Source organism: Aethalodelphis obliquidens, unplaced genomic scaffold, assembly GCF_003676395.1.
Source record: "Aethalodelphis obliquidens isolate GAN/ISIS:26980383/991018 unplaced genomic scaffold, ASM367639v1 scaffold62, whole genome shotgun sequence".
Classification (NCBI taxonomy): Eukaryota; Metazoa; Chordata; class Mammalia; order Artiodactyla; family Delphinidae; genus Aethalodelphis; species Aethalodelphis obliquidens.
In genome coordinates this window covers 11,278,856-11,481,753 of record NW_020838006.1, presented here as the reverse complement: position 1 = coordinate 11,481,753, position 202,898 = coordinate 11,278,856, and the positions used below count along the sequence as shown (strand labels likewise).

Genomic DNA, 202,898 nt, shown 5'->3' with positions numbered 1-202,898 from the left:
GGGGTGTCGTGTGGACACCCTCCAGAACAAGGGGAGAGGCAGCCACTCCCAGCTGAGAGCCTTAAGATTCCCACCCCTCCTCCATCTGCCCCCTTCTGGGCCTGGCCAAGGGTTACTTGGCAAAGTGGGGTCTGGCTCTCTCCTATTCCCCAATCCTCACCTCCCTCAAATGCACCCTCAAGTAACCAAGATACTTGTCCTCAGAGAGAGCAGAACTTTAACAGGCCAAAGGACATGCTTTAATGGTGGGATTTCATCAGCTTTCCGTAGCTGATCAGATGGGTGTGTGTGTGTGTGTGTGTGTGTGTGTATGTGTGTGTGTATGTGTGTGTGTGTAGAGTGGGCAAAGGTTTATGAGATCCAAAGCTCATGGATTTGCCATTCATATCTAGGATTCCTGGGTCACTGTGCCAAGCAAAGGTGACTTTCTAGAATGAGGACAAAATTCCACTGCCCTGCTAGAGCACTGAGGCCTGAGAGGGAGTAGTGGCAGGGTCGCAGGGGGAGGCAAGGACCTCTGACTCCTGAGCCTAACCTGGCCTCCAGAAGTGAGAATGGATGAGGAGATGGCTTGTGATTCTTCAAACACTTCCTCCCCTGAGAAAGCGAGTTCAAACCCCAGAATGGCCAGGGCAAGGGCATCTCCACAGTTCTCCTGTCTGGGGAAGGGCTTATGTCCAGGCTTACTGATTATATCTGGAAGGAGGTAGAAATTTGGAGGGAGTACAATAGCTCCCCAGGTCCTCCTCAGGCAACAGGTGCCACTGTCTTATATATCTCTGTGCCCCAGTGCAAAGCGCAGAGCCTGGCACACAGCAAACTCTTAATGATTGTGCAAGGGAGGGAAGGAGGGAGGGAGGGAGAATAGGAAGCAAATGCTAGCACCCCAAATAAGCCGAAATCGAGGAGCGGCTCGGCGCTCATCCCTTCCTGGCTTTCCCTTGTCTCTCCATAATTCCATCCTACCCTTAGAAGGTCAGCGGCCCGAGTACCCCGCGCTGCAGGGAGGGAGAGCAGGGTGCGCCCGCAGGGAACTCTGACGCACTTGCTGATCAGCCAGAGCCTGGAGTAAGACCTCCTTCAAGCAGCCGCACATTCCGCAGGCGCCCAGGGACGCGCAGCCCTCTCCGCCTCTCCACTGAACATCGCCTGCCCTCATCCCCCTATCACAGTCACCCATCAGTCACCCTACCCCACTGCCACCACCGCCACCTCCAGCCTCGACTGCACCAGTCTCGAACCCTCGGAAAGAGGGCAAGGCAGCCACCTGCATTTGGTCCACAAGAAGGCGCCCTTCCAGGGCGCGGAGCCAGTGAACCTGCCCCTTATTCTAAGGAAGAATAAACCGAGCTCTGAGGATGCACGGTGGAGGAGGGCTGGCCCGATGTCCCCCGCCGAACCTTGGAAGTGAGGCATCAGAGGCCGGCTCCGGGCCTTTCTCCGTATCTCAGTTTCCCAGTACGTAAAGTAGGGAAGGCTGGAGGAGGAGGGCTCTGGTTGTTTTAGGTCGGATGAGCGCAGAGCGGGCCCGCGCGCTGGCAACAGACCTTCCCTTCCCGCGTGGGGGCGCTGGAACTTCAGCTCTGCCTCCTTCCCGAGGTGCCCCGGCCCAGACTGGAGCGGACTCGTCATCCTTCCTGAAGCACGACCCTCCGCCCCCGCCTGGTCGTGAATGGTCCGGGAGCCCAGCCGGTGCCGAGCGCGCCCTGCCGGGTCGCCGGGGCTCAGGGGAGGCACCAAGGAACCCGGCGTCGGGACTCACTCGCGCCCTAGCTTCCCTTAGCCTGGCCTCTCCGGCGCGAGGGATGAGTTGGGGTGACTGAAAATGGATCAGTGAGCCCCACCTATCTGGGGCACTTGCAGCCCAGGACCCTAGGCAGGTCGCGCCCTCAGCCTAGAGGATCAGAAGTGATTTGTGCTGTCTCCTAATCCGGCCCGCCTGCACCAGCCCTCCGAGGCGCAGAAGTGGAAAATGGGGAGGCTGGCGGGGGGACCTCCTAGAGGAGGTGGCTCTGAAGTTGGACGAGCAGAGCGCCCTGGGGTGGGGCTAAGGGGGCGTGTGGGAGTGGGAGATCGTAACCTGGCGCTTGGAAACGTCGTGAGCCAAGCAGAAAAGAATGCGACGGTTTGGGTCTTCCGGGGATGCGGTCCGAAGGGACGAAGGCCTGCCCACACCTCGCCTCTGAGGACTGACGTGTGAGACTGGCGGAGGGAGCGCTGGGACACCCGACTCGCCGGGGCTTCCCCCAGCCCCGCCCCACACCTGCGCGGCCGCCCCGCCTCTGCGGAGCCATTGGCTGCACCCGCCGCCCGTCAGACGAGCCCCCGGGGCCCGCCCTCGCTCCGAGCGGGGCCTCTTAACGCAGGGGCACCGCAGCAGCGCCACTCTGTCAGTCTCCCCAACGTGCGCTGCGCGGTACGCCGCCCATCCGCCCGCCCTTTACCGGCGCCGGGCCGCCCGCCGCGGACCCGGGGCGGACCATGCGCCCTCCTAGACCTCCGCCCGCCCGCTGGCTCTGCGTGCTGGTCGGCGCCCTAGCCTGCGCCCTCGGGCCAGCGGTGAGTGTCCGCCGAGCCGCCCAGAGTCCCGGCAGCTGGGGGTGGAGCGAGGGTGACGGGAACCCAGCCGTGTGCTCAAGTCTGTGTGGAGGGGATAAGGGGCGCGGAGCACCGTGTCTCGCCTCCCCTGCGCCCCAGACCGGATCTAGACCCGAGGGCGGGGTGGGGTCTCCGTCGAGCCTAGTCCCTTCCAGCGCTGTTTGGAGCCCGCTCAGCGCCGGGATCTGGGACACCGGTGGAGGGGAGACGGTTAAGGGCGGACTCCAAACTTGCCTTCCGTGTAGTACCTGTGGGTTGGGGAAGTCAGTGGATGCAGGGTCGGGGACTGTGGTCCACTGAAATGGAAGGTCTGCTAGACAGGAGGTTGGAGGCAGGCTGTGAGGGTCGTCGTTGTGTGCTGTGCCCCACCGGAGGTGTCTGTGGGGCATTAAGCTACTTGTAGAAGTGACATTCAGCAGCAGACCAAACACGGAGGACCCTGGGACCCGGGAAGGGGCTTTTGGGATCAGGTGGCTGGCAGGCAGACCCTTCTGTGCCCTCCCACTGAGCAGAGCTGAAAGGTATGGAGCTCAAGGTGGAAGGTGGTGGGCAGTAAGGATTTGGAGTGGTGTTTCTCAGGGAGGGCCAGACATGTGCATGGGGAAAGCTAACCAGGGAACAAGCAACCAACAAACAGCGGCCACCCTCTTCCTCCCACTTCTGCTTCATCTCCATATGGGTGTGTGTGTGCCCCTGGTGCATGTGTGCCCTCGTGCCCCATGTGTGGGTGTGCCCATGTGTGTGCCTGGGGGTGTGGCTTACCTGGGCTGCAGGGCAGATTCTGGTTGAGGCAGGAGATGCATGAGTCATCTCTCTGTAAGATCAGGGAAGACCTGAAGACTACCCAAGCCTATTTTACAGATGGGCAAAGTGAGGCCCAAAGATAACAGAGCCACACCTGTCCCCCACCCATCAGACCTGGGCTGAGGTTGATTTCTTTCTACCCTTACCCCAGGACTTGAGGAATCTGCAGTTGCTGCTTGGGCAGGACCTAAAACCTGTGGGTTCCAGGTCTGGCACCAGCTCCAAGTTGGCTGGTGGGTGGATGGAATATATTGGTCATCTAGTTTCTTCTATCCCATGATTACCTCCCTTACCATCACCTCCACCAGGGCAGGAATCTCTGTTCCATCTAGCTAATGTCTTGCACACTCCGGGATGGGGTGCTCATTGTTTGTCCTGGGAGCAGACCTTAAGACAATTGGCATAATTCCTCTCCTCCCACTGATGGCCGTGGTGAGACCCACCTCCTGAGCACTCAAAGCCCCACCAAGTTCTGGCCCTGAGGCCGTAGCTCTGGCACCACTTACAGCCTCTCAGTGTCACAAAGCCTCCAGGCCTCACCAGCAACCCTCGGGCTCTTCCACCCTTGGGCTCCAACCACTCAAATTCTCCCTGGAGGGGCTTCCCTGGTGGCGCAGTGGTTGAGAGCCCGCCTGCCGATGCAGGGGACGCGGGTTCGTGCCCCGGTCCGGGAAGATCCCACATGCCGCGGAGCGGCTGGGCCCGTGAGCCATGGCCGCTGAGCCTGCGCGTCCGGAGCCTGTGCTCCGCAACGGGAGAGGCCACAACAGTGAGAGGCCCGTGTACCACAAAAAAAAAAAAAAAAATCTCCCTGGATGAGCCAGGGATCTTGAGACCGCCACTGGCACCCCATTCTCCCATCCCTGGAGGCTTCTCAGCCTAGGGGCAGAGTGATTTCAGTGGGGCCCCTTCTCGTGCAACATCTGCCCCCCACCTCCTGAGAAAGTCCAAAGCCTGGCTCTTCCCATGCCCACCCTCCCGTGTTCTTTCCACATTTTGTTTGGTTAGTTCCCAACTTGAGCTGCTCCTCCAGAAAGCCTTCCCTGATTGCTCCAGCCCACTCAGCCCTTCCCCCTCTGACCCCACCCTTCAACCCTACTCACCTCCCAGCCTGGGCTCTTTTGACCATCCCATGGGATCAAGGGCTAAGGTCTCTCACCCTCCCATGTTCCTTACAGCCCAGTGCAGGGCTGGGCCCACAGAGGGAGAAGGGACTCACCCAGGAGTGGATGAGGGCAGGCTGGAATGAGGGGCCCCCATTTCCCTCTCTATTTCTCCCTCCTCCCCACCAGCCAGCACTTGCTCCCATAAGGAATTGACACCAGGCAATCCTACTCCAGCCAGACTTGGCGGGGGGGTGGGGGTGGCGGGGGTGGGAGTACGTTACCAGAGTCATAAAATGGTAGCTGCAAAGTTCAGTTTGAAAGCCCAAGGCCTTATCACTCCTGTTTATGGAGCCCTGACCTCAGTCTGTGAAGAGGAAATCTCTGAACAGGGAAGCAAAAAAAGGAAAGAAAACCTCCAGTGTCTCAGAAGAGGAAGTCCGCCCCAAGACCACCCTCCAGGCCTTCCACTACCCCCAACCCCTGGACAGCAGGCACAGGGGCTCCTCACTGGTAGCAGAACTGCTCAGGCCAGTACCCAGCCCAGAGCAGGGGCAGGAGGTGTCATAGAGAAGGAGCAGACCTACGCCCTGCCCTGGGAAGATTCTCCAGTTGGTAGGGGAGAGCTGAGCCAGTGACCCAGGAGAACCAGCCCAGGTGGGTGTGGGGTGCAGCTGCCCAGAAATGGGGCAAGGGTTGCTGAGAGGAGCAGTCAGGGAAGGCTCCCTGGAGGAGGAAGAGCAGTCCCTGAAGAGTTCAGCCAAATGGTCCAACCTTCCACCTGAGACCATAAAACAACCTCTGTTGGCCGGACCAATGAGCCTGACCCCAGAAAGTGGAGGAAGCCCTCAGCTCCCCCCAGAGACTGGGGTGGCCCTGGGCTTGGGGGACACTTGGTTCCTCTGATTCTTCTCTGAAGCGGGTTGCTGGCCATCTGCTCCTGAAGGCTTCACCTTGCCGTAGGCATGCTGCCCCAGCCCTCTGCTTCCAGCTGCTCCAGAAGCTGTCCATGGCTACCCAGCCCTCCCGGCCCCCAGCAAGCCACCCTATGGGCTTTAAGAAACACAGCTACAGAGGGGTCAGGTCTCCTCCTTAAGTCAAGGGACAACGTCAGTTAGGCCTGCCCAGGGCTCCCCAGGGACTGCGCTGGAAGAGCGAGCTCCCTTCAGAGGTTTCCACCCTCCCATGCTCCCCTGAGTCTCCATCTTTCCTGACGTTTCTAGAGCTTCCATGATAAGGAGCCTGAGCTGGGTCCTCCCCTCACTCCATGGCAATGGCCAGTTGACCTGGAGAGCATGTTTCCTTTCTGTGGAAGGGCCTCTGTTTCCCCATCACAAAAGGGAGGGTGAGAACCCTTGGCCCAAGATTCAAGAGAAATGGGAAGAGAGGCCAGCTCCACCCTGGCTGGGGCAGAGTCTTCCCACCCACCCACCCCCAGCATCATGAGTGACTGTGAAATGGGCTTGGCCGTCCAGTCAGGACTTCAGTGAGACTTGAAGGAGGTGAAAGTGCTGTGTGAACTATGTGACAGGTCTTTCTTTCCTCTTGATCCCCAGCTTGGGAGCCCTAGGGACCCTTCTTCAGCCCTCTCTTGCCCCCCTTGCCCAGGGGCTTCCAGGGCAGGCGGGAGTACTGGGGACAGGGAGTACTGCTTCCTCATGGGCGGCCAGACAGTTTGGGGGGTGAGGCTCCAGGCCCAGGTAGGCAACGGATGATGGGCCTCCCTGCACGCAGGCAGCCTCATGGCAACCCAGCCTGGGTGGAGCCTGCCACTCGCAGGGGCCCTTCGCTGTGGCACCCCCGGACGTGGATGCAGGAATGGGGCCAGGGGACTAGACAGAGCCCTGTCCCTTTCTCCCTGCTCTTTGTCATCATCCTCCCAGACTCAGCCCTCCCCTCTCTGACTTTCCCAACACAAAGCTGTTCTCATTGCACCCAGGAAAATGTACAATACATGCAAACTCTCCCACATACCTTCGATGTATTTCAGAAGAAAAAGAAATACAATTTAATCTTTCCATCACATTATGGGTTTTTTTTTAACTTTTATTGTGAACATTTTCAAACATATTTTTTTTAAGTGGAGTGAATAGTATAATGAACATGGAAATACCCATTTCTTGGAGTGATGTCAGCAAAATGGCAGGCAGTATAGGAATGTCCTGTGTTTGTCCACTCCCAATGTCTAGATTTGAAAATTATTAACCTTTAACCATTAATATTTGCATCATTTGCTTTTTTTGGCCAAACTATTTTAAAATACATTATAGACATCATAGAACAAATTATTTTAAGATGCATCTCTAAAATCAAACGATATTTTCCTATGTAACTATGATACCATTATCGCACCTAACAAAATTAACAGGGATTCCTTAATAATCGATATTCAGATATCCCCCAGCAGCATTTAATCCAGCATCACAAGATGAGTGGTGATATTATCAAGGTGGGAGGGTTGCACCTACTACGAGGACCTTTCCTGCCTGTGCCATGATGGGACTGTACAGCAAGCTGGCAGGTGGGCGAGGGGATGAGCAGGAGGTCTGGAGCAGGGTGGGTGGGCAGGAAGCTGGGCTTCACTGGACAGGGCCCAACCTTATATGCACCTCCTCTCATGTGGTTCATGATGTGAAGGTCCATATCTCCCAGGAAGTGCCTCCCACCATCTTAAAAACAAGTTTTTCCTACCCAGGGGGTCATCAGACGAGGAGAAGAGGTCACTAGCCGACGTATCGAGGAGTCATGGCTCCCTGTGTCGGTGCCCTGCCCTCTGCCGGTGACCCGACATCAACATCACCCACAGACACCATGTTTGAAACTGAGTGTCTTTCCCCAGTGGTGCCCAGGATGACTTTCAAAGGACAGAGGATTTAAACCCGAGTCTCTGCCGCCCCGGCTTTGCTGGCCATTCTTGTGGCGATCCTCTGCAAAGAAAGCCTGTAAGGCTTCATGCCCCTCAGTAAACCTTGCAAGAAGGGCCTCTTGAGGGACCAGGCTTAACCCCAGGCTGAATGCCTTTGCTCGCATTCTCCTAATAATGAGAGCCCTTGCCCTGGTACCACCCTAAGCTGAGGAAAGTTCTTTCTTGCCCCAAACCCAAGCCTGCATCCCAAGCCCTATGTCTCCACTCTTTTTCTTACCCCCCATCCACCAACACCAATTCTCACTCCATCCTCCTACCCCACCCCACCACCAGAGCTCAGCCTTCCCTAGGACTTGCAGAGACAGGAGGCTTTGGACTATTGGCAAAAGGATGTCAAAATACAGGGAGGGGGAGAGAAATCAGACTGCAGTAGGGGGTAGGGGAAAACCAGGCTTGAGACCTCTCCTCTGGAGGGCACTGCTGCCACTTGTCAGTGGGCAGGACATTCAGACTGCCTGGGGTTCCGCAGGGCATTCAGGCTGGCGCTAGGCTGGGTCCGGGCGTAGACAGCAAGGCGGCCAGGCATGAGGGGCTGGGCTGGGCTGGGGCTCTGGCAACAGCTGCTAACCCTTGGCAATCCCCTCGTGTCCCTTACATGTGACCCAACACAACCCTGGATGTAGGTGGTGCTGTCATTGTCCTCATTTTACAGGTGAGGTGAGGTGACTTGCCCAAGGTCGCCCAGCCCGAAAGTGGCAGACAGTATGATTCCAGAACTTGTGGACTTAACTAGGCTCTGCTGTCTCAGAAGAGGAGCTACTTCTTCCAAAGTGGCTATGGCGTGTCACATGACGCCCTGGGACTTTAGAGGCAGTTTTTAATTAGTGAAATGTACAGATCTGAAGTGCTGGCTCAAGGAATTGTCTCACACGTGTGCACCTGTGTAGCCACCACCCAGATCAAGCTATTATACATTCCCATCAGCCCAACAGACTCCCTTGTGTCTCTTCCCACTAAGATGATAATTTCAACTTCTTTTAGTGCCCTCTGCAAAGCCAGGAGCATGTTTCTCCTGTTTTCCATGACTGCTGGATCCCATGATCTACCTTACCTTCCTATGCCTGCCCCCATTCTTTCCTCCTCTTACTCCTTCTCTCCTCTCCCCTTCACCTCCTCCTCGGCTACAAGATCTCCATCTCCTTACCAATTCAAACACAAAACAAAATGAAGTGGGCAGCAGGGGAAGCTGGGTTGCAGTCCTGTGTGCCTTTGATCACACTGCTTTCTCTCTGGGTCCTCAGTTTCCCCTCATGACTCTTTGTTGCCCCCTTATTTCAGTGGGGGGCAGGGAGGAGCTTAAATAAATCGTGGGATACGGGATGGTAATGGGAGGATGGTAAATGTGACCCTCCCGAGCTCCCGCTCGCTACTCCCCATTCCCCAGCTTGTTCCAACCATCCCTAGCAGGGAAAAAAAAAAAAAAAGAGCCCTCCTTTGACAAACCTCAGAAGCGCAAATCATCCATGGTGGCCCACAGTGCTTGGTAATTTACAGGCAGGAAGTTCTTTCTGCTGTCTCACCTATTCCAGCCTGCTGCAGTTTAGACCCCTCTCACAGACTAGCTGCTCCTCAGAGGGACTCACACGCACCCACCGCCCTGCTTCTGTCTCCCGTGGCTTCTCCAGCCATAGTTCTCCGGCCCTGGGATGAAGCTGGAGGTTCTGATTCAAGACCGGTAGCTGTGGTCTCAAGCTTCCCTTGAGGGGGTTGCGTATGGCCCACAACACCTGAGCTGGCCTCACCCCGTCTCTCTGAGCCCCTAGCATCTAACAGCTACAACTCTCAGCATCTTCACCCTTTCCCCCAGAACCACAGCCTTTGCCCTATATCTCAGGCAGCCCCACGTCAGGAAGAGGAAGCAGGGCCTCTCCCAAGCCCCTCACGGTAGGAATAAAAAGGAAGAGGCCTACTGAGCAAGTGGAATTAACAGGACTTGGCTAATCCACGCCCCCAGCCAGATACTCAGGACTCTCCTACAAACCCCCAGTCAGTCACCTCCCACATCCGGCCAACAAAATGGCAGGAGACACAGGATCAGGATTGAAGGAATGCTATGGACTTCTTCACTCTTGCCTGAGTCCCTTCTTTCGGGCTCAGGAACTGCTGTCACAGAGAAGGTATTGGGGGTCCAGTCTGGCCTGAAACTCTCATCTTAAACCAACTGCAAGGTGAGACTGACTTTGAGGCCTGCTTCCTCCTCTCCACGTGAGGTGGCAGGAGGCAAGTTGGGAGACCTAGGCAGTGGTGGGATTAGGAAGGGTCTTGAATGCCAGTTTTGATGCCTGGGCTTTGACTCCTAGGACCATCAGATATTTGATGCAGGAGAATGAGGATGGGGATACACAATTTACAAAGATCCCTCAGGTTGCAGGTGGTGGGAATGAAAGCTACTACACTAGTCCAGGCAGAGCTGATGAGGCCTGGCCCCTGCCTACATCTCCCAACTTGTCTCCTGATGCCTCCAGCGCCCCATGATGCAGCTACATCGGGCTTCTTGCAACCTTGAATGTATTAGGCATTTTCATGCCTCTGCGCTTCTGCACACACTGCTCCTACTTTCTGGAATGTTCTTACTCTACCTCTAATTGTCAAACTCTTAGGCAACATCAGAGGCCCACCGCTACTGCTCATTCTCTGCGAAGCCCACACACCAGCTCTATCCTCCCCTGGAACCCTTCCCTGGGACCATTAGACTTGGCTACATCTGGCTGGGAATTTTCTAATTTTGTGTGTCTGGAGTCCAGATGGATAATGAGGATGTTTAGAATAGGGAAGTATGTAGAAGAGGAAGTCCATAGTCTGCCCAAATTCCTCAGTGATAAGGGCTAGAGACAGCTGTCCTGGTCCTGTCCTCCAAAGGGCAATGGCTGACCAGATGGCCCAAGACAAGGCCATGGAGAGGGACTGATGCAGTCCAGACCAGTGGCCAGAGACTTAGGTCCCTCTGGAAATGTGCATTGCTGAGTGACCTCCAGTCCCTCTTTGGGTCTCTATTTCCTTTACCCTTCTCCAGATGGGGCCCAGCACCCAACTGTGGTGAAAGCAGAACTCATCCTCTAGACCAGTGGTCCCCAACATTTTTGGCACCAGGGACCGGTTTCGTGGAAGACAATTTTTCCACGGACAGGGTGAGGCGGGGGTGGGGGAGATGATTCAGGCAGTAATGTGAGGGATGGAGGGGATGGTTTAGGCGGTAATGTGAGCAACGGGGCTCAGACGAAGCTTCACTCGCTTGCCCGCCGCTCACCTCCTGCTGTGTGGCCCGGTTCTTAATCCTGCAGCCCAGGGGGTTGGGGACCTGTGCTCTAGACCACCCTCACTTTATTCAGAGATACCCCTAGGCTCCCAGGTTATCCCAAGGGCTCCTGCCCTTCCTCTACACACTGCCTCTCAGGAGAGACACTGTGGCTGTGCTGCTGGGGGAGCAGAGTTGCCTAGAGAAGGTGACCCCACACCCCTTCACCCTCAGAAAATAGCAGGCAGAAGCCACCAGGAGCCCTATGATGCCCTCAGTGACTGGAAAATAACTGTGTCCCGGCAAACAGCATGGCCATAGCCCAGGCTTAAGAGGGCTCAGCAAATGAGGGCATCCATTGTCCTGTCTTCAGAGCACACGTCTGGACTCCTGGTTACAAGGACAGAAAACTCAACGGGCTTAAGCCGTACAGAAAGTTATTGAGTCATGTTCCTGGAAGCAGGGCTGATTTCAGGCATGGCTGCGTTCAGGGGCTCAGACAATGTCAAGGGGATCCAGTTTTTCTCTACCTCTTTATCCTTCCTTTAACTGTGTGGCTTCATCATTGTGCTATACTTGGCAACAAGGTGGTGGCAGTAGTTCTAGCCCCTGCGTCCTTTGAGGTTTCCAGTCCAGTGGGAAAGAACAAATCCACTTGCCTAATTGCTTAATCCAAGGTCCCAGGAATGAGCTTCCTGGCTCTGAGGAGCCTGAATTAGGCCATGTGCCAGGGACTATGGCCAGGAACACTTTGACTGGCTTAAATCTGGTCGTATATTGATCCCCTGGAAGAGGGTTCATCAGAACCCCATAGACTAAGAGTGGGGAAGGACGTGGTTTTCCAGGTAGAGGTGAGGACATGGCGTCAGAGGAAGGTGAAGGATGGTAGAAGGCAGCAACACAGATGTCTACTACTACGCATTCTGCTTTCATGTTGTGGGGTGATGGTCAGGAGAAGCAGGCCAGGCCAGGGGAGAACCAGAAGGCGGAACAAACCCTGTTGCTGGAGGACAACAAGCTGGGAAGTTACCTTGGGGAGAAACATGCTCCAAGCAAGCAAGAGAGACCAATGGTGGGACACAAACTGGGGTGGCCAATCCCTGGGCTCCTCTCCCAGAGGCCACCTCTGGGATCCCTCTGGCCACCCCTCTTCCCATGCCCCAGCAGGATGAGCCAGACACAGATCCCTTAAGACAAAGCACCATGAGTATTTCCGTCCCTTCTGGGCAGGAGGGGAAGCATGTGACCCCAGCACCCAGACCTCACTCGCCCGTGTGCCATGAGCCTGGAAGCCACATAGTGAACGTGGGTTCCATCTTGGACCATTAACGCTACCAGCCAATTAGGGTAAAGATATTAGCTGGAAAGTCATTTCAAACGTGGCATATGGAAAGTAACACAGATCTATTACGGAGCAGGATACGCTTGTTCATATAACTGTTTAAAAGAAAAGATATGAGGGGGCTTCCCTGGTGGCGCAGTGGTTGAGAGTCCGCCTGCCGATGCAGGGGACGCAGGTTCGTGCCCCGGTCCGGGAAGATCCCACATGCCACGGAGCGGCTGGGCCCGTGAGCCATGGCCGCTGAGCCTGCGCGTCCGGAGCCTCTGCTCCGCGACGGGAGAGGCCACAACAATGAGAGGCCCGCATACCGCAAAAAAAAAAAAAAAAGAAAAGATATGAGATTTAAGAGGGTGGTCCCTCTTTGGGGTCACATGCTTACAATGGGATTGACTTGTTTAGAACAACGCCAGATGGGGACCCCTTAAAAGAAGGAAATAAGGGAAACCCCACTTTGGGTCAGCAAGGGAGGTGGTTGAGGCCTATTTAGCCCACCAGGAAACTGAGGTCCAGGGAGGTGAAGACCATGTCCTGGGGTGGGGGGGGGGACAAGTGGAAGAGACGCTGATAAACTCTGATTCTGGAGCAATCTTGCTGGCCTCTCCCCACAGCCCTGTTGGGACTGTGACATTCTTCTCCCCGGGCAGAGATGAGGAAGCTGATGCGAGGTGGCAGCCACTTCCCTAAAGCCAAAGAGACAGGCAGAAGCTGCCACCAGCCCAGTGGTTCCTTCACGGAGGGCTTTACCCCCCTTCCTCACCCAGTGGCTCCCAAGACCTGCTTTTTCTGGCTGTTCCTGGGCAGCTATCACCCCTAATCACATGTCAGACCCAATGCCAATGTCTCCCTGGCACACAGGTCAGATCTCACCCCTAATCCCTGGCCAGGGCACAGGGGAGGGGAGGGGAGAAGCTTGGGCTTTCCCATCCCTTTTCTTTACCTCCAGCCATCCTAAAGGGGCCTCTTGTACTTCCTGAGACCTCCCTCACCCTCATTAGATCTGACAGAGCTTGAATTATTCAGAAGCTAAGGAGGTGGGGGCGGGGGGCGGGGTCTGGCCAAGGAGGCCCAGAATTCCCTTCCCAGCCTGGTGACCCAGGGGGACTGAGCACAGGCTCCTAGAATGGGGACAGAGGCTGGAAGATGCAGCCAGACTCCTGGATTCCTCCCAGGCCTGGCTCCAAGAACAGGAAGCCAGGGTCCAGCTCATAACAAGGTGACACCTCCTGGGCCCCACTCATCCATGGAGTCGGAAGCAGTGACTGAGGGCTCCCAACCCAAACTGGAAAGTCCAGTGGGCCAGCTCTGGGCTCTAAGGAGAGGCCCTCTAACCTCTGTCCATAGCCGTACCACCCACAAAGAGACAGTGTTGTTACAGCCATGGTACTGCTAGGGCCACCAGGAAACCATGACAGGGCCCTCAAGGCAGACCCCGCTTTGGGGACAATGGACAAGAGTTTGGGGTCAGATCTAGGTCAGGGTCAGGCTTCCGTTTAAGGTCGAATTCACTCTGGGGCTGGGATTGGGGTTTAGTCTGGAACTTGGATCAGTCCGGTGACTGTGCCTTGCTTGGCGCTGTGCTCCTGGAGTCCGCGGATGACAAGTAGGCTGTGGATAAGGGTGACGGGTCCCCCTCCCTGTCTCTGTTCCCCAGGGCGGCTGGGAAGTCGGGCTGCAGCAGGAGGAGTGTGACTATATGCAGATGATCAAGGTACAGCACAACCAGTGCCTGAAGGAGGCCCAGCTGGAGAATGAAACAACAGGTGAGGCCCCCAGTGGCAAGAAGGAGCCCCCAAGGAGCCCCCCTCCCTCATGCCGTGAGCCCAGATCCACTCTCAGGTCGAGACCATCAGATCAAATGGCAGCACCTTCTGGTCTTCACTCCCCGATCCTGTGCTCCCCGCCTTTGGCTCAGCAGCCCTGGGGTGAGAACGGAAGGAAGTAGATGGCTTCCTTCAAAAGTTGCAGCCCGAGCCAGACTCAGAAGGGTGGGCAGGATTGGGAGAAGCAGAGAGGCTGGGAAATTGGGACGCGCCCAGGCCTACTGCCCGTGGCAGGTGGGGAGCGGCTATGGCGTTCAAGGCTCCCTGTGAGGGAGGGGGATGGCTGGAGCAGTGGGGAGCCCAGACCAGCTCTGGGCCTCCCTCCCAGAGGTCACCTCCCCGAGGCCGAGCTTACAGTTACGTAGCAGCCTGGCTCAGGAGCAGGGAGCATCTTTCTTCTTGGCTCCCCAGTGCCCCCATCTCCCTGAGGCTGGCAGTTATGCACCCCGTCCTGGGCCCCTCCTCCTGGGCCCTGCCGCCCAGGCTCTCTGCCTCCCGTAGAGGCAGTGAGTGTGTGTATAGCATCACGGAGGGCCTCTGCCTCTCCCAGCTCGCAAGGAGGGCCGGCCCTTTGTCTCCCAGGGCCCTGAGACTGCGGCCTGGGTAGAGGGGTGGCCGGACCTGCCTGCTGCCTATGCCCCACCCCCCTGCCAGGGCAGAGAGGCAGGACCAGGCTGCAGACAGGCCTCGGAAAGGCGCCACAGTGGGATCCGGGAGCATGTGCAGCCCAGAGAGGCCCAGACCCCAGACTATAGGCCCCAAGGGCAGGCCACCCTCGTGATCCCAATGAGGTCATTGCTGGCACAGGGTGCATGGCAGGTGCCAACACCCTGTCACCAGGCAACTGGCCCGAGATCCAGAGGAGGGCATGTATGGGTCTGTGGGCGGTGAGTCTGCCCGTGACCCTGTGAGGCTCTGCGCGTGTTCACGCACATCCAGCTGTGTGCTCCTGGCCCCTGTCTGTCTAGGGCTATGGCTGTGCCTCTGGGGTGTGTAGCTCTGTGACTCACTCTGAGTGTCTTTGTGTGTTGGAGGCATGTGTTTGTGTAAGCCTGGACCTGCCTGGATGTGTCTGCCTGGTGTGCTGTGTGTGTGTGTGTGTGTGTCTGTGGCACGCTCAGTCTTGTGTCTGGTTTCTCCATGTCCAAGTAAGTATACATGTATGTATATGTGCGTGTGTGTTTGTGAGTCTGTGTGCCTGGGAGTGCTTGTCAGTGTGCGTGTCTCTCTGTGCACACACGTCTATAAGACGACAAGCAGAGGCCCCCCACTCCTGCCTCGCTATCCCCCACCCCAGGCTGGGCTTTCTTTCCTGTTGAGGTGGCAGCACCCAGTGGGCATGTTCAGCCAGCCTGGGCCCTGGGCCTCTGTGGGCCTGATGACGTGTGCGGTGGGACCTGAGTGGCCTCCCTGGGGCAGACACACAGGGGATACTCTCAGGCCCAGCTCACAACCACAGGCCCTCCAGGAGCCCAGCATTTTCTTGCCTGTCACCCCATCTCAGCTTCCCGACCCTGCTGTCTCCAGCAGGACGCCTCCCTGACCACGTGTCCCCTACCAGCCCCTCTTCCCTGGCTCCCCCGCTGCCTGCTGGCCTGCACCCCAGCACAGTTCACAACCCAGGCCTGGTGGTGCTGAGATTCCTTAAGGCCAAGCATGGCCGCCCTGAGGGCAGAGCCCAGCCTCCCTCCCCTCTGTGCCTCTTCTGGTGAAGCTGAACTCAGGGCCAGAGACCCAGCTCTGAATCCACTCCTGATCTGGACCGCCGCTGGAGATCCAGAAAGCCTGAAGCCTGGCAAGTACCCAAACACAATAGCTGGCCTGCAAGACAGGGTGTGCCCAGCATTGTCAGGGCTATACACACTGCAGCCATGCAAGATTCCTGGAAATGGCACTGAGCCCTTCAGACCAGGCAGAGTGCAAGAGGTTTGCTGGAGATGGAGCGTGTGAACAGGCTGTCCCCCTCGCCAGCGACGTGACGTGGGGCTAGTTACATAACTGCTCTGTGCCTCAGTTGCTCATCTGTAAAATGGGAGGGGGTTAAATAAGTTATTTATGTAAAGAGGGTAGAACAGTGTCTCCCGTATATAAAGGCTACATAAATGTTTGCTGATGATATTATGAACAGGGTCTTAAATCACTAGCAGGATTTGACTGGCCTGAAGAGCAGCTACATGGCCTCCAGAGATGCTGGCACAGGAATGGAGGAGAGACTGGGAGCCAGAGTGAGGCCACAGAAGACTCAGGATAGGATGAGTGGTAGCGGATGAGGTCCCCAAGGCAGGGAGGCTGTGCACTCTGACCAGGCCACGGAGATCCAGGCATTCTCAGCCTTCAGCTGCAGGTGCCACCTGGCTACCGCAGCCCCAGATGGCATCCCCTCCCCGCTGTCGGCCCACTTTAGCATTCAGAGGCCCGAGGCTCTTCCCCAGGTGGGGATGTCCCTCCACCTCCTCTTCCCAGGCCCCCTTCTTGGGAACTTGTGAACCTTCGGACCTGGGCTGGGCTGGGTTTGGCCCAGCTGGAGTTGACTTTAGCTCAGGGGTTGGGTTTCCTGAGTAAATCTATGGGACTGGCAGGGTTGCAAAGAGACAATTAAACCTCCCTCCGGGGACGGCATCCAGAGGAGTCCTTGTTCCTCAGGGCCACCCAGACCCTGAACAGGCAAAACCGTGGCATTTGCATCTGCCTATTAAAGTGGACCCCTAGAGACCCCTAGGGGGTCTGTGCATCCGTCACCAGCCAGGCCTTCAAGGCTAATAGGTACACAGCGGAGAGCTCAGCCTGCGATGCAGGGCTTTCTCCAAACTCACTCCCTAATCACCACCCCTGTCACAATTCACAGTGTGCCTGGGTGGGGGGCATCTGTGTTGTATGTGAGTTTTATGAAGACTCTTCAAGAACTAGCTAAACCCAATATACCCATCACCCGATCACACCCAACAGCTCCTTTTTACAAGAAATATTTTCTAATGCCTCCCTTACTATTATAAAATGAAATTTAGGACACACAGTTTTTTTTTTAATGATGTTCTAGTTATAACGTAAAACAAAAATAAAGACACATATAATAAAATACTGTGTGTGCTGGAATACTGTGTGTACATTCCAGCACAATCACACCGAAAGATAAGAAGACATAGTCTAAAGGTTGGACCTATAAATATAAATTCTGGGAATGTGAGAGCTTTAAACATAGATTGATATATGCCGGTTGCATCACCGAGCCAGGTTCACGGCAGCATTGTCGTAGGTGATTTTCCAAAACATTGAACGGCTCTTAGTGAGAACAACTCTTAGAGCACAACGAAGCCCAGTCTTCTCTTCCTTTACTTGGCGGTTGCATTCCTGGAAAACTCGTATTGTCAGACCCGTACAATAAGTACCTTGTGTTTATATGTAAAATGGAGTGAGAGTCTAGCCTCTGGTCATTACAAAAGGTTTTCATCTATGCAAACGCCCAGCAACTCATTTGAAAGTCCCAAACACTACACAATTCATCGCTGTGCACGACCATGCAGGATACCTGCCTGGCGTCCCTGTCGCCTGCCCATTGAATGCCGGGGAAGGCCCCCCTAGTCTCTGCAACAAACAAAACCCCACCACTGTTTGAAACACACAGGGGGGTGCTCTGTCTCTCACCAAGGACCATGGGGCTGTACTTATGCCTCCTTCTCCCCCTTCCCTGTACAGCCTGGGCAGGGCTGTGCCTCCCCTCTCAGACTGGAGGCTCCTCAAGGTGGGAGCCTGGAGGAGGAGGAAAAGAGTGGGTGCCTGTGGGCTCAGGCCCGAAGGCTGGAGGCACCTGGTGGCCACGCTGACCCATGTGTCCTCTGCCTTCACCCCACAGGCTGCAGCAAGATGTGGGACAACCTCACCTGCTGGCCAGCCACCCCTCGGGGCCAGGTGGTCGTCTTGGCCTGCCCTCTCATCTTTAAACTCTTCTCCCCCATTCAAGGTAAGAACCCTGGGTTGAAGGGCAGGAGTTTGGTGGCAGGAGTAGAGCCGGCTGGAGTAGGGACTCACCTCTCAAGGAAGTGAGAAGGCAAAGGAGGTGCTCAAAGAGGCTGGAGCAATCAGGGGTGGCTTCCTGGAACAGGTTGCACTGACATTAGTTCTCTGAAGGACTCATGGGATTTGATTAGCTCTTCACAGAAAGATAAGCATGTGGGAAGGTCTCACTAAATATTTGCTCAGCAATTGATAACTGATTGACTGATAGTTATGGCTGCCATGTTCCCATTGTTTTGGGCTGGCCACGAATGAGTCTTTCACTTCTCGGAGGCAATGACCTTTCTGACTTTACGAAACTGACCTTTCTTACACACCTTGTCAAGTTCTGCTTAAGTGAATGTTCACATATAAGGCAGAAAGGAAAAGCAGGAACCTCTTTAGGAAGTGGGCTGTCTTGCTACCAGTAATTAAAGATGACACAGTAAGTCATCCTTTCATTCAGTGAATGTTCATTAAACACCTACTGTGTTGACTGGCACTGAGCTAGACAAGCACAGTGAGGGGCAGAGGGATAAAATGCTCTGTCCTCGGGGAGCTCACGTTCTAGTTGGAGAGGCGTGTAGCAAGAAAACAAATGCATGTATTATAAATGATAAGTGGTGCTGGGAGAGAGAAGAGAGGGAAACCACCTAAGGCGGGCGTCATGGCGGCCTCTCCGAGGAGGTGATACTGCAGCTGCGGTCTGAAGACCTGGGCTGGGAAAGAGCTGCAAGGGTCCTGGCGGGGGGAATCACTCAGAGGATCAACAGCCCATGGGATGAGCCCTGAGGAAACTCAGTGGAGGCCAGTGTGGCTAGAGCAGTGAGCCCAGGGGAGGGAGGAGAGGAAAGAGATAGGCGGGCAGAGGCCAGACCACGCAGGCCTTGAGGACTGACAGGACTTGGGCTTTTCCTAAGTTCACTGAGAAGCCACTGCAGGGGTTAAGCAGGCGACGGAAGCAGTCCAGTTCGGGTTTTTAACTGATAACTGGTTTCTGTGCAAAGACAGGATTCTAGGAGTACGAATGGGAAGACCCAACCCCAAGGCAGACGAGAGATGATGATGGTGTGGACTTGGGTGGAGAGCAGGGCAGAGGAGGGAAGCAGGAAGGTGCGGTGGAGGGGGGATAGGACTCGAGTGTGCCCCGCTCAGGTATGGGTTTGATGAGCTGGGGGAGGACAGAGGGAGGAGCAGGGCTGGGGTGGGAAGGGTTGGTGATGAATGGGACCTAGATAAGGGCTCAGAGGATGAGCAGAAAGTCTCTCACTCCAGGTGGCCTTTGCCCCTCTGGACCTGTTTCCCTATTTGTAAAGTGGGAATGGGAGATGGACCAAATGGTCTCTTTGGAGCAGGCCAGTTTCGCTTGCCAGTGCCCGGTGTTGTGACCTCAGCAGTGAGGGAGAGAGATCCGGATGCCCTCCCTGAGGGTCAGCCACAGGTGTGCCGTATTCCAGGCCAGCGCCCACCTAGCCCAGCCCTCTTCCAGCGGGACCCAGCACCTGGGCAGACAGGAGATGAGCTCCTCTGGCAGCTCTCATGATGCTTCCTTCAGCAGAGCCTGGCAACCAGCCTTTCCTGGGATCCCTGGAAGCGCCTGCTAATTGCATTCCTCCTGAGGCTCTTCCTTCTGTCCCTGCTGGAATTGTAAAGGCAGATCCTTCACTTGAGAACCTGGAGTCCAGCCCACCATCTGGCTAACCCCCAGGCTGCCAGCCTCAGGGGGGCCCACACCAAGCCTTTCGGCAGATGAGAGAAAGGCAGCCTTCCTCAGGTGGATTCAACATCTCACCAGAACCTACTTAGTGACAAGCTGAATATGAAGTACGCTTTAGCCCCCAGTGTTCATCAGCCAGATGCCCTTGTTGTGCAGTGAACAACCTGTCGAGCTATACTTGGCAGCCTTAGCCTCTGAAAATGATGGCAAGAAATAGGAAACTGGGCTAGGGGCTGAATATGTAAAGGAAAGAGACTGTGTTTTCCTGGGCAACTAGATGAAGAAGGTGTGAGCCTCAATTCCAAAGAGGAAAGTTTGCATGTAAGGGAAGTATGGGATAGCAGCAAGGATGGCAACCCAAACTCCTGCCCCTCTGGGTAATAGGACTGGGGAAGGAGTGTCTTCTCTGGAAGAGTTGGAAGGGACCTGGTTCTACAGGGAAAGCTGAAGAGAGTTAAAAGACGTCATTTGGCCAGGCTGGGTAAAGAACGTGGGAAGGAGGGGTGGCCAGGCAAAGATTGCTCACCAAGGCACCAAAATGTTTGTGGAGGTCTAGTCCTTTTTTTTTCAATTTATTTATTTTTTGTTGGAGTATTGTTGCTTTACAATGTTGTTAGTTTCTGCTGTACAGCACAGTGAATCAGCTATACGTGTACACATATCCCCTCTTTTTTGGATTTCCTTCCCGTTAAGGTCACCACAGAGCACTGAGTAGAGTTCCCCATGCTATACAGTCGGTTCTCATTAGTTATCTATTTTATACATAGTAGTGTATATATGTCAATCCCAGTCTCCCAACTGTGGAGGTCTAGTCCTTTTATTTGTGGTCTGCACGTCTTTCACCTGTGGTGTTTTTGCCATTAAATATTTGAAGAGACTTTTTTTAAGAGTAAAAAGTAGGAGGGCTATTTTGATAAGAAGACACCACAGTCTATATTACCTGTGTCTATGGGGTCTGTGGGACACCTCCTCCCCGCAGCATCACATGAAACCGTAGATAAGGAGGTCTTGTCAACCTAAGACGTCTGCCCTGGTTGGCTGGGGTGGGCCGCCATTGACAGGATTTCAGCAAGAGAGTGCCACGATCAGGTCTAGATTTTAGAACAACCCTCCAGGATTCAGGGTGCGGAGTGGGTTGGAGGGGCAGGAAAACAGGGAGAACCATCAGAAGGCTCCTACCTAATCCAGGGGAGATGAGACGGTCAGTGCTGGTGTCGAGGAAAGGGAAGCTGGGGCAGGACTGGTGACTGATGGGGGAGGAGAGAGGTGAGTGGGGAGAAAATGACCCCCGATTTCTAGCCCCAGACACCGAGTAGGGCTTTTCACGTGGAGAACTGAGGGAGGAAAGGGGGCAGGGCAGCCGTGACTTCTTTTTTGAGACATGACAAACGGGAGGAGACTGGGAGGATGTGGAGTGGCCCTCCCAGCACAGGGTTAAAGTCCCTCGCCCTTTCTCGTACCCTCCGTAGCCCCCTCTACACACACAGGGTCTGTCGGCTCCCCAGCCCAGACTGGGGAAGACACTGTTGACTGATCCTCAGGGTCCCATGGTGACTTCTACTGAGATCATCTCAAGAGCAGTTCCCTTGGAGTCCTGGACTTCAGTCCCAGGCTCTTCAAAGTGGCCACCCAGCCCTGAAGATGCCCCGCTATCCCCTGCCCTCCCTTGCTCTCTGGGCAATCGGGGCTCCAAGGGACAAAGTCCCCCTTCAGCTGCTGCTGGGAGCCCAAAAAGATGTGGAGTCAGGCTGACCTCGGTCTGCATCCCAGGCCTGCTGCTTCTTTGCTGTGTGACCATGGGCAAGTCACCCAACCTCTCTCACTCTTGGCGTCCCCCTTTTTAATGGGACTATTGGTAACTCCTGATCACGAGCCTTAACACATTAATGTTTGCTCCCCACTGCTCCCACAGAAGGCATGTGATGCTGCTGTGTAGACATTGTTGGGTCACCCAGGCTCGCTAGCTTCATTCGTGATAATCCCAGGTGTCCACTATGTCATGGGCCTGGCCTCGTCGAGCCCTGGACCCTCCGGCCAGTGGGGAGCCCAAAGCCCGAGCTTTGGTGTCCCTGCTTTAAGGCTGGCTGGTTTGGCCTTGTCCCCTTTTTCCTACTTGCCCCAGTCTGGCAGGGTCAGTCCCCCAAGAATCAGCTCCTGGGGAGGGGCATGGCCTCCGGGCCCCCAGTGAGCTCCTGAGATCTGGGGCTGATGGGGGCCTGCAGTTTGATGAGTGGCTGCTTGAAGCCTCCAGGCTGGCCCACCCTCTGCTGCAGCGGGAGAAAGCTGAGGGGGTGAGGAGGGGCGGTGTGCAGAGGGGCAGTGTGAAGAGTTTTCTCATGCCCTGGGAGCCTCCTGTGGCAGTGCGGTTGGGAGGTCTGTGCAGAAATGGGCCACCAGGGCAAGAAACGGGCCCAACCTAGGGTCCCTTCCTCAGCAAAGTCCTTCCTGCCACCCCTGGGACCTCACAGTGGAAAGAGACCCAACGGGCTGCTCCTTCCTGGTTATCCCCCTACCCCTAGTTGTCCCTCAGTTCCTCGTCCATAAAGTAGGGTGACAAGAACCTCTTTCAAATGGTGGCCAGGAGGATTTACAGAAATAGGGAATAGGGAATCACCTGGGATGTTCTGAGCACACGGCAAGGTTTGGAAATTTTAAACATATGCACAGTGACCCTCCCTGAGCTCGGGATGGCTTGACGCCTCCTACAGCTCTGCACCTGGACACCCGAAACAAGTCCTCAGTCACCTCAGTGCAGATGAGGGCCAAGGTTACCTGGGAAGACTATGGGACCACACCTGCTCTACCCTGTCCTATGTACGTGGCCTTGAGCAAGTGACCAGCCTCTTGGAGCCCTACTTCTCAACTGTGAAATGGGATTACTTTCCCACTGGGTGGTTGAGGGGCTTCAAAAAGACAATATGCCTGAAGTGCTCTGTACCGTGTACCTGGGAAAAGTTCTCAAAACGTGCATCGTGGTGATGGTGACGGTCATGGTCATGGTGATGCTGGTGCTGATGGAGGTGCTGATGGTGGTGGTGCAGGTGAGAAAGGAGCTAGACGGCAAGGATGTCAGGACCCATCTTCTCTCTCAGCTCTTCTTCATCGCCTCACCTTATCTCTTTCCCTGCTTTTCTCTCCCCTCCCCCTTCTTCCTCATCCTCTTACCCCCTTCTCCTCCTACCTGTTCTCTCTCCCCTCATCCTCCCTCCCTCCCTCTCCTTTCCTTCTTCCTCCTTCCCCTCCCCCTTCCTCCTTCTCCTTTCCTCTCCCACAACAAGTCTGGCAGGAAGGCTGTGTCCCGGACTCAGTGCCTCTGTAATGAGTCCTGGGATGGGGGCAGAGAGCTCTCTGGCTCACCCATTTTCTATTCAGCCTCTCCCCTCCCTGGCGAGTGGGGAGCCTTGGGGTCACCCCTCACCTCACATGGCCGCTCAGTGGTCCTGCCCCTTTGCTGCAGCCCTGGTCCTCCGGGGACAGCGGACAGTGCCACTGTCCTGGAACCCCAGCCTTAGTGGTTCAGCCCCGAGATTCTGCAATGGTGTGCAGCTCAATTATTCTCATACTTGCCTTTGCCTGGGCGTGTGCCCCTTCTCCGTGTGTGAGGACTTCACACCTGTGCCCTTATCAGAGGTCCTCCGACGCCCACCCACCTCCTGCCTCACCTTTGGTCCCTCTCCAGCAGCACATCTGAACCCCCAGCCCGCAGGCGTGGGAGGAAACCCAGGCCCGTAGGCCCAGGCAGGCTGACCCAGGAGGGCTGGGCAGGCCTGGGCCCCTTGCCGCAGCCAGAAGGCTGCTGTCTGTACCTACAGGACAGACAAGGGAAGCATCTGCCACACCAGCATCCATGGCCCTGTGACGGGGGTCAGCATTCAGCTCATGACAAGGGTCAGGGATCGTTCCACGCCAAGGATCCAGGCTGCTCGTGACAAGGATCAGAGTTTAAATTGCGCCTGGGGTCAGATTCAGACACGACAAGGGGCAGGAATGTCTGCTTTGGCTGTCATCTGTGTTGGTGCGTCCCCTGGCCACCCTGGAGGTGCCTCTCCCTGCCCCAGGCTGCCCCGTGATGCCCTGGGTGTCCAGGTCAGAACAGCTGGAGCCTGATGCCGCAGGGGGTGGTGAGAGTAGGGCTGAGCAGAGAGACAGCCAGGCCCCATGCCTACTCCTCCGACCTACCCACTCCCTGCCTCAACCTCTCTCCTCTCTGCCCCTGCCCTCCACCCAGGCCGCAACGTGAGCCGCAGCTGCACTGACGAGGGCTGGACGCCCCTGGAGCCTGGTCCCTACCCCATTGCCTGTGGCTTGGATGACAACACATCGAGTTTGGACGAGGTGGGCCTCAGTGCACCACACACACACGCTAGAGTACCTGGGCCTGCTAGCCCCTTCCACTCTCTCCCACCAAGGGGCACAGTTGCCTTCCATGTCGGAGCCAGGACTCCCAGGGTCTGCCCTCCTCAAGCCTCCTCCCTCTCCAGGCCCGCATTCCCAGGGGCGCATCCCCTGGCTCCCCTGACAGGGTCCAGGAGGGGGCTTCCAGGAGGATGACTCACAGCATCAAAGCAGAAGCAGCACTCCCAGGCTAGGCCACTCCACTCCCTTGTGGGAGCCTTGATCCAGCCCTGGCAGGGCAGACAGAGCCCATCCCACCTGTCACACGCAGAAGAGAAACTGAGGTGCGGATCCTGGAATGAACCAGCCTCAGATACCCAGGAGCCAATCAGGGGCAGGGACAGGGACAGAACCATTGTCCTCAGTCCCAGGATGGGGATCTGCCCTGGAGCAGGTGGAGCATAGGTGGTCTCTGTAAGGATGTGGGGCCAGGAGCCAGGGAAGGATATTGATGGGGAGGCTGGTGTATAACTGAAGTCCCGAGCTAGGAGCCCCTCGCTGCTTTGGTGGGTGAATGTAGTCTGTCTGTGATGACCTCTGTCCCACCCCCAAAGCCCTTCACAGACAAGGCTTTCACTCCTCCCAAAAGGGCAGCAATTTCCTCAGAGGCCTTAAAAGCCCACCAGATCCTCGGGCAGGATCCTTCTTGACCACTGGCCTCTGTTCCAGCAGGGTGTGGAAGGTGGGGAGGAAGGAGGGGCGGCCCAGTGACCATGGCTCTGCGTGTGTGTCCATGGGGAGGGGCCAGCAGGAAGCCCTTGGTGTCCAGCTTTGTCCCTCCTCCCCATAAAGGCCAGATTGCCCTCCTCCTGCTAAATCCAGCCTCTGAGAGTCCCAAATGGGAAATTACCCTCCCCCTAGCGTCTTCTTTACCGTTGTCCATTCCTCGCCACTTGGTGAGAGGGCCTCCTGTGGGGGGTCTGAAGGGCAAGCAGTCTTGTGCTTGAGGATGCCAAGCCCAGAGCTGGCCCAGAAGGGCTGTTGGACACGTGACTGAAGAATGAATGGATGGACCAGTGGATCGTGTGAGGTCTTCGCCCCTTCCCCCACTGACATTTCCCCTGTGAAGGAGCAGAGAAAGGGCATTCAACCCCTGCCCGACCCTGGGAAGCAGTGCTGTCTCATCCGTGGAAACCAGGGAGAAAGGGGCTCTGGGAACTGGAAGGGGCCGCTCAGCTGCTCCTGGGAGCCCTGGGCCTCAGCCTCCTCATCTGTCAAGGCAGGGATGGGAGGCAGGATGTATAGGGCACCCCGCCTCTGCCAACACCCCCTAGGTGAGTCCCCCCACCCCCGCCCAAGATCCTCACCCACCTCCCTCTAGCAGCAGCAGACAATGTTCTACAGTTCTGTGAAGACTGGCTACACCGTCGGCTACAGCCTGTCCCTCGCCACCCTCCTTGTCGCCACTGCCATCCTGAGCCTGTTCAGGTGAGGACCAGCTCCTGCAATAGGTCTCAAAGCAGACCAGCCAGGTCACTCCTCACCCAGGCATGCTCTGCCCCCTCCACTGTCAGCTCCCAGGCATCACACAGTCCTTCCCCAGCGCCCCCGCCAGGCCAGCCTCCCCTAGAGACAGCAGGGTGCTCGAAGTGTTCACCTGTGTCGGCCTCATCCCTCACAGGATGCCCTGTACCTGGGGATAGGGCACCAGAGGGCAGGGCCTGTGCCCTGGAAGGAGGCACCTGCAAGCCAGGCTGCACACATGGGTAGGATACCTGGGGACAGGGCCCCCCTTCGGGGTGGGGTCTGCATCCAGAGGCTACAAGCCCTACCCTTCCTCAGAGCACTGGACTTGTTGGTTGGGGTGGGGGTCTGAGGCCCCTTCGGCCTCCTGGATCTGGCCACCTCCCACAGGAAGCTCCACTGCACGCGGAACTACATCCACATCCATCTCTTCGTATCCTTCATCCTGAGGGCCACCGCTGTCTTCATCAAAGACTTGGCCCTCTTCGACAGCGGGGAGTCGGACCACTGCTCCAAGGGCTCGGTGAGGACCTGCCCAGGCCCACCTCCCTGGCCCACCTCTGCCATCTGTCACCTGAATCTCCTCTTCTCCCTCTCCTCCCTCCTGTCTCCCCTTTTTTCTCTCTCTCTCTCCCTTTCTCTCTCTCCCTCTCTCTTTCTCTCTCTCTCTCCAAAGATGGCCCCCCTCCGACCCTGCCTGCCAGCTCCTTGGATCCCACTTCCCTCCCAGCAGCAGGAGATGCTGCTTGGCCATCTGGGAGTTCACACACCTACTCCTGCCAATGAAAAACACCTCTTCTGGGTGCAAAGTGGTACACTTCGTGCCAGAGCCCACAGCCCCCTTCCCGCCTCTGCTGCTAACTTCCTATGTGACCTTAGGGAAATCCCTTCCTCAGTTTCCCCGTCGTGCAAGGACATTCAAGCTTCCTTCCATCCCTCCTCTCTGCCATCTGCATACCCATGGCTCTGCTCACCGTGCCCCCCTTCCTACTCCCCCCGTTGCCTTCTGGAGCCAGTCCAAACCCACACAGCCCTCCTCTTCTTCTATTCTTCCCCTGCCCTTAGTCACTCTGGACCATCCTAGGCAAGGGAGGTTAAGAGAGCATTTAAGGAATTCATGGCCCGTCACTAAGGGGTCCATCTGCAGGTGATTCTGTGCTCAGGGCCTCCTCCCTGAGTGCCCCCTGAGCTGAGACAGGGAGCTCAAGACCAGCCCTGGCTCCCATTCGTCCCTTGTGGTCAGTGACTTTTTGCCTCATGAGTGACCTCAGAGACAGTGCATTATTTCAGGGGTCAGAAGTACCTTCTCCCCAGAGAGTGAAATTGAAAGTGAATCTCCCCAGGGAGTTCCCTGGCTGTCCAGTGGTTAGGAATCCACGTTCTCACTGCCAAGGCCCCAGGTTTGATCCCTGACCTGGGAACTGAGATCCCACAAGCTGCGAGGTGTGGCCAAAAAAAAAAAAAATTCTCCAGAGAGTGATGGTGGTATCTCAGGCATCTCGACAAGGGGGAGGGGAGCCACCCTGGCCATTCCCAGGTCGCCTCAGATGATCCAGCCTGGGAGTAGGGCTCAGACCTGTGCGGTGTGAGCCCCGGAGCCTGGGGAGCAGCCTGAAGCCGCCGGCGCACTTGTTGAGGATAATTGTGGAAATGAGCTTCCCGATTCATTAGCAGCTCTGTGAAGCTTTTCCAAGGCAAGGAGAAGCACAGCTAATAGTCCTGTTAAAGAGCTGAGTTATTCTTGCTGTAAAGCAGATGAGGGAAGGTGGGGGAAACAGACTGCCTGTAACAGGAGGGACTGAAGTAAGACCTGAGGAAGGACTTTCCAACCATTGGGAGAGGAGGGTAGGCTGCTCTCTGAGGGTGCCTCAAAGCCGACGGCACAGGAGGAAAGGGTGGGAACCTGTGTTCTGGGTACAAGGAGGAATGAAAGCAGAGGGGCTTCCTGGAAGAGGGTGGCTTTAAGCTCTGGCTTACAGGTATCTGGGCGCAATCTGAAACGGCAGATAGTTTCTGGGAGAGGACAGATGGCCCAGAAGACCTTCTAATCATGCGAGCTGGGCCGCCCAGAGCCCCTGATTTCCCTGCCCAGGGGTCTCCCTAACTCCTCCATTGTCCTCACCTGCCTGGGGAACCCCTTCTTCCTCTAGCTCCTCTGGCCCCCAGGAGGAAGGATCATCCCTCCACTCTCCTCTTTTTCCTAACTTCTACTTCACCCTCCTCTTCCCTCTTCTCCGTCCCCATCTTTCCCCCAACAATTCCATCTAAACCCCACTCCACAGTCCACAGCCCATATCCCTACACTTTCAAGGGATTCTTGCTAATGCAAGCAAGAATTCTCCCTCATACGTCTTCCAGCTACCTTCAATCATAATAGGAATAAGATAAATGAGTAGCGGAGATGGTAAGTGGATGGGTTGGTAGCTGGATGATGGGGTAAATAGTGTGTGGATGACTAAGTGGAAGGATAGATGGATAAAGTAAGAAAAATTGGATAGATCATGGGTGGGGGTATATTGGTGGTTGGATGGATGAGCAGATTGATGGACAAGTGGATAAATGAATGGATGGATAGATGTCTAGGTGTGTGGGTTGGTAGTGGATGTCTAGTATGTGGATAGTAGATGAATGGAGAGAGAGACAGGTGAGTCTGTGGATGGACTGATAGATGGAAGATGATGGATGCAGATAGATAGTTAATGGTTGGATGCATGGATGGTAGATGGATAGATGGGTGAGTTGGCAGTGGATGTCTGGTGGGTGGATGGGTAAATAAATGGATAAATAGATAGGTGGGTAGGTGGATGGTTGGATGGGTAGGTGGGTGGATAGATATATAGATAGGAAGATGAATAGATGATAAATTGATGGGTGGATAATTAAAATTGCAAGCTTATTCCAAAGCATCAGATGATGTAAAATTAGGGATAATGGGAAAACCACTGAGTATATTTCTAAGGGAATAATACAGAAATAAGTAAGAGAGTAAGTTGGCTGTACTGCAATCCTGTTTGTCACCCCACACAGAGATGTGGGCAGGCAGGGACCCCTGCTAACTCCACTGGGCCCCCCTCTTCTCCTCCCCCTGCAGGTGGGCTGTAAGGCGGCCGTGGTGTTATTCCAGTACTGTGTCATGGCCAACTTCTTCTGGCTGCTGGTGGAGGGCCTCTACCTGCACACCCTGCTCGCCGTCTCCTTCTTCTCCGAGAGGAAGTACTTCTGGGGGTACATATTCATCGGCTGGGGTATGGTACCAGGGAGGGCTGCCAGGCTGGGAACAAGGGGGCAAAGCCTGGGGAGCTCATTAGGGGGTGGGTACCAACCCAGCCTGCTGCCTTAGGTCTTGCTGGGCTGCAGATCCTGCCTGCAAGGCACTTGGCCGTGGGTTGATAAAAGTCCTCCCGTCGTCTGACCCCTGGGCAAGGGCCTTCTGGCTGCGGCTGCACCTCGAGCTGACCCGTGGAACACACAGGTTCTCTGAGCATCCTTCCATTTCCCCTCCAGGCCTTGAAACACACAGGGCCGCTGCTAATCTATACAGTGCCTCTGCCCAAATGAGAAAACAAGTCCCCTTTAGGCAGACACAGTCCCTCAGACATAGAGCTTCACCCCCTCAATGAGGCATCTTTGCGCACTGAGCTACCTATATATGCCACCATCCGTGGCCACGTTGGAAACCCACCCTTTTCTCTCCCTGCCTCTTCCTGGCTCTTCCTCCTCGATCTCCCCCTCTTCCTGCCACACTCTCTCCTCTTTCTCTCTCCTTTGGCCCTGACAGGGGTGCCCAGCACATTCACCATGGTGTGGACCATCATCAGAATCCATTTTGAGGATTACGGGTGAGCTGTCACCCCACCCCCTCCTCCTGGCTGCTGTCACTCGGGGCAGATCCCCCGGGTGGGATGAGGGGGACCGGGGAGTAACAGACTCTGGACCAGTGGTCTCTAAAGGGTTTGGGGCAGAGCCGGGGACAACAGGAGGACTGCTGACTCTCTCTGGCCGAGGACAATCTCTCATTCTCCCCCACCGTACCCTGCCCAGATGCTGGGACACCATCATCTCCTCACTGTGGTGGATCATAAAGGCCCCCATCCTCGCCTCCATCTTGGTAAGGCCTCCTCCCACCACTTAGGGACGGGGAGACTGAGGCCCGGAGTGGGTAGACAACTGACCCAGGTCCCACAGGAAATTCGTGTCTAGGTCAGAACTGAACCCTAGGCTTCCCAATGCCTAATGCAGGACTGTCCCCAGCCCTTTCCCGACCAGTTTTTCCTCTAGAGTAGAGAAAGCAGATTGGGAGGCCCAGCCCTTAGGGATGTGAGGGAGAGTTCCTGGATGACTTTCCCAAAGTGGGAAGAGGTAGGGGAGAGGTAAGATGGATGGATAGCTGGGCCCTGGGGAAGAAGACAGGCCATCAGCCCAGGGGGCTGGACACCCTGCCTCCCCTCTCTGACCACCCGACCTTGGCCCCCACCCACCAGGTGAACTTCATCCTCTTTATTCGCATCATCAGAATCCTGGTTCACAAACTGCGGGCCCCAGATGTCGGGAAGAGTGACAGCAGCCCATACTCGTGAGTATGGGCCCAGGGCCCCGGCTCTCCCGGTATCCCCAGCCCCAGTCCACAAATCATCCCACGTCCCCTGGAAGCCCCCCTCCAGAATCATCAAAAACCCACCTTGCTCTTGCCCACTTCTGCCCCCATGGCCTGGCTCAGTGCACGAGTGTCCCCTGCCCAGTCCCACCCTCACCAGACCCGTGAGTCCCAGGCCTGCTTCTCCTGCATGACTTACCTAGCAGGTGATCGGCCCCGCTGTGTATCTACTGTCAAGCCAGGGAGCTCAAGAACACAGTAGATAACCTGTGTCCTGTTCACACCGTGTGCCCAGTCCCTGGCATGGGCCTGGCACAGAAAAGGGGCACAGTAGATGCATGCCCCAGGGGAGCCCCCAGTCTACCAAGGAAATGGCCATATTCGGGACTCAGTCCTCCCTGAGAGTAGTAACGGCATCCACAGGTTACAGGCCAGGTGTGTGCAACGGGGTTTCCAAGCATCATCTCATTTCGTCTGTACAGTCTCCTCCAGATTGTCCCCATTTCACAGATGAGGAAACTGACACATACTCCCTCGTCCTCTAGAGTTTGGGAGCACATCGTCTTGGCAGGGGGAGGGCACGGTGTCTGTGGGACAGGGGTCATATCCTTGCTTGGAAAGGTGTGAGGGCTCTTCCTGTGCTTGGGGGGCCTGGAGAACAGGCAGGCTTTCATGAGGACAACAAGGCTGGAAGACAGAGCTACAGAAACATGAATGGGGTGGCTGTGGGAGGGTGAGTCGGTCTGTGTGCCCACAGATGGGAACAGGAGATTATCAGCACTGCACAGACAAGACAAACCTGGGGTGTCCTACAGCGGCCTTCCAGTCCTGTGATCCAGAATGTTCTCCTGGGCCTGGCTTCTCTCTGGGGAATCTGTGCTGTGGTTCTAAGATTCCTGGCTAGAATGTCACGAGCTGCTGGATTTAGGATTCTATTCTGGAATCCTGTGATTCTCTCTGATGAGACTAAGACTCCCGTTCCTGGTGTGACAGCACTTCCTCCCTCGGGGTGTGGAGGTGGAGCTTCCCTTCCAGTCTGAGAAAGGAAGGCCCTGTAGGGGTCTGCAGTCTGCCAGGGGGTAGCACATCAGGCCTGTGCCCCCTCCTCCTCTACTTTCCCTGTGGGGCCTTGTTTTACCCAACATACAACTGCTCGAAAGGGCTTGAATCTGAGGCAAAGAGAACCGGTCATCACCAGGTCCACGTGGGTGAGGTGGAAACTGAACAGCTGTTGGCAGGCAGAAGGGGTGGGGGGAGTAGGAGATGGAGCTCCCCGCGGAGGGACTGTCAGCTCCCACTCTCCACCTCCCCACAAGCCTCCAATTTAAAGAAAGCCTCCATCTGTCAGCCTCAGGCGCGTGGGATAGGTTTGCAGTCAAGGAGCGGTGGGCAGTGCTCGGGACACTGGCGTGTCTGGGGACCAGGTCCAGGAAGGAGTGGAGGGGCAAGGCCAGCTCCTCTGCCCCCAGTTTGCTGTGGGTCCTCGGGCCCAGGGCTAGGCCTACCTGGACTGACTGCCAAGGCAGGAGACACAGAGGCAGAGACACACTCACCCCTCAGACCTCTCCCAGCCAGGGAACTGTGGGTTCACACTGCCTGGACCAGCTATGAGGTCAAGTGGCTGGGAGGCCTGAAACAGGATGAGCTCTGCTCCATGGGAAAGGGGCAAGTCATTTAGAGGGACTGTGGACCCTGCTGAGCACACATGGCCAGTGAAGGAGGAGCTGGTCCTCCAGAGAATTCTGGGGGTGCGTGTATTGGTGTGGGGAGCGGGGCTGGGGCAGAAAGGGGTGTAATCCCAGAAAAGTTGGCAACTCCTGGGGAAGTAGATACAGCAGAGAAGCCAAAGACAGGGCTTTACTAGTTGACCCTGAGTCATCCTTGGTGACAGACACAAACTTGAGCACCCATCATCCTCCCAAGTGGCCTTGGGCATCTGTGGTCAGCAACCCAATTACAAAAACTTCCTTCCCAAATGCCCTCATTTCCAGTAGAGTATTGGTCTCTCATAAATGCACTGTATTTCATAGTACCCAAAGCGCTTCCGAGTTTACAGTGGGCCCCACTTCTATTCCTTGACCATGTTGAGCATACACTCGCCCCATTGTACAGATTGGAGAAACTGAGACCAGGGGAAGGGAAACCAGGATCTCCTGTTGCTCAAGAAACTATCCCCGTTAGCGGCCATAGAGCCTGAAATACCACTATTACATGTAATCCTTGGGATTGAGCCCTGGCCCTCCTTTATACTCTCTCCTCCAGAAAGTGGAAATAGAGGGGTTTCTCTCTCCTTGCAAGCTGCATTTGCTAGGATTCTTTATCCACTTACTTGTAGTTAAATTTGACCAGTGGGCGGCTCTGGAAGGGTATGAGATAGGACAAAGGGGAGGGAAGCTACAGACTTTCTTTCACGGCTCCAGCATTGACTCTGGCATGGTCTCTGGCATTGACTATACCTCTTTGTGGCTCAAGCTCATTCAAGGAGCCCTTCTCAACATGTTTCCATCTCATTCAAGGGACTCCTCCCATGTTGATTTCAGCACTTACTTAGTAAGGCCTCTACCATAGGATCCCAACCCTTTCCAGGTAGCCCTGTCCTTGGGTTCTGGTAAAGCCACCTCTTCCCTTTGTCCCTCCTTCACTGGAGCTGGAAGTCCAAGGGAGGAGGCCCAGGGGGCATGAGGTCATAGGCACTGCAGATATGGAACAGAAACAGTTGTGGACGTAGGACTGATGGGAACCAACAGTCTATCCTCACACATCCTGGTCGTTGTCCCTGTCTTCTGTGCCCCATGTGCGTACACGTGTGGACACCCATACCCACTGCCTGCCCCTCCCCTGCCCCCAGGAGGCTGGCCAAGTCCACCCTTCTGCTGATCCCCCTGTTTGGAGTGCACTACATCATGTTTGCCTTCTTCCCCGACAACTTTAAGGCTGAAGTGAAAATGGTCTTTGAGCTCGTCGTGGGGTCTTTCCAGGTATGAACCGTGGACTTAAGGCTGCGTTCTTCTCTGGGCTTTAAGGGAGGAAATTCACCTGGGGCCTTGGCCTCTTGCCGCTAGATTCCAATCTTTTCATTGCAATAAGTATTTATTAAGCACCAACTGTATGTTTGGCCCTTTGTTTCACCAGGGGAACACAGGGGTGGGGCAGGGTTTGGGGCTCCCAGGGTCTGTCTACCTCACCTCTCCCGCTCCCTTCCTCCCCAGGGTTTTGTGGTGGCCGTCCTCTACTGCTTCCTCAATGGCGAGGTAAGCCCCTCTCAGACCTTGGGGGTCAAGGAACAGAACTCTGGTAGCCCCAAGGTCCAAAACCCCTGACGCGATATGTGCAGAGCAAAGAAGGGTCAAACCTTGCTACTCCAAGTGTGGTCCTCAGACTAGTAAATCAGTGACGGCACCTAGGACCTTGTTTAAAATGCTGATTTCTGGGCCCACCCCAAGCCTGCTGACTCTGAATCTGCTTTTAAGAAAAACCTCAGGGGATTCATGTGCACATCAGAGTTTTAGAAGTGCTGTGTTAGGTGGCTGTGTGCAGAGGGAGTGGGGATGGGTGAAGTGAAGCCTGAGTCACTGTGGAGCCCTGGTTCCAAAGCACAGAAGTCTATTGGGATGAGCTCAAGGTGAGCTGGAGGGCAGGGATCAGGAGATTGGGCCGCATACCTCTCCCTCCCTGGACTGAATTCTCTGATCCTCTCTGGCTCCCACCTCCCCCCACTCCAATCCCTTGATTTGACCTGGCCCCTAGGAGGTCCCATCTCTGCACTGCCCAAGGTAGCATCTGACCTTTCAAGTTAGATTCCGCAAGAGGCTCTGACTGTCTGGCTCACGCACCCTAGACAGAGTGCAGCCCAATCAGCAGTGCAGGAGGCTTCATAGGGGCGCGCCTGACCACGCTCCTTTCTCCCAGGTGCAGGCAGAGCTGCGGCGGAAGTGGCGGCGCTGGCATCTGCAGGGCGTCTTGGGTTGGAAACCCAAATACCAGCACCCGTCAGCAGGCAGCAGCGGGGCCACGTGCAGCACTCAGGTCTCCATGCTGACCCGCGTCAGCCCCGGCGCGCGCCGCTCCTCCAGCTTCCAGGCCGAAGTCTCCCTGGTCTGACCTCCAGGTGCCCAGGCGGGTGGGCGGCCCCTCCCGTCGGCACCGCCCCCCACCCCGCGCGGCAGCGGGGGCAAAGGCCTGCCAGGCGAGGTCAGCCCCAGCCCTGAGCTCGGAGGCTGCCCGGGCACCCCCAGCTTACTGTCCGGAAGCCCCTGGAGAACGCTGCCCTTGCGCCTGCCTGGGGAGACGATGGGGGAGAGCTGGGAGCTCCTACCTAGAAGATGAGGGGTGGAGCTCAGTCTTCAGACTCCGCCCCCAAAGGCCCCCTCCGCCCATTAAGGGCAAGAAATCTGCATACTCTCACCTGATTCCACGGCCTGGTAGATCTCGCTACCCATCCGAGGAGGGCCACCGCCTATCCCCTGACAATGCATGTGGGAACGTGGTGTGATCTGAGGGGACAAAGGTCTTGCCCCAAAAGGTCACCTGCCACCGCCACCTCGACAGTGCCTGAAGTTCCACCATTGCTGTCAGTTTCCTTTGGGTTAAGCATCACCATTCAGGCATCTCTCCAAAGACGCGGTCCCCTCCCTCAGTGCCTCCTCATAGCTGCCAGCTCTTCAAGGTGAATGAGTTTTTCTGCCTCCGGCAGATGCGGTTGTAAACGAGGGGTTTTGGTTTGGGGAGGGCAGCTATCTTCATAGTCCCCGCTAAAGTGGAGTCATCCCGGGATGGCTGGAACAATTCCAGGAGCTTGCCACCAGCCCTACCAATCCTTATGGGCTGTGGGAGCTGCCCCTGGCTGCCTACCTATGTGCCAACTATTAGGACCGGGCTCAGAGATGTACACTCTTGGGCCCCTTAATCCTCAGAGCAACCCAGCAAGGCGGGCACTACTGTCCCTATTTCACACTGAGCCTCACAGAGAGCAGGTACCTCATCTTGTCACACAGACAGCATTTGAACTCAGATCTTGCTGATGGGAAAGTGAAAGCACAGACTCTTAACTGCTGCCTTTTATATATTGTAGCAAGCTGGATCCTCTTGCTTATTTGTATCACCACTGATATTGTTATTACCAGCATCCCGCAAACCCCATTCCCACCCCACCCTCCCTGGAGTGTGGCTGAGGAGTCCCCCAGCCCATGTATCATCTGGACAAGAGCCTGGTGGCTGTCATGTCCTGTGTCCGCCCTGCACCCCTGTGGCCACACGGCTTCCTACTCACGCCCCAGCCAGAAGATCCCCTTGGGACTGCAAACAGGCTTGTGCAACAATAAACACTGGGTTGGATTCGCTTGGTTTTCCTGGTGGTTGGTGTTCCCATGTGGGCTAAAATGGTGACCAGCTTCCAACTTGCGGCCATGCCCCCCACCCCCCTTCGAAGGAGGGCTGGTCCAAGACATCACTGAAGCCAGATGCCACCACCCCTCTGGCTTCCATGTGAGGAACACACAGTTCTAAGGGCTTTCGACTCACATCTTGTTGAGTGGTACCCTCTCTCCTCTGAGTGTGGTGAAGTTATACCCCGTCCTCGTAGTGTCCTCCCACCCCCTGAATCCAACCAAGAAGAGGTAGTTCTATTCTTGGATCTATACAGAACAGCTGACAGAGCTGCCCTCGGTCCCAAAAGTGGTTACATGGGGGTACCTGCACCCAAGGAGCACAAGGGGTGTGAGATGACCATGTTGCCAAGAAGTGGCAGATAGAGGACACAGCAGATGTCACCAAAACAGAGACAATACGGCGAATAGAAAGGTTTAGACACAGAGGCTGCAGGGCGAAGAAGATGACGCTGGTCAGCAAGGAATGGATTCAAAGCCACTGCTCCAGCTGACCTCCCTGGCTTCCACTTCCTGCAAACGTCCTGCCCGGACCTGGCCCATCCACCACCGTGCCTGAAATCCCACCATTAGTGAGTCATGTCTGGGGAGAAGCAGAGTTATCAGCCAGGAGGGTAAAAAGTGAATAAAACAGAGAGAGACCCAAGACAGGGACAAAAAAGGGAGGACAGAAGTGGGGCCCCACCTCGGAGGTAGCAGGAGGTGAAAAGCTCCCTACCCCCCACCCCCTGGTAGTGGAGCATTCAGGAATGGGGAGAAGGTGAGACACTGTCCCTGGCCAGCAGAGGTCATGAGCAGACATCCCAGGCTGCCTATGGAGTGGGAGTGGAATAGGGGTGACCACGAGCAGAATTTCTCCTGCAGCCCCTCTTTCCTCCGGCTCCCCGGTCCCTCTCCTGCCTTTCCCGGCACAGACCAACAAGCTCATCTCTATTGCCACCTGGTGGTGCCTCAAGGACATCACCAAAGTTGGCCTCAAGGACCCAAATACCTGAGTGCAGGCCCCTCCCCAGGAAGCCAGTTGACACAGAGGCCAGGCCTCTCTCCTCAGCTCCATTTCAGAACGAGATACAAGAGAGAGGAAGTGGTGAGGACACAGGATTGATGACCCCAGGGACAGTGTGGGATTAAGGAGACCCAGGACCTGGCCCTCAGATCAAGGCCCCTGACCTTGTGGCAGTGATTCCCATCCCAGGCCCAGCTGTGACCCTAGGTGGAACCAGACCTCTGGTTCCCCACAGGCTAGGCCCTGACCCTTGACCAAGGCTGACCCCAGACCCTGAGGGAAAAGCCCAGTTAGCTCAGGTGGGCTCCCTCTGGGAAGACAAAGACAAGTAGCCCCTCACCATCCCGGCACAGACGGCCACCATGTGGATGACTCCTGCCACTCCAGGGGACAGGCTGCCCAAGGAGGGTGACCAGTCTGCCAGTAGAATGGATAGGGACCATCTTCCCAGGTGAGGGGTAGTCCCTGTGGACGAGGCAGTAGTCTCCAGATCCCAAGGGAGCATGAGAGATGCCAGGGACACCTGAATCGAGGTGAGCAGGTGCAGGGAGCCCTTTGCAGTAGGAATTCAGGGGGGGCACTTCTTAAATGAGGCCAAGGGGATGAGGGTGGGTTTGGGGCAGGCCACTCGGGCTGCTGAGAAGGGCCCCAGGGACAGGCCGAGGAAAAGCTGCCAGTCCTTCATCCAGGTGAGGGAGGACCTGGTTTGGGACATGCTGAAGCTAATGTCTGTGGGGCATCTGGGGAGAAGTCCCAAGGCTGTTGGAAACTGACCTAAGGCAACAGGGCCCAGGCAGGACTTAGGGAGACCAGGGAAGCCCCCGGGGGGCTGGGGTGCAGGGAGTCTGTATCCCCAGGCACCTCCATCTGGTGGGCAAGGCCAGGTGGGGTGAAGAGTTGGTCTCAGCGCCTCAGTTCCCATCACTTGCCCAGGGCCTGTTTTAATGAGCAAGGCCCACCCCCCACTCCCATGTGGGAACAGCAACTGCTCTTGTTTCTCCCGGGGGAGCGGCCGGAGCCACAGCTGGCAGTCATTAAACACCCTGATCAGGCCAGGGATGGCTGAGATATTAATAGCCAGGACACAGCCTCCCAGAAAGAGGGACAGGAACCTCTGCAGGTCATGGGGATGAGGAGGATGTGTCCGGAGGCCATCCGGGCAACGCCCCAGCCCCCATGCAGGGCAGATTATGTCCAGAGAGGAGGGAAGGGACTTGCTTGGGATCACCAGCAAGTCACTGGTACAGCCCGGCCTTGAACCCAGTTCTCACAGTCCCAGAACCCTGCCTCATTGTATGAACTGTCATAGGTGACATTCAGTGGGATTGCCCTGTGTACAAACATAGAAGCAGACCTGGTTGGTGACCCTGAATCTTCATCGTCTTTATTTAAAAATCTTGACATTTTTTGTTCGCTTTGTATTTTTACATTAGTTTTGATTTTTTTTAATATTACATTAGGGCTTCCCTGGTGGCGCAGTGGTTGAGTCCGCCTGCCGATGCAGGGGACACGGGTTCGTGCCCTGGTCCGGGAAGATCCCACATGCCGCGGAGCGGCTGGACCCGTGAGCCACGGCCGCTGAGCCTGCGCGTCCAGAGCCTGTGCTCCGCAACGGGAGAGGCTACAACAGTGAGAGGCCCGCGTACCGCAAAAAAAAAAAAAAAAAAAAAAAAAAAAAAAAATTACATTAAAGGGAATTCCCTGGTGGTGCAGTGGTTAGGAGTCACTCTGTGCTTCCACTGCAGGGGGCACAGGTTCGATCCTTGGTCAGGGAATTAAGGTCCTGTAAAATATCGTTTATCCTGATCACCTACTGAGTTTTTTTGTGACCCTCCTTAAATTTTGCATCCAAGGACAGTGCCTCACTTGCCTCATCCTAGTCCCAGCCCAGCTCCCAGAGATCCCAGCATCTCTGAGCCCAGCATACTGGCATGGAAAAAACTTTGAAGAGCTCTGAACAAGCCTCTATGTGGCCCAGAGGGAAGGGGTCCTGCCAGGGTGATGCCCACGAGAAGTAGAGGGCTCCAGGGTTAATTCAGAGGTTCAATAATGTCAGCGTAGACCTAGATGTTTTCTACCTGTCCACTCTGCCATCCTCAATGTGTTGACTTTCATCCGCAGACTTATCCCCTCTTGATGGCAAGACAACGGTTTCTGCCCCAAGCATCATGTTCTCACAGAACTCCATCCACTGGCAGGGAGGAGAGTGCTTCCTGTGTGTCTCCTTTTGTCAGGAAGATAAGTTATCCCAGAACCCACCTTCTACATACTCTCTTCAGGCTCCTTGGCCAGGACTAGGTCACACACCCAAGCCCTGGCTGCAAGAGAGACCAGGTTTCCAGAAGGAAGTTGATCTGATAAGGAAGAAGGATTGATCTGATAAGGGAAGATGGTTGTTGAGTAGGCAACCAACAGAGTCTGACTCTCAATCTCCTTTTGGACGTCTCTTTGGGTAAGTGTGTGGCCTTTCAGATTCCCTCCATCTGAGCCTGGTGGTGTGGTAGATGGTGGAGGAGAGGAAGCCAAACCACTCATGGGTCAGTGCAGGAAAGAGAAAACACTCTAGGTCTTTCGTGCAGCAAGAGATTTAAAGTAGGAAGTTAACCACAATGTTCATTGCAGCTCTGTTTACAATAGCCAGGACATGGAAGCAACCTAAGTGTCCATCGACAGACGAATGGACAAAGAAGATGTGGCACATATATACAATGGAATATTACTCAGCTATAAAAAGAAACGAAATTGAGTAGTTTGTAGTGAGGTGGATGGACCTAGAGTCTGTCATACAGAGTGAAGTAAGTCAGAAAGGGAAAAACAAATACCGTATGCTAATGCATATATATGGAATCTAAAAAAAAAAAAAGTGGTTCTGAAGAACCTAGGGGCAGGACAGGAATAAAGACACAGACGAAGAGAATGGACTTGAGGACACGGGGAGGGGGAAGGTTAAGCTGGGACGAAGTGAGGGAGTGACATGGACATATATACACTACCAAATGTAAAATAGCACAGGGAGATCAGCTCAGTGCTTTGTGACCACCTAGAGGGGCGGGATAGGGAGGGTGGGAAGGAGATGCAAGAGGGAGGGGATATGGGGATATATGTATACATATAGCTGATTCACTTTGTTACACAGCAGAAACTAACACAACACTGTAAAGCAATTACACTCCAATACAGATGTCAAAAAAAAAAAGGAGGAAATTAAATGTATAAAGATTTGGAGAAATGGAAAATAGGGCACACCTAGCTTCATGGTCACACCACCCCAGCTGCCACCTTGTAGGAAATTATTGTCAGTGTCCTACTTGCACATCCATTAAACTGGTGACAAGGAAGTAGAAGGAACAAAGTGTCCTGCTGCTGCAAAAATTCACGTCTGCCAGATCCTATCCGGCAGCCACCGCACTGCAGGTAGAAAGGCCTCCATCTCCCTTCTGCCTTCCAACTCTCTCCCACAGCACTTCCCTCCAAGTTGCATCTAGATCTCCAGCAGCGTGGCGGCCTGGGAAATGTAGTCTTTAGTCTTCTAGCCCCTGCAACACAGGGAAATATGGAAGGGGACAGAGAGGGAAGCCGAGTGCCAACAGGCAATTTCTAGCACAGAGGCTCAGGTGGCCTTGTAGCCTGAGTCTCGAGAAAGCAGAACCTGTGACCAGGAAACAGGAACAAGGAACAGAGAAGTGTGATGCAGGGAAACAGAGAAAGCCAAAATCAAGGTGGTTTATTGAACTGGTCACTGCTTTGCCAACAGGAACTCGTGTCCCACTGGGACCCTCGGAGGAGTGGGCAGAACACAGCTCAAGGTCTGCCCACGGCAATGCCCTCACACTGCCAGGCTGGGCAGGCCTGAGTGTAAGCGGGTCCCTGCAGGCATCCTACACTGTGACTCCAGAGGGACTGGGGCAGAAAGCGAGAGCTGTGTGGGACAGCTGAGATGGGGGATGGTCCCGTTATTCCTGCAGGAGCTGGCAAAGGTAGGTGCAGAGGATACAAGGCAGGGTCCAATACGGGTGGCCTCCTGGCAGGAGAGAACGGAGCCTGGCACAAAGCTAGGGCTAGGGTCTCGATGGACACTCACGGTGGCCGGGTGCTCATAGCTCGTGAGCTCACAGTCTGTTCTCTTGGCTGGGGTCCACCTCAGCTCACTCTGGCTCCTCAGACCCCTCCAGGCTCAGCCGTGCCTCCAGCCCTGGGGATGAGTTGCTCTCACCTCAGCACTGGCCCTGGCAGTGCTGAGACAGGCCCACCAGTCCCAGCTCAGCCACCTTCCCCGTGCCCTGTGGAGCACACAGGAACTTCTGCACTCTTCCAGGCCTCTGGGAGTGGAGGGAGAGAAGACACCTGCTCTGACCTTCTTGCCATCAAACCTGCAGCTCCACCATTTTTACCCAGCAGGGCCACCTGAGGGCTACAGGCTGCCTGGGGGGCCGTCTTCCAATGAAGAGGGGGACACACGCCCCCTCTATCCTCAGCTTTCAGTTTCTTTCCCTTCAAGATTTCATCCCAGAGGATGATACCAGGACACGCGTCTGAGAGATGCACCCCCTCCTGTTTCCACCACTCACCAGCTGAGGCTGGGCTTTCCTCCCTCCCCCTCCATCCTTCTCCTTGAGATGGCTTCACCCACCCCACCCTGCCCCGGTCATCCTGGTGGAGGGGCTTCAGAGGAATACGATTTCAGGGCTTAGCGGATGAGAATGCTATCGGTTTAATATTTTTCAAAGTATTAACGTCATCATATTCACTCAGCAAACAGTTACTGAGCACGTCCTGTGTGCTCAGTTCCAAGCAGCGACCAAGGCAGAGGCCCTGTGCTCACTGAGCTAAGCCTCCAATGGAGGAGTCGATAATAAATGAGGAAAATTACAGAAGAAACAAGGCAAGAAGCGGGGCTTGGCTAAGGGGTGCTCTGTTGGTTGGAGTAGTTGGAAGAGGTCTCCCCAAAGGGAGATAGTGGAGCAGCAACAGGTCATTCCCCTTTCCTGGTAATCAGAGGGTTTTTAAACCATATATATATATATATATATATATGTCAGAACTGGGGCCCAGAGACCTTGAGGTCTAGGTCAAAAGGTCCACTCCCCTGCCTCTGCAGCAGCAGCCCGGACAGTATGTGAGAGCCATGTACTGGGACTTGGGGCCTCAGTGCCATCCAAGCCTCCCCTGTGTAGGGACTCCGGTGCCCACTGCTCACACACTCACCAGGAGGGGATACCTGCCTGGACATGGGGAGGGTTGTTCCTTGAAGCTACATTGTGGCAGTGACCCGGGTCCAGAGACTACATCTGGGCAGGGGGGCCAAGTGGCACCCTCCCACCCCCGGTTCAGTGTCCTCCGTGCCAAGTGACAGAGAACAGGCAGCTCTTGAAAAGACTAATATTTGCTCTTCAAACGGGAGCTGGCACAGGCTGTTTCCTGCAACTGGCGTCTGGCTCACCCCTTGGGATGGACACAACAGGAGGCACTCCGGGAGACAGGCAGATGTCCCCGCGGACACCAGCATCCCGGACAAGACGATGTCTTTGAGATGGGGACAGCACGTTCCAAGTGCTGTCCTGATTCATCTCACATCTGCTTGCACACCTTCACGGCGGAGTGCTCACGACCTCTCCAAGCGCTGTTGGACAGCTCTGTGAGAAAGTGCATCCTCACTCTGGCCCTGTGTTCCTTGTTTATGGCCCTTGCTCTCATCCCTGCGGCCTCAGAAAATGTGTCTGGAACCACCCCTCAGGGCAGTCACGGTCCTGGTCACCTTCACGCCTCCCAGCCCCGGGCCCCTCCTGCTTCACTTCCGCGGGCTCACACTGCTGGCTCCGTGGCCAGAACAGGCTATTTCTGGGGTGGGAGGAAAATCTTGCCTCGGGTGCACCTCTGTCCCCCAGCAGCTGTGTGCTTTTTGTCCACATGAGAGCCTTTCCGCTGAGTGCCTCGTGTGGGAGAAAGTCTCCGTCAGGAAACTACTGGTCAGACGGCCTGAATCTGAGAAGGAGAGAGTCCCGGTGGCCAGAGTCAGCTCCCACCCGCCTGCATTCCCTCTCTGGAGCCCCCTCCTCCCTGCTTTCTCCCCTCCGCCCCTGCCCCCATGGGTCCCAGAAACCCTCTCTGCCCATTACAGCCCCTGCACTCGGCTCGAGCTCCCCCCACCCTGGTCGCCCACTGAAGAAGCTCTGGAGGCCGAAACACTCTGGCAGCTCGTGGGGCTTTGGGGGCCCCCAGGGGCAGGCCCTGTCGGCCTCGTCAAGTCCAGTCAGTGCTGGACACCCGGGGAAAGCTCTCCAGGGGCAACGCGGGCCCCCTGGTTCTCCCAGGGCTCTCAGACCTGACTGCTGACTTTAGCCAGCCCTCCTTTTTTTAAAAAAGATTCCTTATTATCTCTATATGTAACTCGCAAACTCCTGGCCCCTCGTAGGCAACCATGCAAATGAATTTGACATGTATCCTTTGGAGTACATTCTTAGGAAATATTAGATCATTTTGTGCACGTTTCTAATCGTATAAATATTATTTTTCACTCAGTTCTATTTTTTTTTTTTTTTTAGTTCTATGTTTTGAAGATGCATCCACGTGACTACGTCTAAATCTGGTACTTCTGCCTCCTGCCTGCTGCTCCATGGTGAGCCTACACGCTTCATCTGTCCACGGTAGACACACAGATTGCGTTCTGCCAACACACATGATGCTTCAGTAAACATTTCTCTTCATACGTGACCCCTTAAAGATCTGTGTAAGAAGTTCCCAGGGACATAGAACCAGAAGTGAAGTTTCCACATCATAAGGTGTGTGTGCACTAAATTTCAGTAGGCAGCTGTATTAGTTTGCTAGGGCCACCAGAACAAAGTACCACAGGCTGGGTGGATGAAAGAACAGAAATTTATTTTCTCACATTTCTGAAGGCTAGCAGTTGGAGATCAAGGTGTCAGTGGGGCTGGTTTCTTCTTGGCTTGCAGACGGCCACCTTCTCCCTGTACTTTCCTATGGTCTCCCCTCTGTATGGGTCTGTGTCCTAATCTCTTCTTATAAGACAGCAGTCATACTGGATTTGGGCCCACCCACATGACCTCTTATTTTTTTAACCTTAATTACCTCTTTAAAGACCCTATCTCCAAATACAGTCACGTTTTGAGGTACCGGGGGTTAGGACTTGGACATATGAATTTGGGGAGAACACAGTTCAGCTCATAACAGTAGCACTGCTCTTCAGATTTGCTGCACACGAAGTCCTAGATCCCCATACTTGCTCCAATACTTGGTCCCATCCAGGTTTCTAAATTTGCCAAACTCACAGGCGTAAGGTGATGTCTTATGGTTATTTTAATATGTATTTCTCTGTATTTCTAATGATTTTAAACATCTTCACATGCTTATGAGCTTTCTGGGTTTTCTCTTCTGCAAATTGCTCATTTTTCTATTGAAGCTGCTCGTCTTTCTTGCTGATTTAAGGAATTGCTTGTATATTAATCCCTTACTGGTTTCAGACATTGTAAATATCTTCTCTCATTCTTTTAACTTTGCCCATGAAATCCTTATTTGTATGTCATCAGATTCATCAATCATTTTGCCTTAAGGGTCGTGCCTATGACGTTTTGTTTAAGGAGTACTTTTTCACCCCAGGTCACAGATACTCTCCGTCGTGCTCTTCAGTGAACTTAATAGTTTTTGCCCTGCACATTCGATCCGGGGATGTCTTAGAGCTGACTCAGCAGAGCCAGGCGCACTCAGGTGGGCCCCTTCTCTCTGAGCCCCTTCACTCCTCCGCTGGCACTGCCCAAGGATGCCGGGCAGCTGTCAGGCATCACTTCTGCTACCTGACCCCACAGGGGGTTAGAGTCCAAGAAAAAGGAAGGCAATTCATCAGCCTTCCCGGCACCCAGCCTTCCTGGCACAGAAAGGGCATCCTTCATGGGCCAAGATCCCTTTGTATTCTTTGTGGGCGCTGCCAAGTGCGCTGATGGCACCTTGGTCTCAGCTCAGAGGACAGAGCTCTGGGCTACACTGTCATTGGCTACCTAGGACAGACCTCAACTTCCTCACCTGAGCAACAAGGGGGGTGAACCCAGTGGTATCTAAAGGGTCTGCCAACGCCCGAATCCCAGAACTCAGTGCCGTCAGGAGAGGCTGGTGTATTTGTTTCCCTTCTGGGAATTTCATCAGCTGCTAAAGGAACGATCCTGCAAAACAGCGCAGTCCCCTGAGCTGGGAACCTGATGATGTGCCCCCTGGTGGCCATTTCCTGACAGAGCTCGTCCTGGGAAATGAAAACGACATCACCCTCAGAGTACATACAGACTGGAGCTCAGAGCCCAGAGCAGGGAAAGGGCTGGGCAGAAGCAGAGCCTGCATGGAAGGCAGCCCCCTCCAGCCCCCAGGGCAGTGCGGCAATTGCTATTTTGGTTTTTCCAAGGTCTTTCCTGGACCCATGATTGCATTCCAGAGTCTGGGGATTAGTGCTGAAGACTATTTGAGCCCTTGCACCTGTCTAGACCTCACTGGACAAGAGGACCTGAATTTCACTTCTCCTCAACACACCCCCCTCCATTATGCCAGGCCCACATCACCTCATCTAGGAAAATGGACCCATAACTCAGGATTTTTCACACAAATACAGACACACAAGTTGATAAGCACCTTAGATTTACTCTCCTCCCACCTCTGAAGCCACCTCGTTTAATTTATATATACATAGTATATAAACGGCTATACGACATTTGTTACCAACATTAACACAAGTTTAGGCTTTACTACCGTGTGAAAGTTTGTTAAAACGCACTCATCGTTTACTCAAAATAGATCTTTGTTATTACATGAAAACAGTGAGAAGCTTGTATAACACAGGCGGCAAGCATTCAAAATGAATACATGAAGGAAATGGTTTTCTCTGGCTATATCAGCCTCAATCTTTAATGCTCTTAGTAAAAAAGTCCACTAAACAAAATGGAATCCTGGGGGCCACATTACATGAATCATTCATTAAATAACACTTCTGGAACAACCCAGGATCATGTAAGTATAAGGGTTAAAGAAGGTCATATGTACCAAGCACAGGGCAGAGGAATAGACTGGATTTGATAATTTTACCCTAAATGAAAGGCGCTTGTGGGCAACAGCTCTGCCATCGGTACACATGGGCAGATGTTTCCATATCCGGCCATTCCCAGATTTTACTGACAAGTCTTTTTCCACAGGTTCTCTGCCAATGACGTTTCCCCAGCAACAGAAGTTTGACATCACTGCTCCCAGAAGGGAGAAACAGCTCTCCTCGTTTGGGTCAGACAGGCCATGAGGTTTGGTGCAACCAACAGAACCAACCTCCCTGGATCCTGGAGGACCCAATGCCACTGGAACCAAAGGCTCCGTGCCTGGAAGGCAGGAGGCAGGTCCAGGGGGAGGAAGAGAGGCTGCTACCTGTCTGGAATGAAAGCATGAGGTCTTTTTTTGTAAAGGCCAGAAGACACAGCTGTGCTGAGCTGCGCTGCCTGAAGCCTGCAGAACCTCCGCATGCTGGGTGAACCAACTCAAAGCCTTTCTCCTCCTGCACATGAACAATGGATTCACCCAGCATCCCCTCCACTACTGCTTCTACCCTCCTGACAGCTCGCCAGGGGAGCCGGCCGACGTTACCACCGTTTTCCAGAGAATGCCCGGCCGGCGGGCTGTGACTCGACCACTGCAGGGCCAGACCAAGTGGGAGCGCCACGCCGACCTCCAGGCCTCGGGCCAGCTGACAGGGCGCTCCTTCCCACCTCAGCTCTCCAGGGCACATCTACTCTCTCTTCTTCCACCATTATTAACGCTCACAGTGCACGGACAGGGTCTCCCTGTGCCTGGGCAGGACTCTGTGTAGAATCACTTGGAATGTGAGCCACGTCGGGGCAGGGGTCTGTGCGCTCATCTGGTCACCGTAAACCCTCCCTCCCCGCCGGTCCTCACCTGCACTGCACTGTTTTCTGAGGGCCACCTGTCCTTCATGTTATGAGCAGCCAACTCCTTCAAGGAACAACAGACGGCAGCCCTGGATGAAGGTGTGGTGCAGCCCCCATGCGCCAAGGGCAGCTGCTGTCTTCCAGCAGCCAGCCAGCCCCCAGCTCCGCTTCTCGTCTAGCCCTGCTTCCTGTGCCCCAAACAGCCAGCCTTGCTGTGTGCCTGCGGGTGCACAGGGAAGAGGGCTGAGCTTTGGGGCCATCCGTGCCCTCTCTGAAGCTCCTGAACCCGCCCTATCCGTTACGATGAAAGGTGGCTTCCCCGTCCCTCCAGAGATTCCAGTTTCAGCCTCGGTCCCCAGGACTGGAATGTGGGGGGCAGAAGTGAAAAGAGGCAGGGGAGACCTGAACAGGGGCACCTAGGAGAAGAACAGGGAGCTCAAGGGGGGTTGGCAGCCATGATGCTAAACGTTCTAATTTCAGCTCTCCTTCCAATACCCTCTTTTCCTACCCCTTGAAGAGCTTTAAAACATTGGGCCTTGATTCACAGATAAAAGGGGTGTCAGCTGGAGAAGCAAAACCAGGAGCCTATGGTCACCTTCCTCCCGCTGAGGGCAGTGAGGCCTCTAGTACCGAGAGGAAATCCCACCCAAATATACCCCTGACTGTCCCCCCGCAGGACAGGAAACCCAGGCATGGTCCTCATCACAGTCAGGCTAGCCTGGGGAAAGAAAAGCAGTGTCTACGTGGTTCCCACACTAGCACACTTGCGGAATGGGAACCCTTGGACTTGGCCCCTGCCAGAGAGCATTGAGCCACATCCCCACCCAGATACAGCATATGGGACACCTCACACACTGATGCTCGAGATCTTGCCACGTCTGACACCCGAAGGCACTTTTAAGGTTTTTCCAACATTATTTCATCTATCCCAGGATCCAGCCCTGTGAGATCGGTTAACGTCTGAGAAAATCAAGGTGCTAGAACAGCTAAAACAAAGGTGTGTGGCGGAGCGAGGGTAACGTGGGGGTCAACTTTCTAGCATCAAGGATGACAAAGGGCTACAAAACTCCAGGCCTGAACCAAGTCAACCCCTGAGCCTGGGATTTCCCCTGGCTAAAACCTCCAGAACGCCTTTCCTATCATTAGCTTCAACCACCAGTGAACTGAGACTGCTCTTAGCTGGATTTCAGTTAAAGAATGTTTATGTGGTCATTATTTTGCAGCGTTTGTCGACTGCATCTTTTCCCTTTTGTTTGCAAAAGTAAATCTCAAACCCCATATAGATGTTAACGGATTCAGACCACATTCAACCAGATGTGAATAACCTCTCCACTAGGGCAGGAGGCATTCACCAGGAGGGTCTCCTCTGCAAGGAATGTTCTTCACTACTTGCTGAATGTGGATCACAGGCTCAGACCCCAGACCATCCGGGGTACAGGGCTACATGGCAACACCAATAGCACACGGGCTCAAAAAGAAAACAATACATTGGGTAAGTTGTTCTAATCGACGTTTAAAGCTTTGTGTGTGTGCTTCTAATATAAAAAGATTTGTCTCCCCTCCTTAGCTTCCCATCCTATTTCACCATCTGTTCAAAATTATGTCCCGGAAAGCCTGAAAATTCACCTGCTGGCTATCCAGAAAATTATGCAGATGCAAAATCAGTGGAGAGACAACTCTGAAGTTTACATCTGAGGATGTTGCCAGCATAACTTTCATATCCAGATACTTTGTTTGATTAAGAATAGGAAATTCTATCATAAGAAAATAAAATTACCATGGCAACATTTTCCCAACACAGTTCGTAGTCACATGGAGTTTTAAGTGACACTAAGGTAGCTCAATAACAATTCACTACCAGTAATGACCAAGTACGACTGAATTCCCTAAAATGACATCCTTGCTTTCCCCATCTGCTCAATAACTCTTGCAACAGTTTTTGACTATTAAAAACTACCAAAATAGGATTTTTTAATTTATCAAGATCACATAATTCAACCCAAAGTATTCTATGCAATTGTGGTGGAGCTATTCAGATTCCGGACTTCTATGAAGAACAATCTAAAGGGCAAACTTCCAAAACGGCCTCCTGAATGGTACTGGGCAACCCAGTCTGAAATTTCTAGAGACCTCAGGGATCATATGCAGATCTAAATTTTGGAAAACTATAATCAGTCAATATTTTGACAATGAGAGAAAGAAAAGTAACTTTTCAGAGCACTGGGTTAATTATAAAGCTTTATATGCTATAAAGCTCTAAAAAAGTTAACACACACTTAACTCTTGTTCATAAAAAAATGAGGCCCTTAATCTAATTAAGATGATTGGGAAAGGTGCGGAGGAGTAATTGATTTGGGAGATCTTCTGAGAACAAGTACACAGGGTCAAGTATCAAATGACACGATTCAAGTGACAGGTATTCGGCTGCCACCTAAAAGGCTGATGACAGCAGCCTCTCACACCTGGGACCGCAAAGTGCCACCATATGAATATGTGCATCGCCTACTCTAGTTTGTGGCCAACTGCAAGGAATCCTGATATTCTCATTTCTGCTCATGCTTATAAGTTAATGATCCGGTAGCACTGGTTACTCAATTTTAAAAATATTCAGATATACCCTGCAAATAAATACAAAACATTTCTGTATCCCTACAATCCCACTACCATAAAAGGTTATACATAAATTTAATGAATTCAGCTTTCTTAACCACTTTGTCAGCTTAAGTTTGTCCTTACCCTAAGGGAAGCCATGTTCAACTTATATCTAAAATATATTTAAATATTCTAAAGGTATCATATCAGACCTAAGTGATCAAAAACTGTAAACAAAATTTATCCATCTTATAGTTATAAACCACTTTTTAAAGTTTTTAATTCACCCTCTACTGGCCCTCAAAAAAAAAACCTAACCAAGTCACATTTAGACTGAAAAGCTGATACAGATTTTTAAGTGGTTCCTCAGAGACAACTGCCAATTACTTTAAACTACTGTTATTGAATCTAGTGGTTTATTGCATCACTCAATTTAAAAGACCAAAATGATTCCATTTTGGTCTTCCAATAATGCTATTTCTGAATAAGCCCCCAGATTCTGCCGTCCGAAGTAATCGTGCTGAACTGGAGATTCTGCAGTAACCCTTGGCACAAACCTGGGACTGGATGTCAAGCAATCTTATGCTTTCAACTGCACCTATGAAAAATCTCAGCTCCCGGGATCAATCCGCTTTGGTTGAAAGGAACTTCAAGGGTGGAAACTTAAGGTGAAGTCGAGAAGCAAACAGGGGAACACCGATGACCCTCACAAGAAAATCAAAGGATCCGTTCATCCCCTGATGTCATCCTCACACTCCACAGTCAGACTGCTTCTCCTGAAGCTGCCTCGTCAGTATCTGATATGAAGACAGGAAAGCCACTCCTATGTGGAATAGGATTTGCCAGAGGTTCCTCAGCCCATGCAGGTACATGTTGCCCAGGCAAATAAAGAGCAGCATCAGCACCACCTTCATGGTCCTGGCTGGACTGTAGAACAGGTACAAGTAACACTGAAATGACACCAGAAGAGGAAGTCCCATCAGAGATAATGAAATGGCCAAGGTCAGACACAAGATTCACTTATCGTACCTGCCACGCAGTGTCACTTCATACACATTAGCTTATTAAACTGAATTCGTTACAATGGAGCTTGGACTCACTGGATCAGCTGCTGTTAATCACTGGATGAAAGTGGGGATTTGGAAGAGGTAAGAAAAGTGAAAAAGACATCACAGGAGGAACTAGAACATAGCACTCTTGAAAGAATTCAAGAAAGACAGACAGAAATGCCCAGGCTGTGCTGCAGAGAAAGAAGAGATGCAGGTCAGGGGTAGACAGCCAGGCCAGAACACCCAAACAAGATCGACAGGCCTCCTAATGAATTTTCCTTCAGGGGGGTCATAACAGGTGAGAAAGCTGCTGAGAGAAGCTGTGCTTTTACTATTTTAGCGTTTCCTGAGTTACAACTGCATAGGGGACCACTGTTCCCTAGACAGCCTCCTCGTTATGTCTTCAAAAGCATCTCTGAGGACTTCCCTGGCGGTCCAGTGGTTAAGACTCCATGCTTCCACTGCAGGGTGCACGGGTTTGATCCCTGGTCGGGGAACTAAGATCCCACAGGCCAAGTGGCACAGCCTAAAAAAAAAAAAGAGAGAGAAAAAAAAAAAAAAAGCATATCCGACTCAGGGAAAGGTCTTATAGCAGGGAGAGTGACTGATACTTCCTGTAGGGCTATCACACAGAAAGAGGCCATTCTTGTTCTGCAAAAGGTGGAAATCATGTTTTGGTTCAATGTTGGGTTTGTTTTTTTTAAAAAGACACATTCTCAAAACACAGAGCAATCTGACTAAAGCTCAGGGGGGAAAGGAGAGAGTTCCCCATCGAAAGAGCTATCCAAGTAAGACTGCAGTTGAGGGGATGAAGGTGGAACTGTAAGATACCTGCAGCCCTGAAATGCAGGCTCCAGGAAACTTCTCCTGGCAACACCCAAGGTCTTAGAGACTTGTTTTCTAAAAAAATGAGTGCATTTTCAATCTTGGGATGAAAATTTCTTTTTGCACAATCAGGTAATTCTTAAAAACAGGCCATCTAGGATGTATTCAGGAGAGAGAGGAAGTGCCCTGAGAACAGAACTTTTCATTAAAAAAAAAAAAAAAGAAGAAGAAGAAGAAGCTTAATCATGCAGAAAAGGTACTAAAATCCTAGTCCGTGTGGAGGATGAGGAAAGAGAGTCAGGTTTTTACTAGAATTAACTCTGCCTATAGGGGATTCAAAAGCTCCTTTTCACCCGACTCCTTAAGTACACAGCTTATTTGAAAATGACTAATAATCAAAGGGCTCTAGTTAGTGTTATAATTTTTGTTTCATTTCCTAAGGACAGATTTGACTCAGATGGTATTACTATTAAAAACAACAAATTTTTTAACCTAGTCCTGTGTTTGAAGAGAAACACATATACGGGGGCTTCCCTGGTGGCGCAGTGGTTGAGAATCTGCCTGCCGATGCAGGGGACATGGGTTCGAGCCCTGGTCTGGGAAGATTCCACATGCCGCGGAGCAACTAGGCCTGTGAGCCACAACTACTGAGCCTGCGCTTCTGGAGTCTGTGCTCCGCAACAAGAGAGGCCACGATAGTGAGAGGCCCCCGCTTGCCGCAACTGGAGAAAGCCCTCACACAGAAACGAAGACCCAACACAGCCATAAATAAATAAATAAATAAATAAATAAAAATGAATATCTGCTTACAAAAAAAAAAAAGAAAGAAACACATATACATAGGTGTCACTTCTGCAGAAGGACATTTCTGTACTTGGACGCCCCGACAATAAGCACGAGGCAGGACCCTGCCTCATACTGGTCAGGCCCAACCCAATCCCCACTGCAGTCTCACCCCTCGCTTCTTGGGAGCCCAGTTCAAATTCCTGGTTTCTGTCCTGCACTGTCAAAGGCCCTGAGGCCTAGAGCAAGTGGCTTTCCCTTTCTGAGCCCAAAGGTCTTTTCTCTGTAAAATGAGAGGATTGGGCAGGATGGGTGGAGGGTCCTTCCACTAAGGGCTGGTACTATATCCATCATTTGAACCAAGGCCTTGGTGGAACAAAAGCAGGATCTAGAAACTTGCTGATGGTTCCAACAGAACAAAATAAGGCCATGGGTTTAACCCACTCACTAAAACATCAACGTTTCACCCACCTGGAAAATGCAGGCTACAAAAGGAATAAGAAAAGCCAGAATATTTCCAATTTCTTCATGTGCAACCTAAGATAAATATGAGGAACACAAGGAAAGGAATATTTAGAGGACACGAAACATTATGACGTGAAGTGCTTCACTCCGCATTGGGTCTGGTATGGTTGACAGTACAAAACCCCCGGCTGGGTGAGAAATAAGCCCTCGTTCACGCATCGCACCGGGGGTGACATGAAATCCTTCCGAATGGCCTGGACCCACCAAGCGCCCTCCAGTCCCCATGCATGTGTGCTGAGCCCTCAACCTGGAATGCCCCCACCCCCAGCCCTGCCACCTCTCAAAATCCAACTCATCTGTAAGTGCTAAGCTTTCCCCAACTCCTCCCACCCCCCGGTACTGCCACCTCCTTAGCGATGCTGTCGCACTCTGCTATGTGCCCCAACTCAGGGACTATGTCTTGACCAACGAACACCTGTTCTAGTGCATACAGACACTCGGTAAGCATCTGCTTATGAGTCGTCATAAACAATAGGAGTGGGAACCACACCACACATTGGCCAAAGACGGGGTGAGGAAACAGCCAGCCACCACTCACGGCCCAGGCCTGCTGCTGTTCCCCAAACGCTTTGGTCCCCATAAGCCACCTGAGATTCAGTCTAAGCTGCGCTTCAGACTTTAGCCACCACGTGCCTCGGTGCGAGCGTTACGGCTCTGTTTTTAATAGTAACATCTATCTGTTCATGTTCATAGTGGTTCCATACTTTTTCTTAAAGTGTTGGAAATACTTCAAAATTTAAAAATAATATTTAAAAAGCACTGAAGTAGAAACGTGCTTTGAGATGAGCAGGCTGGCGAATCAACTTCGCGGTGACACAGTTCTTTTGACAAAGACACCAGGAAGCTGGTATCTGAATGATATCAATCAGACTAAGAGGCCACTCTCCCCAGGGGAAAAGAGGGCCTGAACGTTAAAGTCTGAGCATCAAACTTCTGCCCTGGATGAACAATCCAGCCCCCGCAGTGACTCCTGGAGTCCCCAGGGCCATGGGGTGGCCTGATGTCCTTGAAGCAAGTTTTCCATTTCTCACCAGTATCCTAGCAGGGCCCTTTGGCGTCTTAGGAAAACAGATACAAAAGAGCAAGTTTCATATTTGTTCAACTTACGACAAAGAATGAAACGAGAAGTAAAAATTTTACTTCAAATTTTAAAATGTAGTACATAATAGCCTTATAAATAATATGTATCCCCATCCGTTTCTTCCATCATGTGTCTTTTGATTTAAAATGTATATAAAAGGTTACCTGTAAAGAATGTTCTGCGAGGTGAATTCCACGAATGAGGTTCAGAGCAGCGCACATGATGTTGAGAATAAGAGAGAGGATGCCCAGGGCTGTCACAGGTTCCATTCGGAAATTAGGAGCTTCACAATGAAAAACAAGAAGTGTCTAGTAAAAATAATTTCCATATGAAGGAAAAATAAAGACATTAACTAGACTTCTGCTAATGAAAAGGTTTATTATGTTAAACACACAACTGCAAACATATTAATTTAAAAAGCAGCTGTAGTTAGAGGGGGAAAAGGCAAGAAATGAAGGACAGAATGGATCTGGGAATCCAAGGTGAATTTCTTCTAGAAAGAGGCCACTTCTCTGAGCAAGCACAGATTTTTCAAGTGCTTCATTTCCTTTCTATTTAAAACAGTGGTTCCCAACCAGAGACGATATGGCCCCTCAATCAGTGTCTAGAGACATTTTGGGTTGTCCCCACTGGGGACAGGTTGCTACTGGCATCTGTCGTGGGTGGAGGCCATGAATGTTTCTAGACATCCTACAATGCACAAGACAGCCCTCACAACAAAGAACTTCCAGTACAAAATGTCAATAGGGCTAAGGTTGAGAAATCCTGATTTAAAGCAGTTTATGGCTTTAGCTGTAAATTGGTTGTCAAATCCTGAAGCATTTCTATTACACAGCTCAACCCTCAGCTCGTAAAATGTTCCATTCTTTTCCTGACAAGCAAAACATTCAGTGTCATGTGTGCTTCTGGAGCAATTCACAGCAAATGCAATTTTTTTAATTCCAAAATTATTGGGAAGAGGAGGGAAACATTGATTATTCCAGCTACAAGCTGTTTCTGGAACTCTAATTAGGACAAATGATCATTCTCTCTTTAAAGATAACTGCTGAAACGGATTCTGGTTCACCCAATTAAATAGTGTCCCACCCATTCCCTTGCTACACTCCTTTTAAATCATCCTTTCTTGTCCTTACATTTCCCACATACGCATACACACACACAGATATCTAGCCACAACCCAACTGATGCCTACTGTTAGTGTGTTAGAGTTTCCACTGAGCAATTCAAAGTTTCTGTTAGAACGGAGCATGCTACCTGTAAAGGTTCTAGCCTTGGAACAATAGGGGGAGTCAACCCAGAGTAAAACATCCTAGAAAGACAGGCAAGTTGACACTTTCTGGATTTTCTCCTCTTGTCTAAGTGTTTATAAGACAAAACATACATCACAAAGTTACCCTGTCTACAGACATGGCAAAGGATAAGCTTGGGGTCTGATTACCCAGTCTTCCTTCCACAAAAGTTAAGTTCAATCCCAATATAAATTACAACAACTTATTGAATGGCATAAGAGCCAATCCAGGAATTTACTGGTTGAAACAGATCAAATCGAAACACAAAGTTAAGCCAAAACTGTGAACATTTTTAATACACCACTTTCAAAATTCAAGCAATGAATTTAGTATAAAACTGTTAAAACAAAGTAATTAGACTGTTATAATGTAGATGGTTCTGTCTTCCAGGGAAGGATTCAGCTTTTATACCGTTACAGAATTCTTAGAATGTAAATATCCACTTTAATTAAAGATTGGTGTAATTGTGTGTAACTGTAAACAAGGAATGCAAAAAAGCATGCTTTGCTATGTGCTAGGCATTGAGCGGCTACTGGTGTTAATGCCAGACTAAGTCTCGGACGCCAGGGCACAGTGAGCACGTTCAGTAACACCTCATTCCTCAGATAAGGACTCGGAAATCCAAAGGGATAGAGGGATGTTCCCGGGTCCCACAGAGAAGCAGAGAGTGAGAGGTCTAGAAGCCCTGGCTCTGGCCCCTGCCCACTCTCAACCCCACAGCCCTCCACTCCCTCCATCAAGGAGCGGGGGTTTCTCAGTGGAGATTCCCAATGTTTTACTAAATGATGAGATAAGGACTCACTGTCAAAGGAAAAAAGGAGAGAGAGAGAGAGAGAGAGAGAGAGAGAGAATGTACAAATCTGTACAGTTCAATACGTGACTTCCAGCAAAAGAGAGTGAAAATCTCCTTTACACCATTTAAATGTGCAGATTTCACCCTGGTTAAGAAAACAACCTGCCAAGTCACTCTTCTCCTGAATTTCGTCAAAAGAGTTGCCTCTCTTCAGATCGACTCACTGGTCACAACAGTTGAGTTTTTTATAACAGCCACCTGGAACAAGATCAGCCCATGTTTCTCCCCAGGTATTTTATACACTGCCCCCCACCCAAACACCTTCCTACTTCCTACTAAAACAGTCACTGTGCATTTGAAATACACAATCTCACCTCACCTTTATCAACATCAGAGAGCAGCAGGCCACTTACCAGGCTCCAAGTGCATCTGTGGGTGACCGTTCATCACCCCGTTAGCCACATCTGTGTCCTCCAGAGTGAGAACCACTGGAGGTTGGAACTTGAGTTCCTCCTGAATCTTTTCTAAGCTGCTCTCCATCTGGGTGGAATTTACATAGTTAAAATGCCACTTCACTTTCTGAATGACGCTGTCTGCGAAAAGAGAGCGACCCAAGCTGAGTGTCTTCATTACAATGGATGTTATAAGACGATACGTACACAATGAAGTTTACACTTCTAAGCAAGCTAGTAAGTCAGCCAGACTCTGAAGAGTGTCAACTACACACGAAGGTCAAATGATTAGTACGTATCAGGACTGGTCTCATCAATCTCTTCAAAGCAGGATAATTAAAACGTGACAGTCTGTCCATCAGAACCTCAGTGGCAAGGGAGTCAGGGGACAGAGGCTTGAGTCTTAGCTCAGCCGCGACTCCTAGTACAATCCTGGGCCATTCATAGAATATTTCTAAGATAGAAAAATGGGGACAGTCATTTTTGACCCGATTATGCCAAGAAAAGGTGTGTGAAAAAAAATTACAAATCATTGTATGTTGTGCAAACTAGGATTATATATCTGAAAGGTACTGGTTTTAATTCTTTTATTTACATTAGTGTTAACCATTACCAAGTTTTAATAAGTATTTGAAGTGAAGTTTCATACATATTGGCAAAGCAAAATCATGTATAATTCTAAAAAATCATGTATAATTCTAATATCCACACACTTTTACTTATATTCTACTCGCACTCAGTAATGAATAAACGTGATGCAGGGAGGGGTCTCCTGTGAGACCAAGCCCACCGCTTTGGAAGGAAGGTGCATGCAGAGATGAGGGGAGAGAAGAACACAGGTCTACCAGCTGCCCATCAAATAACAGCCCAGGGATGCTGCAGCTGTGGTCCGACTGGGGACAGCACGCCCTTCAGAAGAAGAAGTGGGGCTGAGAGTGGCAGCTGGACCAATCCTCACAGGGAGACTCAGGCAGAACTCATGGTCTATGTCACAGGGCTAACAGGCTGGGGCCCAAGTATCAGGGAGCTCCCCAGCACCAAAAGGGGGTGCTGGCCCCATCACTGATGGGGCAGCCAGAGACCACATGAGGGGATGTGAGCAGTAGCTGCCAGAAGCGTAAGTGGCAACACTTCCAGGTGCCAGCCCTGCACCTGACCCTGAGTACCAAATGCTGCCAGCCCCTCGTTCAAGAGCATCACAGGGACCATGGCGATTTACACTGAGACCAGAGAATGTCCCCCAACTCCCACCTCTACTCCCACCTCTCTCCAGGATCTCAAAATGACTTGAATCACGGCTGACAGACACTGATAGCATACGCTATAATTACCCTGCTGTGTTCCAAAGCCCTGAGCCTCCACACGGCCTCTCTGGCAGGGCCTAGAAAAGGAGTATCCTCTTGCAGAGCTGTGCTCCTCAAACCTCTGCATGAAGGACCAGTTTTTTCTTATTTCCAAATGCTTGCAGACAGATACTTTGATAAAATACAACTGAAAATATCGCAGGAGTGCCAAATTACTGTAAGAATTTCTAAACTCTTATTCTCACTCTCTGTACGTCCCTCATGCTGGAAGAACGGGTACCACCCTTGAGCAGTGCTGCTCTAGAGCAGGGGTTGGCAGTGTTCTCAGAGTGCCAGAGAGTCAATGTTTTAGGCTTATGGGCCCTAGATGGTCCACCACAACAGCTCACCTCTGCTAGGGAAGGGCAAAAGCAGCCACAGACAATCCGTTAGTAATAGAATAAGCATGGCTATGTTCCACTTTATTTACAAAAAACAGACCCTTGGCCCACAGTTTGCTGACGCCTGCTCCAGAATAAGGTACAGGTTTTGCCATTCTTCCACCCTGCCCCAGGCTCTGGAGAGATGAAAAGCCAGTGTTGAACCTCCAAGCTTGCAGGCCCCTTCCACTGCTGTGAAATCTCATGGTATAATGCTCTCCAGTGACATGTTACAGCACCTCCAGTGGTTTTCCCTGACGGTCAAAGCCAAATCCAAACTGGAAATTCTACACATACAATGCCGCGAGAGAGAACAATCAATACGGACGAGGATTACGAACCAAATTCGAGAAAGGCGTATGGCCTGGAGGCTAGGCCAATGCAGGTGGTGTCATAGGAAGCTGTGAATTCCCACCACAGGGTCTCCAGGAAGCAGAAGGCCATGGCTGCTGGACACTGGCGGGAGCAGATAGCCATGCAGGCTACATCCCTCGAAGAAGAAAAGCTGGAACAAAAGAGCGTCATCTGCGTTACCAGGGAACAGACCCATGTACTCGCATCCCGTACCCAGACGCCACGTTGCCTCAACTCTGGATCTGCTGGGCCTTGAATAGTCCTGGAGCTGTCTGTTGCATCTCTTCAGCTAGACCTGCCGGGGACCGTGCCTTTCTTATACTTCCTCTAAAATGTATAGTGGCATTTGCCACTGACAATGTGTGGTCACTCTAACTTATTTATTATTAACTAAGCTATGGGACCGCTCACCTGTAAGGAACAAAAGCCTTAGTTTCCTCTGTGAAAATAATGGTGAATATTTAAGTCAAAATACAAATGAGTAGAACATTTTACATTCTACTTTTCAAAAAATGACTGAAGTACCCAGAACTTCATTTGAAGTGACAGGTTTTTTGTTTGTTTGTTTGTTTGTTTGAACAGAGAAAAGGTTTCCTATTGGAGGTACAGCACAAAGTTCGCATAGACTGTTAGATAATCACAGCATAATGAGGAAGGGACCACCGAGGAAGGTGGTTTCAGGCACCCAGAGAAAGGAGCTGTAGATGTGGGCAGATGCAGCTCAGCTTTTGCCCCTGAGCACCCAGAGCCCATACCACAGGGTGACAGCTTCATATGCCTACCATCTGGATCCCTCCTCGGGCCACAACCCTTCTTGCCTGACAGTACCACCAAGCCTGGAACTAGGCCTGGACTTTTCCTTTTGTTTTCCTAATTCTGAGACTGAATTCCCCTGAAAGGATGCCACCTTCTCAGGTCAATCAAAAATTTACTATTCAAGGGGAACAGAAAGAACTTGGTAAGTGAAGGCCTAAATTCTGGAAAACAATGGTGTAAAATCTATAACAAGCCATTTTGAGATTTCGAAACCTGCCTTGCCCCATCCCTCCGTAGAACGGCTTTTTACTCTAACCCCTAGAATAAGAAATGACATAACACATGAGGAGCAGACCTTGGTGCCTGGTTGCCTCCATTCAAATCCTTGCTCTACCATTTACTACCAGTCTAACCTTAGGGAAACTGTTTAACCTTAGTTTCCTCCTCTGTAAAACAGGTATAATGCCATTATCTACCTCATAAGCCCATACAGCACTTAGAGTAGTACCTGGCCCATGGAAAACAATCATATTAGCTCTTATTACCATGATTATTGTAACCACTTGATTCCTACTCCCACTGGAGCATTTGCCCCACTGTGTAATATTCAGTTATATATTTCTCTTGTCCCCTTATTAGACCTGGAGTTCCTTGAGAAGAGGGACCTACTTATGCTCATTTTTACTCCCCTGCTCCTGTCATATAAACATTTTTTACTTTAAAGTGTTTAAAAAGTGAAAACATTAAAAAAGCAAAAACTGAAGGCAGGAACTCTAAGTCTTTTCTCTGATTTTCTTGGCTTCCTCACTCTCGTCCTTTTCCTTTCCTGACATTTTAATCTAGTATCTCCTTTCGACCCACCTTTTTTCCACCCCTGCACCTAATGCAGAAAAAACTACCAAACTAAAGGCATGAAGACTGGGTGACCAGGGCCTGCCGATGCTCACGGCCGCTCTGCCAGCTGATTCACTTTGCCATACGGCAGAAACTAACAGAACATTGTAAAGCAACTATACTCCAATAAAAACTAATTACAAAAAAAAAAAAAAGAAAGAAAGAAAGGTGGGAGTTGGGGCAACAGTGCTTGAGTCCCTTTGATTCTATTGTAAATACACACAACCTTGGACTGCTGTCTGATGTGAGACCTGCTTTTAACACACAGCGTCATCAGCATAATGTCACCTCTGCACGTGGTTAAGATGTTCTTGAGCAGTGAACATGCTTGCTTACTGGATACTGAAGTCAAGTCCTTCTGCAGAACCTCGACCTGGATACTGGGCCAGTCGCAAGGCTAAAGTCTTGAGCCGTCTCCTGCATTCCAGAAAATCTTGGCTGTGGTAAAAGTCAGTGGAGGCCGAGAGGGGCAGTCCATCCCTCACCCTAACCACACAGGCAAAAAGGATCATGGACATGGTCCACAAGAGAAGTCATGAGGACACCTGAGGAAGGAAGGTCACCTTGTTACTGAGGGCCGGGTGATGAGCCAGGGACACCACCGCCCTTGAAATGTTCACTCTGGGTTGTTTCACCCTCACCCCCACCACAAATATGAATGTGGCTTTTATTTTTATTTCCCTGCCCTCTACTGCTATGTCACTCCCAATTGTCCTCCCTCCATTAGCCTCCCTGTCTCTTCTTCACTTGTAATCCTCCTTTTCCTTCTCTCTAATGAATCTCTCCATTTGCAGAATTAAACCAACTGGGATGAGGGAACAGAGACCAGAACGGCTCAGGAGCAACAGCAGCGACAGTGGGGAGCAGGACAAAGGCAGCAAGATGGTCCCAAAGGGCCAGGAAGAGCCTGACACTGATGCAGCAGGGGTGGGGTCCAGGGACCTGGGCATTTCAGGTCATCCAGCGAGGTAGGTGCTGAGCAGTTTACTTGCCATATCCTCACCTGAAGTGGAGGGCTTCTGAGCATTTAACCTAAAGCTGGCAGCAAGGAAAGCAGAAGGCAAAAATAAAACAGAGAGGATAGTATGACCTACTGAATTTCTGCACATCTGACACAGAGCCAGTGTTCAAAATGATGAGAGTTCCTACAGATGGCTAAAGGAAGTCACTTAGCAAATAAGATACTAAATTTTGAGCCATGATATGTGACCACCATTAAGCAACAAAAGGAGACAGATTCTGAGGCCTCATGGCACCTGTGGCAAATTAGAACAAGGTGCTTCTCGGGGTAGAAACAACCCTGGACCAGTTCTGCTGGCAGGTGGGTGTCAGCCCCCATCTATTAACTCTGCAGGTGCTCATACAGGGCATAAATTGCACCTCTGCATGTGGCAGCCCTGCAACCAGGGATTAGTGAGGAGGCTAGTACAGCTTTGATGCATCTTCCTATGGACCTACACATCCTGTTTCACAGATCCTGTTGTCAGATCCTCTACCTGGATAGGATATTAACAGGTATGGGCACTGGTGGACTTTTCTCCCAAAGAACACTAGGGATGTAATTTGGCATCTCAATTACCACGAGCTATAGGAAACAGGAGCCCCAGGATGTACACTACTCTCTTCACCTTTGTGCCTCTGTGCACTCTTCGCCTATATCTACACTTCTCTGATCTCCCCAGATTCAAATCCACACCAAGGACTGTCTCCAATACAAAATTAAAAGTAAAATACCATTTAAAATCCAAAAAATGATCTCAATAAAGCTATATTTTATAGCTTTTCCATCTGTAATGGATGAATGGATAATTATTCCCATTTTATACATGAAGAAACGGCAGTGGTATAAAAATAAGAGATGGCAAAAAGAAAAATCAGTCTGCCAAGCAACAGACCATACTCAGCCCATTTGTCCCATCTCCCCACACTTTCCATTGAAGGGTAAAAATGTGAAAAGTCTCAGGAGATAGAAAAGGAAGAAATAAAACTACTCCTATCTGCAGATGGCATAATTTCTACATGGAAAATGCCAAAGAGCCTACTAAAAAAGAACTCCTAAAATGAATGAGCTCAGCAAGGTTGCAGAATATAAGACCGATATACAAAATCAATTCTTTTTCTACATACCAGCAATAAACATATAGAAACCAAAATTAAAAATAAAATACCACTGACAATCATCCAAAAAAATGATCTCAATAAAGCTATACTTTCTTTTTTTTTTTTTTTTTGCGGAGGCCACTGCTGTGGCCTTTCCCGTTGCGGAGCACAGGCTTCCGGACGCGCAGGCCCAGCGGCCATGGCTCACGGGCCCAGCCGCTCCGCGGCATGTGGGATCCTCCCGGACCGGGGCACGAACCCGTGTCCCCTGCATCAGCAGGCGGACTCCCAACCACTGCGCCACCAGGGAAGCCCAAAGCTATACTTTCTTTAATGCAATACTTAGGTGTTAATCTAACAAAACATGTATAGAACTTGTATGCTGAAAACTACAAAACATTGCTGAAAGAAATCAAAGCAGTCCTAAATAAATAAGGAAATATATCATGTTATTAATTGGAAGACTCAACATAGTAAAGATACCAATTCTCCCCCCAAAGTGATATACAGGTTCAATATAATTCCTGTAAAAATATCAACAAGATAGCTTGTAGATACAGATAAGATTATTCTAAAATTTATATGGAAGGGCAAACAAGCTAAAATAGCTAAAACAATTCTGAAAAAGAATAAAGTGGACTGTACCTCACTATCCTATTTCACGATTTACTGTATAGCTACAGTAATCAAGATTGTGCAGTACTGGCAGGGGGACAGACACACAGATCAATGAAACAGAATACAGAACCCAGAAACAGACCTACACAAGAACAGCCAAATGATTTCTGACAATGGTGCAAAAGCAATTAAATGGAGGAAGGATAGTCTTTTCAACAAATGGTGCTGGAGCAATGAATATATCTATAGGAAGGGAGGGAGGGAAGGAGGGAGGGAGGAAGGAAGGAAAGAAAAAAAGAGAATCTTGACCTAATCTCACACCTCTCATTATTTTGATGATAGTCAAAATATATCATAAATTTAAATGTAAAAAGTAAAACTATAAAAGTGGAAGAAAACATAGGAGAAAATCTTCAGGACTTAGGGCAAGAGTTCTTATGTACGACACCAAAAGCATAACCCATAAAAGAAAAACAGTAAATTGGATTTAATCAAAATTAAAAACTTTTGCACTGCAAAAGTCCATGTGAAGAGGATGAAAAGAAAAGCCAGAGACTGGGAAAAAAATATTTTTAAACCACATACCTAATAAAGGACTCTAGATATCTAGAATTTTTAAAGAACTCTCAAAACTCAACAGTTATAAAACAAATAATTCAGTTAGAAAATGGACAAAGTACATGAACAGACATTTCACCAGAGGATACAGAAATGGCAAATAAGAACATGAAAAGATGTTTAGCATCACTAGCTATTAAGGGAAATGCAACTTAAGATCACAATGAGATAATACTACATACTTATTGGCACAGGTAAAAATTTTTTAAGTGATAATATCAAATGCTGGCAAGCATGCACAGCATTTGATGTGCACATAATGTGTGAGAACTGGATCTCTCACACGTTACTGGTAGGACTGTAAAATGGTACAGTCACTCTGGAAAATACTTTATTTTAAAACTAAGCTTGCAATTATCATACAGTCTATCAATCATACTCTGTACTATCTCTGCAATTTCCTGTCAGTATAATTACTTTAAAGTAAAAACAGAAAAAAAAAGTATTACCTTAAGGTTTTTATATCACTTAAAGTATGCTCATACTTGCTTTTTACATTTAAATGTCATGTTAAAAAATCTCTACTAGTAGAACAATAATCTTTTATGCTAATTAACTGTAATTCTGATGATTTATGCATGCATGTTGAAGGGCATGTTTTATAGGGAGCAGCTCCATTCCTACATGACATTTCTAAACTGGTAGGTACTATAATCTCTGAATTCATTAAAATAAAAGCCACTTGCAGATAACCAGTATTCAGTTTAAAACAGGAAAGCAGTGGCATGAATCTGGAAAATCATGTCACAGTTACAGAAAAAATATTATCAATTACACAAGGACAAAGGCAGCCTAAGAGTGCTCACCCCGACATACAAATCTGTCTTTACTAGCTCCTTCTACAGGCCAGCAGACCCTGTAACCTGGCACTACATCTGGCACATATTAGGAAGCCCTCAATAAAAACTTTTTTGTTGCTGTTGTTGTTATTGCGGTACGCGGGCCTCTCACCGCCGTGGCCTCTCCCGTTGCGGAGCACAGGCTCCGGACGCGCAGGCTCAGAGGCCATGGCTCACGGGCCCAGCCGCTCCGCGGCACGTGGGATCCTCCCGGACCGGGGCACGAACCCGCGCCCCCCGCATCGGCAGGCGGACTTTCAACCACTGCGCCGCCAGGGAAGCCCAATATAAAAACTTTTAAACTAATAAAACTTATAAAAAAAAAAGTTAAGTTTTAAAACTAATAAAAATTTTTCCACGATAAATCTCTACTTGCAGAGGAAAAAAGAGGTTTACATAAATGAAGTTTTAAAAAATAGAAACTGAAATAGTAATCAAATATAGCACTCTAGTTACTATTAGGTTTTATCAAAATTATATTTTAGTCTGTCTCTGCCATTTCCTAAATCCTTTTCTCAGCATCTATTTATAAACTGCTCATGTCAGAGATTATCCATATTCTACCAGCAAAAGACTGTGCTTAGCTGGAGGGCCCCCTTGTTCCAACTGGTTTCTTTTCGTCCCTGTATCCTTAACCCTCTCTCAAACCCCTGCCACATACACTTCTCCTCCCTCCAAAAGAGAGACAGAAAGAAAGGGGGAGAGACAAACAGCATTAAATGACCAGGCCTTGCAAAATAGTAATTTAAAGAAGCAAAACAAGTTTCACTTGGCACACAAATATTCAAACACAAGCGTTCACCATAAGGCATTACCCACTCCTCAAATCCAAAATACAGAAGACAGGGGCTTCCCTAGTGGTGCAGTAGTTAAGAATCCACCTGCCAATGCAGGGGACACGGGTTCGAGCCCTGGTCCGGGAAGATCCCACACGTCGCGGAGCAACTAAGCCCGTGCACCGCAACTACTGAGCCTGCGCTCTAGAGCCCGTGAGCCACAACTACCGAGCCTGTGTGCCTAGAGCCCGTGCTCCACAACAAGAGAAGCCCCCGCAATGAGAAGCCTGCGCACTGCAACAAAGAGTAGCCCCCTCTCGCCGCAACTAGAGAAAGCCCGCGCACGCAGCAATGAAAACCCAATGCAGCCAAAAATAAAATAAATTTTAAAAAAATACGGAAGACAAAATAGAGTTATATCACCCTTACTGAATTCACCTTCAGTCACAGGACTTGAGAACTGGTTACCTCATTTGTAGTTCAAGAAAGTGCCTTGGTTCCGCATTGCTTGGGGATGGGGTAGGGAGAGGGTAGAGGTCAAGTCTGTCACTTGTTAGGAGCTAAGAAGAGTGGGGGGCTGAATTTGATAGCAACTAATATTATATGCCAGGCACTGTGCTAGGAACTTTTACACTGATAATGTTATTTAATGCTCATAACCATCTATGGGGTAGGCATAATCTACACTGGACAGAAGGGAAAACTGTAGCTCCAAGGCTTAAGTGGTAGAGCCAGTATTCCATCCAAAACCTCCTTACACAAAATACTGGAAAGCCTATGATCTTTCCACTACACTCTGCTTCTCTAAATCCAATCTTTGGGATTACAGCTACTCTATTTCCCGAAAACAATTCCTTCCCCTGGAGCACTGATACTTAGAACTAATCAGAGACCTGTTAATAAAAGCAGCCAAGGCCTAGGATTACACTAGTTACAACTTCTCCTTACTCATTGTATTACTTTGGATAAGTTGGTTTTCCTCTCTGAGCATTGGTCATCTTTGGATGCGGTGGATCTCTGAGGCTCCTTTTAAGAATAAAAAGCTTTGGGACCCCAAGATGTCCTCTGTGTTGTAAACACAAACTCTTAGAGCTATAACAACATTGTCTAAAATGTATTTTCCAGAGCAAACTGTGATGTCAATTTAATTCTGTTTAGCAATATTAATGCACTTTCAATTATTTACATTTTTATTTTACTAAAATTATCTCTATCAGAATTAATTCCCTTCTTTGTAAAATTTAATGAAGATTTACCCTATCCACCGTCTGAGCTTTATTACTTTTCTGGCCGTGTCACAAATTTCACCAGTTACTTTTAACCACTGGGAATATTCTTTTGTGGCTTTGATGTCTACAAACCTAATTAAGCACCGGGGTGCTTAATCCTTCTGGCTCTGGAAGTCTAGATGTAATACTGTAACAGACACAAATATACAGTACCATCTGATATTCAGAAAAGCTGGTCTAGTGCACCCAGTATTTGGTAAACCAAGTCTTATAATATTGGCACGCGAAGGGAAGTTTGCTATTAAAACACTCTACCTGAGTTTCGTGGATAATTAAGGAAACAATCATCCCCTCTATCATTTGGACACACCCCGTCTCCTCCCACTGGGGGCAACGCTCTACCCGCGTCGGCCGCTGAGGGTTCCTGGCAGGCGCGCACCTCGGATCGTCCTGTTGTCAGGAGAGCAGCCGGCGGCAGAAAAGGGGGGGCAGAAGACTTCGGGACGCCAGACGAAGCCCTGGAGAGCTAAGCCGGGCCTGATGGCTGGGCGGGCCCGGGGGGGAGGGACGGCCCTCCACCTCCAGGCCCGCCCTGCGCCACACCCGACGCCGCCAGCTCTTGACTAACGGACCGCAGCGCCCGCCTCCGCCCGCCAGCCCTCACCTCGCCCCGCCAGCGGCCTCCGGGAGTCGGCGCCCTCCCGCCGCGCCGCCGCGCCACCCTCAGCCTTCTCCGCAACCTTAGCCCACCCGGCCAACCTGGCCCAGGTCACCGGCGGCGCGCATGCGCGAGTCTTGAAACACCACCCCACGCCCTCATTCGCTGCTGCTGAGCAACACCCACACCCGAACCTACCAATCCTGGTGCGCCCACACTGCCTGGTCCCGGCGGAGTCTTGAATGAAGCGGTTCTTAAAGGACTGCGACCCAAATTTAGATGGGGCGTGTGTGGGGCGCGCCTCCCAACTTTCCTCACATCTGTTGGCTCTCACCCGCGGGGATTTGAGTTCCAAGCCTGTAATTCCCACGTCCGGAGGTGAGAGAAGTTTTGCAGTTTAAGCTCAGTTCCTGCCGGGTTAGCGAACGGACTGACGTGGAGGCAGGGAAGTTCCGCGTGACGCCGCGACACGCCCGGGGCGTGGGTTCAGTTGTCTGCTTGGCGGGAGGCCCGAGATAGGCAAACCAAAGAGCACAGCCACCTGCCAGCCTGGCTGAGATGCCAAAGTCCGACCCCCAGGAACACACCCCAGTCTGAGGGTGGACGTACTCACAGACAGATGACCGGCTGAAGGGAGATTGGGAAGGAGTGTTCATCCATTTATTCATTCAACAATTTTTGAGCACCTGGGGCGAACCAGACACTATGCCGGGCACTGTGGACACAGCGAGTAACTCCTGACAGTAAAAACTATGCTAGCAGAGCAGAGTGAGAGCACCCATCCCACAATACACAGCACGTGTTTAAATACAAACCGAGCTATGTGCTCTTCCGAGAGGAGCACGGGTTTTGAAAGAATTTACAGGAGCTTCTGGTCTGGACTTGGGGGTTCAAGGAGGCTTCCCTGAGAACGTGACATTAGACGAGTAGTAGCCAACTAGGCAAAGGGAAGAAGAGTGTTTCAGACAGAGAGATGTATAAAGAGCTCTGTACGGACTGCAGCAGGGCTCCTTGAAGGATGAAAACCAACACTGGATGGGGATGTGGGGAGGGGAGGTGGATGGGGAGTTATTTAATAGGCACATAATTTCAGTTGGGAAAGATGAAAAAGTTCTGGAAATAGATGGTGGTTGCACAACAATGTAATGTACTAAATGTCACAGAACTGTACATTTACAAATGGTTAAAACGGTAAGTTTTGTGTTATGTATATTTTCCCACCAAAAAAAAAAAGGAAAGAAAGAGAAGTAACTCAGAGTTTATTTTTATTTTTTATCATTTAAATTTTATTTTAGTTATTTTTTATACAGCAGGTTCTTATTAGTCATCAGTTTTATACACATCAGTGTATACATGTCAATCCCAATCGCCCAATTCATCACACCACCACCCCTCCCCTCCCCCACTGCTTTCCCCCCTTGGTGTCCATACGTTTGTTCTCTACATCTGTGTCTCTATTTCTGCCCTGCAAACCGGTTCATCTGTACCATTTTTCTAGGTTCCACATATATGCGTTAATATACGATATTTGTTTTTCTGACTTACTTCACTCTGTATGACAGTCCCTAGATCCATCCACATTTGTGTCTCTACAAATGAGCCAATTTCGTTCCTTTTTATGGCTGAGTAATATTCCATTGTATATATGTACCACATCTTCTTTATCCATTCGTCTGTCGATGGACATTTAGGTTGCTTCCATGACCTGGCTATTGTAAATAGTGCTGCAGTGAACATTGGGGTGCATGGGTCTTTTTGAATTATGGTTTTCTCTGGGTAGATGCCCAGTAGTGGAATTGCTGGGTCATATGGTAATTCTATTTTTAGTTTTTTAAGGAACCTCCATACTGTTCTCCATAGTGGCTGTATCAATTGACATTCCCACCAACAGCGCAAGAGGGTTCCCTTTTCTCCACACCCTCTCCAGCATTTGTTGTTTGTAGATTTTCTGATGATGCCCATTCTAACTGGTGTGAGGTGATACCTCATTGTAGTTTTGATTTGCATTTCTTTAATAATTAGTGATGTTGAGCACATTTTCATGTGCTTCTTGGCCATCTGTATGTCTTCTTTGGAGAAATGTCTATTTAGGTCTTCTGCCCACTTTTGGATTGGGTTGTTTGTTTTTTTAATATTGAGCTGCATGAGCTGTTTATATATTTTGGAGATTAATCCTTTGTCCGTTGATTCGTTTGCAAATATTTTCTCCCATTCTGAGGGTTGTCTTTTCGTTTTGTTTGTATTTTCCTTTGCTTTGCAAAAGCTTTGCAGTTTCATTAGGTCCCATTTGTTTATTTTTATTTCTATTACTCTAGGAGGTGGATCAAAAAGGTCTTTCTGTGATTTATGTCAAAGAGTGTTCTTCCTATGTTTTCCTCTATGTTTTCCTCTAAGAGTTTTATAGTGTCCGGTCTTACATTTAGGTCTCTAATCCATTTTGAGTTTACTTTTGTGTATGGTGTCAGGGAGTGTTCTAATTTCATTCTTCTACATGTAGCTGTCCAGTTTTCCCAGCACCACTTATTGAAGAGGCTGTCTTTTCTCCATTGTATATCCTTGCCTCCTTTCTCATAGATTAGTTGACCATAGGTGTGTGGGTTTATCTCTGGGCTTTCTATCCTGTTCCATTGATCTATATTTCTGTTTTTGTGCCAGTACCATATTGTCTTGATTACTGTAGCTTTGTAGTATAGTCTGAAGTCAGGGAGTCTGATTCCTCCAGCTCTGCTTTTTTCCTCAAGACTGCTTTGGCTGAAACTCAGAGTTTAGAGAGTAAAGGAGTAGAGTGAGAGCCACTAGAGAGAGAAGAAGAGGTAAGACCATATAGGCTCTTGGAGGCCATGGTAGAGTTTGGGACAGGGGAAAACTGATTGGATTTGCATTTTGTAAAAATCACTTTGGCTGCTGATGTTAAGATCAAAGTGGAGAAGGCTCATGGAAACTGTGGTAGGACCAGCTGGGATGCCAGTGCAGTTGACTGGGCAAGAGAGGATGAAGCTGGAGCTTAGGCAGGAACAGTGGTAAAAAGGAAGAGAACTGGGCAGGCTGCAGAGAAATATAGGAGCAAGATCAACAGGACTTGGTAATGAATTGGATGTGAAAGGGTGACAAAGTAGCTTCAAGGATGATGCCAGTTTCCACAAGTGATCCTTCTCAAAGTTTACATCACCAGCCCAGTCCTTGGCCCTGAGTTCCAGCCAAACAGCCAGCCACAAACTTCAACATCTCCATTAGACATCACCTCAAACTGTACACATCCACAGCTAATTTATCACTCACACTTAGCCCTCTGTTAAATGGCATGAAACCTCCTCCGAGGGATGAATAAGGGAATTGTGGAGGGAGAGCACAGCAAAGCAGATGAGCCTGCTCTGGATCAGGGCCACCACTCAGGAAAATGAAGCTCTAGAAGTCAGAAATGCCCTGATACCCTTTTTGAGGAGTAAAGTCTTCCAAGATCTGCCTCCTAAATTAAGTGGCTGCTTCTCACTCTCTGCTACAGAGAAAACCAACCTTGCTCCCATGTTTACCATGGATGGACTAGACAAAAGAGAAGACAACCAATTCAGAGTTTTAGTGGTTGCCAGCAGTAACAGGGTGGCCCAAGAGGTTGGCCCAGCTTCCTCCCTTTATCTTGCAGCAAACCACCTCCGCAGTATGGTGCATAGGCTGTGCAGGGCAGTGGTTGAGATCAAAAATTCTAAAGCCAGACTGCTTCTGTTCAGATACTGACTTTGCCCTTAGTAGCTATGAGATCTTGGGCAAGTAACTTAATCTCTGTTTTCTCATCTGTAAATTGGGGAAAATAATAGTGCTTTTTAGGGTTGTAAATCTGATTTAAAAAAAAAAAAAAAAAGGGCCCAAAGGAAAAAGAGACCTATAGACGAGTTTCTCCCTCAGCAAAGGGTAAAGCTGACACTGGTGTTTTCTTTGGCCCTGCAGGGTTTGGCTTGGCAGAAGGCAATGCCCAGGGTTCAGGCTCCAGACGCAGGCCTGGAGGCACCAGAGTGGTGTTGAAAGAGGTGTGGATTTGGAGCCAGATATCCATGTTTCAGCCTTGATAAGGTGCTGCCGCAGACAAGCAGGGCCCAAAGCCTAAAAGGCAAGGAGCTGACGCCGGGCCCCGCCCCTGAGGCTAGCTTGCGCAAACTCAAAAGATCCACAAACAGCACCGAGGCCCCAGGGGCAGAGTCGGAGGAGGACGCTGAGAATCGCTCTTGCGCGCCCAATCACAAATGACGTCCCGCCTGTTCCCCGCCCGCTAGGTGGGAGGGCCCAATCAACGTCGAGAGCGTATGCCCACTTATCTTGGCTCCTTGCTGCGGCTGTAGGGCGTCTAGGGCTGCTGGTCAGCTCTGGTCTAGACGCGCAGGGGTCTGCGAGCGTGAGGCAGCCTTCCAACCTGGCTTCCCGGGATGTCGGTGGCCTTCGTGCCGGACTGGCTGAGAGGCAAGGCGGAAGTCAATCAGGAGACGATCCAGCGGGTGAGCGCTAATGCGGGCAGAGCGATCTTAGCAGAGATCCCGAAGTGCTACGGGTGCCGGAAGCTTCCTGGAGTGAGCAGCTGAGACTGGTGTGCGTAGGGTGACTTGCCGTCAGATGGGAATGAAGTCAGCAGAGGCGCAGGGGCTGGAAATCCCGGCATTGGGGCGGGGGCGGGGAAGGAGGCAGTTGTCCCCGCCGGCCTGATGTCGTGCTGCACTGACCCTTTGATCTTTCAGCTCCTCGAGGAGAATGATCAGTTGATCCGCTGTATTGTGGAATATCAGAACAAAGGCCGGGCGAATGAATGCGTCCAGTAAGTCCCCTCCCTATTCCCCTGACTAATGAATTTGGCGGGGAAGCCAAACTATAGGAATACAGCAGCTGACCTGAACTAGGAGTCTTGAGTGATTGATCGCAGATGAGGCTCAGAGAGGTTACCTGCCCAAGACCATACGGACAGTGCACTGTGAAGCTTGGAGTCAGACGTGGCTCCCTCTTCAAAACTTGAATTGTGCTCATTACAAAGACTGCTTCACGTGAAGCCATGTCAGCCGATGACAACAGGGATGGGGAGGAAAGCGCTCGGAAAACTAGTGTCCGGAGATGATGAGAGCAGTGGCTGCTTTCTGGTCGTGGAACCCTGGCTCATACTTTTCTTGTAACACATGCAAAGACCAATAAAAGATTTCCAGGTTAAGACAGAGGTAAATTTGGCACAGTAATTTAACGTGCCCTCTAGCTGTATGCCAAAATGAGAGAAAACAACCTCTTCTAAATGTCGTTCCAGGAATTATGCCCCATTTATTACAGAAACAAAAAAATTTATTTCATTGTTACCGAAGCCATGCTTTTCCCACCCCCTAAAAAAGTAACCTACAATCCCTCACTGAACAGCTCAGTGGAATAGTAGAGATATCCATCTTTGGGTAAGTCTTTACATTGGACACTGGCATTTGGTACTTTGCTTTTGTACAGTTTATAGTAAACACTCTCATTTTTCTATATGGAAAATAGTTGCAAAACACTCCATTTGGTGCAGTGATTCTCGAACTATGGGGTAAGAAAGTTATCAAAATCTCCTAATGGACCGTTTCACACTGCACCGTCCACGCTTCCTGCCCCCTAGCCTGATTTGTCTTCCTAGGTGGAGAGCTCTACCCCCTGATTGAGAATCGCTATTACAGTAAGTGTGCATTGATCATGGAAGTGTCTTGTCCCTTCTTTAAGTTTGTTCAAAGAAAATTTTTTTTTTGGGGGGGGTGCTGTGTGGCATGCGGGATCTCAGTTCCCCGACCAGGGATCAAAACCGTGCCCCCTGCATCGGAAGCATCAAGTCCTAACAACCGGACTGCCAGGGAATTCCCTGTTCAAGATATTTTATAAGTAATACTGAGTACCAGGCACTGTTTCAGCCATTGGGGAATCAGTACCAAAACAGATACCAGCTCTGCTTTCATGGAACTTACCTTCTAGACTGTAGAGTCATATAATTAGGCACATACTAATAAGCACTTCGAATAAGAATAAAGCAGGGTAAGTGGGGGGAAGAGCACTACTTTATACCAGGTATCTTTGATGTGACATTTGAGTAGATGCCTTAGGTGGGGGAGCAGCTATGCAGATACGTGAATCAGAGAGAGTATCAGGTGGAAAAGCCCCCAGGCTAGAGCGTGCTGGATATCTCCAAGTCATAGCAAGGAGGCCACTCTGGCTAGAACTCGGTGAGTAAAGGGAAAGTGGTAGGAGATGAGATCAGAGAGGGTAACTAGAGGCCCTGATCATATAGGGCCTTATAGGCCATGAGGGCTCAGCTTTACTCGTAATGAGATGGGAGCCTTTGGAGGGTTTTGAACAGAGGTATGACATGGTCTTGACCTAAATTGTACAGTGATCACTCAGGCTGCTATGCGGATAATTAGAGTCGGGGTGCAAAGGTAGAGCAGGGAGACAGGTTAGGAGACTGCTCCAGCAGTCCAAGCAAGGAGTCATAGTGGCTTGGCCTAGAGAGGTAGCTATGGAAGTGAGAAGTGAGAACAGGTAAGATTCTGGATGTATTTTCCTTCAATATGTTAAATAAGAAGGTTGACAACACTGAGTGATCCAGTCAGTGGATGAGCCATTCACTAGGGTGGATAAATTCTTTTCCAGTTTTTTGTTCATGTTCAGTAAAAGCAAACGTCTAATTTTTACCTGTTTTTTACCCATAGGTACCAGCATGTGTTACACAGAAATCTCATTTATTTGGCCACCATCGCAGACGCCAACCCAACCAGTGCTTCAAAAGCAATGGAATAATCTTCCAGTTGGCTGTTGTGAGGAGTAATCAAATGTAATCTATTTCCTAGGAAATAGAGGTAGGATTCTTACCAACTCACCTGCTTTGAAGGTGAATGGAACCTCTGTAGCTCTTTTAAAAATGTGAAAATGCAAAGAAAGCTACTAAATTAACCGTATTCTCAGAGAGAATATTTATTTTAATAATTAAGCGGATTCGCTCAATTAAGTTGACTCCAGGTGTCCTCCTTCCTGAAATAAGTGTGTTCGGACATCAGGGGCATCTTCGAGTCTACCTTTTCAGTTTCAACGTGAAGAGGAAACTGAGCAGGTATTGGGCGAGACTCCCGACTGAGACCCTGCCAATGGACATGTAACTGTGTGTGCCCTCCTACCAGTTTGTGGTTGTGGACCCCCTGACTGCTCTTTTCAGGTTGCTTTGAAATAAAGCTTGCCTTTCCACAAAAGACTGATATTGAGGTATAGAAATTTTTTTTTTTTTTTTTTTTTTTAAAATTTTATTTATTTATTTATTATTTTTGGCTGTGTTGTGTCTTCGTTTCTGTGCAAGGGCTTTCTCTAGTTGCAGCGAGTGGGGGACACTCTTCATCGCGGTGCACGGGCCTCTCACTGTTGCGGCCTCTCTTTTTGCGGAGCACAGGCTCCAGACGTGCAGGCTCAGTAGTTGTGGCTCATGGGCCTAGTTGCTCTGCAGCATGTGGGATCTTCCCAGACCAGGGCTTGAACCCGTGTCCCCTGCACTGGCAGGCAGATTCTCAACCACTGTGCCACCAGGGAAGCCCGAGGTATAGAAATTTTCATGTAATAATTCTTCCATTTGGTTTTTGAGAAAAAGTGTAAAGACTTAAAAATATATGTAACAACACCATTATCATTGCTAACACAATTAATAGTTATTCTTAATTATTATCTAACATCATCTAATAGAAGATGTGATAGGGGAGGAAGAGTATCTTTTTCTTTCTATCCTTTTAAGGTTCTTGGCTAGGTCTCTATAACAAAAGACAGATTAATAAAAGCATACAAATTTATTTAATATAAGTTTTATATGACATGGGAGCCTTCATAAGGAAATGAAGACCCAAAGAAGCAGTTAAACCCGAGCATTTTTATAGTAAGTTTGATGAAAAGTAGAAAGTCATGGAAAAATGTGATAGGACATAAGGTTATGAGCTAGGTGTAGTAAACTGGAGGGAACTTAGTAAGGCCTTTTCAAAATCTGTGTCCCTCTGGATGTAGGGAGGACACTTCTAATATGAGGGTCTCATGACCTCTTTCATGGGAGAAGGTCTGAGAGTCCTTCCAGCATCTGCCATTTCTCAGATTCCTTCAGCTTGAAATATTCAATATGCCAAGGTACCATATTTTGGAGTAGCATGCCCTGAATTCCACGATGTTCAATTTTCTTTTGTTCCCACAAAATGTGTTTTTGTTGATGTGTCTGAATCAGGATCCAAACAAGATTTACACCCTGCATTTTGTTGATGTCCCTTAAGTCTCTAAAAATACTTAACAGTTCCCTTTTCTTTTCTTTGCCATTTGTTGGAAAAACTAGCTCATTTGCTCTAAAATTTTTCACATTTCTGTTGTATCCCTGTGGTGTCATTATATCTGTCCCACTAATCGCCCACTTTTCCTATAAACTGGTAGAGGCTCATTCAGACTCAGGTTCTAATATTTTTGGCAAGAATACATCATAGGAAATGCTTGCTTTCACATCACATCAGGAAATAACCTAATCTGATTTATTATCAAGTTCCTGATAGCCCTTCACTTAAATTATGATCTACCCAGCTTTGATCTGTTACTTCCTCAGGGATTACATAATGGTGATTTTCTATTTTATTGTTCTTTTTGCCTCTATTAGCTTTGTTCTATAAAGAACTTTCCCTCTTTGAGACTTATCTGTTAAATGAGGCAAAGAGATTCTTGTGAACCCCAAATTAAAACCTTTTGTTGGAGTCAAGGGTTGCAACCCAGGGAGGCTGTAACATGTAAACAGTGAAGAGAGACCTCATTTTGAGTCCCAGATCTAACACAACCTCTGAAAGCTCTGTTTCCTCAGCTCTAAAATGGGGATAATGAAAGTAGTATCCGCCTCCTGATGTTGTGAGATGGAGATAATGCAGTTGAGAGCTGGGCACATGGTAAACAACCAAGTGTGTTAGCTTTGTGTGTTAGCTGAAGGCTCTGGCCCTTTCTAGGCCTTCTCAAGTCTGGAAGGGAGCCTGCTCCCCCACCCGTTCTGCCATCTGTAGGGTTCTAACTCATCATTGGTCTCCTCCCTCCTCTACTGTTCATGTGGTTTGTGCTCATACTCCATGCCAAGTAGGCTGTTCATGGGCCTAATCTGATCAGCAGATATGGTGGGTGCTGTGCAATGTATTTAGTTTTGAATTAGTTGCTAATATTTAAAAAACAAGAGGATTTCCTATAAAAGCCTGGCTTTCTAGCAATGCTGGGTTACGGATCCATGTGGCAACCATCAGCTGGAGTGGGATGGCAGCTGCCCCCTTTATTAGACAGCTTGAACACTTAAAAATCTGTTAAAGAGGGTGGATCTTGGGACTTATCTGGCCGTCTAGTGGTTAAGACTCTGCACGTCCACTGCACAGGGTGTGGGTTCGATCCCTGGTTGGGGAACTAAGATCCCACATGCTGCATGACATGGCCAAAAAATTTTTAAAAAAGAGGGTGGATCTCATGTTGTGTTCTTACCACAATAAAGTAAAACAAAAACAAACAAAGTAGAGAGTGGCTACAAGATCCTGGGTAGAGGGGAAAATGAGGAGTTATTGTTTAATTGGTACCAAGTTTTAGTTTCGTTTTTTTTTAAATTTTTATTTATTTATTTATTTTTGGCTGCTTTGGGTCTTCGTTGCTGCACGTGGGCTTTCTCTAGTTGCCGCAAGCGGGGGCTACTCTTCGTTGCGGTGTGCCAGCTTCTCATTGCGGTGGCTGCTCTTGTGGAGCACGGACTCTAGGTGCTCAAGCTCCAGTAATTGTGGCACACGGGCTTCAGGAGTTGCGGCATGCAGGCTCAGTAGTTGTGGCTCGCAGGCTCTAGAGCGTAGGCTCAGTAGGTGTGGTGCACGGGCTTAGTTGCTCCGCGGCATGTGGGATCTTCCCAGACCAGGAATCGAGCCTGTGTCCCCTGCATTGGCAGGCGGATTCTTAACCACCACGCCACCAGGGAAGTCCCCAAAGTTTTAGTTTTACAAGATGAAAATTGTCTTATGGATAGATGGTGGTGATGGTTGCACAACAATGTGAATGTAGTTAACAGCCTCTGAACTGTAAGCTTAAAAACAGTTAAAAGATAATTTTATGTATATTTTACAATTTTAATAATGGAAAACAACAACTACAACCCAACAGTGTGTCCCCAGCCTAAAGATACATCAGTGTAACAAATAGAGTCCAGAAATAGAATCGCACATACGTGGTCACAAAGCCAAGGTAATTCAATGGATAAAAGTCTTTTCAACAAATAGTGGTGGAACTACTGTATAGACCTACGGGGAAAAGAAATGAACCACAACTTCTACCTGACCCCACATCCACAAATTCTAATAGATCATAGACTTACACCTATCGTGTAAGGTTGGGCTACAAAACTTCTAAAAGAAAACATAGGAGAAAACCTTCTCGAGCTTGGGGTAGGCAGGGATTTCCTACACAAAGAAGCACAAGCCATAAAAGAAAAAATTGATCAAGTAATTTAATCAAAAACTAAAAACTGCTTTGCACAAGCCACTTTCAAAACAAAAGACAAGATGCAGATTGGGAGAAAATATTCGCACTTACATAAACCTAACAAGAGAGTTGTATTCAGAACATACATATATCATCTAACAACATGTTAGTATCCAGAACCCTTGCATTCTATAAGACGAAGAACGCGATTAAAATAAGGGCAAAGGTCTTGAACTAACACTTCACAAAAGAGGGAGAGTGGCCTTGAACACAACTGTACCAGTGACGCTGGCCCCAAAGCGCGGACGAACGCACAATAGGCCTTTGAAGTGAGACAAATGGTCTAACGGGATAGTGCCATAACTACTCCTTGAGAAAAAGAAAACCAAAGCTCTGTCGCTCTACTAAACCTCAACAACCTCAATCTCCCAACTGTTTCACAGATTCGGAAACAGGGAAGCCTCGCGCTACCTGCAAATACATAGACACAGCCCTTGAGAAAGGACCACAGAACGTAGAGAGCACAGGCGCGTCCGGGTTTCCCAGATTGGGCGACCGATTCCAACGTACACGGGGGGAAAGGGGCGGGGCAAAACAGGGCCAGCTCAGGAATAGGAGCGCCGAGGCTGGAGGCTCTTCGAGCTCCAAGGCACGCCCACGTAAGCTCACCCCCTTCGGTTACCCACCGCCTTCGAGACCGTACTCTCGCGGTATTTGTCCCGACTCTCGCGGGGTTTAGCGTGGCACTGGGAGGCCGGGCCAGGGGGCGGGGGTGGTGGTCTGTTAGTGGCGTTGGGCTTCGGCCGTGGTGGCAGCGGTTTCTTCTCTGCTCACGGGGAGCAGCTCAGGCTGGAGGCCAGCCAGGTGAAGAGCTAGTCTGCATGTGTGTGCGCGCTCCATGGGGGCCGGGAGGCCTGGGGTGAGAGGGAGCTGGTCTCGGCCTCGGGCGCTGTCGCACCAGGCCAGCGGGAGGTAACTGAGGCGCGGGCTCCGCCCTAGCCCCGCGCCCTGACCGCTTTCCTCCCCGTCTCTCCCAGCTCTTGCCGCCGCCTCGGTCGCGATGGGGGCGCAGGACCGGCCGCAGTGTCACTTCGACATCGAGATCAACCGGGAGCCGGGTGAGCCGGGACACTGGGTAGCCCTGCGGGCCCTGGGCTTGCCTTGGGGAAGGGGAGGGGTCTACCTTCATCACCCCTCCCCCAAGCCTTTTTGGGAGCTGGAAGGCGCAGTCGGCACTCTCTTTTCTCTTGAGCGAAAGTCTGTGCAGAGGAGAGTGGCCCGGATACACCACTCCAATCCTAAACAGGCCTCACAGTCCCAAACTCTATGCCCCCCTGCACCCCCGGAATGAGTGTTCATGCCATGCCTAGCGCCAAGAAAAGGGGTGCAGTCCTTTGTGGACTTTGTCTCTCTCAGTGTCTCTAGGGGGCAAACACTCCCAATTTCGATTTCTGGTCTCTCACTGTACTGTGAGCTTTGGACTCGTATATCCTGTATTTCCTAATCCTTGTACAGCATTAATAGGTTAACTCCGCTTTTATTTTTCCTTAAGTATCTTTAGCCAGAATTTCTTGGTTCGTAGGAAAATGACTTAGCACAAGTCTTGGGTGATAAACCAAAGCATTCAGTACCAACAGACTTGCAGCATGTGTGCGCTTAGCATTAATGTTTTGTTTTTAGGGAATCCAGCCATTCGTTAGTATATTTTGTTGAAAATAAAATATTTTCTTCTAGAGGGTAGTTGTTTCGTTCTAAGTTACAGAGCGCGCGGGGTTCCAAACTGTTTTCTTACCTCTTTTTTAGTATCTGTGAGGGAAGTTTTAATTGGAGGCATATATACAGTCTTTGTGCCAATCTTGTTCAGCAGATTCTAGGTGCTGCTGTTCTAGACTCTGAGGATATAGCAATGCATTAAACAAAGACCTCTCTTCCTTGTAGTTTATATTCTATCGGAGAAAGGCAGACAATAAACCAAAAAAAATTTTTTTGTCTTGTAGTAGGGATACTGTTTTATTTTATTTACTTATTTATTTGGTTGTATCAGATCTTAGTTGCAGCAGGCGGGCTTCTTAGTTGTGGCATGCATGGGGGATCTAGTTCCCGGACCAGGGATTGAACCCCGGCCCCCTGCATTGGGAGCGCCACCAGAGAAGTCCCTAGGGATACTGTTTTAATAGGTCGGTCAGAAAAGGCGATTTTGAGAAGATGACATTTAAGCAGACCCGAAGGAGATGAGGAGGTGAGTTGTGTGGATATCTTTGAGAAGAGCATTCCTGGTAGAGGGAGTAGTTAGTACAAAGGGCCTGAGGAGAAGAGTGTACCTGCAAGTTTTAGGAACAGCAAGAAAAGCCCACGGGGGCTGGAGTAAAGGGGGCAGGTGAGTAGCAGGAAATGGGTAAAGGCCATAGTGAGAACTTTGACTCAGTGAGATAAGATATTGAAGGGTTTTGAGCAGAGGAATGATGTGATCTTAGTAATTTTGTTGCATTCTCTCTTTTTCATACTTGAGCCTTGTGGATCTTAATCCTTACTCTATAGTGAATCCACGTGTTTTTTTTTTTTTTTTTGCGGTACGCGGGCCTCTCACTGTTGTGGCCTCTCCCGTTGCGGAGCACAGGCTCCGGACGCGCAGGCTCAGCGGCCATGGCTCACGGGCCCAGCCGCTCCGCGGCATGTGGGATCCCCCCGGACCGGGGCACGAACCCGCATCCCCCCGCATCCGCGGGCGGACTCTCAACCACTGCGCCACCGGGGAAGCCCTGATTCCACGTTTTGAATAACAGAGCTTATTTTTTTTTTTTTAAGAGTTAATAATAGCAGACTCCTGGAAAGTGGAGGTCAAACAAAGGTTCTCTAGCCACGTAAAGTACAGTACTCCTTTCCTCGTATATATGTTCATATCCTAGTTTTGCAAATGACTTTCGTCATGAAACATCTCCAGGATACGTTTGGTAAATGTAAAATGAACTTCGGTCCCCAACGCTATAATAACCTTTCTGGTAGAAGTGACTAGAACTCTTGAGAACACTGAATCATATAGAAAACAAGGAATGCTTACATTGTTCTAGGTTGAACCAGTTGATAATTGGCAATTTCATTTGGTTCAGTCTCATATATAATACTTCTCTAGCACTTTTCAGTACTTTTCAGTATATTATGTAAGTAATAGATACTTGATTTTTACACAGCTTTTAAGGATCACCTCAGTTGTTTGAAATGAGGTGTCCTGCTTTGCAGGATTTAAACATTAGTATGTATGTCATTGAGTACTTATTCAAGTAATACTCTTCTGCTATAGTTAATAATTCACTTGATATAAATATCAATATAAAGTAATATGTTTGATTTACTTTGATGAGCAGAGATCCTTTAAGAGTGGACATACTATCCACATTAATGAGATATCAAGAAGTACTGATAAAAATTGAGTTGAATACAACACAGTGTATATTCTTTTGCGTTACTATCAGTGGAAATTTGTATATTTTTTAGCAAACATGTGAATTAGACTTTTGAATTGTAAAGCCACCAAATGAATGCAAATATATATTAAAAGAGGAAGTGTCTTTAAATTATTTGAGTATAGTTATAGAACTCTTCATGTTGTTATTTCTCCTTGAGTGAGTTTTGGTAGTTGGTAGCTTTTAAGCAATTGGTCCATTTAATCTAAGTTGTCAAACAACATCGTTCCTTAATTTTGTGTCTGTGGGATCTATAGTGGTATTGCCTTTATTCCTCATATTGATAATTTGTGCCTGTTGTCTGTTTTTCTTTGGCCAGTTTGGCTAGATGTTTATTAATTTTACTGTCATTTCAAAGAACCAGATTTTCGTTTCATTGATTTTTTTGTTTTGTTTTGTGTTTTCAATTTCATTGATTTCTGCTCTTTTTTTCTGATGCTTGCTTTGGCTTTATTTTGCTCTTTTTCTAGTTTCTTAAAGCAGAAACTTGGATTGTTGACTTGTGACCTTTCTTGTCAAGTATTAGTATTTAATGCTATAAATTTACCTCTGTGAAGGACCCCACAAATTTTGTGTACCGCACAAATTTTGATATATTGCTCATTCTCTTTAAGTTCAAAATATTTTCTAATTTCCCTTGCAGCTTAGTCTTTGACTCATGAATTATTTAGAAGTTTTACTTTCTAAATACTTGGATATTTTGCAGTTGTCTTTCTAATAATGATTTCTAGTTTAATTGCATTATGGTCAGGGAACATACTTCGTATGATCTCAGCTTTTTAAAATTTATTAAGGTTTGATATGTTCTATTTTGGTGAATTTCCCAGGTACACTTGAAAAGAATATATATTGTGCTGGTTTTGTGTAGAGTGTTCTGTAAATGTCATTTAGATAACGTTGGCTAATAGTGTTGTTCAGTTCGTCTATATCCTGGCTGATTTCCTGTCTTCTTTTATTGATTACGGAGAGAGGAGTGTTGAAATTTCTAGTTGTAATCCTGAGTTTATTTCTCCTTTCAGTTCTGTTAGGTTTTGCTCCATTTACTTTGAGGCTCTTTTATTAGGTGGATGCTTACACATTTGGGATTATGTCTTTTTTTTTTTAATTTAATATTTATTCATTTATTTTGGCTGTGCCGGGTCTTACTTGCGGCACATGAGATCCTCGTTGCAGCAGGCAAACTCTTAGTTGCAGCATGCCTGCGGGATCTAGTTCCCTGATCAGGGATCGAACCCGGGTGCCCTGCATTGGGAGCACAGAGTCTTACCCACTGGGCCACCAGGGAAGTCCCAGGATTGTTATGTCTTCTTAATGAATTAACTCACTTATCATTATGTAATGACCCTTTTTATTCCTGGTAATTTTCCTTGCTCCACAGTCTACTTTGTCCAATGTGAATACAACTACTGCAGCTTTTTATTAGTGTTTACATGGTATGTCATTTTCTACTTTTTATTTATTTATTTATTTATGGCTGAGTTGGGTCTTTGTTGCTGGGCGTGGGCTTTCTCTGGTTGTAGTGAGTTGGGGCTACTCTTCGTTGCAGTGCGCAGGCTTCTCATTGTGGTGGCTTCTCTTGTTGTGGAGCATGGGCTGTAGGCGCATAGGCTTCAGTGGTTGTGGCACACGGGCTTAGTAGTTGTGGCGCACAGGCTTAGTTGCTCCGTGGCATGTGGGGTCTTCCCGGACCAGAGCTTGAACCCGTGTCCGCTGCATTGGTAGGCAGATTCTTAACCGCTGCACTACCAGGGAAGCCATCATTTTCTACTTTTTTTTTTTTGTGGTACGCGGGCCTCTCACTGTTGTGGCCTCTCCCGTTGCGGAGCACAGGCTCCAGACACGCAGGCTCAGCGGCCATGGCTCACGGGCCCAGCCGCTCCGCGGCATGTGGGATCCTCCCGGACCGGGGAACGAACCCGTGTCCCCTGCATCGGCAGGCGGACTCCCAACCACTGCACCACCAGGGAAGCCCCCATTTTCTACTTTTAACCTACTTATATCGTTATATTTAAAGTGGGTTTCTTGGAGATAGCAAATCGATGGGTCTTGGGTTTTAATCCATTTTCACATTCTCTGTCTTTTAATCAGTATATTTAGACTATTTACACTTAATATAATTGTTATGTTTGGATTTGTCCCTTTAATAATTGTTTTTACTTCCTCTGTTTTTATTCTGTTCTCTTTTTTGCCTTTTAGATTATTTGAATTCGTATTTTTTAAATTTTCTATTGAATTTTTAGAGATATCTCTGTATAGTTTTTTTAATGGTTACTCTAGAGATTACAGCATATATGCTTGGCTCTTTACAGTGTACTCAGAAATAATATTTTACCACTTCAAGAGAACTGTTAAAACCATCCCACATATAGCATCCTTTACCTCTCACCTTATGTTGTACTTGTCCTATGTATTACATCTACAAACACTGAAAACTTCCTTTCAAATGTCACACATATTTTAAAGAACTTAAGAGGAGAAAAAAAATACTCTTATCATTACCCTTTCTGTTACTGTTTGTTCCTTTTTGAAGTCTGAAGTTCCTCTGGTAACATTTCCCTTCCACATGAAGAATTTGCTTTAAGTATTTCTTTAGAGCAGAACTTCTGGCAGCAAATTCTCTGTTTTCCTTCAACTGCAAATTTTATTTTGCTTTTATTCTTAAAAAATATTTTCACTATATATAGAATTTTGGATTAATAGTTATTTTCTTTGAACACTTGAAAAATGTTCCACTCTCCTCTGGTCTATATGGTTTCTGATGAGAAATCTATAGTGATTCGGACTGTTGCTCCCCCAAATGTAAATGTATTGTTCTTGTCTGGCTACTTTCAACATTTGTCTTGTCTTTAGATTTCAGCAGTTTTATTGTAGTGTGAATTTCTTTGTGTTTATTTTCTTTGGGGTTTGCCGATCTTCTTGAATCTGTGTCTGTCTTTTGCCAAATTTAGGGAATTTTCAGCTGTTGTTTCTTCAAATATGTTTTCTGTCCAACACTATTTCCTCTCTTTCTGCGACTTTGATGACACAAATATCAGAGGTTTGATACTACCCCACAGGTCCCTGAGACTCTGTTTATTTATTTTTTCCATCTTTTTTCTGTTTTTCAGATTGGATAATTTCTGTTAATTGGTCTTCGAGTTCACTTTTTTTTTTTCCGAGTTCACTTTTTCCTCTATCATCTCTGTCCTCCTGTTGAGCCCACCCAGTGAATCTTTAATTTTGGTTATTATACTTTTTCATTTTAAAATTTCCTTTTGGTTTTGCTTGTGGCTTTCTATTTTTCCAGTCATTTTAAGAGTGTTTGTCCTTACTTAGTGGAGTATGGTTGTAATGGCTGCTTTAAAGTCTTTGTCTAATAATTTAAACATCTGTATCATCACGGAGTGGCTGTCTTTGATTGTCTTCTTTTCCCATATGAGATATGAGATTTTCTTGGTTCTTTAAATGTCGATAAATGCTGGATTGTATCCTGGACGTTTTGTATGTTATGTTATATGACCCTGGATCTAGTTTAAATCCTGGGGAGAATATGGACTTGTGTTGTTGATGATGATGATGTTATAGCAAACAGTCAACCCAGTTAGGTTCAGCCTGGAAGTTCCCACCCACCTTCTGCTGTTTAGTGTCAGATCCATGCATAGTTCATGGATAAGCCCACGAATTCATGTACAACTTAATGGGATTGTTTTTTGAGCTCCCTCTTTTTTAAAGAGATCTCCCCAACACATTCTGGCCCTTAGGGACTCCCTTTTTTGGTCATCTGGCTAGAAAGCAAGAGTTTTAGTTTCCGTGTTCTGCCATGTGCTTCCCGTGACTGGGTCTGTCTCTGAGGGTAATTGGCAACAGGATAGAGAGTAAAATGCAACAGGAATTCTTCCTAAGCTCTTGGGACCTCAGTTCCTCTAGTCAGAGAGAAGGGTTCCCCTCCCTTGGAGTTTTATATGCTTGCCCAGTCACCACTGCTGTCACTGCTGCTGCCACTGCAGAATTCCTTAGGAGCTGGGACAAGAGAGTGTGGAAAAAATACACCAAAAAATGAGATATCCCCTATTCACTCTGATCTGTTGGGGCCCCCTTTCTAGAAATAGAGGGCTTTTCTTAGAGCTCTTTCTCTCTGTACCCAGGAGGCAGTTCCAGGTTTCAGATTGCTTTTGATTCCAGGCCAAGAGATATGGGAGGAAAAACAAAAACAAAATTCATTACCAATTTGGTGGGTTTTGTGTTCTGATGTCCTTCCCCAATGCCTACTACCATTATTTTTCAGTCCTTAGGTAATTGTTCCATGCTTTCTGTCCAAGGTTGTTTAGGTGCATTCAATAAGAAAGATAGGGTGGGGTATATTTACTCCATCTTGACTGAACCTAGAATTCCTTATAAATTTTTTAAAGGTCCTAACTGGTAGAAATTAGCCAATCCTTTTTCATCATCTTTACAAATAAATTCATATTTTCTGAAAGTAGTAGCTTTTTGTGTGAAATATGGTACCCAGTTTGGAAGTATAGATATGAAATTTTCATTGACAACTTTATTTTTCTGACAGGTAGGCCCACCCTTCTTTGGTTAAATGTTACTTCTCTCAGTGGTTGTTAGTGCTTGGTTAAACTGAGTACCTTTCAGGGCAGACATGAAATAGGAATCTTGTTTTTCCTTCTTTGGTGCCTCAGAAACTTGCCTTTTACTTGCCTTATTCAGATCTTTATCAAGAAATGGAGTACTGGAGCCCAGGGGACCAGGTTTTAGATATCTATTGCAAACTGATTTAAGCCAGTTCAGTTAAGAATGGCTATTAAGTTCTTTTTAGAGTATATCGGGGAGTCACCGATAAGTTAGATGATGGCTATAGATTGCCTTTGTCACAACCTTGCTACCAGGGAACAGTGAAAGCAAGTCTCATTTGCTGCATGTAGACGTTGGCAAGCAAGTATGCACACAAGTAAGTCATATAACCAGTTCTGTAAGTTTGATGAAGTCCCAGTTCTGTCCTTTTCAGTGCTCCAGGCACTCTTTATGTGAAAGATTTCTGGTCTTGAAAATTGTCATGCGAATCTTTTAGTGTTCTTCACCGGAATCCTCCAAAATCTTGACTAGACCCAGGACCTTTTTGGTGGACCCAGCCTTAGGTTCCACTCCAAAGGGTGACTCCAGATTTATATGTCCTGTTAATGGAAGGGTATGGATTATCTCCAAATGTTTTTATTCAGTCTGTATGTTCCAAACATCACTAATTTACCAATAAGAACCCATTTCTAACATTCATCTTGCTAATTACAAGGCCTCTGTTTGATTAGAAATAAAGATAGCAAAAGCAGTATTAGAAGCCACCTCTGGAGTACGGCCTTTGATTTATCATCCCTGAAGGGTGTTTCTTTCTTAGAGACCTAAGGTATAGTTTTAAAACTCATCTGATTACTTTACATGAGGATGTCTATGTAAGGTATTTTAAAATAAATTGTAGCTGTAATATACTACATTATAGTAGTATAATGGTGTAGACCTTTTGTTTTCAAACTGCGAGGTGGTGTCATGAGGCCAGGAGGAGTCAAACCCCCATTTTTTTCACTCCCATTCCGTTTGTATCCAGTAGGGTTTTCCAAAGGCTGCATGGTGTATGATGACACAACAGATTGAATGCAGAAGCAGATAGGAAAATCTAACTATCTTCTATTACACTAGACATTAATGAGATTTGCAAAAATGTAAAACAATGACACTCATTAAATTTTTTGTTCATATTTGAAAATGTAAATTATTTAAAATAATCCATATTAAAAAGTCTTTAAGTTTCTCAGGAATTGTTTAGAGTATAGAGAGATTCTGAGACCAAAAAGTTTGAGAACTGCTCTTATAGACACATGCTTTCATAGAACTCAAGCATTGGGCTTTATCTGCAGATGTTTTAAACTTTTTGTTTAGATATAATTTCACATTTATAAGAAGTTGAAAAATAAAAATAAGAAAAAGAATACCCATCTATTCTTTACCCAGATTCACCTATTTACATTTTATACCATTTGCTTTATTAATCTCTCTTTCTCTCTCTCTACACACACAATTTTTTCTGAACCATTTGCAGTTCACCCACATCATGGCTCTTTACTCCTAAATACTTGTGTATATTTGTTAAGAATAGGGATATTCATTAAAAGAGTCTTAAGAAACATTAAAAAAAATTTTAAGAAAGAAAAGAATAGGGATATTCTCCTACATAACTACAACGCAGTTACCAACTTCATAAATTTACATTGATACAATACTTTAATCTGCTGTCTCTGTATTCCATTTTTAGCCTAAAAAGTCAATTATAACATTTTTCCCCTCCAGTACAAAATCCAGTCTGGCATCAGATACTACATTCAGCTGTCATGTCTCTTTATCCTTCTTTTTCATAGCCCTTTTTTTTTTTTTTTTTTTGGTCTCTATGACATTGACATTTTAGAGGAATACAGCCCCTTCCCCTTTTATTTTTTAAAATTTATTTACTTTTGGCTGCATTGGGTCTTTGTTGCTGCAGGTGGGCTTTCTCTAGTTGCATCGAACGGGGGCTACTCTTCGTTGCAGTGTACGGGCTTCTTATCGTGGTGGCTTCTTTTGTTGCGGAGCACCGGCTTGAGGCGCACAGGCTTCAGTAGTTGTGGCTCACGGGCTCTAGAGCACAGGCTCAGTAGTTGTGGCGCACGGGCTTAGTTGCTCCGCGACAGGTGGGATCTTCCCGGACCAGGGATTGAACCCGTGTTCCCTGCATTGGCAGGTGGATTCTTAACCACTGTGCCAACAGGGAAGTCCCCCGCCTTCCCTTTTTAAATAGAACATTACTTATTTCGTATTTGTCAGAGGCTTAACGTTGGTTTTCCAAAGTGATAACCAAAATGTTTCTTTAAAGGAATGCTTGACTATAGAATTTTGCTTTATGTGGGCCTCAGAGCAATATTATAAAACCCTGGCAAGTTATCAAAATAGATAAAATGGGGATATCATTGAAATGGGTGTTTTAACTTTACTGCTCAAGGTTCACGTGAATTGAAGAAACTGAATAAAAAATGTATTCTTAGTAGGGCTTCCCAGGTGGCGCAGTGGTTAAGAATCCTGCCAATGCAGGGGACATGGGTTCAAGCCCTGGTCCGGGAAGATCCCACATGCTGCAGAGCAACTAAGCCCGTGTGCCACAACTGCAGCCTGCGTGCCTCAACTACTGAAGCCTGTGAGACACAACTGCTGAGCCTGCGAGCCACAACTACTGAAGTCCACGCACCTAGAGCCCGTGCTCTCGTGCTCTGCAACAAGAGAAGCCACTGCAATGAGAAGCCTGCGCACTGCAACAAAGAGTAACCACCGCTGGCTGCAACTAGAGAAAGCCCGCACGCAGCAACAAAGACCCAACGCAGCCAAAACTAAATAAATAAATTTATTTTTTTAAAAAAGTATTCTTAGTAAACATTGTAAAGTATTTGGAACTGAAACCGAGAAATAAGTTTTAAGTAAAGAGGAAGACAAATGTTTGAGTACTGCTTATGACCTTGGGCAAGCCACTTGACCTCTTTGTAAATGGAGCTACTATAGAGTTTTGTTATTGTGGTTCTAAAGATAGCAGTACAGTGAAATTTGCTTGTATTCAAAATTACCTTTTAAACTTTAGACTCACACTCAAGATAGCTTATACTTTCAGATAGAACGAGCATATGAGATCTGATTTGTACTGAGGGAACAGGAGAAATGAATCTCCCATCTCAAGCACACCCTGGGTCATAAGCTCATGAATACAGTGACTGGATGCAGTGGTCTGCACTATTTAAATGATTTCTCCCCTTTTTATACACTCATAAATTAATAGGACTTCAGTGCAATAGTGCCTGCATAATAAGGTTCTTGGAAAGTAAATAATACAACCACCTGTCTTACAGATTGTGTTTTTGTAAAATGAATTTATTCTAATGGATAGATTAATTAAGGAGCAATACCGTTTGTGTGGTGACACAATTAGATAACAAGGTGGGGAACTAGTGACGTGGCAGAGAAGAACTGTAAACAGCACTGCTATTCTGAGTTATTCTTGTTGTCCTAATAGTAATTTGAAAGACCACAAGAAGGATTATGCTAATGAAAGTGCTGAGAAAGGCCAGAGTGAGGTGTGATCAATTGTAGGATTTCCTCAATGATGTTTAAGTTTTATAACATATTCTTATAACTAAAAACATGCCTTTATTATTGATACTCTTAAGGAAAAAAATCATTTTTACTATGACCTGAAATTCCCTTGTCCCCAACCCCTGTTGTCCCATGGAAACAGTTGTGTTTATATGTGATTTTTTGGATAATGCAATGTTTTATTTCAGTTCTGTCGTTATTGCAGAGCTGCCTGTATTTGTAAAGAACCTAGCACAGTATCTGACACACTTTTTTTTAAGTTGCTTTAATTAGTGCACATGCATGAGCATGAGCTCGAGCACTGAGCTCATGTTCAATTTTAGGGAAAAGGCTTGTTTCCATTTCTGTAAGCAAGAGTGTTCTCCCCCACCCCTTTTTCTCCTTATTTTATTAGAAGTAGGGCCCAGAGAATCCCAGTAATAACACCAGGCCTGGTTGAAAGGTCATGAAAGAAAATTCATATGGATTTTTATGGGGACTTTGAGAGAAGAAAGTTCACTTCTTAGCACCGTCTTTTTCCTTTTCTTTCTTTGCCTCAAAACGCCAAATGAAATATACAAAGATTTTTTCCTTTTCTACCTTTAACATAAGATGGCTGTTCCTTTTCTAATTCTTACCTCCTACCACTGTTTGAGTCCCAGTGCTTTTCTGTTATTTTTCTGCCTTTGTTGGTATTCATCTGTCAGTGTTGTTGCAAAGGAAATTCTGACGTTGGTGGATGAACTAGCTGTCCAGTATGATATTTTACAGTTCTGATATGTACATCATTCACTTTAGAGCCTTTAGCAGTGTTTTTAACCTTGCACCATGGTATTGAGCCCAAAACAATTTGGTTTTGTTCAGTTTTTTTCTTTTGCTCTTAAAAACACAATGTGATGGAAAAGACAAAACCTCTGCTCTAACCCCTGCCCCGTGAGAATGAGAGGTCAATAGAAATTTCTTTTCTTCATCAGGTTAGAGGGTAAGATATTAGAGGTGAGCATTTTTTAAAAAATCATTGTAGTTAGATATCCCTCTCTGAATATTAGACCTGGAAATATAATCACATTTAACTGTTTTCATATGTATGGTACCACTAGAGTGTTCACAACTACTAATCATCTGTAAAGGAGAAACTAAAAATATTTGAAACTTTCATCAGTTTTCACTTGGAGGCATTAAAGATTTTTTTTAAAAACCCTTGAGGGACTTCCCTGGTGGCGCAGTGGATAGGACTCTGTGCTCCCAATGCGGGGGGCCCGGGATCAATCCCTGGTCAGGGAACTAGATCCCACATGCAACTAAGAGTTCACATGCCACAACTAAGCAGCCCACGTGCTGCAACTAAGGAGCCAGCCTGCTGCAACTAAGACCCGGTGCAACCAAATAATAAATTAATTAATTAAAAAAAAAACCTTGATATTGAAGTTACTATTACTATAGTCCTAAAAGAAAAGGTGAAGTTTTAGTTGTTTTGATTACATCTTTTATTCTGAAAATTAACTATCTTAATGGGATTCCAAAGATCTAAGTATGTTCTAGTTTGCAAAGCTAGATGATTTTGAACTTGACACCCACCTAGCCAGCCATTTCTTAGGGATTTATGAAGAGTGATGGAAATACTTTTATCACACTGGTAAAGTATTTCCATGTAATTACAAAGAGTAGTATTTAATATTACTGATATTACATGCAGTTTTTAAAATTCTGAAATGATTTTAGATACATTGCTGTCCTCCTTTTTGCTTTCTTTTCTTATCTTTTTCTTCATTCCTTTAGATATCAAGATCAGCTAGAAGGTTTTGAAATTGCTTTAAAATTTGGTTCCAGCACTCCATTTGGCACTGTTGACTTGGGAAAATCTCCTTATATGATTCCATCTCCCACTTTTTATCCTTTAAGATTGTCTCTTACGCAGTAGCTTTGTTTTGTCCTCAGAGGAACTGACTGTCATGGCCAAGAATAAATTAAAATCATAGTGATACACAGTAAATCATTCTGTGTCTGTACTGAAAATGACTTATGCTTGGTCCACAGTTAATTTTGATTTATTCCACAAGTCTCCTTGAGTATATACAGATGTTCATAATGGAAAAGATTTTGTAGAATAAAGGGAAAGGGAACTCAAGAAAGTGATTATAAATCAAAATTCCATTTCTTATTTTATTGAGACACTTTCAGGAGGTATGCAAAGTCAAAACCATTTTTAGAATAATGTAATTTGCCTCTTGCACTCTCATTCACAAGTCGAGTTTTCCAGCGATTACACAATATGTGATGATGTCAGCTGATGGAATGTGTGCTTGTGTATTCTTGTTTTTTGAAAGTTTCTGAGTTTTAATTTATAATACAGTAAATAGCAATAAATATAACCACATTTTAAAAGCTTAATCATTTTTAAGAGTTTAAAGGAGGGACTTCCCTGGTGGTGCAGTGGTTAAGAATCTGCCTGCCAATGCAGGGAACACAGGTTCGATCCCTGGTCCAGGAAATTCCCACATGCCGTGGAGCAACTAAGCCCATGTGCCACAACTACTGAGCCTGCGTGCTACAATAACTGAAACCCACATGCCTAAAGCCTGTGCTCCACAACAAGTGAAGCCACCACAGTGAGAAGTCCATGCGCTGCAACAAAGCATAGCCCCCTCCCTCCGCAACTAGCGAAAGCCCATGCGCAGCAACAAAGACCCAATGCAGCCAAAAAAATAAAAATAAGAAAAATAAAATTAAATAAACTAAAAAAATTAAAAGTTTTAAAACAGAAAGAAAAAATAGTATAAAGGAGTCTTGAGACCAAAAGGTTTGTGAAACACTTTTCTATTGGCATAGTTAAATTGAATTTTCAGACTTGCTCCTTCTCATTTCCTGTTTATTGTAGGGTTGTTTGTTTGTTGGTTAGTTTTTAGGAGCCATACCTATTCTCTTTATACTCTCTCAGGAATAGAACGTGAGTTTTAGTTGTGAGTGGCAGTTCAGGAAGTTGTCTGTAAACAGTTTTTTCATAAAGGTAAAAAGCTGATGTGGAGGACAGAACTTTCTTCTAACAGTACTGCCCAGAATGACTATCTTATGATATGATGTTCTCATCACTGGAGGGGTTCAAGCATAAATCAGACAACTATTATCAAGAGTATTTTTTTTTCCTTGGCTGCGTCGGGTCTTAGTTGTGGCACTCGGGATCTTCGTTGAGGCACGTGGGATCTTTCATTGCGGCGCACAGTGTCTTCATTGCAGCTCTCGAGCTTCTCTCTAGTTATGATGTGCGGGTTTTTTCTCTCTAGTTGTGACGTGCGGGCTCCAGAGTTCATGGGCTCTGTAGTTTGTGGCACGCGGGCTCTCTGGTTGAGGTGCGCGAGCTCAGTAGTTGTAGCATGCGGGCTTAGTTGCCCCACGGCATGTGGGATCCTAGTTCCCAGGGATCGAACCCGCGTCCCCTGCATTGGAAGGCGGATTCTTTACCGCTGGACCACCAGGGAAGTCCTTCGAGAGTATTTTTAAAGAAGATTAATAGTTCAGGTAGGAGATGTACTATAAGGAATCTAATAATATAAGGTCCCTTTAAAAGACACTTAAAATCCTACAGTTTTAGGGCTGAAATCAGTTTGGTTGCATGTGAATCCTAATGCTAATAGAGTGGGGTTCTTGTTAGTTGGTATTGCCTAGGTAAATTCTTTCCTGTTGAATCTCTTAAAAAATTAAAATGAATTACAAAAATGGACCCTTTGATTCGTTAATTCTGTTTATTTCTCCCATATAAAATATGATATATTTAATCAACTTGCTTACCCTTTTTTCATGTGTTTTATTTCAGTTGGTCGCATTATGTTTCAGCTCTTTTCAGATATATGTCCAAAAACTTGCAAAAACTTCCTTTGCCTATGCTCAGGTAAATGAATTATTAAATTATTTCCAATGAGAAGTCCTGGCTTACAGTTTTACCTTGCTTAACAGAGTAGATATTTTCCTTAAAAAGTAATGATCTGTGAAATGAGTTTAGCAAATAAAAAATATTATTTTCACTGATATGATGTTAGGGAAGCATTTCTTAAAGGGAAGAGAGGAGAAAGAAAGGGTCTCAGAAATGAAAAAGGAAGTACCACCATATGTAATGAAATTTTTATCCATTGTAGTTTATAAAATAATAGTATATTCAAAACTGACTTATTTTGGTAGAATTTTACAGATTTTAGTACTTTGAACAAATTTAGCATTCCAGATTTCACAAGAAATTTAGGATTAGAAGATAGAGAAGCAGAACATAATGAGATTGTTCTTTGTTACATGTAATTGGATTTATATTTTTAAAAAGTAGAAAAAATAGGGAGGAAAAACATTTATGATATTACTTATCTCTTACAGTGCCCAACACAAGGGAGGGATTTGACAAAGGATTAATTGGATGGTGCTTTCCATGGAAGGATATGTTTGTAGCTAAACTTCATTTCTTTTTTTTTTTCCAGGGGAGAAAGGCCTTGGGAAAACAACTGGGAAGAAGTTATGTTATAAAGGTTCTACATTCCATCGTGTGGTTAAAAACTTTATGATTCAGGGTGGGGACTTCAGTGAAGGTAGAGCTAAAAGTTATGCTCTTAATAACTCTGTCAGTTTCTAAAGCATCTCATTATTACTTTTAATTGTAAATATAGTGTCACAGTATGATGTAAATATTAGGTGGTCAGTGAATAGTTGTTGGATGAATGACTGTTATAGGCCAAGAATGTATAAAAAGCAAAATACTAAGACTTCTTTTTGTTTGTTTTTACGCAGTTTTAATACAGTTACTTGGTGCCAAAGTACTGTTCAATTGTTTTTATTCTTTTAGAATTTTGTTGGTGTGATTGCTGTTTGAAATAAGTGGGTCATGGAGAGAATTTTTAAAATAGTTTTTATTATAATGGGATTGGATTTATAGTTTAAAACTGAGGTTAATTGAGGAGTCTTAGAATTTTTATCATCTGCAGTAATTACTCCTTCAGCAAACTGAAACCATAAAAAGTAATTTATGTGTATTAGTATATTTTTAGTTTTCATTATTGTTTAATGTAGCTCATTATTTTCAGGTAATGGAAAAGGTGGAGAATCAATTTATGGTGGATATTTTAAAGGTAAGGCTTAATATTTTATGGTCTTTTGTTTCAGTTCTGATATTAAAGCAAGTTTGATCATGTACTTTTAATGAGAAGAGGTTTACTTATAGTTCACTTTTTGCATGAAACTAATGCTGCATGAAAATACTTTATTTGCATGAACTTGGGGATAAATTACATTGTAATATATAACTTAATTGACAAGATTAATTAAGGCTAACTTTATGGTTAAACATGACTTTCAGCATGGAGGTTAGGCAACTATATACATGAAAACTCCTATCTTCCTGCCTAAAACTGTCAACATATTCTTTTGTTTATAGAGAATGTGGTCTTTTGCAAAATGAAAAGGTAAGAGAACGAAGCTCAGTAACACAAACTCCAACTCTGTTCCCTTGCACCCTTCCTAATAAATTTATGGACAGTCTGGGTCAGGTTGTGGCTGGATTTCTTATATTGCTTGAAGACTTGGAAAATTCTGTATACTGTTTCATACATGCATCTGTATCTTCTTTTCTTTACCCAATGGGTTATTATTTCCACGTCAGGGAAAAGAATCTAGTTAATGTTTATTTTCTCTAAACCAAGCAATTGCTTTGAATAAAATTTGGTATTTCTTCCTTTCTCAAAGGTTTGTATGTTTTCTTTTGTATACTAGAGCTGTATGATTGTGTTTTTTTCCTACAGTAGTATTTGCATAAATCTAACTATTGCACTTGCCCCAAAAAGCCTTAGAAAAGTCAGTTGTGGAAATTTATAATGGGATCCAATATTACCAGGTTTTAATGCCATGATAGCTTCAGTGTTATAATAGTCTTTTATATTTCTTTTGGGGGAAAATGGATTACTACTTTTTCAGAAGCCTGTTCCCAAGGTAATCTTTTTTTTTTAAGTTTTCTATGTTTCTGTTTGTTTTAAAGAAAGATTTGTTTGTATGAGTGTTAACAGGAAATTTAAATTAGTTTTCAGGATATTTCTGCTGGAATTAAATCCATCTCTAAGTGATCTTTATGACAGAGTCTTCCCTTTGAGCTAGTAGGAAACAGCTCTTTAGCTGGTTCTATTAGCATGTAACAATTTGAAACTAATGCTGTAGGCCACTGTAATGTGGTTGTTCCCTGTGGCAGATATTTGTATATCAAAAAATTGTATTTTGCCATTTAAATTTTTGTACTTACAGGACTTGCTTCCTTAGTTTTTGATCCTATTGATTAGAAAGAATCTACATAATTTAATTTAGGCATGTCCCTACAACTTAACTTACTGTAGTATTTTGGTTTTTGGTTTCATAGTCTAGCATCAATTGAATTGAGTAATAAATTTACCATATAGAAATTAAGCACATAAGAGGATTTTTAAACTCCCATGTATAGTGCATTATGCAGGTTAATTGGAAATTTGGAGGAAATGAGCTTTACTGTAAAGATTTTTCTAAAATTTTCTTGCTGGTTTTCCCTGAAAGTTAATAGTTTAAACATCATTTAACCAAAGTATGTTACTACTAAAAGTGACTGTTCTAAGGCTGTTTGTATAAAAGTGTTAAATATATGTTCTTTTTTCTCAAGGCTAAGTAGTAAATAAGTAGCAGTTTTTGTTTTTGTTTTATGCTTTTGTTATTTGATTAGTTAAAAGAATTTTTTTCAAAGTATTCAGTCAAGTATCTGTACTGACCAGAAGAGGAATTTCATCCTTTGCTTTCTATTTATTACTTTGAACATTGCACTTTAAAAGTGACTTATAATTGTGGACTGACAAATTTGTGTTTTCTTCAAACAGATGAAAACTTTATTCTCAAACATGACAGAGCGTTCCTTTTGTCAATGGCAAATCGAGGGAAACATACCAATGGTTCCCAGTTTTTCATGTGAGTAGGCATAATTCAGAGATGAGCTTTTTCTAAACAGAGAAGCGCTGTTCATGAGAAAGATGGTATCGTTAAACCAAGTTTAATGCTAGATTCTGTCAACTTGGGTTTTATTATGTTATAGTAATTGGTAAGCTCTAACAGCCACCTCAGCGGTAAGCATATATCCTGGATTTGAAGAATGGTACTTAAAAGGCGTAACTTAAAGATGTAAATTATTTTCAAAATATGTTGTCATCTTAAGAAAAGAAATTGGCTTTGACTTTTAACGCATTTTTTTTAACGAATTTGGGGGCTCAGATTACCAAATCTGGATTGGAACATAAACCCTTGATGAACATTTAAAACTTGTCCATGACTAGGACTGGATGTGCCCTTGGCATGGAAAGCATTTGGTTTGAGTAAACCATAGTATGGTTGCTTTTTCTCTAACTGTTGTTCTTTGAACCAGTTTGAGAGAGGTGCCATTGTTTTCTGACATTGTATAGAGATAAATGATTTGGTGTTCAGCCAGCATTGTTAACAATCTTAAACTTTGTGAGATCTCTATGTGTAATTGAATTAACCCAATGTTGCTATCATTTCCACCAAAGTTTATGATATTATCACTTAGAAAACTTCAGAATGCTGAATTTGATATTTAAAAAACAAACACCTTTACGTGTACGTGTATACACAACCAAAACCTTACTTATTTCTCATCTGAAAGACTTTTGGCATACTTTTAGTTATATTCTTATCTAAAGCTACTCCAAAACCTATTTTTATTATAATCCCATGATATAAGATATGAAAGATAATTGGCTAGCATGGAGTTTAATGCTTTTGATTGGAAGTAAATCTCCACAGTTATGCTATGTATATTGGAGAAATATTTTTCCATGGTTTGCCAGAAAAAAAATTTTGTCATCTTTCTGAATGGATGAGTATGAATGGCGCTTCCCTGTCTTTAAAGGAGTAAATTATTCATATAAAATAAATCTCACACTTTAAGTTTGTGTGAAAAATAGATTCCAACATGATCTGATAAAGTTCAGATAAGGGGCATTCTGTTCCTAAGAATGTCCTAAAAATGGAAAGCTGATAGAAGATGATAATGCTTGGAGTTGTGCAGGAAAAAAGGAAGGCCTAAAACAGTTATTCCTGTATCTTGTTTTGATCCCATAGAGTATTAGTTATTACCCTACTTTACTAGAGTATTTTTCAATCCTTAACCTCCTTGAGGGCCAAAAAAAAAGTAGGGGGAAATATTTTGAAAAACTTGATGTAGAAGCTGTTTACTCTTTGATTGAGGTTTCCCATTTCCATTTTTAAGCTTATCTGAACTGTGAACATGATAAACTAATGATTCATTGGTCAAAAAGCTACCATCTGAGGGCTCTAAAGTTTCTTTTAGATTTCCTTTTTTATATCAGTACATTTAAATTTTTATTTATCTGGTAGCAGCAGCTTCTTCCCATTGTTATATACTAATTAGCTTATTTAGAAAATGTTAGAGTTAAAACCCGTGCATCTACATACATTAGTTAAAATCCAGTATATGAGATTCTCTCTTCAAAAAATTTAGAGTATCTTGTTTTTATGTTATTTAGTACTTGCTTAAGCCTTTTCTAGAAATGTTTAGTATCAAATAAAATTAAAGCCGTGTCTGTTTTCTACATAGCTTAATTTTACATTAGACTATTTTTTGACAAGGAATACCAAATTAAAATTTTAACATCTGTAAATTAGTATTAAATTTTTTAACCTTGTTTTCATAATTAACTGATTGTAGATGGCACTAAAATCACTGTGAACTTGTGATTGAAAGAAAATTTTCTACTTCTAGTTTGACATTTACTTCTGGAAATGAGTTTTCAGTTAAAAGCAATCTTGGAAGTAAACATTTTTGCACTCACAAAAAATCCTTCTCTCTCTCTTTTTTTTTTTTAAGAAGTTTTTATGCGTGTGCTTTTTTTTATGTGAGCTAAAAGTACCAATTCCTCAGGGGTTGCAGGATAAAATAAAACTAATGTTCACTTTGCTAAACAAAATGTTTCTTTGCTTTTATAGAAGGGATAGGTAAAATGGAGATGGTAGCCCATGAAAGAAATAGCTTTGAAAGTCTATGTCTTACAAGCCCAAATTCTTTTGGAATTGGAAGTAGTAAAAAAGTATAATGTACTGTCTTCAAATCGTATAGATGACCACAGATAATCGCTCTAAAAGTTGAGGTTCTGAGGGTTGATGGTCACTGAGCTGTCTGAAGGCTTCCCAGGGTGGCTTCTGCGTTTCATCCTCCTCCCACAGCTCTTCCTGTGGCACCTTGAGCAGCAGTTCTGCAGTCTGAAAAAGAAAGGGTAGTGTGAGAATGGATCATAAAATGCCAAGAACTGCCTTTATAGTTCCAGTTTTATAGACTTAATAAGGACTTTTAACATATCCTTGCACAATTGTATTTGTAGTTTATGCTATACATCTGTTACCTTGTAATTCTAAGGAGTAAATTTGATGCAGTTAGTGTGGGTACTTGAGCAAAATGTTCCTCAAGAATTCTTGAGCAATAACTATTGTGCTCAAGAATAACTATTGTGCTTTGTGCAATAACTATTGTCTTCATTACTTAAAACATTTAAAACCTCCCCTTCCTAAGGCATATACATCATCTTATTAAACATATTTTTGTATCTATTGCTTTCTTTGGGTGGAAAAATTATGTGTGTGATAAAAAACAGATTATCTTCTATAAAGCTATCTGTAATTTTTGCAGTAACTGCTTTTATCTACTACTATATTAGTCATAGTGATTTTGCTTTTAGGGGCCTAAATAGAAGAAAACTAATTGTTTTTGGAATAGTACTTCTCAAGAAACGTGAAGAAGTGAAATATGGCACTATCCCCATGAATCACTGAGGAAGTAATGGTTTGTTCATGCTGAGCTATTTTTGAAGGAATTCAAAGAACTGGGACTAGAGTAGTAACCAGGTTAACTGGATCCTTGTTATTTATTTTTTAGGCCAAAGACTAGGAAGAAGTCACAGCAGAAGCTATAGGATTACAAAGTTTTAGACTAGAAAAGAATTTAGAGATCCTTTGTTCTATAGATAATGGTGAGTAAGGAAGAAAAGACATATGCAGCCCAGGTTATAGGAGTTTTACTCATAATCCTAAAGAAATTGATAGCTAGAAAGAGAATGCTGCACACTGTAAGCTACGTAGGTTTATTGACCGGTCTGCTCTGAATTTATTTATTTTATTTTATTTTACTTCATTCTACTCTACTTTATTTTATTTTATTTTATTTTATTTACCTCGCTGCGCGGCTTGTAGGATCTTAGTTAGCTCCCTGACCAGGGATTGAACCCGCGTGCTCGGCAGTGAGAGCGCAGAGTCCTAACCACTGGACCATTGGGGAATTCCCCTGAATTTATTTTAATATTAGTAAGTTTTAGACACCACAAGCATTGCTGGAGAATAATATGACACATAGGAAAGCATTTTTCTTTTCCTTTGGCTGTCAGTCATGACAGTCTGTTAATTCTGACTCTGATTTTCATTGTCTTTATTTTCATTCATCAAAAGGATAAAGAAGATACTGCATAAAGTAATCATTAAAAAGATTAGTTAGGTGATTTATAGCTTTGTATTAAATAACTGTTCTCCTGGGTTAGAGCACTAACCTAGCTATCAGGAAGCCTTGTATCTAGTCTTACTTAGCTATATACCTTGAGTTAGTTTTGTTTTTCCTTTTCTGTTTGTAAAGTATCTACCCCACTTTCAAATATAAAGTAAACATTTTGGTGTGAAAATGCAGACATAAAAGGAAGAAAGTGTTTTGTAGGTTGATCCCTAAGTTTCTGAATATGTGGAATGATTTATATGCAAATATTGTCTCTCCTAAAGGAAATAGTTGTAATTGCTTAATTTTCATCAGTCTGAAAGGTGCTGCAAAGAAACTCTGGCTCATCTTGCCTAAATTGGCTGCAGTCTCTTCATCGGCTGCTGATAGAACATGTTTGAGTGGCGGTTGCTGTTGTCTCCCTTGGCTTAGTCTGTACGGGCCTCTTATCGCAACCAGGGAATGAAAAGACCCATAGAGCCTTGGAGAACAGGCTCTGTCGTTGGCCACTGTCAGTGGTCATGATAATTATAAAAATACAAGAACATAAGATAATGTCGAAAAGTCAAACTTTGAACTTTAAACAGAAAGTGTGTGTTGAATTTTAACAGTCCTAAATAGGACTGTGGGAGGAAAACATAAGTTCTAGGATATATTCTATGTCATTTAAGAATGGCTACTTACCTGAATGGGAGAGAAGTGCTGATCGTTTCAGAGCAGCAGAGCAAGGGAAGTTGAGGGGTGGTTTGGTTTTAAGGGCTTTATAAAGCTATATTGATATTTTGGGGGTAGCAAAAGTAGATTTGGGGTAGAAATCTTTTTCCCTTCACGTATTCATGAATTTGTGTGAGAAGAAATGCTAGTAAGTGTTAATAACCTGAGAAGTTCTGGCTTTTTTCCCTACTTTTTTGGGGGTAATACCTTCATATGTTAATTTCAAGATTTTTTCATGAACAGATTTCACGACACTTAACCATAATCCATCGTCTCTGGATATTAAGTGTCATCCCTAACATCCAGTCTTAATATTACTTAGTGTTTGTGTGACATTTGTGTTAGCAACCTGGAAGGAATTTTGTATCTCATGGTGTTTGGTGTGTGTTATGTTAATGTTAGTGCTGAATTTTTTAAAGCTGTTTTATTTTGGTGACTTATGGAACAATAGGTAGAGCACTGTAATGTGGCTTGGTTAGTTTCCATTGCCCTTACATGAGCTTTGTCACTCTGTACAATTTGGTGCCTCTTACAGGTGTGATAGTTTCAGGAGTTGAAGGGAAAAATTGCATGTTAAAGCCTGCTTAAGACAGAAATAGGTTGTCTTTGTTTCCTTCTCTCATACTACTTTACAACTAGAGTCACTTTTTTTTTTTCAACATTCATTGGAAACACCACATTATTTAAAACATTTTTTTGACAGTAATTCATGTATCAATGCCTTTATAAGAAATTAAAGCTATTTTAAAATATTTCAAGATTTAATATATCCAAAACCCCTATAAAGAATTTTGTCCACTGTATGTAATACAGGTTTTGGTCTGAATAGTAACAGATATGGTTAAAGTTTAATCGAATTAAAATTGGTCAGACAGTGTATATTCATTGAACAAAAAATTTTCATAATGGAGAAAATCAGATTAGACAGGAAAAGAAAGTACTGTGGCCAAGATTTGACAGCATACTTTTTCTTATACTTATATCTCTCTTGCCTTTTTATCCTTTGAGAAGATCCTTAAAATTCTAGGTATGCTGCCTTATTATTTTATTATTATTATTATTTTCAGTTCCTTAACAACTATAAGAGTGTATGCAATGGCAGTGCAGTGAACAGAAGCTACAGTCTAAACATTTGGTCATTAACTCCTGATGGTAATCTGTTTTGATGTGTGACCAAAAAAGCTTTCAAATGTAGAAACATGAAAGGTACTTTAATTGTTTGAAGTGAATTAGTAAAAAAAGTTCCCTGAAATTTTGTTTTAAGTCTCTTAACTCAGTTCTTTCCATTGAAATTTTTGATTTCTACTGCTAGTAACTGCTCCTGGGCATTCAGATTTTTTACTAATGTATGTATTCAGGATACATTATTCTCTTTCTGAGAAGGATGTTAGTTGATGACTTAGCCAGTTTCTGTGATTTGTAAAGCAATATATAATGTTTTGTTTCTAGCTATTATTCACACTCTGGTGTTACAATATTAGGGACCTGAGCAGATTCCCACTTCAACTACAATGCTTTTCTTAAACGTAATTCATCTCTACATACATATCCTATGTGAAAGAAAATTTAGAGCCCTCCTTTTTAAAAAGCTTTCTTGCTTTGCATAAAACTTGAAAGTATTTAATTTCAAAGTTATATTGATATTAAAACATAGATTCAGTCTTGTCTTAAAAGTGTATTACAATTTATTTCTTGCCATTTTTGTGTAAAATTTACAGAAAGAGTGTTACACCGTGCGCTCCAAAGGTAATGTCTCATTACTCTAAGGCTCTCTCTTTTTCTTTCTTTGCCTTTATCTCTTTAATCCTGTTGTTATGTGCATTGAACCATTTTAAGAAAAAAAACTTTCTGCTTGATCTGTGGCAGCAGTACATGTAAAACAAGTGTGTTTTATTGTTCATGGTTAATCCTGGGAAGTATAATTTTAATTTCAGTGGCTTGTTACCACCTAGTTCCCACACATCTTGGGGGGTGGGTTATATTGTATATAATGGTTTAGATCTCATTTCAGTACAGAACTGTTAATTTCTGTATAAGGCCAAAAGCTGCTTTGATAATGGTAAAAATATATATATAGATTGTTTTTTGGAGTAACAGTGATACTTTTCAGTTTCTAAGATTTACAAGGTTTAAATGTGCATATATTTTTAAAGCAGATTCATAGGTGAGGGAAACTAGAAAATCAGTGTTTGAGTGACAGGAGAAAATGGAAATGTGAAAATATTGAAAGCTTTTCTAATTTGAAATGTTCTTGTGGTTGTTTCTCCTTTAGGTATGTTTTCATAAGCATGTATAAATTACATATTTATGATAGTCTCTGGCCTTAAGGTCTTAACTTACTGAGCATATGTTACCACTGCCTGGGTCTTTACAGCTGTATAGTTTTGAAACGTCAATACAATTAAGAGTTGGTGGGGTGAGATCTCTTTGCCCATTTTAATAGAATTGAATGGCTTGGACCGAGCATATCATTTCCCCCGGCCCATCAGCCCAGTGCCAGCAAGCTTGCTTTACATTGGAATTTCTACTCTTAGAGTGTGGGCTGAGAACCCCAGGGGGCTTTTGTTAAGATACTTTCAGTATTCTTATTATGTAGTCTAACCCAACTAAAGCATAAATTTGTACTTCTGCATCCTGAATTGCAGATGCAAGTAATGGACGTAATTATTCCCACCAGTTTAGGCAGTCGGCCAGTTGAAATTTGTCCTTGAAATAATTGCTCTTGTCTTCATTTGTTTTCTTCACTACTGCACTAAAGGACCAAGTTTGTCTTCAGTTTTCATTTGAATTAAAAACAAAACTTGAGTCTGTCCATAAAGGTTCTGTCCTCAAATTGAGTTTCAAGTATTATGTTGCTGCATCACTGCAGTTAGCTCAGATGTTTTAATCTCACTATTTGCTCCAAAGGTTTGCTCTAAGGTGGTTTTCATAGCACTCCTGTTAGCCAGGATGCAAATTGAATTGAGTTGTTTGTGTTTTAAGACTATCTGTAGGCTTTTCCCCATTACCAGAATGTCTGAGAATTGTGAGAGAAAGGTCCAAGGGAGAGGAATATATCTAATCAATAAATCATTGTTTTCACTACTGCATGTTTGAGACTGATCCCTTATATTGTAGAACATTTTTACCTTTAAAATTTTTACCTCTTTCCATCTTTCATACAGTGGAATCACTGTCTAGCGTATGTACTAACTTCTTACTATGTTTACTGTGCTTGGTAAAGTTTTTTAATTATGGGAAGCACAATTCTATCTTAAAGTTCTTGTTCAGGGTAATTTCGGGTTGCTAGTTTCATGATTTAAGCATCAGTGACTCACCAGTTCGCGAGATTTTCTTCTTCTTTCTTTCTTCTGCCTGTTTTTATTCATTTTTATTGTTACATTGGCTTAAACTACCACTTCTCAATCTTCTAAGGAAAATTTGAGACAGTGGTTTTAAAACTCAAGATTCCCTTTAAAATTCTGGCACTTCTTGAGTTGATATTTTAATTTTTTAAAACTAAATTCTGTAGTGCTTTTACAGAACTGAATATTCTTAATGTAAGTATAAGTGTTACATTTCCAGGTAGAATGATTTTTAACATTGTTGTGAAGGTTAAAATTGTGTTTTACTGACTTAACGTTTCATAGAATTGCCTTAAAATGAGTATAAAAATTGGTAAGGGAGCTTCTAGTACAATTGACTGCCTTAACATGGCCTGATAATCCGGTGACCTTTCTCTCAAATATTATTTCTCTTTCTTATAAACTAAGATGTTTGTGATAGATACTTCTGAGTCTAGTTATCCGCTTTTGAATTTTTTCCCACTGAAATTCACATAGTCTGAAGATCTGTGAAAGCGTTATGGGAAAACTAGCTTGGGTTCAAAACATCTTAACCAAATATACCCCATAAGACTTCCCAAGAGTGACTGCCAGTTTGTGACTATAGAAGCAGCCGGTTGGGTGTTTTCTGGGCCATGGAAATTTAAAGTGTCTGTAATGTCATGATTACTTAGTTTGCTGTCAGAGTGTTAGCAGATTGAAGGTTTGCTCCCTACTGCATTTTCAGAGTTGCTGTGAGTGGCAGAGGGTCACCTTAGGTGAAGGAAGAGGGGCAGGAAGTTCTGAAAACAGGACTCCTGAGGCCTACCTCCATCTGCCTGCTTAAAAGATGCAGACTGACTCAGTATGAAAAATAATGGATAGAAAAATTCATTTAAATATGTGGGGCAAGTGTTAAGTGTTGATCACACTTCCTTCCATAAGCAAATGGCTAGGTGTTTTTTATTCTTGTTTAATTATCTTGATAAATTTTGAGTTTGTTGTTGTTGTCATTGTTTTGGATTTGAGAATAACTTTAATTTTAATGTATATTTATGCTGTGTATTTCAAACCTATATCACATATATGTATACATATATAGTCTTCATGTTGGAGAGAGATATGAGTTTGTAATTCATTATAATCTTGAGGGTTTTTTTAAATCAGTAAAATGACTACTGTTGCTGTTTTTAAGCTTATTAAGTTCAGGTGTGTATCATGTTTAACTTTTTCCCCTATCTTTTTATCTTTACCTCTTTGTCCTCTACATGCTGTGATTTAAACCCTTCTGCTCTGTTCACCTGAACACCTGGTTTTTGCCATCTTCTTTATGTTGATGTTTGTTACACAGTACCACAAAACCTGCTCCACACCTGGATGGGTAAGAGTTATGTTCTTTTTATCTTGGAGAGGTGTTTGGGTGGCCAGTTCAAGACAGATTAGACCATGGGTGAACCCTCAAGGGGGCGCTCTTGATCTCTGGGTTAATCTCATAGCTGAGCTCTTCCTAAGGATCACAGGGTGCAGTAGTCTTGAGACCTCTCATGTCTCTGAAGGGGTCTTTGCGTGGGCTCATGGGTGAACTTCTCAGGCATGTGCTCTTGAGTGACCCTGTAAGGATGGTGTCTGAGTATCAAGTCCAATCTGATTGTTATCAGACTCTTTACTATAAAATAGTTAAGAACCATTGTTTTTAAGGCAGAAAACTAAGGCCCAGTTTGAGATTTTTTTTTTTTTCCTTTTATGAAGCAGTAGTTCTAATTTCCTTCTAGTTGCTTCATACATCAAACACTTCGCTCTTATTTTCAGGTCTGTGGATATGTCATTGATAACAGTTGTCTTGATTACTGCTCATGGCTTAATTATCCTCAAAACAATTTTTTCTTGAATTTGTATTGCAACAGGGTGCATGTTGTCTTTGGACTAGTTATTTCCGGTTTTGAAGTAATCGAACAAATTGAAAATCTGAAAACTGATGCTGCAAGTAGACCTTATGCCGATGTGCGAGTTATTGACTGTGGGGTGCTTGCCACGAAGTCAACAAAAGACGGTAAGAGTGTTTTGGGGGTAGAGGGAGCTAGGATGCAGGTAACACATGTTGAAGACTGTAACTTAAAGATACCTCCTAGATTTCAGTAGTGGAAGAAACTCCTACGAGTAGTATAGCAATAGCCCTGATGCCTCTATATCATACCCTGTATCCAACCCATCAGGGAATCTTTTCAAATCTGACCTCTTCTTTTTACTTCCCCTGCTATCAGCGTGGTCCAAACCCAGGTATCTTTTACAAGATAGCAATAGCCTCATTACTGTTCACTTTGCCTCTGTCCTTGCTCCTCTGTAATCTTTTCTCAGCAACGATAGCTTCCTGACTGGTCTCCTTGCTTACACTCTTGACCCTCTACAGTCCTCAGCAGCACCCAGAGCCATCTTCTCCAAGGGCTCCCTCTCCATCGGCCAAAGCTAAAGTCTTTACAACGGTCTGTAAGGAATTCTGGCCTTCTGCTGTTTCTCTAATCTCTCTTTCCCCTCATTCATTGTCTTGCCAGCACGTTGACCTTTATTCGGACATGTCAAGCACTCAGGGACTTTGTGCTGGCTGTTCCTTCTCTCTGGAATACTCTTCGTTCAGATACCTGCATGACCCCCTCCCTCACTTCCTTCAGGCCTGTGCTCAAATGTTATCTTAAATTACCCCAACTTTCCCTGTTCCCTTTACCCTGCCTTTACTTCCCCCTTCTTTTAGCATTTATCATTTGTCATATTATGTAGTTGCTTATTTTCTTCTCTGACCCAACTAGAATATAGACTTCATGAGGGCTTTGTTACCTTACAATCTCACCAGCAAATTGTATTATCAACTTGAAAAAAAAAGTTTATTTAAATTTTGTTTTTACGTAAAATAGATAGCTAGTGGGAAGCAGCCGCATAGCACAGGGACATCAGCTCGGTGCTTTGTGACCACGTAGAGGGGTGGGATAGGGAGGGTGGGAGGGAGGGAGATGCAAGAGGGAAGAGATATGGGGACATATGTATATGTATAACTGATTCACTTTGTTATAAAGCAGAAACTGACACACCATTCATTGTAAAGCAATTATACTCTAATAAAGATGTTAAAAAATATTAAAATTAAAAAAAGAATAAATAAATTTTGTTTTTAGTTTTCTTTATACAAAACATGTTTTACAATACCTGGTAATCATGTTTTTTACTCTGAAACATAGGCACTGAAATCCAGTACTAATATTTTTGTTAATATTTCTTAAAAGTTTTTGAGAAAAAAAGGAAGAAACCAACTCATTCAGAAGTCTCGGATTCCTCTTCCAATTCCTCTTCCTCTTCAGAATCATCCTCAGAAAGTGAAATTGAACATGAGAGAAGCAGAAGAAGGAAACATAAGAGGAGGCCAAAAGTTAAACATTCTAAAAAGAGACGAAAGGAAGCAAGCAGTTCAGAAGAGCCAAGGAATAAACATATAATAAGCCCAAAAGGGTAAGTGCGAAACACCAAGGTAGTCTTACCTAAGAAACAAGCACCCTGGAATGGGGAAAGTATGTGTGATTCTGTAAACTTAGCTTTGTTACCTATTGTTGAAAAGGATAGCATTCTGTGGACTTCAAATTGAAATCTAACAAATCAAGGGTAGCACAGATGTTTCATATCAAAGATTTACACGTTTGCAGGTGAGAAAAGAAAAAAGGATCATTTGGCAATTCTTATCAGAATTTTAGTGCTGTGGCTTTTTCACTGCATTGTGTTTTATATTTTCTCTTTATGACAGTTGTGTAAACCTTTTTAGTGAGCTTTGTAAGGTATCAGTAGTTTTGCTGCTAATTATATTATTATATTATTTAATATTATTATAAAATGCAGACATTACACATCTTAATTGGTGATTCGGTTTGTTCTCTCTAAGTCACTCTGAGAGGAGTGATACCAATGAAAAAAGGTGTATCGATTCAAATGCTAAAAGGGAAAAGCCTGTGGTGCGCCCAGAAGAGATTCCTCCGGTGCCCGAGAACCGATTTTTACTAAGAAGAGATATGCCTCTTGTCACAGTGGAGCCTGAACCGTAAGGATGATTAACCTACATGTTTTCGTTTCTCTGACTGGTGATTCTGTTAGCTCATTGCAGGTCCACACTCATTTATTGAGCATGACCCATAGTCAGAGCACTTTGAATTATACTGGGGGAGATATTGAATTCGTAAATGACATGTACCCTACCTTTCAAAATTCATATTCTGCTAGTAGAGAGAGGGGGTTTGGCAAGTTGATCGGGGAGAAGTTCTTAGTGGAGATCTGGCAAGATTTCATTACCACTCTCATTTACTTGGCCTTTCATTAGGGGTGAGATTTTGGTTGTCAAAACAGGGTTAGTTGAACTCTTTGGATCCAATCGAGTGATAAAACATACTCCAGTTTATAGTGCAAAATTATTGCGTGATGACTGGGGATAAAATTTAGTCCCATATGTTACTGTTGTTAACTTGCTCAGTGATAAATCCTCTATCCTGGAAAAGCTAACATGTAGCTTTAGATTTGGTCTCAAAAAATAGTAATTAATGTATTTTGTGTGTTAGACTCAAGTTTAGAATTGTTAAGGGAAATATATGAATAGAAATACCATAAAGTGGTTGGTGTAATTGACACGTTTCCTATGAAGAGTTAATATTGAAGCCTGAGAAGTTATGCACATGTCCCTGTTCACAATCAAGTCTCTTGATTGTGGTTATTGTTTAGTTCATTAGAAATTTTAAAATTCTGTATTTTCTCATTTTAAAAAGCTATTATGAAATGGGATATATCTTTGAACTAATAGCTTAACATACTGATGTTTTCATTTTTAAAAATTGAATATTCTCTTTATGACAGTTGTGTAAACCTTTTTAGTGAGCTTTGTAAGGTATCAGTAGTTTTGCTGTTAATTATATTATTATATATAATATAACATAATATATTGTGAACAAATTTTAGTGGGATCCTTCTTTCTGAATATATAAGACACCATTCATTGATCCAATCCATTTGGTTTTCAGAAAGTAGGAAACTTGAAAGGTCAGTTTTAGTGTCATCTAGCAGGGGTTGGCAAACTATAGTCGTCCATGGGCTAAATTCGGCCTATTGCCTGGTTTTGTACAGCCCATGAGCTAAATGTGGTTTTTATGTTTTTAAATGTTTGTGGAAAAAATCAAAAGAAGAATAATATTTTGTGACATGTGAAAATTACATGAAATTCAAGTTTCAGTGTCCATAAATAAAGTTTTACTGGAACACAGCCACATCCGTTTGTTCACTGTTTTTCTTGGGCTGTTTTTGTGATACAGCAGCAGAATCAAAGAGTTGCAGAGAGTTTGTATGTGGTGCTCTCATCGCTTTATATGCTATTCAGTGCACTACACCTCACGGTGATGCAGTTATAACTCTCCAGTATTTCAGGTGCTACACATAAAATCCATCTGTGTGGAAAGATATTTTCAGAGATGGAGTATGTAAAAATCTCATTACAGATCCGCATTACCAGAAGAACAGTATTAACACTATCTGCTTTGATAGGGGATACTGAACCCTAGTTAAATGAAGTGAAATGTTATTCTCCCTGAAAAAGAATTCCACTCTCCTTAGTAGATCTGTGTCACAAAAAATGATACTTTCTAATTTCATTGATAAAACATTTGTGAAGACTTGTTTTCTTTTTGTTACATAGTTATCTTAATTTTCTTCTTGGCCTAAAAATCCTAAAATATTTACTCTTGGACTCTTTTCTTAAGAAAAAGTTTGCCAACCCCTGTTATCTGGTATTTTTAAAGTAGTTTATACCACTGTCTTGTATTTATGGTTGAATATTGCTAGTAAGTTTATTTGGTCATCACTCTTCTTTGGTTACATAACATCTTTGGAAGTTATATTCTGCAGAATTATTTTAAATCATAATTGGCAGGTAGTTGTGTCATACAAAGATAGCAAGTAGATCTATTTCATTAGAACGTTTGAGATTTGATCAGTTGTTTGGGAGCTAGAATTGTGTGCTAAGAATGCAAGGTATGCAAGGATAAGAAACAGGGGCTGTCAGCCTTAGTGAGCTTGCCACCTTACTGAATTTACCAGCAGTTAAGCTCATTATCACTTATAATTCACTTAGCGAAAGCTGGGTTCCACACTTGCTCTAATTCATTTGTTCTCATCTTAAGCTGCACTTCAGAGTAATTTGGCAAGCTTTTAAAAATACCAGTTTCTGGGCCATACAGCAGATTAAATCAGAATGTTGTGGGGAGGAGGTAGAGGGTGGCAGCATTGGATCAGCATCTAAAAGGTTCCCAGGTGAACATTAATTTGTGCCGAACACTTAATAGGCAAGTCATTTGGTTCAGTGCTTTGTTCTTCATGAGGAAAACGAGGTTAACAATTGCCTGCCAAGAGTCCCTGTTACATCTCTCATTGTGAGAATCAAATGATGTCATGAATATGAAATGACTGAAAAGACTATAATATACTTTTTAGTCAAGGTTTTCTTATAGTAATATTGTGTGTTTATCTGGAGCCAGATTCCTGGTTGGGAAAACCCTATAAAATGGTTATAAGAGTCAAGTTTAATTTCTTTCCGTGACCTTGGGCAACATTTTTAACCTCTTAATCTTAAAATTCTTTGTCTTTAAAATGGAGATGATAATAGTACCTACCTCATAGTGTTGTTTTGAGAATTAAATGAACTAATGCCTCTAAAACACTTATTAACAACCAGCAATGAACAATCTGAAAAGGACATTGAGAAAGTAATTCCATGAAATAACATCTAAAAGAATAAAATACCTAGGAATAAATTAAATCAAGGAGGTGAAAGACTTGTACGATGAAAACTATAGGTATATATCTAAAATACTGCTGAAAGAAATTAAAACCTAAGTAAGTGGAAAGACATTCTATGTTCATGGATTGGAAGGCTTAATATTAAGATGTCAGTACTACTCAGAATGAGCTATGGGTTCAGTCAAATTCCAGTAGACTTTGCAGAAATGGAAAAGTCAATGTCCAAGTTTGTATAGAATTGCAAGGTGTCCCAAATAGCCGAAACAATCTTGAGGGAGAAAGACAAAGTTGGAGGACTCATATGTCCTGATTTCAAAATTTACTACAAAGCTGCAGTCATCAAAATAGTGTGGTATCTAATAAGAACCTGCTGTGTAAAAAAATAAAATAAAATTCAAAAAAAAATAGTGTGGTACTGGCATAAGGATAGACATAGAGACCAATGGAATAGAATTGAGAGTCCAGAAATAAACCCATACATCTATGGCCATTAGATTTTTTTTTCCCCAGTGTCATTTATTATATTGACCTCTGGTTAGTACCTCAGTGGCGTGTGGATTAGGTGAGCAGTGTGAGTCTCCGAGAGGATGGGCATAGTGGACACTGAGAACATCCAATATCTGGTCCCCCATGATTGAGGTTCAGACCCTGAAATATGGGACCTACTCATGGTCTGAGAGCCTCTGTAGCAGAAGAGAAAACTGGTGGATCATGAAAACATTGGAGTATAGACCTATGTTATTTGTCCTTCATATTATTGTTTTATTTTAAAAAATTGGCTCCCAGGTGTCCAGAATTGGATTCATTATATTCCTTAGGTTCGTGACACCTCTCATGACAGTGTCACCATTGGCTCATACACTGGCTCAAACATTGTTGACTCATACAAAAATTCAGATTTTTTCTTCTCTTGAGAAATTGAAGAATCCTCCAAAACATTGGTTCTGTTACACCGCAAGGCAAAAATTAGTGGCTACTTAGAGTGCTGTCCCTATTCATACCAATCTCTGCTGTCTCCTGACCAAGAGAAGTTGAAGTATATCACTGGGCTTGAACTGTTATTCTTCAAGTAGAAGAATAATCAAGTGGAAAGTGAACTATTCTATTGTGTCCACTTCACAGATTTACATTACCTGCCTGTCAGCATTTGAGTTTGAGAACCCTGCTCTGGGGGAAGCCCTTACTATATGCAAAGCACTGAACTAACAGTTTTTCATACATTATCTCTTTAATTCGTATAAATAAGTTGAAGTGTTATCTCTGTTTTACAAGTGTGAAAGCTGAAGCTCAAAGAGCTAAATAACTGGCCCAAGATGATAAAAATTCTGATTTTTGATGCTGAGATTCAAACTTTGCATGGCCATTATATTTTAGATAAGGGTGCAAAGTCCATTCCATGGAGAAAGAATAGTCTCTTCAATAAATGGTGCTGAGACATCTGGATTTCCACATGCCAAAGAATGAGGTTGGACCCTACCTCACATCATATGCAAACATTAACTCAAAATGGGTCAATGACCTAAATATAAGAACTAAAACCATAAAACTCTTAGAAGGAAACATAGGGGTAAACCTTCATGACCTTAGGTTCAGCAGTGGATTCTTATATTTGACACCAAAAGCATGAGCAATAGCAACAAAAAGACAACTCATTTTAAAAATGGGCAAAGCACTTGAATAGACACTTCTCCAAAGAAGATGTACAAATGGGGAACAAACATGTGAAAAGATATTTAATATCATTAGTCGTTAGGAAAATGCAAATCAGACCCACAGTGAGATACCGTGTCTCACCTACTAGGACGGCTGTAATTTAAAACAAAACCCCAAAAAACTAGTGTCGGTGAGGATGTGGAGAAAACTGGAATCCTCATACATTGCTAGGAGGAGTCTAAAATGATGCAGCTGCTGTGGAAAACAGTTTGGTGGTTCCTCAAAAAGTTAAATATGGATTTACCATGTAACTCAGCATGTCTACTCCTAGGTACATATCCAAAAGTATTGAAAATAGATTCAAACAGATACTTGTACTCCAGGATTCATTGCAGCATTATTCACAGTAGCAAAAACGTGGAGACAACTCACGCGTCCACCAACAGATGAATGGAAAAACAAAATGTGGTGTATATATATATACAATGGAATGTTATTCAGCCATAAATTAGAGGTTACCAGAGGCTAAGGGAATGAGGGAAATGGAGAGGTATTGCTTAATAGGTAGAGTTTCAGGATGAAGTGATGAAGAAGTTTTGGAAAGATAGTAGTGATGGTTGCACAACGTTTTGAGTATAATTAATGCCACTGAATTGTACATTTAAAAATGGTTAAAATGGCCAATTTTATGTTATGTATTTTTACCCAATAAATAAGTATGTTTAAAATGCTTATTAATATAACACCTGACACATAGTAAGTCCTCAATAAAAGCTAGCCATTATGTTAATCATAACAGGTACAAAACAAACTCAAGTATGAAAAGACTTCTCAGCATGGAGGACTGTAGCTGCCATAATCACCCATAAGATAAAGTAGCAGATTCAGAGCATTGAAGGAGGGGCAGCTTATAGTAAAGTGGGGTAGACAAACAGACTATTAAAAATATAAAATAAATGTGGTCCAATGGGTAGGACTCTGTGCTCCCAGTGCAGGGGGCCCGGGTTCAATTCCTGGTCAGGGAGCTAGATGCCACATGCATGCCGCAACTGGGAGCCCGCATGTGGCAAGTAAAGAGCCCGCATGCCGCAACTAAAAGATCCCCCATGCCGCAAGTAAAGATCCGCGTGCCACAACTGAGACCCAGCACAGCCGAGATAAATAAAATAAATAAATAAATATTTTAAAATATATATATATAATAAAATTTAAAACTGTTAAGAACACTTGAGCATTAGAGTAACAATACCTCAGGATTCCCTAAGAACATTACTGTTTTGACAAGAGACATCTAAAAAAGGATTTTTTTGAAAGTAGTCCTGTACTTTAAAAGATTGATACTAGTATCGTGTATTTCTACTCAGTTGGGTTACTTTTTTTTTTTTTTTTTTTTTTTTTGCGGTACGCGGGCCTCTCACTGCTATGGCCTCTCCCGTTGCGGAGTACAGGCTCCGGACGCGCAGGCCCAGCGGCCATGGCTCATGGGCCCAGCCGCTCCGCGGCATGTGGGATCCTCCCGGACCGGGGCACAAACCCACGTCACCCGCATTGGCAGGCGGACTCTCAACCACTGCGCCACCAGGGAACCCCCGGTTACTTTTTTTTTTTTAGTTTTTGTATTTAAAGGATTTGCTTAGAAAATTGGGTTATGTGGAGTGCCTCATTCTACAAAAGTGTTGAATCTAAATGAAGTGTTTTTGTATGATAGGAACATAAATTCTGCATTTAAACACTGAGAAAACTGCCTAGCATTTGCTTTTTATAAATTTTCAATCTTCTTTTCCAGGAAGATTCCTGATATTACACCCACCGTAAATGATCAGAAACCATCTGTATCAAAGTCTGGACGGAAGATTAAAGGAAGGGGCACAATTGTATGTGTGTTAAAACTGGACTTTTTTCAAATTACTTATCTTAAGCGGTAAAATGTTTTTACCTCTAGGCAAAATCCTAGCTTTAATCTTAGGTATAGTCCAAAATCTGTCCAAGGAGCTAGTTGTATTCTGTATAGTTATGGGAAGGCACTGCTGTTAGATTAGTGTTTACTGCTGTGTTTGAATGGGTTTGAATATGAAATGAATGTGAAATAATCAGTATGCTGAGAAATGTTAGTATATTGAATAATCTAGGCTAATGAATGTAACAATTAGGGCTTCAAAGAGGAAATTGTTGTGTGTGATTACAGGTGAATCTCCAGCTTTCCCATTTTTTTTAGTTTGACACAACTTCATACCATCTTCTTGGTACTTCAGTCGTTATTGCCTTTGAATGGCGTCAGAGATTGGGTCTTGTACCTACCTCTGTCCTATAGCAGATTACAATTAAGAGATATTTTGAAGGTAGTTATTCCTAACTTTGTTTTTAAAGCGCTATCACACACCTCCAAGATCAAGATCCTGTTCCGAATCAGATGATGATGATAGCAGTGAAACTCCTCCTCACTGGAAAGAAGAAATGCAGAGATTAAGAGCATATAGACCACCTAGTGGAGAAAAGTGGAGTAAAGGAGATAAGTAAGTATAAGTACAATCCTGTGTCCTCTATATTTTAAGTCTTAAGGGGATAGAGACATATTTCTGGACTTTTCACTAAATATTTACCTTTAAAATTAGACTATGACCAAAGAGAATATATTTGGGAATGCTTGGTGAAATGGGAGGAGGGCTGCTTGACTTTGGGTGCTTTTAAATCAAAATTCTGTTTTCCCTCACAAGACTATAACCCTCCTGAATTTCTTAAAGATTTCTTGTTCAATTTTAGAAATAATCAGAACTTAAAAAATATTATATAGCAGATTCTTTCCTAGCCTGTTCTCATAGTCACTAATGAATCAGTGGGTAGATAGGGAAATCTGTACCCAGTGTGTGTGTTAACTTCTGACCCCAGGGACTTTTGTTTCTTCAGAAGTGTATCCATGTCCTGTCTTCATTGACACTCCACAGTGCAGTATCTATTTTAGAAATGGGGCTGGCCCCAGAATAGCTAGTGCAAAATATACCAATGGGACCCTGTGTAATTGTTCATGGTAGAATTCTGTTTTTCTCTATGGGCATCCAGCAGAATGGTTCGAAGTTAGAAGAGGGAGGAAAAGGTGTGCGTCTGCTGTGTGGAAGTGGTGTAGACACAGTGGCACTGAGAACTCTGAGTTTTGAGCCCTGATATTGCCACTGAGATATTGTAAAGTCTGCATCTATTTAATGTACTTTTCCCCTAATTTCTGTACTAAGTAGTTTAACTAAAACCGTAGGGGAAAGTTGTTGATTACCTGTATGAGGCTGAGATGAAAACAGTAGTCATGTTTTTAAGGAATTCCCTGGTGGTCCAGTGGTTAGGACTCGGGAGTTTTCCCTGCTGGTGCTCGGGTTCGATCCCTGGTCAGGGAACTAAGATCCCACAAGCCGTGCAGCCAAAAAAGAAAAAGAGGCTTCGCCTAAAGTTCAGGCAGTTATCCTGTATCTGCAGAGAATTAACAGAATTGTTTGGGAACTTGATTTGATTCTCCCTCAGAAATCATTCCTGGAGGCAGAGTGTTATTGAGTGGATGATAGCCAGGAACTCAGTAGGGCAGCAGTGCTTTTGTGATTGCTGTAGTTGCTTTGCTTTTCAAAACTATTTTCCTATCGAATTTGAAAATTCTTGGCTTGGCTCTGAAAAAAATCCTTTTGTAAGTCTGATAGTAGTGATCTGATAGTAATGATCTCTTTGAAATTACAAGGTCGGGACCAGGCCTATCAGCTGTTGGTTTATCCTTCCTATGTGTGCTTAAAGTGTTGACAGAGTCAGTACTTGGTTGTTAACTAAGCTTTTGCTGATGCATTTGTATTGACAACAAATGTGTTTTAATTTTAAAGCACAGAAAACATGCTTGTAAATAATTGCATGCGTATTATGTCCTTTTCTATAGGTTAAGTGACCCCTGTTCAAGCCGATGGGATGAAAGAAGCTTGTCCCAGAGATCCCGATCGTGGTCCTATAATGGATATTATTCAGATCTAAGCACAGCAAGACACTCTGATGGTCACCATAAAAAACACAGAAAAGAGAAAAAGGTTAAGCATAAAAAGAAAGCTAAAAAGCAGAAACATTGCAGAAGGCACAAACAGACTAAGAAGAGAAGGATTATTGTACCATCTGACATAGAATCCTTAAAATCTTCCACCCGAAGAGTGAAATCCTCATGTGATAGAGAAAGGAGATCTCGTTCTTCCTCGTTGTCATCTCATCACTCATCCAAGAGGGACTGGTCTAAATCTGATAAGGATGACCACAGCTCTTCAACCCATTCCAGCAGAGACTCATACAGATCAAAATCTCACTCACAGTCTTATTCTAGAGGAAGCTCAAGATCAAGGACTCCGTCAAAATCCTCATCACATTCTCGAAGTAGATCAAAGTCCAGATCTAGTTCTAAGTCAGGGCACCGAAGAACAGCATCAAAATCACCAAGAGGAACAGCCTCTCAGTTAAGTGAAAATAAACCTGTTAAAACAGAACCTTTAAGAGCAACAGTGACACAAAATGAAAATGTTTTAGTACAACCAGTGGTGGCGGAAAATATTCCTGTAATACCACTGAGTGACAGCCCCCCTCCTTCAAGGTGGAAGCCTGGACAGAAGCCCTGGAAGCCCTCTTATGAACGAATCCAGGAAATGAAAGCTAAAACAACCCATTTGCTGCCCATCCAAAGCACTTATGGTTTAGCAAATGTTAAAGAGACTGGTAGTTCATCATCCTACCATAAAAGAGAAAAAAATTCAGAAAGTGATCGGAGCGCTTATTCAAAATACAGTGATAGAAGTTCAGAAAGTTCACCGAGGTCAAGGAGTAGATCTTCTAGGAGTAGATCTTATTCCAGGTCATACACAAGATCTCGAAGTTTAGCTAGTTCACATTCAAGGTCTAGGTCTCCCTCATCTAGATCTCATTCACGAAATAAATACAGTGACCACTCACGGTGTAGTAGATCATTTTCATACTCTTCTGTTAGCAGTGATGATGGAAGACGAGCCAAGAGAAAATTTAGATCCAATGGGAAAAAAAACAACACCTCCAATAAAAGGCACAGCAGCAGCTCTGAAAAGACACTTCGTAATAAATATGTCAGAGGCAGAGACAAGTCTTCATGTCATAGAAAGTACAGTGAAAGCAGGTCATCTTTAGATTATTCTTCAGACAGTGAACAGTCAAGTGTTCGGGTTACACAGTCAGCCCAGGAAAAAGAGAAGCAAGTCCAAATGGACATGAATAATAAACAGGAGAAAAACAGAGGTGAAGAGAAATCTAAGCCTGAACGGGAATGCCCTCATTCAAAAAAAAGAACTTTGAAAGAAAGTCCTTCTGATCACTTTAGAAGTGGCAGTAAGCCCAAAAGGAAGAATTATGCTGGGAGTAAATGGGACTCTGAGTCAAATTCTGAACAAGATGTAACTAAAAACAGTAAAAATAATTCCCGGCCATCTTCTGATAAGGAGGAAGGTGAAGCCACTTCAGATTCTGAGTCAGAGTTGGGTGAAATTCACATCAAAGCCAAACCAGCAACTAAGTCTTCAGCAGGTACTTTACTGCCTGATGGTAATAGTGCCTGGAAATCAAGCAAACAGCGGTCATCAACCTCTGATTCTGAGGGGTTCTATTCCAATTCAGAAAACAGTAGAGGAAAACCCCACAAGCATAAACACAGCTCTAAGGAGCATCTTAAAAGGGAACATACCAAAAAAGCAAAAGAGAAATTGAAAGGGAAAAAAGAGAAAAAACACAAGGCTCCAAAACGAAAACAAGCGTTTCACTGGCAGCCTCCACTAGAATTTGGTGAAGAGGAGGAGGAGGAGATTAACGAAAAGCAAGTTACTCAGGAAGCAAAAGAGAAAAAACAACTTTCTGAAAACAGGGAAGCCGTAAAAGAAAATATTCCCCAAACTGAGAAGCCCTGTGAAGATGGCAGTCTTTCAGGTAAACATAATCCAATAACGGTTTCATCAGATACTGATCAGCCTACTAAAGATGATAGTAAACTCAGTGTGTCTCCCGCAGCTTTAAACGCTGAGGAAAACGTGGTCAGTTCTCCCCCGAACATTCAGCATATTGAAGAGAGCATCCCAAGCGGAGTGGAGGATCTGCTTCAAACAGATGACAACATGGAGATTTGCACTCCTGATAGGAGTTCCCCAGCAAAGGCCGAGGCGGCTTCCCCTCTAGGAAATTCAAGGCTTGGCACCCCGGATATAAGCATTGTTCTAAAGCAGGATATGCCAACAGAGCATCCTGAGGCAGAGTTGGGAAAACAGGAAAGCAGCATGTCAGAAAGCAAAATGGTGGGTGAGGTGGGAAAGCAGGACAGCAGCTCCGCCAGCTTGGCCACTGCTGTAGAAAGCACTGTGAAGAGAGAGGTGGCTGAGAAAAGCCAGACCAGCCTCATGGATAATAAATGGAAGCCCCTGCAAGGTGTGGGGAACCTGGCAGCACCGTCTGCTACTACATCAAGTGCTGTGGAAGTTAAGGCACTGACTACTGTGCCTGAAATGAAACCACAAGGCTTGAGAATAGAAATTAAAAGCAAAAATAAAGTTCGGCCTGGGTCTCTCTTTGATGAAGTAAGAAAGACAGCACGCTTAAACCGGAGGCCAAGAAATCAGGAGAGTTCGAGTGATGAGCAGACGCCTAGTCGGGATGGTGATAGCCAGTCCAGGAGTCCAAGCAGATCTCGAAGTAAATCTGAGACCAAGTCAAGGCACAGAACAAGGTCTGTCTCCTACAGTCACTCAAGGAGTCGATCGAGAAGTTCCACATCATCTTATCGGTGAGCATTACTCTCTTTTCCTTTTTTTCTCCCAAGGAGAGTCTGTTATTGTTTTGCTTGGAAGAACATCAGAGTTAGGGACAAGATCACTGTTTCCCAATATCTGGGAGGGAATAAGGAGAAAGCTTGTGCTGTGTGACTCACAGAGCAGACTGAAGACACAGGGAGCAGAGATTTCAGGGGAAGAGATTTGGGCTCAGGGTAAAAAAACTATTGCTGTCAATTAAAGCTCCATGGCAACTGCAGTGAGTTGCCGTGATAGGTGGCAAGTTCTCCATTTTTAAAGGAGTGAGGCCGCTCTTTCTACTGTTAGTGATGCCTTAGAAGGGAATCTTGCATTTACAGAATATGTAGGATTTCGAGATCAGTAATCTAACCCTCCATTTTATACAAGTGGAGGGTGAGGGCCAGAGAGGCAAAGTTACCTGCCAAGGACTTGCATCTAGTTGATCTTTATTCAAGGGGCAGGAAATGGTAAAAATGATCATCTTAAGATTGATTGGTTGATTTTTGGTTCAAGTTACGTCTAACTATTGTCATCAGCATAGACTGGCTAATGCAGAGAATGAGCATTTTTAAAACTAAAAAAATTGGTGATGGTGGTATGAAGTTAACAAGTAATTTGTATTCTTTTCTTTTCCTTGTAAATGTTTCATGGTTTTGCCTCACTGCCTCTGACTCATATCCTTTATTACGTTGTGCTTGATTTTCATCACTTGAACTTAAAATGCAGTAAGAATCTTTAACTTTTTTTCTTCCTAGTTTTCTATCAGTCATTTTCTTCCCTTACCCAGATTTCTTTAAAAATAGGAGCCGACATTTACCATCTACAATAAGCATCTCCCATTTACTCTTCAGTTGCTTGCAGTTTGTATTCTGTGCCTTCCCTCCCCCATCTCACTCAGCTGACTAAGATTTTCAGGTACTTCCGCATGGCCAGTGCCAGGGCATGTTTTCAGTCCCTTCAGTCCTTCTAGAAGCCCTCTGCTAGCTCTCCTCATTCCCTCTCAGACCATTCCATGCTTGAGTTGTTGGCGTCTCTACCTCCTCCTGCTCTGACTCCCAACAAGGCCCAGAGAGCTGGTGAATCCTGGCCTTTTGTCTCCGGGTTCATATTCTAGATGAAGGTGCCTGTTGAGCTACTCCAGCCTCCTGTCCGCTCGGTGTGTACTTACCGTTTACACTCAGACAGCTCTGAGCTGTTGGTGACGCTGGCCATTCTCATCTACCTTCCTGTCCCTGCCTTTGGAGTGGGTGGTGTCTCATTTCATACATGAAGACAGTGAGGCATGGAAACGCTAAGAAATTTGCTCTTAAGTTGGGCAGCTCACAGGTAGTAGACTGAGATAGCTAAACTTTGCCCTCCCTGTTTCGGTTACTTACGTGGGCCTGACTTCCCTTCTGGCCTGCAAACTCAGTGAAGTCAGGGGCTGTTTGCTACTCATCTTTCATTCACCTAACAGAGTCGCTCTATAATTGTTCGTTGAGTAAATGACTAGGATCTTATGAGAACAGAATGTGTCTTTGCCAATAAACTGCATCTGTCTTCCAAAACATAAGTACATACTGAATAAAACCTATGAAGATATTACCTGAGTAGCACATACACAGGGGTATTGTTCAGTTCCTGAATGGCAAGCATGAACTAGGGGAAGCAGGGTGGGGCAAAATTGCATTAAGTTTCTTGTTTGTTTTATTAAATATTAAATAGGTATAAATTTTTTTAATGATTAAGGTATAAAAAATAATTTTAAATGGTATCTAGCTTTAAAAATAGAGCTTTGATATACCTAATGTAGTCCTACCCGATGCTACCCTACTTTCTCTCTTCTCTCCTAGAGTTAAATGTTATTCTAAACTTCTATTATAATTTTGTTGTTTCTCTTTGTAGTTTTACTATAAATGTTTCTATCTATATATAATGTTGCTTTTGCTTGTTTTCAAACAAAATCCTTTTTTATATGTATAGATATTCTACGTTTGCCTTTTTCACTCAACATTATGTTCCCAAGAGTTACCTCTGTTGATATATGGCAGCTGTAGTTCATTTTCCTACTTTAGAATATTTCAGTATATATCTGTGTTAATTTTTTTTTAACCCATTCTACTGTTAATGGAGATTTGGATTGTTTCCTCTTCTGGTATTACAGGTAGGGCTCCTATGAACATACCTGTATCAGCCTTTTCTGTTTTCTCTTTATTTTATTCTGTTCAGTTTAAACCCTCATTAGCCGTCTCTGTGATACCCGCTGTGAGGAGTTCGTGAGAGACCTTTCCAGAGACCTTTCCTCTTGTTCGGTTTTCCCCCTCCTGCCCTACTTGTAATTAGTTTTAACAGCATAATGAGTTAATATGATTTATATATTTTCCACTCTTACTTGTAGATCAAGAAGCTACTCCAGAAGTCGGAGCAGAGGGTGGTACAGCAGAGGCCGCACAAGAAGCCGGAGCAGTTCCTACCGCAGTTACAAAAGCCATAGGTGAGCTTGTGAATCCTGTCCTACTGTGGGGTCTCCATCTGTCTTCTTTTGAAGGCCTGCCCTGCACAGGCAGAGTGGGGTAGCTGTTGAAAAGGGTCTTGTCATTGCTGACTATCAGACAGGCCTACTTACTCACCTAGTTCTTTCTTTCCAAGAGCTATTGAATTCTTACTGGCTGATCTCAAGATGGGATCTTATCAGAGTGAGGAAAGAGAAGCAGTAGAAATATTTAAAAGAGGCCCTGACTACCACCTGAACCCCCAGTACATCCTCGTTAACCTAAGTTTCCATCTGCAGTCATCTCTTGACTCGGGTTAGATATTGGGAGAGGAGGACTATTACAAGAGGACAAAGGAAGAAGTGTGTGTGTGGTGGGTGACCCCAAGTTTCTGGTTTTCCCAGCTTCTTCCAGCCCCTTTTTGCCTCTCAGGTATTTACCACTGCTGCAGCTTCATTTTACTTTCAAGTGTTCCACCTGTGTCTTCCCCCTTCCCCACCCAGTTCCTCCCCAGCGACTTTCTTGATGTGCACCTCATAGAAGAATTGTGTAAAACTTCTAACGTTTCTTGCGAAATCCAACATGCTTTTTAAAAAAATTCCAATATACTTTTGATATGAAAATGAAATAAATATAGCTGCTGGATTTCATTGTGTGTTTTCTCCTCGATGGGCAAATAAATGTCTAGATTTTTGATGTAGCCTGTCCTGATCCACAAGTTGATAGCCCCTCATGTGATTCCTATTAGGACGTCCAGCAGGAGCAGATCCAGGAGCAGCTCGTACGATCCCCACAGTCGGTCCAGGTATGGACAGGGGTTGGGAAACCACCTGTGGGGGCAGAATTAAAAGGGCCTTGTTTTATAAAGCCCTTATTAATTCCCTTTTAAAAGGTGTTGTATGTTATTGAAAAACATATGTTTGTCTTTTTGAACAGTTTTTAATCTGTTGGCCCATCGTGCTCTAATGTCAAAAGTGATAATTGATGTCGAATTGTAATGGCAGGGATTTATTGACTATAATTGTCTAATAAGATCCATGAGATTCAATTGAACTAACTCAGTGTTAATTTTGTGATATTTTTCAATGCAGAAAAGAAACTATAACATTTTTCTGTTTAATACGGTAAGTCTGATTTGGGGCAGTTGTTAAATGTTTCCAGTACTTGTTCTGCAGATGTGTCTTCATACTGTCATATAGTGCCCATGTTCTAAGAGGACACTTAAGAAGCTAAAAAGAAATGGGAATATATGAGTATTTGAACGGGAAGATTTAGTGTTTGTTATTGCTGTTTAAAGCAGGTCCTACACCTACGATAGCTACTATAGCAGGAGTCGGAGTCGAAGTAGAAGCCAGAGGAGCGACAGTTATCACCGAGGCAGAAGCTACAATAGGCGGTCCAGGTGGGTCTGTTCTTTCAAGCACTGTAAGTTACTGTGGGCACTTAGGGTGTGGGGTGAGAGACTGCTGTAGAAGAGAAAGCACCATCTTCTGAGGACAGAAATACTTCTTTCTCTGCCTGAACTTCATCAACCCAAAGGCAGTTACTGAAAGTGGCCTTTGTATTAAGAGTTGCTGGGTAGTATTTACTGGTGGTTGTTAATGTTTGAATCTAAAATGGATTTTTAAATATTCACATATCCTTGGACAAACATTTCTTTTGGAAGGAATAAGGAGAGAAGGCAACTCAAACCATGGCCCATTCTTTAAATAGGGTTGCTTGCTAGAACTAACAGCCGATTTGTCAGTGTTTTGAATTTTAAAAAGGTAATATTTTAAAAACTGTAACATAATAAAATATAATACTTAGGATTGCAGTTTGTATGGTTAAAAATGTTTATATATTATATGTATTTATAGGTATGTTTTATGTAACATATGGCTCATACTGTGGGTTGCTTTTTGTAATGTCCCTTTCCTGGTGGCTTCTGGTCTTACCCTTCCCCCATACCTTACAACTACAGTCAGTCGTGCTTGTAGGGTATCAGTGTGATCTGGACACTCCCTTGTTTGAAACTCTTCAAGGATGCCCTACTGCCTTCAGGGGCAGGTCCATGCTCCTCAGCATTGCATGGAGGCCTCTCCGCCTACCAACTCCAGCTTGGGCTTTTCTGTCTTCCCTGCACTAACATCCTGGAACCTTTTTCTTTTTCTGCCTAGAGAGTCACATGCCCACTTCACCATGTCCCCTCCTGCCTCTTGAAATAGCCAATTCTCAACTACTCTGCAGGTCTCCACTGCAGCCCACTCACTGCCCCAGGGAAGCCCTTCCTGCTGCTCACTCTGAGATCTGTTGCCCTCTCGCCGCATGTGCTTTATTTATCTTGCCCCCTATTCTATACTATGCTTGAGCCCCAGGAAACTCTACATAGTCTACTCTGTGTGTGCCCTTTGCATCTAGTAAAGTGACTGGCTCTCTGTGAATATTTTTCGAAATAACTGAATGGTGACCATAACCAAGTCTTCTTGACTCACTCTCCCAGTGGTCCTGTCCCTGCCCCACCTCACCCTCACCCCTCATTGGCCTCCCATTTTGATTTGATTTTGATTTCCTTGCCTTTTAATGAAACTCTCTTTGTGGGCCTTTTTTCCCTTACTTCCTCAGTCTAATTAAATATTGATGTTCATTTTGGGTAACATGGAAAATTATTCTCACATATATGAATGGATTTCAAGTAATTCCCCAAGAAGTTTCTTTATTTTATCTTAACCTGATATTACCACCATCTGTCATTGCCATCTTTGAAAAGTCTGCAGTATTGCCACAGTCAGTACCCCACTCGCCAACCCACTATGCTGTGCCTCTTCAAGCCACTTGCTTTCAGGCCACTCATATCAAAAAAGAAGCTACAAGAGGAATTCAAAGGGCTGACAATTAAAAGGTATTTCTGTTTTTGTTTTGTTATACAGGAGTTGTAGATCTTATGGCTCTGACAGTGAAAGTGACCGAAGTTACTCTCATCATCGGAGTCCCAGTGAAAGCAGCAGATATAGTTGAAAGTGTCCACTTTTTTTGATACAAATTGGATCTTATTTGTAAATATCTGGTAACTTAAAAGTTTAAGAAACTTAATGGCAGTCTGTTGTTCTGTTTCAATATTAGAGATGAAGTTGAAAAATAGACACTTATAATTGTTATTTGTTCATTTACATGTGCGTAGAATTTAAAATACAGATATGTCTCCTAAAAATATTTGTATGCCACATTTTACAGTAGCCAACTATGGAAATGAATTTCATTTTCTTGAATCAAGAAATCATGAAATTTAAATATAATTTGCAATATTATTTTAGCTAGATTATTTCTCTCCATCTCATGTATTTCTTAGAATACAGATTCTTTTTGCCCGTTTTTAAGGTTTTAGCATGTACGCTGCCAAGCATAGAACTGTGAAGGAGAACTGTGAAAGGTGACCAAATACTTGTATACCAATTACACAGAACCTTATACATGTGTGCTCTTAAAAACAAACTGCCCAGAACTGATACTGATGGTAGCCAGGAGTATAAGGCAGTGGCTCTGGGGTTCTTAATTCATTCCTTACTTCTTTGTTGTCTCAGAGGATCAGAAAAGTAGTCACCATACAGCCCAGTGTATTATTTCAGGCTGGCGGGTGAGGTTAAGAAGAGTAAATCAGCCTTAACTATAAATACCTGCACTGTCTCTAAAGCCCTAATGTTTTATGTGCTTTCTAATAAATACTATGAAGTTCGGTTTGTAAAAAGACAATTCTATTCCAGTTCATGCTTTGGTGCTTGGTACCTTTTGGTGCATTATTCTTACATACTATACATTAGAATTCCGTCAGAGAGAGAAATGAATTTTTAAAAATTCATTGGCACCAAACATGGGTCCTTCTAAGCTCTATTCACTTTAAATATTTGGAGGGCCTCTCGAGCACAGGTGTGGGCTGGAGGCCGTGGAGCAGGCAGGATTGGCATGGGGTTGTGTGGCCACTGGGGTCTGCTGCACAGAACTGATGCGTGTGTCCCTGGAGGAGTTGATTGGAGAGTGGACTTCAAAAGTAACACCAAGATCTCCCTGCCACCATCCTGGGCACATTTTGCAGGGCTTTACTTTTAAGTCTTTCAAGTAAGAGGCAGATGCAAGAGCAGTTGAACTGTTCTCAGCACCCGCCATCATGTTTCCCTGTTTCAGTGGCCTGCACTGACTCAGTGAAGCCTTGTGTGAGATGGTAAACCTACGACAACAGACAGGGAATCGGGGTGTGCAGTACTACGTAGATTACACACTTTCACAGTCTTGGGTGGTTCCTGCAAAAATGATTTGACCTGTAAAAACTGGTGAGATTTTTTTTTTTTGCGGTACGCGGGCCTCTCACTGTTGTGGCCTCTCCCATTGTGGAGCACAGGCTCTGGACACGCAGGCAGGCTCAGCGGCCATGGCTCACGGGCCCAGCCGCTCCACGGCATGTGGGATCTTCCCGGACCGGGGCACATACCCGCGTCCCCTGCATCGGCAGGCGGACTCTCAACCACTGTGCCACCAGGGAAGCCCTGGTGAGATTTTTTTTAACCTTTAGTTTGAGTTTTTTCCCCAAGTGTACTTAATCACCTTAGTGCCAGTTTAATCCAGTTATGCAGAAGAAATTCATATTGGATGTTTGATGCAGAACTCTGTGCCATCCTACCCCAGGGCTTGCCTGGTGTACTTGGGAAGTGGGAAAGAGCCCTCAGTTGGAGGGATCTGACCACCCCTGATGGATGGAGGGGTGACCTTGGATATATTAAAACCATCACCCATAAAAGGTTCATAAACAGGGTTGTGGCCAGTTGTTTGCCAAGTTGATAGATGAGAATACATTAGAAAATAGGACCTAAGTCAAACAAACATACTTGATAGTGAATACAAAACAATGTGCGATCATATGAAGGGTTTTCAGAAGTTGCCTACAGAGGAGAATATTGCTTTAATAATATGCAGTGGAAAGAAACTGCATTTAGAACCCAAACAAAAACTGCCAAATCTAATTACGTTAAGGAGAGTTACCTTTGGGCAGTGTATTAGTTTTCTATTGCTGTGTAACAAATGACCCCAAACTTTGCAGCTTAAAGCAGCACTCATTTCTTAGCTTACTGTTCTGTAGCTCTTGAGTCCAGCACAGTATGGCTGGATTCTCTGCTCAGGGTCTCACAAGGCTGAAATCAAGGGTCAGCAGGGCAGCATTCCTTTATGGAGGCTCTGGGGAAGAATCTGCTTCCAAGTTCATTCAGATTGTTAGCAGTATTCAGTTCCTTGCTGGCTGTCAGCCGGGGTCCTCTTTCTCGGCTCCTTAAGGCTGCTCGCATTCCTTCTTGTGTGCTTCCCTCCATCTTCAAACCAGCAATGGCCCATCGAGGCCTTCTTCTCATGCTTCAGGTCTCTCTGCCTTCCTCCTCTGTTTTAAGGTTTGTGTGATTAGATCAAGCCCACTGAGATAGTCTCCCTGTGTTAAGGTCAGCTGTGCCACAGAACATAATCACAGAAGTGGTATCGCATTTACAGGTTCCTGGGATTGGGGCATGAAATAGGAGGAGGGGCATTTTAGAATTCTGCCTCCCACAGGCAATAACTTCGCCTGTTGTGCTGTGGGTAGAATTTTACCCTGAAAAGGTGGGCCCTAGAAGCCTCGTTTGTTTTCTCCATGGAAAAGGACAGCCCTCAGCTGCAGCATTCAACTTGTGTGTTTACTGAATGGACTACAGAAATAGCTTTTCTTCATAAAGGGGATTGTTCTGTATTTTAAGTTACTTTTTAAATAAAATTGAATTATGTGTATTGTGCTTCTTAATAGACAAGGCATTATTGGACTGGTTTTGTAATGTCCTGTTTACTGCAAATGAAACATGATATAGCTGGTATTGTTCAAAAACTGTAGAAAATACTTTTGTACATATTGGTAATGTCTGATTTGTATACACTTCATTTAAATTTCCCTAAAACTGGAAAGGGGGGCCTTGTAGACATTAAAATATATACTTAGTCTAAGTTTGAGTCTGTGCATGTTTCATCCTTCTTTATTCATCCAGACTTCAAATAGTCTTTCTGAAATGGAAAAGGAGACATTGAGTCTCCTTGCTGACCCAGCCAGTGAAGAGACCTCATCTCATCCGTCTGTGGCTTGTTTTCGTCTTCTGGCCGAGTATTAGTGGTAGGTAGGGCACGAGGTGGAGCTAGAGAGAACGTCAGGCAGAAATGTTCACCTACGCAGAGAACCAGTGATGGTGCTTGGTCTTGCTTCCCCTGCCAACTCCACGTTTCTTCCAGGCTCTGTTGTCATCCAGCTGAGGTGACCTGCATATAACAGATGCCTTTGCTGAGGAGGGACTACGTCCCCCCATCTGTGAGATGCTGCCTAGGGACAGCATGTTTCCCTGCTACGCCACCTGCAGCCTCCACCTTCCCTCCCTAACAGTGGTTCACCAGGCAGGCACATAGCACTCTCTCCTGGAGAAAACATTCATGGTGATATTTTTAGCATCCACATGAGAATTTGCAGGATAAGTACAATTAACTTTATTCTCCTCAGAACTCAAAGGGATTTGTACTTTCTTAGTGAATACAACATAACCTCACACAGTAAGATTGGCAGAGGTTCAGTTTTCAAAGTTAACAGTAAACCCCCAAGTCAGGCAGTTCCTGAAAACAGGCAAATCTGGATATGTTGCCTTAAAATTTAAATAAAAGTGTAGAGTCTGTTTGCTGTAGGGAAATCCCCAAGTGAGGTTCCATTAGGGTCTTATTTTTTAGAGAACACAAGGATCTTTAATCAAATTCTGATAGTGATCTTCTTGATCAGCTGGGCAGTATTGGGAGGAAATGTGTCAAAGACTTTGGTTTTTTCTATTCTGAATTAGCTGGCAAGAGAATTCAAGGGAAATGCCCCTCTCACGAGTGACCATGAACACTGACTGGCTAGGCATCAGTGTTGGGAAGCGAAAGGAGGCTCTGCCGGTGCAGAGTGAGTGACACAAACTGTGTGGCCAGGTGAGGGGCTGGAAGCCACGGCTCACGTGGGAAGAGCCTGGGCTCAGACGGCTGGTCTTTGGGAGAGGGAATGCACTCTGTCACTGCCCAGAGTGAGAGGTGAATCCCATGAGGCACTGGTGATAGAATGAACTGGGCAGAGTGCCAAGAGGACTCCTGCTCAGCAGGGAGAAGTTCTTTGATGCTGTAAAGGTCAGGAAGAAGAGCTGGCACCCTGGAAGAAGACTAGACAGACCCTCGGCAGCTCCAGTCAGCGCCTGACGAGCGTGAGGCAAGGAATTCCCACCTGGGCAACACACACACAGGACCAAGAGGCTCTCATGGACGGTTTTCTTTAAAGATTTCAGTAGAAGGTAGGGGCAGTGCTCCATCGCCCCTGCCTGCTCTGCTCCCCGTGAATCAGAAGGCCTCCAGTGGGGCTACATGGAGCTTGGGCCAAGCACTTCTGCCTCTTGGAGACCCCAGACCCACCGTTCACCACCTACATCTATCGAACTCCAGCTCCAGAGACTGGGTTTCATGGTCGGCAGGACCCAGACTAGCCTGGGGACGGTTGCGTCTTTTCCGCCAGCCTAGAGTCTTGAGGACATCGGGGTAGAAAATGTGACCCAAGCTCTCAGGACAGACGCCTGCGTTCTGCATCTGGAGGCCTGACTCCTCTGTAACATGAGGCTAATGGTCCTTAGACTGCCAGTCTCTCGGCTCATAAACCCCGAAAGAGGGTGCAACCAGACATGGGAACCAGGGTGCTCGTCCTTTCCTGGGCCGGTCTGGAGATGAATCAGCCTCCCAGAGAGCCCATGGGATAGGGCTCTGGGCTGGAACTTCCCAGTCTCAGGTCACCCAGGGTCTCCTGCAACTAAAACCTCTACCACCAGGCCAGATTCCCAGAGAAAGACCGAGAAGGATCCCAGTGGCCCAATCTGATTTTATTTTGAAGAAATAAAAGATCTCGATGAGCAACTGTTCTGTGGCACAGCCCTTAAGGGTTTGGGGCCTGAGTCAGACTGCCTGCTTTCAAGTTCCACTCTGACACTTCTAGGTGGATAGCTAGGTAAATTGCTTGACTTTATAATACAACTCCTCAGTACTAAGGACTCCTCTATCTTAGGAGTGGTGAGTATTAAATGCTTGGAACTAAACACACATTGTTCAGGGACATTAGCCCCTGGGCTTGCCTCCAAGAGCGGAGTGCTTGTCCCACAAGTTTTACAGGGACAGGGAGGGCCAGGCTCAATCGCTAGTGAGAGGCCCAGGGCCCCTTGAACCAGCAGGGTGGGAGAGGATCCTGGTAGATGCTAGGGAGGCCCTGAATGCCTAGGCCATGACGTTTACGCTCTGGGAGGGAACTGGGCAACCTGCTGGTTTGAATTAGGCCCCCACCCCCCTACAGCTGTAGCCTGTTAGTGCTGAGCTCAGGACAGGAGCAATCCGCACCCCCTCCAGCCCCACGCCCAGAGACCGGCAGAGCCCTGGGTCAGCACCTAGTAGGAAGGTGGAACTTCCCTGCCACCCCGCCAACCCCATGCTGCGGTGTCCCTTTCTGTTTTCTGGCCCTGCCCACTCTGCGCTCCCTCCCCCATCACAGTTACCCAGCTCCATGCCCCGCCTAGGGAGGCTGAGCCCTGCTCTGCGCACACGCACACATGTGCTGCCCCCCAGCATGGTCTGAATCTCTTCCTCCTCTCCGACATGGGAGAGGAGTTTGGTCTAGAAGCTTAGGGAAGTTGTGAGAAAACCCATGAGCTGGCCTCTAGAGGCAGGGGTGTGGCTCTGCTGACCTTGCCAGCACCCAGTCCCAAGTGTCTGAGGATCACCCAGCCCTGCCCTTGTCTCCACAGACTCCTGGCTTGCCGCTGTGGCACGCGATTCTGGCCTGGGATCCCCCTCCCCGATAACTGGTCCCACCCTACGCCCTCCAGAAAGCCTGCCTTGACCAACCCTGAGGGGGAAGATCCTGTGGCATGACTCTTTCAAAGGCCGAGAGAACAATTCTGCCTATCGCCCTCCGGCCACTCCCACCAGACGAGAATCTGGATTCTGCTACATCAAATCCTCTAGTTCCCTGCAGATGTTTAACTATATCCTCCCTTCCAGCCTGTGCAGGTGCTATTCTCTCTGCCTGGAGTACCCTTCCTCTCCTTTTGCCCTAGTGTTACTCAGCTTTCAGTCCTTGGTCACACTGGCCACACCCCCTGCCAAACCTTGGCTGGGAAGTGGGCCCAGGAGTGTCCCGTGCAGCCCTCTCGGCCAGGCTCCTCCCACCCTGCGGGGGAGACTGCTCCAGCCTCCCTTTTCTTGGCTTCTGACGCTGGTGTCTCGCTGTGTGATCTGTCCTGCTGTACCTTCACTGTCCTTATCCCACCAGTGGGTACACAGTTCCTCTCTTACCACCTCCCAGGCCTGTGCAAGGATCCACTGAGTCAGAAGAGGAAGTGGGTTGGGATGGAGGAAGAAGTGGAAGGCAGCCCTGAGGCGATGAGCTGGTCAGGCATGCAGGCTGCTCTGGCCGGCCTCAGCTTGAGGTCTTTGGCAGCTGAGCCGCCGTCTCTGCACCCACCATGGCCATAGAAGTGCGGGATGTCTGCAGTGGCCTTCTCTGGGGGCATGTCCCCACCTGTGCCCCTTCCTCTCTTCCCATCTCTTTTCCCACCAGGGTCTCTCCTCACCCTCCATGTGGCTATGTGTTTTCCTCCTCTTTCTCTTGGCGCTCTCTGGTCACCCCCATCTTGGCCCGTGAGATGTTTTCTCCCTGACGCTGGGATGGCCCTGTCGTAAGGGCCTACCCATCCTGGCCTCAGGGGAGGCCCTTGCAGTTTCACAGGACAGACATCAAACTACAGGATGGCGCCTGCCGGGGATCTTGGCTTCTGCTCCATTTCCTTCCCCTGGCACCCAGAACCAAGTCACTCTGAACAGGCCCCAGAGTTCCTGCCTACTCATGAGTAAGGTGGCATACTCAGGGGACACTGCTACAGCCAGGCATGGGTGGGTGTGTAAGCACAAGTGCACATGTGAGCGGAGGTCAGGGGGATACTCCGTGGTACTGCAGGATGGGGGCAATGTGAGAGTGACCAAAGATGGGGCAGCCATCAGCTTGGAGTTGGGGGCACAGAAAGGCATCTGAATGATGACATGGGCCGTACGAGAGGCCCCCTCGCCACAATGGCGGCCCAGACACCACCTAGACCCTGACCGGCCCAGCACCCTGTGGTCCCCACCCTGCTGCCTGCTCAGCCTGCCAGTGTTCCTTTGCAGCCTCCTGCCAGCACAGCCAGCCCCCAGCCCCCACTGGTGTCCATGCCAGAGCAGCATTCCGCAGGCCTGGCTGCATCTCCCCAGCAAAGACGGAGCAGGGTGGCCTCTCAGCAGCCATCAGGCCACATGGCTGGGGGACACAGTGGGACCTAGGCCTCTGGGCCTGTCACATTAAAGGATTTCATCAATGCAGCTGCCATACGGGTTCTTGCATCTCCTGCCCTGGGCGGCCCTGGGCAGCCAGAGGCAGCCACCAGGTAGGGGTCATAGGGGTCGACCAGAACCAAGTCCTGGAGGCACAGACCAAAACAAACCCTGAGCTGTCCTGGGGTGGGGCGGGGGGCGGCCAGGCTAATTGTCGATCCTAGGCTCACCCTAAAGTCTGAGCAGCCCAGGCCGGAGGGTGGGGATGGTGACGCGGCTAGGATATGGGGGCTCAGTCCCTCAGTGTGAGGTCGCTCAGGGGAGCAGGGGTAAGCCTTTCCCGCAGCTGATTGTGGGGGCCGGGGGGGCCGGGGAGGGAGCCCAGCCTACCGATTTCAGGGCCTCCTCCTACTCCGACCCCGCCTCTGTGGCGCAGCTGGAGGACACCGAGGTTAGACTCCGGGACGAACTTCCCGGAGGAAAGGGGGCTCGGCGCCGGAGAGTGAGGCCGGGGTCCGTCCGCTAGAATAGGAGCGGCGGGTCCTGGCCAGGGGCCCCGGCGGCCCGAGGAGGGGCGGGCTGCACCGGGACGGCGCTCACCACGCGTGTCCGCGGCCCCCGCCGGCGCGCAGGGCGGCCTGGCCCTTTAAGCGTCCAGACGGCGGCCCCAGCTGACGCGCGGGCTCCAATCGGCGCCCCGCGCCCCCCGCCCGCCGCGCCCGAGGCTCTGGGGCCGCAGCTGCTCGGCGGCTGGACTCGCCGCGGCCCTGCGCCTCAGCCCGCCCGGCCGCGCCCCCGGGGGCCATGGTCGCGGGGCCCTGCGCGGGGGCGGCCCCCAGCGCGGCTCTTCATGGAGCGGCCCCGGCCTGGCCGCCGGGGGCAGCGCGATCCCGCGGGGCCCTGTGAGCCCCCAGCGCCACGGCACCATGGTACGCAAGGCCCTGCCTGTCCCCCCGCTTATCCGCCCACCTGCGCGCTCTGCCCTCTGGAGCGCACGGCCGGCCGGCTCGGGGTGGAGGGATGTGAGGGATCTTACCCCTCTTCGGGTCTCCCCGACCCCTTCTCTGGGTCCTTGCGGGCTGGGAATGCGGCGCTCTGACGCGGCCGTCGGCGGGGAAGGGGTTAAATTCCTGGGGTTGGGGCCCGGGCACGAGAGGCTGAGGTCCTGCTAGGCACTGGCGGAGGGGGGCGCTTCTCTGAGCCCGGACGGCACCGCCCTCGGACTGGGTGATGGGGGGAGGGAGGAGGTCGGATTCCCGCCTGGGCCTTGGGCCACGTGGGCGCTGGAGACGCCCTGCCTGGGGATTCGGGGCTCCTGGGCCGAGCGGAATGTGGGGGACGCCTGCAGCTCTGGTCCAAACTCCTGTGTGACCTTGGGCCGGTCTCCCGCCCTCTCTGGGCCTGTTTCTCCGGAAGGACGGATGGCCTGAGTTGAGAGGAGGCTGGCATAGACACCTCCTCCCTAAAAGGAGGAGGCTGGAAGTCATGAGCCTGTGCCCCCTTGCTCAGTCTGGGCCCACCCACTGCTGCCCAGCGATGGAAGGATTGACATAGGAGTAGGGTGTGCAGATGGACGCCCAGGTTTCATCCTAGGGCCTCCAGGGAGATGCCAGGGCAGGGTAGGAATCTGGTGGTTTCATGACAGTGAGGCAGAGTGCCCCTTAGGAGTGGAAGGGTCTGACCATGGTAAGGCAGCCTCGGCAGGTGTCCCTGGCACCTGGCCTTCCCCCAGCCTGGCTTGGGGGGAGGGTTGAGGGCATGAAACGCCCTGGCAACGCAAGTGCCTGACCACTCCCCTTGTCTTGTATCTTAGCTGGGCTGGCCTGGACTTGGGGGTGGGGTGTGTGGCTGCAGCTGGCACAACCAGATGGGGAGGGGCATCTGCAGCTTCAGGGAGCTAGCACATCTGGCCGGAGAGGCAGACACAGCTGGTGGCCCTGTGTGGGAGGTACTAGGCTGGGGGTAGCTGCGCCCTGCTGAGGGGCTGCCAGTTATGGACTTAGGCAGCATCTATGTACCCGGTCAAGGAAGTCCAGTCAGGCTGCCTGGTTGTAAGGTTCTTGGGCCCCTCAAGGGCCAAGGATGGTGCTGGCTGGGCTGGGAGTATTCCCTTGGAAATGGAGTCTTTGGGGCAGCACTACCCCCTAAATTAACCCTTCTTCCCCTGCTGAGGCCAGAGGGGTCCTCACTGGATCCTGGGACCAGATCTGCACAAGGGAAGTGTCGGGCATTGCCCTTGCCCCATGGCAGGCAGGCACTGGAGGGCATTCTGTGAAGGGGGAACAGTGGACCAGAACCCTGTGCCCTAGGGTGGGTACCCCACAACAGGTCCGACATTGCCAGGTCCTTATCCAAGCCACTTCCCCACCACTGCCTGGCCCCTGGAGGCCCTGAGGAACCCGTTACAGCCAATTGCACCCTGACCCCTCACCGACTCGCAGGTGGCAGCAGCTCTGGGAAGGAGGGTGCAGGTCGCCGGAGGTGGTGATGGGGTCTGGGGAAGCACAGCTGGTCCCCTGGGTGGGAGGGTCCCCACATGCCTCATCCTGCTTTTTAAGTCATTAAAGGCCAAGAAATAGTTCCACGTGGAATAGTGTCTAGTCCAGCACAGATTGGGTGGCCTTAGCAGAGCTAAGAGTCTAGGAGCTCTGCTCTTGCTTGCTGTGGGACCCTCCCATTCTGAGCCTCAGTTTCCCCATCTATGTAATAGGGGTTGGTCCCAGAAGATGAATCACAATGAGTCAGTGGATGGAGATGGGAGGGGGTTGGCATCTTATCCCCATTAGATGGATCAGGCCTGGACGGGCCAGCAGCCCCGAGACAGACGAGCAGATGGGTGGCTGCTTGGCTGGGGGGAAGGAGGTGTTGGGGGAGAACTCAAGAGAGGTGGTGGTGAGAGAGGGGGTGGGGAGAGCATGGGTGCTGTCCTGGGCTGCTGGATGTGAAGGGTGAAACCCAGGGCATATCTGTCAGCAGGTTGCCCCTGGAGGCTCCCTGAGGCTCATCCCAAGGTCCAGGGTAGATCCTCTCGTTCAGGTGACCGGAAGGACTGGCATGAAGGGGAGGGGTGGGCTGTGGATGCACAGGACTGGGGTTTCATCCGAAGGCTTCCAGACAGGTGCACGGCGTCAGGGAGCTGATGTCTTTGCAGTGCAGCAAGGTACCCTCAAATGTAGGAGGCTGTGACTTAGCTGGACAGGGCCCGAGGAGGGCCAGAACCTGGAACCTGCGGGGCTGGTCCAGCCAGGCAGGTAGTCGACAGATGTTAACTGAACATCTGCTGTGTGCTGGACCCATGCAAGGGACTGGGCAGCCTGCCTGTCTGCGCTGCCCACCTTTTGGGGAAGCCACTGTGGTGCAAACAGGAATAATTACTTTGGGCAATTCACAGGTACTGGATGCGGCCCAAGGGTCTAGGAATCTGACCCACCAGATCCAAGGGCCTCCCTCAGGCTCCAGAAGCCCCCAGTGGTGTGACCTCCATGAGGAGGCCATCTCGGAACCTCTGGGCCTGGATCACACCTGACCCTGGGGTCTGGGGACCTAGAGAGAAAAGGGTTTGGGACAAGCCTTAGGGGCCTCCTGCCTCAAGCACGGTGGACAGGTAACACAGCTGTGTCCTTTGTCGTGTGGTGGGGAGCTGCTGCCGCCAGGCCTGAGGCCGCAGGCAGCAGCCCAGCCCAAGCTCCGGCCGAGGAAGGAGGGGACGGCTGGACCTCACCAGCCTCCTCCGACAGGGCAGTGGGGCCGTGGGCCTGGATTTCTTCACAGAAGTCTCTGCCTCTGCAAGGCCTCAGGCCTAGACCTTGAGGGCTGCTGCGGGTGAGCTGAGGGGTTCCCTCGGGTGCTGCCCCAGGGGTGCAGTGGCCAGAGGCAGAGCAGTGAGCCCGACGTGTTCTTGAGCCGTCTGGGCTTAGGCAGGCTTGGCTTTATTCGTATGTGAGTGAGTGTGGAAGAGAGGATCCATGGGGCCCAGAAATGGTGAAGGGATGCCTCTGGGGAGACAACCCAGTCCTGGTTTGCTGGGGTCAGCCCTGGCTTTAGCATCAAAAGTCCCGCATCCCAGAAAACCCCTAGGTTCCTGGCCCACCTGGACCGTTGGTCACCCTTGAACCTTTTCCTTCCCCTTTCTTCCTCTTCCCCTCCCCATTCCGGGACGACTTCTCCCATTTCACAGTGGAAGAGCTGGAGGCCAGGAAAAGTTAACCACTGACCCAGAGGCTGACATGCAGCCTCAGAAGGTCATGACCCGAGTTTGAGCTCTGAGGAACAGCAGACTCGGGCTTGAATCCTGGTTCCCCCTCGTCCTTGCTTCAGCACCTTCCCTGTAACATGGAACCAGGAGTGATGGGTGGGTGGCCACCTCCCAGATGGCCTTGACCTGACCTGTGCCCTCTGCCCCCCAGTTGCTGGTTGAGAAGACGACGGACTCACCGGCGGCCGAGTTCTCGCTGGTGGAGGACGTGGCGCTGCACTTCGCCTGCTTGATGGGCCGCCTGAACGAGCAGCGCCTCTTCCAGCCTGACCTGTGCGACGTGGACCTGGTGCTGGTGCCCCAGCGCAGCGTCTTCCCGGCCCACAAGGGCGTGCTGGCCGCCTACAGCCAGTTCTTCCACTCACTCTTCACCCAGAACAAGCAGCTGCAGCGCGTGGAGCTGTCCCTGGAGGCGCTGGCACCCGGCGGCCTGCAGCAGATCCTCAACTTCATCTACACGTCCAAGCTGCTGGTCAACGCAGCCAACGTCCACGAGGTGCTCAGCGCCGCCTTGCTGCTGCAGATGGCCGACATCGCCGCATCCTGCCAGGAGCTGCTGGACGCCCGCTCCCTCGGCCCCCCGGGCCCCGGCGCCGTGGCCCTTGCCCAGCCGGCCGCCAGCTGCACCCCGGCCGCACCGCCCTACTACTGTGACATCAAGCAGGAGGCCGACGCCCCGGGCCTGCCCAAGATCTACGCCCGTGAGGGCCCTGACCCCTACTCGGTGCGCGTTGAGGACGGGGCTGGGGCCACAGGTGGCACGGTGCCTGCCACCATCGGGCCGCCTCAGCCCTTCTTCAAGGAGGAGAAGGAGGGTGGCGTCGAGGAGGCCGGCCGGCCCCCGGCGAGCTTGTGCAAGCTGGAGGGCGGGGAGGAGCTGGAGGAGGAGCTTGGGGGTTCTGGCACCTACAGTCACCGGGAGCAGTCCCAGATCATCGTGGAGGTGAACCTCAACAACCAGACGCTGCACGTGTCCACAGGGCCCGAGGGGAAGCCGGGCGCCGCCACAGGCCCGGCCACCATGGTGCTGGGCGGGGAGGACGGGCTGCAGAGACACTCGGAGGATGAGGAGGCCGATGAGGAGGAGGAGGAGGAAGAGGAGGAGGAAGAGGAGGGCGGTGGCAGTGGAGGGGGGGAGGAGGAGGAGGAGGAGGAGGAGGAGGAGGAGGGGGGCGGCAGTCAGGGGGAGGAGGACGAGGAGGAGGAGGGGGAGGAGCACAGCGAGCAGGAGGAGGAGGAGGAGGGGGAGGGGCACAGCGAGCAGGGTCAGGAGAGCTCGGAGGAGGAGGAGGAGGATGGGGAGGAGGGGGAGGAGGATGGGGAGGCGGGGGGCAGGCAGGGGCCGGGGTGCCGCGGTAGCGGGGCAGACGCCCCTCCCCACAGTCGCATGGCAACGCGGTCTGCCCGGCGCCGGGGCCTCCCTGAGCCTGAGGAGGCTGGGCGGCAAGGTGGGAAGCGGCCAAAGCCACCTGCAGGAGGGTCTCCTGCCCCAGCCCGAGGGCCACAGGCCGCTGACGGTCTGGGGGCCAAGGTGAAGCTGGAGGAGAAGCAGCACCATCCGTGCCAGAAGTGCCCGCGTGTTTTCAACAACCGCTGGTACCTGGAGAAGCATATGAACGTGACCCACAGCCGCATGCAGATCTGCGACCAGTGCGGCAAGCGCTTCCTGCTAGAGAGTGAGCTGCTGCTACACCGGCAGACAGACTGCGAGCGCAACATCCAGGTGGGCCTCGGGGTGGGTTCACGGGGCCCACAGGGGCAGCCATCCAGGCTGGGCCAGGCTGGAACTGGGCCCCGGGCACCCAGTGTCCTGCTACCTGCGTTGCCCACACAGTCTGCAGAGACCAGGCTTGGCCCCCTGGACAGGGGGACCAGCCCAGGCCCAAGGGTGAGCCCAGGGTGGTGAGAGCTCAAGGGATAACGTCAGGGAGAGCTTCCTGGAGGAGGTGGATAGAGCTGGGCTTCGGCACGTGCAGAGACGTGCAGATAGGGGGAGAACACACAGTACCCTTGGCCGGAGGGGCAGAGGGGAGCCTGGACTCGGGAGGATGAGAGTTGTCTGAGCACGTGAGGCTGGGGGACAGCCAGCTCTGAGGAGGGATGAGTCAGTGTTTTAGTAAATGTCTGGGCTGCCGCAAGGCCAACAGGGCCACCGTGTATAGTTTCTCAGACTGTGCACCGCGCGAAAGCACAGGTGAGGGGAGGAGGGGTTTGCCCAGAAGGGGGCGCCATTTCCCACTTCCTGCAAAGGCCGAAAGGAGCAAGGGGCAGCGGAGCAGGAAGAAACCCCTGCATTCAGCTCTTTGGAGGTACCAGCTGGCCTGGGCCTGGGAAAAGGGACCGGATGAGCAGTTTGGGAAGCACAGGGGCTGCCGGGGCCAAACAGGGGAGTTGGGCTGGCTGCCAAGCCTTGAGCCAGCCTGAGTCTGGGCCAGCCCAGCCTTTCAGGGTGCAGGCAGCACAGGGCCAGCCAGGCTGGTTTTTGCCTTTTTTGACTGGCAGTGAGGTTGGGGGGCAGTAGGTAGGCGGGTGCTAATTGCCTGAACTAATTGCTAATTGCAGTGCCCTGTGGAGAAAGTGTTATCTGGGGTTACCTGGATGCCTGCCCCACCCTCGTGCCCACGCTCCCACTTGCCGGCCTGCTGGGCTGCCCTTTGACTCTCCGTGTGCACACACCTGAGCTTCCCTCCCGAAGGGGAAAGACGCTTGTACCTCTTCTGTCCTGGGCACCCTGACCCAGTTTCTGCCCGAGCCCTGGCCTGCTGCAGGGATGGGTAGGACAAGGGCCCAGGAGAAGAGGAGGAGGGGAGTGTGGCCCTCAAGTTTCCCGCCACCGTCTATTGCCTGATAGGCCCTTGTACCTCCTACAGTCCCCAGTCCTTTGGAATCTGTCTCCTTGGGGATCTCCATGGTGTCAGGGCATGGGTCCCAGCGGGGGGAGGCAGCAGAGAAAATGGCCCAGCTCTGCCAGGACCTGTTATCTGAGGGACTTCTCCATGAACTGAGTAGCCTCCTCACCCACTGTGGTCCTTCAGCCAGTTATGTGTCTCTTCTTTGTAGAAAGATGCCTTGTTGAAATGAGCACAGAGGAGGGACTTCCTGGAAGAGGTGGCCCCTGACCCTAGTGAGTTCAGGATGAGGGACCCACCCTGGGTGGGTGGGTAGGTGGGTAAGTATTTAGGGACTTACCACCCCCAACTCTCAGAACATCACATCTGGCTAGTCCTTGGACATCAAGGCCTCTCTCTCCAGCACAGTTCAGGTGGGGAAACTGAGGCCCAGAGAGGGGCAGTGACTAGTCCTAGGTCACATGGTCCTGACCCAGAGCCTAAAGTCTTCTCACCCCACAGTGTGTGACGTGTGGCAAAGCTTTTAAGAAGCTCTGGTCCCTCCACGAGCACAATAAGATTGTGCACGGCTACGCAGAAAAGAAGTTCTCCTGTGAGATTTGTGAGAAGAAGTTCTACACCATGGCTCACGTGCGCAAGCACATGGTCGGTAAGTCCAGGCTGGTGAGGGATGGAGCCTGAGGTCCAAGCGGGCCAGCTGCTGGGTGTTCTGGGAAACACTTCACACTCCAAGGGCAATATGAAGGGGTGAGAAGGCCCCTCGTAGCTGGGAGGTAGGGGGTGGGGGGCTGCTTGCAGTGGCAGGTGTGTCCTGGACAGGCTCTGGGGCCAGGGCTGCCATGCAGAGTTGGGCAGGTTGCACATGGCACAAGGACTCCTGGACAAGATGGCAGGTGGGGACCAGAATCCAGCTAGCACACTGCCAGCCAGGCTGTGCATCCTGACATGGGGCTGTGTCCACCAGAGCACCTTTTCCTAAATTACATGAAGTGCCATAGGGGCTGACACAGGCCCAGTCTCAGTTTGAGGACAGCTGTGCCTCTGATAGGGCTTCAGGCGTCTCTGAACGCAACCCTCCCCCAGGGGTCATACCTGGACACGGTAAGGAGGCACCCAAGTGTGTTTTGGGCCACTTCATTGCCTTGGGCATGGCTCTCCCTCCGCTCTAGGTGGGCTTGCCTGGGAGTCTGGTGTCCAGGTGGCCCTCCCTTCTTTGCCCCCTTGGGGCCTGGTGCTCTAGAGAGGGGTAGCCAAGGAGGCACAGTGTACCCTGGCCAGGCCTTACCCCCGTTGTCTACCAGACAGTGCTAGAGGCCTCCAGCATGAACTGACTGGGAGCTGGGACCCCGGGGTCTAGGTATCGGCCAGAAGCATGCTGGGTAACCCAGGATTGGTGGTCCTTCCTGGGCTTGGATTCCCCAGCTCTGAACTCTGAGGGGGGCCCTCCGTGTCTCCAGTTGCTTCCTCCCAGATCTTCCTTGGAGTTTGTTCTGGGAGGAGCGCAGGTAACTAACTCCCTCTGGATGGCATGGGACCCAAGGCTGAGGCCTTTACAGGTGCCACCGTCTGTAAAACCCAGCCACCCTGGAGGCCCAAGACCACTCTACCCTCTCTTTATAGAAGAGGGTGCTGAGGCTCGCGGAGGCACACATTGGCCACGCAGGGAGCCGGTGGCTGAGCCAGGATTTGAGCCGAGGCCAGTCCCACTTGAAATCCTTCTATCTTTCCCCGAAGCTTTGGGAGTGAGGCCAGACGCTGAAGAACCAAGAGGGCCTCCATGCCTGTCTGACCAAACAGAGAGACCTAACCGGGAGGGAAGGGGCCTCGCCTGGGGGACAGAGGCTGTGGGGCAGGCCCCAGGGTAGGTGGTGTCCTGGGAGGCGGGATCTGGGCCGGATCTTGGGGGTGGTCAGGCAGGGGTCCGCTGGGAGGAGCCAGATGGGTCCCCCCCGAGATGTCATGGCCATGGTGCCTGCCCTGTAGCCCACACCAAGGACATGCCCTTCACCTGCGAGACCTGTGGGAAGTCCTTCAAACGCAGCATGTCTCTCAAGGTGCACTCACTGCAGCACTCCGGGGAGAAGCCGTTCAGATGCGAGGTGAGCTCCCTTCTCCTCCTGCCCCAGGAGCCATCCTGGACGGGGGCGGGGATCAGAGGCAGCAGCTGCTTGAAAACCAGGGGTTGGGGTACTGGAGGATAGGATGCAGAAAGAAAGGGGCCCCTCCTTGATGTCTGCCTCCCACTCCATCCTTACCTGGTTGCCCACCTGCACCTCCCCCCACACCCCTGCCACCCCACCCTAACCCAACCCCCGAAGGTTCAGGGTGGGAAGTCTGCATGGGCTGGAACCATGGGGCAGGCTTTCTGGAGAGGTGGAGAAAGGAGCATCTTAGGCAGAGAGATCAGAGATGGAGCTGCAGGTGGGGATGAGGTGGGGGGCGCCTTTGGACCAGGAGGAAGGAGGGAGGGCCTTAGCATGAGGGCTCCCTCCACTCTGTGGCCTCTTCCCACTTCCTGACCCCCATTCCTGCCTGGGCCCTGCATGCCCATGGCCTCTCCACCTGTGCCCGTGCACTGCCCCACCCCAGGAGCACCTCGGCTGGCCTTTGCATCCACACCTCCTTGCCCAGGAGCCCCTCCCCATGTGAGTCCTTCCCACAGCTCTGTGGTCTCGGGCCAGCACTTCCCTCCCTGAAGGCTGTTCCCCTGCTCTGCGCCGGGTCTCACCCCCTCACCCTCCACCCCGCCCTCAGAACTGCAACGAGCGTTTCCAGTACAAGTACCAGCTGCGGTCGCACATGAGCATCCACATCGGCCACAAGCAATTCATGTGCCAGTGGTGCGGCAAGGACTTCAACATGAAGCAGTACTTCGATGAGCACATGAAGACCCACACAGGTACGGCCGCCCCACGGGGAGGCGCTCCGCACCGGGCCGGGCCCCCTTCTCCGCTAGGAGGCCCAGCGCCGGCCTCCTTGCCTCCCCAGGTCGGGCGAGGCTGGTACAGGCTGGCAAGGATCCGAGAGTGCCAGGGCCGGGCCGGGATGGTTCCGTGGACGCCCGGAGGCTGGCCCAGGGCGGGGGTGGGGGGGGGGCGTAGCGGCCCGCCAGCGACTCCCCACGGCCCATCACCACCCACCCCGCAGGGGAGAAGCCGTACATCTGCGAGATCTGCGGCAAGAGCTTCACCAGCCGGCCCAACATGAAGCGGCACCGGCGCACGCACACCGGCGAGAAGCCCTACCCCTGTGACGTGTGCGGCCAGCGCTTCCGCTTCTCCAACATGCTCAAGGCGCACAAGGAGAAGTGCTTCCGCGTCAGCCACCCCCTGGCCGGCGACAGCGCCCCCGCAGCCCCGGGCCTGCCCCCCGCCCCGCCCCAAGCCCTCCCCCTGCTGCCCGGGCTGCCCCAGACCCTGCCTCCCCCGCCGCCGCTCTTCCCCACCGCTGCCAGCCCCGGCGGGAGGCTGAACACCAACAACTAACCGCCTGCCTGCTGCACGGGCCCAGGACCCTCCACTTGTCCTCGTGGGGCGGGGCGGGGGGGAGCAACACCTCCAGAGTTGGCTGGACACGCTCTGCCCGGGGCCTCTGACCCTGGGGGCTGTGCAGGCTGGCAGCCCCCGGAGCTGGCGGAGGACACCTCACTCCCAAGTGCCCCCTTTCAGCGGCTCCTTGAAGCCTTTACTTTTTGTCTGTTTGTTTTTTTGAAGTGAAGGAAAACGAAAAGAGAGGAAACTCTTGACGGCACCCCCCTCCAGGTGAGGGGGGCGCTGGAGGCAGCAGGTACGGGTGTAGAGGGACCTGGGGAGCAGGTGTGACTGGTTGCTCCGCTGAGGCCTCAGCCAGAGGGGGGCGGCCAGGTCCAGCCCAGGTCACCTTCAGCTGCTCATCCCCGCCCGTCCTGGGCCCCTTCGCTCGCCCCTCATCCCGGAGGGTTTGGGGAAAAGTTGGGGTGCCGTCCCCCTTTGGAGGACTTGTGGGCCCACCGTGAGGGCTGCGGATGCTGAGGCGGGGACTTGGGCCCGGACGCCGGGGGTTGTGTGGGGTGGGCGTGCGTGGCGAGGTGCGACGACCACAGCTGTGCACCGTGGGGAGGTGGGGCGGGCGGGGGCTGGACCCCAGGCATTTGCTTTCCCCACGGCATCCCCGACCTGCCCCCGGCTGCACCGAGGGCCCTGGGGAAGGTGTCCCCAAGAGCTGCCGGGCCTCAGGGTGTGGTGGGCCAGGCCCTGGGTGGACAGACGGGCTGGCTCCCACAGGCACTGCAGCCCAGGAGCCCCTGCACATGGGTGGACCCCAGGGACCAGGGCCCTAAGGAGCAGGCCCGGGCAGATGTTCTGAGGTTTCAAGGTGCTATCAGTGGGGCAGGGGGCAGGGCAGCTGTTCACGGAGCAGCCCATCCCTCAGCAGCTGCCCCAGCCGAATCTCCCACGCTACAGACGTCTGTGTCTGTGTCTGTCTCTGCTCCTGGAAGGCAGCACAGGCCTCAGCCACTCCCTGGGCCTGGCCACAGCCTGCCCCTGGCTGGTGTCCAGCGGCCTCGTCCCTCCTGCGCCTCTGTGCTCACGGGTGGAGAGCGAGGAGCCTGCACAATCAGGCCCTGGGGGTCGGGGTCGGGGGTACCGGGAGAGCCCCACCCAGCCTGTGCCCAACGCTTGCCCTCACGAGGCCAGCACTAATAGGACATCCTTTTTTGTTGTCATTTAACGTCTCCATTCCTGCCTTTGAAATGGGGAGGAAGGTTCCATAAGCTACCTGTTTCCTAGTTAAGCTCTTTCCTATTGTGTTTATACAGTTTTGTCTGTTATACTCTTTGCACCTTAAACCCCTCGACTGCCCCCGCATCACCACCTTCCCAGCATGGCTGGAGTGGGAAGAGGCCTGAGCCCAGGGGGCGGGTTGGGGGGGGACTGGCCCCATCAGCCCAAGGGCTGAGGGGGTCAGGACCCCTCTGACTTCCTTGTAAGGCCCATGGCACTGGGGCAGGGGGCTGGGGACATTTTAATCATCAATAAACGAAGCACTTTATTATGTACAGATGTGGGCAAGCCCAAGGAGCCCGAGTGATTTGAGGATCTAGAATCCAAGCCACACAGCCCAGATGGTTCTCCGGGCTTCGAGGGGGCAGTGCCCTGGTCCGGTTGAGTTTCGGGCTGTAGCAGGAACAGTGCCAGCCAGAGTCTATGTACGCACCCTCTGACGCCCCTGCTGTCCTCTGGGGAGAAAAAGTGGTCCCCTCCGCGAGAGGGGAAAGCTCCCTGTCTGGCTCCCAGTACTGAGGCTCCTCCCACGCCAAGGCTGGGAATTCCAGCCTCTTATGGGGTCAGCGCCGGGTCTCTCAGGCTCCTGCTTTACTGTAGCTCTTTTCCTCTCCTGCACCCTGTGATCTCTGGGCTTCCATGACGTCCTCAGGGTCCTCCTCTCCCTGCTTCCCCCTTCCCTTTGCTATTTCTAACCTCTGGTCCCAGTGCCTGACAGCTTCAGAGCTGGCCCACATTTTCCTAAGAAAAGTCTGATCTCCCCGAATGGGCTGTAGGCTGGGACTCCGATGAGTTTTCCACCCCCTGTTGCTGACGCTGGGCTCTCCCATAGGGGCTGGTGGCCCTGTCACCTGCTACCCTCCCTGCAGCCTTAGTGAGCCTAGGGGACCCTGGTCAGGCTGGGCCTCTGGTCCATGAGGCCAGACTTTGACAAGCAGAGGCTGGAGATGGGTGTGGGGAGCTGGTAGCAAGACCCTGTCCCAGGACTTGGGTCTCCTGTTCTTATACACTTCCCCTCTCAGGACACAAGAGGGGTCCAGACAGCAGGCTGGGCACTGGTCAGATGGTCATTGTAGCTGTAGGTGGGCACGGCCAACCCCTCTCCTGGGAGACCCCTACCCCAGCGGGGACAGGAACCCTGTGTCCCTGGTGCTAATGCTCTCTTCCCCTTGGGCCAGTGTTGGTGGGAGCTCCTTTCTGGCCAGACCACAAGGGTCTGAAGCAATAATGGTACCTCAGCAGTGCCAGTACGGATAGGGGTTCTCGTTTTACCAGCTTTTACATTTCCTTTTTAATTGTTAAAACAAATTAACAAGCACCTGGGTATTGGAGTGAGGGGACTGGGCATCATACCCGCTTCCCAGGGCTGGTGGAGGGGAGGGGGCTTGGGATCATCACCTCCCACTGGAGATCTGCCAGGGCGTCCCTCTGTCCAGTTGGACTTCTCAGCCCATTTGGCCAAGACCTCAAGCCCAGAACCTGGGCCTGCCCTCTCCCCGGCTCCCCTTGTACTCCCCGGTCTTGGGCCAGCTGGAGGTGAGTGGCCAGAGAGATGAGGTGGGCCTCAAGCCCTAGGAACCCAGGCCGGGAGCAGAACCTGAGCCTCCGATCCTGATGCGTTCCACCACGGCCAACACAGCACCCCTCGGGGGGCTCGGTGGCAGAACAGCTGTGCCCAGGCATGTGGACCCTTGATGTCTGGCCCCATGTGGCCACCCCACAGCCCCAGAGTGTGCGGGCGACAGCAGGAGGGTGAGGAGAAGAGTGAAGGGGAATAAAGGCAGTACAACTGTCCCTTGGCCCAGCCTCTTCTTTACACATTGCCGCCCTGACTACTGGCTGAAGAGACTTGGACCAGGGCAAGGGTAGCGCGGAACCTGACAGCTTGGCCGAAGACCATGTGGACACCCGTGCCCCGAGCATCTGCACACCCCGTCTCCCTCCCTTGAGGGTGGGCTGGGCTCCTGGGGAACATCCAGAGTCAGGAGCTGAGGTCTGAAGGAGCCAGATGTCAGCACCCGGGAGGACATCGCAGGTGGAAGACAGGTAGCGGACTCCGAGGAGGGAGCAGGCGGCTCTCCCTGCGGACCTCCAAGAATTATTTCACTGGAGCGCTGGCTCTGTGCGGGATAGGACTCTAGGCTGTGGTGACACGCGGTGACTGAGGCCACCATGTATGTGGCACTTGGTCCCAGATACCTGGAGAGGGGGATAACCGGGAAGGGCTAGGAGAGGAGGCCGGTGGGTGGGTTCACTAACCAGCCAGAGAGGGGGTACACATCCCCAGGATGGGGACATTGCCTTCCACACAGTCCCACTTCTCTGAAGGGAACAGGGCCTCGCTCAAGTCACCCTAAAACTGAAGCTTGCTGTCAGGCCTGCGGGCCTGGCTGCTCCTGCAGTGTCTTGTGGGGATTCAGCTCCTCTCTGTTTCCCCTCTTCTACCCGTCCATCGGTGGTCTGTCTGCTGCCTCTCCCCATGGCCTCCTCCCTTCGACCCCACCGTGCTGTGAGCAACGGCCTGATGCCACAAGCATTATTTTCTATAGAATCCCTGGGAAAATATCTATTTTTTTAAAATTAACGTTTTACCTGGGCATAGTTGAAGAAGCCAAATATTGATACTTCTAGAACGTTCGTTTTTTAACAAAAACCTGCAGTCCCCTGCACCTGCTCCTCTCCAACTCCCGGTAGGCGAGCGGCTCCAATTCAGTTGGTATTTTTGGTGTTCTCGTGCCCACAGAAAGCACACCTCCAATGCTACTTTCCTGATTTTTTTCAGTTTTAGGCATCAGCTATTGATGTATTTCTTCATCACTCCCATGACACGCACAAACGCTACGCACACACTTTCCCTTCCTCCTTCCTCCCAGCATGGTTATATTATTATTTGGGGTTAGAGTAATATTTAGTGTGTACATTATTATGAGTGTGTAAACACTGATCTCAACCAAGCCATATAATAGAATATGATTCCATTTCCTTTCTTGCACAACGTTTTACTTTTGTTTCTCTTAAGCGTGATTTGCTTCGGTTTCTATGTGCTTATCACTGCTGCGTTCCCAAACCCTTTGCTATAAATTCAGTTTTCCTTCCAATATGTGCAAACACGGCGGGTGTTCCATCGATTTCATCACTCTTGTAACCAGGGAGCCGTGCAGCAAGATAACCCTGGGGTGCACACACTGCAACCAGCTCCCGTGAGAAGACTTGAGAATGCCTAACAACATCCCCCAGCCAGTGGTTCCCTGTCCCACTTTGCCGAGACTGTATCCCTTTCAGCTCATTGCAGAGATCTTTAACTTCTAGAAGGTTTATGTCTTGGTGGGCTCCTTTTTCCTAACCCTGAAATTTACCTTCTCCTCAGGACCACTTCAGGGGATTAAATTCCAAAGAGCTTGACTCTTTCTTTCACCCTGACACAGGAATGAGTTTGCCCGGGTCTAGAATTCAGGCTGGAAATCATCGCCCTCAGAATTTTAGATGCTGGCGTGTTTCTGTTGAGAAGCCCAGCGCCGTAACGTTTAAAAGGATGAAGTGAGATGACAGTTTCCTTTGATTCAACTACAAGCCCTGGAGTCCTGCTTCCTCCCTCCCACATCCGATCCCTGGGCCTGTCCTTGGGTGAGAACAGAGTGGGTGGGGCAGAGATGACACAGGATTGGCCATGACTTAATGACTTGATAGTTGTTGAAATGGGATGCTGGGTACATGGGAGATCAGTATATCATTCTCTCTCTGGAAATACATGCATTTCCCATAATTATAATTTAAAAATAAACAGTGATTCCCCATTTCACTGAGGGGAAAAACTGAAGTCTGTACACTGGCCAGACGTGATACCCCACCACAACCTCTCTGCCCTTATCTCCTACTCACCTCCTCGTTCATTGTTCACTGGCCTCCTTGCTGTTCCTGGAACATGAGGGGTGCACTCCTGCCTCAGGGCCTTTGCTCAAGCTGTTCCCCTGCTTGGAAAGCTCCTCTGCATTGGCTTGAACCTGCTCAGGTGTAATCCTCTCAGTGAGTCCATCCTGACTGTTCCACTTAAAATTGTGACCACCTGCACCTGTCACTTCCCATGCCCCCTTCCCAGCTACCTGTCACCGTAGCAGTTCTCATCTGACACCCTGTATGTATTTATATATTTATTTGTTGTCCCCTCCCTCAACTGACGGTAAGCTCCATAAAGACAGGGATTCTTGCCCGATGTGTTCACTGCTGAATCCTCAGCATTTAGAAGAGTGCACAGTAGGTTCTCAATGAATGGATGTGCCACTTGTAAACATTCTAGTAGAATGCCTGGTAGGAAATGAGCACCATGGAATTCATCATAATCTAAAAATATGTCATTGAGTCATCTGATAAATATAAGCTAATTGTTCAGTCGGTACCTTCTGTCCTGGTCTTTGGTAAATGAGACTCTGACTAACAGGCTTTTTTTTTTTTTTTTTTTTTTTGGCGGTACGCGGGCCTCTCACTGCTGTGGCCTCTCCCGTTGCAGAGCAGAGGCTCCGGACGCGCAGGCTCAGCGGCCACGGCTCACAGGCCCAGCCGCTCTGCAGCATGCGGGATCCTCCCAGACCGGGGCACGAACCCGCGTCCCCTGCATTGGCAGGTGCATTCTCAACCACCGCGCCACCAGGGAAGCCCTAACAGACATTTTTTGTTATTTGCAGGAAGCAGCAAGGTAGAAAGGGATTCCCACGGTCTTTGGAGGTAGGCAGATCTGCTTCGGATCCTGGCTCCGCCACCTGCCAGCTGTGTGACTTGGCCAAGCTGCTGAGCCTCTCGGAGCCTGGTCTCCTCACTGATGCTTCTTACTGGAAGTGCCCTGCAGTCCAGGGCCGGGCTGGAGGCCCCTGGGTGAGCCTTTGCCCTTTCTGAAAGACAGACAGGACCACCTCCAGGAACTGCCTTGGTGCTGTGCCCCTCTGGAAGCTGCTGGTGGGGTGAGCAAGCAGGTTGAAAGCACTGATCAGAGGGACAGGCAGTGACATCACTGAGATCACAGAACGGGGAGGTGACTCAGTCCTGGCCCAGGCTGAGGCCCCCTCGCCAATCCCCCCTGCCCCCCGCAAGCCTGAGGTTATAAACAAGTGACTCAGAAGAATGGTGGGAGAATGCCCCATAGCGGTTCACACCAGTGTCTCGGGGGCTAAATTTAACCCACAGCTGCACCCTCTGGCACTTTGGGAACAAGTTAATCTTGGCGGCTGAGGTTGATGTGTGTGTGCATGTGTGGGGGAGGGGGAGGGTGGTCAGAGGTCCACAGCAGGGTGGGCATCGGGATCGGCTGTCCCAGACCTCTACCCCGATTCCCTACATGCTAGCCAGGGTGCAGGGGCCCCAAGGCTGCGCAGGCTCAGGCCAAGCTTAGTATGGACCAAGAACCGAGCATAGACAGATTTCCTGGAATATTAAACTGAGTGTTATGTTTGGTTTTTGATCCCTGGGGGTTTAAACACCTAGAATAGTTGAATCCTATGAAATTAAATCTTCTGGCACGTCTGACGACTTACAGGGTTAAACTCTGTGCCAGTGTACTCGCAGGGACACAGAACCTCAGGGCTTGGGAATCTCAGAAGAACTGAGGCCCTTAAAATTGAACTCGCCCATCTCTTCACTGTGTAGGAAGGGAAACTGAGGCTCAACAGAGGGATCTGGCTTTCCCAGGACCCCCAGGAAAGTGGTGACCTTGTTTATTTAAGTACCTTCTTGCTTCCTTGCACAGTCCAAGGAGGCTCTCAGAGCTGGGGCAAAAAGGGGAAAAGTCTTCCCACTTTAAAGTTGAGGCAACAGGGTCCCCATGCCCAAGTTCATTGAGCAGGAAACCCAAGCACACTGCGTCCAGGGGTGGCTGGAGCAAGATACACTCCAAGGAGGAGGCTAGAGGCACCTGGGTAGAAAGGCGGAGAAGGCATGAAGGAAGGGAGACCCTGGAAGAGGGACTCAAAGGCTTCCCTCTCCTTGGACTGAGGGGCGGAGCTTGGGTCATCCCCTCCCCTGAGAGGTATCACCCAACCAAGGAAAGACGTCAAAGCCTCTCTGTGTTCCGTTTAGAAATGAGACAGCGAGGCCCTCATCTTTCAGGGAGGACAGAGACACCCCACCCCTATCCCATGAGCCCCTGGGCTGAGTCAAGACTGCTCTGGGAGAGGGCCTCAGCCCAGCTGTCCCCTCTGCGTCATGTGCAGGAGGCCAGGCAGCTCGCCTTACAGGGCCCAGTCCACCTCTATATATAGTCCGGCTCCGACAGCTGCGTAGACTGTGCGCGACCCAGCAAGAAGGCAGGGAGTGCGGAGAGAAGGCCACCCACCATGGCGTCGGGCTTGGAGCAGGCGGAGGAGCAGCGGCTGTACCAGCAGACGCTCCTGCAGGACGGGCTCAAGGACATGCTGGACCACGGCAAGTTCCTCGACTGCGTGGTGCGGGTGGGTGAGCGTGAGTTCCCATGCCACCGCCTGGTGCTGGCTGCCTGCAGCCCCTACTTCCGGGCACGCTTCCTGGCCGAGCGGGAGCGCGCGGGCGAGCTGCGCCTGGAGGAGGTGTCCCCTGACGTGGTGGCCCAGGTGCTACACTACCTGTACACATCAGAGATCGCGCTGGACGAGGCAAGCGTGCAGGACCTGTTCGCCACGGCGCACCGCTTCCAGATCCCATCCATCTTCACCATCTGCGTGTCCTTCCTCCAGAAGCGCCTGTGCCTCGCCAACTGCCTGGCGGTCTTCCGCCTAGGCCTCCTGCTCGACTGCGCGCGCCTTGCCGTGGCCGCCCGCGACTTCATCTGCGCGCGCTTCTCGCTGGTGGCCCGCGACGCCGACTTCCTCGGGCTCTCGGCTGACGAGCTCATCGCCATCATCTCCAGCGATGGCCTCAACGTGGAGAAGGAGGAGGCCGTGTTCGAGGCGGTGATGAGATGGGCGAGCAGCGGCGACGCCGAGGGGAAGGCCGAGCGCCAGCGCTCGCTGCCCACCGTCTTCGAGAGCGTGCGCTGCCGCCTGCTGCCGCGCGCCTTCCTAGAGAGCCGCGTGGAGCGCCACCCTCTCGTGCGTGCCCAGCCTGAGCTGCTGCGCAAGGTGCAGATGGTGAAGGATGCACACGAGGGCCGCATCACCGTGCTGCGCAAGAAGAAGCAGAAGGGGAAAGAGGCAGCGGGGGCCAAGGCCACTGACAAGGGCACAGCCGAAGCCAAGGCGGAGGAGGATGAAGAGGAGGCCGAGCGCGTCCTACCCGGGATCCTCAATGACACCCTGCGCTTTGGCATGTTCCTACAGGACCTCATCTTCATGATCAGTGAGGAGGGCGCCATGGCCTATGACCCGGCAGCCAACGAGTGCTACTGTGCCTCCCTCTCCACCCAGATCCCCAAGAACCACGTCAGTCTAGTGACCAAGGAGAACCAGGTCTTCGTGGCTGGGGGCCTTTTCTACAATGAGGATAACAAAGAGGACCCCATGAGTGCTTACTTCTTGCAGGTGCCTGGCCAGCCTTGGGAGGGTCGTGGCCAGTTCTGATTTCTGGGCAGCCCTGGGGCCCAGGAGAGGCCTGTGTCTACTTGTTGGGGAATGTCATTGGGTCTAGGCTGAGATGTAGACCGGGGAGGATGACTGACAGCCGCTTGCCTGAAGGCTGAAGATAGTTATAGGCGGTTGACAATAAGATGCACAACTTTGGTGTCTCAGTTTCAGGGAGATGTCAGCCTCAGGACGGTCTGATATGTTGGAGGCCCTAGCTCTGCACAGCGGGTGGGGTCAGGGACAGTGAGAAGGAAGAACAAGGTCAGTGTAGGGGTCCTGGCCAACAACTATGCATGAGGCCGGGACTGGAATGTGGAACGGAGTGTCTCAAACAAAGGGACCATCCTCCCTTGCTTTCCCATTGCACAGATGGGGAAACTGAGGCCTAGGAAGGACCAGGAGAGTGGGGCACCCAGTCCAAGTTATAATGTGACAGTGGGATCTCAGAGGGCAGGAATGGTTTTCTGGTGACTGGCCATGTAGGTGTGAGCCTTGCTAGTTGGGGGAATTTGGAGACATGGAGGGGAGGGTGCAGTGCTTCAGGCTGGGAACCAGTGAGCAGGGGACAGAGATGGGAAGGAGCCTGCAGTGAGTGGTGTGCTGAGTGAGGCCTGACCAGGTTTGAGACGGGTGAGGGGCACTGTGGTGCCAGGGTTAAGCTGGGGCAGGTGGGGGGGGGGCGTCTCTACCAGCCAAGGCACATCATGGGCACATTGTTTATTCTCTCTGGGCCTCTGTTCGTAAATGGGGATATTACTCTTCCTTGCTTGATAAGGTTGTCTGAAGGTTAATTGATGGTTATAAAGTGTTCAACAGCACAGTGCTCAGCCCTCAGAAAACTCTCCCAAAAGATGAGCCCCTAGTATGGTTATTAAAAGACTGTTGGGGGAAATTTCCTGGCGGTCCAGTGGTTAGGACTCCACTCTCACTGCCGGGGGCCCAGGTTCAACCCCTGGTGGGGAAACTAAGATCCCACAAGCCGCAGGGGTGCGCCAGTAAAGAAAAAAAACCTGTTGGGGTACACAGGGTCGCAGACTTACACTGTAGATTTTAAGGGGTGAGTGGCTGTATTTGGATGTTTCTTGTGCAGTGGGATGGAGTGGAAAACAGGGAGCAGGCAGGCCTCAGTTCAGGAGTTGTACTGGAGAAGGCCAGGACGGCAGCTGGGCCTCCCTCTCAGAGGCCCCTTCTCAGCTCTGTATGGGATGCCCCATCACGGTGCTATAACGGTGGTCTCCCGGCACCTACGCGGGGTGGGACGGTCGGCTGTTCTCAGCCAGATAGGAGGAGAGGCACTGTCTCCAGGCACCGCCTCCAGTCTGCGCTGGCCCTACCTGGAGACCCGGACTCCTCTGTGACCTGGGGCTGGCCAGACGGGGCCGCGGTGGGGCCGGGCTGGGACTGGGGCGGTGGGTTGGTGGGGGACGTGGGGGGCGGTCGCTGACTGGCCACCCGGCCCGCAGTTTGACCACCTGGACTCAGAGTGGCTGGGGATGCCGCCGCTGCCCTCGCCGCGCTGCCTCTTCGGCCTGGGAGAGGCTCTTAACTCCATCTACGTGGTCGGCGGCCGAGAGCTCAAGGACGACGAGCGCAGCCTGGACTCGGTCATGTGCTACGATAGGCTGTGAGCGCGGCCTGGGGGCGGGGCCGAGGAGCCTGGGGGCTGGTCCGGGACGGCGGCGGGGCGTGGCGGGGGAGCGAGAGCCCAGGGCTAGGGGCGGAGGCGGGCTTGGGTAGGGGCTGGGCGCGGTTGGCAGGTGGGGTGGGAGCGAGGAGCTAAGAGGTCTGGGAGTTCCGGTAACGAATCGGGGGCGTCCCAATATGTGTTGGGTGGTGGGTGGATGCAGAGACGGGGGCTGAGAGCGCCCTACTCCCCTCCCCTCTAGGTCGTTCAAATGGGGCGAATCGGACCCGCTGCCTTATGCCGTGTACGGCCACTCTGTGCTCTCGCATATGGACCTTGTCTACGTCATTGGCGGCAAAGGTAGCGACAGGTGAGGCGCGGGCCAGGAAGGAGTGCAGCAGCCGGGTCGGCGGGTAGAACGGAAGCAGAGTCTCCCCGAGGCTGTCAGGGGTCTGTCCTGACTGCCTTGCGAGGCAGCTGGAGGGACTGGGCCAAGGGAAGAGGCGGCTCTGCTCCCGCCTCCTGCTTCTCACTCACTGCGCGCCCCACCCCCCACCCCGCCCCGCCACAGGAAGTGCCTGAACAAGATGTGCGTCTATGACCCTAAGAAGTTCGAGTGGAGGGAGCTGGCCCCCATGAAGACTGCCCGCTCACTCTTCGGGGCCACCATCCATGACGGCCGCATTTTTGTGGCTGCTGGGGTCACAGACACAGGGCTGACCAGTTCAGCTGAGGTGTACAACATCGTGGACGGCAAGTATGGCTGCTTCCCCCCTCCCTGCCCCCGTTCCACTGGACAGCCAGGGACGAAGGGCCCCACTGTACCAGCCTGGCTGTGTGGCTTTGGGCCTATGTCAGACCTCCCTGTGTCTGCCCTGGCAGGAAACATAGCCTCTGTCTTGAGTCTCCACCGTGCAGCTTGGACATCAGCACAGAACTAGCCCCTCTACTCTGATCAGCAGTGAGGTGGGCTTCCCCCACAAGGGTTGTGGCCAGCCTGGTCTGCAGGAGAGAGCTCCCCGGAGATGCCAGGTTCCTCGTTCAGAGACTCGTACCAGGCACTGGCCTGGTGCTAGGGATACAGCAGTGACTGAGACAGAAGCTGCCCTGCCCTGGGAGATCGGGAAGAAAACTGAGCAGGCAGACCAGTTGGACTCACTAGCTAAAGAGGTGGTGGGAGAAGGATGCCCAAAGGCAAAGGAAGGCTGGTGCCAAGGCATTTAGGAGAAAAAAGGCAGGCTCACTGGAGGAGAGGGCATTGGTCAGGTTGGATGGAGTGTGTGGTGGGTGAAGGGAGGTGGGGATTGTGGGTACTGGGGCTGGAGAGGGGGCAGTCGGGCTGAGGGACTTTATCCTGAGAGTAATGAAATGCCTCTGACGGGTTTTAAGCTCCCTTCTGTGTTTTCCTAAGATGCCTCATGGCAGCTCATGTAGAGAAGAGATTAGGGATTTCCTAGGAGGCAGGGGTACAGCTGTATAGCAAGAAGTGATGGTGGTCTGGAGCTGGGGGTACAGCAGGGATGGGGCAGAGAGGATGCGCTGGAGAAAGACTAAGGCCAGCGCTTTTCATGTGCCCATGAATCCCTGGGGATCACGCTCTGAATGCAGATTCTGATTCTCAGGTATGGGGAGGGACCTCAGAGTATATTTCTAATAAACTCCCTGGTGATGCTGACGCTGCCAGTCCATGGACCATACTCAGTAGCAAGAGTTTAGCAGACAGAAGAAACAGGATGTAGCAATTGATTGGATGGTGGGCGTGAGAGGGAGAGGTGGATGCTTTTGAGTGAGGATGAGAGGTCATTTTTTTAAATTAATTAATTTATTCATTTATTTTTGGCTGTGTTGGGTCTTCGTTGCTGCGCGCAGGCTTTCTCTAGCTGTGGCGAATGGGGGCTACTATTCGTTGTGGTGCGCAGGCTTCTCATTGTGGTGGCTTCTCTTGTTGAGGAGCACGGGCTCTAGGCGTGCAGGCTTCAGTAGTTGTGGCACGTGGGCTCAGTAGTTGTGGTGCACAGACTTAGCTGCTCCGCAGCATGCGGTATCTTCCCAGAACAGGGCTCGAACCCGTGTCCCCTGCATTGGCAGACGGATTCTTAACCACTGTGCCACCAGGGAAGTCCCAAGGAGGTCATTTATCGAAGGACTGTTGGAGTTAGGTAGGAAAAGTGAGGGTCGAGTTAAAACATGTGGATTTGAGGTGCCTGGGTGTCCAGAAGGAGCGCACTAGGGCAAAGAGAGAGCTCGAGGGTGAGATCTGGGGAGGGGGCCAGTACTCGGAGGGGACAAGCTCCCTCAGGGAGAGGATGTTAGTGGGAGAAGCCGAGGCCCAAGCCCTGGGGGCAGCAGGGGCAGATGCATTATTCAGCAAGGAATCCCAAGAGGTGAGGCTGGGAGGTGGGAAATGAAGAAAGTCACATCAGCAGAAGTGCATATGTGGACCCTGGATTCCAGAGCCCTGTGGTGGCTGGGGACCCGAGAGCAGTTTTGGAGGGATGAAGACCCAACTTCGGGAGCCAGGGGAGGGGAGTGAAGGCACCTTGAGAGTCACTGGGCCGTGAAGGGGAGAAAAGGGACGGGGCAGGAGTTCAAGGGATGGTCTCAATGGTCACTGAGGTAGCAAGCTGGAGTTGGTTCAGGAGCAAAGGCGGGACATTGGGGAGAGCCCTGGTGGGTTTCATGGGGCAGGTTAGATGGAATGACAAGGAGACAGTGGAGGGAAACGGGAGGGGCAAGAGAATGGGGAAGAAGTGAAGACCAGAGGGCATTCCCGAGAGGTCAGGAAGCAGGCTGGGCTGGGAGCACGGGTGCCTGGGGGTCAGATTTTGCAGGGTGCAGCTGAAGCTGTGAGTGCTGGCGGGCGACAGTCACTGGGCTCGCTGCGGCCCCCCGGGGGCGGGTGAGGCACCTCCTCACGCCCCCTCCTTCCTGCCAGGTGGGCGCCCTTTGAGGCCTTCCCACAAGAGCGCAGCTCGCTCAGCCTGGTCAGCCTGGCGGGCACGCTCTATGCCATCGGCGGCTTTGCCACACTGGAGACTGAGTCCGGGGAGCTGGTTCCCACAGAGCTCAACGACATCTGGAGGTGAGCCTGGCCCTAGGGAGGTGAGGGGAATCATGAGCAAGGCCAGCTGGGCACCGAGGCAGTGCCCAGCAGGCTCACCTGTGGGCAGAGCTGATCCCTCTTCCAGGAAATCCTGTGGGCACAGGGCAGCAGACATGCCTCGCTCAGCCCAGGGTCTCTCCAGTTTGTTGGGAAAGTCTGGGTTTGCACACATGGTACCACGCCCCCCTGTGGGGCATCGACAGTGTCAGTCAGGACCTGGTGCCAAGGTTAGGGCCCAGACCCACAGAACCGGGCCCCAGGGAGCAGAGCAGGCCCTGAGAGGCAGCCAGTTCTTCCCTCTCCCCTCCCTCCTGACGGGGAGAGCTGGGTCGGGATTGAGAAGTAGCTGGATCCCAGCTTCTCAGAGCCATTGCTTCTATGGCTGGTCCTAGCTGGGGGTGGAGGGGAGAGGTTTCGGCAGCCTGGGGCAGCTTCTGAACCTTCAGTGATGCTCAGTGCTGCAGGCAGCCTCTAGAGGGCAGTGCTGCTGGGAGGGCAGGGCCCGGGGGGACTTCTCGGAGAGTTGAGTACAGAAATTCTCAAGAGGAGGGGTTTGGGGAAGTGCAGACCTTCCTGGAGGGAGGTGGACTTCAAGGAGTGTGGGCTTCCTGAGAGGGGGCTCTTCCTGGACGGTAGGGCAGGTGTTCTTTGGGGGTGGGACCCTTTTCCCAGAGCGTGGGCGCTCTCCAAGAGCTGGCCTTCCTGGAGATGGGCCTGAGGCTGGGGGACGGCACTCCCCAGGGGTGGCCTACCGCACCCAGCCACCCGTCCCTGCTGGGTCCCACCCAGGACTTGGCTGACCGAGCTCCTCGTCCGTGTCTGCACTCCTCCCACCCCAGGTACAATGAGGATGAGAAGAAGTGGGAGGGGGTCCTGCGGGAGATCGCCTATGCCGCTGGCGCGACCTTCCTACCTGTACGGCTCAACGTGCTGCGCCTGACCAAGCTGTGACCCGCCCAGAGGACCTGACTGCGCGCCCCCCATGCTGCAGCCCACACAGGCCCGGCCTTCTGGGATGGGGGCTCCAGGGAGGAGTCTGGGAGAGGCAAAGCCCACCTGTATCCCATCCCGTCACAGTGCCCGAGGGGCCGCTTCAGCGAGGAAAGGGAATTCGCTGCCTGGAGCTAGCCTTTCGGGCAGGGACGAGAAACTTTTGGCCTCTCCGGTGTCTCCATATCCCCCGTGTTCCTGGTCCAGGAGGCAGAACCTCGGCGGGTGGTCAGGCTGCATCCCGGCCCAGCCCCAGCCTGGCTGTGTGTGCGCGTAAACTCCCCACAGAACTCAGTCTCCTCGCCTGTCAGATGCGGGGGGCTGGTTCCCCATCTAGTGCACCTTGCAGCCTGGGTAAGTCTCCTGTAAGAAGAATAAAGTGCCTTCCGCGCCAGCAGCTCGGGGTCTGGGGTCAGGTGCTCCAAGTGTCAGCGACCAGGTGGTTTGAAGACCTGGGGCTTCCGTGTTCAGCGGCTGGGCTGCCAAGGTCGGTGGTCTCTGCCCTCCACGTGTGTCTCCTACACGTTCTGTTTGCGCCAAGAGCGTGAGCCCCCTCCCTGAACCTCCAGCTCCACATCCAGCCTGGACGGGGAGCCAGGAGACTGCTGGAGGAAGGGGCAGGGGAGAGCCAAAGCGCGGTAAAAAGTCTTTTATTGTATCAGTCGGGCCCCTCCCAGGAACGGCTGAGCAGAGCCCATCCGTCTCCCCCTCTCCCCTACTCCGACTTCTCTTTGTCCTGCTTCTGCTCCTCCTCCAGCATCAGGGTTCGCTCTCGCTCCTTCACCAGCTGGACACCACAGTAGGTGACAAACAGGACAGCCAGCGTGGTCTGGGGGAACCCTGTGTGGGGAAGAGGTCATGCGCGCCTGGAAGCAGCTCCCCTTTCCCCCAGTGACTCTTCTCTCTCCCCGCTTGACTGTGCCGCCCTGCTGAGTCCCTGGGGAATTGCGGTGGGGTGGGGACATTTCAGGAGGTCACAGTCCTTGAGGTCGATACCTGGCATATTCCGTATCCCCCCTCCCTCACCTGTGAGTAGCAGGCGCTTGGCGACCAGCTCTGTGAACTCAAAGCTGTTCAGGCTTACAAGGTTGTACATGATGATGGCCCAGAAGTTCATGGCCCCAAAGATGGCTCGGACCCTGCGGGACATCTGCTCCGACAGAGAGGCCTGCTGGGTCCAGGACAACATAGGCAGTGAGGTAAGAGGCCCAGGGGAAAGAGGACGTGGCGGGTCAGAGGCCTTGCCTAGGTGGCCACCTGGGTCCTGGGGATATGCCTGTGTCCCTGAGAGTCCCCGGTCAGCTCTCCCTCATTGTTAAAAGATGGGAAACTGAACTCTGGAGAGAGGGCAGGGCCTGAACAACACAGCCAGGCCTGGGTGCCCCCCAACCCTGCAGGAGGGAAGGGAGGGCCAGGTACCCACAGAGGGGGCCATTGCCCCGACGACCCGGAGGGGGGTGGTAGTGAGAAAGTTCTGGCCTGGCAGCCAAGTGTGGCTGGAAGACTCCAGAGAGCAGTAGTGCCACCCCCTCCAGTGCCCCAGACAACCCAGCCCCAGACCTTCCTTGCTCACCTCAATTCGTGCCAGGGGCCCCCACTCTGCCAGCTTCTGTACCCAGAGCTCAAAGTTGAGGCCAAAGCAGTTAAGGCATGACCACAAGTAGACAGTATCACAAGGTCCGAGCCACAGAGTGGTGACGGCAAACGTGGCCACAGTGGCCACCAGCTCTGGGATCACCTCAGAGTGCTCCCCACCAACGTGGTCATACACGTACCTGCAGGCAAGGCGGGAAAAGGGGCCGCTGGGAGTGTGGGAAAAGGCAGGTGGGAGACGGGCAAGGGATACACAACGGGGGCAGCTTCCTCAACGCTATCATCCTGGGCACATTCAACACCCTGGGCCTCAGGTGGCTGCCTCTCCTCTACCCAACTTCAAAATGTGGAGGGCTCAGCCTTGAACTTCCTGTCTTCTCTAGCTACCTTCATTTCTCCAAGCGATCTCATTCAGACTCTGAATACTGTCTCTATGCTGACAAGCCCCAAATCTGTCTCTCTAGTCTCTCTCCTGACTCATATATCCAGCTGTTACCAGACATCTCACATGAAGGACCAACTCCCCCATCCCTGCCCAAACCTACTTCATTCCCATCTCAGCTAACGATACCACCATCCATTCAGTTGCTGGCCAGAAGCCTTGGTACCATCTTGGATTCTCAGTTCCCCTCTCCACTCACATCCAGACCAGCAAATGCTATACGGGCTCCACTCGGTCCTGAGCACTGCTTATCACCTCCACTAACACCACCCTAGTCCAGGGGATCATCTCCTGTCACACAGATCATTGCAAGAGCCTCTTAAGTCATCTCCCTGCTTCTGCCTCTGCCCCCTACTGTCCGTTGTCCACACAGCAGCTAGAGGCATCTTTTAACAGTGTAACCCAGCTCACCTCACTTCCACAATCGCACCCTCCCGCGATAGCTCCTCATAACAGTTAGAATAAACTCAACCACCTTCCTGTGGCTAGAAGATCCCACGTCATCTGGTTTCTGCCTCCCACCCTGACCTATCACCCACCACTCTCCCCTTCATTCACTATGCTGTCCCCTTACTGGTCTTTCTGATACTCAGACACACACAGCTGGCTCCTGTCTCAAGACCTTTGCACCTGTTGTTCCCTCTGCCTGGAATTCTCTTCTCCAAATTTCGTTATCACTCAAGTCTCAGTTCATCTCACAGAGGCCTACCCGAACCCCAACTAAAGAAGCTTCTACCCCATTACACTCTTTTATTTTCTTCATAACACTTACCACTCTCTAAAATTATCTTTTTTTTTTAACCTGTTTATGGTCTGTTTCTCTCCACTAGGCTGTAAGTTCCATGAGTTCACAGCCTTTGTCATGTTCACTGCTGTATCCCCAGTGCCTAGAACAGTGCCTGGCACGTAGTAGATACTCAATAAATATCTGTTAAATAAATTCAGTAGAAGACCCATTGCATAACCAGCCTCTCTGTTCCTTGACCTCCTCGTTTCACCAATGGTTTCTTTTCCACCCCACCTCAGTCACCCACTCCCATGGCCACACCCCAACTTTTGCACCACTTGTTTGATTCCTTCCTAATTCCCATCCTTCACCCTGCCCCCCCCACCTGACCTGACTCCCTAGCTCCACTTCTTCAATCTCATTGACCTCCCCCCCACCTTCCTCATCTTGTGACCCACTCCTATTTTTACCACCCTTCTTAACTGTATTCAATGAGTCATCATTACATATAACCTAAAAACCCTGCTCCCTCACTTCTTCCTTCTCACCCATCTGGGAAAGCCCAATCACCCACTTTCTCCTCACCTGCACCCAGGAAGCGAAGCCCTGATGGGAAAAACCCCACACCTTCACATATTAGAATCCATAAACCCACTACCCCCAACCCCACTTGAGCTGTCAGTGCCACGGTTTCTCTGGCCAGCATCTTCTCTCAGGCTCTGCCATGGCTACTCCACCTCACCTTTCCTGCACGCGTGAATGGGTGTGGTGATCTAGGCAGGAGGAGAGAGGCAGCATCTGTGTGCCTCCCTCCACCCCCCAACCCTGCATCTCTCAGCTGATGACCCTGCCTCCTACTTCATGGAGAAAACCGAAGCTTTCAGGAGGAATCCCTCACCTTTCCACACTCACCTGCCATTCTTCTGCATCCACACTGGCCTTTCTTCCTCCTCCGTGGCCGAAGCCAGAGCTCTGCCTGGTTCCATCGCCTCCTCCCCTTCTCAGGGAGCTCACTCCATCAATCACCCCTCTATCCTGCGCTGCCAACTTCCTCCTTTCTATTGAATAATTCCCCTCGGCACCCAAGCATGTCCCATTATTTCCCGTCTTTAAAACACCCACTTCTCCCTTCGGCCACTTCTGTGTGTCCCCCTTCAGTACCAGGCTTCTTCCAGGAGCTGTCCACACGGGAACTACCCTGCGGTTCCTCTGTCCTCCACGTCCCCAGCCCCGACTCCTCCCCGCCCCTGCCTCTCCGGGGAAAGGCTGAGAACCTCCATGCCACCCACGCTCACGCTCAGTCTCTGGCTTCCTTGACACCAGCAGCATCTGACCCAGTTGCCCCTACCATGCCAGGATGGTCTTCCCTTAGCTTCCAGGGTGTCCCACGGTCCTGCCTTTTCTCCTGCTCCTCTGACCGCTCCTTTCAGGCCCTTCTGCCGGCTCCTTCAACCAGAGTCCTTCCGGGCACACGACTTCCTGGGAGTCATCGCCCTCTCCTTCCTGATGCCCTCAATCCACGGCCAGGTGCTGTCCAGGCTGCCTGCTGTGTGTCTCCACTCCATTTCTCTCACCTCCAGGGGCCCCACCCAAGTCCAAACCTCTGTCTTTCACTTCGACCTCTGCCATGACCTCCTCCCTCTGTCCCTGCTTCCTCTGGCCCAGAGGTGATCTTTGAAGACGTGGACCCACCTGGCCACGGCCCTGCTCAGCCACCTGGGGGATGGCTGTGACATCCCACCCCACCCCAACTCACCTGCAAAGCCAGTCGTTGATGCCACGGTCAAAGTGCCTGTGGGAGGAGAGCATACGGGTGGGAATCAGCCAGGAGATGAGCTCCGGGGCTTGGGGCAAGAGGCGAAGGGGAGGTGGGGATCCCGGAGGCGAGTCCCTGGACCTCGCACTCACGTCTCGGAGAAGACGTAGAGCGCTGTGATGCACTTGGGAGGCCGGGGCGGGTCCAAGTGGTCGAGGCGCGCCACGGTGTTGACGACGCCGAAGAGGACGGCCGCCTTCACCCAGTCGTACACCAGGTTTGAGTAGGCTAGGCCAGCTGGGGACAAGGGGTCGTCACGGCCCGGGGGGCATCACACCGACCTTCCCCCGCCCCCGTCCCCCATCCCACCCCGGGTCTTCCCAAATCCAGGGGAGGCGCGGAGCCCTGCCCTCCCCTACGGACACTCTCTCCCCAGCTCGGGGTGGGGGTGGGGGTGTCCTTGCGGCCCGGCCGCCCCCACGGAGGCCCCGCCCCCACGTCCTGGGGGGAGGGGCTGGCCCCAGGGAGACCCTATCCGGCTGGGGAAATCAGCCCCAGGCCCCGGCGAGGTGGGCGGCCTCTGTCTGGTACCGCTGCCCGGCGTCACGGGGCAAACCTACCTCCAAGTCCCACGCGTTTCAAAGGCTAAATCCCCGCTCCCCCACCCTGCGATAGGTGCTGTCCCCCGGGGCGCCAGCTTCCCCAGCTGTGACTCCGCCGCCATTGGGGCGCAGAGGGTCCGTCCTTCTGAAGTGGCGGCCCCGACCCCATCCCTGTTCTGGGCCCGGCGCGCACCCACCGAGGGCGCTGTCTGGGAGGCGGCTGGCGAACTTGAGGTCATTGGGGATGGTGAGGATGTAGAAGAAGTGGAAGAAGATGTCCACGGCCACGATGGCTACCACGCTGAGGCCCGCCTGGGCCCGGATGCGCCACAGCTCGCCCTCTCGCCGCACCGGCTCCACCTGGCTCACCTGAGGGACGGCTAGGGTCTGAGTGGGGGAGGTAAGCCCTGCGCGAGGAGCCCTGTCTGAGCGGTGAGTCACGAGCTAGCTGTCTGGGGATGCGAGGGTGAGGGGAGACGCGGCTTCATCCTGGCAACGCTGAGAGTGGAGACACGGGCCCCTCTGGGGTCTGAGGGGCGTTCACTTCCGCCCGGGGGGGGGCGCAGTCCTGTCTTGGGAGCCCACAGGGTGTCCCCTCACCTGAGCGTGGAAGCGATCAAAGGTCATAATGGGCCCGAAGAAGAAGAAGGGCAGGTAGAAATTGTACTTGAGCAGGTCAGCTAGGGAGTAGCGGCGGTCAGGGTGGGCACAGCTCTCCAGCGCAAAGCTGGTACAACGCAGCACCGTGAAACCACTGCCCCCGTGAAACAGCACCTCTTGAAGATCAAAAGTCCCTGTTACAAACCCGCTCTGGATGGGAGAGAACAGGCCGCCAGCTCACCAGGGGGCCCCTTGTCTCCGGGAAGCCCACCCAGCCTCCTGCAGGGGCCCAGCCTGGTCCTGCTGTCACCCTCTCTGCCAGCGCCCGTCAATACTGGCCACCGAGGGCCAATTTCATAAGTGCTGGGGCAGAGCAGGGAAGGAGCTGGACGTGTCTCTGCTGCGGTGGAGGCGACCGCCTTGTGGGCAGGGCATGCTCCGTGGTCAGAGGCTTGAAGACGGGTGGGAAAGTGAAGGAAATGCTTGGGGAGACTTAGGAGGCAAACGTTTTGGATGGGGTGAGAGGTCTGGGGTCCTATCCCTGCACCCTCCACCCCTGCCCCGCCCCAGCACACACCTGCCAGGAGATGAGGGGGTCCAGCTTGAAAGAGGCGAGGCTGGCCAGGCCGAGGCCGAGACAGAGCCAGGGCTGGTGCAAAAGTGAGACAACATAGAGGCCCACGCAGTGGCCAAGCAGCAGCAGCAGGTACCACGGGCCCATCGTGCCCACCACCGCCAGGGCCCCGTACACAGCGTACATCCAGGAGCGGAGCTGCGGACAGGGAGGAGGCTTCGTCTACCTCTCCATGTGAACGGAGGTGGGAGCCCAATGGCTTCCCCGCAACCCTGTGGCTGAGGGGGAGGGGGAGGCAGGGGGGGCTCAGGTCCAGCTCACCTGGGGGGCAACCATAGTGCAGAGTTTCGCAAACAGCACGTGTCCGGAGAGAGCGAGGAAGATGGCGTTGCGGAAGGAGGTGAACCACATCACCCACTCGAAGTCAGCCACGTCCTGGGGCAGGCCCAGGCAGGTTAAGGTGGGGCGGGGGCAGAGTGGGCTGGCGCTTGGGCTGCTCAGAGTCTCAACCCCTTCCCTGCCCCCAGAGTCTTCTTGTGCATTAGAGGAGAGCAACGGCTGAGGTCCCTGCCTTCCCCTCTGAGGGAAGTACCAGGAAGGTAGGTAGAGAGGAATGAGGGGCACCACGTGGGCTGCCCTGCTGCTCCGAGCTCCCCCTCTGTCCAGCACATTGCCTGACATTCCACCATTACTGCGTTGTTCCTGGGGAGGATGGTGCTGGAGGCCCTGCGGAAGCCCGTCTCGGTTTGTTTCCTAAATGAGCAGGGTCTGAGGCAGGCTTGATCTGGCCCCAGGAGGACAGAGGAGGGGCCAGTGGAGAAACTGAAGATGCTGAAAATTCAAGCCAGAGACCTTCCCCATTGCCAGCCCTCTGTTATGTGGGACCATTGGGAACAGGGGAGAGCAGGGAAGGGTTTGGGACAGGAGAGATGGGCCAGGGATCAGAGACCCCGGTCAGGGACCCTGCGCTGTGGGGGACCTACCATCTTCCGGCCAATGTACTCCCAGCCAGGTCGCACAGACTCCCGGAAGGCTTTCCTGTGGGCCCCACCTGAGAACAGAGTCTGGTCTCAGGGCGCTTCACGCCCACACCTGCCTCTACAGCAAGGCTGATGCCACCCTCGGGGGACGGGAGAGGGTCTGGGTCTCTCTCCGCCTCTGCTTCTCTCTGGGTCTCACTGTGTGTGTGGGGCCAGGTCTCTGTATCCCTGAGTGTCTGAGACACCCTCTCTCTCTTTCTCTGGCTCTGCCCAGGTCTCTGTCAGTGCTTCCGCATTTGAGTCTCCCTGTGGCTGCATCTGACTCGACCCCCTGGCCCCAAGGCCTAGGGACTGCCCTTGAGGCTGGAGCTCTAAGTTTCTGGCCTTGCTGGGTGGAGCCCTGAGACCCCCAGCGGAAGAACGGTCCCACCCCTCTGTCCCGGGCCCAGCTGTTACCTTGTGAAGCCTCAAAGAGGCCCCGGCCAGCATAGCCTAGGGCCCCGCTCAGCACCAGGGAGTACAGGCCCAGCTCTGCCGCGGGCAAGGCTGTCTTGATGCCCATAGCCTGGATGGGGCTGAGGGAGACAGATTGGGTGAGGGCACCGCTGCCCCCCGGCCCTGCCTAGCCCAGTTCATGGTCCCCACTGAGGTGAAGCGGTCCCCATTCTGAAGAGAGACAGCCCCTTGGGCATCTCATGCCATCATTCTCCCCGCGCATCTCCCGCTCCTCCCAGGCCCCCTGCCATTTGGTGCCCCCTCCTAGCCGCTACTCTCGGCCCCTCCCCCTTCCCGCTGAAGGCTCTTGAAAGCATTGTCTTCGCTCAGCCGGCCTTCTACACCTTCATTCACTCCTCCATACCTTTCAGGTGGACCGGTCCCCACCCTCTGCTCAAACTGCTCCTCCAAGGTCTCAGATGACTTTCTTGTGGAGAAACTCCCTCTGCATCACCTCAGTCATAGTTCTGGCCCCTAGGGTTCCCACTCCCCTCAGTAAGTCTCTCTCAACTCCTGACAAATCCACCCCTCCTCCGGGCCCCTTTCTCTGATTCCATACCCTCCTGAGCTGCCTTTACTTCCTGTGACCTCCCCACGGGAGGAGGGAGGTCTAGCCTATAGCTTCTCATTGACCCCCAACACGCCAACCAGCCCCTGAGCCCCAGCCTGCCACATCCCTGGTTCCTGCCTGTGTCCGTGGCCACACCTGCCCACTCTCTCAGTGCTCTGTGTATCCAGGCCCGGGATGCCGGCTGGAGGCTGTGCTATTTGAGGAAGAGCCCTGGGGTAGTGGGTGTGGGGCTAGGCTGGGCCAGGCAGACACCGGGGAGTGTGCTGGCCGCTGCCCAAGGTGCTGACCAGCATTGGGCTTGGGGTGAGCCTGGCCACTCCCTCCTGCCAGGGCCTAGCTCATCCCCAGGAGTCCTCCTGGGTCATCCCTGGGACCTAAGCTAGCACCTGTGCCCTCTCTATCCTGCTCCGGCCTGACCCGTGGCCATCCTTTCAGGCTGGGCTGAGCAAGGTGGCTGGCATGGCCCTCTCTCCCGCCCCAGATCCTCTATATCTCCCTCACCAATTCCGAAACCGGCTCTCCTGGGCCGCCACAGTCGGCATTCTCCCCATTACACAGATGGAGGGCTCATGGACCAGAAAGGGGCAGGGACCTGTCAAGGTCACACAGCGGACCAGGGACAGGATTGAGTGTTCTCAGTGAGCCCCCCTGCAGTCTCTGATCGGAGAAGACCGTCCGCTGCCCCTGCCCCTACCAGCGGCCCGCCGGACCTGACTTCTACACCGCCGGCCTGAGGGCTGACGCACCTCCCCACGGGGCGGGTGGGGGTAGGGAGGCCCTGAGGATCGGGTTAAGGGAGCAGAAGCTTGAAACCGGAGCACGGTGAAGAGCCTGCGAAATAGCTTTGTCAGCTGCCTCCCACTCTCCACTTTCCAATTTTAGCTCCCCGTGGCCGGTGCCGGGTGTCCCCTGTGAGGCCTCTGTGAGCAAGGCCAGGGCTGGCCCCCAGCCTGGGACCTCTCCTGATAGACCCCAGACCTGGGCCAGCCTGTGGACAGAGGAGTGCCCCCTGCCCACTGACCTGCCCGCCTGAGGTATACCTGGAGTAAAGCCCACTTTGGGGCCTGAGGTTTGCGATGAGGGGCCTGGGGTGGGCTCTACAGGTCTCAAGGACCCCGTAGTGGCTACATCCCTGGCTGGCACTGACCTTGAGGAAGCTGTGAGGGACCCTGGCACACTGCCCACCTCGGGGCTCTGGGGTCCTGCGTCCGACCGTGCGACCGTCCGACCAGCTGGGCTCTGGGGCCCCGGTGCGGTGTGTCCAGCTCTGGGGTCCCCACACCCTCGAGGCTGTGAACGGTGAGTGGTGACAGCAGGAGGGGTGGGGGAGGAGGAGGGCAGGGAGGAGGTGGCCTTTCTGGAGCGGAGCTGCGTGAAGTGGAGCAGAGCTGAGTGCTGCAGAGCTGCTGGCCACAGGGAGCTGCAGGGAGGATTGGGGAGGGGCAGAAGGGGTGGCCATTGGCACAGGCTCAGACAGGGACACCTGGACCTCACTTCGACCTCCCTCCCCTGGTCCGTACAGCCTGTGTCTCCTTCTCACTGCTGGCCAGGACTCTCCTCTTCCAGGAAGCCTTCCAGGTGGCCCCCGCTGGCCTCTCTAGGCTTGTGAGCTACGCCCCCACCATGCAGACACACGCTCATACCACGCACACACTTTCACGTGCAGCTCCATGAATTCCAGCGCACACCTTTACGTGTGAATTCCCAACGGCTGTCCCATGGCACACCCACCTAGCCCCCTGCCCTGGTCCATTTCATCATGCAGAGAATCCTGGCTGGCCAGGCATCAGTGCCTGGGGGTGGACTGACTTGCCTAGTGGAATTGTAACTGGCAAGAGACATGTGGGCCCCATACCCCAGCCCTGTCCCATAGGGAGCTGACCAGGTGGAGGGGAGCTAGCAGGGTCACTTGAGTGGGTCCTTGGAGTGGCTGACATCCTCTCCACGGCAGGGTGGAGGCAGACAGCACTGTTCCTAAGCAACCAAGACCCCTCTGGGGGAGGGGAGTGGGGGGAAGGGGCAGCTGAGGCCTCAGCGCAGCCTGCCTGATGCAGAGGGGTATCCTGAAGGCCGCCCCACCGTGGCCTCAGAGCCCAGCTGGTTGGACGGATGCGTGGTTGGATGCAGGACCTCAGAGCTCCATGGTGGGCAGTGTGCCAGGGTCCCTCACAACCTCCCCAAGGCCAGTGCCACCCAGGGACCCAGCTACTCTGGGGTCCTTTGGGATGAGGATCTCAGAGTCCCTGAGGGCCTGTTTATGCATGTGCATGGGGGACAGGGTCTGGAGGGTAGAAGGAGCTGTGTGACTATAATGAGTCATAAGACAGGTCCTGGAGCCCGTGCCGACCCTCTGAGCCCAGTCACAGGCTCAGCGGAGACTAGAGGAGGAAGAAGTGTTCTCCTACCCCGACCCTCAGCAGGGGCACTTCCAGGGCCTGAGCAAGGCCTGGGAGGGAGAGTGCCCTCCCTTCCCACAATCCCCGGAGGCGCCGAGCTTCCTCTCAGCACACACTCCCCACAGGGTGACACGGAGGCCTGCACGGCGGGTCCCTGACTCTGAGAAGCATGAACGGTGATTACTGCACTGGAGGGGCTGCGGGCGGGCTGCAGTCATGGATCGTGGGTGCCAGAGGAGGCCAGCGTCGGGGAGGGGCTGTGCCTGAGCCAGACTGTGGGCGTTAAGGAGGGCTTCCTGGAGGAGGTGGGGCACCCGAGTAGAGTCCTGAGGTAGAGTCAGTGGTTGTTAGAGGAGAAATAAGTTAATCACAGTTCTGAGGCTGTACCTGGATTAACTCTTTTTAATGTCACCACGACCTCTAGGGAAGTGGTTGTTACCATTTTCCCCAGTTGGTAGAAGGGGAAACTGACGAACAGGAGGTTAGATTAAGTCACTGGCTCAGCCGCAGCAGCTTCTGGAGCTGATTGCCCTGCAGGGGCAAGGACCCAGCTCACCCACACCTGGTGCTGGCTGAGAGCAGCCTGAGCCGGCCATGCAGCTGGTGCCCTCGTGAGGCTCCCAGAGAATGGCTCTGGGAGGCAGACGGGGTGGTCTGGCTTCACCGTTAGGAGCACAGGTACAGCCAGCTGACTTGAGCCTGAGCTCCGCCTTGCTGGCAACCCACTTCTCCGAGCCTCAGATACTCATCTGTAAATGGGCACACTGCCGGCCCTGACCTCACTGGGCTCCTGGGGGGATTCGATGGCTCACTCCGTGGCCAGGGCCTGGCTCACTGAACTGCTCATAAAGAGAGGCTGTTAGAGAGGCTGAGACCCCCCGCTCCAGAGGCCAAGACAGGCAGCGCTCACACACAGCAGGAGGAGGGGTCCACCGGGCCACCGCGTGCGGTGGGGTCTGTAGGGAGCTTGGCTTGTGGGGATGGCAGGCGGGTAGAGGGCTAGGGAGGCCCCTTGGACCTGGGACTGGACAGCCTGAGGCCAGCTTCCCCCGAGTGAGGGGTGGTGAGGGGAGGGCACCTGGTGCCCACAAAACGAGGGGCAGGAAGTGACTGGGCTAAGACCAGCAAGGGCTACTGGGAAAGATGGGCAGGGGGCCAGTTCTCTCAAGTCTCAAAGTCCTTTTCATTTGTTTCTTGTTGTCGCTCAAAGTAAAAAGTCGGGGAAAGTGTGTGTGTGTGGTATGTTGTTTATGGCGTGTGTGTGTGTGTGTAAGCTCAGGGACTATAGGAGATACGGTGTGTGTGCAGGAGAGGGGGTGCGTGGGCAGAGACTTCCTTGTGGGGTGGCCGTGAGCTCGCTGGAGGAGGGGATGGGGAGGCTAGTTCTGGCCACTGACTGCGAGGGCCCAGAGGAGTCCTCTTGCTGCAGGCCCCCCTGACCTGGCCTCCTGAGAGCAGGGGAGGGCCCAGGGACATGGGGACATGTTTGGGGCTTGAATCAGCCTGAGCCAGACTGCAGCCTTGTCCAATTGGGCTGTGGTGCCCCAAAGGCCCCCAAGGGGACAGTGGCCAAGCCACACCCATGGCTCAGCCGGGTCTCAGCTGTCAGTGTCGGAACCTGAGCGCCCAGGCCCACAGCCTGGCGTGCGGCCAGGGAGAGTCCTCACGTGAGGCGTCTCCACCCCCGGCCTCACTGCTTGCTGTTCCTCCACCCTCCAGGCACCTGTCTCCCATTCCCACCACCTTGTGGCTCCGGGTAGGGACCTCAGCGTTCCCATCTGTGAAAGGCAGGTCCAGCCCACCTGCTGCCCACCTGCCTGAGGGCTGGGAGGTCCTCCTCGGGGCCGCAGGGACAGGCGGTGCTGCTCAGGAGGGACCACAGGCACTAACCTGGACAGACCAGGTTGCCGCGCTCCGTGCCTGGCCCACCTTCAGGGCCCCAGCCCTTGGTCCTTCTGACAACCCTTTCTTCTCCTGGGCCTTCCCCTCCCCACCCCCTTACCCACCCACACCCCAGGGAGATTGGAAGGACAGCCTCACCCCACCCAGACTTGGGCAGTGAGCCCGGAAGCCAACAGGAAAGGTGGGAGGCTCTGAGATGCGGCTTTGTCTCTGCATACCCCCAACCCATCCCGCCCCGTCGCGGCGCTCTATTTCCCACGCCTCTCTGACTGGACAGGCAGCTCCCTGAAGGCCGCAGCAGCAAGTCAGATTCGCCTCCGGGCCCCTCACAGGCCTGGAGAGGCTGGTATGCAGTTGGCACTCGATGACTGCTTGATGGCCAGCTGGCTCGGTAGATGGTGGCCTGGGAATCTGTCTCCCCAGCTGATCTGGGGCTTCCAGGAGCTCGGGGACTGAGTCTGCCTCACCTGGCACCCCCTTGCCTAGGGCAGAGTAATTGCTCAACAAGTATTTGTGGAACTAATAGACGTAATACTGTGGGCTGGCGTTTATTGAGCGCCTACTATGTGCCAGCCGCTGCACTAGCACTTGGCACCTTTTAACTCAGTGAGTCCTGAAGAGGGATTCTGCTGGGGGAATGGAGCAGACCTGCTCTAAGCACACACGTGTGTGTGTGTGTGTGTGTGTGTGTGTGTGTGTGTGTGTAGACGCACATTCCCGCTCGTGAAGACCGGTCACTTGTGTCACTTGTGCAGTGACTCACATATGCGGCATACGTACCGCGAACCCCCTCCATGGGGGAAGCTACCTGGGGCTTCTGGGACCCTGTCTGCTCGAGCCCTTCCTCGGGGATGGGGCTGAGGGGGGACTCCATGCTGGCCCCCCTACTCGGAGCCCCAACCCTGCATGGGGTGACAGGTCTAGAGACCCCCAGCAAGTGTAGTGAAGGCCATGAGGATGAAAGGGTGCTCAGTTTCCCTGTGAAGGAAGTTTTCTCTGATCCCACGTGAAGGGAAATGGCTAGGCAGGGCCCGTGAGTGTGGAGTCAGCACTGTCTGCTGGAACATGTGTGTCCACATATGATTCATGCTTCTGAGTCTAGGTATTTGTGTGCACCTGTGTCTTTGTGTGGGCCCCTGTGTGCCCAGGTGTGGCCAGGGTGTCTGGGTGTGTGGCTACCCTCCGTGGAGCCACCCCTCCCCATGGCAGTAACTGCAGTTGAGAGGGGTGACACTGCGGCAGTCACAGAGGGGCCTGGGGGCTCTCCTGCAGCAGCCCTCCCAGTTCACCCCTGTGCTGTGGTGAGGCAGGTACACTATGCCTTCGCCTGGACCCACTGCCTCAAAATCCCCCTGCCCAGAGCTCCAAGCCGGCCCCACCTCTGCCCTCTGCCACCAGCACCCACCAGCTGCAGCCTTTTGGAAGCAAAAAGAGGTGCCTCTTGGAGCAGCTGGCAGGGGGACAGAGCTGCCCAGCACTGGGTAGGCACGCCCACCCTGGGTATTCGGATCTGCCGAGGACGCTGGCTTTTGCAGGCAGGCCAGGGTTAAATATTAGCTCCGTGTCTTTCTGTGAGCCTCAGTTTCTTCATCTGTAAAACAGGGTGACAACCCCCTGGGTTACTAGAGGTCTAGATGGGATCGGGTTTCCACAGTAGGTGCCCACTCACTGGGAGCTGTGGTGATCATGAAAATCATCATTATTATTACAAGCCTGAGGGTCTGCACCTAAGGAAGAACCCTAAGGGGTGGGCCGACAAGGTGGCTAGGAGCATGGTGCCCCCAAGTCTGTTGAGGGTGGGGATGCCCACAGATAGAGCAATGGAGGTAGGAGTGGGGTGTGAGGATGCTCTGGTGAGGGAGGTGGGGCGGGGCTGGGCGGCCTAGGGGATGCTCCCAGCCTGGAGCCCTCTGGGCTCTCCTGCACATGTGGAGCCCTGTGGGCATGCAGGGTCCCCCGCTAGGCTCTAGGACAAGGGCAGTGAGCACCTGCCCAAGGGACTGCATCTGTCCGTTCACAGCCGGCTTCTCATCCCAGAGCTCTTGCTGATGCCGACAGGCTACTGGCCTCCTCGCTTGCCATCGCTAAGCGTGCCCAGGGCTTCTCCTTTGCCCTCCTGCCATGGGATGTTGGCTCTTGTTGCCCTTGGAGAGCCTCTTCTAGGAGAAGGGGCCCAGCTGGCTGCCCCAGGTTGGCTTCCAGGAGCAGATGGAGTCCTCAGATAGAGCCTCGTCCTCTCAAGGCCTAAGGCTGCCCCGTCCAGCCAGGCTGACACTGGGCCGCCATCCTAGCGCTTGTCTGCCTTCTGCTGCCGCAGGGCCTGCAGGAAGACCCCTTTCACCTGGCCCAGGGTCTCATGGTACATTCGGAAGTCCTCCTCCTTTCCCCGGAGGGCACTGCTTAGGGCAGCCTTCAGCATTTCGTTCTCCTCCACCTGGATGGCCAGCCTAGACCACACAGAGAAGAGGGCTCAGCGCGGCTGAGCTGGCACACGTGAGTGTGTGTGCATGCGTGTAGAGGGCCCTGGGAAAGGCTGCCAGCTCTTCAGACTCAGGGTACTCTCTGAACTCCTCTCAGGGACCCTTGGGAGAATACCATGTGGGATTCCTGTCTGGGCCCAGCCACAGCTACTGGGCCTGGTACCCAGTCGTTCCCCCAAATGTTGGCTGCCTCAGGCATGAGTACTAATTTATAGAGGTTCCCCCTTTCCCACCACTGCATTTGACCTTAAAAGGTTTAATTGAATGAGAAAAGTGGGTTCAGTGACCCACACTTGATAAAACTTCTCTTGGGAAGCATGGGCTCTTTAGGGTTATGGCTGGGTTTCTCTGCCCTCTGATGGCCAGTTACTGAATTACAGGCCTAGAACCCAGGACCCAGCAGGACCAGCCTTCTGGGCAAATAGAAGTCAAAGGGGGAGGGACGTGATCCCTCTGCCTATCAAAACACCGCCACCCAGACACCACCACCCTTTCAAGAAGACAGGGCAGGGAGCACCTGGTGATCAGCTCCTCCATCTGGGATTCCACGGGCACATTGGAGATCTGTGCAGAAGACGGGTCCTTCCTCTCACTCTCCTTTGGGTTGTGCCTGGTGTTAGAGGTGGGCACACCTGTGGGGCAGCAGCAGCCACTTTCTGTGGTGAGGCCATGGCCCTGTGTTAACACTTCCTTCTCCCACCCGCAACTGTCCACTTCCTGCTTCTCCACTTGTTGAAACATTAGACCTCCTTCAAGGTGCAGGACAAGGGCTGCCTTCCTCCAGGCCCTGACTGCCCGCTTTGTACCAAGGAGGTTCCTCTCACTACTCTCTCCATATTTGCACTCTATAAGTTTCTGGAAGGCAGCTGGGCCTGAGGCCTGGCCTGCAGGTCGAGTCTGAGTCTAGGCTGTCACCGCATCTGATGCCCTCTTACCACTGGGTCCCCCACCTCCAGTCTCCATCCATACGTACAGGGAATCCACGGTGGCTGGGGCCAGGGGACAAAGAGTGCTCAGAAAAAGAAATCAAAGCCCACCTGGTGGGGAACTCAAGCACTGTCACAGCATCAGAAAACGTCTGTGCTGAACAGGCCCTCAGTGGTGGCATGGCGCCGGGGAAATCACTTGGCACCAGCAGACCTGGCTTTTACTTCCTGTTGTGTGGCCCCGGGTAAATCATCAACCTCTCTGAGCTGGTTTCCTCACCTGTAACGTAAGGATAATAGTTCTTGCCTCTAGAGCTCTGTGAGGCCACAGTGAATACACATTTGGCCCTCAAGGCCTGTGTGATGGGACCACCTCCTCAGCACCTCGTGACTTCCCTACCTCACCACATATTCACCTCCCCATGACCCAGTCTCACTACCTCCAAGCCTCCAGCCGTGCACCCACCTCAGGGCCCTTGCACTTCTTCTTCCCTCTGTTATCTATGCCACATCCTCAGCCCCTTCCACCACCTCTGCTCAGACATCAGCTCATCAGTTAGGGTGGCCGCCCCATAGAAGACAGCTGCTCTCTGTACCTCCTGTCCCCTTATACTCAGCTGTAAGCCACAGCGCTCACCTCCATCTGACCTACCATCTTTTACTGGTTTATTGTTCTCTTCCCCACTGGCATGGAACTGCCACGGGGGACCACATTGCACAGTCAGGCTCCCTATTGTACAGGCGGAGGGGTGTGCTATGCCCCCAAGAGGGGCGGTGCTCTTCCCATGTCACAGGCCAGCATGGACAGAAGCCACATGGTCACTTTCTCCCCAGGCAGTTGCCCTTCCCTGTCCAGGCAGGACCAAAGTGGTTTTCCCTGCTGTGGCTTAGCCGTCCCTAGTTGGGAGCCCCGCCACGTGGCAGGAGGTGAGTCCATGGCCTGGAGACACTACATTCCTAAGGGACCTGTTTCTGCAAGCCCAGCAGGGCTAAGTCCCCAGGACCTTCCCCAGCCTGGACTCTCAGCAGCTCCTGGAAGGCCCCTGGAGCCCTGGCCCTGCTGGTGGGAGAATGACACCACTCCCACTCTGTGTCCTACTTCTGGAATGTCCTCCTGAAACGTTCTGATCTCTGCGCTGGGAAAAAATCTGAGTGTCCTTGGCTGGGGGCGGGGGAGTACTGGGGTGTTGAGAGGCAGGGAAGTTGGGGGGCAACACCTCTACTCCTGAGCCTGGAGGGGTTGGGATGGGGATGTTGGAGAGAGGCAGGCTCATCCTCTTCACACCGAAGGTTCTTCCTCCCCAGGAATGGCTTCTGATTCTGGCATCCCACACCCTCACTTCCCCAGCCCCACAAGACGCTGCCACTTCTGGTCTGGAGACTGTACCTTAAGAACCACTGTGTTAGAGCAGTAGAACTAACCTATTTTTTTTTTTTTTTTTTTGAGGTACATGGGCCTCTCACTGTTGTGGCCTCTCCTGTTGTGGAGCACAGGCTCCGGACGTGCAGGCTCAGTGGCCATGGCTCACGGGCCCAGCCGCTCCGCTGCATATGGGATCTTCCCGGACCAGGGCACGAACCCCCGTCCCCTGCATCGGCAGGCAGACTCTCAACCACTGCGCCACCAGGGAAGCCCTAGAACTAACCTTTTGATTTAGGACAACTAAACCGTCCTCTGGAGCTGGTGTGGTCATGTGATTAGGATCTGGCCAATGGGATGAAAGCATAAGTGACACAAGCAACCTTAGGGTCCTGCCCTTGAAAGGTAAGGAGCTCAGGAAAGAGGGAGGAGCCAGTCAGCAGCACCGGTCAGCCCCTCCGTCAGGGTGGAGCTTTGCCTGCCCCTGCTGCTGTGTGTCCTCTCCCCCCTGGCCCCCGAGTCAGAACCAGGAGCCCCAGAGCACCGTGGGCCCAATGTGACCCCGGGCCGGCCCCACCTCAGCCCCACCTGTTTTGCTCCTGTGGGCTGCTCTCTGAGAAGCTGACGTCCTCCCAGGCTCCAGGCGCATCTTCTCCAGGTGCTGCTCCAGCACCGCGGTGCGGTGCCGCTCCTCCTGCAGCTTCCTCTCTGACTCCAGAAGCTTGCTGTTGCTCTCCTCCACCCTGGTGATGAGAGAGCAGGGTCTGCCATAAGCCCTGGCACCCCACCTGCTCAGGCTGTCAGAGAGGTGGGCACAGCTTACACCAGTGGGCATGGGACTCGTTCTTCCTGATTTTTATTGCAGTAATATAGGAATGTGCATTTAAAACCATATCGTTCTCTCCAAGGCTTAAAATGAAAAAAAACAAAAACAAAACAACACACAGCCTCTCCCCACCCCTCCTCACTCCCAATTTCTGCTCTCCAGAAGCAACCACTTCTACCGCTTTGAGCTGTTTCTTCCACTACTGCCATATTTCTACAGATGCTTATGCTGCTAATTTTTTAAGTCTTAAATATAATCTTTTGACTTCCTGTCAGGCAACATGAGAACTTAGTTTTATTTTAGTACTCTCTCCTTGCCAAACAGAATCGCCTCTTCACCTCCCGATGTAGTTATATTACCATTTTTTGGCTCAATTAGTGTTAGGTGGTGTATTCGTTTTCTATTGCTGCTGTAACAAATTACCACAAACTTAGCTTAAAACAACACAGATTTATCGCTCCGTGGTTCTGTAAGTCAGAAGTTCAGCAGGTTCTGTTGGTTTCTCTGCTCCAGGTTTCACAAGCCAAAATCAAGGTGTTGGCTGACCTGGGCTCTTACCTGGAGTTTCCAGGGGAGCATCTGCTTCTAGGCTCGTCCAAGTTGTTGGAAGGATTCAGTTCCAACTGAAGGACTGAAATCCCTGTTTCCCGCTGGTTGTTAGCTGGGTGACTTTCATCTTTTAGAGGCTACTTGGCCCCCTCCATCTTCAAAGCCAGCCAGATACCCTTTTCATGCTTTGACTCTAACTTCTTCTGAAGCATCTCTCTGGCCCGGGCTGGAGAAATTTCTCTGCTTTTAAGGGCTCAAGTGATTAGATTGGGCCCACCTGGTAATCCAGGATAATCTTCCTATTTCAGGGTCCATAACGATCATCACATCTGCAGAGTCTCTTTTACCATATAACATAAAGTATTCACAGGCACAAGAGTGGGGTGAAGGGCACTGAGGACAAAATCCTGTCTACCACAAGGGGTTACGTTAGGAAGATTATTCAGACAGGCAGTATACTCATGATTACATTTTCTTATTTGCTTGCTTTTCCTGGATTTAGTGATTGCTTTCTGTTTGTTATTATTATTATTATTCTCTATATGCCTGTCATGAACTCATGGGCCTTGAAGAACTTGTTATTTGGTTATTTTACTAAAGGATCTGATTACTTTCACTGAGGCTGGGGCTAAGGTCCTTCTTGTGGTTAGGGATGGCATTTCAGACTTCTGTGCTACTGAAGGCTCAGCTAGAAGGCCAGGACTGTCCCAAGAGATCTCACCCAAGCAAAGGATTACATACGTACATACACACATGCAAATCAGAGTGGAAGCCTGGATACGTACGTGCAGTGTTGGAGGAAGTGTTCTTCCCACCTTGGTGAAGAGTCAAGAGGGAACAGAATGGTAACAATTTTGAAAAGAATACAACTACCAACACAAAACTGTATGCCAGCATAGTATACAGCCACTAACACAACCCGTTCAAGCGTGTTCCTTGAAACGTATTTGCAAAAGCAAAAGACTAAAATAACCTAAAGGTCCATCAAAAACTAATGAAAAAAACGAAAAACGAATGAAAATTAAATAAAATTCAGTTCCCCCAAAGCTCTAGGTATCAGCTGAGAGAGAATCACACACGCATGACTCTGAGAGTGAGTGTCTCTTTAATTTTGTGTTCTAGGCGCCTTGCTTGCCCGACCCTCATCCCAGAGGCCCTGGAAGATGAGGCACCACACGGAGAGAGAGGCCACGTACAGGAGAATGGAGGTGCCCCCGCTGAGCTGGCTGAACGGGGCATGTGAGTGATCCAGGTGGCATGATGTGAAACAGAATTACCTAGGCCACCCACAGAATGGTAAGAAAGAATAAACCATCGTGTTTGAGGCCACTGGGTTTGGGATGGTGCAGCAGTAGATGACCAAGTCACGTTGATGCACAAATCCACCGCCCCAAAACTCAGGTGTAACTCAAAGGAGGGACTTCCCTGGTGATCCAGTGGTTAAGACTCTGCGCTCCCAAGGCAGGGGGCCGGGGTTCGATACCTGGTCAGGGAACTAAGATCCTACATACCGCAACTAAGCCTGCACCGCAACTGGAGAAGCCCCGCACCGCAACGAAGACCCAGCACAGCCAAAATAAATAATTAAATAAGTTAAATTAAAAAAAAAAGAAACTCAAAGGAATTGAGAGAGAAAGTCATAATTGGGTATATTTCTTCCATTGGATAGGTTAGAGGCTTGTATTATCCACTATATATATTTTTTAAAATTTTATTTATTTAATTTTTTTTTTTAAATAAATTAATTTATTTATTTTTAGCTGCATTGGGTCTTCATTGCTGCGCACAGGCTTTCTCTAGCTGCAGCGAGCGGGGCCCACTCTTTATTGCGGTGCACGGGCTTCTCATTGCGGTGGCTTCTCTTGTTGTGGAGCATGGGCTCTAGGCACACGGGGTTCAGTAGTTGTGGCGTGCGGGCTCAGTAGTTGTGCACAGGCTTAGTTGCTCTGCGGCATGTGGGATCTTCCCAGACCAGGGCTCGAACCCGTGTCCCCTGCATTAGCAGGCAGATTCTTAACCACTGCACCATATAATATAATGGAGGGAAGCTCTCCATTATATTTCAATGACAGAAAAAGAATTAATGTTACTTTTTCTCATTTGCTTGAGCATGTCTGCAATTCATATCCTCTCTTTTCTACTGAAAAGAAAACAAAGCTGGCCACTCCTCACTGCTTAGGGAGGCCATCCCAGCACCCCAGCTCCTTTGGTGACTGTACTCCATCTTTCCCTTTGGCAAGCTGCCCCTCCTCCATTTCATTTTTTTTTTTTTTTTTTTTTTTTTGGCCGCGCTGCACAGCATGCAGGATCTTAGTTCCCTGACCAGGGATCGAACCCGCACCCACTGCAGTGGAAGTGCGGAGCCTTAACCACTGGACAGCCAGGGAATTCCCACCCCTCCTCCATTATGTCAGCACCTGGAGGTCCTTCCGGTCAGGGTGCCTGGCCTGTGTCCAGGGTTGGACGTGTGAGCCACCCCAGGCCAGCTAGACCTTCTCTCCTAGAAACCACTGGCACAAGAACTGAAAGCCACTGGGCCTACATCGTTCCAGTGGCCCAGGAGGGACCACTCAAGGGTTCCTGCTACCAAGGTCCCTGGATCTTCTTGGGCTCCTCTTCTGCCCTGCAAAGGAGGGCAGTACTTTGGAGTCGGCCAGCACCTTCCCACTCTCTCCTTTCCCTTAATTTAGCCAGAATTGGTTTCTATTGTCTGTCACCAAAGAGCCCTGACTGACATGTGACACGGCCTGTTCAGGCAGACATTCAGTGTGGTCCTTGATATTTTTCAGTGCGGAGGTCACATGGTTGGGCCATGTGTTGGCCTGGGCACCTACAGTTCTTGCCAAAAGGGTCACTTGAGCAAGGAACACTGATTTATCTGAATAGAAATCTGTCAACAACCCCTTGGAGGAAACCAAACCCCCTGGTCCACTGCCTTGGGCCACATACTTTCCTCCCCCAACCAGGGAAGTCTCAGCTCCCCATCTATCAGTGGCTCTCTTCCTCTTTGTAATTCCAGACCTCAGTCTAGCCTGGGACTTCTTCCCACCAAAGCCGCCAGTGACACCGAGTGCCGTGCCATGCTCGTGCAAGATCTTCATTACTGGTGAGTTGAGCCGACTGCAGAGAGATTTACCTACTGCAGAGAGTCCCTCCCTTGAGATGCCCACCTCACAGCCACCTGCATGCAACTGTCCTATGGGGGGCACGTAGGACAGGGCAAACCACAAGTGTGACAACGGGTCCCCGAGACAGAGGGGCACTTGAGGGTCACGTGAGATGTGGCTGGGAATGCCCAGGGCCAACACTGTGGGAGCCAGACTCACCAGTGAGGTGGACCCAGTCATGGACGCGGCCTGGCCTCTGTCCAAGAGGGATGCCCTTGGGCCAGGCTGCCCACCCTCAGCCCACCTACGCCCGTGAGAGTGCATCCCTGGCGCCAGGTGTTACCGTTTCTGCAGAACGGTGACGAACTCGGTGAGCCGGTCACGCTCCACCTCAGCGGCCTGCCACAGGGCTTTGAACTCTGTCACCTGTGTCTGCCAGGCTTTTTGTTCTGGGGAGTCCGAGAACCTGGGGACCAAGGTGCGGGCAGAGGTCATTTAAGGGTTACCTGAAGAGATGCTTATCCCTATGGTGGTGGGAGGGGCTGGAAGGACATTCAGGGGTCCTCAGAGGGTGCCAGAGGGAAGAAGCCAATCCAGCCCCTCCCGGCCCCTTCCATTGGCTTCTTCTCAGTTTACTGTTCCTGGGCCTGCTGAAGTCTCTAGACCTCACTTAGCTGGCTCCAGAGCCAGACCCCAGCAGGGCTGTAGTTTCATCAGCACCTTTGTCCATCCAATCCCTGTAGGGGCCTGGAATTAGTCTGGTGGCTATGGAAGTTGGCTCTTGGGGACCTGGGGGTGCCCTGGGAACCTGTGTGGCCTGAGACCTGACCACCCTTCTCAGTGTCAGGTAGGCCCAGCCTCTGTCTCCCTGTCAGCCTGTCCTGGCCCTCCTGTATCTCCTGGCATGGCCCCAAGCCCAGTCCACTTTCCTGGACCCTGGACACTTGCTTTGTAATTTTCTCTAGCCCTGATCCAGCCCATCACCGGTTCCCTCCTCACCACTGGGCCTTACCTGCTGGCTGGGGTTGGGACCCAAGGTGAGCTCTGCCCCCCACCCCAAACCCCCAGAGCCCATGTGTGAGTGCCAAGCTACTTTCTGCTCTGCCCTCACCCTTCCCAGGGAGACCCTGGTGATGCTGACTCGCTCTTCCAGAATCACAGGACATGGGGAGGGTGGGGCCGCAGTCCTCCCTCTAAACAGGGGTTGGTTGAGATGGGCTCTGAGGACTACAGGCTCCTCCATTTTCCGGCTCCTAAATACACTCTAAGGCCCTGCCGCTCAGTGTGGTCTTTGAGCCAGCGACTGTGGCATCACCTGGGAGCTTGTTGGAACTGCAGGATCCCGCTTCCTTCAGGATCTGACCTGCGGAATCAGAACCTGCATCTAACCCGGCAGATCCTCAGCTGATTTGCGTGCACAGCGCAGCGGGGAACCCTACGCCAGTCACCCCTGTGATCTCACGTGTTGGGGGAGGAGCTGATCTCCTTGTCCCGCCTGCCTCCCAGGCACCCCATCAGAGCCGCCACGCCAGCCCTGACAGACACACTCTCTGGGGTCATTCCCACCCCGTGAACGTCTGTCCTTTCGCTGACGGGAGAGCACTGTAGGCTCCGTGAGGGCAGGGGCCCGCACACGGTTGGGTTTAGTAAATATTTGTGTGTGGTGGAAGAAACAAGCTTAAGAACCAGCAGTCTGGGCAGCCCAGGGCACATCGGCTCCTGTATCCCTGTGGAGTGCAAAGGTCATGGCCACATAAGCCTGGAAGGGACCTTGGGGGCATCTTGTCCATCTTCTTGCCTCTACTACTGTGATAACCACCTCAGAGTGACAGAGCCTGTCTGTTTTCCTTGTGGTGTTGGAAGAGTGTGGCATGGGCCCTTGAGGCTCAGCGTTGGGCCCCTCTCTCCCAGTGCCCTTGTGACCCCAGGCCACTGGCTGGGGCATCTGCAGGGGTGGCCTTGGCCCACGGGTACCTGTGCTACCAAATGTCAGGCCAGAAGTATCCCCAGCACTTCTTGGGGAATAGCAGCCCAAGGAGGACCCATCTGCCGGAGCCACACAGCAAGTCAAACATGAGATGAGGGCCCCTCAGAGGCTCGACCGGAACCTGAACTGACCTGCCCGAGGGGTGGGAGAAGCAGCTGACAGCCGGAGCGCAGCTCCAGTGGACAGTGGGTGGGGCTCGGGACAGGGCTCCGAGGCAGGACAAAGCCACCCTTTGTCTGTGAGCTGGCAGGAAGAACAAGGGCCCATTTAAGCCCTAAGGCTTGATTCTGTCAACAAAGAGGGGGCCAGAGAGCTGAGGGGATATCAGTGGCTTAAAGTGGGAACCCATATGACGTGAAATTCTTCCCCTAGAGATGGACTCTCAACGCGCAAGGGGAGGCAAGGGAAGGTGCTGGGCTCCAGGCCCTGGAAGATTCCTCGTGTTAACTCTGTGGTAGCAGGAAGGAACACTAGACCGAGACTCTAGTTCTGAAGCCGCTTGCCCTATCACGTTGGATAAGGCACTCGACCTCCCTGACCCTCCATGTCCTTATGGAACCTTGGAAGAGTCCCTGGACTTGGCCTGGCCTCGGTTTCCCATCTTTGTAATGGGATGGCAATACTGACTGAGCAGTCAAGGATGGGAAGGCCTGTGAGGGCCCGGGGTGGGGGGCCTGGGTTCCTACCTGGGTGAGGGCCCGTGAGGACTGTGCAGGGAAGGCCATGTGAGAGCAGATTCCACCAGTGTGTGGCCCAGGCTGGTCACGGAGCTGTGTGGAGGCGGAATGGGCACATCACCACGGGCAGGCAGGCTGGGCCCAGCTGGGAGGGGAGCAGGGGCCAGCAGGGCACTGGGGAGCCAGAGGAGGGGGCCAGCACCGGCCCTTGCAGCAGCCCTGTGGATTTGCTGCCCTCCTTTCCAGAACCCTCGCTTGCTTAAAACAAGACAGGAGCTGGGGACATCAGAGCCTCGAGCAATCCAACACAGGTGTGTTTGAGAATCCTAGAAGCAGGTGAGATTCGAGGCCAGCTGGGAGAGGAATTTACAGGGAGCTACAACCAAACGCTCTTGAAGTAATACTATCTGGACCTAACTGGCTCCTTCATGCAGAGGCAGGGCTGACGGAAGCCCCCCGCAACCCCGCCCCACTTTGGGAGGACACCACCACAGGCATCGTAAAATTGCACCCGTGGCTTCCCATCCTTTCTTCTGAATAATTACTATTCACTTTCCACCCCCTCCCACTTTTTCTTACCGAGAAGATCCGAGCCTGCCAGCGTGATCGCCTGCTGAGGCCGGGGAATTGGTCAGGCCCGGGTCCTCGGGGAACTTGGCGGAGGCCGGGTTGACCTCGGGCCCACTGGACCCCTCGCCTACTCCTTTATTCCGAAGATACTGCAGGGAACAGATGTGGGTTCCCTTCTCAGGGCTTTGGCTCAGAGGCCTGGAGAAGGCAGGAGGGGGCCTTGGCTGGATTTTGGGGCTTTCAGGAGATATGAAAGAGGCTTCTTTGCAGGAGTGCAAAGCGAGGCCTGTTCGGTGAAGACGCTCCTTGCATTATAATGACAGCTAATAATGCCTCTCTTCAGAAAGGGAGCTTCATGGCCAAAGGAGGGTGACCGGGCCAGGAAGTTGTTCCACATTCAGGTCCCAGGGGGAAGTATGGGGACAGGCCCACCTCTCTAGGTAGCCCCACCCACATGGATGAATGCCAGGTGTGACTTGAGGCCACTGGCCTTTGTCAGCTGGAGACACTCAGACCTTCCCCCATCCCTCCCTCTTCCGGATGGCTGGTGGGGCCGGCTGAAGGAGGAGCACTGCAGGACCCCCAGCAGGCGATCAGGCTGCCATCAACGGTGGGCCAGTTGGCGTGAGCCCCAAACAACCTGGCCTGTCCCCCGAGCCCTGCCCATCCTGAGAAAACTCTCAGTGTGTGCCAGCTTGTCTGGTGGGTAGCGCTTGGCCCCAGCTGTCCGGGGGCCTCTGAGGTGAGAATCAGTCTTCTTTTGTGTGCCTGGAGCCAGGACAGCGGTGAGGTGAAGATGCTGTCCCTTCCAGGCCTCGGCCGAGGGAAAACATCTTCGGGAGCTCACTCCTTAGACGAGCATTGACTGAGCAACTACTGTGGGCTCAGTCTTGGGCCAGGCACCATGGTCTTTTCCCCCTCAAGGAGAGGTTGGGGGAGAAAACAGGAAATTGATCACACAGCACGACCAAAGTTTGGCTTGGGAATGTACAGGGAGTTAGGAGAGTGCCCAGGAGGGGCACGTAACCCAGAATGGGAGCCCTGGAACTTCCTGGAGGAGCTCTTGACTAATAAGATCTAAAGGCTGAGGGGGAGGAAAGGGAAGGTGTGTGCTTCAGGTATGTGCACAGGCCCAGGGTAGGGAGAAAGTAAGGCCATGGAGGAGCTAAATGGCATTCACATGGCCAGAGTTGTGGAAAGTGGGGAGTGAAGAGAAGATTCAGGGTTGGGGGGGCAGCAGGAGCTAGTCACATGGCGCCCTGCAAACTGGACGAAGGAGCGTGGCTTCCCTTCTGCCATCCCACTGCCTGGAATGTGGACGTAAAGGCTGGCACTGTGGCCACCATCTTGGACCATGAGGACGAAGGCCACAGCTGGGGAGGGAGAGGGTGAGCTGGCAGGAGCCCGAACCCTTGAGGACTGGGTGAGGCGGAGAGTGATGGGGAGCCACAGACAGGTTTTATGTGGAGCAGGGAGACAATCTGGTGTGTCCCTTCGAGAGGAAAGGTGTGTGCACAATGGGCCGGGGAGCCAGATGGAAGCAGGGGGCCAAAGTGGGACCAGGTAGGACGTGGCGCAGCCCAAGTGAAGGCAGGTGGGGAGAAGCGGAGGTGGTTGAGGTTTCTCTGGATACTGGATGGACTTGCCAGGACTTGGGAATGGATGCTGGGCTGAGCCAGCGCCCTACTCACCTGCATACTGAGTTGCCCGATCTCCACCTCCAGCTGCCGCACCTTGGCCTCCCGCTCAGCCACCGTGGCCCGCAGCTGGGCCACGAGGCTGCTGCTCTGCTGAGCCTCATTGTTGAGCTGCTGGTGCAAGTGGTGCTTGGACGCTCGCATCTTCTCCTCCTGCAGACTCAGGCTGCCCAGAATCTCCTGTAGCTGCTTCAGCTGGTCCTGCGGGGCCAAGTGGGAGGGTGGGTGAGGGTCAGCCACGGCCCTGAGTAAAGAAGGACACGAGAGAAGACCACCTCCTCCCACCCGCAGCTCCCACCCCTTCCCTGCTCCCTCGGGAACCTAACAGTGGGACGCTAGTGTTTCCCTGAGAAGCAGGAGGAACACCTTGCCTGTCCTCAGGGCGGGGTTCAACCAGGTTTTCCTGTCCTCAACTTCTTTCTCCCTGAGATAGAGGCTAAGAAGGACATCTAAGCAGCTCTCGGGACAACAGAAAACAGCTCAGATGGTGGCCCTTCAGCCAGTGGGTAAAAAGAAGCCCTACCCCACGGTGCTGGAAGACCACCTTTGAAGGCAGTACCTGGACCCCTCACCATGGATCCTTCAGCACCTGATGGAGGCCCCCTCCCTGGAGATGCTCCCAAGGAGACCTCTGGGGTGGAGGCTTCCTGCCTGGGGGCTGGGAAGGACCATACTGGCGACCTGGAACAGGTGAGGGCGTTGTCGTCACCTCTTTGTGGAGGAAATGGAGGCCCAGAGAGCCCAGGACACACTGCTGGTGAATGGCAGGGCTAGGGCTTGTTTGCAGCTCTCACCATGCACCTTCAGTGACAAAGAATAGTGGCCCCAGGGACGTCAATGGACATCCAGGCCACACCTTATTTAAAAACTGGGAGCTGCGCTTCCCTGGTGGCGCAGTGGTTGAGAGTCCGCCTGCCAGCGCAGGGGACACGGGTTCGTGCCCCGGTCCGGGAGGATCCCACATGCTGCGGAGCGGCTGGGCCTGTGAGCCATGGCCGCTGGGCCTGCGCGTCCGGAGCCTGTGCTCCGCAACGGGAGAGGCCACGGCAGTGTGAGGCCCACGTACCGCAAAAAATAAATAAATAAATAAATAAATAATAAGTTTGTCATAATTTAAAAAAAAAACAAAAAACAAAAAAAAACTGGGAGCTGAGGCTTCCCTGGTGGCGCAGTGGTTGAGAATCCGCCTGCCAATGCAGGGGACACGGATTTGAGCCCTGGTCCGGGAAGATCCCACATGCTGCGGAGCAACTAAGCCCATGCGCCAAAACTACTGAGCCTGCGAGCCACAACTACTGAGCCTGAGTGCCACAACTACTGAAGCCCGTGCGCCTAGAGCCCGTGCTCCGCAACAAGAGAAGCCACCGCAATGAGAAGCCCGCGCACAGCAACGAAGAGCCAACACAGCCAAAAATAAACAAATGAAATAAATAAATTTATAAAAATAAAATAAAAACTGAGACCTGAGGCTAAGAGAGGAGATGCAATTAGCCTAGAATCACACAGTGAGGTATGAACAGAGGGGGCCCAGATTTCAGGTCTTTTGTGCCCTGCCCACCACACTGCCTGGTGAATTATTATGGACCAAGGCATGCCTAAGCCAGCATCAGTTCCCCCTTGCACCACCGTCAAGCCAATCATGACCACCCCAGGGGCCTCTGGGCACAGCTAGGAATTCAGAGACCAAAACCCTGGGGTGGCTCAGGCCCCAGAGAGAAAAGGCCAGGCTAGGGTCAGGAAAGCAGTGTGGCTTTGTTAATCACAGGAGGTTTTACGATCGGATAAATCTGGTTTGAATTCAGTTGTGTGGCCTTGGATGACTTATCTAGCCAATTAGAGCCTTGGTTTCCCCATCTGTGGAATGGGATTATGTGTCCCTAAGGGTTATCTTGGTGACTAACCATTATAAACCACACCCCACGTGCCCAGAAGCGGGGGTGCTGTATGCTGTCACACAGACAAGGATATGCACCAACGCCCCCCTCCGTTGTCCCTTCCGTTCCTCCATGAGAAATATCCCAGGGTGTAATCCCATCTGCTGCCCCCTCATCCTCTTCTTTCTCCTTTGGGGTCCACAGGTGCAGTGCCTTGTGCCCCTCATCAACCTCACATAACACGACCTATACTGGCCCTTGGGCAGCCTCTGAGTTGCTCCCGTACTTGCAGCCAAGCTTCGGGGCTGGGCCCAGTGGAGGCAATGAGCTCCCGGGTTATGCAGGTGGCATTTTGGGGTGAGGGAGGGCTCCGGGGGAGCTGGGGCTGGGTCACAGGCCTCTGGGTGGGGCAGGGGTCCCAGAGGTGGCTGTACCATGAGGGCGTCGATGAGCTCGTCGTCATGCCGGCCCTTCTCCACGAGGGTCCCCATCTGACTCCTGAGGGTCTTCACTTCGCTCGACAGCACCTTGTTCCGGGACCTCACGCCCTCAAACTTCTTTTTCAGCTCCTCGAGCTCTCTCTGGAGGGCATCCCGCTCCGCTGCAAGTTTCTGTAACCAGAGGGCACGGTCACGGGCTGCAGGGCTGAGTGGGACTCGGGCCACGGCTGAGCCCTCGCTCTCACTCGCTGGTGAGGCCAGAGCTGGGAGGGGACTTGTTGAGGTCACAGGGCAAGTCAGTGGGGCCTGAGCCCTGACTCCCAGCCTCGGCCTCCCGGGGTGTCAGGCAGCCCAAGCACATGATGGACGTGACCCAGATGGATGACAGCCCGAGAACACAGGGGCCAGACTCGGACACGAGAGGAAACCCACTGGCCAACGCTGGGTGCGTCCTCCCGAGGACCCTCAATCCCTGCCTGAGAGGCAAAAAGAGAAAAGCCATGCTTCGGTGGACAGCGCCAAGCCTAGGGTTCAAACCGAAGTGCCTCATTCCACCAAGAGCTGGTTTCAGGTCCAGCATCTCCAAAACAGCCAGAATGCGGCCACCCGACGTCCATGAAATGGGCTCTGGGTGAGGAACCCGTCAGGCAGCTCAAGGTGGAGGGACAGGACGTGAGGAACATGCACAGAGGTGACCCCGAACCCCAGAGCCTCCAAGTCCTCACAGGGGTGGTCGTGGTCTCCTGGCCCCAGGCGCCCCTGACGCCCTTCCAGGCACACGTTACCTCCCAGCTTTCCTGCTTTTCCCTCTCCAGGTTGTGGATCCTCCGCAGATTTTTCTCCTGTGCCGACAGCTTCCTTGGATCGGGATAGACAGACAGCTCATCACTGGCCGTTTCTACCGACCGGCTCCGAGTCTGTCCCAGCTGTTTCTCAAGCTCTCGAACCTGAGGGTGGTTCCACAACAGGTCTGCAGTCAGACTCGACCCTCAGAGGGGCCGCCCTGTGATGTGACAGGAGACCCCACCAGACAGAGGACAATACGGTTCCAGATGGACGTGGAGGTCCCTAGGAGAGGGACTGGGGTGGGGGGCGGATGGGAGGGACTTGCGGTGGCATCCTGAGCAAAACAAGGGGAGACACTAGGGAGGTTTCGCTTGGAAAAGAGAGACTTCAAAGTAAATAAGAAAAATCACCCTATCTCTGAGGCCAAGAAGCAGATGTGTAGCCCCAGGAACTTGGGAGGGAAAGGATAGCAGGTCTCAGTACCAGGAAGAGCTGACAGGCCACCCAAGCCCGGGCGGGCTCCTCGGGAGGCTACGGGCTCCTGGCCACTTGGAGGAGGTGCTGCAGAGGGCAGGCAGGGTTTGGAAGCGGGGAGACCAGTTCAAAGCCTCGCCGGCTGTGTGACTGCACAGATTACTTAACTTCTCTGAATCTCAGGTCCCTCATCTGTGGAGAGGCCTGTGAGTAACACGCTGCATTATGTTGTTATGAGAATTCTGTACCCTGAAGTTGTCTGAGCCTGGGAATCCCCAAGACGCTTCTTGGGATGACAGATCTTGGAGCCCACTCCATACCAACAAGTCAGAGCTCCAGGGGAAGAACTCAGGGATCTGCATTTTAAACAAGTGCTACGGGTGATTTCTAGGATTAGGCAACTTCGAGAAACCCCAAAATGGCCTGGGTGAAGCCCTCAGCACAGGGGAGGTGGATGTCATCCAACAGAACCACGGCTTTATCACACTGGGTTTAAAGTGGATAACTCCCAGGGTCCTTCTAACCCTGATTTCCACGTCAACGCAACATAAGTGATGGAGCAAAGTTGGGTAAACCTGAGCCAGGGGCAAAATTCACTAGGATCCCTGGTCAAGGGCCTCAGTATGGCTTTGAAAGCACATTTCAGTGCCCTCGTGTGGCACTGTGTGGTAATTCCATTTAAACGTTAAAGAACGCAGTACTATTACTTTGAACCGTTTGTTCACAGCTTAACAACACTCACAATAATAACTAATGTGTTGAGTGTTTACTATGGCCAGGCACTGTGCTGGGCACTTCCCAAACGATATTTCATTTAACCCACAACAACCCTACAAGGAAGGCATTATTATTTCCATTTTACAGGTGAGGAGACTGCGACACAGAGAGATGAAGAGATTTGCCCAAAGACACCAAACTTAGAGACCAGTGACTGAGGCCAGACTCAGACTCAGGTCTCTTGAACCACGAGGCCACACACTGGTCGTTAACCACAGTTTTTCAGAGACCTCTCCCCCTTGGTGTTGGCTTCAGGGATCCCACAGGAGACCCTGAGGGGAAAAGCCACCTGGGAACCTGGGAATGAAGGCAATGCACTTGGCAAATACTGGAAACGACACACTTATTTGTGTGACTCTTGGTTTCTTGGGACAGCGAACCTTCGGACGGTGTTTCCTCCATGCCAGGCCCTGTGGTAAGCAATTTACACATCTGTACTCATTCAGTCCTCCCAACAACGCTGCGGGGTAGGCACTGTCGTTATCCACAGTACACAGAGGAGGAAACTGAGGCACAGAGAGGCGAAGCAACTTGCCCAAGGCCACACAGTTGGTGGGTGGTGGGCTGAGATTTGAAGCCAAGCAGTCCAGCTGCGGAGCCCCTGTTCCTAGCCTCTAGGAGCGTAAAGAGGGAGACAGGCTAAGTTTTTTTTTGGGGGGGGATGGTAATTAAAACCTTCAAAAGCCTACAGGCATCTGGACAAAACTGGAAAAAGCCTACAACAGTCACGCAAATTTACATGAACCAGGGGAAAAAAATCTGCCTGGAGTAAAATAAATCAGAGGCTCTGGTATTTGTTGAGCGCCAGTGCCTGGTATGTAGTGTTATATAAATGCTTGTTCACTTAATGACAAATGAAAATCAGGCTGGCTGGGGAGAACGTAGAACAACAGCCCTGCAAGTGCGCTCTGCAGAACCTAAAGGCCATTTTCGGGTTCTGTGTCTTTAATGTGGGTCAGCGTGGGTCTTTCTGGGGCATTTCAAGCCTTACGTTCAGGGCCAGGAGAAGTCTGATGACTCACTCACCTTGCTCTGCAAGACAAGAATTTGTTGAGCTCGACCCCTCCACGTCCCAGGTGAGGACAGGAGCTGCTGGATGTTCACATCTTCCCCAACCTCATTGGTTAAAACCTGAAAAAGGTGAGGCCTTCGGTATGGCCGGGAGAGAGGGCTCTGCCACAGCCCTAAAGCTGCTGCACGTGCAGAAACAGTGCTGGGTGCGTGGGGCTCCCCGAAGGCCCGGCCTCCACCTGCACAACCTTCCCCCTTCCCCCACTCCCCGCCTCAAAGGCCAATTGACCACGCTCCATGAGCAGCTCTCCCTGGGAAAGCATTGAACCCATCATCCCCAGCACTTCTTGGTGATGCTTAGGGCAGACAAGGAACTGCTGACCATGCCCAGGTGGGGCCCCTTGCCCTTGACACATTCTGGGATGAGTGAACCACAGAGTTGACCAAGACCTGCTCCAAATTTGTTCACCTGTCACCCAGAACGGACATCATTCTGGATGGCTCCAGGGAGGACACGGCCACAGGGCCTCGCCCTCCGTGCAAAGCCATTGACAAGGGGCCATGTCTGAGTGCAGCAAGGAGTGGGGGGCTACCGAATGTCACCTGGGGATGTTTGGTTCCAGAAGGGCCCAGCTTTGTGGCTGTCGCAGAGAGGTGTTCGGGCCCAACTTCGAGGCTTTGAGGTGGAAACAGTATACCCCAGCTTGTGCCCTGGGCCCCTCTGCAGCCTGTCACGGAAACCCATCTAGCGTACCAAGTCTCTGGTGCTTGTTTCCACAATAGAACTCTGTTTTGGAAATCTTGGCTGGTCTGAGTGGTTCCAGCAGGAACCGCTGCTGGTGGTACAAATGCCAGAGAATTCACTATGTAAATAAAAATAAATAATGAACCAGCTGGGCCTGCCTCCCAAGTCCGAGCATTTTCCTTTGAAAGGGGCCTTTAACACACAAACAACCTTAACATTTTCTCATATTATAGACAGCAGAGGGCAGGAGACGGGTCTCGGTAGGCTTCCAAGTCCAAGGTGGCTTATTAAGGAGATGCCCAGGATCTATTGGGGTGCACGTAGCACAGGGAAGGTGGAAGGGCCTCTCCAGGGTGGACAGCACTGTCCTCCTCCATCCAGGGCTGGGCGGGCACCACAAGGGCCTCTATGCAGGGTCATGCAGGCAGCCGGCAACCACCCTCACCTGATGGGTCTGTTTCAAGGGCTGGAAGGAAGTTACTGGATCTGAGCCTGACCCAGAACAAGCAGCGTGATGTTCACGGGGCCCAGCTCCTGAATGGAAGCCATTGTCCCAGCCATGACCTTCCCAGTCCCAGGCCCACCCACGAGGACCCGAACCCTGGCCGGGAAATACCTTCTGGGCCACCCGGAGCTCCTGCTTCACAGCCCGGATCTGGTTGCGGAGGTCGCTCATCTTCAGGTTTGTGGCCGCCAGCCTGTCCTGCAAGACCTTCACCTCTGGGCTGTCCTGCTAGTTGGGAAAGACAGGAGGGAGAGCAGTCATTTGAGGCCTAGATAGTAACAATAATCACAGCCCCCGTTTATCCAGGTGTGTGCAGGTACCACACGAGGTGCTTGACAAGGAGGAACTCATTTCATCCTCACGACCCCTTTGAGGCAGGTTCCGTTACCGATGCAGAGCAGAGGCTGGAGGGGGGTGACCCCTCGGCTTGGGGGACCTGGTAGGTAAGGGGGAGCGTGGATGTGGATCCCGGCAGCCCAGCTTTGGGGGCTGAGCCCTGGGCTCCGAGGGTGGCGCACACGGGTGGACGTGGGTGGTGACCGCAGACAGGGAGCATCTGGATGAAGCCGCTTCCCAACTCCCAGACACTCCCAGGCTGTGGGCCCTGCTGTGCTCAGAGACTGGCATCATAGCAAATCCATCCTCACTCAGGATGAAGAGGGGCGCTGGCTCCTTTAGCGAAGGTGGCCCCAGCTTGGCAGGAGGGCCATGACCATCCCAACTTGGGGCCTTCCTCTCCTAGAATTGTCAGACTGGGCCTTGGGCTCCCTTTCCTGGCAATGAGCTCACTGAACAGAAATAAGGACCCAGTTTAATCCCCAAATGCTCCATTTCTGTGGCTTGAAGAACTGCAGGAACCATGAAAACTCTGCCTGCTGGAACTCTTAGCAAAGTCTTTTTTTAAAACCATATTTCATTTAAACTATTTGGATGAAACTTTTCTCAAATGTGTTCCCCATTTATGACTTAAATAGAAGTTCCTGAAATCCTCAGACCTTTGGCATTAAAGGGACTCCAAGGTCAGCCCATTCAAACCCTTTCCATAGGTGATGCAGATAAGGTCCAGAGAAGGAAAATAACATGGCCTCACAGGCACACAGCTGGTTGGGGTGACAGAAGTGGGATTAGAGGCCTGGTCCTTCCTTTGCACTGGCTGATTCTCCCAATATAAGCTTTTGCTGATGCCAGGGCATCGTGGTGACAGAAACATTGGTTGGTGGGTTGTGTGTCCCATCAGGCAATGACACTAAGACCATCTGCTCCTGTCCCAACAGATCAGGTGGACTAGACTTCTGGGAAACAGGATGGGTACTGCAGTGGCTTTCTGAATCTTCCTTAGTAGCCACAGACAAAACCTCCTGTGAACGCTAGTGTGAAAGATCCTAGAAGACTGGGTCTGGGGAGTTCCATGGACCCCAGAGGCCCTGGGCAGCCCCGCTGAAAACCACTGGTCAAGGAAACTAGACCTGCACACAGGCCCCAGAAGACCTGGACTCATCCGGTCTTCTCATCTAGGAAACGGCTGCTTCTTCACAGCACCCCCAGGAGGCTAAACAGAGTAACCAGTGTGAGCAGAATTTGCAAATTGGGAATTTACATAAAACATACATGCATCTTTCTTTCTATTTTTTTTTTTTTTTTTGCCGTACGCAGGTCTCTCACTGTTGTTGTCTTTCGCGTTGTGGAGCACAGGCTCCGGACGCGCAGGCTCAGCGGCCATAGCTCACGGGCCCAGCCGGTCCGCGGCATGTGGGATCTTCCCCAACCGGGGCACGAACCCGTATCCCCTGCATCGGCAGGCGGACTCTCAACCACTGCACCATCAGGGAAGCCGCATCTTACATCTATATTTTTGCGTATCCTTCCGCCGCCTGGCTGTATGTCATTCCTCTCCACTGCTGTTGGGAGCCTGTCTGCTCCCCTGCTAAGGTGCTGCTTTGAATCTGCCCTGGGTTGGGAAGCAACATTCCCTGCCTGTCAGATCTTCCGTGCCATGAGCCCCCTGCTGGCTCTGGCGGTTGGCGGTGCAGGAGCCGTGAGAGCATTTGGGAGCCTGAGGGCACGGAAGCGCACACCGGCTGGATCCGGATCTGAGACCCAGGCGGCAACGACTGTCTCCGAGCCTCGTTTCCTCTTGTGTGAAATGGAGGCACGTCATGCCAGCCTCCGGGGTACATGTGAGTGTTGATGGGATAACGCACGTAAAGGGTGCCCTCTGGGGCAGATTCTGACGGGGGTCGATGCTGGGGGGCATAGCCTGGCTTGGGTGGGCAGCTGGCAAAGGCGGCTGAGGGCCATATGGTGTTCTGGTGAAGGCATCACCCCCTCTGCGCTGCCAGGCCCCAGACCTCCCCTCCCAGGAAACTGAGCCAACCCTACCTGACATTTCAGAGCTGTTTCTGCCCAGAGTGAGATTTCACAGGCTTTGTGGGTGTCTTGGGCCTGGGCACGCCCCTCCCCCACCCCGGGCTGTTTCCTCTCAGGCGATACCGGAAATGGTGTCCACGGGAGCAGATAGCGCCAAGGCCACTCACACCACAGCTTCGTGAGGCCCCACGCAGAGTGAGGGCGTTCAGCTCCACTCTGGAATGTGCTTGGAGCTCTGGACTGGGTGAGCCTGCAGGCTCCGGAGTATGGCCCAGGCTTGGGTCGCCCTGAACAGTCTAACGAGGGGGACATGGCTATTGTCCTCTCTCTGATCAGAAGATGCCCGGGAAAACACGTGTCCTGAGGAATGGAGACTGCAACCCGCCACGCACTCTTCCGTCAGAAACCTCCCAGGCTCCCTGCAGCCACAGAATGAAGTTGGAATTCCTACTCCAGCTACCGTCAAGGCCTCCATCCACAGGTGACTTTGTTTTGTTTTGATATGTTCCCCTTTTCCTCGTCAGGGCCCCTGGGCTGCAGCCAGATGTTATCCAGCTGATGCCCAGCTAACAAACAGAATAGGAATATTGATGCTTTCCTGCTCTGAGCTTGTACTGCTTCTGCTGGAAGGGCCACCCCCATCTTCCTGCTCCAGCAAGGCCACCTGAGGAAGCCCTCATCCATCCCGCCTCCTGGCTGCCTCAGGTGGAGCGTGTGCTCCCTCTGTGAACTCAGGGCCTAGGGGCTTTCTCTGAAGGCCCTGTCCCCCTCCTTCCTTTAATATGCCTACTCATCTCCCCTCTTGAACCCCCTGTGGACAGTGGGCCTGTCTTTGATTCTCTGTGTTCCAGGGCTCAGAACATTCTGTCAGGCTCAACAAGTGACTGAACAGGTAGTTCCCCATTTAGGACAGCCCCAGTCAGAGGTATGGATAAACAAGGGGCAGCTTAGAAGCGTCCCTCAGAGCTGGGAAAGGCACTGAATGACACTCAGTCTAGCGTCTGCTGAGGGCGGAGCCCCTCCATTGCCTCCCCAGCAATGAGACAGATCTACACAAGACTAGCCTTCAGGAGACATGTTCACCCCTGACCTGGAAGCTGAGGGGCCCATCCCTCGAGGGCAGTATTCTCCTCAAGACGGCTTGATCTTGAGTCATAGACAACAGCGAAGATTGGGTGGAAAAGGGGCACTGAACTAGGAGTCCTGAGGCTTGGATTCCGTTCCACCCACTCATTTGGCTTCTTAAGAAAACCATGGGGGGAATTCCTTGGTGGTCCAGTGGTTAGAACTTGGTGCTCTCACTGCCGAGGCCCCAGGTTCAATCCCTGGTCGGGGAACTAAAATCCCATAAGCCGTGAGGTGTGGCCAAAAAAAAAGAAAAGAAAAGAAGACCAAGGGGAGGCCTCCTGGGATGTTCTTGAGACTCTGAGCTATTTATTGTCTGGCTTGGGCTCCGTGCTCCTCCCCGATGGCCCACTGGTGCCACCTTTCACGGAGCTGCAATTCCCACGCCCTGAGTTTCATGGAGGCTCATTGGCTCAGAAAAACTGGAATCTTGGGAACAGCCCCATTCCCAACAGTCACTTTTACGCTGTAGATTTGGAGTTCCACAAAGGGAAGACTTCTTACAATATGGATTGCCCCAGCAAAAACCAGGGTTCCGTTGAGGAGTGAGCTCCCCGTCCCTGGGTTAAGGTAGAGAGGCTGGATGTCTCTCCAGTAAGGATGCTGTAACGGACATCCTTTACAGCTGGGCTGAGAGCAGGAGGCTAATTGGATCAGGTCTTCCTTCCCTCCTGGTCGTGAAATTCTAGGATTCTGGGTCCTCAGGCCCCTCCTGACCTCCCTCTCTGGGGACTAAATCAGAGTTAACCCCTCACCAGCCTTCACTGGGGCATTCTTGGCCTCAGACAGTAGACTTGGTCACTGTCCCCTGATGGCTATTCTGAGGATGCTGCAATGGTGGCACTGGCTCAGCAATGGGGTGGATGCCGGACAGAGGCACCTACGCCCCCATGGAAGAGGGGAGGCCCAAACCCATGACTGCCTCACACACTCCCCAGCACCGAAGAGAATTCATACCAAGGCTCTGTCTCCCATCTGGGCCTTCAGCAGCTTGGCTCCTGCGTCGGTGGCCCCCTTGGCTGGCAGCCTGGCCAGGGCCATCTGCAGCTGAAAAAGCAAACCTGGCACTTAATATTTAATTCTGCTCAGCAGTTGCGGCGCCTGAGTGAAGGGCTCTGGTGCTGCCGTCGGATGTGTGCTCACGGATCGCAGCAGTCCGTCCCTTCAGCTCATTTTAAGGCCCATGAATGGAAGAACTCTCCTTCACAAGGCACTCTGCGATGGGAGAGGGTTTAACTGATTGTCTGCCCCACTCCCCAGTCGCAGCCTAGGATTCACGAACAGCTTAGTAAATAATGATTCTGCAACCATGGTCTGCATCTAACAACAGCCTTCGGAGGCGGAGAGAAAAGGAACTACGGACTTCACATTACAGTTGAGGAGACAAGGTCAGAGACACTGAGAAACCTGCCACTCAGGCTCACGGCCTGGTGGCCAAGACCACTGCCGTATACAGACAGCCAACCAACCCTTTAAGGGTTTCCCAGTTGTCCTTCACACAAAGACCATCCCTGTCCGACAAGGCTGGGCACGACCCGCCCTCCCACCTCTCTGACCTCATCCTGCTCCAAGCTCGGCCACATTGGTCCCCTTTCAGGCCTTTATTCCTATTCAGGGCCTTTGTACCTGCTGGGTCCTCTGCATGAAGCCCTCTCCCCCACCCCTCCGAGTCTGGCCCCTTCTCATCCTCCAGGGACCCACTGTGCATACTCCCCCCTCTAAGGGGCCCTCGATGCTGGTCTGTCTCCAGGAGGGCAAGGACCAGGACTATTTTGCTCCCCACAGTCGCCCCAGGGCCTGGCCCAGAGCCTGCGATGGTTCTCAAAAAATACGTTATAGAATAAAGAAAGTCTAATTCAATGCCAAGTGTAGTGACTGTGGAGGACTTTGGAGAGCAACAGAACTGGATTTGAAATCCGGCTCCACCACGTGCTGTGTGACTTGAGAAAACCTCTTAACCTCTGCCAGCCTCTGCTCCTCCAGCCACATAAGGAGAAGCTGTGTAGGTTCACTCTAGCTCCTGAGGGACCATGAACCGCTGGGTCTTGTGCCCTCTCTTGACTGGAGGGGTTTGTCATCAGCTGTGGGAAGGTAGGGGCAGCAGAAAGAGGAAGGTGGACAAAAGTGAGACGAACTGGTGGAACGCTCCTGGCTCTAGCTTCAGATTAGCAAGGATCCCTGTCAATTTATTCAACAATGCCTTTCTGGAGCTAACTACCTGCTAGGCACTGTTCTAAGCATTTTACAGTGTTAAGTCATTTAATCCTCAGAAAACCTTGGGGTGAGTGCCGTTATGACTGCCACGTGACAGGTGGAGGAAACTGAGGCACGGAGAGCTTATACCTGGCTCCAAGTCACAACACAAGTCAGTAGTGGAGCTGAGATTCACACCCAGGTGGTCAGGCTCCAGGCTTGCGTCCTCCTTGCTATGTCGGGCTATCTCTCCACCGCCTGCGTCCTCCTTGCTTCCCGACACTCTCCCCTCTCAGGATATGACAGAGACTGAGGGACTCATTGCAAACACTGACCCACCAGTCCTTGGGAAGGACCTACAGCATCTAAGTGTGCTCCCTCTCTGGAGGAGTGGCGCGGGGTACAGGGAGCCCGGGGCAGGGGCGCCTGAGGCCCCTCACCTCTTGCTCCAGCTCCCGGATGCGGTTGCTCAGCTGCCTCGCTCTGGTCTTCGCACCCTCGGACTCTGCCATCAGCACCCGGTTCTTTTTGGACAGCTCAACGATCTTGGTGGCAGTCACATCCCCAACCACACCAGCCGTCCCTAAAATGAAGGGAAATGGTAAGGTCAATTAAAAACACAGGCCACACATCGAACAGCCTTCAGCAGCGATTTGGGCAACAATGAGTAGCTGCCCTCGGCCACCTCGTGTCTGTTGAAGAGGATTAGGACACATCAGGAGAAAAGGAGGAAGAACCTGGGGAAGGAAACCAAACCTAGAAATACAAATGGTCCAGTGGTGAGTTCTCTGGTTATGTTTTCCTCCCAGGACCCCAACGCATTACAAATCCTGGAACTAGACATCAGAAAGAAGTCTACGAGAAGCCCTCTCTAGTCCGAAGGGCAGGAAGTGGGGCTGAGAGCAAGCCAGGGCTCTCTCCCAACTCTGTCTCCAGACAAGCCTCACTCTTGAAGCTGCAACCCCATGATAATGGGGGCATCAGCGAATGGGCAAGCACAGAAATGCTCAAATATCTGGGTAAATATAATAGACTATCTTGCAACCTTCAGTTTTTTAAAACGTATAATGGTTGAAAGCAAATATGATAGCATAGTCTGACAGGATGTTCAACATATACAGACATAATACATATAAAAGCTGTAATATAAGGGGGGAGGGTACAGGGACTTATATGGTGGTCAAGTTCCTTCATTCCACTTGAAGTGGTGAAATATTAATTCTAAGTAGACCATGAAAAGTTATGTGTGTTGTAAGCACTAGCGCAATCACTAAAAAAATTGTACAAAGAAATAGAAAAACTAAGCTAAAGCAAACACTAAAAGTCCACCCAAAGGAAAGCCAGTTCTTCAGCTGTCAGCAGCCTGTCACTGTGGCCTGGTTTAAAAACGTGAACTGAGACTGTCAGACTTTTCTCTTCAAAACGGGAAGTTGGAAATCAGAAATGCGGACTTCTGAGTGAGGACTGGATTTAAGAGGTCTTGAGGGAGGCTCGGGGCCATCAATCGGATGAGGCCATGAGCACGCCAGCAGAAGCGGCAGAAGACAGGATGTGGGGCAGGCTGGAGAAGAGGGAGCAGGCCCTGTCTCCCAGGTCTCCTGGGGTGAGGAGGCATCTCCTGCTCTCCCCAGAGCCCATCAACTTCTCGACACCCTTGCAAAAGCTGCCCCTTCGCATCTGAACCCCGAGCCAGGTTAGGTGTTATCATCTGTTCAGTGTGGTTTTGTTTTAGACAGAAGAGGCCAAAGAATGGAGGGAAGCACAACAGGCTATCAAGGGCCTTTAAGATGCCAGATTCCCTTTGCTTTTCAATTCAGCACTGGTCCTCTGGGTGCGCCTACTCTTAAAGTCATTTCCTAGCAAAGGCAGAGAGAGACGCTCTGGCAGAGGCCAGGTGAGGCATCATGCCCTCTGTGATTGCTGACACTGACTTTGTGCTTTCTCAGTCAGCCACCTGGGAATTGCTCAACGGGCATACATCGAGCAGAGGACAATCAGGGCCAAGGTCCCCACCAGATCTGTAAGAACAAGGTCTAGCTCATAACCACAGGGTCAGTGGTCAATGTCCAGCCCACACCCACAGGGCTAAGGTCATCCCCAGGCCCACAAAGCCAAGATCCCTAACAGACCCACAGGGTCAAGGTCTCCAGCAACAGAACCAAGGTCCAACTCCGACCTGAAGGGCCAAGGTCCACTGTACGTGCTGCTGGATCCCAGGAAATCCTCCCAGAACAGCGAACTCCCCTGTCTTGTCCACCCTTCTGGAGCAGCAACAGCAAGTGGTGTAGAGTAAATGCCTACTTCCACTGGGGCTTTTTCGCGTCCATGATACAGTGTTTGAGCCAGAGCATCCAGATACAATGGGTGCCGTTGGCCCACCGAACGTGTAGCGAGCATCACGGAGAACTCTTGTCATGAGTCCCAACGGGGTCACCCACGCTGCCTCCATGGCAGCTGGGCCAGCCCACCTGGACTTCAGAGCAGAAACTGTCGCAACAGCGGTGGAGCTACCTGTGAAGGCAAATCTGTCCTCTTCTATTTTCTTTTTGAGGTGTTTGATTTCAAAGTCCCTCTCCTTCAGCAACTTATACAATCGCCCGTTCTCATCCACCGTTTCCCTGAGTTGATCCCGAAGCCGTTCGATCTCGTCTTCAAGCATCCTGCAAGGCAAAGGCAGAATCACAGGAACCGATGGGCGGGGGTCAGGCCTCCACAGCCCAGGTTTATTGTACCTGGTTGGGCACTGGGTGGAGATAAGAACTGGTCTGTACAAAATAGTAATGAGAAATTAAGGGAATCTCAGTGAGCAGATTTTTAACACACTGTTCTCAAAACTGAACGATTAAGGACACACACACAAGTGAAAGGAGAAAAGTTTTTTTTTTTTTTAATGTGCCAATTTTTATTTTATTTTATTTTCGCGGTACGCGGGCCTCTCACTGTTGTGGCCTCTCCCGTTGCGGAGCACAGGCTCCGGACGCGCAGGCTCAGCGGCCATGGCTCACGGGCCCAGCCGCTCCGCAGCATGTGGGATCCTCCCGGACCGGGACACAAAGCCGCGTTCCCTGCATCGGCAGGCAGACTCCCAACCACTGCGCCACCAGGGAGGCCCGAGAAGGAAGTTTTCAATAACATGGTTTACTACGGATTCAACAGAGCTATATAAAACCCCACCCAGAGAATTCATACTCCTTTCCAGCATCCATGGAACATGCATAAAGATGTATTATAATTTAGGCTTCAAAGGCAACCTTAGCAAATTCCAAATAATGGACATTATACAGACCATTTTCTTAATGGGAATTGACTAAAATTAGAAATCAATACTAAACAGAGAACAAAAATAAAATAAAACACAGAACTCCAAACCCATCATATGCTTGGAACTGGAAAAAAAAAAACCACACACATACACGCACTCCTAAATTATTTATGGGTTAAGAAGAAATCATAATGTGTATTATGAAGCATTTAGAACGGATTGACTGTAGAAGCAATATGTATGAAAACTTGGGAACAGCAGCTAAAGTGATACTTAGAAGGAAATTTATAGCCTTAATTGCATATGTATATTAGAAGACGAAAGAGGAATTGTCTAAGCCTTAAGTTGAGACCAGGTCTCTGGGTCTCTCAGGTAAACCCAATAGGAGATCACAATAGGTGGCTAGTTTTGTATATTACAATTGTCTTGCAAGTCATTTTTTTAGAACTTTAAAACATGAGGAACATGTGACTGGTGGGTCTGTGATCACTTCTACCATTAGGCATGGAGCCAGCTCCATAGAGGCAGTTGCTCAGGTAGTAAATAAGTTACGGAAATTATAGATAACAGTAATTATTATTAGCTATTATTATTGTTGGTGTTATTCTACCAACAGCTCAAGTCTCCACAAATTCCAGTTTCTCTGACTTGGGGAAAGATCATTTGGGAATAGGTCTGGGGTTGACTTAGAGCTAATATTTAGGAGCCGTATGAATTTTTTCAATTATTGAGAAATCTTTATCTTTTCCTAATTAGCATTTTTCAGTAGAACATTGTGAAAATTGAGAAACCATGAAAAGTAGAATTTGCAGATGGAGAACATTGTGAAAATCGAGAAACCATGAAAAGTAGAATTTGCAGATAGATTCTGGGTGAAACCAGAAGCAAAGAGATAGCTCAACAACTGCTGTGATTTTTTTTTTTTTTTTTGCAAAATGACTAGAAAACAATTTTGTTTCAATCCAGACTCCTGCTTCTAACAACCAATATAAATCAATGCATCTGTGTGACATTGGCAAATTTAAAGCAAAATGAGAAGATTCTGGACTCCTTTCAACTGTTTCACCAACCATATAAAAGCAAGGAATCCATAAACTGCTTCTTTAGGACGGGTATGTTTATGTGTCTTTATGTGTCAGGGAAGGGAAATTGACACAGGAGAACAGTCACCGATGAGGTTTGGAGTAGTGATCACCTGTGAATCATCAGAGCCAGCCAACCAGCTCCTCAAAAACCAAAACACATTTTTCACAAAAGAGAGACTACGTAAGAAAATTCAAGTGAATAAACTACACCTTGATGAGTTTCAAAATTTCCATTTGACTTTAAGTGGTTTTTGAATACACTTCATGTCAAATTATGTCCCTTTATCTGATGCAAGAGTCTTCAATAACAATCTCTGTGTCAAAACTTCTGGGTCTCAGCTGATAAACACACATCTGGTCAACCTGCCTGTCGAACTGTCTGCAATCATTCTCCCCCACCTTCCCTACCTCCCTGCAGTGCTCCTGGGAGAGTCCAAACTTGCATTTACCTCTGCTGAAAGCTGGTTTTTGAGTTCTGCTCCCCGGCTTGGAGGACGCTGAGGCCATCAGAGATCTCCACAGGCTCTTTTTGGTCATCAGCTCTGCTTTGGAAGCTAAGTTCTTTTTCCTTCCGTTTCTCCATCTGCTTCTGTAACCTTCTGTGCTGCATCTCCTGCATGGCCCTGAACTGGAGCCTCAAGGTGTCCTGTGAGCCTTCATCCTCTGCCATCTTGCCCTTGGAGTAGGAAAAGAAGCCTGAGCCTAAGCAAACTCCACAAACTGCTCCTTTCCCAAGAGTGCTCAGCACATAGTCAGCTCTGTCTACAACCCCCAAGCCTGGAGTTGGCTCCTTATCTTTGCATGTGTCCATGAGGAAGCTTGGAAGACCCACCCTCACTTCAGGTCCCCTGAAAGCCAAAGCTGAGCCGAGCTAAGCGTCAGCTCTCTACACACCCTCCCATGCCTGAATGTGCCACCAGACCTCGAATGGCATCAGAATACTCCCCCCATCACTCAGATTCAACAGTTGACTCCTTCCTGTCCCTAAAAACAGTGGCTCTCAACTCTGGCTGACCATTAGAATCTTCTAGGAGTTCCTAAAATATAGCAATGCTGGGGCACATCCCTGGACCATTTAAAATCTTAATTCCTAGGAATGGGACTCAGACATCATTACTGTTTTTAACTAAGGTATAATTTTAGGTTGAATTATAATTTACACATAGTAAAGTGCATAAGTCCTGAGTGTACAGCTCAATAAATCTTTACACAGGTATGCAGCCCTGGCTCCGGCCAGGGCCCCGGTGGCTGCCGGCTCCCCCAGCTCCAGCCCGGGCCCTTCTGTACTTTTCCCCCCCCGCACTTACAGTGGTCACTCCGCTGCTGCTTTCTTGGGCTGCAGCAGCTCGGGCACCTCTATCAGACGCCTTCTTGCGCTGCCCCGGCAACCGTCACCAGGGAAACCAGCCACGCCGCTGCGTGACGTCTTCACGAGTCTACGGCAACCAAGAGGTCGCCGGGAGTTCGGAAAGGGACAGAGGCGCAGATGGTCTGGGTTGAGGCGGTAAGTAAATAGGCGAGGTGGGCTGACGGATGAGGGCGTCTTGTGTATGAGACTTGAAAATTGGCCCAGTGGTCCGCTTCTGGAACATATTTTAAAAGTTTTGTGGGCCAAACGTTCTGCGCAGAGATACGCATCCCGCAGTCCTGCTGGGAGGAATTAAGGTGAATGATCCTACCAAGAAATTTAACGTAGCCATTCAGAATGTCTTTGGAAAATGTGGAAGTGTGAGGGGAAAGGTTATTTTGTGACGGTGAGTGAAAAAGGCAGGACACGAAATAGTAATTGCTAAGTAAATGAAGTTGTGTTTTTAAAAACTAAGAACGGAGGGAATTCCCTGGCGGTTCAATGGTTAAGGCTCCGCGCTTCCACTGCAGGGCACGAGTTCGATCCCCAGTCGGGGAACTAAGATCCCGCATGCCCTGCATGGCGCGACCCAAACAAACAAAAAACAAAATTAAAAACCTCTAGAAACAGAAACAAGACTGTGGAGGAATGCATAGAAATATTAAAGTTAAAAATGGTTGTATTCGTGTGCTGGAATTGCAGTGCTGTGTTTTTATTTTTGCATTTTAGAGGATTTAAAATATAGTGAACATGGTTTATTTTCGAAGTGGAAAACACTTGTATGTTTGGGTCTTTTAAAAAGACACTTACCCATTTAAGTCACTGCTATATCCAGGTCTTTATAATTAGAAAGTCTTCAGATATCTCACGGTTGTTTTTCTTTCTTTTTTTCCTCATAAGGCATCCACCCACAGACGTGCATGAAGGTGGGGCACCAGTTCACATTTTGCAGAACTCTAATGCAATATCACAACCAGAATATTGACGTTGGTAACTTTACTTGTTTTCATTTGTGTGTGTGTTTAGTTCTATAGAGTTTTATCATGCTTAGGCTTGCGTATTCACCACCATCCTCAGATATTGAGCACTTAAATCGCCACAAGGATTCTCCTTCTTGGGCTTCTGTAGCCACACCCACTTCCCTCCCTCCCCACCCCCAAAGGCCCTAATCCCTGTGACCACCAATCTGTTCTCCATTTCTAAAATGTTGTCATGTCAGAAATGTTATATAAATGGAATCATATAATACGTAACCTTTGGGGACTGACTTTTTTACTCAGAATAATTTTCCAGAGCTTCATCCAAGTTGTTGTATGTGTCAGTTTGTCCCTTTTTATTGCTGAGTAGATTTCTATGGTATGGATGTACCACAAATTGTTTAACCATTTGCCGGTCAAAGGACATCAGGGCTGTTTCTAGTTTGGGGTTATTACAGATGAAGCTGATATAAACATTCATGTACAGGATTTTGTGGGAACTTAACTTTTCATTTTTCTGGGATAGATGCCCAAGAGTCCAGCTGTATGATAATAACATGCTTAGCTTTGTAAGAAACCGTCAACCTATTTTGTAGAGTGGCTGTACGATTTTACATTTCTACCAGCAGTGTATGAGTTATCTACTTTCTCCATATCTTTGCCAGTGTTTGATGTCACTATTTTTTATTTTAGCCATTCTAATAGGTGTGTAGTGACTTCTAATTGTGGTTATAATGTGCGTGATGGATAATGGTATTGAACATTTTTTTCAGGTGCTTATTTGCAATCTATATATCCTCTTTGCTGCAGTGTCTGTTTATGTCTTTTGCCCAATTTCTAACTGTTGACTTTTGAGAATTCTTTATACATTCTAGATATTAATCGTTTGTTGGATTGTAGTTTGCAAATATTTTCTCCCATTCTGTAGCTTGCCTTTTCTCTTCACATGGGTTTTCACAGAACAAAAATGTTAAATTTTGACTAGGTCCAATTTACCAATTTCT

The 202,898-nt window shown here is 50.0% G+C and overlaps 8 protein-coding genes and 2 long non-coding RNA genes across 32 annotated transcripts; 6 read left to right on the top strand and 4 right to left on the bottom strand.

Moving 5' to 3' along the window:
- Nucleotides 1–2,448: 2,448 nt before the first annotated feature.
- Nucleotides 2,449–35,315, top strand: VIPR1 (vasoactive intestinal peptide receptor 1). 2 transcript variants are annotated; one of them, XM_027088275.1, is made up of 13 exons: nucleotides 2,449–2,559; nucleotides 13,660–13,768; nucleotides 17,679–17,786; nucleotides 23,764–23,870; nucleotides 25,255–25,358; nucleotides 25,785–25,917; nucleotides 28,486–28,639; nucleotides 29,173–29,233; nucleotides 29,436–29,502; nucleotides 29,876–29,967; nucleotides 32,837–32,966; nucleotides 33,198–33,239; nucleotides 33,898–35,315. In XM_027088275.1, exons 1-13 carry the CDS (start codon nucleotides 2,482–2,484, stop codon nucleotides 34,087–34,089), a joined length of 1,377 nt encoding a protein of 458 aa, XP_026944076.1. In that variant the 5' UTR covers nucleotides 2,449–2,481; the 3' UTR covers nucleotides 34,090–35,315. The 2 variants fall into 2 exon arrangements, with proteins under 2 accessions (XP_026944076.1, XP_026944075.1); XM_027088274.1 differs by lacking the exons at nucleotides 2,449–2,559; nucleotides 13,660–13,768; nucleotides 17,679–17,786; ... (1 more) ...; nucleotides 25,255–25,358; nucleotides 25,785–25,917 and having other exon boundaries at nucleotides 25,937–28,619.
- A 9,770-nt stretch (nucleotides 35,316–45,085) lies between these two features.
- SEC22C (SEC22 homolog C, vesicle trafficking protein) lies at nucleotides 45,086–67,506 on the bottom strand. 10 transcript variants are annotated; one of them, XM_027088223.1, is made up of 7 exons: nucleotides 66,454–67,505; nucleotides 59,754–59,962; nucleotides 57,755–57,918; nucleotides 55,652–55,831; nucleotides 53,321–53,439; nucleotides 52,022–52,087; nucleotides 45,086–49,843 (listed from the first exon to the last, which is right to left on the bottom strand). In XM_027088223.1, the coding sequence occupies exons 2-7, from the start codon at nucleotides 59,933–59,935 to the stop codon at nucleotides 49,643–49,645; spliced, it is 912 nt and encodes a 303-aa protein (XP_026944024.1). In that variant the 5' UTR covers nucleotides 59,936–59,962; nucleotides 66,454–67,505; the 3' UTR covers nucleotides 45,086–49,642. The 10 variants fall into 10 exon arrangements, with proteins under 10 accessions (XP_026944024.1, XP_026944026.1, XP_026944027.1 ...); XM_027088225.1 differs by lacking the exon at nucleotides 66,454–67,505 and adding an exon at nucleotides 66,000–66,225; XM_027088226.1 differs by lacking the exon at nucleotides 66,454–67,505 and adding an exon at nucleotides 66,037–66,225.
- Nucleotides 67,507–70,480: 2,974 nt separating this feature from the next.
- On the top strand, nucleotides 70,481–73,483 carry SS18L2 (SS18 like 2). The gene is made up of 3 exons (XM_027088221.1): nucleotides 70,481–70,739; nucleotides 70,977–71,053; nucleotides 72,948–73,483. The coding sequence occupies exons 1-3, from the start codon at nucleotides 70,671–70,673 to the stop codon at nucleotides 73,033–73,035; spliced, it is 234 nt and encodes a 77-aa protein (XP_026944022.1). The 5' UTR covers nucleotides 70,481–70,670; the 3' UTR covers nucleotides 73,036–73,483.
- Nucleotides 73,484–77,461: 3,978 nt separating this feature from the next.
- NKTR (natural killer cell triggering receptor) lies at nucleotides 77,462–124,923 on the top strand. 11 transcript variants are annotated; one of them, XM_027088211.1, is made up of 19 exons: nucleotides 77,487–77,595; nucleotides 77,769–77,849; nucleotides 92,125–92,199; nucleotides 92,774–92,881; nucleotides 93,374–93,418; nucleotides 95,177–95,264; nucleotides 104,230–104,259; nucleotides 104,783–104,928; nucleotides 106,151–106,373; nucleotides 106,798–106,953; nucleotides 113,128–113,215; nucleotides 113,709–113,854; nucleotides 115,246–117,290; nucleotides 117,372–118,137; nucleotides 120,522–120,617; nucleotides 121,364–121,420; nucleotides 121,707–121,739; nucleotides 121,913–122,017; nucleotides 123,525–124,923. In XM_027088211.1, exons 2-19 carry the CDS (start codon nucleotides 77,792–77,794, stop codon nucleotides 123,610–123,612), a joined length of 4,353 nt encoding a protein of 1,450 aa, XP_026944012.1. In that variant the 5' UTR covers nucleotides 77,487–77,595; nucleotides 77,769–77,791; the 3' UTR covers nucleotides 123,613–124,923. The 11 variants fall into 11 exon arrangements, with proteins under 11 accessions (XP_026944019.1, XP_026944013.1, XP_026944014.1 ...); XM_027088212.1 differs by having other exon boundaries at nucleotides 77,466–77,595; nucleotides 115,246–118,137; XM_027088208.1 differs by having other exon boundaries at nucleotides 115,246–118,137; nucleotides 121,916–122,017.
- A 1,430-nt stretch (nucleotides 124,924–126,353) lies between these two features.
- On the bottom strand, nucleotides 126,354–135,427 carry LOC113610249 (uncharacterized). Its single transcript, XR_003429011.1, has 2 exons — nucleotides 132,041–135,427; nucleotides 126,354–126,909 (listed from the first exon to the last, which is right to left on the bottom strand). It is a non-coding gene; the product is annotated as an uncharacterized LOC113610249 (long non-coding RNA).
- ZBTB47 (zinc finger and BTB domain containing 47) lies at nucleotides 130,762–144,665 on the top strand. Of its 2 annotated transcripts, none has more exons than XM_027088220.1 (6): nucleotides 130,762–131,117; nucleotides 135,411–136,982; nucleotides 138,610–138,757; nucleotides 140,092–140,207; nucleotides 140,863–141,007; nucleotides 141,256–144,665. In XM_027088220.1, exons 2-6 carry the CDS (start codon nucleotides 135,492–135,494, stop codon nucleotides 141,591–141,593), a joined length of 2,238 nt encoding a protein of 745 aa, XP_026944021.1. In that variant the 5' UTR covers nucleotides 130,762–131,117; nucleotides 135,411–135,491; the 3' UTR covers nucleotides 141,594–144,665. The 2 variants fall into 2 exon arrangements, with proteins under 2 accessions (XP_026944021.1, XP_026944020.1); XM_027088219.1 differs by lacking the exon at nucleotides 130,762–131,117 and adding an exon at nucleotides 131,478–131,933.
- A 2,794-nt stretch (nucleotides 144,666–147,459) lies between these two features.
- On the top strand, nucleotides 147,460–156,505 carry KLHL40 (kelch like family member 40). The gene is made up of 6 exons (XM_027088257.1): nucleotides 147,460–150,349; nucleotides 151,855–152,015; nucleotides 152,278–152,385; nucleotides 152,587–152,772; nucleotides 154,951–155,097; nucleotides 155,958–156,505. The coding sequence occupies exons 1-6, from the start codon at nucleotides 149,192–149,194 to the stop codon at nucleotides 156,067–156,069; spliced, it is 1,872 nt and encodes a 623-aa protein (XP_026944058.1). The 5' UTR covers nucleotides 147,460–149,191; the 3' UTR covers nucleotides 156,070–156,505.
- A 116-nt stretch (nucleotides 156,506–156,621) lies between these two features.
- Nucleotides 156,622–166,289, bottom strand: HHATL (hedgehog acyltransferase like). Its single transcript, XM_027088258.1, has 12 exons — nucleotides 165,596–166,289; nucleotides 163,839–163,957; nucleotides 163,386–163,453; nucleotides 162,724–162,837; nucleotides 162,406–162,600; nucleotides 161,829–162,038; nucleotides 161,426–161,597; nucleotides 160,779–160,923; nucleotides 160,627–160,662; nucleotides 157,682–157,883; nucleotides 157,135–157,276; nucleotides 156,622–156,948 (listed from the first exon to the last, which is right to left on the bottom strand). The coding sequence occupies exons 2-12, from the start codon at nucleotides 163,942–163,944 to the stop codon at nucleotides 156,824–156,826; spliced, it is 1,515 nt and encodes a 504-aa protein (XP_026944059.1). The 5' UTR covers nucleotides 163,945–163,957; nucleotides 165,596–166,289; the 3' UTR covers nucleotides 156,622–156,823.
- A 4,744-nt stretch (nucleotides 166,290–171,033) lies between these two features.
- Nucleotides 171,034–200,881, bottom strand: CCDC13 (coiled-coil domain containing 13). The gene is made up of 15 exons (XM_027088325.1): nucleotides 200,019–200,881; nucleotides 197,734–197,882; nucleotides 195,663–195,805; nucleotides 193,987–194,076; nucleotides 189,649–189,765; nucleotides 188,303–188,407; nucleotides 186,025–186,186; nucleotides 185,234–185,410; nucleotides 182,920–183,126; nucleotides 181,238–181,377; nucleotides 180,668–180,751; nucleotides 178,338–178,460; nucleotides 174,101–174,255; nucleotides 171,744–171,858; nucleotides 171,034–171,193 (listed from the first exon to the last, which is right to left on the bottom strand). The coding sequence occupies exons 1-15, from the start codon at nucleotides 200,378–200,380 to the stop codon at nucleotides 171,034–171,036; spliced, it is 2,289 nt and encodes a 762-aa protein (XP_026944126.1). The 5' UTR covers nucleotides 200,381–200,881.
- Nucleotides 192,126–202,123, top strand: LOC113610307 (uncharacterized). 2 transcript variants are annotated; one of them, XR_003429035.1, is made up of 4 exons: nucleotides 192,126–192,385; nucleotides 199,451–199,596; nucleotides 200,879–201,073; nucleotides 201,818–202,123. It is a non-coding gene; the product is annotated as an uncharacterized LOC113610307 (long non-coding RNA). The 2 variants fall into 2 exon arrangements; XR_003429036.1 differs by lacking the exon at nucleotides 199,451–199,596.
- The last annotated feature ends 775 nt before the right edge of the window (nucleotides 202,124–202,898 follow it).

Excerpts from the sequence above, each read along its gene's own strand:
- VIPR1 (XM_027088275.1), top strand. The coding sequence starts at position 2,482 with ATGCGCCCTCCTAGACCTCCGCCCGCCCGCTGGCTCTGCGTGCTGGTC. Across the intron at positions 25,918-28,485 it reads ACCACTGCTCCAAGGGCTCG|GTGGGCTGTAAGGCGGCCGT; the intron begins GTGAGGACCTGC and ends CTCCCCCTGCAG. Across the intron at positions 32,967-33,197 it reads TCGTCGTGGGGTCTTTCCAG|GGTTTTGTGGTGGCCGTCCT; the intron begins GTATGAACCGTG and ends CTTCCTCCCCAG.
- CCDC13 (XM_027088325.1), bottom strand. The coding sequence starts at position 200,380 with ATGGACACATGCAAAGATAAGGAGCCAACTCCAGGCTTGGGGGTTGTA. Across the intron at positions 186,187-188,302 it reads TTCTTGTCTTGCAGAGCAAG|GTTCGAGAGCTTGAGAAACA; the intron begins GTGAGTGAGTCA and ends AACCACCCTCAG. Across the intron at positions 171,194-171,743 it reads ATGGAGGAGCTGATCACCAG|GCTGGCCATCCAGGTGGAGG; the intron begins GTGCTCCCTGCC and ends TGTGTGGTCTAG.
- ZBTB47 (XM_027088219.1), top strand. Across the intron at positions 138,758-140,091 it reads CGTGCGCAAGCACATGGTCG|CCCACACCAAGGACATGCCC; the intron begins GTAAGTCCAGGC and ends CCTGCCCTGTAG. Across the intron at positions 141,008-141,255 it reads GCACATGAAGACCCACACAG|GGGAGAAGCCGTACATCTGC; the intron begins GTACGGCCGCCC and ends CCCACCCCGCAG.
- NKTR (XM_027088212.1), top strand. The coding sequence starts at position 77,792 with ATGGGGGCGCAGGACCGGCCGCAGTGTCACTTCGACATCGAGATCAAC. Across the intron at positions 92,882-93,373 it reads GGGTGGGGACTTCAGTGAAG|GTAATGGAAAAGGTGGAGAA; the intron begins GTAGAGCTAAAA and ends CATTATTTTCAG. Across the intron at positions 106,374-106,797 it reads CATATAATAAGCCCAAAAGG|TCACTCTGAGAGGAGTGATA; the intron begins GTAAGTGCGAAA and ends GTTCTCTCTAAG.
- SS18L2 (XM_027088221.1), top strand. The coding sequence starts at position 70,671 with ATGTCGGTGGCCTTCGTGCCGGACTGGCTGAGAGGCAAGGCGGAAGTC. Across the intron at positions 70,740-70,976 it reads ATCAGGAGACGATCCAGCGG|CTCCTCGAGGAGAATGATCA; the intron begins GTGAGCGCTAAT and ends TTGATCTTTCAG. Across the intron at positions 71,054-72,947 it reads CGGGCGAATGAATGCGTCCA|GTACCAGCATGTGTTACACA; the intron begins GTAAGTCCCCTC and ends TTTTACCCATAG.
- KLHL40 (XM_027088257.1), top strand. The coding sequence starts at position 149,192 with ATGGCGTCGGGCTTGGAGCAGGCGGAGGAGCAGCGGCTGTACCAGCAG. Across the intron at positions 152,386-152,586 it reads GGCGGCAAAGGTAGCGACAG|GAAGTGCCTGAACAAGATGT; the intron begins GTGAGGCGCGGG and ends GCCCCGCCACAG. Across the intron at positions 155,098-155,957 it reads GAGCTCAACGACATCTGGAG|GTACAATGAGGATGAGAAGA; the intron begins GTGAGCCTGGCC and ends CTCCCACCCCAG.
- SEC22C (XM_027088223.1), bottom strand. The coding sequence starts at position 59,935 with ATGTCCATGATCCTTTTTGCCTGTGTGGTTAGGGTGAGGGATGGACTG. Across the intron at positions 53,440-55,651 it reads ACAGATGCACTTGGAGCCTG|CTCCTAATTTCCGAATGGAA; the intron begins GTAAGTGGCCTG and ends TTCATTGTGAAG. Across the intron at positions 52,088-53,320 it reads TCGCAGAACATTCTTTACAG|GTTGCACATGAAGAAATTGG; the intron begins GTAACCTTTTAT and ends TATTTATCTTAG.
- HHATL (XM_027088258.1), bottom strand. The coding sequence starts at position 163,944 with ATGGGCATCAAGACAGCCTTGCCCGCGGCAGAGCTGGGCCTGTACTCC. Across the intron at positions 162,601-162,723 it reads GCACTATGGTTGCCCCCCAG|CTCCGCTCCTGGATGTACGC; the intron begins GTGAGCTGGACC and ends CCCTGTCCGCAG. Across the intron at positions 157,884-160,626 it reads ATCAACGACTGGCTTTGCAG|GTACGTGTATGACCACGTTG; the intron begins GTGAGTTGGGGT and ends CCTTGCCTGCAG.